The sequence below is a fragment of the Trichosurus vulpecula genome, chromosome 6 (assembly GCF_011100635.1).
Source record: "Trichosurus vulpecula isolate mTriVul1 chromosome 6, mTriVul1.pri, whole genome shotgun sequence".
NCBI lineage: Eukaryota > Metazoa > Chordata > Mammalia > Diprotodontia > Phalangeridae > Trichosurus > Trichosurus vulpecula.
Genome location: NC_050578.1, coordinates 168,310,586 through 168,553,397, shown reverse-complemented (window position 1 = coordinate 168,553,397; position 242,812 = coordinate 168,310,586). Strand labels below are relative to the sequence as shown.

General features: G+C 37.1%; 3 protein-coding genes and 1 pseudogene across 3 annotated transcripts; 3 read left to right on the top strand and 1 right to left on the bottom strand.

The window, feature by feature from the left end:
- Positions 1–7,072: 7,072 nt before the first annotated feature.
- WDR19 (WD repeat domain 19) lies at positions 7,073–94,911 on the top strand. The gene is made up of 36 exons (XM_036762333.1): positions 7,073–7,159; positions 7,643–7,708; positions 12,495–12,620; positions 18,290–18,405; positions 19,996–20,111; positions 23,017–23,097; positions 24,770–24,882; positions 25,786–25,959; positions 28,931–29,001; positions 29,742–29,914; positions 30,003–30,117; positions 31,138–31,244; positions 33,127–33,249; positions 34,611–34,760; positions 39,646–39,793; positions 39,968–40,172; positions 41,332–41,491; positions 43,962–44,072; positions 46,226–46,335; positions 51,056–51,113; positions 52,167–52,313; positions 52,402–52,484; positions 53,033–53,116; positions 53,892–54,038; positions 55,940–56,064; positions 61,317–61,429; positions 68,715–68,783; positions 69,648–69,725; positions 74,891–74,987; positions 79,356–79,480; positions 83,617–83,698; positions 90,125–90,275; positions 90,679–90,802; positions 91,378–91,454; positions 91,775–91,896; positions 92,342–94,911. The coding sequence occupies exons 3-35, from the start codon at positions 12,508–12,510 to the stop codon at positions 91,884–91,886; spliced, it is 3,858 nt and encodes a 1,285-aa protein (XP_036618228.1). The 5' UTR covers positions 7,073–7,159; positions 7,643–7,708; positions 12,495–12,507; the 3' UTR covers positions 91,887–91,896; positions 92,342–94,911.
- A 1,352-nt stretch (positions 94,912–96,263) lies between these two features.
- RFC1 (replication factor C subunit 1) lies at positions 96,264–197,390 on the bottom strand. The gene is made up of 25 exons (XM_036762332.1): positions 197,245–197,390; positions 178,789–178,917; positions 176,872–176,947; positions 174,368–174,490; positions 145,335–145,570; positions 143,361–143,438; positions 139,459–139,536; positions 134,510–134,585; positions 132,173–132,480; positions 129,220–129,327; positions 124,750–124,929; positions 123,619–123,723; positions 120,684–121,080; positions 119,299–119,408; positions 117,539–117,653; positions 116,898–116,986; positions 116,232–116,369; positions 116,049–116,144; positions 115,819–115,917; positions 115,225–115,379; positions 114,977–115,094; positions 110,808–110,953; positions 105,865–106,078; positions 98,671–98,862; positions 96,264–96,893 (listed from the first exon to the last, which is right to left on the bottom strand). Exons 1-25 carry the CDS (start codon positions 197,245–197,247, stop codon positions 96,807–96,809), a joined length of 3,456 nt encoding a protein of 1,151 aa, XP_036618227.1. The 5' UTR covers positions 197,248–197,390; the 3' UTR covers positions 96,264–96,806.
- On the top strand, positions 144,378–144,928 carry LOC118852673 (annotated as a pseudogene).
- An 8,722-nt stretch (positions 197,391–206,112) lies between the features above and the next one.
- KLB (klotho beta) lies at positions 206,113–241,061 on the top strand. The gene is given in 6 exon segments (XM_036765655.1): positions 206,113–206,178; positions 206,181–206,951; positions 223,923–224,430; positions 227,693–227,961; positions 235,038–236,181; positions 238,698–241,061. Coding segments are annotated over 6 exon segments (3,156 nt in total). The 3' UTR covers positions 239,096–241,061.
- The last annotated feature ends 1,751 nt before the right edge of the window (positions 241,062–242,812 follow it).

Here is a 242,812-nt window from a genome sequence, read left to right as displayed (position 1 = left end):
CCCATAAAATGTAAGGGAGCAAAATTGATTGTAGAAAGACTATTAATTTATAAAAGAGGCTGTACAAGGATTTTCAAAGGAACATTTTGCAATAACCGTGTTCATCAGCATAATTAATGAGGAACAAGCAATTACTGCTGCATGGTGTAGTGGAACAGTATTGGAAACATTTCAAGCCCTGCCTGTATTATTCCCTAGGTATGTGACTGGGCAAATCACTTGGCCTGTCTATTCATCTACTAAAGTTAGACTATATGACTTCTAAGATCCCTTCAAGCTCCAATATTTTATGTTTCTAAAAATAGCCGCAGGGGTGTGTGTGTGTGTGTGTGTGTGTGTGTAACTTGCTGGACCTAAACATGATACTATACATCAGCTCACTACATTAATAACTGAGGCCAAGGCTAAAAAAGCAAGGTTCCAAGGTTAACTGAAGAACTAAGGTCTGATTAATTTCAATGACCAATCTCCAGCCCAGAGAAGAGATGATGAAACACACCTTTCTCCTATTGGTAAAGAATTGAGGGATAAGGAATATGGCATTCGCTATTAGGTACTGTCACCGTTTCAGATGGTTTTACTTAACTTTTTCTTTGTTATAAAGGAAGATTTAATGAGATAGAATGTAAATGTTATACAAACAAAAAGTCCCAATAAAACAAAAAGGACTGTAGGGAAAAATATCTGAATATCCTAGATAGTATCATAGATATTCTAAAAGCATCATATAGAACTAGATTTATTATCTATGGTGTTAGTATTTTCCAGGTGGCAATTTAGGTAAAGCAAAGTTTACTGTTTTCACCACAATTCTGAAAAGTTTTCTATTTATTTTAAATTGTCAACTGAATCCTGAATCTACTTACTCTCCTCTATTTCCCTTTCTCTGTTGTGTGCATATCTCTATTTTTCTTATTTCTTTTACTTCTTTCTACTCTAAGATGGCTGTAATATACATATGCATTATTGTTATAATTATAAGAGAGTTTTATATTATATTATCTATTTTTAAAATTAATTAACATTTTGTGGTATTTCTCTATAAAACAAAGAAAATTTGCCTTTTATTTTGTGTGCCTCTTTTTTTTCCTATGTGTCACCCTGCAGCTATTTCTCTAGGGAAAAAAAAAAAGGCTTCCTACCCCTACTAATTATTTCATGTGATATACTGATACTGCAATATAAGAAAAACATACCCCTGGGTAAATCACTCTCTGAACTTGTTTCCTCATCCATAAAATGGGGACGTTGAACCAGAAGAACTCGAAGGGCCATTTCAGTTCTAAAACTATGATCCAATGATAAAATGACTACTATATAAAAAATATTATGCTAAACCTTAAGAATATACAAAGATTAAAAAATTTAAGCCTTTGGCCTAAAGGACAAGCACTGAGGGATATGGCATGTAGTAAATACAAAGTAATATTGGGAGCTGGGGGAAGAATATTCCTTGGGATCTGGTATTTGGAGTTAGATTAAATTCCTTAGCCCATGGGCTCTTAGAATGGGGTTATTTTCTTGCGTCTAGTCCTAGGTTTCCTTTTGATATCTAATACTATGATGATCTCCTCTGAAGGTGGGGTCAGGTTCTTCAAAAGAGCCAAAAGGAATTGCAGCTGTATACTCTCCCCTGGCATCTACCTTCTCAAAACACAAGCAGGAACTTTAATTTCGGCAATATATTCCAAAGATCCAAACATTTACAAAACATTTACATTTACAAAAAATATACAGTTACCTCAAACTCAAGATATCCAAAAGTGGAATCAACTCAACAACTCGATAACTGCATGGATGTATCAAATATTTCAAGATCCATATTTTGCTGGACAATGTAACATAAAACTCTTTAATAACTGTAACAACATCTATATCTATATTATAGCCAGTTAAGGATAGAAAGTAAAAAAAGAAAAGAAATAGCAAGATACAATTCATGACAACAGAGAAATGAAAAGGGGGAGATTAAGTGGATTCAGAACTCAGTTGACAATTTAGGAGTGGGCACTCATTCCACCGGCAAAGCTCACCACCCCTCTCTAATTTAGTAAATGATGTTTGAGGTTTGCTTTGTCCAAAAGATTCACCACGTTGGGGCTATTTGTGAAATACGCCTCTCTAAACTTATCTAGACTGGTTCTCAACACAGAAAATACGGTTTTCTCTCTACACTTACAACTCATCCATCCTTTCAAGTCGCCTCTTCTGTGAACATCTCCCAAGCTAACACTCCTAACTCTTGCCTCTCAAATTTCACAAAACACATTCCCTATCTTCTCCCATGTCCAACCCCACCCCCTCAAAAAAGCTTAATCTGTTTACAGAAGAAATGACTGTTAAATGAAGGGAAATTATTTTAGCGCACAGAAACGACGCCCTTAGGAATAATTTATGTGGGGTATTCATCATTAACACTGTCTTAGCAAGGCTAAGATACAGAAAGCTACATCTGTTGCCAGGAAAACCAGAGTTCGAATTCTTCTTTTCTGGATGACCCGAAGAGTAGGATAAGGAAACTATTCTTCAGAAACTTGCAGAAAAGCAATAAAGAAAATCAGCTGTGAGCCTTCTCAACTGTAAAAGAGGGATAATAACAGCGCCTACCTCCTAGGGCTACGGTGAGGATAAAATGAGATAACGTTTACAAACCTGAAAAAAGCTGTATTGGGGCTATCCACTGTTATTTCTATTAGCTATTTACCATTATGAGGCGCTAGGTGACACAGTGAATAGAGCAGTGTGTTTGGAATCAGTGATCTTCCTGCGTGCAAATCCGGCCTCAAACACTCACTAGCTGTGTGACCCTGGGCAAGTCACTTAATCCTTTGCCACACAGTTCCTCATCCAGAAAATATGGGGGGAAAGAAAATGGCAAGCCATTCCAGTATCTTTGCCAAGAAAACTCCAAATAAGGTCGCGGAGACTCGGAAACGACTGAACAACACTATTTAGTCCATCGGTGGTTGTTAGCTAGCCAAGGGTTCCTAAAGGGGGAGGTATTTAGGGAGGGCCAGGCACCTGCGGTATTTAACCAACTGATAACGTGATAAATATCAAATACTGCGACTGGGAGAAAACTTGAAATGGGCAAAGTACGACCAATGGGAAAGAACAGACAAGGTCCTTAGAGGGCCGCGGGACGGGGTGGGGGTGGGAAAAAGGACGACCCTCCGAGCTCCTCCCTCCCTCCCAAACCCAGGGCTGCAAGGGAAGAGGGGCGGGCGAGGCAGAAGCGGACCCAGGCTGGCCCTCCACCCGCCTCCCTCAGCAGGGTTGGGCGAACAGCGCCCTCGAGCTCAGGGAGAGGGGCCGAGGTGATGGCGTGCCCCTCCCCGCCTCTGTTTAACGGTCACTCGGCACCTTCATCTCGCTAGAGAAACCTCCGAAGACACCAGCGGTCACTACTACCCAGAGAGCAGGAAACACTGCGCAAGCGCAGTCCCAGGGCTCGCGCTACCCTCCTCTCCCTAGCGCGCCCCGGACCAATTAATGGAGCCAGGATCTTCACGCTTGCGACTGTCCTATAGCGAGGCTTCGCTTCAATCACGTGACACAAAGTCCCATTTCCCCGCCCCCAAGGTAGGAACGTTCTGCGTTAGTCTTTACTCTACCGCTTACGTCCCTCGACTTGAGTTCGTAAAATCTCGCGGAAACTCCCGCTCTTTCGTCCAAGAAGCCCCGCCTACTCCAGTCTTGTCAACGCGGATTGGCTGAGCCTGGAGAGTCTCCTGGGTGACGGGGAACGCGGCAGCAGCCCAGCAGGAGAAGGTATGCTTCTGCGCAGTGGCTCGTTTGGGAGGCGGCTGGAGCCTAGCGATGAAGGTAAATACCTCGAGCATCCCCGGGGGAGGCAGACCAAGGCGTCCCGTCTTTTCTCACCTTCTCTCTCACCCAGCTGCCCTTTCGGGTGAGGAGGCCACATGTGTCCTCCACCCCGCCTCGCCAGGGGGTGAAGGGAAAGGGGGGAACAGAGGGTGACAAGCGGGGCTTAGGTTACCCAAAGGGAAGAAGAGGAGTAAAAAAGAAGTATTCCCCCTTTCCTGATTGCAGGACTCTCTCTAGTAGTTTCCAAAATTGAAAGCGGGGCTTGAAGAGTGAACCGCTGACGGTGCAAGGGAAAGAAGAGCCCCGAACATGCAGTTGCAAGACTTGAATTCGAATCCTGTCTCTGCAACCTTGAACTAGTCGCTTTACTTCAGTGGGCCTCAGTTCCCTCATCTGTCAAACGAGTGGCTGGGCTTTATTAAAGTTCCTTCCCACTCCTCTACCTTCCAACTTCTCACTACCTTCCTATGCACCTAAATGCTGAAACGTCAGCACTGGGTAAAGGAACCTTGGAAGTCATAGAGTCCAGTCCCCTTAAATTGATTGATGAGCATACGCAAGTGAATTATTGTCTTGAAGGTCACATTACCTAGTGAGTTGTGCATTAACTTAGCCATCCCAACGCCAGGAATGTTTAAAGACTAGTCAGAGTATCAGAGAGTATCCTTAAGTAAAAAGAGAAGTCATTGATAAGTATCTTGAAGTGAGGATAAGCTGATGGGGTATCAAAGGGATCTAAATTGGATTCAGTATCTGGCCTGCAAATTTAAGGTAATGCTTATCCTCATCACCCTCATCTCTACCCCTAATGCACAGGTGTGAAAGAATATCATCAGACCAAAATCATAAAATCCCAAGTTGTTAGAGATAGAAAGGCCATAAATGCTTATTAGCTATCAGTTATCTGTATGTGAATTTTCCATTTTACAGTACTTCCCATGAAGTTTTAAATTCTCTGAATTATCTGCTGGATTGACTCAGCCACAAAATCCTCTCATTCTTCCCACCTTCAAAATACAGTGTTTACATTATTTCGTTTAATTTTAATAGCACAGTTATTCTTATAAAGATCCATTATCCTCTTTGCACATATACATTATTTCATTTTTCATTTAATTTTAATAGCACTTTATTTTTATTTCATTTAATTTTAATAGCACAGTTATTCTTATAAAGATCCATTATCCTCTTTGTACATATACCCCAGAATCTAAGCAGTTTTTTTTTGCATTACAGCTCTTATCTTCAGCCCCTAAAATAACTAATTTATTTTATTGCTTTTCTATGAGTTTTTGTTTTTTGACAGGGCAGTTGGGGTTAAGTGCCCAAGGTCACACAGCTAGTAAATGTGTCAAGTGTCTGAGGTCAGATTTGAACTCAGGTGCTTCTGACTCCAGGGCCAGGGCTCTACTCCCTGCGCCACCTAGCTGCCCCTTTCTATGAGTTTTTGAAGAACAGTTTCCTCATCCTTCTGGTAGGATCATCCAGAAAAAAAAGACCACCCAACAAGCTATCATCTATTGGCAGTGCAGAAGAATAAGAAGTAATCACTTTATTTTTGGATTATAATAAATGACTTTATATGTGCTTTAAAATTTACAAAACACTTTATATGCCCAATATACTTTGATTCTTATTATAATTCTATGAAGTAGGTGTTACTGGTACTAATATCCCCATTTGACAGATGAGGAAACTGAAGCTCAGAAAGGCTATGTGACTTAACCATGTTTTCACAGTAGTTAAGTGCCAGGGGGGTAGTTTTAGCCCAGGTGACTCCAAGTCCAGGATTCTTTTACTGCATTTCAATGCCTCCCTAAACACCACAACAATAGAAAATTAATAATAAAGGTCAAACTTTTTCTGTTTATGGAGTTTACAGTATCTCATTTGATCTTCACAAAAATATAAGATGGGTAGCACAGATATTATTATTATTCCAGTATTAACATAAGAAAACTAAGTATAAAGATTAAATAACAAAGTTACAAGCCTAGTAAGTAAATTTCAGAGGTGGAATTAGAAACCAGATATTCTTACTCTTACTGTTTAAGTACCTTGAGCTTTAAAAAAAATTAAGAAATATTGTATACATTGAAGGTATTATTATCATAGCATATATTATTATCATAGTATCATTTTAATGTATTTAAAGTATTTAAATACCTTTAAAGTATTCTTATAGTATACTTTTAAGAAAGAGTAACACATTTCCTCTTCTTCTTTCTCTATTGGTTATAATGTTCAGTTTTGATCTTTGAAAGAATATAACATGTTGCCACAGGCCAGACCTATATGAAATCATCTTTACTAGTTTCAGGCTTTTATATCTGCTTTTGCACATGGTAAGGTTACCATTTGTCCATTATGCTTAAAAATTGAGATAACTCCCTGGTACTGAAGTAAACTTGCACATCTAGTAAGCAGTGCCTCCAAGCCTCCTGTGTCACTGCTATGTTTCAAAATGTCTGGGTGAAAGAGAAAGAAATAAGCCTTTGACAAATAGACTAGTGCAGAAGGGACAAATGAAGAATTTGCAAGCTGGTGAATAATGAAGATAATGTAACTGAAGAAAAAGGAAAAATAGGATTTTAAAAGAATTATCACACAAGTTTAGTTGACTTCATAGTTGAAATTTTAAACATAACTTTATTTCTAAACTTTAACATTATAATGCTGAAATCAATGATGCCAAGCAAGAGTTTATTTAAATCCTCAAAATCTTTGGAATTTCAAAACTTTATAATACATTTCAATATGTTACAAAGTCTCACCTATATTGATACTTGGGAAGTAAATACCATACATCCAACTTAAAGTAAAACTGCCTTGTAAAAAAAGTTCTTACATCTAATTCTCTTTGGATAAAGTTTAAAGTATGCCTGCCTTATACTGAATTCTACTTGATAGTGGAGTAGTGTTTTTAGTAAGGTTACAGCGCAGGGCAGCTAGGTGGCGCAGCGAGTAGAGCACCGGCCCTGAAGTCAGGAGGACCTGAGTTGAAATCCGGCCTCAGACACTTGACATACTTACTAGCTGTGTGACCTTGGGCAAGCCACTTAACCCCAATTGCCGTGCCTTCCCCCTGCAAAAAAAAAAAAAAAAAAAAACAACAAGGTTACAGTGCATGTTTTCCAATATTGTCATCATGTTGATTTAATGTTTTTTTTTTAAATGGACCCTGAAATATACATTTTGAACATCAGAAATTAAACTTTTGTTGTTTCATTTTTTTCCAGAAAGTTTTTACTCTATTAGAAAGGTCTTGGCTAGGTACTCCACTACAGTTCACCTGGCAGAAGACATTAGGAAACTACCTAGCTGTAACAGGGTAAGAAAACATCACATTGTCGATTGTATCCATAAGATTTAAACAGTTCTACAATGTCATGCATTAAACTCTTCAGCCTGTAATATAAAACCTCTATGATCTGGCTTTCTTCTGTTTTTTCAGTTTTTCATATTACTCCCCTTCTGACACACTGTTCCATTCAAACTGGACTAGCAGCTCATCTCATCTCCTTCCCCCATGCCTTTGCATAAGTTATCACTCATGTCTGGAAGGCACACTATCATTTTTGTCTCCTAGAATCCTTGCTTTCTTTCAAGGCACAAGTGCAATGCCATCTACTATGCAAGGCCTTTCCTGATACTCTAGTACTCTCCCTCTTGAAATCCTTTAGTATTATTTTATATGCTTATTATTTATTTAATGCGTATGTGTTGTATCCTACAATAGAATGTGAGCTCCTTGAGGGAAGTTACTATGTCATTTCTAAACATCTCATATGTTTGTGTTCTAATATTATTTTAGAGCTGATCATACTGTAAAAATCTTTGATCGTCATGGGCAAAAAAGAAGTGAAATTAATTTGCCTGGGTAAGTACAAAAAGAAATCCAAAAGTTTTTTTTAGCTTTTTTGTTCTTCTTCCTGACAACCACAATTAAATGGAATTTTATGTCTTTTATCTGCTATTTTGTGATTATTTCAGCATTGATTAAAGTATTTATTAACTATAAATAAAGAATTAAATTTATAAACATGACAAAGTAAAGTTGTTGTATATGTGAATGTGTGATTATGAAAAAGCATTTAAAACTGTAGAGAAAAACACTTTTCAACAAAGTGTCTCCCATCCGTACATAAAAATTATTCAAAATTCCTTGAAAGGTAGAACAACAGGACTAACTGTTCAGCAACCCTCTAATTACAAACATTAAGCAAGGCGTAAGGCAGGGAGATATATGCTCGCCAGATGTGTTGGCAAAGAGTCTAAGTTGAAGAGGGCTTCCTTGTGGATAGTGAGGTCCTCCAGATAATGAAGTTTGTGAATACCATTTTGCTTATTGCGACATGGGAGAGCCCCCTGGAATAAATCTGTGCTTGCCTAAAGGAATTTTACATAAATATCCACAGAGACTGAATAGGTGAAGGGCAACTATTTCCCAAATCAAAACATTCATTTGAATGGACAACCTGTAGAATAAATGACCTATAGATGACTTATAGAATGAATGAATGAAGCATTTATTAAATTTTTATTATATGCAAAAACATTGTGATAAGTCCTGGGGATATAAATAGGAAAGTTAAAGTGTCTGATCTCAGGGGGCTCACATTCTAATGAGGGAGACGATACATATGAAGGGTTTCAGCTTCAAGTCAAGTGGAAAGGTCCCATAGTCCTTAGGGTAAAGCAGCAAAGCAGATCTTAATTCCTCCTCTTTAATGTCATTTCCATTGATAAAATCCTATTATTTTTCAATGTTGAACTGTTTGACAATGCCAAGCACTTTGGTGGAAGAACTCTCTTTTCTGGGTCTTCAGTGGATGAGGCTGTAGTAATTACCAGGCTGCACCTCCACAGGAGTAGCTTCCTAAAATGATGGTTATGGGAACTGGACTGGAAGCATTGATGTTACAAAGGTTCTTGGGTTCAGAACCCTGGGCTATCTCCATCAGGGTCAAAGAGGAGATGGGGATCAAGGTGGTGGTGGTAGTTTGACTTGCCTGGCACTTGTTGACTCCTGTTTCTCCCTTAAGGTGCCCCATTGCTTCAGCAGCCCTCTCTACTCTGTGAGAGAGCTCATCCATATGTTCATATGTGTGTGTGTGTGTGTGCATATCTATGTGCGTAAGTAGAGACAGACAACTAGCTTGAGGAGGAGAGCAAGCTAGATTGCCATGGAGAAATTATAAAGTTTCTTTAATGAACCCAAACTTCCCATGAAAGCCTATCTTTTTAATAACAAGATTCTGTAAGTGTTGCTATTAATACTGAAAGTATTGGGCAGAAAGACATAAAATACAACAATCTCTAAAGAACTAAAAATCAGTATCTCACAGAACACAACAAAGAAGCAGATAGTGGATGTAAGCAGGCCCCCAACGAGGCACTCGGAAGAAAAACTGGAGTGAAAAATGACACCAAGAAATTGTATGATTGGAAGAAAAGGCAAAGAATTACAAATGGATAGTCAGAGTCCTCCCCTAATGTGCTTGAAAGGTCAGCAGACTCAAGGAAGGCCTCTAAAACACTGTGGACCCCCTGTGGCAGATGAATAGGAGGACACAGACAACTTATTCAAAATGGGCAGGCATGGATGGGCTGCAATCTGCATCAGTGGAGGGAACTTTGAAATCAGTAAGATCAAAGATCCATTTCAATGTGTATTCATAAAGATGGAGAAATAATGAATGAGAGTTTAAAGTAATAAGCCCAGTTCCAAAAGTCACACACCAACCATTCTTCTTTATTGTCACAGTTCCATATGTGTTTTTTCATTAATTCATCTGTTCAACAAGAATTCAAGGTGTCCTGTGTGTTAGGCACTGAAGATGAAGATAAAAATGAAGCAGTCCCTGTACTCAAGAACATTCTATTGGAGGGAAACAAAGTATATGCATAAGTAAAAGCAAAATATATGCAACTTGGGGAAAAGAGTACCAGGAACTGACACTCAGGAAGGAGATGACACTATGTAGGGGATGACACGAGCTGAATTGTGAAGGAAGGTGGGGATTTTGAGAGGATGAGCAGATCATCCATTCAAGGTATAGATATATGGATCTGGGAATCTCATGCATAGAGATGATAAATAAATCCATGAGAGCTGATGAAGTTGCCAAGTGAGAAAGTAAAGTGTCTCCTTTTCATCAAGAGAAAAGAGATCTCAGGACAGCTTTGGGGATATACCTACATTTAGGTAGCATGACATGAACAATGAACCATCAAAGGAGGCTGAAGAGCTGCCAGAGCTAAGACAGCAGTCACAAAAACCCAGAGAAGAAAAACCATCCACTAGGAGGGGATGTTTCAACAGTGTCAAATGCTACAGAAAACTCAAGGATTAGAGTTCATTCAGTTTTACAATGAACAGATCCTTGGCAACTTTAGAAGAGTATTTTCAGTTGAACAAGGTCAGAAGCCAGATTGAAAAGGGTTTTACACCTAAGAGGAGAGAAAGTATAGGCAATAAGTTTAGATAGCTTTTTCAAGAAGTCTGGCTGAGAAAGGAAAGACAAAAGACAGTAGCTTGGAGCAAGGCATGGTCTAATGAGGGGTTTTAAGGATGAGGGAGACTTAACCATGTTTGTAGGCAACATGGAAGGAATCAGTAAATAGTAAGAGACTGAAGACTACCGAAAGAAGGATGATGGTCATGGAGACCATCTGCTAGAAAAAAACAGGAGGGAACAGGATCAAGGGTACAAGTAAAAGAGTTGACCTTGGCAGGGAGAAGGGCTCCCTATTATGGACCAAAGAAGGAGATAGTGAGAGATGATATTAAGGGATTGAAAAAATGGAAATTCCATCAATTTTTCATTTGGTTTTTTTTTGGGGGGGGTTGGGTTTTTTTAATTTATTTTTTATTTCTAGTTTACAACACTCAGTTCCACAAGTTTTGAGTTCCAAATTTTCTCCCCCTCCCTCTTCCCACCCCCAAAATGGCATTTAATCCAACATAGGTTCTACATATACCTTCACATTAAACTTACTTACACAATAGTCATATTGTAAAGAAGAATTATAACCAATGGAATGAACCGTGAGAAAGAAGAAACAAAACTAAAAAAGAAGGAAAAAAAAGAGCAAATAAGTTTGCCTCAATCAGCATTCAGACTCCATAATTCTTTCTCTGGATGTGGATAGCTTTTTCCAATATGAGTCTTTTGGAACTGTCTTAGAACCTTGTATTGCTGAGATGGCCTCTAATTTTTCAATTTATGAAATGTGATCTTCAGCCAAGGGGGTGCTGTGGGTAGCCCAAGGAGAGAAGAGGTGTGGGACAGATGATGGGGAGGGAAATAGAAGAGAAAATCTGTTGGGGGGCAGTGAAAAGATGGTTGAGTGAGGTTAGATAACATGAATGTAGAGTGGACGCAGCACAGCCGTGAGACTTCTTCCAGTTTTATTCATCATTCTGTTGTGGTTATTGGAGGAAACTGATGACAGCAGTTATACAGGGTTGAGGTCTGCAATGCATGAGTGGTAGTAGGGCAAGGGAGTAAGAGATTAGAGAACAGAGAATAAATTGTACAGTTGAACTGGTGAACTAAAAGGTTGAGTTTGGGAAAAGAAGAGAGTATAACCAGAACAGGTGTGATTGGTCATAGGATCCTAGTTTTGGAGGTAGAAGAGATCTGAGAGGTCATCTAGTCCAGCCCTTTCGTTTTATAGATGAGGAAGTTGAGGACTCCTAGAATCCTTTGTATCATTTAAAGCTAAAATTTTACCTTTCTTAAAACCTTTCCTGATTCCCTCCCAACTGCTGGTGCCCTCCTTACAAAATATATAAATATGTGTGTGTATGTGTTTGTATGTGTAACTTTATTTTGTATATATTTATGTATATGTTGTCTCCCTAATTAAAATGTAAGTTCCTTGAGGAGAAGGGCTATTTCAGTTTTGTTTTGTTTTTTGTTTTTTTTGTATTACCAGCCCCTAAGTATAGGAGATTGTTAAAAAGCCTGTTGACTGATCAGGTCAGGATCAATGAAAGGCATATATTGGTATATAGTTTCCGCAAATCCCTGAGAGAGTTATTTTAAGGATCTAATCATTACATAAATTTTAACAGTGTAAAGAAAGTTTTTTTAAAAAATTCGAATATGCAGGTTTTCTTTTAGATGTTAACCAATACTTATATTTACAAATATATGTATATACATATACACATGTTTATTTACATATACACACATATATGTTAACATATTCTTTAAAAAATAAAATCCTAAAATAACAGCTGAAAAGTCATATAAGAAATAGGAAGATATTGTAATTGGTTCATCACGAATAGAATAATTACAAACCATAAAAGTGAAGCATACTATACAGCTAGATCCTGATTATACAAACAATAATTGGAAATTCCTTGAGGACAATAACTGTCTTGTTTTTGCCTTTGTATTCCCAGCACCTAAAAGCAAATGTTTATTTAACTTTTTAGAATGTTTATTTAACTTGTTAGAAGGAAAATTGAACTCTGCTGTCTCATATGGAATAATTACATTCGAACTTTTTTCTCCTTGCACAGTAACTCATTCTCCAGGTTGGATACCCACAAACAAATGGGCTTTTTGGGAATAAAAACTTTACAGACAATTTATTATCATTCTCTAGTTGTATTTATGGTTAACCATTTGTTTTCTATTTTTAAAAAGTAACTGTGTTGCCATGGATTGGGATAAAGAGGGAGATACCCTAGCAGTGATTTCTGAGAAATCTAGTTCCATCTATTTGTGGGATGCCAATACAAATAAAATCAGCCAGTTGGACAGTGGCATGAGGTAAGGATAACTTTTTATTCTTTTTTGTTTGTTTGTTTCAACATAATTTTTGTTGGGCATCAGTCTTTTTTTGCATATTCAATTTTATTTCTTTTTTATTTTAAATTTATTTATTTATTTTTAGTTTACAACATTCAGTTACACAACCTTTTGAGTTTTAAATTTTCTCCCTCCCCTCCCTAAGACAGCATGCAGTCTGATATAGGCTCTGCATATACATTCATATTAAACATATTTTCTCAGTAGTCGTGTTCTAAAGAAGAATTATAACCAATAGAATAAACCATGAGAAAGAAGATACAAAACAAAACCAAAAAAGAGAGCAAATAGTACACTTCAATACAAATTCAGGCTCCATAATGCTTTCTCTGGATATGGATAGCATTTTCCATCATGAGCCTTTGGCGTTGTTGTAGAACCTTGCATTGCTGAGAAGAACTAATAACTTTTTATTCTTAAAAGCTTTACTTAAGAGTTTATAATTATTCCAATTTTGATTTTGACAGTATTGTATATTTTAAATACCCTATATGTGGTTGTTGATTATGTTTTCCCTAATTTTTATTTTTATGTGCTTTTTTGGTAGTTCTTTTAATTGATATTTTTTAGTTTTCAGCATTGATTTCCACAAGATTTTGAGTTACAGATTTTCTCCCCATTTCGACCCTCCCCCCCACTCTAAGATGGCATATATTCTGATTGCTCCGTTCCCCAGTCAGCCCTCCCTTCTATGACCCCCTCTTCCCCTCCCCCCCATCCCTTTTCCCCTTACTTTCTTGTAGGGCAAGATAGATTTATATGCTCCATTGCCTGTATATCGTATTTCCCCGTTGCATGCAAAAACAGCCTTTTTTTTGAGGATCTGCTTTTAAAACTTTGAGTTCCAAATTCTCTCCCCTCTTCCCCTAAGAAGGCAAGCAATTCAACATAGGCCACACTCATATCATTGTACAAAACACTCCCATAAATAGTCATGTTCTGAAAGACTAACTATACTTCCCTCCCTCCTGTCCTGTCCCCCTTTATTCAGTTTTCTCCCTTGACCCTGTCCCCTTTCAAAAGTGTTTGCTTTTGATTACCTCCTCCCCCTATCTGCCTCCCTTTTATTGTCCCCCTTTTTTATCCCCTCCCCCCTACTTTCATGTGGGGTAAGATACCCAGTTCAATGTGTATGGTATTCCCTCCTCAAGTCAAATCCGATGAGAGCAAGATTCACTCATTCCCCTTCACCTGCCCCCTCTTCCTTTCCAATGAACTGCTTTTTCTTGCCACTTTTATGTGAGATAATTTACCCCATTCTATCTCTTCCTTTCTCCCTCTCTCAATATAGTCCTCTCTCATCCCTTAATTTGATTTTATTTTATTTTTTTAGATATCATCCCTCTATATTCAACTCATCCTGTGCCCTCTGTCTATGTATATGTATATTCCCTTCAACTACCCTAATACTAAGAAAGGTCTCATGAATTACACACATCATCTTTCCATGTAGGCATGTAAGCAAAACAGTTCAACTTTAGTAAGTCCCTTATGATTTCCTTTTCATGCTCCTCTTGATTCTTGTCTGGTCTTTTCATTGAGAAAGCTTGAAAGTCCTCTATTTTATTGAAAATCCATATTTTGCCTTGGAGCATGATACTAAGTTTTGCTGAGTAGGTGATTCTTGGTTTCAATCCCAAGTCCTTTGACCTCCAGAATGTCATATTCCAAGCCTTTCATTCCCTTAACGTGGAAGCTGCTAGATCTTGTGTTATCCTGATTGTGTTTCCACAATATTCTTTCTGGCTGCTTGCAGTATTTTCTCCTTGATCTGGGAGCTCTGGAATTTGGCTACAATATTCCTAGGAGTTTTCTTTTTGGGATCTTTTTCAAGAGGTGATCAGTGGATTCTTTTAATTTCTATTTTACCCTCTGGCTCTAGAATATCAGGGCAGTTTTCCTTGATAATTTCTTGAAAGATGGTGTCTAGGCTCTTTTTTTGATCGTGGCTTTCAGATAGTCCAATAATTTTTAAATTACTCTCCCGGATCTATTTTCCAGGTCAGTGGTTTTTCCAATGAGATATTTTACATTGTCTTTCATTTTTTCATTCCTTTGGTTCTGTTTTATAATATCTTGATTTCTCATAAAGTCATTAGCTTCCACTTGCTCCAATCTAATTTTTAAGGTAGTATTTTCTTCAGTGGTCTTTTGGACCTCCTTTTCCATTTGGGTAATTCTGCCTTTCACGGTATTCTTCTTCTCACTGGCTTTTTGGAGCTCTTTTGCCATTTGAGTTAGTCTATTTTTAAGGTGTTATTTTCTTCAGTATTTTTGGGGGTCTCCTTTAGCAAGTCATTGACTTGTTTTCATGATTTTCTTGCATCATTCTCATTTCTCTTTCCAATTTTTCCTCTACTTCTCTTACTTGCTTTTCCAAATCCTTTTTGAGCTTTTCCATGGCCTGAGACCAATTCCTGTTTTTCTTGGAGGCTTTTGATGTAGGCTTTTTGACTTTGTTGACTTCTTCTGACTATATGTTTTGCTCTTCTTTGTCACCAAAAAAAGATTCCAAAGTCTGAGTCTGAATCTGGGTCCGTTTGCACTGCCTGTTCATGTTCCCAGCCAACTACTTGACCCTTGAGCTTTTTGTCAGGGTATGACTGCTTGTAGAGTACAGAGTACTTTGTCCCAAGCTTTAGGGGCCTTGTGCTGCTGTTTTCAGAGCTACTTCTACACAGCAAGCTCTGCCACACCAGCGCTCCTTCTCCCCCAAGAACTGCCAACCTGGACTGTGACTCAGATCCAAGCAGGCTCTGCACTCCTGCTCTGATCTGTGGCTTAACTCCTCCCACCTGGTGGGCCTGGGGCCAGAAGCAACTGTAGCTGGAAGCAGCCCCAGAGCTGCACCACTTCTGTGCCCCAGGGCTGGGGCTGACCTCAAACTCCTTTCACTCCATTCTAGCAATTCTACCCACTAACCAACACTGTTGTCTTTGGCATTTGTGGGTTGAGAAGTCTGGTAACTGCCACAGCTCACTGACTCAGGGCACTACTCATTGTTCCACCCGGCTCCCGATCTGGTTGGTCCTAGCACGGCCCATGATAGTCTGTGCTCCGCTCGACTCCCAGCTCTGTGTGATAGACCCTTTCCAGTGACCATCCAGGCTGTCCTGGACTGGAGCCCTGCTTCCCTTTGCTATTTAGTGGGTTCTGCCACTCTAGAATTTGTTCAGAGCCATATTTTACAGGTGTTTGGAGGGACCTGGGGGAGAATTTAAACCAGTCCCTGCTTTCCAGATGCCATCTTGGCTACCTTTATGTGCTTTTTTAAAAAGTAAGATATATTCTTATAATCAGAACATTTTTCTGGCAGATGCTGTTCTTTTGTCAGTTGGTTTTGCTAAACTATTTTTCTTTACTATAAGGAAGGATCAGTGGCCAGGGGAGAAATTAGCGAAAAATAACCATAGTCTAAAATACAAAAGATATCAATAAAAATTTTTAAAGAAAATACACAGCTATTAATTTATAAAAGAAAAAATGTTGGTTCAAGTAAAACATGTAGTACAATATTACCTAAGAGAGGCAGTGTTGCCTAGGAGATAGAGAACTGACCTTGGAGTTAGAAAAAACCTAAGTTCAAATCCCACCTCTTATACATACTAGTTGTGTGACTCTGGGCAAGTCATTTAACTTCTCTCAGCCTATAAAAGTATTAAGTTGAAGAAAAAGTGGAGATCTGATATTTCCTCACCAGGAACTCCCTACACCAATGAAAACACCAATAAAAACAATGCAAAACCAATAAAACCCTAGTAGTACTAGCTTTACAAGAAATAAGAAAAAGTATCCCCAGTCTAATATTTTGCAATACAAGTAAATGTTGAATAACATCTTTTAAATTAAGTAAATTGTTCTCCCAATTCTTTTTGGAATTTGAGAATATGAGTATTCTGTTTTAATTTCTATATTACATCAATCAGATGTAGTTTTACTTAGTAAGTGAAATTGTATTGAAATCTGGACTCTGAGTTGAACGTTACCTTAGAGGAAATATACTCCAACTTCCTAATAAGTGCAGGAATACTTTCCTAGTGTATAGGAAGTATATAGCATAGGACAGTTTTTATCTTCTCTGACAGACAGCTATATACACACTTTGTTTGAGTGCCTGGGAAATGTAGCAAAATCCACATAGCAGTGGTTTTAGTCAGAGGACCTGTTTGAATTTCAGCATAGCTGTTTATTAGCTGCATGACCTTGTACAAGTTAGCTAACCTCCTTGAGTCAGTTTTCACTTCCATAAATGTGACAATTAGATGTGCAAGCTATCTTCCATCTCTAAATCTTGTGACTGTGAGAAAAAAAAGCTCACTAGATCCTATTAGAGCTTCCTTCACTGAAGTTCATCTCTTTACATTAGAAAAGATCTTTCTCATATGGAACCAAAATCTGCCTCTTTGTAGCTTCTACCTATTCTTTCTATTCCAGCCCAAGTAGATGAGGATAGCTATCATGTCTCACCTTAGTCTTTTCTCCAGTCTCTGTATTCCCATACCTTCATGTCTCTTCTTAGACATTTCTGGGGTTATATCATGGAACTTATAACTGGAAGCGACATCAGTGGCCATCTGATTTAGCTTTGTCATTACCAATCAGGACTCTGATACTTAAAGAGGGCAAATGACTTGGCAGAGGTCCCATGAGTAGTAAATAACAAAGCCAAGATTTGAACTCAGATCTTTCGATTCCAAATCCAGAGCTCTTCTACACAGCCCTTCAATTGCTGGATTCAACATAGGCACTTCCACAAGTATTTATGTTGGAAAAACATAATATTGTCTATGTATTTTTAACTTATTTTATCTATTTCTATCCTATCTTCCCAGGTTAAACTTTTAAAGAATGATAAATGAGATGGAAAACTGACTTTCTTCTTCTTGGGTGAAAGTGCTTTTTAAAAATGATCATCCATTTAAGATGATCATTAAGAGAAAAAAAGGAAGAAGAGAGGCTAAGAACATAGATAATCTCCCACCTAATTATTAATCCTATATAATAAAATTGTGCCAGACACACATTTGGTTTTCAGTCATTCCACTCATGCTGCAGGACTGTCTTTAATTGTAACTCAGGTCAAAGTATAGGTCATATCTTGGTATTACTTTGAAACCAACAAGAACAGATATTTCTTAAACATGAAAATAACATTAAAACTATTACTATATTGGTCCAAAAAGCAAGAAAATGAAACCTGCATCTAAACTAATATAATAACTTGATTGACATTTTTGTAAATGCAGTGACACAGGTTAAATCAAAACTCTTGGTATCATTTAGAAAAAGAAAATACAGATATACACGTGGATATAAAGTATATGCTGCCGATTAAAACTTATATTTTATAAATTGTGTGTTTCCTCTTCCTACTTCTAATTATTTGTAATATAACCAGAATACTGTATTTATCTGTACAGTTTTTTTCATTGTTAACTGAACCTCAGGTCAATTGTCTGATTTTCTACTATATTTTTTGAACTTATGATTCTCTTATCCTGAAGAAAGGAGATGCAATTTGGTAATCAGCCTTCTGAGTCAGATGATTACAATTCCTTATGAAATAATTTTCAACTTATTTAAAGATTATTACTATGAATATCCTTTATAGTTATGTTTAAATATTGCAGGGATCAGATGTCTTTTCTTCTCTGGTCAAAATATGGAGCATTCTTAGCTGCTGGAACTATTAAGGGAAATTTGCTTATATATAATCGTCAGACTTCTAGAAAGATCCCCGTCCTTGGTAAGTTGTAACTGGAAATATATTAAATTTTGGCAGAGTGCTCTATGACATTGTGGATTTCACCTCTCCAAAGCTGTATCCCACAATGTATGACTAGTGAAAATGTCCCTCCAGACCTAAAGCCAGTACAAAGACATGAGATGCATGTACTCAGTACTGTTGTCTCCTGCCTCCATGACTTTGCAATGGCTGTGCCCCATGCCTAGACTGCAATCTTCCCTTATATCACCCTTCAGGAGTTCTAGTTCTCTTTAAAATTCTGCCCAAGTGCCACCTACATAAAATCTTTCTCGATCTCCCGAACTACATTGCTTCCACCTCAAATTACTTTGTATTTACTTCGTAGCTACTGATACATGTGCTTTTTGTCTCCTGTGCTAATATAGAAACTCCTTGAGGAGCAAGGACTGTTTGAGTTTGTTTTGTCTTTATATCTTCAGCATAGTACCTGACACATAGTAGGTGCTTAGTAAGTGCTTAGTGATAAATTGATTAGCACCTGCAAACAAAAACAGGTCTGGTAATCCTATTCCTATCTCAACTATAACCAAAGGAACAGTAACCCTCCACCCCAGTCACCTGGGTTTTTCATTTGGGTTATTATTGGGTATCCACTTTGGCAGCAATGAACAGAACCAAAAATTTGGTGTCTGTCTGAGGAGAATGAATAGTTCCAGATCTCTAACACCACTCAGCTCCTCATCATTTTGTGCCCTTCCTGTGCCATCTTAACCCACTATCACCACCTGGAGCTTTAAGCTCCAGGATAATCCATTTGGAAAATGGGGAAAGGATGGTCTTCTCAGAGTCTAAATTATATAAGCTAAGTATGGCTTATGGCCTAAAAACCAGTAAGAGCTGGCCTCGAAACCACAGACCTGGATTCAAATCCTGCTTGACACATACTAGCTATTTTACCTAGGATATGTCCCTTAAATTCTCAGTGCTTATAAGACATCTCTCTATGACTGTAAGACCTGTATTGGAAGAGGAGTTTCTTCATCTTGGAGCTCCCTATATCAGTGAAATCACAGGTCTTGTCCCTGTCCCTAGCCTATCATTAAGGTGCACTGCACCAAACTAGGTGATAATAGGGGTTTCAAAGGTAGTAATAAGTATATTCCTTGTTCTCAAGAAACTTGAATTGACATCTTCTGTGAATTTGCATTGCAGTGAATTTAACTACAGGATTTACTTCTCTTGGAATTAAATTCATATAACAGTATAACAGTAAAATATAACCAAAAATTGAATATTATTTTGATATTAGGGCTAGACTTCATGTCCATATAATAAATATTAGCATTGGCTTGTTTATAATCATCAGACTTCAGAAAGAGATCCTATTCTCAGTAACTTATTATTGAAATGTATTAAATGTTGGCAATATGTTTTATTTGGAAATGTTGCTATTAAGTGCCATTACAAGAATGGTAGCACATCAGTTTCATAAGAATGTCTTAATTTCTTCTCTGTTAATCCAGTTTTCAATATTCTGCTTAGGCTTTCAGATTTCATTGCCATTAAGGATTTCAGTTGTGTTTTATTGAAAAAAAATATGTGTCTAAGCTAAGACTGTTTGCTTTTCAGGTAAACACACTAAGCGGATCACGTGTGGCTGTTGGAGTTCAGAAAATCTACTGGCATTGGGAAGTGAAGATAAAATGATAACAGTTAGTAATCAGGAAGGTGACACCATAAGACAGGTAATGCAAGTTTTCATCATTAAAAACTTAGTCATGTAACCAATATACAAAATTTTACATTTTTCCTATGAACCAAAGTTGTTATACTCTGTGGCAGAATATGAATTTTAAATTTATTTGCTGTTAAATGCATCTTGAAAATACCAAAAATACTTTATTTATTAGAATGGGGTTTCTGGTACTATACTAATTCAAATATTGTTCCCCTCTTACTTCATCTCAGGAACATTTGAAGAGGATTACCTTCTTTATGGTTGTATCCTGACAGTGAATTTGGAGGACATTTTAAGATAAACTTGTATATATATATATATATACAGATTTTCTAACCTCTCCTAATAATTTATATTCCATGATATTGGGAGGTTATATTTAGCACCATCATTTATTGCAGTTTCCTGACACCTCACATCCATTAAAATTCCAGGTTTTAACTTAATTGGATTCTATGTGGGATAATATGTAATGGGAAACAAAAATTGCAAAAAACTTTCAGAATTCAATGAGTTAACCACCATTCAGTATTCAAGAATCCGCTTTAGGCAGAGCAATAGAAACTGGACCCATGATTTATTGATAAAGGGAACTCCCAGATGAAGAAATTCTCTTTATTTGTGCAAGTATATGCCTTTTCTGCTTTCTAGACCATTGAGCGATTAAGTGATATATGAAGTGAGCAAAATCAGAAGAACATTTTACCCAGTGGCAGCAATAGCGTAAGGACAATCAATGTGAAAGACTTAGCTATCCTACTCAATACAGTGATCCAAGACAATCCCAAAAGACCCATGATGAAAAATGTCTCCACCTCCAAAGAGAGAACTGATGAACTCTGAGTGTATAGTAAAGCAGACTTTTTTCATTTTCTTTATTTTTCTTGCTTTTTTTGACAACAGGGCTAATGTGGAAATATGTTTTGCCTGACTTCTCATGCATAATTGATGTCAATATTGCTTGCCTTGTCAATGGGTGGGGAAGGAGCTGGGGGGAGGGAGAGAATTTAAAACTCAAAATGTTTAAAAAAAGGAATGTTAAAACAAGTAAATAAATAATTTATTTAAGAGAGAGAGAAAGATTAAGTGACATGCCCATGGTCACGTATAGCTAGAATATGTCACAGGCTGTATTTATACCCAGGTCTTCCTAACTCTGAGGCTAACTGTTTCTCCATGAAACCATTGAATCAGCAAGCATTTTACAGGTGAAATTATCTTCAAACTAGATAGAATAGAGCAAACATGGTTAAGAGTCAATTAAAACTCAAGCTACAAAAGGAAATATTAAGAGAACAGATAGCTGTTTTGAATGAGTTCAGTTCTCCTGGCCCAGATGAATTGTACCTTCTGAAGGTACTGAAAGAATTCATAGATATAATTGTAGAATTATTGTTAGTAAATTTTTATGAATCATGGAACTCAAACACTAGAATACAGAGAGATGTCATAAATTTTTTTAAAAAGATTTCCATAAATTACAAAGCAGTAAGGATAACATTTATTTCTAGAAGCCTACTAGAATGGATTAGTAAAAGAATGGTTTTTCAACACATAAAAGTCAATCAGGCATCTCTAGACACTAACTTGAGTTCACTAAGAACAGGTCTTTCCAAACTCATAAAATTTCCTTTTTTGATATCATGATCAAAGGAATTCCTTAGAAATAGTAAGGCATTTGGCAAAGTTTGTCATGATATCCTTTTGGAAAAAAATGAAGAAATGTGGGTTAAATGATAAAAGAGTTAAGTGGATTTGTAACCCCAAAAGTGTTGATTAATTGATCTATGTCCACCTGAAGGACTTTCCTAGTGGTGGGCTTATCACTGATCCTCACTCTTCCAGAAGTTAGCTGTCTCCTGTCTTTCTTTCAAATTTGATAAGCCTGTCATATATCTGTATTTTCATCCAAGTTATTCAGTGAATATTTTTTAACAGAACAGGGCCAAGAATAGAGTTCAGTGGCATTCATTAGAGCCCTACCTGCAGATTGAGATTGGTCATTGTTCTTTGGGCTTGATCATTCAATCAATTATGATTCCACCTTACTATGCTATCTCTCCATCTCGTACATGAAATCTAATGAGAAACTTTCACTCAATTCAACAAGCATTTATTGAGTGCCCACAATGTATGTGCAAGGCACTGTGCTAGGCACTGGGTATCAAGACAAAAATGAAAAATGGGCCCTGTTCTCAAGGTCCCAAACTTTAGGATTCAATACCCCTCAGCATCTTGCTAGCTGTCCTCTGGATGCCTGTTCCTTTTAAACTGTACCACCCAGAACTGAACATAATATTCCAATTGTAGTCTAACCTTTGCAGAGTATTCAGAGGCTATTGCTTTTCTTTATCTGAACATACCATTCTTTTAATGCAACCTAAATAACTTTAGCTCTTTGGCAGCTGTAGCAAACTTGAGTTTACAGTCCTCTAAAAGCCTCAAGTCTTTTCCATGTGAATTGGTACAAGTGATTTTAAAAAATTTTAAGTGCAAGATTTTACATTTGGCCCCATCAAATCATAGCTTATTGATTATAGCCTATTTTTCCTGCCTGTTGAGATTTTGAATCCTGGTTTCTCATTCAGGGTATTAATTAGCCCTCTAGTTTTACATCAGACAAAAATTAGATGAATATGCCTTGTATATCTTCAAGTCATTGAAAAAGTGAAATGAACCAATCTTGAAGGTAGAAATAGAGTGTCAGAAATGAAGAGAAACGGTATTCTAAGCACAGGATATAAAATATGCAACGTCCTGGAGATGAGAATTATTGGGATCTGGTAGGAGGGACAGTAATCAGATTCACAGGGCCAGAGCAGAGGTATCCATGTGAATATCCAAAAAAGTGAAATAAATCCCCATTGGACTTGATCGACAGTCATAAATTGTTTTTATTTTTTATTTTGTAGACTCCAGTCCGATCAGAGCCTAGTGACATGCAGTTTTCAACAATGAAGACTGACGACAGAAACTCTGCTTCTGAAAGCACAGTAAGAATTCAGAATCAAGTCTATGTCCAAATCATCTTGGTGCTAGAAGCTAGAATAGAGTTTAAAAATACAGCACGAATTTATGCTTAAAAAATGCTTTAAAAACCCTAAAAATGATGCATATGAAAGGGCCCCTTTAATATGATAAGAAGTAGATATCTAAAACCAAAATTTAGTATTATTTGCAATGGAGAAATATTAAAAACTTTCCTAACAAATAGAGGATAAAGCAAGGATGTGCTGTCTTGTTTCTAACATTTAATAGTTCCTGAAATGCTAGGGATAGTAGTAACCGGAAGAAATTAAAGGCATAACATCAACAAAGGGGAAACAAAATTATCCTTATTTATAGATATGATAAAACCCCAGAAAATCAGCAGACATAAACTAATTAAAACAATTAATAGCTTCAGCATATTAGAAGAATACAAAATCCACAAAAATAAATCCCAGGCATTCCAGAAGTACCAGATGTGCCTATCAAGAACCTATCACCAGTACTTCACATAAATTATACAAATTCCAGAATACATTTTCTGTAGTACTACAAACTTCCACTAACCTGTAGTGGAAAGGGATGGCATCTTCTGAACAACTACTAAAAAGCCAGGCCAGATCATTTAGGGCCATTCTGTTTTAGCATGAACTTTCATTTTGGGGGGTTTGGGGAGGGGAGGCAGTGGGGGTGAAGTGACTTGCCCAGTGTCATACTGCTAATAAATATTTGAGGCCAGATTTGAACTCAGGTCCTCCTGACTCCAGGACTGGTGCTCTATCCACTGCGCTACCTAGCTGCCCCTTAGTGTGACCCTTCTATATCTACCCTGGTCTACTCTACAGATAGCCAGAGTAAGAACAAAAATCGCACTTGTTCCTGGATGGGAGAACCATTATGTGTGAATGTAATTATCTAGATCATAGTTCTTTAGTGACATCATTCATTTAAAAAGCATTCCAGAAGGTCGACTTTGGTATGTACAATAAAATATCTTAGGTATGATTAAAGTCTTTCCAAATTGCCAGAGTACATTAGTGCAATACATTTTGCATGAATGTTGTTTAATGTCTTACATGACGAGTTGTAGGATTTAGCACAGAGAAATAAATCATATTCCTCTTTGTTGTTGTTATTGTATGTTTGTTCTTCGTTCGTGAAGAGGATCATGACGTCAGGGAGGTGATGGCATGACATGCAAGTGAATTAGATTTAAATGAGGGAGGGCTGTGCAAAGTCACCAACCATATTCCTGTGTACATTCTTCACAGATAGACAATTTTGTCCGTATAGGTATTGCCTCCACCAAAGTCAATCACAACTCCTCAATGACTTGGTTAGACCGTCTACAAATTGCCAGAACTGAAAAATGTATCATCATAAAGCCAACTTGGTGATGAGTCTCTCTGACCTCAACTAGGCTGGGTCATGGACAACTGATGCACCAAATGGTCCATTGCTGGGATGATTCTCTTTGCATTTTCAGCCTGGCAGGATCTGCCAGAGCCACTCTTCTTCTGGCATAGCCTTCAGGAGTTAAGGCCACCTTTGTACTACAACGAGGTGTTACAACAAAATGCTGGTGGAAGATACTAGATTCTACTGTATAAATAGCATTCATCTTTTTCACGAAGCACTGTGCCTTCTGTTTCACTCTGTTCTGTATTTTGTTGGTAGATAAGTGTGGTGGTTGGCAAGAAAACTTTATTTCTTTTCAATCTGAATGATCCAGACAGCCCAATTGATCTAGAATTTCAGCAGCGCTATGGCAGCATTGTTTGTTACAGTTGGTAAGTACAAAAGTTTTAAAGAGAAAGAGAAGCTCATGTTTTTTTCTCAATTAGTTATAGCATTTCATTTATGTTTTCATTCATTTTCATACATATGTTCTTTTATAGGATTAATATTTTCAGGATTATAAAATATTTTTAAATAGTAAAGGAGACTCTGCATTTAATAAATTACTTTCAAGTCTCTCTTTATTCTAATTTATCTTCCATACATCTGCTAAAATGATTTTCCTTAAGAACAGGTCTGGCCGTGTCACTCTCCTACTTGACAGACTGCAGTGGCTGACCGTTGCCTTTAGGCTCAAATACAAACTCATCTGTTTGACTTCTAACGCTTTCACAAAATTAGCTAAAATGAGTCTTCCTGGCCGTATTATACTTAACTCTCCTTCCCATACTCTACACTTCAGCCACACTGGCCTTCTTGCTCTTCCTCATACACTATATCACACCTTCCATCCTCTGTACTGGCTGTCTGTTGCACCTGGAATGCAAATCTTCCTCACTTCTCCTCTGTAGAAGTCCTAGTTTCCTTCAAAGCTCAAGCTCAACCTTCTGCATGAAGTCTTTCTTGATTCTTCCCCAGCTGCTCCCCCCACAATATCTTGTATAAATTTGATATATGCTTTTTAGATGTACATGTTGTCTTCCCTCATTCAAGTGCAAGATCATTGAGATCAGGGACTGTTAAATTTTGTCTTTGTATCGTTAACACCTAGCACAGTGCCTGCACATAGTAGGTCCTTACATGCTTTTCAATTGATTGATTCTATAATAATCTATTTAAAAAAGCATTAACTGATTTATCAATGATAATGTTAAAAAAATTTAGCTACAGTTGCTTCTAATTTGACAAATTGACCCACTGTCTTTTTGTTACATGGCTGTTTGTGTTGCTTACAGGTACGGAGATGGCTATATAATGATTGGTTTCTCACGGGGAATTTTTGTTGTCATTTCGACTCATATTCGAGAAATTGGTCAAGAGATCTTTCAGGCTCGGAACCACAAGGATAACTTAAGTAGTATTGCAATATCACAGTCCCTTAACAAAGCTGCTACATGTGGGGACAACTGGTAAGTTATATAACTTAAATCTCTAGAAAATAGCACAAAGGAATAAGCAAGATAGTTTTTAATCTAGCAGAAACAAGCATCTGTTTGAAATTGTACAAGGTGAATTTGTAGTGGTTCTGCCTGATTCTTCATCTTTCTACCTCAGTGCTGAGTATCCAAGGAACAAGAAAATCATTCTGTGGTATTTATTGATCTTAAACTAGAAATTGGGATGGCATATGATGAGAGAGATATAGGCATCAACTTTATCCAGGACTAACTTATCCAGTGATGCCCAGACTTCACATTCCAGACCTCTTCCTCACCACCACCCCACACAGCTCTAAGTTACATAGCTCTGCTACCTCTTTTCCCTGTTACAAAAAAAATAGTTCCAGTTCAGTTCATTTTTACTACCAAAACGTTCCATTTAGATTGTGCATTTACTGGCCTAAAGGAAGGAAGAGTAAATAATGATTGAACTGTCAAACTTGAATAACTGGGACAAAGACAGTGTCAAATCAAATATATAACATAGAAGGAGAAGCGGCATTAGTGAAAGGAGTATCTGATTATATTAACTCTAGCACCCAAGTGTGGTTGCTTTTACCATTCAGAGGCACTCGTGTTAGGGTTGAGAAGAACTTTATTTGAATTATTACTCCTCAATTTGTGCTAAAAAAATTTTTAAATTCTGAATTTAACAAACACCAAATACAATGAACATCTCAATTTACAAAATAAAACTGAAAGAGGAGATTGTGTATGAAACCCACAACACTATTACATGCATCTTGCTTTTTTTTGCAAGTACATATTAAATTCAACATGTAAATTTCAAAGCTGGAATGCTTGTCTGTTTCCTTCTGACCTTCCTTCCTTTTTTTTTTTTTTTGGTAAATCTATCACTACCTCCCCCATCTTCTCACCTCACCCACCCAAATTAAAACCAAAAAAAAAAAAGAAAGAAAGAAAAACAAAACCTTTATAACAAATATGCACAGTCAAACAAAACATTCCCATATTGGTCATGTCCAAAAATGTATGTCTCATTTGGCACCTTAAGTCCATCACTTTTCTCTCAGGAGGTAGGTAGCATGTCTTCAGTGATCAGTCTTCAGGAGTCATGGTTGGTCATTACATTGATTAGAGATCTTAAGTCTTTTCTTTGCAATATGACTGTTACTATATGTATGTATGTGTTTCTCCTGGGTCTGTTCACTTCTTTCTACATAATTTATACACATCTTCCCAGGTTTCTCTGAAACCATCTCTTTTGTCATTTCTTACTATGTAATAATATGCCATTATATTCGTATACTATATTTTTTCAACCATTTCCCCAAATGATAGGTAACCTCTTAGCTTCCAATTCTTTGCTATAACCAAAAGAGTCGCTACAAATATTTTTGTTTAGATGGGTCTTCTTCCTCTTTCTCTAATGTCTTTGGAGGTATAGGTTTAGTAGTGGTATAACCAGGCCAGAGGGCTTGCACAGTTTAATAACTCTTAGGGCATAGTTCCAAATTTCTTTCAATAAAAATTGGACCAGTCTACCACTCCACCAATAGTGCATTTCACTTAACCTCTTGGTAAGACTCAATTTTCTCATCTATAAAATAGGGATAATAATATGTACACTATTTATCCCACAAGGTTAGTGTGAGAAAAGTTTTGCAAATATTAATTCATTTCAATTCATAAACATTTATTCTGTGCCTACTATGTGCCAGGCACTATGCAAAGCACTATTGTATGCTACATGTAAGTTATTATTATTGCCACTTTCTTAGACCCTCGCGCCATACATTTTACATATTTTGTTATTGGAAAATCCCTGAAACTTTCATTTCTTCATTGAATTTGCTTTTTGATTTTTCTTTCTTTGGTTATCAGGATATTTGAAACAGAAATTCCAGAGTATAAGCCATTGAGTTACAGTTTAGCAGCATATCTTTTTAATAATACTATGAAGTAATGAAACTTCTGAATATTGACCTAAAATTCATTCGGCTAGGTTTCTACATTAAATCTTGTTATAAAATCTCTTTTATAATTGTTACGAATTGATAGTACCTAGTACACTTATATGTTAATGTTGTAAAATTATAGAATAGCATTTTCAAGTTCTTTAAAATCGTGTCTATTATTTGTACATGGAATGTGTCTATCAACTGTCAGTGACGCATATTTCTTAAGTTATATTTCCAGTAAAATGATAATTGCTTATTCTGGTTCTTATGACTAACTACATCTGTAAGACTAGTTGTTGGACATAAAGGTATAGTCTTTAATTGTGGAACAGAGGAAAAGTAGCTTGCCTGTGATCTTCTCACCATGTCCTAATCAATTCTGCTAAAACAGGTACTAATATACACCATGGTCATGATTGTGTGGGTGGATAAGGAATAAAATTAGTACATTTACCTTTACATTGGATACATTTACTTTTTAGAAGTACATTAACTTTTATAACACTAGAGTGAAACACACATTTCAAAATGTTAGAAACTTATTTCCAGGGAAGAGTTAAATACATCCAGTATTTTAATTATAAATAAATTAACATATAAAATGATTGTTAATCTATCATATTTTGTTAGGAGATGCAACTTAATTTTATGGGTCTTAGTAATAGTAATAGTATTAGTAACAAAGACATTTTAAGGAATGAATGTTGAGGTTCATTGAGAATATGAGTTTAAAGAACTTGACCTGACTGCACAGATCTGAAAGAAATGGTTTACTAAAATAACCCCATTGAATGTGGGGCCAGCATTTTAAAAATCCCACTTCCTGTCATTGCCCATACCAGTTCATCATGCCAAATCTAACCATATATACTTAGACTGAATCTATGTTTGGAAATATGATGGTAGTATTCTTTTTGTATTTTAGTGACTCCATTTGTCTCCTTAGATCAAGCTCTATTTGTTAATTTTCCATTTTTAAAATATTAGATACAACTAATCATTTTTATTTTGTTTTTCAGCATTAAAATTCATGATCTCTCAGAACTAAAAGACATGTATGCTATAATAAACCTGGATGATGAAAATAAAGGTATTCTATGAATTTCTGAAGCAGATTAACACTGAATGCATTTACTTAACAGATAATGTTATAGTGTTTGTTATTTTAATATTTCTATTTATTACAGGAAGCTTGAGATATAATGTCCTGCTGAATTTACATTACTTGTATTTATTTTGAATTTGAATTATTATTTGAATTTTCATTACTTGTATTAATTAATTTGTATTTGTATTAGTTAATTAGTGCTACTTAAATTGAACTGAAGGAGTCCACATGTTTAAAATATTTATAATGAATTTTATTACAGTTTATTTGGCAGCCAGGTGATAGAGGGTAGAGTGCTAGACTTCTTCATATCTTTAGTTCAAAATCCTTCCTCAGACAGTAGCTGGGTGACCCTGGGTAAGTCATTTAATGTCTCTTGGACTCAGTTCGTCATCCATAAAATGTGGAGTTTGAACCGGATGGTTTCTCAAAGGTCCCTTCCAACTTTAAATCTATGATCTGTGATCTGTGTTTACAAATGCAAGAACGTACTTTCCACATTAGTTGGATATCGAATCATTCAACAAATTCATATGATACTAACTGGTACAATTTCTACTCAGAAAGTTACTATCGTAAGCTAAGTAAAGAAATTATTCATACTATTAAAAAAATGTTTTTAAATTTACCTTTTCCCCTCTGAAACTCTGAAATAAATGTAATTTGTTGAACTTTTTGTTCATTATTTAATTGTAGTTCACTTTTGAAAAAAATCATTTCAGGGTTGGGTAGTCTATCTTGGACAGATGATGGCCAGTTGTTAGCAGTGTCTACTCAAAGAGGCTCACTCCATGTTTTCCTGACCAAACTTCCTGTTCTTGGGGACAACTGCAGCACACGGATTGCATATCTCACCTCTCTCCTTGAAGTGACAGTAGCCAACCCTGTTGAAGGAGTATGACAAATATGTTATTTTAATTTTATTTATAGACAAACTCAAAGTAATTACAGCAGCTTATTTACAGTGACTGCTTTTCTTATAGGAGCTACCCCTCACAGTTTCTGTTGAAGTGGAGCCCAACTTCTTAGCCATAGGTCTTTATCATCTGGCTGTGGGAATGAACAATCGAGCTTGGTTCTATGCACTTGGAGAGGATGGTAAGTCTAAATCTGGATTTGTTGTTTTAACTCTTTATATCTATCACTTCTCATAAATGTTTTGGTATTACCTAAGAAGCCATTGTATACTTATCATTAAAAGTTGACTCAATCTGAATGCAGATTGAAGCAAACTATTTGCTCTCTTTTTTTGTTTTGTTTCTTCTTTCTCATGGTTCATTACATTGGCTATAATTCTTCTTTACAATATGGCTAATGTGAAAATATATTTAATATGAAGGTATATGTAGAACCTATTTGGATTGCATGCCATCTTGGGGGGGGAAGGGGGAAGAGGGAGGAGAAAAAAATTTGGAATTCAAAAGTTTGTGGAACTGAATGTTGTAAAATAAAAATAAATAAATTTTAAAGGAAAAAAAATAAAGTTGACTCAAAGATGAAAAAGGTTTGAGCCTCATGGGCAGCTTAGCAATAAGCATATGAGGCACCCTGGAGGAAAGTTCCTTTTTTCATTTTTAGCTTCATGACAATACACATCAATTGTCATGCATACTGTTCCTTAGTTTAAAAGGTTTTGAACATCATAAACCTAATTTTCATAATTCCTGAAACAGCTTTGTTCTTTGCTTCAAATGCTCTTTTGACTTTTTTCTTCAAATATCGGGAATTGACATCAGAAAAAAATGACATTCTATTCATTCACACACTTCCCCATGAGGGATTATATGTTATCAGTTAATCAGAGAGCATGATAGAGTATGATTCTACTCAGGTAGAAAATGGCATTAAGTTTTCACTAAGCTTTTGCTAGTGTTTACATATGATAATTTATTTTGTTTGTGTCTTGTGTGATATTCCATGAATGTCATAACTGCAAATTCACATAGCAACTAAAATTTCCTGAAAGAAACTGGAAGAAAATTTCAAGGTTTAGAAGAGTTCTGAAATGTTGATAATTAGCCTTAATTTAAATTTTAATTCATTAATTAGTTTGAATTTTTTTTCAAAACTTGTATGAAATACATCACCTGTATTTTAATGTTTTCTTATTTTCTACAGTTGTGAAAAAATTGAAAGATGTTGAGTATCTGGGAACAGTAGCTAGTATGTGCCTTCATTCTGACTATGCTGCTGTGCTTTTTGAGGGCAAAATACAGTTACATATGGTGAGTCTTATTTTGTGAACCCAAAGACCTACAGAGTTGAGATAAATGGAAGTAGAAGATGAATAGACTACGGCCTAATAGTGAAGAATATTTTTAGATATGAAAGGGACCTTTGTCCAACCCTCTAATCTTATGCAAGAGGAAACTAAGACCCACACAAGTGATGTGTCTTGTACAGTGATACACAGTAAACTCCTATGGCTCCTTTTTCCTGCTAGTTTAGAACACAGGAGGCAGCAGAGCCTCAAGGAAGCAGGCTGGCCCTAAAGCCAAGAGGACGTAAATTCAGACTGGCCTCTGATGTATACTGGCTGTTTGATCTCTAGTCAAGTGACTTAACCACTTAGTGCATGAGGCAGCTCTGGAAGACTATGAGCTGCCCCACCTGGGCTGAGGTGGGGTAGTCTATGCCCCATCATGAAAAATACAAACTCCTCTCTTTTTGACATTTAAAGGTCTTTAGCATGATTATACATCACTTCCAGTCACACTCTGGTCCAGCCAAACTGGCCTTCTCGCTGAACTCACACATATCACCCCACCTCCTCTCTCTGTGCCTTTGTCCCCAGGCCTGAAAGTCATTCCCCCCTCACATCTACCTGTTAGAATCCCTTGTTTCCTCCAAAGCTTAGTTCAGGTATCACCGGCATAAGACATAAGACTTTTCCTTCTCCTTACACCACCTTTTTGGCCCCTGCCAAGGCTATTAGTACTTATTACCAAAAATCACTTTGTATTTTGTATATATTTGTGTGTGCATATGTGTGTACATATGTATGCACATATGTGTGTGCATGCATGCACGCGTACACACACACACACACACACACACACACACACACACACACACACACACACACGATGTCCCAGAAGTCTTTGTACAGTTTTAAGCTATTATGTGAGTATATGTATTGTGTGCACATATGTATGTAGGGCAGTTAGGTGGTGCAGTGGATCGAATGCTGGGCCTAGGGTCGAGCTGACTCATCTTCCTGAGTTCAGATCTGACCTCAAACATTTACCAGCTGCGTGACCCAGAGCAAGTCGCTTAACCCTGTGTGCCTCAGTTCCTCGTCTGTATAATGAGCTAGAGAAGGACATGGCTAACCATTTCAGTAACTTTGCCAAGAAAACCCCAAATGGGGTCATGCACAGGCACAGCTGAAATCACTGAACAGCAATGTATGGATTGTCTTCCCCGATAGACTGTAAACTTCTTGAGGGCAGCGATCTTTTCATTTTAGTCCTTTATCCCTAGTGTCTAACATAGTATTTGGCACATAATAGAAACTTAATCAGTGCTTGCTGACTGATCAGTTGATTGATTGATCTGGGCCAGATGACTTAAGCTGTCAATGTACTTATTTTGGATCTTAGCTTCCTCTTAACTATCTTTGTTGTGCCTTTTTCCAGTCCTGTGGTTCTTCCTCTTTGCAAAGTAAATAGAAGCAAAGAAGAAATGATCATATCTGCCTTCTCTCAAGTCTTCAGTTATCTTCATCCCACCAATCAAAAACAATGGTTCTCTCCCTTCTTTGTTCTTCCTTTTCTCCACCGAGTGGCTTAAAAAAAATTTTTTTTGTATTACCTAATTAGCTTTCTTAATTCTCAGTTCTAGTGCTTCTGATCTGTTCTTACAGAACTGTGCCATGCTTTTACATTCATCCACTATTACTTATCTTTGATTCCATCCTCTGTTCGTGTCTTTTTGAAATCTAAATTAGCTAGCAATTTCCTTGTTCATCAGTATCAAGTCTCCTTAGACAACATATTTGGACCAGGGAGCTACGAGCTAAGTGACTTGGTTGAGACAGAAGAAAAAAATTGAAATGTCTAACCCACCAACTGATAACATAATAAATTACTGTTATTAACATTTTAGATAGAAAGTGAAATTTTGGATGCTGAAGAAGAACGTGAGACTCGACTTTTTCCAGAGGTCGATGACAAATGCCGAATTTTATGCCATGCTTTAACTGGAGATTTCCTAATTTATGGCACAGATGTATGTATTTTTGTTTTCTTTTTGCTTCTTTTGGTTGTAACACATAGAAAATTTCTAATTCTAGTTAACTGAAGTATTGTATTATCTCTTGATCATATGGTAGCTTATGGCTCCCTTATTATGGCTCCCTGCCTATTTTTGACATTGAACTTATGAACTTACAAACATGGAGATAATGTGCTTAAGCATTTTTGCTAGTTTTTCATAGTTTCATTATAGCATGAAAACAAATTGATATTTGACTTTACCATATTGAATTTACAAATGGAAAATGAATAAAATGTACTTTGTACTTAAGTCATATTCTTTTGATCCTAATAATTTAAGAAGGTCCATAGTGATCAAATGTTCTCAAGATGTTTCAGGATACCAAATTAAGTATAGTTTTAAAAATTCATAAAATACATTGGTTTTTAATTCTTGGGAAAGGCTAGAAAATATAATACTTAAAAAGATGAGGAGAAAAATGTTAAAATGCCATAAATACTAGAGAAGTTCAGTTCATTATTAAGTCATAAGAATTCTTTTGTATGGAAAATTGACAGAAAAAATGTTTTGCATATTTTCCCCTTACAAGATTTCCTTCCTAATTGGTATCTTTCCTTTATTTCAATTTCTTCCTGCATACTGAGAATGTTTTCATAATGGCCATTTTTGGTATCAGTCTTACCTTTTTTGTATGAAGAACAGTGTGAGGCACACAGTCATTATACTTTATTTAAAATACTTTTAACTTTTTTCAAAGCATTGAAAGTTTCCTCTTTTTAATTTATTTAATTTCTCTAATTCTCAGAAGAACTCTAAGTAGAGAAAGTTACAATATTTATAAGAAAATAGGTCGTTTGCTATTTAATTGCATAATTATCACCAATCCCATTAGTATCCCTCCCCTGCTTATATTCAGTGTCACATAACTTGATAGTGCTATGCTGAACTTTCAAAACAAAGGTAGCAACTGTGGTTTGTTAATGAATCATTATTTATGATAATCTCATAGTTAACTAACTCTTTTAATCCCCCAAATTTTTCTGCTTATTTTCATATTTTAAAATCTTGCTCAACATTAGGATCTAAGGTATATGCCTAAGATCATTGATGTAGAAAAAATGTTGAACGGTTAAAGTTTTCTCTAAGTAGAGGATTTAAAATGTGATGCCGAAAATATAATTTAAAATGTCAGAATTAGCAAAGTATTGAATCACAAATACATTCACAGTTAACACAGGATTTTGATCCACCTTTTGTATTTACCATAAGTGGCTAACTTCAATTTTGAGTTAAATATTTCTTTAAAAATATGAAATATTTGCTTTAAAAATAGAAAGTGTCTCATAACATTTTCATGACTGTAATTGTTTTAGACTGGCGTTATTAGGTATTTCTTTATTGAAGACTGGCAATATGTGAATGAATATCGACATCCTGTGAGTGTCAAAAAAATTTTTCCTGACCCTAATGGGACCAAATTGGTTTTCATTGATGAAAAAAGTGAAGGATTTGTCTACTGTCCTGTAAGTTCAATCATGCTTTTCTTTAAGTTCTTAAAATTTAGTAAAGAAAAAAATAAATGTATAAATTAATTTTCTTTCAAAACAATGCAAAAGCTTTAGGATTTTAAAACACTATTATGTTTGCAGTTGGGCTATAATAATCATTCCACATTTTGTAGCATTTTCATATTTCAAAAAACATTGTTTACAATTTTTCATAGGTTTTTGATCTTCAAAAATTTGTTGGGGAGCAGCTAGGTGGCACAGTGGATAGAGCAACGGCCCTGGAGTCAGGGAGAACCTGAGTTCAAATTTGGCTTCAGCCACTTGACACTTACTAGCTGTGTGACCCTGGGCAAGTCATTTAACCCTGATTGCCTCCCCCCCCAGAAAAAATTGTTAATGAAAAATAAGCACTTACTCTCTGTACCAGACTTTTTAGCTACCTATCATTATAAGTTATTTTTTCATGTTTAGGTCACATTTTTCCTCCAAAATTTTAAGTTTCTTGAAGGTAGAGACTATGTCTCATATTTGAATCCCCCGCATTGCCTAGAATTGATCCTTGAACATAGCAAGTTTTAAATATTTGTCAATTACTAGTTTTGTATTGAATAATTCAAAATTGGCAAGATTTTAAAATCCTGGATTATTTTAAAGATTTTTTAAGTGCCTTTCAAAATCTGACTTTTAAAAAGAAACTTAAAATATGTGAACTACACTCATCAGCATAAGCTTTACCACCGGATAGTGAATTTGTTCAGCCATAGTTAATTCCTATCTGTTATGGAAGGGTTGTAATATGCTTGACTTGTAGACATGTCTACACTGATAAAAAATATGAGTCCTTAAAATTTTTAAAGTAAGTGTGATTAGAGTATATAGCATACATGATTTTGCATTTATTTTGAATGTTCAGGTGCTAAGGATCATGGGGGAACAAACCAGTCTCTCTATCTTTCTGTTGGCTAGGCAAAGCTACTTGGGATCCAGTCCTAACAGACTTGCCCCAGGCTTCATTATGCTTCACAGGAAAGAGAGCTCATAGAAGTTAGCTGACTTTATGGTGTGTGAGGAGGAGAAAAGACTTAATAAGATTTAAATGGAAACCTTGCTTGCGCTACTTCATGCAGTGATCCCAAATCCCCATCCTGTCCCTGGGGCTCTCTTCTTCTTTAGTTATTCTTCTCTTGTTCTTTAGGAATTCAGTGCTTTCATGCCACCCTCTCGCTATGCAAAGGTACCACTGTAGTACCCCCCTCAGTCCTGCCTTTTCATCAGGTTTCCCAATGTGCCCCTTGTACAACTCAGTGAAAAAGTATTGAACTTGGAATGCATTTGGGTTCTTGGCAGAGCCAAAACAAATATGTGTGCCCTTAAAGCCTGATTTGAAAATTCTCCTTCCCTATGGTTGCAAATTATATCCCTTGTATTAATGTCCATCAGGTGCTTCACTGTAACGTGAGACTTAATTTATCACAAAATAAATACCCATATTCCATAGAGAGAAGAATTTCCTGACCTCAAAAATATAGACATTTATAAAGAGAATTCCTTGTACTCCTCTGCACACCGTCCATGAGGCAGCCACCTCTCTTGCCTCTCCCTCCTCTGTCATTTACTATCTATGAGACTTGGGCAAGTCATTTAGCACCTCTGAGCCTCAGTTTCTTTATCTATTTCACTCCCCACAAAAGCTGCTCCAAACTGTCACAACCATCCTCCCCTTTCACCTGAGGAGCTTGCCTCTTACTCTACTAAGAAAAATGAAGACATTCGATGTGAGTTCATTCTTCTCCCATTCTATTTATATCAAAACCCTTTGACATCACTTTTCACTCTCCTATTTCCCCTGGTATCTGAAAGAGGCGACCCTTCTCTTTGCCAAGACCACCTCCCCGACATGTGTACTTGATTCCTTCCATTGCTATCTTCTCTAGCAAGACTGCATCCTCAGTCACTCTCTCTTGCTCTTCTCTCTGTCTCTGTCTTTTTCTCTCTCTGTCTCTCTCCTTCAACTCCTTACCTGCTGGTTTCTTCTCTACTGTCCTAATTATGCCAAAGTTTCCCCATCCTTAAAAAAAACTTCACTTGGCCCTACCATCCCCCCAAATTAGTATATAAGTTAGCAGAGCTATCTTTTCTTAGCCTTGAAAAAGCTTTCAATGCTTTCTACCTCCACCTCTCCCCTCCTTAACCCTTTTCCAGTCTGGCTTCTGACCCTATCCCTCAGCTGAAACAGCCCTCTCCAAACTGTTCTCGTAATTGCCAAATCTGATGGTCCATTCTCAGTCCTCATCCTTCTCAACCTCTTTATTGCACTTGACATTAGTGACCACGCTCTCCTCCTGGATACTCTCTTCTCTGGTTTTTTGTGGCTCTGCTCCCTCCTTTTTCTTCTCCTTGACTTACCACACCTTAATCTCCTTAGCTAACTCATCATCCATATCACACCCCATAAATGTAGGCTCTGCCCTAGGCCGCCTTCTTTCTGTACCTGCCCATTCTCAGTAAACTTAGCAACTCTCATAGTTTAAATTATCCTCTTCATGCAGATGACTCACAGATCTATCCAGATCTGTTTCCTGAAGTTTAGTCCTACATCACCAATTGCCTGTTAGACATTTCAAACTGATGTCCGGGACACATCTTAAACTCAACATGTCCAAAACTGAACTCACTCTCTTTTCCCCCAAACCCTCACCTCTTCCAAACCTGCCTATTTTTGTCAGAGGCATCATCATCTCCACTTTCTACCAAGTTCATAACCTCAACATTATCCTGGCCGTCTCAGCCTCCCTCACTCCACATATCCAAGCGATTGCTAAGTCTCGATATTTTTACTGCTGCAGCATCTCTTGTTTTTGACCCCTTGTCTCTACTCACATAGCTATCACCTTAGTTCAGTCCCTCATCGCCTCTCATTGACATTATTGGAGTAGCCTTCTCAGTGGCTTCCCTGCCTTATGTTTCTCACCATTCCAATCTGTTCTATACACTGATGGCTGAGTAATCAGCAAACTGCGGTGGCTTCTAATTAGGGAGCTTAGGAAGACCCAGAAGCTACTCTGAGCCCTCTTTGTCTGTTAATCCAAGTGTTGAGAGAAGAAAGGAAAATGTGTTTTGTGACTCTGAGCCCCCTCTGTTGCTAAAGGGAATATTCAAGAAGAGTCAACTTCTGCTGTGTTTCCTTCTTCCCCTCCTAACCTCCTCGGTGGAGGCTCAAGTCCAAGAGGCCTCCGTTCTGATCTTCATTCCTGAGAAAAAAGAGAACCATTCCCAGCACATAGAAAATGATCATAGGATCATCAATTTAGACCTGGAAGAGACCTTAGAAGTCACCAAGTCCAATCTCCTTGTTTTACAGATGAGGACATTAAACCCAAGAGGTGGAGTATGACCCAAGAGGGCCATACTGATAGTAAGTTGCAGTAAGCTAGGATTTGAACTCAGGTCCTCTGACTCCAAATTCATTGCTTTTTCCACTGTACTCCACCGCCTCCTCAAGGCTACTTCCCTACCTTTATCCACTTCACCTCAGACCTATCCTGGCTCTCAACACAAAGCAGCCAGAGAAGTGTGAGTGTCTAACTGCCTAGATTGCAGATCCAGATGACTTCATAAGGATAACAAACAGTTTCATTTTTCCTTTCCCCTCCTAGCTCTTAAGGTAGAATAATAAAATATAAGAGCTGGAAGAGTCTTAAGAGGTCATGTAGACAAATGTCCTCTTTTCACAGATGAGGAAAACGGATTCTAAAAAGTGAAATGAGTTGTCCAACGCCAAGCAGGGAATTAATGGTGGAATCTGGATCAATATCCAGGTCTTCTGACTCTCAGTCCAATGCTTTGTGCTCTGTATTAACCTACTTTCTCAACTGATTGGTTGAACTACATAATAAAAGTAGTTACGATTGTAGTCATTTATGCTTACTATTTATGCTTAATCACCATGTAATACATATAACCATTATACGTATCATTAAATATGTCACATTAAATTAAAGGAAACAGTTTCTCTTGCATGCATATGAGAATATATTACTCTTCAGGCTGCTACTGCATACAGTCATTCTATTTACTTTCCTATATTCTCTCCAATATGTATTTATTCAATCTGCTTCTTCCCATTGTGCAGCTAGGAAGCAGGTCTAATGATGGCTTTCTCTACTGCCTTAGATGAGGAAGGATTCATCTCCCCTCTGCACTGTTGGGAATATCAGTTGACAGAGCAGCCATTCCATTGGCTTGTTTATTCTCATGCCAGCAGAGTAACACCCAGTGTGCCTTGTCACAAGTTTTGTTATGTTTAAAAGCATACAAGGGAAGGAGATGGAGGAAGATGTTATTTCTGCACACATGCACTCAGGATGGTCAAAAGTCCTTTTTTCTTCTGAATCCTAAGGGATAATATTGATTTATTTTTTAAATCTCATATCCATATAAAGATATATTATACATTTACTAGAATGCATTATCAAACAGTTTTTGAAACAGACATGCTACTGATATTTATTTAAATCAAATTAATTCACGTAATTTATTTTTATTTGTTTTCTAAAGAGAATATTTACATTTTGAACATTTTTAAGCTACAAAATTGTCATTCCTGGCCTAAAGTTATTATCTTTAGTATGAAGTTTCATTTGTGTACATCTCATAGTACTTCCCCCCAGTTCCCTAGAATTATTGGTTTTATCTAGATAAATACTTTCATGTATTATATGCCAACACAGAGGTGTCAAATAAGCATGTGAAAAGAAACTTTTCCTCTATTTCTGTGGTATTTTAAGTTGAATGTGAGTTTAAGAGAACAGTATTGGGATGGAATTGTAAAAACCCTTCTTCCAAGCTTAATGATAATGATTTAAGTGTGTGAACTAATTTAATAAAGCTTTTTTTGTAGGTTAATGATATCACCTATGAAATTCCAAATTTCTCACCAACTATTAAAGGTGTTCTTTGGGAAAACTGGCCATTGGATAAAGGTGTATTTATTGCCTATGATGATGACAAGGTGTATACATTTGTCTTTCATAAAGATACTATACAAGGTACTTAATTATCTTTTTGTGCTTTTGATTAATAGGATTTCTTTTGGCAGCTAAATTAAACCAAAATACTTTCTGTTATTTATGCTGGCATTTGCTGTCAGCTTTGTCAGATGTGTTCTAAAAATGTTACAAATAAGGAAAAATCTTTTTTTTAATAATGTTTGTATAATCCAGGTTCCAAGGTAATTTTGGCAGGTGGTACCAAAGTTCCATTTTCTCATAAACCATTGCTGTTATATAATGGAGAATTAACGTGCCAGACACAGAGTGGAAAAACCAACAATATCTACCTAAACACCCATAACTTCCTTGGCAGTTTAAAAGATCCTGAGCCCAGTGAGCTGAAACAAATGCTGACACAAGCATTAATGCTAAAAAGGTAGGACTTTAAATAAATAAATGTGTATGCACCCAGAATTTTGGAACTTTTTATTTGCTTTTGCAGTAATATAGCTCAAATCCCATTCTAGTTGTTATAATTTTCAGGATAACAATTTAAAAATTTTAATATGCCTATATAAAATAAATATCCATGCCCAATCCAATGACCAGCTTATGGTATAATTGTATTTGATATGGCAAAATTCTAAAATTTTATTCTAACCAAAATTCTAACCTAAAATTCTAAATTCTAACAAAAAATTTAGACAATTCTCCCATTTCACTATAAAGAAATTTGACCAATGTCATTAATTTTCGTTCTAATATACATTGATATATTGGGATTCCTAAATATTGGGCAGCTAGGTGGCAATGAGGATAGAGTGCCAGGCCTGGCATCAGGAAGGCTGATCTCCCTGAGTTCAAATTTGGCCTCAGACACTTACTGGCTATATGACCTGGGCAAGTGATTTAACTTTGTTTGCTTCAGTTTCCTTATCTTTAAAATGAACTGTAGAAGGAAATAGCAAACCACTCTAGTATCTTTGCCAAGAAAACCCCAAATGGAGTCACAAAGAGTCAGACATAACTGAAACAAGTGAACAGCAAAAATTCCTAAATATATTGATCTAATTAGGTGTCAAATTAATATAATTAATTAGGCATAGTGCTCATTTTCTCAGAATCATATAGGAATGTCCATTCTTATCTGTCTCTGAAGTATTATTAAAAGTAGAAAATAGAATTAATTTTGAGGGTGTGAATATAATTTTTTATTTGATTACCTCATAAAGCATTAGATCTTTCTCAGGGAAAAAAAATAAGATCATAAGGAGCTTGAAAACATAGATGCTATACTTTAGAAGGCATTTTTTATCATATTTGGCAGGGATTCTTAGCCTTTTTTGTGTCATGTGTCTCTTTGATAGTCTGGGGAAGATTATGGACTCAAAAAAATAATGTTTGTTGACTACATTCTTAATTTAAGGAAATGCTAAATTTCAGTTAGAGGTTAATAAAAATAAGATGTAATTTTTTTCCCATTCAAATATTGATCCCTTGAAATATGACCATAAACCACTTGATGTCCTTGGACTCTAGGTTAAGAGCCTCCAATCAGTGGCATAATTTTAAGTCAGTTTGACTTTTTACTGTAGGTTTTCTGATGCATGGGAATTGTGCAAAATCCTCAGTGATCAAGATACTTGGAATGAACTTGCCAGAGCCTGCCTACATCACATGGAGGTGGAGTTTGCAATCCGAGTTTACCGTACAATTGGAAATGTTGGAATGGTGATGTCTCTAGAACAAGTAAAGGTAAAATATATTTTTATGAAGAAAGGATAGTTCAGGATTTTCAGCTAAAATAAATGCTTATCTTAATGTTTTAGCTATTTCCTTTTTCTATTATTGTATATTTGGATGAGGGAAAAATAACATTCTGAAGGGATGATATCTAAAAAAATAAAATGAAGGGGTGAGAGAGGAATATATTGGGAGAAGGAGAAAGGGAGAGATAGAGTGTGGTAAATTATCTCACATAAAAGTGGCAAGAAAAGCTGTTATAGTGGAAGGGAAGAAGGAGTAGGTGAAAGGGAATGAGTGAACCTTGTTCTCATCAGGTTTGGCTTAAGGAGGGAATAACATACACACTCAATTGGGTATCTTACCCTACAGGAAAGTAAGGGGGAAGGGAATGGGGGTGGGGAATGATAGAAAGAAGGGCAGATTGGGGGAGGGGCAGTCAAAAGCAAACACTTTTGAAAAGGGAGAGGGCCAAAGGAGAAAACTGAATAAAGGGGGACAGGATAGGATGGAGGGAAATATAGTCAGTCTTTCACAACATGACTATTATGGAAGTGTTTTGTGTAACAGTACTCTATAACCTATATTGAATTGCTTGCCTTCTCAAGGAGATGGGGAGGGAAGAAGGGAGAGAATTTGGAACTCAAAGTTCTAAAAACAAATGTTTAAAAAATGTTTTTACATGCACAGACAATGGGGTATAGAAATCTCTCTGGCTCTACAAGAAAGTAAAGGGGAACGGGATAAAGGGAGGGGAGTGGGGTGATAGAAGGGAGGGCAGACTGGGGAAAGGGATAATCAGAATTTATGCCATTTTAGGGTGGGGGAGAGGATAGAGACTGGGAGAAAATTTGTAACTGAAAATCTTGTGGAAACAAATGTTGAAAACTAAAATAAGGTGATAAGCTATGTGAGTAGAGAGAAGGGGTCAAATACAAGAGATGCTGCAGCATCTGTTTCTTCAAAAGGTATGTATTTTTATTCAGTTTCTCAATTTTGGTCATGTTCTTGTACCATTACATATTTGGATTATTTAATTCGTCCAGATTAATTTTTTTTAACTCTTAAGCTCTTGAATAAAAAAAATCCAGAAATTCATTTAATTATTGCCGAATTTGGCTATATATTTAGATATGGTCTGTTCCTTTCCTAACAATGTTTGATTTTCTGAACTGATTCCCAATTCAAACAAGATGGATTTCAACAGGAATAAAATGTGTAACATGCTAGCAGTTCACACGAAAAAGACTGAGTAATCCCACTTGACTGCAAATTCAATATGACTCAAGCATATGATATGACTATACAAAATGTTAATGTAATCATACTCACTTCAGTAGTGTAATTTTTAGATAAAAATTCAATTAAAAAACCAATGCAATCGTAGCCACATAAATGGAAGTATGCCAAGCACAAGGGAACTTAATGATGCCCTTTACTGGTTAGACTATACATGGAGTGTATTGTACTCAATTTCTAGTACCATATTTTAATTATACAGAAACTAGAGTGTGTCCTGAGAATGACCAGGTACTAGGAATGTTTAAAGTATGGAAGAAGAGATACAGAGAAGTGATAGCTAACTACAAATACTTGAATTTCTTATGAAAGGATTATTAGTTGACTGATAACTCTAGAGAGTAGAACTGGAAATAGGGTGGAAATTACAAGGAGGGAAATTTTAGCTCAATAAAAGGATGCATTTCTAAACAAATAAAACTGTCCAAAAATGAAGTGTTTGGTATCGTGAAGTAGTGAATTCACCATCACTGGTAATGCTTTCGAAAGCCAAGACATTCTTTAGGAATGGTATATAAAGCTTTCCTGGGAAGTAAACATACTCAATTACCTTTAAGGACTCTCATAGATCCATAAGTCTTTATGGAGCTATGAAATTGATAACAAAAGAGAAATTCCTTAAAGAGCCAGTAATAGTGAGGGGGCAACATGGGAACTTGCCAGAGCAGTGTGATGACTCATCAAATCACAGTCAGATAACCCCTAAGTTAAGGCACTTTCCCACTCCTTCCCAAAAGCTGTCTGATATGAAGCTCAGTCAATTTCATTAGGGATTTTGGCTGTGGAAGGGTTTAGTCTAAAGTAAATAATCTAATTACCTGGGCATGACTCTAGGATAATAATGCAAAAATGGTTTGACCTTCACAGCATTGTGTTGATATCAACAAGTAATCTAGTACCAGAGGTTGAGATCATATTTTCCCAAAATGTCAAGACAGTTTCAATCTTGTGGTCAAATTAGCAGCAAATGAAGATAAGATACACACCAAGTCTGTCATGCTCTGACTCATTCATTCTTCATATCAAAATATTTTCAAGGAAATGTAAATCTCATCCCTTTGCCCAAGGCTTCCCTAATTTCTATGTATATGAATTCCTGGAACCACCACATCCGTCTCAGCATAGTCTCTTAGTAAATTAAATCCATGTAACATTTGTAATTTGAAAATACTTCTGTTTTCAGGGAATAGAAGACCATAACCTTTTAGCAGGACATCTTGCCATGTTTACAAATGATTTCAGTCTGGCTCAGGATCTTTATTTGTCATCTATCTATCCCTCTGCTGCACTGGAGGTATCCATTTAAGTGCCTAATTCTTGTATTAACTCTGTTTTTATTTGTTTAAAATATTTTATGTTTTTAAAATGTTATGACAAAATTAACGCTTAGCCAATACTTTGATATTCTTTTGGTAAATTCGATGTCATCTCTGTGGCCATACACTCCACCAATACAACTGTAACCTCTCCATGGCTTCTCATCCTATGCAACTCTCATTCATTTTTCCTCATAACTCTTACACATTAATATATCTAACATATCTATGTGGAAAGGAGGCTTAAGAGATGTAAAACAATATTGACCATATATTTGCTATTTCAATACCCAATTTATTTGAAACTTCATTCCCATCTTTCTCTTCCTAGGTGGTCTGTATATACACATATATAAAATATGATTTATGAATATATACACACGTGTATATGATGGTGATTCCTTTCACCAACATAGGGTACTGCCCCTTTACACTTTACCTTTCTTGAGATTAATTTTATTTTGAAAAAATTTGCATATATTTACACATGCATATTATGTATACTTTTTTAAAATTAGTGTGAACTCAAAGATAATGTGTGAAAATGTGGCATTTTGTACCCGTACCAATGAAATAATGAATCCATCGAAATCTCAAACTAATTTGAGGTTAGATTTATTTTCTTCAGGGAATTCTTTGATATTTTATACAGCATCCTTTGACATGATTGAAGATGTTGTTACACCCAAACTGAAGCCCACCATTTGAGCCCACCATTAATCCCCTTTGATAATTAATCCCCTTTATATTTTTGTCTTTGTCTCTGTCCTACACCCTGAAATGGCTTGAAACACCTTAAGGCATAGTCTGGGTAGTTTACCCAAGGCTAGTCCCCTGACCCCCCCTTTCCTCATGATTCAGCATTCTGTATATTCTCTCTACATCAGCATTATGTGCGGTTGCTAGGGTAAGGCATAAGTTTGTTTTAAGGAAACCCTCCCCCGGTTACCAAGTAGCCCCACACCCTGGGTTGGGTGCAGCTATTCTGCTGACCAAGCTAGGGCCCCCCCTCAAACCATAGATCAAGTAGGGGTTACTTTCTGGGGAATTCCACCTCGTACCCTCCACCCAGTTATAGGAAACTGGTCGCACCCCTGAGGGCCACCCATTCTAGGAAGCAGACCTGTGTCACAGGATGGTCGCGCCTGAATCTAGCCATATTCCCAAATTAGCTCTGAGCTGATGAATTCAACCAATGGCTGATCTTTGCTTCTGTAAGTCATTGCTTCCGCTAGCGACCCTCCCTAGTTGTGTCATTGTGGTTTTTGCCCTTATAAGCCTGTAAATCCCTCAGTTCGAGACTGCCTGATTTGAGAATATACTCCAGGTAGTCGCGCACTTGATCAATAAATCCACACCTTAAATTTACCTTGAACCCAGGTCTCGTCCCACTGTTACTTTCTACACAACAATGTCCTCAGAACTTCAAAATTAAAACTAGGACTCACTGATGTAGGAATATGTCTGCTTTTGCAACTTTTTCTAGAGCACACATAAGTGATGAAAAATAAGTAATCCTCTTTCTTCCCTGCCCAAATGTGTACAATAATAGCATTCTCCTGGATCCGTAAAAAGAATTCATTTATAGGGTGAAAAAACTTGAGTTGGACCTTAAAAGTCCAACCCCTTCATTTTACAGATGAGAAAACTTCCTCATAATCACACTGTTATGTCCCCTGACTACAAATAAAATATTCTTTCTACTTTCCCATACTCCTTCTAGAATATGTCAGTGATTTAGAATGAGAGTGTTCCTTCAATCTTGAATAAGATGCAGGACCTAAAATCATTTTCATATGTGGTCATGTATGCTTTTGAATTTGTAACTAAGGACAGGACACAGTAAACTCATCTTAAAGGCTGGGAGAAAGACCTGTGTTGTTTCAATTCTACCAGTATCTTCTATTTTATTTTTATGTTTTTTGAACACTGTGATTTACTGTGATTTTTGTGTATCTTCAGACTGCTGTGTGATATCACATAGTTTATCTGTGGTTATTTTACCACCTAAATATTGGTTTTAACCCATTTTGTAGATGCTATTTTATTAAATAGCATTTGTGGTGATCTAATTGACTGTTGTATGTGAATTTCCTCTATGTCAAATTTAAGGCATTTCTTTTCATCACAGATGAGACGAGATTTGCAACATTGGGACAGTGCACTACAGCTCGCTAAACGTCTGGCCCCAGAACAAATCCCATTCATATCAAAGGAATATGCTATTCAGCTTGAGTTCACGTATGTTATCTGCTTTAAAGCCAAGCAAAATCTTTTCCTTTACCTGTGTCTCACAAGAAGAGGTGACCCTTCTCCTTGCCAAGGCAGACCCCTGAATATGCACCCCTTATTCTCATCACTCTGTATTCTCCAGAATATTGCCCCCTCCATCCTTTCTGCTCTCTCAATAATCTTTAACTTTCCCTATCTACTAGGTCTTTCCTGCTGCCTTACAACATACCTGTGTCCCCTCCACCCTTAAAAAACCCTTACTTGATATGACCATCCCTACCAGCTATCATCCTAAATCTTTCCTTCCTTTCTCAGCTAACCTTCTTGAGAAAACCATCTATATTCACTGTCTCCACTTCTTCTCTTCTTACTCTTATGCTTTCTATCTTTATTTCTCCTTCCCTCCCTAGAATATCTCACTTGATGATCTCAGCAGCTCACATGAGTTCAATTATCATTTCCACACAGATGATTCCTATTGCCTTAATCTCAGTCTGAGCTTCCGTCTCACATCAGTCACTGCCGATAGACACTTTACTAATCAATGAGGATACAGATAAGTAAAAAACACAGATCATACCCTCAAAGATCTCACATTATCATAGGAAAGACTACATTCAAAAATTGTCAATGTAAGGTAATTTCAGAGGGAAGGAACAAGCAGGTGAGGGGGCGGGGCAATATGGAAAAGGTCTCTTGCAGAAGGTGGGATTTGAGCTGAATCTTGAAGGGATCCAGTGAAGCCAGCAAACACAGGTAAGGAGAAAGGGCATTTTAGGCATGAGGGAGAGTAGGTGAAAAGGCAGTCAGGAGATGGCATGTTATGTGTGAGGAACGTCAAGAAAGCCATTGTGGCTAGATTGTAGAATACAGGGAGGGGAAGACTGGAAAGATAAGAAAGGGGCCAGGTTGTGAAAGGTTTGAAGTGCCAAAAGGGTTTTCTGTTTGATCCTGGAAGCAATAGTGAGACAGTGAAGTTTATTGAGTACTGGAGATGACATAGTCAGACCTGCACTTTATGAAAATCACTTTGGCAACTGAATGAAGGATGAATTGGAATGAGGGGAGAAAGAGGCAGGTGGAACCACCAGCAAGTTTGTTAATTATGGAAGAGTGGAAGCACAATGGAGGACATAATGAAAGGAGCAGGTAGAGCTAGAATGAGATACTAGAGGATGGTCAAAAAAAACCATAATACTGTACTCTTCATTTTAGGCACAAGTCTGCCAGAAGCCATTTTTATTAACTAATATCTAAAGTGAATAAATGTCCAAATTGGCATTGTCCCCCTTCCCGTGCCTTCAGACATGCCCCTATTCCAAGACAGTTTGAAGTAACATTGGTAATAATCTTGAACAAGGAAAACATCAATAAAACTCTACCTTCTTCCCTCATACCCTACTCCCCACCCCCACCTACTTGCTCAGCTGAGAACAAAAGAAGAATAAAACCCATTACAAATATGCATAATCAGGCAAAACAACTTTTACACGCTGGCAACATCCAAAAAAACCTATGTCTTATTTGGCACCTTAAGTCTATCATTTTTCTGTTAGAAGGCAGCAGCATGTGTCATCATCACTCTTCAGGAGTCATGGCTGGCCATTACATTGACCAGGGATCTTAAGTCTTTCAAAATTGCTTTTCTTTGCAATGTGGTTGTTATTGTAGAAACTATTCTTGCTCTACTGACTTCACTCTACATCAGTTCATACAGTCTTCCTGGGTTTTTCTGAAACCATCATTTTCATCACTTATTACAGTGTAATAGTATTCTATCATGTTTATATACCAAGACATGTTCAACCATTTCCCAATTTATGAGCACCCCCTCAGATTCCCATTCTTTGCCACTTCAAAAAGAGCTATAAATGTTTTTATACATCGTTAGAGTTTGTTTTGCTTAGGACTGATCCCTCCCTTAATCCTCCCCCTCCTCTCTTCTCCCCTTTCCTTATTATTTCCCTGTTGAGTGAAATGTATTTCTGTACTCTGATCTGTGTATTCTTCCCTACTTTGACCAGTTCAAATGAAAGTGAGGTCCAGGTGTCAGCCACTTCCCCCACTCCCTCCTCTTTTTTTGTGTAGCTGTCTACTTGTGTGCCCTGACTAGGTGAGATAATTTTCCCTAACCTCCACTCTAGAATATTCTTCTTCCCATCTCTTTCCATTCTTCTCTTGAGATCATCAAGACATCACAGAACTATTCCTAGCCTTCTGTCTAATTAGACTCTTTCTTTGGTGATAAAGTTCTAAGAAAATGCATGTATCATTTCCCCGTGTAAGAATGTGAACAGTTTATCTTTGTTTAGTCTCTTATAATTTCACATTTATCATACTATGTTTTTCTTGATTCCTTTGTGTGAACTTCAGACTTTCTCCTCAACTCTGATCTTTTCATTAGGAATGTTTAGAAGTCCTCTATTTTAGTACATGATAGATTTATGATTTCATGTGCAGTCATCTTTTTTTCTGCTAAGTAATAGAAATGCTTGTTTTATTCCTCAAGTTCAGAAAAAATATTAAATTAAATTTTAAAAAGAATTTTTTAAAAAAGAGTCAGCAAACTAAGGCCCATGTGTCAAGTCCAGCCTGCTGCCTTACCCCATGAGCTAAGAATGGTTTTTATGTTTTAGTTTGCTGAACCCTGCTCTTTTTCATTAAAGTCCATTTTTCCCCTGTAGCATTCTACTCAGTTTTGCAGAAAAAGTTATTATTGGCTATAAGCTTATATCCTTTGCCTTCTGGGATATTGTGTTCCAAGCTGCAACCTATGGATTTTGGCTATCATGTTCCTGAGAGTTTTCATTTTGAAGTTTCTTTTGGGAGGTGACCAGTAGATTCTTTCTATCTCAACTTTGTCCTCTTGGTTCTAAGAGATCTGCACAGTTTTCTTTTACGGTTTCTTAACATATGATGTCCAGATTCTTTTTTTGGTCATAGCATTGAGTTAGTCTAGCAATTCTTAATTTTTTTCTCCATGTTTTCTAAGTCAGTTGTTTTCGCTGTGAAATACCTTAGGTTTTCTTCTTCTTTTCTTTCTTTTTTTTAACTTTGAATATTTCTTATTATCTCATAGAGTAATTGGCTTCTGTTTGGTCCATTCTAATTTTCAGACAGTTTGTTGCTTGCACAAGACTTTTTATGTCTTGTGCCAACCTGTTAATTCCCTTTCCAGTTTTTCCTTCCATAATTCTCACCAATTTTCCAGTTTTTTCTAGTGCTCTTCTTTATTTATAAATTTTTTAAACTTTTGTTTCTTCTCTTCTAGAAATTCTAATTGAATTTGTATCCCAGCTATGTTTTCCTTTGAGGCATTGTTTGTAGATGTTTTAGAGTCATTATCCTCTTTTGGGGGTTTTGTCTTGATTGTCCCTGTAATAATAATAATAATAGCTTTTTATGGTAGGATTCTTTTTTGTTTGTTTACTCATTCTTCCAACCTACTTCTTAAATTTGGACTTTATATTAAGGTATCTCTGTGCAATACTAGTGAGAAAAATCTAGGCCAATCCTATTGCTGAAATATTGGATGTTGCGCTATTCTAGAATCTCAGAGACAACTCAGGCTGGGACCTGCAAGCTTTCCAGCACTCCCAAAGTGGTCTGATCCATAGAAAACATTGATTGCTGCTCCCTTATCTGAGCTCTGCAAGTTTTTGATCTGGCATTGTGGCCAAGCATTGGTAGATTACTTCTAGAATCATCCCCTGTCAGCCAGTTGAGAAGCTCTGCTGGCTCAAAGGGACAGAACTTTAGGCTTTCCTTTGGTCTGGGATTCCTGCCCTAGTTATTTCTCTGAAGGCTTCAGATGAAGCTAAACCCTAGAACTGAGACCCTGCTGTGCCCTTGTGATCCTAGCCTCACCACTTCTCTTGCCTCTCCCGCCTCAAACTTCTCTTCAGGTATACCACTGCAACTGCTCCATACCTGGAATGCATTCAAAAATGAGTAGTGGACAACAAAACTGCCAGTTAGCATCTGTTCCCAGCTCAGTGCCCCAGTACAAATATGGGATCTCCTCTTGACCTGGTACTCAGCCTCTCCCTGTGTTGAAGCATTCCATATGACTTCGTTCCTAGTCAAACCTTTTCCCCAATGGCCACAGATCTTCCTGATTCTTTATGCTGACTTGGGCTGGAAAAGTGATTCGCTGTGATAATTTCATGAATTTCCCCCAATCAGGATTTGGTCTGGTGCATTGTCTAGATCTCTTCAGAGGATTTTTGGAAGGAACTTGCTGAGCTGCTTTTTGCTACGCCTCTTGACTACGCCTCTGATTGATTCTATCTTTAATGAGTTTAAGCAGCTTGAGATCTGACCATGTATTCTATTTATTTTGTATTACCAACAATAATTTGTGTCTCTTATAGCATTGAGCACAAAGGGAACACTTGCGAAAAGCAACTAAACTGAATTGAAGGAAAGTGAATTAGTTTGCCTCAAATATTCTCAAGAAAGGAAGTGTGTTCATCAACTTAACTTCATTCTACAAATAAGTATTACTAGTGGTATTCAAACAAATATTACTTGCTTGTTTCCTAGAAATTATTCCTGAGCCTGTTTTTGAACTGTATTACTGGAAGGAGTTCCCACACAGACAAAATCAAAGAGTCTTGATGTGTTGATATATATTCTGGGAAGATATGGGAATAAAAAACTTAATGTAAGATATGTGAACATAATATTCTTACTTTACTAAACTATACTATGATTTTTTTTCTTTTAGGGGTGATTATGTAAATGCTTTGGCTCATTATGAAAAAGGAATAACAGGTGATAATAAGGTAACCTTGAATAAAGACCAAAGAATTATAAATTCTTCTCTCCACTCATATGGCCACCACCCTAATAGAGGCCCTCATCCTTTCTTGCCTGACCTATTGAAGCACCTCATTCATGCTTTCCTCCTTGCTTTCTTCCCCTGGCTTCAATCCATGTACTCCACAAAGCTGCCAAAGTGATCTTCGTGAAGCAAAGATCTGAACAGTTCCACTCCCTTCTCCCTGATCACTCAAGAAAATTCTGTGACTCACTATTGCCTCCAGCATAAAATACAAATCCCCCCCAGCTTGGCATTTGAAGACCTTCACGATCTGGCTCCAGCCAACCTTTCCAGGCTTACTGTACCATCACCCCCCACTATGGACTCAGTGTTCTAACCATCCTGAACTGCTTCATGTTTACAGAACACAGCCCTCCATCTCTTGTCTCTCTGCCTTCACACAAACTGTCTCCTGTGCCAGTAATGCACTCCCTTCTACCTTCCACCTTAGATTCCTTAGCTGCCTTCAAGAATCACTTCATATTCCATCTCCTATGGAAAGCTTTTCCTTGTTTCCTCCTTTCCACCAAATTTTATATCTGTTTTTCATTCTGTCTTTGTATCCCCAGCACATCACATGTAAGTGTTTAGTAACTGCTTGTTGGACTTACCATTTATAAGCATCTATACCGGAAAAAGAAAGCTAGACTAATCATTTTTCTCTTATTAATCTACTTTTTCATGGCCCATGAGCTTTATGTCCAGAATTTTATATAAAATGTAACACTGTATCATAGACGAGACACTGACAAATCTAACTTAAAAATTTATAAAAACAAATTTTAAAAAGCAGTTTTCTAAAGAAGGAAAATGATTGGTACTCTGACAATTGGCAGATGTGAAACAAAACAATGAATAAATGTCTTTTCAGCATCTCCTCAAAACATTGTTCAAACGATTCAATTAATCATAGCAATATCATTTCCCCAGTTTGGGACTGGTGAATTTTCATCATTTTTCCCTTCAATAACTTTCTGTTAAGGGAGTGGTTTAAGTATTTGTTTTTCACTTCCAGCACCTAGAACATGATGAAGCCTGTCTAGCTGGAGTGGCTCAAATGTCTCTTAGAATGGGAGATATTCGACGAGGGGTTAACCAAGCCATCAAACACCCAAGTCGCCTCCTGAAAAGGGATTGTGGTGCTATTCTGGAAAATATGAAGGTATTTTTTTCATTTATATAAATATTCACTTGAAGAAAATGAGTCAGTCCTATTCTTCATAAATATCAACAATACTCTCCTATTGCAGCAATTCTCAGAAGCAGCCCAACTGTATGAAAAAGGGCAGTACTATGACAAAGCAGCATCTGTTTACATTCGCTGTAAAAACTGGTAAGGATTTACCAATATAATATTTAGAAATATATATATTTTAACTCACCTCTACTCCATAATAATCACCTGTATACTTCTCTGCCTTTACCCGTATTATTTTCAAGTTGCTCTTCCAACCCTGATATTCCACCACCGTATGCGTAGACGTATGGAATCAAGTATTTAGTCTTCCAACTCTCCTCATGCAGTAATTCTTTACTCATGCCCCTCTTTTCTTTACCTTTTTCTATACATTTTTTATCTTTGACTGAATCTAAATATCTTATGTTGAAAATTGTTGTCTTTGAAGGTGGTGATTGGTGTGGGTAAATCCTAAATCAGTTAAATTACTAAATGTCCAGAAAAGACTTATAAACCCTCTCTTCTCTTTCTATTCTCTATTCAAGAAAAGAAAAAACCAGTTATTGACTCCATGATATAATCAGTAGTTGAGATTTTGAAAAATCATGGTGATTTTTTTAAAATAGGTCAAGAATTCATAGTAATAAGTTAATTTTTAATTTGAATGAATGAATAATTAAATTTTTATTGTACCATTTTTCTAGGGCAAAGGTTGGCGAGCTTCTACCTAATGTTTCTTCTCCCAAGATCCATCTACAGTATGCCAAAGCTAAAGAAGTAGATGGAAGGTTTGTATACTTTCTAGATTGTGTAATTTTTATATAAGTTTTCAAGTTAACTATCAATATACGAATAAAGTGGAGGCAGAGCAAAGAAGAGGAATATCCATATTCATACTCTTCATATTCAAAACTCTTTAAAAATGTTGAAAATGCCAAAAGTCACTCCCCAGTAGATAAGTTGTTAAAGGATATGAACAGTTTTCACAAAAAGATCTGGAACTAAAAATGAAATTAAAACATGCTCTAAATCACTTTTGATAGTAGCAAAGAACTGGAAACAAAGTGGGTGCCCACCAACTGAAGAGTAGCCAAGCAAACTGTGGTTTATGAATATAATGGAATATGATTGTGCACTAAGAAATGATTAATATGAAGAATTCAGAGGAATATGAGATTTGTATGAACTGATGCAGAACAAATTAAGTAGAACCAAAGGAATAAAATACAATATGAACAAAAGGGAACAGAAGGATCACTAGTTAAAAAGAAGTCATACTCTGAGAATTTGAAAACCAGCAAACATCTCAGGTGACAGATAATCAAACACACCCTCTCCTTCATGGCAGAGAGGAATACTGCAAGAAAAGAATATCATTATCTCTTTTCAGATGTGGTCACTGTGTTGGATGCTTTTGTTTAATTGTTTATCTCAAGGGAAAGTTCAGTTGGTTTAGGAGGTGTTGAAATGACTGTGATGCGAAGACAAAATTTAGCATCAATAAAATTTAATTTTTTTAAATTAAGCAAGTCTGCTTATACAGTGGTCATTTATTTCTTACAGATATAAAGAAGCCGTTCTTGCTTATGAAAATGCAAAGCAATGGAACAGTGTAATCCGTATCTACTTGGATCACCTTAATAATCCTGAAAAAGCTGTTCGAATTGTCAGAGAAACCCAGTCTCTTGATGGAGCCAAAATGGTAGCCAGGTAAACTATTTCAACTAACCTTCTAGGTTTTCTCCTGATGTCAGGTCAACTAGGCTTACTTCTTACTCTTGCTCAGAAAAAAAATTCCATACTCACTGTGGTGTTAAAGATCTTCCCCACCCATTCAGTAGGCCTCAGGTGGAGCTAGTTAAGGGAAGCTTCACAGGTGGAGCCAGTTAAGGGAAGCTTGATTAGGAGAGGCTTGATTGTAGGCAGCCTTACACCCTTTACTTACTAGCTGAGAAGCCCCAGGCTCACACCCTTTTGCTAATTAGGTCACGATAGGTGTGAGACCCTCAGACCCTAAAAAGAGTTTCTATACCCAGAAAATAGCCATTGAGGAGTGAGAATTCAGGAGTCAGAAGAAAAGCCAGAATTCAGAATTCAGCCCAAGGAGAAGGAGTAAGAACTCAGAGTCAACAGAGCTGCAGAGAGAGTGCAGAGCAGAGAGTGGAAACCAGGGAGCTGCAGAGACCAGAGAACTGAGCAAGGAGAGAATGCAGTCAAGCAGACAGTTGGGATTCCTTAGTGTTTAGAGGAAAGCCCCGGCAGGGGGGAAGGTTACAGGATGACTTGAGTCCCTTCTGTGATATTGTGCTTTAAGTTCTTTGCTGTTATGATGAAGTGGACTTACTGGTTTGGGGATATAATTGCTATGTCGAATTGGAGTCATTGATTTTAAGATTTGATCCTCTGGTGTCGGAATAAATGTTTTACTTCTTCTGCCTCCTATATGGAGAGTCTCTTATATCCTCTGATACAGAACTATACAGGCATAATCACAAACATCATAGATGTTGCATTTATTGCCTTAATGATACACTCACCTAGCTTCACTTTCCTTTTTTAGCCCTATTTTTAGCCCTAATATCATTTCCCCAATATCCTAAATTTAAAGAGCTAATTCTCAGCTGGATAGAGTTCAGCATTCCTTCTACTTTGGAAGCTCTTTCTATTAAGAGTCACCTCTACTAGCTTACATTCATTTTCCTGGCCAGATACCTCACAGAATAGTATTTTGTATGTCCTCTTACAACCTTTTGTAGCATTATAACATTGATTCAGAAGGTCCTCAGTCCTTCAACATCCATTCTCAAGCCACATCATTTAAGAACACTGAATTTGGAGTCAGAGGACCTGGGTAACTTGGACAACTTAGTTTCCTCTGAGGTCCATTCTAGCTTGAATCCATGATCCCATGATCATAACCTTTCCAGAAAGCCTTTCGATAGGGATTCCAAGTGAAAAAAATTAGATATAACAGATTTGGTTCTGTTTTCCAAGACTTGGAGAAAACATCTTTTTTCCCATGAATGTTGGTTTTCCTCCTGGCTTAAAATGAGACATCGAAATGTTTCTGTTAGTTTTGTTTTTGTTTTTCGAGGTGAGCTAAGTGGAGGGGCATTTCTAGGGTATCGGTACTTTTAGTAGAACTGTTTTTCTAAGGCAAGGGATCAAAAAATTTGGTCCTTCCCCAGAGCCCCCCGCCAAGGGTCTCCTCCACAAACAACTCCAGACTACTAATCTCTTCCACTCTTTCTTAAAGAATGAAATTTCTCTTGAGCTTAGCTACTTTTAAAGACCTTAGGATCATGGCTAATTGGTTTGCTTATCCCTTCCTGTTATTCTCTTGTTGGGGATCAAAAAAAAGGGATCATAGTGGGATAAACCTTATTAACCCATGAAAACTTCATCCTGCTGACTACAATTCTGTGACTATATCATCCTAGCTAGTCACACCCACCCCTCCCTTATGCTCATAAAGTTTTACATAATTTGTCTAAACAGTTTATCACAGTGGGAGCTCGAAAGGTTTTTTTGTTGTTTTTTTTTTAAATAAATCACAGATTGTGTTTTAATACAAACCATAATCTAACTTGTAGCAAATTATTTTATTCTAGATTCTTTCTTCAGTTGGGTGACTATGGCTCTGCCATCCAGTTTCTTGTTATGTCCAAATGTAATCATGAAGCCTTTGCTCTGGCCCAGCAGCACAATCAGATGGAAATCTATGCAGATATCATTGGTAAGCAGAGTGCTTTTTTAAATTTTTACTTTTAATTACTTTTAATTTTTTTAAAAATAAAAACTAGATACTGAAAGTTTAATTGATCAAATAAGTCTTTTAAAAATGTGTGCTTGATCTCCTATATGCTCTACTCTAAGGCTAGATTCAGTAGGACCTTGTAGATGAGACCACTTTATAATTCGATCCATTTATTGTTTCAGTTATTTAGCCCCATTGGATGTAGGCCAAGATTTACCTGACTGGTATTTAACAATGACATAGTAAAACTCCTGAGTGGTAAAGAAAATGTGTTGTTTTCAATGTGCCACTTTTTTGTTTGAAGAGTATTAATAAGTCAGCAAATGAAATAGTCGTATTGTGATGATCTGTGGCATGCATTGTTGACGATTGATACATAAGTAGAAATTAGTCTATCACTAAAGCTATGTCACTATGATTTTGGAGGAATCAAAAAGAGAGACTTCTTATTCTCAAGATACTTAATGCAAATTCTTTATATATTTGATAAACTTAGAAATCATTGAAATCTTTAAATTTCCATCCTAATATCATAAGCCATTATTTAATGTCCAGAAAGCCTTTTTGTGACAAAATATTAGTGGTAGTTAGCAGTGGGGTTGATGAGAAAAATATAGAAACAGATTTTTATTTGGGTTTTTTGAGAGGAAAGGGGTTGGTTTTTTGTGTTGTTTTGAATCCAGAAACACACTGTAATTTTCTAATACCTAGAGAATGTCCTTGCATTGTATCTAGTAGTGCATTAAATTACATGTTATGACCTTCATGTCCACTAGGTGGCAAAAGTGTATAGCATGCCAGGTGTGGAGTCAGGAAGACTCATCTTTCTGAATTCAAATGTGGCCTCAGACGTGTACTAGCTTTGTGACCCTAGGCAAGTCACTTAACCCTGTTTGCCTCAGTTCCCTCATCTGTGAAATGAGCTGGAGGAGGAAATAGCAAACCACTCCAGTATCTTTGCCAAGAACACCCCAAATGGTGGTCACAAAGAGTCAGACACAACTGAAATGACTGAACAAAGTGTGAACAAATTTATGACCTTCATATTTGAATAAGACAAGACCCACTTATTTATCTCATGAACTGCTGTTAAAACTTCCTGTTTCCATGCAGTGTATCCATACTACAACTTTCAGTCCTCAGGCCTGGAATCAGGATGTTTGGTTGGTATCTAGACTGTTGAATTACTAATGCTTGGTCTCTAGATCTATGTACCTATGATCCCTGTTCAGGGAGAGAGTCATAAAATTTTGAATTACCTTCTTAATCCTCTCACCATTCAAGTGGCAATCAAGAAAGAATCAGAAAACATTCTTTTATCTTGAATTAATCTAATTTAATATCTTTCCCTAAGTGCCTAGATTGCAGAGAGATAGGTGCCCAATAGTTAAAAACAAAAGTACAACCCTGAGGAAGACTGAGGATAAAGTCAGAAAGAAGAAACCAAATATAAGGTAGGAAATGGAAGGGATAGGGTTGGAGAGAGATGAGAAAATGGAAAAGGAGTAAGGAATAGCAGGGGTTAGGGAAAAAAGCTGCATATTTCAGTTACAATTAGAAGTCATCAAGTAAACTTTGTACCATTGTGATTTAACTTTATTAAGATAGCTATAGAGTATCAAAAACATGTAATTCTTTTAAAAAACTAAAATAAGGGGCAGCTAGGTGGTGCAGTGAGTAGAGCACCGGCCCTGGAGTCAGGAGGACCTGAGTTCAAATCCGACCTCAGACACTTGCTACACTTACTAGCTGTGTGACCTTGGGCAAGTCACTTAACCCCAATTGCCCTGCCCAAAAAAACCCAAAAAAATTAAAATAAGAATAAAAAAATCTTAATTCCAGATTCCCTTGTCTTTCATGACAGTTTACTATTTGTAATTTGTTTTTCAGAGAAATAATGAAGCGTAATGGAGATAGGCAAATGCTTAGAGTATATTAACGTGTGCTTGGCTAATGCAGCTTCCCCATATAGAGCTTGCTTCCAAGAGAGCTGTATGATGTGAGAAAGAAGGAGCTTGGAGACACTGTGAAGCTTGTATGGGCGTTATGTAGAGAATCTCTCCATGGAGCCCCACAAATGTGCAGGGTCCAATTTTATCCTGGATGAACTTGCACATGTTACCATGTATGCATGTATATAGGATCTCTTCCAAATCTAGGCTGGCTATATTTTCCCCTCAGGGTCTGGGGAGTTTGGAAAGTCTCTTTTCTGTTATTGTTAACTTAAACTCCCATTAGCTCTGTTGTTCACATTGTTAGGTGCCAGTGTCCCCTCCTCATACTCAATAAACTTCAGTGGCTTTCCACCAGCTCCAGGATCAAATACACAGTCCTCTGGCATTCAAAGCCCTTCAAACCCTATTTTTCCTTCCTCCTCATTACCTTTCCAGTCTTCTTATACCTTATACTACCCCCATATATACACATGCTCTTCCATTCAATGACACCAGCCTCCTTGATTTTCCACATACAAAACACTCCCTCTCTTGACTCCAGGTATTTCAGCTGGCTGTCCCCTACACTTGGAATGCTCTTACTCCCTATCTCTGCCTCCTGACTTCCCTGGCTTCCTTCAAGTCCCAACTAAAATCCTATCTCCTATGGGAGTCTTTTCCAATTCTTCTTAATTCTAATGCCTTTGCCCATTAGTTATTTCCTGTTTATCTAGTGTGTAGCTTATTTATACATATGTGTTTGCTTGTCATCTCTCCCATTCAATTCTGAGTTCCTTGAGAATAAGGAGTCCTTTGCCTTTTTTTGTAAACCTAGCAGTGCTTAGCACAGTTGTCTGACATACAGAAGATGGTTAATAAATGCTTATGGACTGACTGTGTGGTCATCTCAGTCCCATTTGACCGCTTCAAATCAGTCCAGTTTTACAAAGGAACATTTGCTTCCAAAGATAAAACCAGAATAAGTATGACATTTCCCCCAGTACTTGGGCCATGCTGTCCCCTACACCACCTCAGTCTCTGGGATGAGTAGGTTCAAACCTAGCCCAGGTTCTGCATCATATTTGTCCTAACAAATTCATTTCCAAAGGTAGTATCACTGCTAGATGAGTCCTTGTCTCAGCTCCTGCTAGCCTGGGTCCTGAAGGTCACTCCTTGCTCCTTGGGGCATCAGTGCTGCATTGGGTGCAGACCCATACTCTGGACTGCCAGGTGTCCAGGGCACACTTCTGACCTTTCAACACTCACAAGACTGGAGGCTCTACCTCCCTCGCCTAGAACAAAAAAGAACAAATGCAGAGGCCAAGGACCAAAACCCGTGTTTTAAGGGCCCCATGGACTTAACATGGAGAAGGCCCCAAGTCCTTGCCCCTTATAACACTGTCTCTCACCAGATGCATTGAGTGGAGTCCAACTATGATAGGAGCACAGCCAGAGAGAAAATAGCCAAAGACACTAGACTGAGGCTGATTCAGTCAACTAGTCAATAAACAGTTATTAAGCACCTTGTATGTGCCAGGCATGTGCTAAGCACTATGGATGCACATATGAAAAAAAAAGCAATCCCTGTCTTCAAGGCCTCAAGGAGCTTACAGTCTAATGAGGGAAGAAAACAGATAAAAAGAAGCTGAAAATCAAGTTGGCAGAGGGTTGGGAGCTGGGGTACATGACGGGGAATCGTGGAAAAGTCAAAGAAGTCCCAAAATAGCACCAGGTGAGAAATGAGAGGTTCAGAGCTGAGCTCCCTCCTTAATTGGGGATTTTGGAGTTCATGGTTCCAGCCTCCAATCAGAGGAGAGGGCAGTAATGAAGTGGAGTACCAGGGCTGATGAGATATTCCAAGATGAGATTTTCCCAATAATGAGCTTCCTGGTGCATAGAGGAAAGCTCAGCGAAGTCACAAAGAGTGCAACCCGGTGAGAAATGAGATGTTCTGAGCTGAGCTCACCCTAAGCCAGTAGAAAATGGATGCTCCTAACCACATGGTTAGCAAATTGATCCAGTTACAGAATGTAGATGCATAATCCATAGTCTCTCTCAAGCCCCTCCATTCCGCGTCATCATGACTCTCCCAAAAGCAGGCTCCTTAGCCTCTCTGCATGGGGAATCTGTATCAATTAAGGACACAGATGTACTCCAAACATGCGTCATTCTCCATTAGAGAAGGTTATGGGGTATTCTATTAACTGAATATAGATTACATTAAGTATAATGTATAAGTTATTGTAGTCCTTTGATTTTTAAAAGTAAGATTCTAATATTCTCCCAACTTGTTCCTTTTTACACACATATTTTGAGAGAAAATTAATAAGGGTTTTCCTGACGTAATTCCTCCCGCAGTTATAACAGTTTATGCTTTATTGAAATAGCAGCCACTGCTGCCAGCAAACCTCCTTTAAGCAAAATGTGCTTTGCTCTTCCCAGATCAAAGAAAATAAAAAAAAAAATAACACTTCTAGGCAGAGGAGTTATATAGTATTCAGTTAATACCCTCTCACCTATCTACATCTCCCTCATTTATCCCAGATGTTCAGAACTATCATATCCTGTCTGGATTCAGACTGTGAGCTAGAGGTACTTAAGATCCAACCTGAAATGTGAAAGGAAAAAAATTAGACAGCTTGAGGGGGCTCTAAAAACATTCATTTTATAGATGAGAAAACTGAAGCCCAAAAGAATTAAGTTATTCTCAAGTTCTCATAGTAGCAAAGTTCCTGATTACCAAGCCAGGGATCTTATTATATACCAAATATATACATATATGTATGTGTATATACATATCTGCACATATATACATGTATGTATATGTGTGTATATATTATGTAGATGCTATATATCCATATGAAATTTTGCCTCTTAAAGGTTGTCTACATTTCCTTCCCATCCTTATGATTGCTTAAGGAATTGCTGAAAGAAGGGAAAAAGTTAGGTCTAAGTTGTTGTTGAATTTGCTGATTCCTATAAACTCTTAAATCTGTAAATGAGAATGAATTTTTTTAGATTCATAAAAATCACTGAGAGTGGTAGTTAATTAAGCCAGATTCTCTCATAATTTTAATAATTTCTCCCCCCTCATTTATTGCTTTATATAGAATAAAGAAATCACTAGAAAAGTGAGAGAGAATGTACTGATAGCAAAGTTGATACATGGCCCACTTTACAAAACTACAAGTTATAATACATATGATGTCTTCATTTTTAAATATTATGTAGATTATTTATCAAAGCTTTACGAAGTATTAACTTGAGAATGTTTTACTCAATGAATTTGTGTTATAGGTTCTACAGACACTACTAATGAAGACTACCAGAGCATTGCAGTATACTTTGAAGGAGAAAAGAAGCATCTTCAAGCAGGAAAATTCTTCTTCTTATGTGGCCAATATGCACGGGTTAGTATTTACAAAGGAGAATACCACCAGAATTCATAGAAATGGCTAAAGGAAAAAATTGAGGGTTCCAAGGAAAAAATAAATATGACCTTCACTGTCCCAGACTCAGAGTCAAAACTTCAGTGCTCTTTGATCAATGCCTTGTTCAGGCTCTCATTAAGCTTTTCTAATGTCTGTCAGATCCATCGCTTTTCTGTTCCATAGTTCAGCCAGACTCTTATCACCTCCTGCCACAATGAATACAACCTTCTCACAGCTTCCTTACTCTTCTCCCTCTTGAATGTATTATCATTGCCAACAATCTCGCTAAAACACCACTTTCATGAATGAACAGAAGAGCATTTGTTAAGCACTTAACTGTGTCCGAGGAGCCTTGCTAAGTGCTAAGGATACAAATAGGAAAGCTAGATAGCCCCTGCCCTCCAGAAGCTCATATTCTGATATGGGCAGATGACACAATAGGGGAGGTTTCAGGGGCAAGTGGCAATGCCCCGTAGGGGACATCCACAAAGCAGATGCTCATGCATTTTCTTCAATGCCATTTTCACTGATAAAACCATATCTATTTCTGATGTTCATCCACGTGGCAATGCCAAAGACTTTGGTGGCAAGGATCTTCTTCTGTTGGTTCTCAGTAACTGTGACTGCTGAAGAAGCAGGGTGTGTAGCACCTACAGAAGCAGTTGCCTGGTTATTTCTCTACAAGGATTGACCCTCTCAATGATGGTTTAGCTTGCTGAGCTGCAAGCAGGGCTAGTGATATGGGGGCCTCTGCTATTTGCTGGGACTTTTCAGCATGGGGTTCTGGGCTGTCTCTGTTTAGGTTTCAGGTGGTGATTGAAGTTGACTTGCCTGATACATATAATCTGTCTCTGAGATCAAGAAGCATTTATTAAGCACTGACTGTGTGCTAAGCTGTGTACTAGGTACTATGAATTAGAGACAGAAATTACATAGTCTCTACCATTAAGGTGCTTCTATTCTCCTGGGGAGGAAATCATGTAAACATACATCCTAGAGTACTTCAGGAAGTGGCAGATGGAATTCCCAAAAAACTGTCAGGAATCTTTGAAAGATTGGAGACTTAGAGAGGTTCTGTAGGCAGATGTCCAAATTAAAAAAAAAAAAGGATCAGAATAAAATTGGTAAAAACTGAAAGAGAACCAAACTTTGATTCCTGATAAAGTTGCTAGACATTTGGGCTTCATGAAGAGAGGCAAAGACTCCAGGACTAGGCAGGAGAGGGTCCTACTGAAGTCTGCTCTTGCAAGATCACATTTGGTCCCAAGTAGTTCATTTTTTGTTTCTTTGTTTTTAAATAGATTTTTATTTATATCTTTTGTTTTTATATTGCCTAGATTTCTCCTTATATTTCTTTCCTCTGGAAGGGGAACTTCCAGAGAGCCATCTTTTATACAAAGAACTGATATCACAATTTTGAGAAGGATATTGATAAACCAGAGATTGAACAGCCTTGACATCATACCATATAAAGATCAGTTGAAGGAACTTGGAGAAGACAACCCAGGAAGGACATAATGATTGTCTCAACTATTTGAAAGGGCTGTCACATGGAAGAAAAGATTAGATTTGTTCTGCTTAGCCTCAGAGGGCAGAACTGGTGGACATTTGGAAAGAGGAAAATCTAGGCTTGACATAAGTAAAAACTTCCTGACCACTAAGAGTTATCCAAAAGTAGAATGAACTTCCTTGACGGATAGTGAAGACCCCACTGACAGTCTTCAGGCAGTGGCTAGATGATGACTTTTCAGTTACGTTATAGTGGGGATTTTTGTTCAGGAATGGATTAGACTGGATAGCCCCAGAGCTCCCTCCTAAGGCTGAGTTTCTTTGGTTTTGTGCAGGAAACCTCAGTAATTCTTTTTTGCCTGCAAAATGAAGCCCCAATTCTTTAACCTAACATCAGGGAAATTAGTGAAAGATAAGAGTGTAGAAAGAGTATAGAAGAGAACCCAGGGCCAGAACTTAGGGAACACCTATATTTAAGGGACCCAGAGGAGTCTGAGTGACCAGTCAGAGAGTTGGCAGAGAACCATAAGAATAATGTTACAGAAGCCAAGAGAAGAAAGGGCATCAAGAAGCTGGTGGTGGTCTGTTGTGTCAAATATTGTCAGAGAGGTCAAGGAAAAAAATGATTGGATTTAGTAACAAGGTCTTTGGAAGAGAACTGTCTCAGCATTCTGGGAACAGAAAATGAACTGCAAGAATTCAGCGAATGAATGGTTGATGAGAAAGTGTAACTAGTGAGGGGCCAATATTTTTCACAGTAGTTTGGTAGTGAAAGGGAGAGAACTTGACAGCTTGAAGGTAAGAGTGAAAGGGAAGGGCCTTTTTTAAGGGTTGGGGAGACTTGAATATGTTTGTATATTCAATGGAAGGACTCGATAGAAAGAAAAAGATTAAAGATGCTTGACATGAGTTAAGATTGATGAAGAATAATCATGAAGAAAATGGGAGGGAATAGGATTGAGAATATAGATAAATAAGTTAACTTGAGCAAGGAGGAGAGCTTCCTGTGCTTCTTGGGACGGAAGGAAAAGATGGGTGAGGGCACTGAGAGGATAAAAGCATAAGAAAGGAATTGAGAGAGTTTATGGCAGATAACAAATCTTAGTAAATGAAGAGGCAAGGTCCTTTGTCATCTGCTTAGAATGAAGGCATAGGATTCACAACTGAAAGAGTGGGGAAAGGGTTTGGAAGAGCATGAATCTAATATTATATTGTTTGCTGACATTGAACCCTCTGCTGCTACCAGAGTTTCCTACTCACTATCTCCTAAACACATCTCATTCTTTCCTTATTCCGTCCCCTGCAACTGGTAGGCCTTCCTCCCTCCTTTCTCGAAAAATCCTACCAATCAAATTCTACCTAATTCTCTGAAGTGCCATAGAATTTATTATACATTCTATTTGCTTCACACTTAAGTCATATACTGCTTTACACTGTAATGTAACTTTTCATGAGTGGAACTTTAAAGTGATGAAATGATCATTTTAGATTTCTAAAATAGTTTCATTACTTTATTGTCGAACTGCATATAGTGTGTTTCCTCAGACCTAAACTCCTTGAGAAGAGGGACAGTATGATACTTCCTTGAATCTCCTATAATTCTTAAGTGCCATGTGCCTGGAAGTAACTGCTGAGTGAGTTTTGTAAAATGATTGAAAGAACCCAATTTTGGATTATGCCTTTTGAAATTAGGAAACATTTTAATATCCTTTAACATCAAAAATCAGAAGAAACATAAATCTTCAGCGTATTAACTAGATTTTCCCATTTCCCAAGTTACTTCCTGCTTAAAAAATATTAAGCATCTATTATGCTTCAGGCACCAGTTGTGACTGAGACATTTTTAGAAACTGTTTATTCTGTATATTCACTGAGAAAAATGTAAAATGTGAAGATGGCTTCCTAAACAGATGCAGAGCAGCCAGCTCCTACACACCTACTACAGCAAAAACCTGGAATTCACACCAGACCAAATGATGATCAAGAAATCCAATGAGAAGCTATAGTGAATTATTTCTTCTGCACCCAGAACAGAAACAAAAAGTCATCCAGAAGCCCCCGGGCAATAGGAAAGTAGGGCCATTAGCAAAACCAGCACTAGCACAAAGAGGAAACTTGTAGCCTCTTAGCATGATGTGGAAACTACAGAACCAACAGAGTTCTGGGTCTGAAGACAGCAGTGTGGAGGGCTCTCATGAGGAAGCCCCAGGGAGCTCTGAAACCTTTGAAGGCCCCAAGGAGTGGTAGGGACCAGTATGCTGTAACAGTGCTCAGACCATGACAGCCCAGACACCCAGAATCTCTGAGGTTCCTCGCAGTCCATCCTGACATGCTATAGAGAGGTACCTGAAGATACAGAGTGGGTGTTAGGGGGACCTAACACCCAGATGTGGAGGTCATCGAAGAAATACAGGGGAACTAAGGTGATACGAAGCAGAGCTAACTACTCCTACCTAAAAGCTCAACAGGGGCAGGGGCAGGGTCTGGCCCTCACACAAAGCATCAATTCTAGAACTAAAACTGTAGAAGTTAGTAAAACAAATACATCAATTGATACAAAAAATTATTCAGAGATCTCCCGAAAGGAGATAATAACAAATTGCTTTTCCACGGGGACTATATGACTATCTGAAAGAAATGAAGCAGGAGATTAAAAAAGAAATTAAAAGATCTAGAGAAAAGAGAAGGACAAAAAAGTATCTTAGGAAGAGAAATTGATGAACCTTATTCAAGTAACAAACTCCCTAAAAACTAGCATAAACCAAACAGAATTCGTTGATTCCATGAGACAACAAGAAATGTTATAACAAAATCAAATATTGAAGAAAATAAAAGAAAATATAACGTGCCTAATATCAGAAATAACTGACCTGGAAATGGTCCAAGAAGAGGCAATTTAAGAACCACTGGGCTCCATGAAAACTAAGATTTTTAAAAAATCCTGGACAGTATACTTCAAGAAATTATAAGTGAAAACTGCCCAGATCTATTAGGACTAGAGGTCAAAGTAAGATACAAAGAAACCCCAAAAAGTAAAGTCCCAGAAATATCATAGCCAAAATCCAGAGCCCCAATATCAAAGAAAAAAATACTGTAAGTATCTAGAAAAGAGGTAGTTCAGGTACTAAGGAACCAAAAACGTAGCACAGAGGAGGCAGTAGAAAGAGGCCCCAACACCCAGAGCTTCTACTACAAACCAAAGGAAATCTTTGAGTACAGTATTACAAAAGGCAAATGAAATAGGCTTACAACCAAGAATACTTAACCATGTAAAGCCGAGTATAAGCCTGCAGAGGAAAACAATTGACCTTTAATAAAAATACTTTCAAGCTTTTCTGATAACAAGACCAGAGCTAAATGGTAACTATGAAATACAAACACAGAAATCAGGAGAAACCTAGAAAGGAACTTATTTGAACAACTGGAAGGGGCTGTCGATGATGATGATGATGATGATGATGATGATGATGATGATGATGATGATGATGACGACGACGACGACGACGACGACGACGACGACGACGATGATGTAGATGATGTACTAACATTTTATTAAGGGGAGAATAGCTGTCCTTTCAGAACGTTGTCTTCTTTTTTAAAATTCAGTTTCGTTTTACTTTCCTGTCCCTCTTATCTCCTCCCCCCAATTGAGAAGGAAAGGAAAAACCCATTATAAACCTTTGTAAGCAAGCAAAACCAATTTCCACAATGTCAAAACAAACAAAAAACCATGCCTCAATCTGTACTTTGAGTCCATCGTTTCTCTCTGGAGGTGGTAGCATGTTTTATGAATCTCCTGGAATTGTGGTTAGTTATTGTGTGTTGATCAGAGTTCCTAAATCTTTCAAAGTATTTTGTCTTTACAATATTGTTATTGTATAAATTTTTCTCCTGGCAGAACCTTAATGACTTGAAGGGGCCTTCATGAAGTTAAGTAAGAAAAAGAGGTGTCCTTTCGGGGTAGATTGGTTGTGGTCTGAAGATTTTAAGAGAAGAAAGAGAAGGGAAGGTAAAAGAAATATGCTAGTGTATCAGGGAGGAAGAAAGAGTTGGAACTTGCTATTTCTTATAATTGGGGTGCATAAAAAGAATACATAAACATGGAAGAAAGGCTAGGGAGAATGGACATTAGAGTAACTTCACTCTTACTTGAAATGCACACAGGAAGATTTAACAAACACAGTATCTCAAATGGGAAAGGAGCAGAGTGAAGAAGGGTGAAAGTAACTGGAAGGGAGTTTTTATAAGCCAAACAAATTCAGCTTTGGAGTCTGTATCCTGAAGGGAGAAATAAAAGGAGAAAAAAGTAAAGAACTAGAATGGAGGTGGGGGGGGGGGGGTGGCAGGATGTCCCATCATTGGGAAATGAATTGACAAATTTTGTTATATAAGTGTAATGAAAAATTATTATGCTATACCAAATTATAAAAGAGGTGATTTCAGAGAAATCTAAGTGGTATGAACTGATACAGAGGGAAGTAAGCAGAACTATAAGAATAATTTGTAGAAGGACAATATTGTAAAGAAAAACAACTTTGAATGACAGCTATTTCTAAAGCAATGACGAATCATGTCTTTAAAGAAGCCATAATGAAACATGTTACCCACCTCCTGACAGGTATTGGAAACAAAGTGCAGAAAAAGACACATTTTTTTAACATGGCCAAATGAGAGTTCATTTTGCTCCACTATGCTTATTTTTCACAAGGGTTTTTCCCCCTCATTTTTATTGGAGGGAGAGGGTTTCAGTAGGTATAGAATGAAATGGAAATTCATGGTTTCACATACAGTCTTTTTGTATTTTGCTGTACATATGGAAATCATCCTTTGTGTGTGTGTGTACAGAATAGTTTTAAAAAGAAAGAAAAATACAAAATGCCATGAAACTGCAAATCCTTGGTAATGATTTTCAAATTACTGCTTCTCAGTTTGGAACTATGCCCCAAAGCTACTAAACTGTGCACATCTTCTAACATAGCAATGTCATTACTTAGCCTGTACCCCTATGAGATCAAAGAAAGTGGAAAAGGACCCATCTATACTAAAAATATAGTAGCACAACTCTAGGCAAAGAACTGAAAACTAAGAAGGTTCCCATTTATTGGGAAATGGCTGATAAATTATGGTGTATGAATTTAATGAAATAATGTTGTGCCATAAAAAATGACAAAAGGGGTGGTACCAGAGAAACGGGGAAAGTCTCATATGACTGATGCAGAGTAAGCAAAATCAGTAAGACAATTTATACAAACAGCATTGAAAAAGTTAAGATTCTGATTAACGCAGTGACCAAATGCGATTCCAAGGAACTGATGATTCTACTTACCTCCTGAAAAAGGAGATTAAGGACTCAGGATACAGAATGAAACATATATATGTGTGTGTGTGTATATAAATAGATATATTTTAGTTTTTTTTTCCAAAGGGGTGAGAGAGTGAGGTGAAAGAAAATAATTGCTTTTTAATTGAAAAAATTAAATTAAAAAGAATCATTGTTTCATTGTTTTAAGTAGTATACTAACGATTTTAACTTGACTAACATAGGAGCAAAAATTTATCTTGTTCTTATATTTACAACTTCGGTTTAATTTGTAGCTGAAATGCTCCACATATATTTTCTAAAAATAATTGATAATGCCTTTAACTTTAAACAATAACAAAACTAATCAAACGTCTATTTTGGCTATTGCTCTTACATATTAGCATGTAGTTACTGACTTCTAAGGTCACCCTTGCCAATCTCTTTTTCTTTCAGGCACTTAAACATTTCTTGAAATGTCCAAACTCAGAAGATAATTTGGCAATAGAGATGGCAATTGAAACAGTAAGAAACTTTTCAAGCTGATGTTTTTGAGGTGATGCGGGCCAGACCTGGGGTTGAAGTTACTGCCTTAGGCCACACAACTAGTTTGTATGAAAGGTGGGACTCTTTAATCAAGGTCTTCTGGACTCTGCAACCAGCTTTGTATCCACTACCCCACTCAAAGCCTTATTCAAGTTAATGAAGAAGATCAAATTTTTTCCCCTGAGATCTAAAGTTTGTCAGAATTCTCTAAATCTATCTAGTTCTGGCATAATAAGACACTTTCAAGATAGAATGTATTATGCGTTCTAATATAATTTACCATTTAATCTTTTTATCCATTTCTAGGAAAACACAAAGGTTTTGAACCCACATTTTAGCGTTTGTTATACATCACAATGTATTCAAGCAGAGTGTACGAGCGACTGTCACTCATATAGTATGGGCTGGATGCTGTGTGTGGAAGGAGAGGTCCTAGATGCTATCCCCAAAGTGTGGTGTGGGGAAGTGGGAAAGAGCATTGGTCTGGAAGTCACAAGGGCTGATTGCTAGTCCAGGCTCTAGCATGAAGTTTGCTAACTCCTTGTGTGGTCATGAGCAAGTCCTTTAGAGCTTTCTGAGAACCATTTTCCTTAACCAGAAATTAGAAAATTGGACTAGATGATGTGTAATATCCTTTCCAACCTTAATGTTCAGTGACTTCTAGGACTTTTTGTTCTAGATAGAGTCAATTATTCTGAATGAGATTTTTTTCAAATGCTTTATATCTGCTGCTTGTAAATAAGAAATATGTAATAATGAAGATGTTTTCATATACTTTTCTGCATGCTTTATATAATAATATACTACAGGAAATTTATATTTTTCTTTGATTTTATTTAATAGGTTGGGCACGCTAAGGATGAAGTTTTAACTAATCAGCTAATAGACTATCTCCTGGGTGAGAGTGATGGTATGCCTAAGGTATTACAATCGTTTATTTCACTTAACTTTTTAGGGATCTTGCTTATGAGATTTTATTTCATTCTACCCTCTGATTGTGTTTTAGCTTTTGGAAGAATTTTTGTTTATTTGTCATTTAAAATGGACACTGTAATTGATGATATACATTGAAATCTCCTTCTAGATAATACTGAGACAGTTATCTCAAAGGGTAACTCTACTGAAAAAATCAGAAAATATTATGCCAGTTATGCTAAAAGCATAAGTATATGTTATTTTAAATTCAAAAGTTGCAAGGAAAAGAGACAGAATGCTATATGGCAAGGATATATTCTGTTCCTTCACTAAGAATCCATAGAGAAGTATTCCAGGAAGAACATAAAGTATAAACACATTATTAAGGAAAAGTACTGGGTTATTCAATTCAACAAATTTATTTATTAAGTACCCACTACGTACAAGATACTGTACAAGGTTCTAGGTACAACAACAGTCACCTGATCTCAAGTTTACATTCTATTGAGGGAGCCCAACATATTCTCAAGTATATTAAAAAAATACAAAATTATTTCCATAAAAAGAAATTCCATTACTTAGAGGACAAGGGAAGGCAATATGTAGGAGACAGCACCTGAGCTGTAGATTTAAGGAGGCAGAAATGAGGAGGATGAGCATTCCAGACATAGGGACAATGTGCAAGGCACAGAGACGGAGGTGAAATGTTGTATGCAGGAAACTACCAGCAGGCCAGCTTGACTAGAACAGAGAGCGAGCAGAATAATATGGAAGTTAGAGCCGAAGAAAGGTAACTGGATGATGATAAACTTGAAGTGATTTGAATGTTATGCTGAAGAGTCGGTATTTTATCATAGAAGTAGTAAAGGAGACTCTGAAGATTTTTGTATAAAGGGTGACATGGTCAGACCCGTGTTTGGGGAATATCAGTCTGGCAGAAATGCATGATGGATTGGAAAAGGGAGATGCCAGAGGTAAGGAGACTTGTTAGACGGCTATTGTAGTCATCCAGGTGAGAAGTGATGAGTGCCTAAACTAGACTAGACACTGCGTGAATCAAGAGAAAAGGATGGATGTAAAAGATGATGTGAGTGTCGGCATAACACCACTTGACAAATGATTGGATAGGAGGGTTGAGGGAGAAGAGAAGTTAAGGATGGCCTCAAGAGTACAAACCTTTGTAGCTCCCATTGAAAACATCAGCAGATTACAGCCATGAGGATAATCCCTGGCATAATTCCTTGTGTGACTGGGTGAAGAGAGATTACAGCAGAGTCTCAAACTCAGGCACCAGCTAAGACAGACAGCCTTACAGAGCTGGTGCACGAGTATGTCACCAAACTATTGGACATGAATTACAGTGCCTTGGTGGACCAGTATCTGCCTGAGTACAAGAAACTGGCTAAAGAAGGAAGACCTGAAGAAATAATTGAGTAAGAGAGAGGGACTAGATTAGGGTTCCCCTTCTGTCCAAAATGAGAAGAGAACAGAAGGAAGGCCAAAAGGACTCATACTCAAGCAGGACAACTTTGAAAGTTACATATTGAATTTATATACACTTAGAAAATCAAGCCCAAATTAGTAGGTATTCTCGGTTTCATATGAAAGCCATTCCTTCTGTGTTACAATGAATATGGAAATACTGATTTTATTTGATATTTCATAAGTTCAGAATTTAAAAAATGAAAAACAAAATAAAAACAGAAAAAAATTGAAAATTCATATTAAGATGGCAGTTAGCCCAGCTTTCATATAACTACTTCAGCAAAAACCTTAAAATAACCCTAGACCAAATAATGGTCAAGAAATCCAGCGAGAAAACTATCGTGATTTCTTTCACCTCAAACTACATTAAAAAAAATTAGAAGCCCATGAGGAATAGGAAAGCCAGGTGAATGAGCTGTAATCCTCTCAGTGTGACTGGAGATGGGTCAGAAATGCCTGTGCTGTGAAAAATGATGAGCAGGCTGATTTTAGGAAAACTTAGAAAGACTGGCATGAAATAATGAAGAGTGAAACAAGCAGAACCAAGAGAACATTGTGTATAGTAACAGCAGTATGGTTCAGAGAGAAAATGTGAATGATGAAACTATTCAAATAAGCTCCAAAGGACCTATGAAGGAAGATGCTATCCACCTCCAGAGAAAGAACTGGTATATGGAACTTTGTATTGTATAGTTTCACATATATGTGTGTGTCAAATGTTAACCTTTTCTAGTGTGAAGTTGGAAGGGAAGGAGGGGAAAAAAAGGAAAAAGTGGCAGAGGTACTAAGAACCACAATTCTTAGACTGTAAATAAACTTTAGCTTGACTGTTGGTACTTAAGAAAAAAGAGAAGAAATATCTGTAGCCTGAATTACTCTATGTCTGGAAGCAGCAAGAGTAGAGACCTCCTACAAGAAAGTCCCAGGGATGGAATGGTTGTGGAAAAATTGGAACACTAATGCACTGTTGCTGGAGTTGTGAACTGATCCAATCATGCTGGGGAGCAATTTGGAACTATGCCAAAAGGACTATAAAACTGTGCTTACCTTTTGATCCAGTGATACCACAGCTAGGTCTATATCTCCAAAACATCAAAAAAAAAAGGGAAAGGGACTTATTTGTACAAAAATATTCCTCTTTTGTGAGGTGGCTGAGAATTGGAAACCGAAGGGATGTCTATCAGTTGGGGAATGGCTAAACAAGCTATGGTCTATGATTGTTATGGAATATTATGGTGCTATAAGAAATGACGAGCAGAATGATTTCAGAAAAACCTGGAAAGACTTCATGAACTGATGCAAAGTGAAGTGAATAGAACCAAGAGAATGTTGCACACAGTAACAGTTGTACAATGAAGAACTCTGAATGACTTAGCTATTCCTAGCAATACAATGATCCAAGACAATCCCAAACAACAAATGATGAAGTATACTGTCCCCCTCCAGAGAAAGAACTGATATTGTCTGAATTACAGACTGAAGCATGCTATTTTTCACTTTCTTTCATTCTTAGTTTAAGAAAAACAAATATTTTAAATTGTTTTAACATGTAATTGGGGGAAAATGAAACTATATCTATATCTATATCTATATCTATATATATATATATATATATATATATTTTAAATTTGAACACAGAAAAAAAAAGTACCAAGGAGTTCAGAATTCCACAGTGTGGACTTTGTAAGCAACTGGGAATGGCAATGATCAGTCTCGGCATGATATCACTCAGACTGGCATGCCCTAGTCCAGGGGTGGGAAACCTGCGGTCTTGAGGCTACATGTGGCCTTGTTCTGTAAAATCTGGATTCAGTCAAAAGGCCGAACTTGAGGATCTAGATAGAAGGCCACATGTAACCTCAAGGCTGCAGGTTCCCCACCCCTGCCCTGGGCCCAGGATCCTGAGAACTATAGCTCTCTGTCCTGAGAGGCCATAGAAGGCCTTGAAGATTCAGCATTCTAAATTTCAGAGATGGGGGTGGGAGGTACAGCAACTAAAATCTACCAAAGTTCTTAGCATAGACATATTCCATAGGTGGAGGTCAGTACAGAAACCCAGATGACACAAGTTGAGAATAACTTCAGTCTTATCTGACATGGATAAAAGGAGGGTGAAATATATATGTATGTGTATACACCCAAACAGTTTTGTGTAGAAATATATCCACTGCAATTGGAAACAAGTGGGGATAGAGAGTTATTAGGAGGGAGAATAATGGTTACCAACCAAGTGAGGAAGGAATAGTTTGTAGCCAAACAAACTCCACCTTTGGAAGATAGATCCTGAAGGGGCAATTAATAGGGAAAAAAATGAAAAGCAAAACTGAAAAGTAAGGAATGCCTATCATTGGGGAATGGCTGAACAAATAGTGGTATACAAATGTAATGGAATATTATATGAGAAATGAAAAAGGAAACATTTTTCAGAAAATCCTAGAAAATCTTGTGTAAACTAATGCAGAGTGAAAGAAGCAGAATCTAGAGAACAATTTATACAGATCTCTGAAAGACTTAAGAATTCTGATCATAGCATGCGCAATCATGTCTCTAGAGGACATATAAAGCAAGTACCCAAAAGGACTCACGGTGCAGAAAGACACATTGAATTTGTGATTGTGCTTATTTGTTTAAAAAAAGGGGGGTTTTTTCTTATTTTAATTGGGTTTGGAGAATATGAGAAGAGTGGGAGGCTAGCAATAGTGATACCCAAAAAGAGAAGACCACGGATATATTTTTTCAGCAGAAGACTGTTGATGTATATATTTAAGCAGAAGGAAGAGAACAGAAAGACACGCAAGAAGAAACACAAGTTTTGAAAGTGAGATGTTGAATTTATTATATAATTTTTGATCATTTTTATTTTGTTAAGTATTTACCAATTACATGTAAAAATTTTAACAATCTTTCTTTTTTAATTTTGAGTTTCACATTCTCTCCCTCCCACCCTTCCCCCCCCTCCTTGAGAAGGCAATTGGATATCGATTATACATGTGAGATCATGCAAAACATTTCTCCATATTAGCCAAGTTGCAAAAGAAAAGACAAAATAAAACAATAAAAGTAAAATTCAAAAAAGCATGCTTCCGTCTGCATTCACAGTTCATCAGTTCTCTCTCTGGAGCGGATAGCATTTTTCACCATGGGTCCTTCGGAATTGTCGTGGATCATTGTCTTGATCCAAGTCTCTGACTGTAGATCATCCTTACGGTATTGCTGTCACCATATACAGTGTTCTGATTCTGCTCATTTCACATTGTATGAGTTCACATAAGTCTTCCCAGATTCTTCTGAAACTATCTTGCTCATCATTTCTTATGTAGCATAATGGATGAAGAATATAAATATAATATTAGAAGAATATAAATGTAAATGGATGAAGAATGGACAACAAATTTTATATGTGAAATATAATTTTCACAGGATTAATTTTAAACTATTTGCAATGGTATATTATAATATAAAACATACTTCTGAAAGCATAGATATATATTATCTAGGATGTTTCTAAAAAAATTGACAAATTAACTGTAATCAATACAAACTGTCAGCTACTTGTCAACAGATGTTATTCCAGCTGAAATGCAGCATTTTCATTTGATCTCCAGCTATTTTGCTTTTAGCTAATTATCTGTAAAGGAAGTGATATTTTCCCTAATTATAGCTTCTGTTATGTGATTCTAATTAAGGATGCCAAATATCTGTTCCGCTTATACATGGCCCTAAAACAATACAGAGAAGCTGCTAGGACTGCTATTATAATTGCCAGAGAAGAACAATCTGCAGGTGAGTAGCTCAGGATTCAAACTGCTTTTGCTGATATGACATCATTTTAATTTTACACCTCAGTAAGAATTGCATATTAGACTATGAGAAGTATATTCAAAGTAGGCCTCTTTCCAGTCAAAAGACAATCTGGTTTCATGTCTTCACAATTCCTTTCTCCAGTCATCTATTTACCTGGTAAGGATGAGGAGCAACAGTGCAAATAATACAAAACTCATTTCAGTTTGAATTTGAATCATTTATTTTAGATTTGTAGCCTACTTAGATTTTTATAAGATTTGAGATTACTAGGATTTGGAAATTATCTCCTTATACTTAAGTTTATTCCTTTGCATTATCTTCACAACTTTAATACTGTGGTGGCTTTATAATTTTAACATTATCACTACGCTCATCCTGTAAGATTCTTAACCCTAACTTTACATAAGTCCACCATAGGGAATCCCCTTAACAAATGAGACAGCTTTCCCTGGTTCTTTTAATGTTTGGAAGGATACTGATGTACCCATCTGTCATGTCTAATTCTTGCAACATGGCCAGTTCATCTCCTTTTCTTGTCCTCAATGCTGTCTTTAACTCCACCAATTTATTGTTGGTAATACTGTGGGCTATTTAGGTTTGCCGTGTACTGTCCTTTGGGTTACTTTTAATTTTCAATTGAATTCCAATTAACAAACATTTACTAAACACTTACTAAGTGTGAGCACAGTGCTAGCTAGGTGCTAAGTATACAAAGATAAAAATAAAACAATGCCCAACTTCAAGAAACTTATATTCTGCTGAGCAAATACAGTAAGTAGGTGGATAAATACAAAGTATATTTAAAGTAATACAAGATAATTTCCAGAGGGAGAGATGAATAACACCTGAGGGGGATCGGGAAAGGTGGCACCCAAGCTTGGCTGTTAAGGAATTTAGACATTCTGTGAAACAGAAATAAGGAGGGCCTGTAGTCCAGAGGAGCAGGATTATTGATGCAAAGGCTTGTATACAAGAGGTAGTGTGTTAAGGATTGTACAGGGAACAAAGAGTAAGCTAACTGGACTGGAACCAAGGTGACCTCATGGCTCAGGTTAAAGCATATACCTGGATTCGAGATTTCTAGAAAACTGATACACAAGAAAATGATACAGTCATGAGTTTTATTATGTGATGCAGGAAACAGCCAAAATGCAGCATAGCCACACTATGGCAACATCAACAGACAGAGGTTTGTCCTCACATGCAAGAAACTCATGCCAACCTGAGGGTGAGGGAAGCGTGTTGGGGAAGGAACACACTCAAAATTTGCAATTCAAGTGGCAAGATTCTATTCCCTAAGAATGGGCTTGGGTGAGCACAGGTAATTGGTGCCAGATGTGGGAGGGGCATTCCTGATCAGACCCATATGTGGTGGAGTTCTTGGAGTCTCTTATCAATACCAGGCCTGGGTAAAGCTCGGGTAGGGAGAGATTTTATTGGTACCACAAATCTGTCATTAACTAAGGCAACAGAAGAATGACTCAAGACCCCTACAGCAGCTCAGGAGTTTATCCAGTGAGAAAACTGCAAAATTATCTGCCTGACACATAGTTAACAGTGGAAAAGTGGACTGTTTGCTTTGCCCATTTTTTTCTAGGGGCATTAGGATCACGAAGCCTAGGACTCTATGTCTTATCATTATAATTTGACATCAAACTATAACCATAACATCCAACAATATAAAGTTTATAATTATCACAGTGGGTGAAGAGGAGTAATTTGAAATAAGACTAGAAAGACAGGCAAGAAACACATTTGGAAGGCTTTAAATGCCAGGCTGAGAAGATTGTATTTTTCCTAGAGATGATAGAAAACTGCTCCAGGGAGGAGGGAAAATAGTGAAATCCATGTTTTAGGAATATCAATATGGCAGCTATGGGAGACAGAGAAGGGATCAGAGGAAGACCAGCTAGGAACCTATTTCTGGTCTAGCTCAATTGATCTCCAATGCAGAGGGAACTGGAATAACCCACAAGGGGTTTTGATTTGAATCCAAGCTGTTAGTGATCAGCTAATCAGAGGGTAAGAAGATGGGTGGTATCCTGCTTCCACTAAAGTCAATTTGGGAGTTGTTTCTAACGCAGCTACATCAACCCCTTCAACACTCTCCCACTTCACCCCTCCCACATATTGTCTTCAGTGACTGTAGGGAATGTGGGACCCTTAGGGCAGGAAACCTCTTCTGTGAAAAACACAACGATGTGAAAGAGACTGTTCTAACTAGCCTTAATAGTGTTGAAAAATGCAGCCTGTGACATGCTGCTGGATGGCCAGCCTGCTGAGTTAGTGTCTTGGACTCATGCCAGAAATGGCTATTGAATGGACAGTGATCCTGCCCTCTGGTCATAAGATTTAGACGTGGAAAAGAAGGTAGGGGTCAGCTAGATAAACCCCCTTGTTTTTCAGAAGAAACCAGAGCACAGAGTAGTGAGGTGACTTTTCCGAGGTCACCAAAGTAATAAAGAGGATAGTTAAGCCCAAGTCTTTGAGCTGTTCTCTCTTTATCTACTTAATTTTGCTGTATTTTGACTTAGACTTTCCCTGGATAGGTGAATAGAATATAAAATGTCTCTCCAAAGATGACAGGGGACACATCTTGGTGGTGACTTCAAATAACTTCTGGAAAACCTTAAAATTTAAGGCTGGCCTACCAGAAAGGAGCTTATATCCAGCCTTAGTGGGATATCTCCCCAAGTGACTGACCCCCTTGCCCACCAGTCCAAACAGGAAGTATGGCTTGGAGACTGTATATGTGAGATGAGTGTTTGCAACAAACATGGGATAAAAAAAAAGCTGAGCTGAGGCTATACTTTTAAGCTGAGCATCACAGACTCTAATTTGATGCCAAACAATCAAGCAAGCATTTATTAAGGGCCTTCTATGTGCCAGGCATTTTGCTAGGGACTGAGGACACAAAATCAAAAATTAAATAGTCTTTGCCCTCAATAAGCTTATTCTGCCAGGCATAGTAGCTCATACCTGTAATCCCTGATACCAGGTAGGCTGAAACTGATGGACCTCTTAAGCTTGAGAGTTCTGAGCTTCGGTGGGTTGGCTGATCTGAGTGTCCACACTAAGTTCAGTATCATTATAGTGAGGCCTTGGGAGCCAGGAACCACCAGGTTGCCTGAACCAGCCCATATCAGAAATTGGGTAGATCAAAACTCCCTTGCCAAACAGTACTGGGATTGAGCCCATGAGTCGCCCCTGAACTTCCAGCCAGGGTAAGCTAGGGAGACTCAGTTTCCAGAAAAAAAAAAGTTGTTTATATTCTGTCAGAGGAAACAACATTAGTATATTCAAAATACAAAGTTGAGTTGCAAGGAAGGTACTAGCATCTGGGATAGAAGAAAAGCCTGATGTAGGAGATGATGCTTGAAGGGAGCTTTGAAGGGAGCTATGGATTCTAAAAGGTACAGACAAGGAGAGTGAATTCCAGGAGTGGGGAGGGGAGCGGAGACTGTGCAAAAGCACAAAGATGGTAGATGGAACCATGTGAGAAGAATATCAGGAAGACTAGTATGACTGGAATGGGAGAAATTAGAACTAGCTCAGAGCATGCCAAGAGAACTTTCCTGTGGTTATGAAGTAATTAACTTGGAATTTTCCAGAAAGAATTTGCCTTTCCTAGAGAAATAACAACCTAAGACTGAATTGTACACCCCCTTCTTTGGAACCTGAGGGAAGAAACTTGGGCATATGTGTAAGAAAGGCTGAGTCCACTCAGGTCAGAATTTTTCTGGAGTGTTGTGTTCAATTCCAGGCCCCACATTTCAGGAGAGGGCAACCAAGATGATGAAACCATTCACGGATTGCTTAAATGAACTGGCCATCTCTAGCCTGGAGAATAGAAGACATTAAAAGGATGTTTATAGGATAAGAGGACTTAGGCTTGTTCTGCTTGGTCCCAAAGGGCAGAACCCAGACCACCGAGGGGAAGAAGCCAATTATTTCCATTTATTTTCCTTTGCCCTCTTGTGGATTCAAATTAGATAAGCTCTAAGATGTAGAATTCCCTGTACACAGGAATCAGCACACTAAAGGCCTCACTACCTAGTCTTCATTTTGTATATCCTCCAACAAAGACTGCTTTATACTACTTTTCCTCCCTCTGAAGTTATTCCTTACTTGATTCAGTGCCACCTAATACATGGGGTGCATAGGTTTTTACCTCCTAAGAGGTAAAGACTATAACATGTTTATTTGATTGTCACCTAAAACAGCATAATGAGAGCATATAAATAATTCATTCATTTGTAAAATGAAGAAATACCTGCTTCCCCAAAATTTTTAGATTCCGTTCTTTATAAATTTGTTGTCTTAAATTCTCACCTTTTTTTTTTCAAGGAAACTATCGAAATGCACATGATGTTCTCTTCAGTATGTATGCAGAATTAAAAACCCAGAAAATCAAAATTCCTTCTGAGATGGCTACCAATCTTATGATTCTGCACAGCTATGTATTAGTGAAGGTAATACATAAGTGTCTTGGATAGGATGAATACTTAAGACTGTATTTTTGAACAATCACTCATTTCCCACCAATGATTAAGGATAATTTAGTGGAAAGCAGACTGCAATCACTCACGATGGCTAGGTTCTAGACTCACTAACTAGCTATGTGATCTTGGACAAGTCAATTAGGATCTAAGACATTTAGCTTCCTCATCCATGGCATAGAATAATAAGATAATAAAAATCTCAATTTGAAGGGACCTCAGACATCATCTACTTGTTGAATTAATATAGAATCTAGTCCAATCCATACCTTACCAAAAATTACCTCTAAAACATGCTTAGCAGGTGGTCATTCAAGTTCCCCTTCAAGTTTTCCAGTGATAGAAAACCCATTCTTTCCCAGGTTGGCCTCCAGTGAATCACCCCATTTTGTCAATATTCTTTCTAGAACATGCCCACAGCTGAACACCAGCTTCCATAAGGGATCTGACCCAAGCAGAGCTCCTGTTTCACATTGTCAATTCGTGTTAAGTTTGCAGTCCAAAACAAAACTTTATCTTTCCCTTTAAACACCCGCCGCCTTCCTACCTTCCTTATTACTATAGAGGAAAACAACACCACCCTCCCAGTCCCTCAGGCTCACTACCTAGGCCTCATCCTGGATTCCTCACTGTCTCTCACCCCCATATCCAGGCTGTTACCAAGGCTTGTCAATTTCACATTTGCATCATCTCTCAAATACGCCCCTTTTTCTCCTCTGACACTGCCACCACTGGAATGCAGGCCCTCCTCCCCTCATGCCTGGACTATCGCAGTAGCCTGCCAGTGGCTCGGCCTGCTTCAAATCTATCTCTACTACAAACCATTCTCCGCTGAACCGCCAAAGTAATTTTCCTAAAGTTGCAGCCCTTATCATTTCACCCCAATAGTCAATAAACTCCAGTGGCTTCCTATTGCCTCCAGGATCAAATACAGAATGCTCTATTTGACATTTAAAGCCCTTCGTATTCTAGCCCCTTATACCTATCTCGCCTTCTTACAATCTCACGCCCCATACATACTCTTCAATGCAGTAACACTGGCCTCCTGACTGTTACACAAACAAGATGTCCCTTGGCCTTGAGCATTTTCTTTGGCTGTCTTCCATGCCTAGAATGCTCTCCATCCTACATTCCAGCTACTGACCTCCCAGCCTTTAAGGGCCAACTAAAATCCCATCTTTTACTGGAGCCTTCCCTCTGTAAATTACTTCCAGTTTATCCTGTATTTAGCTTGCTTCGTATATATTTGCTTGTATGCTGTCTCCTTTATTAGATTGTCCATTTCCTTGAGGGCAGGGACTGTCTTTTGCCTCTTTTTGTATCCCTAGTGCTTAGCCCATAAAACACAGTAAATGTTCATTCATTCATTGATTTCTTTGATCTCTTTAGTGTGTATAGACCTAATGGCAGTATTGCTGGGTCAAAGTGTATGCCCACTTTAATAGCTCGTTGGGCATAGTTCCAAATTGTCTCCAGAATGGCTGGACCAGTTCACACTTCGGTCAACAATGCATTAGTCTGTTTGTTTTCCCACGGTCCCTCTAGCTTTTATCATTTTATTTTTTTAATTGTCTTAGCCAATACCATGGGTGTCATGGGGCACTTCAAGAGTTGTTCTAATTTGCATTTCTCTATTGGCAATTTAGAGCATTTTTTTATATGGCTATTAATAGCTTGGATTTCTTTCTCTGCAAACTATGTATGTACTTTGACAACTTATCAATTAGGGAAGAGCTCTGAGAGCTCTTATTCTTTACATTTGATTCAGTTCCGTGACAGATAGATGGATATCTTAGAAATGAAACCTTTATCAGAGAAACTTATTGCAAGGATTTTTTACCTCAGTTTCCTGCTTTTCTTCTAATTTTTGCCACATTGCTTTATGAAAAAAAATAACCTTTTAAATTTTGTGTAATCAAAATTATCCATTTAAGTAAAATATTTTTAATTTTATGTAATCAAAGTTGTCCATTTTACCTCCTATGAACCTGTCTCATTTGATCATGAATTCTTCCCTCATCCCTAGCTATTGGTAATTTGGCTTTCTTTCTTTTTTAAAATCAAACTCACTAATTGCTCGCCTTCTCAAGGAGAGAGAAAGGAAGGAATGAGGGAGAGAGTCTGGAACCCAAAATTTATTACAATGAATGTTAAAAATTGTTTTTATATGTAATTGAGAAAAAGATTTTAATTCCCTAGTGGCTTATCATTTTATTTGGGTTTTTTTAAACAGCTCTTAGTTTTATTTATTAATTCAACAGGTTTTTTTTTTACTTTCAATTTTATTAATCTCTGATTTTCAGGATTTTTGCTTGGCTGTTTAATTGGTGGTTCTTAATTTCTTAGTTTTCCAGCTTTTTAAATTCCATGTCCAATCCATTGATCTGTTCTTTCTCTCTTATTTATAAGTGTAGGGATATACATTTTCCCCTCAGTGCTGGTTTAATTGCATGCCACAAATTTTTTTTAATGTGGTCTCATTGTTGTCATTATCTTTAATGAAATTATTGGTTGTTTTTATGAGTCCCTCTTTGTCCCCTACATTCTATAGGATTATTATTTAGTTTCCAATTAATTTTTAATCTTTGTTTCAAAGACCCTTTGTTGAATGTAATTTTTATTATATTATTGTTGGTAAAAAGATGCATTTAATATTTCTGCTTTTCTGCATTTTTGTGAGGTTTTCACACCCTACCTAATACATAATTAGTTATGAAGGTACCCTGCACAGCTGAGAAATAGGTATACTTATTTCTATTACCATCCAGTACTCTCCAGAGATCTATCATATCTATGTTTTCTAAAATTCTATTCGAGGCTTTAACTTCTTTGTTATTTATTTTTTTGGTTAATTCATCTAGGTCTAAATTGAGGTCCTCCCACTATTATAGTTTTGCCATCTATTTCTTGTAATTCATTTATCCTTTCCTTTCAAAATTTCAATGCTATGACATTTGGTTTAATATTGATATTAATCCACTGTCGATGGTACCTTTTGGCAAAATGTAGTTTCTATTTATCTCTTTTCATTTTAGGATAGTTTTTGCTTTTGCTTTGTCTGATCTTGACTCTGCCCCTGGAATAATAAGTTCATGATGAGCTTATGCTAATTTGTAGTGGTCACAGCTTTCCTTTCTAAGTGTTCACAAACCATCTTTTTTAATAATGCGTTCTCATATTTTGCCAAGAATTTAAGCTCCCTGCCCTATAGTTTGAAGGTTCCATCTCATTCACCTTTTTAAAAGCTGAGCTGTTTCCCATCTCTATTTCTGTTGCACCTTTCCCATTCTACACAGTTTCTCAGAGATCACTAATAGTGGCTTAACAATGATATCCCCAAGTTCTTAAAGAACCCTGGGATGTAGTTCATCTAGCAAGTAAACGATTTATCTGCTGTTCCCATTCTAGTAGAAAGTTCCAATAAATGGCTAAATAGTTAAAATCCATTACCATAACTAAATCCTCCCTCCGCTTCCAGAACTCATTGTCTATTTCCTCTTTCTGGGTAGGTGGTCTATATTATGCTCCAGCTACATTATCACTCCTGTTTCTTATGCCAGTACTTTTTATCCATATGTGAAATCCCAACATGGATTTTTTCACAGAAGTCATACCTTTTTGATATAGTGTTATCCTATTGTCCCTTTTGGCACATCTATTCCTTTGAAGTAGGCATACCCTTCTGTCACTATATTCCAGTTGAATCAAAACTCAGCAAGTCATAGTGATAACAGTAACATCAAATCTACCTCCTTGCATTAAGTTTACACCCATAATACCCATCCTGCCTAATACTCAGGGTCGCAGTAAGGTTCCTTTGAGAACAGTGGAAATTAATTCACTCTGAAAACTCTTATACCAATGTAAGGTATTACTGCTACTATCATTAAATAACTTTTTTGGTTTTCCTAGGGAATAGTGGCTTATTATCTTGTGGATAATGGAAATTACTATAGAATTCTAGTAGTTATTTTTGTAGAAACAGAAGAAAAAGAGCTTTAAAAAAATTCATGTGCTTACACATGTGCATTCATCCAGAGGAGTATGAAGATATATATATATTTTTTTTTGGATGTTTACTGTAGAGTAAGACATATAATTTCTTTCAGATTCATGTTAGAAGTGGAGATCACATGAAGGGAGCACGAATGCTTATTCGTGTGGCCAACAACATCAGCAAATTCCCATCACGTAAGTACTATCTACGAAGTGCTCCTTTCTCACTTATAAAAATAATCTGTGATAAACCTAATCAAAATATACTTGACAGCTCCATCAAAAGATCTGTTTTCAAGTGCATGTTTTTGTTGCTGTTATACTTAGGCGGCATTAGGACTGTACTGTGATTTGAACTTGTTTGTTTGGTTTTTTTAAAAATAGCATAATAGATCAAAACTACATATACTCAAGTGAAAAAGAAATACAGAAATTGGATCCTTCTAAAAAAAATGTTTTAGATATACATGCAACAGGAAGGCAAGAAGGAAGGGAGGAAGGGAGGGAGGGAAAGGAAGGAAAGTAGTGTCATTGAACACTGGGCCTGGCACTGTAATAAGCCCAGGATATGAATACAAGCAAGAGGAATGATCTCTGCTCTCAAGGAGCTTTCTTAATGTTTCTAACAGGGAAGATAGCCTACAAAAGGTTACTGAAAGGAGGCTTGGGGAATGGAGGAGGTAAAAGTATTCAGGGGGGCTTGGTTTTGAAGCTCCGAAAAATTTAGAAACTGGTCATGGAGGAGAATGAAAGGAGACCAGCCTTGGCCCTTCTACAGAAAGGAACTTACAAATAGGAGGAGAGTAGGCCTTGCAGAGGACTGTTCCACAGTCAGTGGGCTATGGTGGTGGTAGGCTGTGCCAGAATGAGAAGGCAGGTCCAGGATGAGTCTAGCAGTAGAGAGGGCATGGTCTTGATGTCAGAGGAATTCAGGAACAGAGATAAAAGGGAACAGAAAAAGATGGCATGTCATTAGTATATTCCTCCAGTGCCATTTTCTCATCTCCAGTCATCACATACACCTACTTCACCTAATCTTAGGGGAAACATGTTATGATTAAAGAACAGGATGGTTGACAACCTCCACCATTCCCTTATAAAAAGCCTTTAACTTCACCATGATTTGTCATAGTCTGTAAAATTGGATTAGTTCTAATAGATGAAATCATTTTGGGGATAAATCATGCTGACATGTTTAACTTTTCAAAATAACTTTTATTAGATGATAATCTCAGGAAATGCTGACAGTCAAATAGAATGAGAAATGAAATTCCAAATTACATCATAAACTCCAAATGGTTTGCATTTTGGTTTTGGAAAAATAAGCTTCGCAAGATGGCGGCTGGAAAGCAGGGACTTCCTTAAGCTCTCCCACAGGTCCCTCCAAACACCTGTAAAATGGCTCTGAACAAATTTTAGAGCTGCAGAACCCACGAAATAGCAGAGGGAAGCAGGGCTCCAGCCCAGGACAGCCTGGATGGTTCCTGGAAAGGGTCTATCGCACAAAACTGGGAGAGGAGCAGAGCAGAGTCCAGTGTGGGCCATGCCCGGACCAACCACACTGGGAGCCGGGCAGAACAGGTGGTAGGGCCCTGAATCATTGAGCTGTGGCAGTTACCAGACTTCTCAACCCACAAATGCCAAAGACAACAGAGCAGGTTAGTGGGAAAAGCTGCTGAGACAGAGTCAAAGGAGTTCGCAGTTGGCCGCCGCCCCGGGGGCAGTGGAGGTGGTACAGCTCTGAGCCTGCTTCCAGACCTACAGCTGCAGTTGCTTCTGGCCCCAGGCCCACCAGGTGGGAGGAATTAAGCCACGGATCAGAGCAGGAGTACAAAGCCTGTTTTGGCCTGCTGGATCTGGGCTGAAATCCTGGTTGGTGGTTCTTGGGGGAGGAGGAGAGCTGGTGTGGCAGAGCTTGCTGTGTAGAAGTAGCTCTGAAAACAACAGCGCAGCCCCTAAAGCTTGGGACAAAGTACTCTCTACTCTACAAGCAGTCATACCCTGACAAAAAGCTCAGGGGTCAAGTAGTTGGCTGGGAACATGAACAGGACTCAGATTCAGACTCAGACTTTGGAATCTTTCTTTGGTGACAAAGAAGACCAAAACATACAGCCTAAAGAAGTCAACAAAGTCAAAGAGCCTACATCAAAAGCCTCCAAGAAAAACATGAACTGGTCTCAGGCCATGGAAGAGCTCAAAAAGGATCTGGAAGAGCAAGTTAGAGAAGTAGAGGAAAAATTGGGAAGAGAAATGAGAGTGATGTGAGAAAACCATGAAAAACAACTCAAAGACTTGCTAAAGGAGACCCAAAAAATACTGAAGAAAACACCACCTTAAAAATAGACTAACTCAAATGGCAAAAGAGCTCCAAAAAGCCAGTGAGAAGAATGCCTTGAAAGGTAGAATTAGCCAAATGGAAAAGGAGGTCCAAAACACCACTGAAGAAAATACCACCTTGAAAATCAGATTGGAGCAAGTGGAAGACAATGTGAAATATTTCATTGGAAAAACCACTTACCTGGAAAATAGATCCAGGAGAGATAATTTGAAAATTATTGGACTACCTGAAAGCCAGGATCAAAAAAATAGAGCCTAGATATCATCTTTCAAGAAATTATCAAGGAAAACTGCCCTGATATTCTAGAACCAGAGGGTAAAATAGAAATTGAAAGAATCCACCAATCACCTCCTGAAAAAGATCCCAAAAAGAAAACTCCTAGGAATATTGTTGCCAAATTCCAGAGATCCCAGATCAAGGAGAAAATGCTGCAAGCAGCCAGAAAGAAACAATTGGAGTATTGTGGAAACACAATCAGAATAACCCAAGATCTAGCAGCTTCTACATTAAGAGATCGAAGGGCTTGGAATATAATATTCCGGAGGTCAAAGGAGGTAGGATTAAAACCAAAAATCACCTACCCAGCAAAACTGAGTATCATGCTCCAAGGCAAAATATGGATTTTCAATAAAATAGAGGACTTTCAAGCTTTCTCAGTGAAAAGACCAGAGCTGAATAGAAAATTTGACTTTCAAACACAGGAATCAAGAGAAGCATCAAAAGGTAAACAGGAAAGAGAAATCATAAGGGACTTACTAAAGTTGAACTGTTTTGTTTACATCCCTACATGGAAAGATGATGTGTGTAATTCATGAGACCTCAATATTAGGGTAGCTGAAGGGAATATGTGTGTGTGTGTATGTGTGTGTATATACACACACACACATATACATAGAGGGCACAGGGTGAGTTGAATATGAAGGGATGATATCAGAAAAAATAAAATCAAATTAAGGGATGAAAGAGGAATATATTGAGAGAGGGAGAAAGGGAGGAATAGAATGGGTTAAACTATCTCACATAAAAGTGGCAAGAAAAAACAGTTCTGTTGGAAGGGAAGAGGGGGCAGGTGAGGGGGAATGAGTGAATCTTGCTCTCATCAGATTTGACTGGAGGAGGGAATAACATACACACTCAATTGGGTATCTTACCCCACAAGAAAGAAGGGGGAAAGGGATAAAAAAGTGGAGATGATAGAGGGGAGGGCAGTGTTTCAACAATCCGGCTAGCAGCTTCTTTGGGGTTGTAAGATCCACCCACAACCAGCACCCAGAAAGCTGCCAACAGCACAGGTTCTTTTGATCTGCTTAACTAAGGAAAGCAAGGTGAAGGGGTTTGACAAGCTTACTTTGATTCAGCATACAAATATCATTCACTTAGTTTAGGGGAAGAGACCAGCACACTGAACTTCAAAGCAAATTGCAAACAAATTACAAACATCAACAGACAGACCTTGTCTGATTCAAATCCCAATACATAGTTACCAGAGTTCAACAAAGTCTCAGCATCCAGGTTTACGAGCTGGAGGGTTCCTTAGCTACAGCTGCCTGGAGTCTCTGCATCAGCACCATCACCAGTGAGAGCCCTTTAACAAATTACAAACAGACAGACCCAATACAATTCACAGTTACCAACATCTAGGTTCAGCCCAGGGGGTTCAGAACAAGGGCTGGCCCAGAGTCATGCGCCACCACTGCTGTGGTGAAGAGGTGTGGCTTAGGTGTGGAACCTATGTGGGTGTGGATTGGCAACTGAGGTGGGGCCCAAGGTGGGGCAAACTCCAGGGAGGGCCTAGTTTACCTGTCTGACAGCAGAGGCTTTTAGACCACTTGGGTTTAAGTGGCCTCATTGTGATGATTCTAGGTCACATGGGTGAGTCGCATGTGTGACTCACCCTTGATGCTGAAAAAGATATAAAACCAGGGGTTGGACTTCTCTTCTTTGGGGCTCCTACCCACAGCCGTAGTGGTGCATGACTCTGGACCAGCCCTTGTTACGAGCTCCCAGACTGAACCTAGATGTTGGTAACTATGAATTGTATTGGGTCTGTCTGTTGATGTTTGTAATTTGTTTGTACTTTGCTCTGAAGTTCAGTGTGCTGGTCTTTTCCCCTGAACTAAGTGAATGATATTTATATGCCGAATTAAAGTAAGCTTGTCAACCCCTTTAACCTTGCTTTCCTTAGTTAAGCAGATCAAAAGAACCTGTGCTGTTGGCAGCTTTCTGGGTGCTGGCTGTTGGTGGATCTTACACCCCCACAGCAACTACTAGCCGGATTGTTGAAACAGGCAGATAGGGGGAGTAGGTAATCAAAAGCAAACACTTTTGAAAAAGGACAGGGTCAAGGGAGAAAACTGAATAAAGGGGGACAGGATAGGAGGGAACAGGATAGGAGGGAACAAAATATAGTTAGTGTTTCACAACAAGAGTATTATGGAAGGGTTTTACATAATGATACACGTGTGACCTATGTTGAATTGCATGCCTTCTTAGGGAGGGTGTGTGGGGAGGGAAGAGGGGAAAGAATTTGGAACTCAAAGTTTTAAAAGCAGATGTTCAAAAAAAATTGTTTTTGCATGCAACTGGGAAATAAGATATACAAGTAATGGGGCATAGAAATCTATCTTGCCCTACAAAAAAATCAAGGAAAAGGGGATGATGCTGGGAGTGGGGTGACAGAGAGGAGGGCTGACTGGGGAACGGGGCAATCCGAATATATGCCATCTTGGAGTGGGGGGGAGGGTAGAAATGGGGAGAAAACTTGTAACTCACAATCAATGCTGAAAACTAAAAGTATTAAATAAATAATAAAATATTTTTTAAAAAAGAAAAGAAGAATAAGCTTCAACAAAATGCATTTGATCTGGAAACACTTGTGATCTCTTCCCCATTTGTGTACTTAAATTTGGTTTCTGTCAGTCTTTTTGAATATAACTGTAGCTAGTGAATATACTTTTCTAATTCTTCATTCTGCATCACTAATGTCTTTCTATATTTCTTTGTATTCGTTATTTTTAGGGCATATCATACCATTATATGAATATACCAGTTTATTCAGCCATTTGCCAAATTCTGTATATATACACAAGTTGGAAGAAAAATTCTGTCTATGGAGAAAAAAGGAAAAAACTGATGGAACTAAAATAAATGTATTTGATTATATTAAAAGGAACTTTGCATAATTAAAAATTGCCCAATTAATAAAAATTTACACATTTCTGATTTTTTTAAAAACTGTGTGTGTGTGTACACACACACACACGCACACACACTCCTAGAATTCACCAAGAACTAAAAATTTTACAAGAATGTCGAACTCAAATAGAAATAGGACCACTAAACCAAAAATAAGAATGGAATGCATGTATTGACTTTGAAAACCACATATTAACATTATGTATGTTCTGTTGTATTTTTGTTAAATATTTCCCTAGTATATCTTAATCTGGTTCAGCTGCACTTAGAGGAGTTTTGCAGGCACTTCTTTGACACCTTTAATTTAAAAGAAATAATTTACTGTTACAAATAAAGCAGTTATGAGTATCAGTAGGTTTTTTTCCTCCTCTTAATAACATTCTAGTAGTAGAATTGAGGGATCAAAAGGTATAGCTAGTTTTGTAATTCTGATTTTATATTGCCAGATTGCTCTCCAACGTACCATACTAATTCAGAGCTCCACCAGTAACTTGATAGTGTGTTTTCCTAAAGCCCTGCCAGCACTGAATTGCATCTAAGTGTAACCTTAGAGTTATTTTAATTTGTATTTCTTTGATTATTAGAAGTTTTGGCCTACTTGTGTGAACTTAGCCAGGGGTGCACCTGTGACCTCAAGGCCACATGTGACCCTCTAGGTCTTCAAGTACACCCTTTTGAATCCAAACTTCCCAGAAAAAATCAAAGTTTGGATTCAAAAGGCTGCACTTGAGGACCTAGAGGGCTACATGCCGCCTCTAGACTGCAGGTTTCCCACCCCTGACTTAAACAGCTCTACCTTAGTGTCTCTATAAAATGAGGGGGTTTAGGCTAAGAGTATCAATAGGGTGTCCCTTCTAGCTACTGATTGGTTTGTGTGAGATTCATGTGATTATGAACAATTTATGTATCTTAAGAATTATTCATTTCTTTTGACCATTATCCGTTGTGAGAATGTTTATCACTTTTATAAATGTGTGTCATGTGCCTAAGACAGAATTAGTCTTTCCCTACATTTAGAAAGGCTTTGTTCTGGCCTGTTTTTATATTGTTAATTACATTCCTATTTTTCTGTGCTATTTGTGTTATAGATATTGTACCTATCTTGACTTCTACAGTGATAGAGTGTCACAGAGCAGGCCTGAAAAACTCTGCTTTCAGTTTTGCTGCTATGTTGATGAGACCCGAGTATCGCAATAAAATAGATATGAAATATAAAAAGAAAATTGAAGCAATGGTGAGGTGAGTGGTGTACATTATTTGATTTGTGGTTTTAAAATTTAGCAGGATCATTAATAAGTGGAAAGAAATGAATCACAGAAACTTTATTGTCTGATTAGCGAGCCATTCTCAGAATGGGCAATTTCCAGACCCTCGTAATTTATAAATGAATAGCCTCAGAGGCACATGTGGTATATTCTTACTAAGTAGCCCACTATTATCCAATGTCCTAAAAAAAAAAACCTATGAAATGTTATTTATTTTGTATGAGAAAAATAAACAGAAATGGTGCGTAATTCTCAGCTGCAATATCTCTGATCTCAAAGCTGAGGTTATGTGCATATCAATGCCTTGATTTTTCTGTTCTAATTTCAGAATAAATAGGGGCATGTCTTTGTAAATGATGTATGATTCCTCCTCACAGGAGACCTGACACATCAGAAATAGAAGAGGTTTCAACACCATGTCCATTTTGTGAATTCCTGCTCCCTGAGTCTGAACTACTCTGCCCTGGATGCAAAAATAATATCCCATATTGCATTGCCACTGTAAGCCTCATTAAAAATATTACATTCTTTGTATTTATGAACTATTTGAATGTTCTTAAATGTTAACAATTTCTCTTTGCCTATGAAATAATCCTTTTTATTAACTTCTGTATTTTCTATAGCATTCCTATTTAACCCGTAGTGCCTTGGCCATTCTATTTTTAATAAATATTGATAATATGCTATATTAAGACTATTTAGATATGCTTAAAATACCAAATTATTTTTAAATCATTAGAGCACCATAAGTATTGTATAAGCTCAGTTAAGAATTCCTGTCTTTTTGTACCTGCCTGCAAACCCCGCCCCCCCAAAAACAAAACAAAACCTAGTCTATACAAACATATAACCTGTTTTAGTCCTTTCAGTGCTACTTATTTGGTAATTTGTTGCCTCTTCTAATTGACTACATAGAATCAGCTCTGTGAAACACTGTAAGGGCATTTCTTATAGATGGCAGTAATGTGAATAGTCTTGCTTTTAGTAATGCTAAATAGTGAATACTAAAAAAAAAACCAACCCAAACCCATAATTTTAAGAAATGCTAATTTCTTTCTTAATTGTACTGGATCCAGGGTCGACATATGTTAAAAGATGACTGGACTATATGTCCACATTGTGACTTTCCTGCTTTATACTCCGAATTTAAAAGGTAAGTAAAAATCATGTTGCTCTTTGATTCACTTAAAAGCAAATTACCTCAGCAATCTTGGGGGTGTGAATGGATAGGTAGAAGCTACTGCTTATATTTACTTTCCCCAAGACCCCCATCTTCTACGAATTTTGAGAATATTTTTAAAAGAAGAGTTGTGCTTATAAAATATAATAAGCATGATGATACTATTTCGGTAAGTAAATGATGAAAAACTGAATGGATGCCAAAAGTTACATAAACCTTGAGTTATTTTCACACCCGTGTAAAAGATCCAAAAATGCTCCAGATCTAATTTACCCTGATTTCCCTCCATTCAGCATGCTAACTACAGAAAACACATGTCCTATGTGTTCAGAAAGGCTAACCAGTGATCAGCTTCAAAAAATAACAGATTTTGCACCATACACCAGAGGAGAAGTGGAGCAATGAATACATCCAGGTAAATGCTACAGTACTAGTTCTCCTTTCTAAGCTTTCAGGGCCATAATTTAGAGCACGAACACCAAATACTTATTTTAATAGAAGGCATTTCACAAGAGCCATATGAAAGGCAGATGTTACTTTCTTTATATCATGAGCAGTGGATGCATCCAAAATGCAACACATGAGGCCTAATCTCAGTGTCGATAAAATTATGACTTGTAAATCATTTTCAATTAAAGTTGTTCAGGTAACATAACAGACTTTTTTAACTATTTAAATTGACACAATTGTAAGATTTTATGATAAAAATTTTGACTTATTAAAAGGTTCCCCTGTTTTCCTTTCCAATATTCATTTTTATCCGATATTCAATTTATATTTTAAACTTCCTAATAATTTTTTAAAATACAAGTTAAAGTTAATCCATTTAATATAGCACAATTTGCTTTTTTAATTTTCAGGTACTAAAATGGCCCAATTAGTCGTCAAGTACACACAGCCCTAAGTAACAGAGAAATACTTACAATGGGAGAAGTCTGAAGAGTATTCAAGTGGAAGATGTATGATGACTATATAGTAATGACAGATTTTTTTCAACAACTTTCACAGTGAGGACTGTCCTTCAAAATGGTCTTCTTGAGAGACTATCCTCTTTAGTAGTGATGCCATTATTCAAAACATTTTTGGAATTCTTTATTTTGAATTGCCATTTGTCAGTTTATGAACCATCCAAGAAAATTAGTCTCATTTTTTTTCAATTTAATTCAACAATTGTTTATTAAGCCCCTACTATATACGCAAAAGCACTGTGCTTAAGCAAAAATAACAAACCTGACATTTGTGGAGCACTTTAATACTTATAACATTTCCATTTGATCCTGATAAGGTAAGCACTACATATTTTCCCATTTTACAATTGAGGGCACCAAGGCCCAAAAGTTAAGTGATGACCCTATGGCCACACAACTCACAAGTGTCAGAGGTGGGACTTGAACCCACATCTCTCCAGACTCTGTAGTAAGTTCAGCACCGTATCATGCTGCCTCTCATGATCATGAATTCAATTCAGTAAGCACCGATTAAGTACCTACCGAGTGCAAGACACCGTGCTAAGCAGTGTAGGATAGGAAGACCAAACATGCTCCCAGCCCTCAAGGAGCTATAACGTACCTTGAGAAGGGAGCACTAACTGAGATAGTTAAAGAACAGGTCATGTTAGCGGTGCCCAAGCTAAGCCTCGAAGAAAAACAAGTATTCTGAAAGACTGAGATAATGCAGGTGCCTGGCATGGTCCCCTCCACATCGTAGGGTCTGAAGTGCTTGTTGAGTTGAAATGGACTTTTGTGATTTGTAGATTGGCCCTGAAGAGTGGTAAAATATTCTGAATGAAAGCAACCTTAAAACCGTTTACAACCTCAAATTATTTAGTGATTATTTAAGATAATGACTTTATGGTATGTTTATTAAAAAATCAAAAAAGTCTGTAGAATGTAAGCTCTTTCAAGGGCAGTGGCTTTCATTTTCTTTTTATCTGTCCCCAGTACTTTGCACATAGTAGGTACTTAAAAGACACAACTTGATTGAATTAAATGGCTTGTACGTAGCAAGCATTCCTTAAGGCTGGTAGCTTCCCAGAACCCCTGAAAATGATGCTATTCTTAAAGGTTCAGTAACTGCTAAAGAATACAGTATAGCTGATATTTCTATCAGCAAGTAACATAGAAACTAAACCAAAGGTTCTTAAACATGGGAACCATGGACTTTTTTCTTTATTACGTCTTGTGAATTGTATTGCTGTATAATTGGTTTCTTTTATAAGTCTATATATTTTATTTTATGAATTTAAAAACATTCTGACAAGGGGTTCATGGCTTCCCAGTCAGCCAAAGGGGTCTGACACACATAAAAAGGTTACAACTCCCTGAACTAAACACTCAACATCCCACATGTATTAGGTGGCACTGAATCAAGTTAGGAATATGCTTGTTTTGTCTCATTCAGCTGCAAAAATTATATACATGTCAACTTTTTCCTGATTGTGTTACTTTCTTTGGTCCTGCATTTCTTAAGTTCCCATAACTGGAGGTCTGCAAAGAGAAACCAGACGACCATTTTTTGTCAGCAAGTGAGGGAGAGGGAGATTCATGCTCATCTGTCCTCCCCCAAATCCTGCAAACTTTTTTTATATTAACTTGTTTAGTAATATTTTATTCATAAGTAATTTAGAGGAACCAGATCCAGCCCAAATTAAATTATTACAAGTTATGAATTTGTAATATTCAAACTATTGTTTTTATTATTCTTTAATGAAAAGAAGATCACACTTTCTTGAAGTCTCCTTATTCAAGAAGCAGTTATCCTAAGAAATGTCTGGCTTCCTTAACAGAAATAATAGTTGTATAGTCTGCTTCAGTAATTCACTTAAGAATTCAATTAACAGCTCTTAAAAGCAGCTGTTTCAGACCTCTCCTACTCACTACTATCAATACTTCCCTCTCTTTTTACCAATTCTTTGTACCTTTATTACTTCCCACCTATATTACCTGGCCCTTTCTTGGATACAAAAGATGCAGCTGGTAGAATGGCTATTCCACATGGATTGTGCTTCAGTTTATTGCACTGAGTGACCAGAACAGGACCACAGTCCCTCTCCAACTGAGATGAAAGAAATGGAAGTATAAATAATATTATGGTTGTTAAGTGTTTAGCTTTATTTCCTATCAAATATTTGCATTTGCTTTATTCTCTCCATCACACTTATGTGGTGGAAAGTTTAAAGATTCAGATATAACAGATATTAGAAGCTAGATCATATATTCCCAGGGTAATTGAAATGTCTCTCAAGGGGCTTTGTGGACAATCTTTCCTGGAAACAGTAACAAAGACGACATCTCAAGGTCCCTTCTCACATTTCTCCTATTTTCTTTATTATCCTTGGTGTACTTTTCCTCAATTTTGTCTCCTATATTGTGATTCTGTACACATTTAAATTTTGATACTTTTATATCTTGAAATATAGATTTTAAAATTATATTGGTCACTGGTATTTGAAATTTATCTGTTTTTATTTTCTAACCTCTAAGGGGAGGCACATCATCAGGTTTAAGAAGTATAAATCATCAGTACAGTGATTAAAGAGTAGTTAGCAATAAGGTACAATTCAATTTAGGTTGTTTTTTTTAACCTTTATGGTTTTTTGTTCTCCATATTTTTTTCCTGAGTTTGAAGGCTGAAGATTTTCCTTTCTGTGGGAAAATAAAACCAAATATACATAAGCATTACCATGCCTTACACATTACATTTGTGTCATAAGTTTGTAATAAGCTTCTAACAAGGCAGTGCTTAGTAGACTTACTAACCCTGATTTGAAACACCAGTAATCATAAATAAATGACTCATATTGCTGAATCATTTTATAACACATAATTGAACAAGTCACCTGAGATACAAACCTGCTTGCAGCAGTGATATTAATACAGTATGCTCCTGTGGCTCATAGTGGCACGGAGATAACCTTGTTTTCAAAGGTTAGACCAGTGCAATGGAGAACAAGCTCTGGGGAAGTTCTACTTGAGCTAGGAAAGCTGAATAAGGGCCTGATGATGTCTATCATCTGAGTATGAGCCTAGGTCTGAGACTTATATCACCAGGTTGGCTGCAAAATGAAGAATTTCAACCATAGCAACTTAACAGGCACCTACTAAGTCATGGAAAAATTATCATCAGTCAGTAGAGAGACTAGTACTCTTACTATGAAAGAATAATATGCTACTTTAACAGGGTGAAAGATAAAGACAAGGCTCTTCATTACCAGAGGGCCAAAAGAATTAAGTCCTATTCCTTAGACTCACTCAAAAGATGTCACCATAGTGGTTAACTAGAGATACAGGTATATGGAGCAGGGGAAGAGGGAGAGAGACACATCATCTTGATGACAGCTTCAATGTATAGCGTATGGTCAGAGAGGAAAGGCACCATATCAAAATTCTGTATTAAAATATAAAAAAGTTAAAACTGGTGACTAACACGATACAAGTCTTAAAAATAAATGTGCATAAAAACTTATAACCTTAAAATACATACATGATAAATATGCATTCCAGTCTTACAAGGTCACTGCGTTAACTGGGAGCAACTAGAGGCAGACAGGATCAAAACCTTCATGAAGGTCAGTAAAGAAATGGTGGCATTTTCTGACAAGCCTTAACACACACAGCATCATAATTCCATTCATGGCAGAGACTCTAATAAAACTTATGTCTCACACAGTAATAAATGTAACCTAACATTATTATTTTCCAACTTTTTTTTCAAAGTATAGACAAAATAGAATATCAGATATATACTAAAATATTGCTATCTTAATATAACCATAAGCCAAGAAACAAAACAAAAGTAAATTTATTGCAGATTATTGTGACATACAGCAATATACAAAAGAAATACCCACATCTGGGCAGTGGTTTTTTCATTATGTTCTATTTACAAAATTTCACCACATAATAGTAACTAGTTTGAAAAAAAGACATTGGCCCTATGAAGGCTATTAGCATACATTCCATCCCAAAGTTACTATGTTATTGATGAACCTAGACATCTTAACATCTGACTACTAAAATCTTACTCCCAAAGCCTGCATTTCGTAAGAATTTTACATGGTAGCTTTGAAGCACAATGATGTAATTACGTTGCCACTGAAAAGTGGAAGAACAAGCAGTCAAACCACCCTCTATAAGAGGAGCATTTTTTAGCCAACTGGTTAAACCCTTTGAGTTGTGCCACAGTTCTCTAAATAATGAGATGGACCACCACACAGCAAAATTACTGTCACACCACAGTTCTGATCAATGCAAGGCTTTGTCCAGAAGCTCCAACCATCACCACTTACTACAGAGTGGTTGTCAATGTGGGGATAACTCTATTTATTTAGGTTTTCTTTGAATTTTTCCCCTTTGCTTTTTTGTTCTCTGTATCTTTTTCTGGTTTTGAAGGCTTTGAAGATTTTGTCCTTTTCTGCCGAAAAACAAAAACAAAAACATGTACATAGGCATTACCACAGCAGACTTAAAAGAGTCAATTTATAATTTGTAAATCAAGCTTATCATCAGGGTAAATCAAATCTGATCTATTTTCCAGGAAGTTATGAAAAGGTAAAAATTTTAAAGCCAGGCAAGTATACTCCAAAATATAATTCACTGTGACCAAGTTGGATTCATGGATGGTGCAATATTAAGAAAAAAATTAGCATAATCCTATAACAACAGAATCCACACAACTATTTTAATAGAAGCAAAAAAGGCCCTTGTTCATTTATGTTAAAAATCCTCAGAAGCATAGATGTGAATGGTCCCCCTTCTTTAATGGGATCAGAAGCATATAGGTAGCATTTATGTAGAGCTTGAAGGTCTGTAAAGCATATTACATCTGCTATATCATACGATCCCCACAAGTGGGAGAGGTAAATGTTAGTCATCTCATCCTCATTTTATAGTTGAGGAAAGTGAGGATGAGGGAGATTAAGTGACTTGTCCACGGTCACAGAGCTAACAAGTGCCTGCAGCAGGATTTGAACTCAGGTCTTCCTGGCTCTTAAGTCTAATATTCTCTCCACTGTGCCACCTAGCTGCCTCATTACCCATCTGCATCTATATCTAAAGGCAAGAACCATCACTATTTGTAAAGTACAATTTCTAGAAGCTTTCCCAATCAAGGATGCCCCTGGCCCATGCCCATTATTTGACTTAATTGTAGAAATGCCAATAACATCAACAGTGAAAGGATAGAAGACTAAAGGAATGAAGGACAGAACAGTACAGGTGTACTTGAGCTGGTTCAGGAATAGGACGGAAGGCCAGAGCAAGGTAGCAGACTGGGAGGGTGAAAATGATGTTTGCCAATGAGGGAGAAGGAAAGCCTATGTAGGGAGGGTGTGATTAGCAAGTCATTTCAGAATGGGGGGTCCTGAAGGCAGAGGCAGAATGAAGGGGTGATCAGCATAAGGTATGCTGGACTTGGAATCAAGGAAGCTCGGGTTAAACCCCACCCCCAGACTCCTGCTATCTGCATGAACATGGGCAACTCCCTTTCCAGTCCTTTAATCATTACTTTCATTTGGGAGCATAGCCAACGGGGGATTTGCTTTACTAGATTATGCATGTTAATGGTGGGGGTTTTATTTGTCTAGAGTTTTTTTTTTCTGTTGAGGTTCAAATGGGGGAAAAGGAAGCAGTACATACAAAGATTACAAAAGTATGTAAGAAGTTATTTAAAATTCTAAATAAAATTTGCAAGGTGTAGAGCACCCCCCCTCATGACTCAAGTGGTAGAGGCCCTGCTATCCCTTCCTAGGCCCTGGTCAGAGTAGCCTTTGCAACATGCAAGGCACAAGGCCTCTCATAAAGGCACTAAAAAGGAGCAAAAGACCCAAAAAATATTCCTTTGCCTAACAGGAAAAGAGAAGAAAGAACCACCAAGACGAGAATGCTACTCTTCTGCCATAGATATTTGTAACTCCAAGCACTTAGGGCATTGTGCTCCATCTATCTATCTACTGGGAGAGGAGGCTGCATATTACAGGATGAAAGGCAGTGTTTTGTAATGATTACAGAGAGGGCTGACCCAAAAGTCAAGACCTGGGTTCAAGCCCTATCTCTGTGTGATAAAAGGTACCTCTTAGTACCCCAGGCAATCCTAATCTGCATTGGTAGATAAGTTCTTCACCAGGAGGATCCCACACCAAAGAAATCACAGGTTTTATAACATGTAATACTTGAATCAAAAATTAAAATACCTTGATCATAGCATCAGCTTCAACACCATCTTGGTCCTTCTCATCAGACTGGGATTCATCTTCATTTAGTTCGTCACTGTAGTCTGAACTCAGCGATGGTCCTCCACTATGTTTAGATGTCTTTATTACTTGAAGTGAATACGGTGTGAGATGCACCTCTTTATTGTAGCCTCGTGTAAAGGCTGCCTTAACCTGTATGGAATAAGCATAGAGAAAAAAAACTATGAGTCCCAAATTTTCTTTGTGACTTCAAGGCACAACAGCCCAAAGGCAGTTTTTTGAAGTTTTCCAAGTTACTTTTTTGAGAGGGAAGAAGGAGGGCAAAAGAGGTTAAGTGACTTGCCCAGGGTCATACAATCAGTAAGGGTCTGAGGTCCACCTGACTCCCGGGCTAGTGCTCCAGACCCACTGTTCTACCTAGCTGCCCCTTCAAGTCACTTTTAATAAATGCACTGATTAGCCTATAATATTTTAAATGTAGAGTTGTTTTTTTCAATTTACAAAAAGTCCACTCTCTCTCCTTCCCACCTCTCTAGCCCTCCCTTCACCAAAAAAGAGAAACAAAATCTTTGTAACAAACAGGCATAGTTAAGCAAAAACAAATTCCCATGTTGGCCAGATTGAAAAAAGTCTCAACCTGCCCCCTTAATTAATCCCTTCTCTGTCAGAAGGTGGGTAGCATATGTTATCCTGAATTGTGCTGGTCACTGCATTGGTAAGAATTTTTAAATCTTTCAAAGTGGATTGTCTTTATAATGTTATTGTCATTATAGAAATTGTTTTCCTGATTTTGTTCACTCCATTCTGTAACAGTTCATATACCAATTCCTTGGTTTCTCTAAAATTATCCCCTTCATCATTTCTTACAGAACAACAGTATTATTCCACCACATTCATATAAAGCCACATGTTCTGCCATTCCCCATTTTCACCATAAGAACGGATACGTTTTGTACCCATAGGTCCTTTTCCTTATTTCTTTGGCTCTTTACACACCTAGTAGTGGTATTACTATATCAAAGGGCACACACAGTTTAATAACATTTTCAGGATAGTTACAAATTGCTTTCCAGAATGACTGGGTTAGTTCACGGCTTCACCAATGGTGCCTTAATTTATCCTATTACCCAACAGCCTATTCAGCATATGTCATTGTCCTTTTTTTTGGTCAACTTTGCCAATCTGATGAGCGTGAGATGAAACTTCAGAGTAGCTTTAACTGGCATTTCTCTAATTGTGATTTGGAGTTTTTTTTTCATGTGGCTGATAATTTGGAATTCTTCTGAAAAATCAAAATGAAGTTCTAGGGCCCACCCATGATTTAACAAGGGATGCCTGTTTAAGACTCCCCAAGTAAAAGTAAAACCATGTCAAAATGTCAAAGTAGGCAAAACAGCACCAACTGGGGTGCAATACAAAAAAAAATGATGCCAAAAAGATAGGTTTTATATGGTATGACTATCATAATTCTTTTGGCATCATTTCAATTTTTCACAGTAAAAAAGAATCCTAGAACATCAGACTTGGCAAAGACCCCAGGTCATCTTATCCAACATGAAGCTGAACAGAGAACACATCTACTGCATCCTTAATAGGTGGCAACTGAGCCACCACTTGAAGAACTTCACCAATGGGGAGCTACCCTCAACCCAATTTTGCTGTCTGCTGAGATGGCTTTACCAGCCAGGGTGTGTCTATAGGTGAGAGCTGGGTGACAAATGGACACCAAAAGTGGATTAGAGCACTGAAAAAGGTTCCCACCTGAGGCACTAGTCCTCCCTGTAATAACCGAAGGAAGAAATAAACAGTTGACAGGACTTGGAAAGATCTCCTAAAGAAGGTAGGATTTGAGCCGAGCCTTGAAGGAAGCCAGAGACATTAGGTGGCAGAGCATTCCAGAAATGAGAAACAGACAAAAACCACCAAATCCAGAGATGACAGTCATGTGTGAGGAAGAGCAAGTCAGTGCAGTTAACAGATCACAGAGGCTGGGGAGGAAAGTAATGATCTGAAAAGCAGAGACTTTCTACCTGATCCTGAAGGGACCAGGGAGCCACTAAAGGGAGCTCAGTAATTGGGCAGTCCTGTTCTTCAGGAAAATCACCTTCCCAGCTGAGTGGATTGGAATGGAGAGAGAACCGAGGCAGACACCAAACAGAATGATAATGCAGTAGCCTAGGAAAGAGGTGATGAGGACCTTCATCAAGCTATATGTTGAGTGGAGATTTGAAGGCAGTGATGGTAAGACTTGACAACATATTAGACACATGGTGTGGGTGTAAGTAAAGAGATGAGGATGATGCTGAGGGTATGAGCCTCAGTGACTGAGAAGACGGTGGTCTCCTCCACAGTACTGGCAAAGTTGGGAAGAGGAATGAGGTTTGTTTTTTTTTTTTTGGGGGGGGGGGTGGGGGGGAGGAGAAGATATGAGTCCTGTTTCAGACATGTTTAGTTTGAGATGCTGGGAAATATCTAGTTCCAGATGTCCAAAAGGCAGCTAATAATGTGGGACTAGAGTTCAAGAGAGATACCAAGACATCTAGATCTGGGAATCATATGCATAGAGATGATAAACTATTTTGTGCGAGGTGATCAGATTACTAAGCAAGATAATGTAGGAGAAAAGGACACAGGACAGAGCTTGGGGGACCACTCACAATGAGTGATTTGGATAAAGATACAGCAAAAGAAACTGAGGAGAGATCAAACAGCTAGTATAGGAAGAAAACCAGAAAAGAATAGTGTTCTGAAAACCTAGAGAGGAGATAGTATCCAGAAGGGGGGGATTGACAGTGTCAAAGGTTGTCAAAGATCAAGAACAATAAGTGGGAAAGTCAGCTGATCAGGCAATTAAGCGATTGATAATGCTGGAGACAGCAGTAGTTCAGAAGTCAGATTGCACTTAGAAGCGAGAGAAGAGGAGGAAGCAGTCAGTGTCAACGGCTTTCTCAAGAAGTTTAGCTGTGAAGGAGCCAAAGGAAATAAGATAATGGCCAGGGTCGATACTCAGATCAAGTCTTTTAAGGACAGAGGAAATAGAGGCATGTTTGCAGGCAGAAGGAAATGAACCAGTATATAAGAAGAGACTGAAGACTGCCAAGTGGGGATGATAATGGGAACCATCCACTGCAGAAGATGAGAGGGGATGGGATCAAGGGCGAATGGAGAGGATTTTGTCTTGGTAAGGATTATGTCTTCTTAAGAGAAAGGAGAGGAAGAAGAAATAATGGGGAAGATGTTTGAGTAATGTGAGATGAGGAGGAAGGGGGGAAAAGGAGCTCTAAGCAAATAACTAATTTTTTTGGTCAAATATGAGATGAGATCCTCAGGTAAAAAGGTGTGGGAGAGAGCAGAGTGCGAGACTTGAAGATGTTTAGAATAGCCACTATGGTGAGCAGAAGAGTGAATCTATTAGGGAGGCACAGAAGGAACACCTTGCTTCAGCGAGGGCCTAGCTGAGACTACGTAACAGAAATTGGCAGTAGCTATCATCAGCAGTTTCATGATTTTCTCCAGCACACAAATACCTGGAAGGAGGTGGACTGTGGATGTAATCCAAGGTTGAGGTTAGCCAAGGTATGACTGGCCATCGGACAAAGGAATAAGGGATCAGAGAACAGAGGATAGTGTAGAGCTGAATTGGTTTACCAATGGGTTAAGGCGGAGAAGAGAGGAACGTATAGCCAGTATAGAGAGGGTGGCTCAGAAAGAATGAGGGGTGAAAGGAATAGAGGTCATGGTAAAGACAAAGATCAAGGTTAGCGAGCCTTAAGTCACAGACAAAAAGAGAAAGATAAATGATTATGTCCAGATCAAAGTTATAACTATCTCTGGTGTATTAACAGACATGGAGCTAAGGAGTAATTCACAGGAATTTAGCAGGTTTAGGAACCGATATTTGAGAAAGCACTAATATGTGTAACTTTAGTCCCCTAGTATGCAGGCAGGAGGTGGGGCAGACTATTTATTGCTCTTCTTCTTATCCCCAGCACTTAGCACAGTGCTTGGCACACAGTAGGTACTTAATAAGTGTTTTTGACTGACAGAATTGAAAAAGACTGCCAAGCACTGAACTTCACAGAGAAAGGATGAAGACTGTCTTGGGGTCAGTAGATAACTACCACCAATGCAATGTCCAGATTGAGTGATGAATGAGGATTATCATCAAAGGAGGACAGATTACTGAATGATAGTGATAGAGAGGGTCTAAAAGTGGACATGAAGGCAAGGAGTGTTCTGACTTTCCCACTACAACTACTGGGCAGTGGTGTAAGTGCAACCAGTACTGGAAAGGGTAGACAGGGATGCAGTATCATTAGGAAGGTACCAAGTCTCAGCGCCAAAAGATAGAAGGAAAGGTTCAGAATGATAGGAAATGAGTTAATTAATGAGTAAGGACTCCAAGAAGCACAGCAGAAGGGGGTGAGGGAGAATGTGGAGTATGATATTATGATAGTAGGGGTAAGGGGGAATAAGATGAAGGAAGTGGGCAGTAGAGGGATTTATACTTCAGTAGCGAGAGGTTCAGAATTACTGGAGTAGAAAGAGTATATGGGGGGGTGGGGAGGGGGGGTGCTAACCACTAAGTGTAAGTCCAGGCATAGTAAAAGTGGTTGGACAGAGATTCATTGAGGGATACTGGTGATTAGTTTGTTCACAGTTCTCCTTTAAGAGCCAACCTTTTGGTTAATGGTGATACGTCCTGGAATGCCTGCCTCAGAACAGTAGGAAGCAGAAAGAGGAATAGCCCAAGGATATCTGATAGGGAGGTAAGAGACAGCAGGCTGGCTGAAGAAGCAAAAATGGAAGTCTGGAATCTGGTAGGCGAAGGCAAGCCACTGAAGGATTCTGAGCGGAAGGTACATAATGACAACAAAATAGCTGCCAATTATATAGAACTTTGAAGATTTGCAAAATGTTTTACATATTAACTCACTGGAACCTCACAACAATGCTAGTAAGGTAAGTGCTGTTATCACTCCCATGTTACAGAGGAGGTAAGAGAGGCACAGAGAGGTCAAGTGACTTGTCTCAGGCAAGAACGACAAGATGCGAGTGGTACATCAGGAAGATCACTGGGGCAGGGCAGCAGTTTGGAAAATGGTTTGGGTAGAGGAATTTCAGGAGGCAAGGAGACCAGTATAACACTCTTATAATAGTCTAAGTAGGGAAAGATGAGGTACACAACAAGGGTTGTTGTAGAAAGATTTAAAGGGGAGAGAGGAGGAATGGTAGAAGAGATTCGAGAGGTATTACAGGGATAAAACTGACAAGTTGGCAACAGATTATCTGTATCTGGTACAGCAGAAGGAGAAATCAAAGATGATGCCAGTATCATAAGCCTAGATGACTTAGAAAGTGCTGATGCCACCAAGAAAAATACAGAAGGTAGGGGGAAGGCAGGGACAAATTGTTTTCAATTTAATTTCAGACATGTTGAGTTTAAGGTACTAGGTGGAGGAAAAAATGGCAGGTTGCAACTGGGGCCCTGGCGGAAGACTGGGGCCTCGGTGACCAAAAGATACACATTTTGGATTAATCTGCGTAAAAGTGGAAAATGATGTCATGAGATGAGCTCACCAAAGGAGAGTGACAAAGAAAAGTTTGAAGACAGTACACTGGATGACATCCACCTGTAAGCAGCAGGAGGAGGAGGAGTTAGCAAAGAAAAGAGTGGTCAGTGAGGAAGAAAATAAAAATGAAGTGGGTGATTCATTAGTAACTTTTGATAAAGTATCTTCAGTAGTGGTAAGGGGAAGCAGCAAATATAGACTATTCTCTAGGTCTCCATGTATATCACTATCTTGAAATTTGGTGGTGAAAGAGAATAAAAAGATGAAGCTTTGATATGAAGAACTAGCAAGGTTGATGGAAGTCTCCTGGGATTTGATAATGAAGAACGGACAAAGTTAATGGAAGGCTTCTGGGATATCTTTTTGTCTATTTTAAGAATACAGTATGTCTGAATAGGTACATAGGCTGAAAAAAAATGGCATCTCAGAGGGAAAGAATGGTTATTATGAGAAAGGCAGGAGATAGCTGGTGGAACAAGGCAAATGAGAAGACAGAAGGAAGGACTGGGATCAAGGGCACATGGAGGAAGACTTATTCTTTCCAGAAGAACATAAGAGGAATGCAAAAAGGGAGCTGAGAAAATGAAACTGAACAACCTGCATCTTCTTTGTAATGAAGAAGGTGAGGTCATCTGCTTGGAGTGATGAGACTGAGGAAAGAGTTGGGGTTTGAGAAGAAAAGGAAACATTCAGAAGAACTGTAAGAAATATGATAAATGAATAATGAGAATGCTGTACAACAGCGAAGGTTTAACTGAGGAAGAATACAGAATCTAGAAGAGACTGGAACGACTATCTAGTTCAATATGTGCATTTTACAGACAAGGAAATAAAAGGTCAAAGAGGCTAAGAAATTTGTTTAAGGTGAAACACCTTAAAAAGTTAGGATTCCAACCCTGCTAATCTAACTTCATACACAGTACGCTTCAGAATCCTCCTATGCCTAGATATTCCACATAAGTCAAAGACACAAAAGTCCTGTACTTACCAAGATACTCATAACAAAATTTATTTCTGGTATCAAAAATTGAAAACAGAGTGGGTGGTTACTGATTAGCAAACTACTCCAAAAATTGTCGCATATGAATGTAATAAAATAAGAATGCATGGTAAAGAAAGCAGAATCAAGTGAACACAATGATAATGAAAATGAAAATATCACTAAAAGGCAGTTGAACATTTATTAAATTTGATGACCTTCCCTCGCGTGAGTACAGAGGAAGAGTCTGAACTACAGCTGCCAAATGATACATAAACTAGGAAAAAAGTTGCTAAGCCCTTGGGTTTTGTTCAACTGTTCTTCTTTCTTGCAAGGAAGGGTTCTACAGGGCAGGGGGTGCTACAAGAAACAACTGTAGGGTAACAACACAAGGCATCAATAAAACTTTCTTTTAAAGTTTTTTTTTGTTGTTTTTTAATTCAATGCTCTTTCCATCACACCGTATTGCTGGTATGACTGTAAGTGGACTCAATCAGCACTATTTCCTCCAAGAGTATTTGGTAGCTTGGGATTAATAATGAAGGAGGTACATTCCCAAATATTGCTAAACGTTTAATTTTCTGTACTTATGTGAGAAATGAAAATACATTTAACAGAAGTATGAGTAGTTGTGAATTTTACCTTGGGGTCCAATTTAGAAAAGGAACTCGGTTTGCCTCCCCAAACGCTTATTTCCATGATATTTTCAAAGTCTTCTCTCATGAGATGATACGTATCCATAAGTTCAACAACACTGTGTACACCTTCTGTCCCATGTAATGTCAAAGGAAGAACAAGTGCATCCCGCATGTGTGAAAGGTAATCCAGATTGACGGTCCTTTTGCTGGAGTGAGTTCTTTACCAAAAGTAAGAAAGCATATTGAATAGGTCAGTTTTATAAAATCAACAACATAAGTTTTCAATGATCAATTGTACTAATCAGACAGTGGTTCAATTCCATTTTTTTTTTTAGTATCCTACAAATTTTTATTTAGTATCAAACGTAGGTTGTGTTTACGTAAAGAAATTTTGTGTTACAACAAAGATTTCAAGTTTCTGGTTCTAAATAGTTATGAAAATGATTATTTACAAATATAGCCACGGTACCCAGAAAACTTGCTTAAATAAAAAGGTGAACTCAAGGGATGGCTTTGGCTCCTACCACTATCCAACTCTCAAGGCTACAACAGCAACGGTGGATTTTCTGAATTTTAAAAAGAGGGATTATATTTTGGTGTCACATGGCACCTACTATAGCCAAGAACACTCACTTCCCAAGCCTCCAAAATACAAAAATCAGAGCTATCACCTATAATTCTCTTTCCCGGCTGCCATTTCTGCTATAAACATCTGACATTTCTTGGTTTCTGACTTTGGGTAGAGGTGAAGTAGGGTGGGGGATAACCACTTACAAAGCCCTTACGGAGTTACAGCTCTAAAATCATTAGGCTGGGAAGTAAAGACATCTCTCAATAGACAAAGTACTTGAACTGGCTTGGTGATGGCAGCAGGGAATGCAACCAAATTAGCACTTATCTGTTAAAACCTAGAAAGTTAACCATGGCCTTGAAAACACTATGTGACCAGAATCAAGTCTTCTCATCAAGCCACTGTCATGTTCTCTCCTTTCCCCCAACAGCCCTTTCCTCCCAGAATATAGAGAAATGAGAGAATATTGTTTCAACTGTCTTTACATCCTAATTCATGTTCTCCACTTCTAGCTCTAGCACAAATTATGCAGTTATCTAAGTTTGATATTTATGTTTCATCCATTCATCCATCCATCTAACCATCCATTCATCCAGTCTCCCATTCAACAAACCTTTACCGAGGTTTGTGTGAAGGATTCTATTCTAGGAGCTAATAAAAAGATCTCAAAGACAGCTTTTTTGTCAGTCTACAACACAACACTCTTGAATTTGGAGAGGTTTCACAGAATAGAGCTGCAAGGGCCCTTTATGTATTAGGGAGCCTCTAGCTGTAACTAGGTGAATATATAAATTATCTAGTAAAGATGGAAATTCTGTGCCTTCAATAGTGAATTTTATTATTTGGTTAGCCTAGTAGCTCTTCTTTATGTCTAACCAAGACCTCTCTTAACTTTACTTTACTCCTAATTTCCTTTCTTGGTTTAATCTTTCATATTGTCCATATTACTGGTTTGTCCATACTAACATATGAAGACAATTCTGGTTTATTAAGGCACAACATACTTATAATATTAATATTTGCATAACTTTTCATCCATCCATTCATCTATCTAAGGGAAGCATTCTTCTCTTGCAAATTTTTACATTTTCTTCCCTGCACCATGTTCAAAGGAAGAATCGAAAACTATTAACATTATTAAAGGATGCTCCAAATTACTAATGATAGTAATGCAAATCAAACCAACCCTGAAGTTTCATCTCACACCCTGCAAATTGGCAAAGATGACAAAATATGGGAATAATCCATGTCGGAGGGGTTGTGGGAAGATAGGCACACTGGTGCACGGTTTAAGTTGTGAATCGGTAAAACCACTTTGGAGAACAACTGGAAATCATGCAAATAAAGTGACTAAAATGTCCACTGTCTTTCACCCATATATTCCATGCCAGGCTTATATCCCAAAAAGGACATTTAGAAGAAAGTACAAAGACACAACAAAATATTTACAGCAGCACTGTTGGTGATAGGAAAGAATTGGAAACTAGGTGGGTGCTCATCAATTGAGCAAGGATAAACCAACTGTGGTGCATAATGTAATGGAATATTACTTCACTCTGAGAAATGACAACTGTGGTGAATACAGAGAAACATGAAAAAAGCTACGTGAACTGATAGAGAATGAAATAAACAGAGCCAATAAAACAATATACACAATGACCAAAACAATGTAAACAGAACCAAACAACAACAACAAATCAAGTAAATGTTGCAAAACTATAAAGAACATGAAAGGCACAAAAGAAGAAAAAGGAAAAGATACTCCTATCCCTTTGTAGCGATGGGAAATACACAAGTGTTGCACATTCCATGTATTTTTCAGATTTTTTTTTGATATACTGATCTATTACGATGATTTTTTTTCCTCTTTTCTTTTTTACTATCTTAAAAATACTATTTTTATATGGGATAGCTGGGAAATTATAATAATGTAAAAAAAATCAATTAAAATGTATTTTAAAGAATGGTAGGTAGCATCATGGAAATTTAGACCCATCGGTGTCATCCTCTCTAGCCCTTTTTTTCCCCACAGATGAAGAAATTGAGAACAAGAATACTAAATGACTTGCACAAGAACACACAAATTTTGTTCTTTTTAAAAGTACAGAAGCCAACAGGTGTTGATAATGATATACCAATGTTTACTGTGAACTCATGAAAGGGTTCCAGTAACCTAAATAAAGTTAGGCTGGGTATGGGCAAACGGTGACCTAGAAGAATTCTCTAAAAGAGAAATGGGACAGAGAGAAAGTACCAGAACTGAGAAATCAATCAACACGCATTTATTAAGCACTTACTATGTCTCAGGCACTGTATTAAGCACTAAAGACACAAAGAACCTAAAAAAGCACTGTCCTTGTTCAAGAAGCTCATATTCTAATAGGGAGACCAAGTGCCAAAAAAACACTATGTGCATACAAGTATGGGATGAACGAAAGTAATCTCCGAGAGAAGGCACAAATGGGGGTTGGGGTAGGTGAGGGCAGGTTTGACCCCAACTAGAAAAGGCCTGTTCAAGAAGTTGGAAATTGAACTGAATCTTAAAGGAAGTCAGAGAAGCCAAGGAGTGAAAGCACTCTAGATATGGGGAACATCCAATGAAAAGCCGAGTTAGAATATGGAGTGTTGCATGTGAGGAAAAGAAAGAATGCCAATGTACCTGGTTTGTAGACTATGCAGAGAAAAGAAAAGACTGAAAAAATAGGAAGGGGTCAGGTTGTGAAGGGCTTTAAATGGCAGGACTTTTATATTTAGTAGGCAGCTATCGGAGGATAGCGTATTCAGGGGCAGAGGAAAGGGGTAGAGGCAGAGGATTTGAAAGTTACATGATCAGATTTGAACTTTCGGAAAAATCATTTTAGAAGCTGAGTAGAAGATGGAATTGAGAAGGGAGAGGCTTGAGGCAAGGAGATCAATTAAAAGGAATATTGCAATGGCCTAGGCAAAAGGTGATGAGGGTCTGTGCTAAGGTGGTAGCTTTGTGAGTGGAGAGAGAAAGATTTATGTTAAAAAGAAGCTCTTAAATGGCTGCATTTTTTTTTGAGAAGTGAGAGAAGTAATAAAGGAGGTTGTGAACAAAAAGGGAGAAGCCAAATCTGAAAAAGCCCAAGAAACTGATGCAAATAAGGAGCTAAAATGAGAAATCCAATACTGAGTAGGAAGATGATAGAACTGAGATGGTGAATCCAAGGTATAGGGTTAAAGCACTTCAGCTCGGCTCAGCTCAGAAAAACTACACAGCTGGAAGAACAGACTATCCAGGATGTGAAAGACAAAGAAACAGGTTACATGGAACTAAGTAGAAAGGGGAGACTGGAGAGCCAGAGTTTCCTCTAGAGAAAAAAAGAAGTGGAAAATTGGATTTCCTGTGAACAGGGCAAAGCGAGTTCTGATGAAGTGGTTGTTAATTTCAAACCCATTTCAAACAGAAGCCAGAAACTGATCTGGGTTTCAAAAAATACTTAGACCTAGCCAGAAGGGAACTTTTTGGGGTAGCTCAGTTTCCTCTCAATGTTTCAAGTTAAATTCTCAATGTATTTCCATTACACACACACACACACACACACACACACACACACACACACACACACACACTTTCTAAGCCTTTATCCTTAATGAATAAACAATATACTACTGCCTTCCTTGTGCCCATTCTCTAGAAACACTTATTACCAGTCATCTGGGTAATTTCCCTATAGCTAGTGTCCTAAAAACAGCTAACAGTGTTTTCTAAGAGATAGCAAGACATATTCAAGCATATTAAAAATTATAAAGTACCATAGGAACCTAAGTCATTATTACTAATTCCTGCTAATAAATTAAATGTCTCTGAAGCCTTGTTTGTACAGGCCTAATGTTCTTAACTGAATAGGATGTGTATACACATACAAAATAGAATATGATATGTATGTATATAAACATCTTACCTCCCCAGCAAATAAGAATGTCCTATTCTTGTTATGTCTCTTATAGTACCTAGAACGGTGCTTTTCACACAGAGTAAGTATTTATTGGTTTTAGTATTATTAGTATTTACTGAATAAATGACCTGAAGCTAAACAGTACTACAGTATTTATAACAGGATCTCAGATTTATATATTGCTTTGAACTTTGTCTTAAATGCTCACTTTATCCAACCCAATATCCCCAACTCCAAAATGTAACAAGGGTAGGTGCTATCATTTCCATTTTACATATCATTTAACTGAAGCTGAGAAAGGTTAGAGAAGTTGCCGAGGTCATACTTTAGGTTACTGGCTAAAAATTCAGATCTTTTGCATTCTAGGCTGGCATTTGTTACATTATGCCATGCTGTCCAATAAAAGGGCAAACATTCCACACCAATGAAACTCCAAAGAGGAATGATTATACTTACTCAAGACTCATGTGTAATGCTAATTCTTGAACAATGCGATCATGTTTGCTTGTAGATGAGAATTTACCCAGCCAACTTGGGAAGGAAGGAAACTGAGTCAGGTAACCTCTCATCAACTCTCCAGGAAGAACACTAGAGTAAATGGCCTGAAAAGTCAAGCAACAAAAACTAGTTCAGGTTAAACCACAATATAAAACAGAAAAATAAAAGTTGGAATTCAATCCCAAAAGATAATTAACTTTCTACTATTTTAATAGATACAAAGTCTAATCAATCACCAACCTTAATAGAGAAAAGTATTAGCAAGGTAATCTAAGCAAGAGATTTGGATTTGAGATGTGTGATGGGATTTCTTTGGTAGCCAATGTACTTTCTTAACTATGATTTGTTAAAATTAGTCTTTATTCATAACCTGCACTGAATAATGGTCAGAAGACAAACCAGATAATTAAAAGTTGATCACAGATTATAAATTCATAGATAGTAGATTAATATTTATTAATATAAGTACCACAACATCTGATATAAACAGACCTTTAAAAAACTGTTTCTCATAATAAGACAGGAAGAATATCATGTTATATCCTTTACATATAAAGTCCTTTTTATTACTTTAGTGTTTACTTATTAGTTAAGAAGAAACACTGTCAGACCACATTAAACCTACAGGTAAGACATCAGTGGTTCAATAGAAAGAGGATAGTTTATCACCTTTTTTATGTCATGGACCCCCTTTTCAATCTGGTGATGTCCATGGAGCCCTTCTAAGAATCATGTTATTAAACGCATAAAATAAAACATGTAAGATTACAAAGGGAGCCAACTATATTAAAATGAAGATGTACTAATTTTTTTCCCCTTGGACATGGAACCCAGGTTAACCAGAGTTAAGATTATAAAATCATAGACTTTTGAGCTGGAAGGGCTCTTAAGGAACATTAAGTCTGATCCTCTGATTTTACACATGGAGAAACTGAGCTTTCTGGAGATCAAATGACATGCCCAGGGCACAGACATGGTAAATGTCTTAGAAAGAATTCAAGTCGAGGTCTTCCCAATCTGAAATCTAGTGATCTATCCACTACACCATGCTGTCACAGAACTGGGAGTCAAGAGAAAACAGCTCAAATGCCACCTCCAGCAGTCTCTAGGTACATACCCAAGAATGATTTATTTATATTCTCTCAGCCTCAGTACACTTACCTATAAAGAGACAAGCAGTGGTGGGACTCATATGTGAAAATGTATGTCAAGTTATTAATACAGATTTAAGTGCTTTATAAATGTCAAGTTACTGCTGTTATTATCATTAACAACTAAAGACAACAAGGGCATTCATATTCACTGGCACTAGGCTAATGTTCAACACCAGTGCCAGGCTGAACGGTAGGACATTTCTTTTTGGTACGTTCTTCTATCGCTGTATCCCTCTCCCAGTATCCTAATGCTAGCCAAAGCTATCCCACTAGGATACCCAACACAGAACTGCTCTCCCCTAGTGCAACCCAATCCCCCAATTCTTCAATGGAGCCCTCTTAGCTAACAGGAAGATAGCAATATGGTCAAAGTCATTCATGTTATGGTGTAAATGACTAACAGGTTTAACTAAAAGGCAGCATAGTACAGTGAAAAGAGTATTATTATTTGGAGCATAGAATTCTGACTATGCCAACTCCTACCTGAAACTAGTCATTTAGTTACCTGGACCTTAGTTTCCTCATCTGTAAAAAGAATGCGATGTCTTTTTCTTTTTTTTTTTTTTTGCAAGTATCATGTTGAATTCTTTTACTCAAAAGGAAAATCAAGCTACACATTTTAGAAGTTGTTTCGTTTTAGTTAATGTTTGTGAATTTCAAAATTAAAGAAGATCAAATATTGATGATCTTTTTCACCAATTCTGAAGACATGACAAGAAATGACAAAATTGTCTTAATATGACTCCTCTTATTATCAATGCTTTGGGACAAGTTTTCATGTGTCATTTATGGTTGTCAGGACTTATGAAAATTTCCTATCCTTTAGCACTCATCTATTGGCAATGGTTCCTGGTATACGAGAGTCAGTTTTCTCTATACTTGGATATAAATTGCTTTTCTTGGTCATTTTTCATGCAATATTGGATATATTCTGCATTCTACAATTTGTCTTCTAATTTGATCTCCACTTACTTTATTCAAACATTTAAATTTTATATAATCAGAATTTTTTTTAAAAATCACAATCTCAGATGAAGAATTGTCCTAGTCGCAGTTGTGAAAAGTATCTAAGTGTATTTTATTCTGCTTTGTTTTAATAACTTTTTTTAATAAGCAAAAAATCCCCCTACCCCTCCTACATCAAATTGAGAAAGGAAAACACAACCCGTTACAAACATATATAATCAAGTACAACATTCCTCCACTGTCCATGTCTTAAAAAACATGTCTTGCTCTGTACTCTGAGTTCTTCATCTCTTATCAGGAGGTGGGTAGCAAATATGATCACTTATCCTCTGGAGTGGTAGTTTGTCATTATGTTGAACAGAGTTGTTAAGTCAGAGGGTTTTTTTTTAAACAATATTTTTGTTATTATATAAATTGTTCTGCTGGTTCTGCTCACCATACTTTCTATCAGTTCATACAAGTCTTTCCAGGTTTCTGTGACACCATCCCCTTCATATTCTTAAAACAGTTATTTATAGTCCATCAAATTCAAATACCCTCACTTGTTCAGCCATTCCCCAATTGATGGGCATCCCCTCAGTTTCTAATTCTTCACCACAGTGAAAAAAGATAATTTTTTTTTAAAACCCTTTAATTTGTTATGATTAAGAATAATTACTCCCTTAACCTACCTTCTCTTCTTATGCCCCTTTCTACCTTTTCTCTTCTGTTTCCCCTTTTCAGTGAAATGTATTTATATACCCAAATATCTCTCTCTCTGTACATGTATGTCTTCTTTCCTCCTCTGATCAATTTAGATGAGCGAGGTTCAAATACTAAACAGGAATGCAGTGTCTTCTAAGGTCCCTTGCAGATCTAAAGCATGACCCCGAAATCCCCTCTAAAAGTACTTTCATTTTAAAAGATGAGCTCAGGCCCAAATGAAATCTCTCATTAGTGGTGTGTGTGGTTGAGTGTGATCATGTGGGGTCTTTTTATTCCAGCTCTCAATAGCACAACTACCACACAAGTCAGCAACTAAGGATTTCATTACTAAAAAGTTGGTAACCCTTTGTTTTAAGTAAAATAATCACCCAGAATACCTCAACTTCACACTTTAAAAAAACCTGTATTATTGCTCATGTGGGTATTCCATCCACAGATTTGAACCTTTACACATTTTCATGAGATGGTCATTTTTTAGGAGTGGGTTTTAGTTTTCTGTGGTTTACTTAGAAAATTAGCAACTTCAAAAATAATACAGGAGAGGAGTATGATTAGACCTGCGAACAACTAGAACAGAAACCTATGTCCCAAGATAAACTGCTGAGTCCAAAAAAAAAAAAAAAAAGAAAGAAATCATCACTGAGTGACCAACCCTAGTGATGAGATCAACTTAAATGCACTACTGTCTTTTTTAAAGCTTTTATTTTACATGGCAAAAGGAGGGCCAGAGGGGGGGGAAATCCTCTCAAAATCTTACCTAACTTAAAAAACTGTTATGATTCTAAAAGAAGAGACCATTTACAACTATGGCACTGTCAGAAAAAGTCAAGGAAAGGTTATCTGGCTCAGTTCCTTGATTCCAACACGTTGAGAATCTAATCAGAAGTGTGTTCTTAAGGCAACAGGCTAAATGAAACCTTTTACTCACATCTGAGTCACAATCAGAGCCTACTGTTAACCGTTCCTTTTGTCTATGTTCTGAATACCAAAATAGTTTTGGAAGATGGTCTGGTAAAGGAGTGGGGAACCTGCAGCCTTGAGGCCACATGAGGCTCTCTAGGTCCTCAAGTGCAGCCCTGTGACTAAATCCAAACTTCACAGAACAAATCCTTTTATTAAAGAACCAGTGAAAATAAAGCATTTTAGTTTATGGCGAACCACGGCCTAGATAAATACGGTCCAAAAAATTCTCTATGATTCATAAAGCTTATGACATTCTCAACATCTGCAGCATCTAAAAGCAGTTAGTTACCATCTCTGCAGAATACTTTATATGCATCTTAAGGGTAACAACACACCTACCTGTGTTGGCAGAAGGCTCCAGTTTTGCTTACTTCGAATTTGTCTATCAACTAAGTCACCATCACATATACTATCTGCTGCTCTGCTCAAAAGCATCAGGTGTTTTTTCACATCCCCTCTGCAGGAAGGAACAAATTTCCATTACTAGGAGTACCCCCTAAAAGTGAGACCCTCCACAGGCTACAGGCCCTCAAAAGGTGCTGCACGTGCAGCCAATTCCATCTTTACCATTACTTTGAAATACTGACCCTGCAGCAGCAGGTTTTACATGTAAGTAGTTTTCCTGGACAAAAAGAGGTGCTATGGAGTAATCGTGGAAGAAGAGATCAGATTTGTCCACAAGTGACATATGAGCGGTCTCTTCACCAGCAGCAAACACTTTCCGGGCAACATCGAATGGACCCTAGAACACAAAAATGCTTTTACAATTTTATCACAGATCAATTCATTTTAACTGATGATGAGCTGAAATAAACTGCAAAAAAGGTAAGAATCTAAATCATCTATGATAGATCACTCTGGCCTCCATGCAAATTATTTGTAAGATTAAGTACATATAAAAAAGATCCTAGAACAACAGGATACTTCAGAATTCATGATCGATCAATAATTTACCATATTTAATCTTTAGCCCTTGAAAATTTGGGTTGTAATTCTGAAACTCTTTGGTAGCTTCTTTATGATTAATGTTGTCACCATTATCCTAGCTTCCCTCCATCCACAGGATTAGTGAGTTCATCAAATAAATACGATCTAAACTTCTTCCATTATTTCTACTATTTATTAGTAGGGAGAAACACTGCCAAGTCAAAGAGCAGCTAAGAAATATAAGTTTCTCTTACCAGTTTGATATCTTTTTTGGCTCTGCTGGAATCAGCTTTAGCTTGGTCATAGGTTAGGGCTTTACTTTCTGCACACCACATGCTAAGATTATGCAAAACCTAGAATTCAAGAACAAGGCAAGTGATTGGCAAAAGGGAAAATATACCCTAAAAGAGCAATAAAAAGGCCAAAACTGAGCAAATTACCAGTTGCATTATATTATAAAATTTACAGTATAAAAATAACATACCTGTCGAATATCATGATTTGCTCCCAAGATAATTTCATTCATAGCTGAAGGAGGAATCTTTAAACCCTCTTTAAAAGCAATAGACATCATAGCACCCTGAAAATGATATATAAAAAAAAATCTCAAAAATGCAACAAGAATCTTTAATTAATCAAATACTTGAGAAATAAACAATTTTTGCACCTTAATCTGTTCAATCCGAGGTCTTTGAAACCGAAGATCAAAGCAATAATGTACTAAGGAACGAATTTTTGGATGGTTTCGATCATTACACATACAAATAATGGGTATCTTTGTGTGTTTGATCAGGCCAATTAGTTCCTGAAAAGCAAATATGCAACATCAAAATCATCACAAAAGAATCACAGTTGCAGAAAGAAAAAATAAAGCCATACTTTTGCACTATTGCATTAAAAAACAATGTCCAAAGTCACAAATTCACAATTCTATTTAAATAAACTTTAATCATTACAATTCTCACAGCTGAGAAAATTTGTTTTGGTCAGTTGTTTTCAGTCCTGTCTAACCCTTTGTGACCCCATTTAGAGTTTTCTTGGCAAAGATAATGGAATGGTTTGTCATTTCCTTCTCCAGCTCGTTTTAAAAATGAGGAAACTGAGGCAAATATGGTTAAGTGACTTGCAGAGGGTCACACAGCTAGCAAGTGTCTGAAGCCAGATATGAACTCAGGAAGATGAGTCCTCCTGACTTCAGGCCTGGCACTATATCCATTGTGCCATCTAGCTGACTCCAGCAGTGAAAAATGGAAGAGGAAAAAAAAAAACCAACCTGCTCTTTAAACATGTACATTTAAATGAACAGATTGAAAACATGTAAGGATTTTATTACCTGAATCCCTCCCCTATCTTCAGTGCCTGCCATTCCATCTACTTCATCCATGATCAGAGCATGTTTTGTGCCTCCTGAAGGAGCTGCACCTGATCCATAGTGACAACAAATAACAAAATTGGACAAATATACAAAAAATACAAAAGACAATAAAATCTAGTTACTGAAAAACTTTTGAAGAAGTACTCATCAGTAGTGGGAAGTTAACAAGGTTTCAACTGAATATAATGAACTCTACGATCCTAACCATGCATGTTTAACCCCTAATTCGGGAATCTTGATTTCTATTGTAATATCTCCTTTTGTTTGTTCCTGTTGTGTAACTATTCCCAAAATCCCTTCTAACTACATACATATAAGGTTTCTGAGGCTACCAGTTCTATTTTCCCATTTGCAAAAAAAAGACCTTTTATACCTCAATCAGAATGCATTTCCTGAAAAGTGCAATAGCAAATAACAATAAACAGGCCTCAGTTACCACAGAGAATACATTTTTGTTATAGTTATGTCTAAACATTGATCAATGTTTCATACAATTGCTTATTTTTTCTTGAATTGGTATTTCCCTTTTACTTTTCATCCCAAGTTTCTTACATCCAATCTTTAAATGTCTATTAAAAACAAGTCCAAGGGGCACATACCTGAATAGAAGTCTTTGATGCTGGTGTTACTCAGTGACTCAGCAACAATTTCTTTCAAACTGGTTTTATTCCGAGTGTCACTTGCATTCAGTTCTACATAACTATATCCCAATTCCTAATTAAAATACAAGAAATCACCGTAATCACAAAACTAAATAAAAAATGTAAAAGGGAAAAAGAGAGTAAAAAAAGGGAAAAAACAGGGTAAAAAAGACAGTTTTAAAAACTTTTAGCTTCAGATTATCTTCATATAACTAACACCTATCCTTCACATAACAGTACACACTAAAATACTATGCTGATGTCTCACTCAAGCGTAGGGGTAGCTTTTCAAATACAAGGTCAGCAGAAAGAAAACTGACTGGTCCAACATTAAGCTGGAAAGACCTAGCAACAGGATGAATCTGTCATTTGGGAGTCAGTCTACCTAAACTCAGAAAGGCATGGCCTAAATCAAAAGTTAGCTCCTCAGTAAGTGATATTATTTGGCCACTGCCAACTCAGAAAAAATGTCTAATGAAGCCTGGACAGGCTGAAATGTGTCTAAATGGAAGGAGTATGAAAAGCTGGTGAAATCACCAATCTTTTAAATATTAAAATAACAAGTTTAGTTTTTAAAATACATGCTTCTTAGGGAGACTTTTATAATACCTTGGTATTTCCAGAGGGTTTGTTTTTAAATTAAAAGATCAGTATAAGACCTTGAAACTTTAGCAGATTTGATAGTGAAAACATATAAAGAGTGCATCTGACCAACTTTATTGAATGTGGCTCATAAAACACCTAAGAATTAAGCATGCTAACCTCATGATTCACAGGCAGAACAATCATTTTATCTAAAACAACAGCACAAAGTAAAAAGTACTTCTAGCCTTTATCAAATAAACTACCTATGCACAATAATTATAAAATTATTCTCTCTCAGCTAAGTAAAAAATAAATTTTCTTCACTCACGAGTAGAAAGTTATGGTGTCTCATTGATACATCTTTATCAGCTTCTAAAATTCTTTAATAAATTTTATCAGCTTTAACAATTCAATTATTGAAAATAAAAGTATTATGACAGAAAATCCAATCCATATCAAGAAAAAGAACTATGGAGTCTGAATGCAGACAGAAGCATACTATTTGCTCTTTTTTAGTCACTTCTTTTTCATGGTTTCTCCAACTGGTTCTAATTCTTCCTTAGAACATGACTAATGTAAAAATATGCTTAATGAGAATGTATATGTATAACCTATATCAGACTACACACCATCTTGGGGAGAAGGAGAAAATTTAGAACTCAAAATCTTATGGAAATAGAGAGAGAAGACAAAGAAAGAAGCACATGGTGTTTTACAATTCTGAGGTTTTATCTTTGTCAAATCAACGCAGGGAAAAAAAAGGTTTTCCATACTAGTCTATGTTCTCAGGAGGAAAAAAAAAAACCAGGTTGCATAATGGAAAATCAGGCAATGGGCCTAAAACCAGCTTCTTCATTTTTCTATTCCTGGATAATGTTTTTTTTGTTTGTTCATTGTGCAATATGTATGTATGTGTGAACTCAATGTTTTTGCAGCAGGGCAATTCTTATGTTTCTTACCGTAGTGGTGTGATAAGGATGGCTAACTGAAAGAAAGTATAACAACAAGGAAATAAAGGCACAGCCAGAGCAAATCCTAGAGGCCTAGTGATTTTTTAAAAAACTATATATGTGGCTTCTTTAACCTCTACAATTTACCCCACAGCTCCAAGTGAGTTGTGACTAACAACCTACCTGACACACTAGAGAAGCTGTAGTCGTTTTGCCAATCCCAGGTGGACCGGAGAGCAGTGCTGCTTTAAAACTGGAACCATCATCTTTGCCACCAAATTTGATAACTTTAACTGTCAGGGAAAAAAATAGCACCGTATTGTTATCCAAACAGACATGTGTGGCTGCTAAGGGCGAATGTGCATAAAGCCAGAGTCAGGGAGAAGTAATGGTGAAACGCTGACTCAGAGATAATCCCTCTGTGTTCAAGGCAACAAGTTCTTTTCCCTATGATCACACAAGCAAACTAAATATAATTGATAATTAATAACACGTATGAAACCAGTTTGCAGGGTTTAGATGAACATTTCCCCATGTAAACAAATGTAAAAAATTTGACAATTAGTTCTTTCAAAGCCTTAAAATTTTTAAGCCTTCTCCAGATAACACGATTATAATGATAATTTTTCCAACCTTCAAAACAGAATTTAAGTCAAATTAACAAAAATAAAAATGGAACAGAGGGAACACTCTAAATCTAGTGTTGTGTCATACTAACTATATATTATTGAACTATAAAAGATTATCTCATGCTTGGATTCAAATTCTTTTGACCACCCTGATATCACGAAGTAATTTCTCACCCTTGTAACTAATTCACTGTAATTCTTACTGTTGGTAAAGAAGAACGAAGTAAAAGTGGATACCAAGATATTCAGTATTCTCTCCAGAAAGACTGAGACTCCGTTCTACCCTTAAAAATGAAGGAAACATTGACGTTTATGATCTAAAGATTCCAGCACTCTCAGTCCTATATTATACTGCTAATTAAATTTGCACTGTTTTCCATTTTCAAAAGTAAAGCATCTGGCTCCAAGCAAAATGCTGGCTTCTTTATTTGAAGGGCACTTAGGAAAAAGCATCAAGTAGACTTTCAGAGTCCCTTTAGAACTGTAATCATGGGCACAGACAGCAATTCAAAGCCTGTGTGAAATGAAGTATATTGTGACATTGTCCTGGAATTTTATTTTTCCTGCTTTATAGAAGGGTAATTTAGCAGTGCAGTACAAAGATCACCAGGGGAAATGGTGAAGGGGGGGGAGGATGGAGAGAGAGAGAGAGAGAGAGAGAGAGAGAGATTTTCTGGGGTGTAGGGCGTGTCAAAGAACCTGGGTCAGAATTCAGGCTCTGTTGTTTACTATGTGAAGGATTTTAAGCAAGTCACAGAAGAGCACTGGGCCTCAGTTTCCCTACCTGTAAAAGGGGGGAGAGGGGTTGAAGGAGATGATCTTTGAGGTCCTTTTCAGTTCTAAATCCTATGATTCCCCAGAGAGCTGATGGAGAAACATTAACTACAAACACATGAGGAAATCTGTCAACACACATATCAAGTTAAGCTTTATAATCACCATGTTTCTTATCTTCAGATATGTTCTTGTGCCAGTTGCAGAGCCATCGTAAGAGTTTATTAGCACAACTCTGGTCACCTTGCTGTCCAATTATGGTCTTAAGAGAAGTGGGCTTATATTTATCCACCCAAAGCAAACCCTCAGCTTTGTCTCTGCTTTGGTCAGCAACATATTTCTCTTGGCTTAAGACATTTTTCTTCTCCTCATCCACCTGCTTGAAGTCCAGGCCTTTTTGAAAATCACTGGTTTCTGTTTTGACTGATTTCCTGGAACTGTCTTTTTTGGGACTTAATTTGTTCTTTTTAGATTCGGAGTCTTTCTTATTTGGGCTAGTTTTTCTTTTTCCTTGATCAGCTTTTTGTGGTGTCTTCTCCAGTTTTGCTTTTTCCTTCTTTACCTTAAAATTGGAAAAGACAAAATTTCTAGAAGGAACATGACAAGGCAGACAGAATCCCCATCCTACAAATACTTGTAAAAGTAAAGTATCCAACTCATTACTGTCTTTAAAGGAAGTTTTCTGTTGCTAATGAAAACGTTTTCAAAATTAGAGAAAATACTTTTTATTAAATGGTACAAAACTGTCAATATGCATATGAAACACAAACATGTAATTTTCTTTAAAATTAGAGCAAATTAAGTAATCTGAAATTTGAAAAGCAAGGATAGCAAGATCTCACACTCATATATACCCACTCTGATAAATATGTTGTGTTCTATCTCCAGTTTTTATGAGATTTGATCCGGATAGGATGAGAATATTTTATGCTTTAAAAAATACTAACTACTAACAGAAAACATGGACGTAACCACTCTGCTACTACTTTTCCCTATATCATAAGCCAATTCTCACAAATCTAAGTATTGGGAAAAAAAAAAAAACAAGATGGGGGTGAGGGAGGAAGTGGAAAAAGAAGATTGGGGGAGAACTAAATATAAAAATGATTTTATAACTTTGGTCTTGACTTTCTTAGCATGGGGGCACCTGGCCCACCTTTTGTTAGCTGTGAACTTGCCATTATAAAGGAGGAGGTTCTAGACACCACACCCAAGCACAATCAAGCTTACACCTAAGCAAAGGAAAAGATAAATCTCAGAAATCTGTAACAGAAAGCAGTGGCCAGAAGAGGCTATCACCCAGAAGCTACAACAGAACCTAACCTCCCACATGGTCTGACACCAGCAGAGAAACACCCTGTAGACTACGTGCACAGTAGGGACCATGAGACTAACAAGACCTGACAAGACACCCACAGTGAGAGAAGGATGATACATTTGTGGTCCCAGAGCATCAAAAGCTGAGCTGTTCCTCCATCTGGGCCTTGGCCACAAGGATTCCTCATGTGTGTGCTCTTCCCACATGATCCTTACATATACCTAGGGTCACCACTGATGGTATGTGTATTTTAGGGAGGGTATACTCCAGGCTTAGGCTTACAGGAGTACATTCAATTTCAAATTTTCCCTTATCTCTTTACTTTGAATTAAAGTACTTCTGGCTGACTAAAGAAATTTAACACATTGGTGGAGGCTTATGGGCTAGTTTTAAGTAGATACAAACCCACAAAGTATCTTAAACCTGGGAATACCTATTTTAGGGAGCGCAGTCGTAAGAAGAGGATGTCCAAGTGCCATAAAAGATTTCTGATGAGAGACCACTATGGCCTGAAGTCATTTGTCAAAACCTCATGGAAAAAACAGGAAGCTGAGTCTTGAATTTTAATATTATATGTGTATTTTTAGTTGTTGTTGGGGTTTTTTTCTGGTAGGGGTACGGGGACAAATAGGTATATTAAAAAGATGATTCAGTGCTACATGAGAGAAACAAAATGAGCAAAAGCAAGAAGCAGGAACAAAAACCCTTCGTGTCACTCTTTCTTCAAGTTCCAGAAGCTCTGAATGCGTCTGTTTTGTTTTGGTGGGTGGTTTGGGAGTTTGGATGGGCTCTTCGAGCAGGACAGTTGGGGCATTTTAAGTAAAGAAAACTGAATGGTAGCATTAAGAAGGAACCAAAGAGCTACAAATGACCCCACTACAGCGGAGCTATAATCCTTATCTACCATTTAACTTTCATAGTTTCATTCATTCAGCATACAGCCTGTTCTAACCTAAGAGAACTGTTCAGCAGATCTCCCCATACTCTCCCCCACAACCCCTCCACAGCTCTGCAGAGCAGCTTCAGTGCCTGGAGCAAGGACCCCTGGTGGGACTGTACTTGCAAGATGCTGCTGCCACTGCCCAAAGCACGGAGCTGGAGCCTAAGCCCAGGCCCGGGAGCCTGCCAGGCAGGGAGCTGAACTTGAGTGATGCCAATTTACACAAAGAGAGAACTGTCTTTTTCTAAGTGACTATAATGTGAAACACGAAGTGCTAGTTGCTGAGGACATAAACAGTGAAGACGAGACCAGGTCTTCAAGAAGTTTACAGTCCAATAGGGATAAATCTAAGAGGCAAAACGATACTATAAAGAGAAACTCAGATCTTATGACACCCAAGATTAGTGCTTTTACCAGGCAAGTCATTTAACTTGCCTGGGCCTCCATTTTCAATTCTGTAAAATGTGAGGGTCGAATCAGATGACCTGTAAGGCCCCTTCTAGATCTGTGATACTATGATTTCGGTGTGAAGAAGCTTCTGTTCAAGAAGGTTTGCATAGAGTTCACCCAAGAAAATGAAAAATAAGTGGTGACCAGATATAACTTCCTTCTTTGTTCTCAGTTGTGGCTTTAAAAGGTTTGAAAAAATAACCAGACATCCTATCAAATCACACCCAAAAGCAAAAGCCCTTCAGCTCTAGAAGAAATAAGATATGATTACTTTTTGGTGGAAATAGCAGTTATAATTATTATAAACTAGTATGTGATAGTCCAAGAACTTCCTTTATGTGAAAATAGGAAAAATTAACTTAAAAAGGAGTAACAGGTCACTGTGTACTAACCTCAGCTTCAAATGCTATTTCATATTTGGACTTCTTGCCAGGCAGGGTCCTAATGAGATCCAATAGGCCATCTTCATCAATAATTTTTGTTCCCAAAGCCAAAGCCTTAACAATTAAAAATCAAAGTAGAAAAACTTACATCTTTGTCATTGATTTCTGTAAATATTATTCTAGAGCCTAATTAAAAAATAAAATAACAAAGAAATTATTTAACACAATCCGTACACACACAAATACGCAGGTGCCTCATTGAGTAGTAACCATAGAAGACACAAATGCAAAAGTCTTATCATAAAGTAGATAAAACACAGAACCATTCTTTTATAAGGACGAAGCAGGTAAGGTAATGGAAATGCACTGGAGACCTGGTTCCAATGGTCAAGAGCTATGCAATCACTGGGCAAGGGCCTTCATCTGCCTGAGCCTGAATTTCCTCATCTGCAAAGGTGGGGTTCACATTTGTACTACATCACGGGGCTACACTGAGTATCAAAGAAAATGTAACACACTTTGGAAACAGTAAAACACTACACAAATGTAAGCTCAAAGGGCCACCTTCTAAGGGATACTTTCTATTTATACCCCAAAAGAGAAGGGTAAAATAACTAAAGGCCAGTTAAAAGACCTCTCTCCTACTCTGTCTCTTTCCCTGTGGCCAGTCCCTTCTTTCTTATGGACTTTTTCGGGAGGGCAAAGGGGTGAGTAGTTTGCCACATGTCTGTACCTATGACATGTCACTGGCATGTGGCACTTCCACCGTGAAAACTCCTTCTACTGATGCAGATAGGTAACTCAACTATAATTTAAAGACTTAACAAGAGTTGTACTTTAAATAAACGATAAAAATGGGAGTCTACAGTTCCACACAGAGGAATACTTGTGCCTAGAAGAAAATTTTTAAGATCTATGACAATTCTCAAAATAAAAGGCTAATCTAACTTCACCAAGTAAATAAGAATAAACCAGATGAGGTTAAAAAGAAAATTGAGTAGAAAGCCAGCTGGGAAAGATGTGTCTCAGATGGACCAAATAACCTCTCTAAGAGCAAAAGAGACAACAATAGGAATGGTGGTGTGCAGAAACTACTAACTCTATTCTACTTCATTTCACACCAAACACAGCTATACGCACCTTGTCGCTTTTGGATTGCCCACTGTCACGTCCCATAACAAGGTAACTTGTTCTTTTGCTGACATTTCCAGTTACTTTCCCCCCATATCGCTCAATCAGAGATTTGGCTTCATCTCGCTCAATAGATTCCAGGACTCCTGTGATCACAAATGTTAGGCCTTCCAGGCAATTTTCAGCTCCCTGAAAAAACAAAATGTTCAGAAGGAAAGGAAATTATGTTAGCATTCCAGAGAAATACTTACACACTATCAATTGCAAGATGTTAATTATTCTCATTTGATGCCCTGCATAGATAGCATGATAGAAATTTGCTTCAAACAAGCTTAAAACTATTTTTTATATTGGATAACATTAAAAAATATAAAATCAGCACTGCAATTCAAATATCCAACCCTATCAAGATGACCTGGTGAATTTCACACATTCATTCCCCACCCCCACCTCAATTAGGTTTCCTGAAAGACTTAAACTACCATTTAACATTTTTTTCCCAGATGCTTGTTTTTTTTATTTTTTAGATTTTTTACTTTTAAGTTTACAACATTCAGTTCCACAAGTTTTTGAGTTTCAAGTTTTCTTCCCTTTCTCCCCTCACCCCTCCCCACCAAGATGGCATGGAATACAATATGTGTTCTACATATACCATAGCATTAAACTTATTTGCACAACAGTCAAGTTGTAAAGAAGAATTAAGACCAATACCACTTAACTTTTACAACTAAATAAATCACTGAATGCAAAGGACAAACAGCCTTGCAGCCATGCTCAATATAACTCCTCCTGACATTAAGAGAAAAAAATAGTTCTAAAAATCTAATCCATATTTCCTAAGGTTCCTGTTCTTCCATATGGCAAATCTTACAAATGTCTTGTAAGTAATGGACAAGTTCATGTCTTAGGCCCAAATATCTTGCCATTACTTTTCCCCATATCATAGTTTAATCTTGCCAAATCTTTGTAAGTTCTCAAAAAAAGTGGAAGTCAGTTAAATTCTAGCTTATAATTATTTTATTGCTTAGGTAATGACTACTTTGTCTTCTTCTATAACATGAAGCACCTTGTCTGGCTTTGGTCAGCTGGAAGTAATAAGTAAACAGTTGTCAACTTGCTCTTATCAGACAGAAGTTCTAGCTGTCATATTACTGCAGAACAGAACTGAGATGAACTTCCAGTGGTACATCACAGGCAGTCAAGTAAGAACTTCAATGTATTAGACAAACTTATATGGTCATCTCTCCCACAAATGAGAAAAAGAGTTGCATCAGGGGAAATCTGCAACTGCAAAGCATCTTGGGTAAAAAGACCATTTATGTGGGAGAACTGGTGCAGTGAGCAGACACAAGAGAACAATTTACATAGCAACATCATGAGAATAAAATAACTCTGAAAGATTTAAGAGCCCTGTCAACACAGTTATGAACCATGACTCCCAAGGACTCTCAGTGAAGCCTGCTGCCCACCTCTTGACAGAGGCGTAATGGATTCAGAGTGCGGACTGAGATTTTTTTTGGGACAAAACCAACGGAGAGAGTTGTTTTAATTGTGTGTGTGTGTGCGCGCGTGTGCGTGTTTCAAGGGCTCTGGTGGTGTTTTTTCCCTCATTCAGTGGCAGATGGAAGAGAAGGTGGGCAGAAGATAGATTTTAGTTGAAAATTAATTTTCAAAAGGAAAATAATAGGAACCTTGAGAGGGAGTAACCACTTCATCATATAAATAAGGAGTAAAAAATAAGAGAAACATATCCTGGGGAAAGAGAGATAAAAACTCAGTATCAGCTATGACTCCCAATGAAGGCCAAAGACAACGCAAGGTAGGAGGAAAAAGAACAAGAAAGGAAAAGGCTGGCGGTCGAGGTAAGCAAAACAATAGCCAAAAACGTAATAAAGATAGAATTACTCAATTCTTATTAAGATTCTGGTTTTGTCTAAGGAGAATGAGCTTCCAAATGAAAAAGATATAAGAATAAAAAAGATACTTAGAAAAAAGAAGAATTCCAAGATAAAGAGAAGGTTAAGAGCAACTAGAATACTAGGGTATTCAAGTCATATCCCAGAGCTGAAATTGATGATATTTTTAATCATGGACAAGAGGAAAAAATGTAACAGACAGGAGAAGGGAAAATGTCTTAAATTTCAAAAATTTAGTAAATTCTAGAAAGTAGTATTAAAGGGGATGGTTTGTAGTGAGTTTGTGTCAAAGCTCAGGTCAAGGGCCAATTTCCAAGTGAGGCCTTTCCTAACTCCCCCTTACTCCTTCCAGATACTAGTGCCTTCTGCCACTACCCCTAAAAAAATTATCCTGTACTTATTGTGTATATTTGTGTTTATAATTTATATAGTTCCACTATAAAAACGTAATTTCTTTGAAAGCAAGGATCATTTCATTGTTGTCTTAAATACTCAGTCCCTAGAACTGTACCAGGCACACAGCAAGCACTTAATCAATGTTAATTGACTGATTTGCTGAATGTATAAGAAGGAAAGCAGTGATCACTAAGACCCGACACACATTAAACAAGAACAGCTCACATCAGACTACCTTCATTACCTTTGTAATAGTTATCTGTCAGATCAAGGGGATGCTATGGAGTAATATACTTAAATCACACCAAAGAATTTCATAAAGTTTGTCTTAATGATATCCTAATAGACTAAATGGGGTGTTATGGATTAATAATCAACCTGGTGGTATATACATAGGGATCTGTGTTGGAAGGATCTGTTTTACCCATGGCTTTGTGGTTTTGTAGAACCTAGGTTCCCTCATTTCCTAAAACAGGAAAGTTTTTCCTGACAGATAACAAAGCTGTCTCTGGAACCTGATTGGCCCTTGCCTCACCTGAAACAGCTTCCTGGTAACCAAAGGGCATAAAAACATGTGGAACTGGGGACCCGCCAACTTTTTTAAATGCCTCAAGTCATCATAAAGACGTGTTTTCATATGGGTGTGTGCATGTGTCCAGCAAAGGGTCACCATATCTTTTCTCTATGTCCCTGTTGTGTTATAGCAAAGTAAATCTCCTTTTATTAACTGTACAATGACTTGCAAACACCTCATTTTATCCAATGAACATAAACAAGGTAATGGTGTTAAGCCCATCTTCAACTGGTTTAAAAGAAGGCATGGATGCAACACATTAAATTTACAATTAACCCAAAGCTGGAAGAGTTATTAGCAAATACATCTAAAGAGACCCAAAAACCATAAGAAGTCTAGATAAGCTAGAATTTTGGCTGGAGATAAAATTTAACAGGGATTAAGTCCTACACTTGAGTCCAAAACGGCTCAAGTACAAGACGGAAGATGTGGGACTACACAACAAATTATGTGGGAGGAAAAAAAGATCTTTGAGTTTTAATGAACTGCAATTTCACCATGAGTCAATAATATGACAAAGACAATAAAGTGACAAGTAAATAATGTGACAAAAAAAAAGGCAATTTAGGCTACACTGACAAAGAAATAACGTCCAGAAAGGAAGTTACACTTCTACTATATTCTAGCCCTGGTAAAATAACTGAAATAACATATCAACTCTGGGTACAATATTTTAGGAAGGATGCTGACAAACTAAAGCGATTCTCGAGCATAGTGACCTGGTGAGGAGCCTAGAAACCACACTATCCAAGCAGCAGCTAAGGATTCTGGGGATGTTTAGTCCAGAGACTATTGGGGAACATGATGGGTGTTACAAGGGCAGCCGTATGAAAAAGACATCAGTCTTAATCTGTTTGACGCCAGAGAAACGGAATTGGGGAAAACGTGTAGAAGTTGTAAAAGGCCATATTCCAGATCAGAGTAAGGAAAAACTTCTTTACAAGTTCAGGTATTCAAAAGTAGAATGGGATGTTTCAGAAGATGGGGGAATCCCAATGATAAGAGATATTCAAGGGGGGACTGGAAGACCCCTTGTCAGTGATATTATACAAGAGATTCCTGCTAAGGTACAGGTTGAACTGGATAACAGGTTCTGAACCTTTTTGGGTCAGGTGATACCTACAGACCCTTTCTCAGAATAATGTTTTAAAGGCATAAAATACACAGAATTACAAAGGAAAACAATTACACTGAAACAATTATCTAAATATTTTTTTAAAACAAGTTCATGAAGCCCAAATTAAGAACCCCTGGAAGAAATGATCTCTGATAAACTTTCCAACTATGGAAAGCTCTAAAAATTTCTAAAACTCATTTAATTAATTCAAAGAAACTGTATGAGCCTCTACTAAAAGAGCAAGACACATTTCTAATGCAAAAAAAAAATCCAATTATAATCACATTTTCAGTAAAAAAGGAAACAGAAAAAAATCTAAACTTCTCATGTAACTTATCACTGTATACATTATATAGATCTTCAAGTAGTATACCTATACCTTGCACATTAATACCTAATAATTTCTTATTCTATTTAACTGAACAAGTACACAGATATAAAGGACACATTTCATTCACAACCGCCCTGTTACTTACTTTTGGAATCTCCTTAGAGCCCAGAGCTTTGGGACCCTCTCGATTCAGGTAGCTTCGATAAGCCTGGTAATTAGTGCGTCTCTTTTCAGTATCTTCAGGACTTACAGACTTTGGGATTGCAATAAGGAAAAAAGGGAAGAATTGATTAAAAGGAAAAAGCACTCATGTTCATGTTTTAATTTGTTCAGTATAGGAACTCAAAGAGAGACCAGGAATACAGGTGTAAGTTTGGGGGTCACCTGTAGAGAGGCTGAAGCTATACAAGCAGATGAGACGGGCATGGAGCAAACAATGAGAGAAGAGCTGATGGGCAGAATCTAGAGGGACCCTTAAGGATTTGGAAATAAGAGGGAAAGAGGAGGTTTATTCAGAGAGGACAAGGCTAGTGGGATGCCATGAAAGCCAAGACAGGAAAAGGCATAAACAAGGACAGAGATTTACTTCTAACTAAAGAATTGGAGAAGGCTTGCCTGATGGAAGAGGTGACTTGGAATTACACATTACAGATGTAGAAATACGTTTAATAGGATTGCACACGTATAATCTATATCAGATTGCTTGCTGTCTTGAGGAGAGGAGGGAGAAAAATTTGGAAATCAAAATCTTATAGAAAATGAATGTTGAAAACTAAAAAATTCAATATTCAGAAAGTGACCTCAAAGTTCAATTAAGAGACTTTTAAGAGACTGGGGGAATTGCTAAGCATAGACTACAAGAGAGTAAAGGTTCAGAGGCAGGAAAGCATGGGCAGCATCATCAGGGGATGCTAAGTACTTCAGTTTGCCAAAGCATATTTACTTTGCTTTTACCCCTGCAGAAAATTGCCTATGTACAATGAGTCCACTTCCATAGTACCTGACCTGCTGCAACCTGGCTTCTATCTCCAACATTCTAATAAAACAGCTTTCTCAAAATCACCAATGACCTCCTAACTGCCAATTACAATCGCCTTATCTCAGTCCTTACCCTTCTGGACCTCTCTGCAGCCTGTCATGATTCTACTGATAACTCCTTTCTGAAGGATCTTTCCTTCCTCAAACCTTGCCTAGTACTCCTATATTTCAACTTCTTTATCCTTCATTATAATTGTTACAGAGTTATTATATGTGCATGGTTACATATCTGTTTACATATTGTACTCCCCCCATAGATTATAAGATCCATAAACATATGGACCAAGGATATAATATTATTACTGTTATCTCCTCCAACACTAGGCATAGTGCTCTGCATACGTCTAACAAATTATTCTTGATATGAATGAACTTGGTCACAGAAAAACTTGTTTGCTATATACACAGTTAATAAATTAAAAAAAAAATTTAAAACCTTAAGACCTTTATGGGCCTGGCATATTTTAAAAAGCAAAGACCTCTACATTTAACTAAAATTATAAATCTACATTCATACTATTCAGTCTTTGAACTAGTTATAACTGCACAAACCTCTAACTTAGAGAAACATCACACTTCTTATAACTGGACCTAACAAGGTGCAAGCTCACCCTAGAAAAAAAATATTCTCTGAGCTAGAAAGGAGGACCAACAGCCTATAAGAAGGTGGTAGAATGAAGAAAAAAGAGAGATGGTGCTCCTGGTGCCATATCACACATTCACCACAAAATGGCATATTTCCCTAGAACAAATTCTCTAATCATCATTTCAGTTTCCAAGCCCATAAATCACATTTAAATCATAACAGAGGCGATCTAGGTTTAATCTCATGTCCCTCCCTCCTCAAATGGTCTCCTGTATTTTTATTCCTAGCCATCATCAAATTCTTTATGGAAATAGTTGAGTTATAAATCATAAATAAAATATTTAATCTGCAATAGAGTTGAACTTTTAAGACTATAAAATAACTACATTACTGTTTTTACATCTAGGTCTTGAAGCTCTGAGAATCAAAACTATGTAACCATGAAAACATTTGGGAAGAATAAGGGTCATGTATAGACATTCAATATTCTTAAGAATAGACATGCCTCTACTCCAAGTGGTTTACCTTTCCTGGAGAAAGAGCCCAGGCTGCACCAGATAAATAATGAAAAATAAGCTTATAAAAAAGTTAATTTTTCTTCTAACATACTTAGCAACTGCTAGAGATAGAAGCACTTTAAAAACATCATCATTTCAATTTCTACACTAAAAATTATAATGGTGAGAATTTTATAGTAGTAAACATTTTGCTTTTAATTTCAAATGATTAAGAGGCATGAAGGAATGAACAATTCCTTTTTCTTTCTAAAAATAAGGTGGTTTGACAATGCAGATTCAAAGACACTATTTGATTCCCAAACAGAAAAATAGGAAATTTACAGAATAGCTGTATTACTCACATATTCTTAGAATTCCTTAAGCCCAAAAAGACTCTAAAGATCAAATAACAAATCCCTTTAATGACCTATAAGGAAACTGGGGGGGGGGGGGGGGGGGGCAGGCGGGCGCACCCCTATAGAATTGTCCAAAATCAGAATGGTACACATGACTCTAAAATCCTGGTCCTTCAATGCAAAGTTATACATGACAGTTATATGAGACTTCATGCCGTCTTGGGGAGGGAGGGGGGAGGGAGGGGAGAAAAACTGGAACTCAAAACTATGTAGAACCGTGCGTGGTAAACTAAAAATAAAAAAAATAAAAATAAAAATAAAAAAGCAGTGAATGAGAATGAAAACAAAAAAAATCCTGGTCCTGTGTTTATGTCATTATACTATACTAACTCTAATAGATTTTTCTTAGGAAATTTTCGGTATCTGGATATTGTACATAAAAAGTAGTATTGCTGTAACTGAATTTGGGAAATATTTTAAGAATGATTTACTAATCTTAAATTTGCCTGTTATTTGGGCATATAGACAGAAAGTTCATAAAGAAAAACTAGTCTTGGAATAAAACAGAAGGTAACCAAAACCCCATAACAATCATCATGCCAAATTTTCCAAACTTCCTACCTCTGTTTTGGATGGAGAAATTTTATTTTTATTTTTCTTAGGAGATTTTCTCTCTTCTTTTACTACAACTTTATTTTCTCTTTTTGCTGATTCTGCAGATTCCCTTTTTTGGTAACTACTCTCCTCCCTTTTTTTCAAGAGTGCCAGCTTAGAGCTGACTTTCAAAGCAGAGGGTTCTTCCTCGATTTTCTCGGGTACTTTATGAGGGGATGACTTTGAATATGATTGAGAACCTCTTGAATCTTCACTTTTAGTTTGCTTGTTCAAATTGTAATTCTTGCTTTCATGTGAAAAATTTGATGTTTTTACTGGAAAAAAAAAAGAGCAAAAAAAAATTACAGACTTGAAGGAACTATTCTAGACAATGGTGGCCAACATTCAATAGTTTCATGTTCAAACTCTTATTGTTAAGCTACTGCTTTCAGCAGCAACCACTGCTTCTGAAATCAAATCCCAAACATCTACTTGAATAAAGATTAATAACTTTTGCTGTATTTAATTAGCTAACCCTAATGAATTTCACTGTACCATGACTTCACAAAATTTACAAGCTAAGCTCTTCAGATGCACAGGTATTTCTATACACAATTTAAATAACACACTTAATAATAAATAAACGAAAAAAAATATATATCTAATATTAGAATCATGTTTTTCCTAACTTAACTAAAGCAACAGTATTTCTTTTCTTTTCTTACTTTAAATTGATAACATTTTGTTTTGGTATAACAGATACTTAACAACAAATATTCAACCACACCAAAATATATTTCCTCAAAAGCTATACAAAGCTATCTAATAGCGCATCACTTTTCATTCTTGTTTACCATTTGTTAACAAAAGAGAAGGTTCTCCAATGGCATTATTTTTAAAACTGGGGGTGGTGATATTGAGGACCAGACCTTAGATTTCGATAGCACAAGCATTCCTGGATAAGGAAGCTCCCTCTCTCAATGAATATTAGCACCTATTCTACAACTTACAGGCTTAGGGAACTGCCTGAGGCATGAAGAGGTTAAATGACTTGCCCCAAGCAACGCAGTGACTAGTGAGACCTGAATTCAGTTCTTCCCGACTCTGAGACCGACTTCCCATCCACTGCACTAGCAGAAGCAAACTCAAAAAAACAAACACATTCCTGCCTTAGAAGACTACAAGTTCATACTAAGCTGTGCTCTAGTTTTATTTTATTAAACATTCCCCAATGACACTCTAATCTGGTTTGGGCCACTTAGGAGTGTCACCAATCTCAAACGCGATAGCTCTCAACTATACCAAGGATACTTTTTATTATATATATAGTTTTCATGAAACCAGCACAGGGAAAAGCTCAAGGAAATTTTTATCTAGAGATCCAGGTTCCAAGACTGAATAAATATTCCATGCATCACTGTCACCTAGCAAGGCTGATTAGGGGAAAAAGTGAAAAAAACGAGACCTTAAAGTAATATATGCGTTTTTAGGCTATCTTACCAACACAATCATTTTGTCACATCAAAATAACTGATGGTAAAATATATTACAAATCAAAATTCTTAGGATACATAAGGTGTAGAAGACAGAATGTTGGGTTCAGTGCCCAACAACTTTTGTAATTCTGGAGAGGCCACTAATACAGATGTGGTTTGTGGTGAGTCAGCTCACTTCTCAGAGCCTCAGGTGATGGGGTTTGGACTCAATCACCCCTAAGGGTCCTTCCAAACTCTTACCTACGACTCTATAATATGGGATAGATAGGGAGAAAGAGAATTATAGAATTGGAATTATCTAAAATATATGGTCTAACATTTGATTCCTGTTCCCATGAATCAACCTAAAGAAAATTCACGGGAATGCTTTAGATTACATACAACATGAAATAATTTTAGGTAATCTTAAAAGGATCATAAGATCATAGGATCTACAAGGGATCTTGGAATTTTATCAAGTCTAACCTCCTAATTTTACAGATGAAGAAACTTCAGTCAAAAAATGGAAAGTGATTTAGCCAAATCACACATGTTTAAAATGGCACTGACAGGATTTCAACCCAAGTATTCTGGGTTAAAATGATACATTAAATTATATGTTAAACTCATCATATATTAAAAATCTTTATCGTATTCAGGAATTTTCTTATTACTAACACCCTAAGAACAGATGGACGTGGCTAGAAGCTTCCAAGTGGTCGTCTCCTATGTCAATCGCCAAAGTAAACACCCTAATAAGTCTAAAAAATGATTCAATATAATAAACACAAGATAGTTTCTTAATGAGTTTTTTTTGAACAGCAACTACCCTATTTTGTTCTTCCTTAAGACAAATTTTTCAGTTTCCTTTTTCTCCTAATGTTATTACCTTTATGCGTTTCTGATTTGCTTGAATTAATTCGGTCAGATGAAAATGACTCTCTCTCTTCTGAATTCCTTCGGGCCTAAGCAAATGTACAAAGAGTAAAATGTACATGCAATCTAAGAAGCTAATATTTTCAGCACTTTAAAAAATATATTACCACTAACTCTATAAAGTGATTATGCTAAATGAAGATACCATCAAAAGTATTTTAAAGAGTTATCATCCATCCTAGGAAGATACTATGATAAATCTGCTTTTTAACTGTTCATCTATTGTGCATGTGGAACATATTTTATTATCCTCATTTTACAGATGAATAAAGACATTAACAAATACATCTACAAGTACTTTTGCAAAAAATTATCCTATCATGTAAACCAACAGGCCTAGGTTTTCCTCCCACCTCCTCCATCAAAAATCTCAAGGCATTTTATGATGCAATCCAAAAAAATAACCTAAGACACCACCCTTGAGCTCCAAGTCAAGATTTTAACAGAACCACTTCTTCAAAAAATACACTACCCTTTCAAAAACAAAAAACTACATTTCTAAAGGCAGTCATTTTAAAAAGAAGATGCTCAACTAAAATGATCAAATATGTAAAATTATTGTAATAAAATTCCTGATTTATCAGAAATAAAACTGGGCTTTATATAGCACAATGGGTTGATCTTTAGGATAAAATATTAGTTACTTTATGAATCTCACATAAAATCCTAAGGCTTGAGAACTTAGGATAATAAAGAATTAGATGTAATTATATGATTAGGATGTATTCTAAACTTAAATTTGTTCTGCCTGATAGTATATCAGAAAAGATATTAAAGAATATTCATGATATTGAGTTATTAGCATGCCAAAATTTAAGAGTTTTTAGAAAAAAGTTCCCAGAGACTATCCCTGAGAAATCTCTCTTGGTAGGTGCTGATGAAATTTCCCAAACATTTTATCTTCTCAAATACTATATAATTTCTCTAATACTAGATTTCTCAAAAATTTTATGTAGAAGAGCTTTGATTATACTTTAGTTGCATCAACTTTCTAAAAACAAAAAACATTCTCAATATACTTCCATGAAAGATTTAATAATAATAATAATAATAATAATAGTAAAGATAAAAATAACTGCTTCTTCCCATAGGAGCTATGAGACCTACCATTAAGGAAATACTAGGCAGGATCAAAACTATATAGGGCAAGTTATCCCCAAGAAGGAAAAAGATTCTTATTTCTTATTGGAAAGGGAGTTAATATATACAGAGATTTTTCAAAGGCACTACTTAGTCCTAAGACATATATGACAACATACATAATTAAGATGTCTATGTACTATTCAGTTTTTACAATATAAAGCTGGTATGTCAATAAACGTCATATCAACACAGTTACCACACCCTACAATTTGTATAGATCCACATCTTCCCATCCTGCACAATGCTTCCCTATACTCTCCCATAAATTTTCCAAAAAGGAATCCAACCAAGAGTTGAGGACCTTCCTCTAAATCTCCTGATACTGAACAGATAATGAATGCACATTTAGATAATAGATAACCACTGCTTCTTCTATATGGCCAGGCTACATCCTTCATCAGTTAAATATTTCTTTGATGACATCCTTTACGAGGCTCCTCCTATGCAACTTTTATTGCAGCTAACTTACTCCCACTATATACCTATCACTATCACCCTTTTGGGTGATTCACAACTTCATGACTCACAGCCAGACCATATCACTGGAAGGATATTAATGTTAAAAAGATGGACATTTATTTCAAAGAGAAACTTAGGATCTTCAGAAACAATGTTCAATTTCCCAAGGCAATCCAACTCACTCACTTCCTGTTTACTTAAGAGCCCAGTTCACTGAGCATTTCTAGAGACTAAGATATCTGTAATGAAAAAACTACTTTATGGGTTGCCATTCAACTGCACATCAGAGTCTGTGTAATAGGCATTCCTCATCCAATTGTTTTCTGTGTGAAGATAGATGAAAATTCTTAGTGGTTGAGAATTTCACTTGAGATACTGTGATTTTCTAGGGCTCAATAAGGCAGCAAAATGTTATCCATAAATAGAAATACCTAAATGACCTCACGATCTATTGACTCTCTTTGATTTGGATTCTATGTTGAGCATCCTGTTCTCAAGGATAGGGGCACAAGCCTTTTATGAGCAGACAACTCCATTTCATGTCTCACTTCATACTGATAATCAGATAGTGAGTAGGCAAGGTTACTTCTCTTACATATTCCAAGAAATTTCTTTCGAAATTGACATATGCATTAAAAACACCTTGTTGGAGGTGAGCCTTTAAAGCTAGTATTTGCTTAACTAAGAAATACATTTTTAAAGTGAACACAAAATAAACACAGTGGGATCTTTCATTCTTTATGCCTTTCAGTCTATTCTGTGACTATAAAGATATGGCCTGCTATAGACATCCTGTTAGTAAAAGCCTGTTTTATTCTCAAACCTTTATAAAGGATGCCTTCAGTAAGTATTTAAATTATTCTCAAAAAGATTTTGTAAAGGTGAGAAAGTACAGATCAGATGACATTTTCTTAGTCACTCTTTATGGGTAATAATCAGATTTATCATTTCTCCCCAAGCATTTCATATTGTCCCTTTTAGTTATCTTAAGACTGAGCTTCAAAATTATGTGTGGTCCAACACAGACTTTCTCTGTGGCTACCTGGTCTAATCCAGCTACTCTTTCCATCTCATTTGGCCTTGGTGTAGTTTCTACTTCCATGTTCAACATACACAGTGGGGATTGTAAAGTTAAGACTCCAAATGTTGTAGTGCCATTGTCATTAATGGATAAGTTTGTTATAATAATATTTGCAAATCTTTTGAATATTTCATTTTTCAAGATCATTGGAATAATCTGATTTGTTTGGGTTTCTTAATAATCTTTCTACAAATTTGTTTTTTCCTCCATAGCTTCTTACTGTTTTTTGAGGCAATACTACTCAATCTACCATCCTTTTCCCTAAAACTTTACAAATCAATTTATATTCTAAACTGGTACTGCCTTTCGCTGACATCTCTCAGGGGAGAAATAAGATCAAGTGTCTGCTGGCCATTGCAATTTATAGGTTCTTTAGATTTACAGGCTCATTGTGGCAACATATTTACAATGGTTAAACTTTCTTCTTTTTGCAAATGGTGGTAGTTTGTCAGTATAGACAATTCTCATTCTAAAGAGTGAACAATTTTTATGAAATAAAAATTTGCACAAGATTCAAGGACACAAGGGGGCCAGGGAAATGGAAGTAAGGGCAGGAGAGGGAACACGCAGGGGCCAGAGTCAGTCACATGGAATCTGACCAGACCTAAGAGGAAGAACACGCCAGAAGGGGAGATGGCGGGGAGGGAGGGGGTTGGACATGGCCACAGAACGCAGAAGACAGGAGACATGCGCAAGCCCACGAAGGACACATGGTACCCAAACACTGACAGGACAGAAGACAGACATAAAGGGGGCTAGACATGTGGCAGAGAGGTAAGGTCTCCTCTCTTTGAACTGGAGGTCTTTAGCCAAACCCCCAATGTGGCAGAGGCAGAGAGGTAAGGTCTCCTCTCTTTGAACTGGAGGTCTCTAGCCAAACCCCCAATGTAGCAGAAGCACTGACAGTTCTGCTTTCACTTGGAGGGCTTTTTTTGGGGCAGGGGGGAGCCATAGAGCACCAAAATGAGGTGCAAGAGTGGAAAGAAAGTACTGAACAGTAAAGTTAACATGGGTGGGGGGTTTTTTAAATGGAGATTTCTTTCAGAATTCTTTATGTAAAGCCAAATCTGCATAATGTGAATTTACATAAAGCAAGAACTTTCTTAGCATCAACAGATTGTTCAAATAGTTTAAGTTGGAATTACTTTAACTGAGCCTTTCCCATTTTTATTCTTTTTTCTAATCTGGTATTGATTTTGAACTTTGTGCTAACAAGCCAGAAGTGTCTGTTTACAGTCTACCAATTCAGAAATTCATCCCAGTCATTACCTATTAATACAGTCAATTACACTTCTTAAAAAATACTATTTGACAGGGCTGCTTCAAATGAGCAATGCTTATACTGTTAGTGTTAATTATTATTTTTGGTTTGGTTCGGAGTGGTTTGGTTTTGGTTTAAATTTCCTAATAAAGGCAATGTTCTGCACATATTTCTTTTCAGAGAGAGGTGCTGGGTCCTGAAACACAAGTCTCCTCAGCAAAATCCTGAATTAAGAGATAGCAGGTACAACATGTTGTACAGGAAAAAATGCTTCACAAGTGCAGAGAAGGTTTTGGTTGACCTGCACCGGTAACAGGAGTGTGCTCATCTAGGAGTTCCCTATAACAATGAAATCACATATCCAATCTTTATGTATCCTTATTTAGCTAGTGCCATGCTCAATGATTCCCAACTCTCTCAATGAAGAAAGTATTCTTAATACTTAGGCGCTTTTCTTGATTCTAAACTGTTTTCCAACAGCTAAGTCAGTGTTTATAGACTGCGTAAAAGCTATGTGATTTTTAGTGCTTTTTGTCCCTTTTCTGACCACTGGGCCGTGGTCTCCACAGAAGGAGACCCCGAAGGTCTAAAGGCCATTTTTCATTTTCCTCTATTTCACAGGTAACCATAACCAACTAATTCATTACCAAGAATCCAGCCTACTGATGATGAGCCTCTCCCCATCTAGAGAGGCTGGCTCTCAAAAACCTGCCATTATCTGCTGCCAAAACCCTACTCAAAACTGTTCCAGAAAGGCAAAACTGGCCAAAGGTCACACTCCACTGGCACAGCCTTCAAGAATATAGGGTCACCTTCATGCCACAATGAGGTGATAGAATGAGACTTTTTCATGTCTACAAAATAAAACATTTTGAAGCTACAACTTATATTCATTTCATTTAATCTTGCAATTATTTTCTATTTGAAATATAAAAAATAAACCCATAAGCTAAGTCACCTTTTTGTTCTTGGGTTCTTCGTCCAACATTGCTAACGTTCTGGCAAATTCTTCATCCTCATGCAGCTGCCTCTCAAGCTACCAAAAGAACCAATAAAAATACTAATTTTATGTTTTTTATGAAAGTCAAAATACTACATCGATATACGTCAAAACATTCCTCAAGAAAATTAGAAGACATTTGCCCCCACCAAAAAATGTAAATACAAATGTTTCTCCCAAAGGTAGACATCAATTCTTAGGTCTGTTTTATTAACTGGGTCAGAATGCATATTCCTAATTTGCCATAACATGATATATAAATTGAGCATATTAAAAATGGGAAATATTCCTTAAAAAATTATCTGATTATAGATTTCCTTAATTATTCTAAATTAAACATTTAAAGTTTTGCTTTTACTTTTACAAAGAAATGTCAACCTGATAAAAATGCACAATAGTATGAAGGAAATAAATCAATGACAAAGATAATAAAAAATTGTCTTTACACAGTAAGTAGATATAAATGCAAATACATCAGAATTTTTTCAACCATCAAAAATTTTCTAAAAATCTGTTCACAATTTCTAATTTCTGAGTACCTATATAATGTTTCCACCCTATCAGAACACAAGAGCCTTGAGGGCAGAGACTAACTTTACTTTTGTTTTTGTAACCCTAGTGCTTGGGACCCTATAAAAAATTAATAAATACGTTTTATTTCACTCATTCATTCATTTACAATGCCTGGTCCATAGTAAGGTTAACAAATGCTTATTGACATTCAAAAGCACACGTTAGGTTGTTCATCAATTTTCATACGTGCCAATCTAATACACATTCTACAAAATAAACATCCTAGTTATCATGTAATTAGCAACTATTTTTGACTAAAACAAAATTTGTTTCATCCTTAAGGTAAGTATCATCAACAATATGCAAAAATCTTTTTATACCAGCTAGTAAATGATTTACTCTAAGACTAAACCTACACATATGTAATCAGAGGCTGTTTGTGTCCCTTAAAAATTAATGCTATTCAATCTCACTGCTGCATACCAATCTCAATCTTTTCTGATCTACTCTCTACTGAATTCCCCATATCAGCTATTCCAAACCTTATCTATATCACCATCTTTCTCACTCCCTCTCACAGATGAAAAAAAAAATTTCCTCCCCTGCCCAATTCCATACTTCAAATCACCTTAACATTATTCCCTAATTCTCATTCTTTAATCCCAGTCTCAAAGGATAAAATGGCCCTTCTCCCTAGCAATATCAACACTTTATATTTATGCCCTTGATGTCTTCTTCCTGTCTCCTCTGTGAGCTTGTTCTTTCAACTATCCCCTACCTCCAGGGGTAGGGAACCTGCAGCCTCAAGGCTACATGTTGGCCTTCTAGGTCCTCAAGTGTGGCCCTTTGACTAAATCCAAACTTCACAGAACAAATCCCCTTAATAAAAGGATTTATTCTGTAAAACTTGGACTCATCTAGGGGCAGCTAGGTGGCGCAGTCAGTAGAGCACCGGCCCTGGAGTCAGGAGGACCTGAGTTCAAATCCGGCCTCAGACACTTGACACATGTACTAGCTGTGTGACCTTGGGCAAGTCACTTAACCCCAACTGCCCTGCCAAAAAACAAAAAAAAAAAAAAAAAAAAAAAAAAAAAAAAAAAAAAAAAAAAAAAAAAAACTTGGACTCATCTGATTTCTTTGCTGTGAAATTTATTGGCCTGTTCTCGGTCCTCATCCTTCTTAACTTCTCTGTAGCATTTCACAATGACGACCACTCCCTCCTTCTGAATACTGTCTCTCTTCCTACCCACTGGCTCCAAATTTCTCATTATCGTTTGCAAATTTACTGTATATATAGATATATGTGTGTGTGTGTGTGTGTGTATATATGTTATACTCTCTATGCATGGAGTATATGAACCAATTTCTATTGGAAGCCATTCATTTGGCTTTTTTATACTAAAAGAAAATCTGCCTTAACTTAATGCTCCAAGCTTCCCCATAAGGAGCTTTAAAAAAAAGTTAATCTCTATTAACCATGAAAACCTTGTATATTCTTGGAGATAGCTGTCAAGTTTGTCCCTAAATGGTCTTCACTAAGCTAAAACATTCCTGGTTCCTTTGACTGAAAGTTCTCCACCACCACAGTTACCCATTTCTGGAATTGCTTCAACTTTTCAAAGTCCTTCCTAAAACACTGTGCTAAGAAGTAAACATAATACTAGTTAGAGTCTAATTGACCTGCCATGGTTGAACAAGATTGTTGCCACTTTTATCTGGACAGCAGACTTCAGACAACACAGACTCTAGAAAGTTGGACCTCAAAAGCAAGTATTCCAAGCTATATCTGAAAAGAATCCCTACTAGGCTACTAGAACCTGAAAATGAATGATTAATCAGCACTCTGAGTGCAGTCATTTAACCATTTTTGTATCCATCTATTCCTAACATCTATGTACATGTTGTTACTCTTCCTATTTTTGTAACACTAACATACAGCCCAGAGCCTTGCACATAGTAACCATTTAGTAAATATTTGTTAAATGAATAAACATTTAACAGCCTAAGATCACACTGGCTTTTTTTAACTGCTCTATCATCTGCTGACTTCTTTTAAACCTTCAGTCCACTAAAATGTACAAGTCTTTTTGACAGACACATCCAGCCAGTCTCTTCTACTGCATCTTACTCCAATTCACTGGTAAAAAATTTTAAAGAAACCAGGCCATAAGACAAAGGCTACCCACCATGAGAGCCACCCCTGGCAAGTAGATATCAATTCATTAATCACAAAAGTACAGTACTGTTATTAAATCAGTTCAGACTTCACCTTAACTATCTATCTAAATATCTAGTTCATACATCTGCATCAAGACACATTAATGATTAAGTCATTCCCCAATTGAGAAATGGTTAAAGGATATAAACAGGCAATTTTCAGAGGAAGAAATTAAAGATATCTATAGCAATATGAAAAAATGCTCTAAATCACTATTGATTAGAGAAATGCAAATCAAAACAACCCTTAGGTACCATCTCTCCTCTCAGATTGACTAACATGACAAAACAGGAAAATGATAAATGCTGAAAAGTATGTGGGAAAATTGGAACAGTTACATTGTTGGTGGAGTTGTGAACAGATCCAGCCATTTTGGAGCATACCCTTTGACCCAGCAATACCATTCCTAGGGCTATATCCCAAAGAGATCACAAGTAGGAAAGGGATGTGTACATACAAAAATATTTATAGCAGCTCTTTTTGTGGTAGCAAAGAATGGGAAATCAAGGGAATGCCCACCAATTGGGGAATGGCTGAACAAGTTGTGGAATATGAGTGTAATGAAATACTACTGTGCTATACGAAATGGGGAAGATACGGACTTCATAATAACCTGGAAAGATCTACATGATATAATGCTGAGTGAGAGGAGCAGAACCAGGAGAACATTGTACGCAACCACAGACATGTTGCTTCTGAGATGAGTAACTTTAATCCACGTGGCTCTTCTCAGCAACACAAGGTTCAAAGACAGTTCCAAAGGACTCATGATGGAAAGAGCTATGTACATCCAGAGAAAGAACTATGGAGTCTGAATGCAGATTGAGGCAAACTATTTGCTCTCTTTTTTTATCTCTTTTTTTTGGTTTTGTTTCTCCTTTCTCATGATCATAATCCTTCTTACAACTTAACTACTGTGTAAATAAGTTTAATGAGAAGGTATGTGTAGAACTTATATCAGACTACATGCCATCTTGTGGGGGAGGGTAGGAGAGGAGGGAGGAAAGAAAATTTGGAACTCAAAAACATGTGGAACTGAGTGTTGTGAACTAAAAATAAAAAACCTAATAATAAATGCTTCCCCCCCTCCAAAAAAAGACACAGTAATGATTTCATAAAATGGCAATACCTCTGAATTCTCTTCGATTTGTAGTTGCTCAGCAACAGCTTCATCAGCTAGTCTGGAATCATGGGTGTTTTGTGAAGGCTGTATTTTAAATAGAATCGAGCATTAATAATAATCCAGTCTTTAGGCTATATCATCAACCACATTCCATAAAATAATCATTCTATACTATGATAGCTGAAATAATAAGGCAATGATTGATGAGATATTATGGAAAACACTACAACTGAAAATCATGATCATTAGTTCATGGTTATTGCATGTCCCTACTGATTTTTCATTCTTATAAGCTAAACGATCTGGACACAAGTCACGCCTCCGCCACGACTAGGCTTTGGGTTCTCAGACAAATCACACTTCATGGGATGGTTTGTAACATAGCACTTTTTAACCTTAAAGCACTATGTAAACGTGAGCTACACTAAGATAGCTAACAGAAAGATATCCTATAGATAAGTCACTCCAATCTGTCTCCAATCTGTAGATTGTAACAAAATAATCAGTCTAATCTTTTAGAGAACATATCACTATGGGCAACATAGTGTCATTACAGTGATTATATACTGATATGTTTCAGAAACAGGAAAATTCAGATGGCCACAGACCCAAGTGGAAAAAGAACTGCAAACACGAATGGTACTCTGCATGCTTGCATGATTTAATCATTAAAAGGTATATACGTTTATATCTATGATCCTTGGGCAACAAACTTAGTTTTCAATTTTGTCTGGCTTAGGCTAATAGTAAGTTTGCATTATCTGAGTACACATCAACTGATGGTAAATAGAAGCAGCCCAGCAGCACTGAAAAGCAAACCAGGCAGAAATTGAAAATTTGCCATAGATTATTCTGAAGATGGAAAACCACGAATTGTCTCTATTTCTAAAGAGGTCAGTTGGAAAAGATATCGCTGGCAAATTTTATCTTTAATTGCTTTTCCTCATAATTTAAATGAGCCTTTATTTGTACCTAAGAATTTACATCTTCAGCTGCCTCTACCACCTGGTGAAGCCAGCTCTGCTCTGCACAGCCCTGATGGCCCAGGGCCTTTCCAGCAGTATGTGTGCTTCCCGCAATGACTGGAGATGTGCCAGGTCAATGCACGATTTTTCTGCTAAGGACCCTGATGGTCACATAGTGTCCCTGGATAAGTACAGGGGCTACGTCTGCATCATCACGAACGTGGCCTCACAATGAGGTAAGACGGACATAAACTACACTCAGCTTGTTGACACCTGCACACCAGATAGGCTGAGCATGGTTTATAGATTTTAGCTTGCCCCTGCAACCAGTTTGGGAGGCTGGAGTCGGAGTAATGCAGAAATCCGAGAATTCGCTGCCGGCTACAATGTCAAGTTTATACATACAGCAAAATATGTGTCAATGGTGACGATGCCCATCCCTGGTGGAAATGGATAACAATCGAACCCAGAGGAAGGGGCATTTTAGGCAACGCAATAAAGCAGAACTTCACCAAGTTCCTCATTGACAAAGACGGCTGTGTGGTGAAGCGGCACGGTCCCATGGAAGAGCCCCTGGTGACTGACAAGGACCTGCCTTGCTACCTCTAGTTCCCCTTCCTTTCCTGCACCTTTCTCCCCCATCCTTGGGAGTCTCTCCACCCAGCACCAATGACAGTCTGCCTTCAAACCAGGTCACTGGAGGGGTAGACCTAACAACCCGGCACGCATCTCAGCCGGAGGAAGATCCTGGGGCCCATGGCAACAGCCTGCAGCCTCAAGTCCCTGGCTCACTCATTGGAATAAAAAGTTAAAATACAAAAAAAAAAAATTGTAAGAAAAGAATTTACATCATGCTTATTTTTCTCAATCTTTTTTTAATCTATAGTCAAAGAAACAATCACCACATACCAAAAACTTAATTTGCCCACTTAACAATATTCTGATTTTTCTTGTTAATAATAACCATTAGGCAAATATCTTGAAAATTCTGACTTAGGCAACAGCACACACTCACCTCTCTTCTTTTGCTTGCAACTAGCTTCCTTTCTGATCTTTGAACACTTCCAGTTCCAAAGTAATCAAGCACTGATGTAGGTGTAAGTTTTACTGGTGACAAAGGCTTATTCTTAATCTGAGTTTTTTTTCCAATTTCTTTCTTCCCATTTGATGCTCCAATATGACTACGTGAAGATATTCCATTTTCCTTTGGTTTGAGGGATATCTTCTTATACGTAAATTCATCTTCTTCATCTTAAATGGAAGATATTCAATTATTTTTGGCACAATATTCTAAACAAATTTTTGTTATATAAAATATAGCCTCTGCAAGGTGTGTAAAGAAGTTCTCAAAAAATTCACAAGTCTTTAATATCAGTTCACTTTTCTTAAGTGTACCAAAAAACTTAGATATCTTCTCATATTTACCAACATCAATTTTATCCACTTCTAGACATGTTAAGCTTTTTTATTGCAACCAGTAACATATGAGCTTATGCCCTCAGAAAAATACAGCAAAGAAAATAAGTGATGCTCAACTTCCTAGACAATTCCAAACTCTCATGCTTTAGGTACATAATAACATCTGCTTCCGTGATACAATGGAAAGAGTCCTTTCAAAGTTAAGGGATCCAGTTTTGAACCCAGCTCTGTTAGACTATCTGTGTGACCATGTACAAGTCACTTCCCATCTATGGGTGTCAGTTTCTTCATTTGTCAAATAAAAGGGTTGAACTATATGACCATGAAAGATCCATCAGCTCTAAAACTATGATCTTTTGAAGTGCTATGGGGTCGTTTAGTTTTAAATTAAAATTAGTATCTAAAAATATATTTAAAGTATTATTTTTGGGGCACCTAGGTGGCACAGTGAGTAGAGCACCAGCCTACTGGTTGACCAGAGTCAACAAAGTCAAAAAGCCTACATCAAAAACCTCCAAGAAAAACATGAACTGGTCTCAGGCCATGGAAGAGCTCAAAAAGGATTTGGAAAAGCAAGTTAGAGAAGTAGAGGAAAAATTGGGAAGACAAATGAGAGTGATGCGAGAAAACCATGAAAAACAAGTCAATGACTTGCTAAAGGAGACCCAAAAAAACACTGAAGAAAATAACACCTTAAAAAAAGACTAACTCAAATGGCAAAAGAGCTCCAAAAAGCCAATGAGAAGAATACCTTCAAAGAAAGAATTAGCCAAAGTGCAAAAGGAGGTCCAAAAGACCACTGAAAAAATATCACCTTAAAAATTAGATTGGAGCAAGTGGAAGCTAGTGACTTTGGGAAATCAAGATATTATAAAACAGAACCAAAGAAATGAAAAAGTGGAAGACAATGTCAAATATCACATTGGAAAAACCACTGACCTGGAAAATAGATCCAGGAGAGATAATTTAAAAATGATTGGACTATCTGAAAGCCATGATCAAAAAAAGAGCCTAGATAGCATCTTCCAAGAAATTATCAAGGAAAACTGCCCTGATATTCTAGAACCAGAGGGTAAAATAGAAATTGAAAAAAATTCCAAAAATAAAACTCCTAGGAATATTGTCGCCAAATTCCAGAGCTCCCAGATCAAGGAGAAAATACTGCAAGCAGCCAGAAAGAAACAACTGGAGTGTTGTGGAAACACAATGAGAATAACACAAGATCTAGCAGCTTCTACATTAAGGGATCAAAGGGCTTGGAATATGGTATTCCAGAGGTCAGAGGAGCTAAGATTAAAACCAAGAATCACCTACCCAGCAAAACTGAGTATCACGCTCCAAGGCAAAATATGGATTTTCAATAAAATAGAGGACTTTCAAGTTTTCTCAGTGAAAAGACCAGAGCTGAACAGAAAATCTGACTTTCAAACACAAGAACCAAGAGAAGCAAGAAAAAGTAAACAAGAAAGAGAAATTATAAGGGACTTACTAAAGTTGAACTGTTTTGTTTACATTCCTACATGGAAAGATGATGTGTGTAATTCACGAGACCTCAGTATTAGGGTAGCTGAAGGGAATACACACACACACACACACACACACACACACACACACACACACACACAGAGGGCACAGGGTGAGTTGAACATGAAGGGATGATATCTAAAAAAATAAAATCAAATTAAGGGATGAGAGAGGAATATATTCAGAGAGGAAGAAAGGCAGAGATAGAATGGGGTAAATTATCTCACATAAAAGTGACAAGAAAAGCAGTTCTGTTGGAAGTTAAGAGGGGGCAGGTGAGGAGGACTGAGTGAATCTTTCTGTCATCGGATTTGACTTGAGAAGGGAATAACATACACACTTAATTGGGTATCTTATCCCACAAGAAAGAAGAGGGAAGGGGATTAAAAAAAGGTGGTGAGGGACAATAAAAAGGAGGGCAGATAGGGGAGGAGGTAATCAAAAGCAAACACTTTAGAAAAGGGACAGGGTCAAGGGAGAAAATTCAATAAAGGGGGACCGGATAGGACGGAGCAAAACATAGTTAGTCTTTCACAACATGAGTATTGTGGAAGGGTTTTACATAATGATACACATGTGACCTATGTTGAATTGCTTGCCTTCTTAGAGAGGGTGAGTGGGAAGGGAAGAGGGGAGAGAATTTGGAACTCCAAGTTTTAAAAGCAGATGTTAAAAAAAAAAGTTGTTTCTGCATGCAACTGGGAAATAAGATATACAGCCAATGGGGAATAGAAATCTATTTTGCCCTACAAGAAAGTAAGGGAAAAGGGGATGGGGGAGAGGAGTGGGGTGACAGAAGGGAAAGCTGACTGGGGAGCGGGGCAATCAGAATATATGCCATCTTGGAGTAGGGGGAAGGGTAGAAATGGGGAGAAATTTGTAATTCAAAATCTTGTGGAAATCAATGCTGAAAACTAAAAATATTAAATAAATAAATAATAAAGGAAGGAAGGACAGAAGGAAGGAAGGAAGGAAGGAAGGAAGGAAGGAAGGAAGGAAGGAAGCAAGGAAGGGTGCTAATGAAACATAAAAACAGGAGAGGGCACAAGGAGGGTCAGAAGAGGGCCCCAACAAGTAGGGCAATATTGGTAATACCATGCTAAATTTTATAAATAACATTTTTAAAATGCAACATTTAGATTCATGGCTACATATTTAATCATCCTTTTTATAGCCTTTTTAGTGTACAGAAATGCTCATGTTTATTGATGATTTTCTACTTCATGAAAAACATTTTAAAACAAAGAAAAAGAAAAATGTGCATTGTTTTGACCTTTCCTCTTGGGAAAATTATAGCAAATAATAAAGTGATGACATGAACATTTGGAAAGAAAGTATAATAGTATAATCACTAAAAGGTTTCAAATCACTGGTAAAAATGTTGAACAGCACAGAATTCTGCTACTATGGCACTATGAACCTACTTTCAAGATGCACAAAGCAATAAGCCCTCTTTATGTGTATGGTTGTTCAACTTTCTTTATAAATATTTACTCTCTTTAATTAACTCCTCTTCTTACTTCTCTCTAATGTTCACTAGTATCTGAGGACAGTTTATCACTAACTGATTAGCACAACTAAATAAGCCAACTCAGAGGTTCACATCCTCCTGTGGACTAGCTGACTTCCTTTTATAGTTTTAGGGACTCCCAAAATAGCCTTTCTCTAACTCTCAAGTCATCGAATCATAACATTCTTGCTTAAAACCATGATCAAAACCCACTCTCTGGAAGAACAAGAGGACTCAGTGCCATCCTAGCAGAATACTAAAGTCAAGCCTCAGTATCAAGAGAGGGTTGCTTTTACTACTTCCTGATAAAGTTGACAGTAAAGGATAATAAAAGGGAAGAAAAATTTCCAGAAAAAAGACCAGATAGTCTGGATGTCATCCTCTACTTCAACTAGGGAATTAAAATATAGGTAGGTGGGCTGCAAATCAAGGAAGAAGCAGTTGACTGTTGGGAGATGCTTATACCTGAAATGCTGAAAGCCTGTAGACCAGCTAGGTATGCTGTTGTAAAGGTTAAAAAACAATAACATCCCTCATCAATACCTTTAACAGGAGTAAGAGTCACATGTTGCTTAAGAAGCTATCAAAATAAAGAAAATTGGCAAATGTGGCTCTATGCTGTGTCAAATCCTGGCCTGATTTTTCATAAATATATCAACTGAATAGCAATTGAAAACTCAGTAATAGTAATGAATTACATATAGCTTTGCTGATCAAACAAATCTACTCAATGATTATCCATGCTCAACTTTGAAAATATCAGCACTCTAATGATAACCACACAAGCTAGACTTATTACCCATTACCACTATAATAATAGTAATCAACTGTATTTAATTAATTCAAGAAGCATTTATTATATACCAACTATATTCAAAGCACTCTGCTAAGCACTAAAAATGCAAAATGAAAAACAGACACTGCCCTATTTGGCTCCACTGAATAACACTGGTGAAAAGGGACCCCTAACACTTCACCTTAGAAATTAACTTATTTACACTGTTTCACATCATTTATAGAAGATATTAAAAAAGGCTTTAAAAATCAAACGGCAGAGATGGAGGAAAAAATTAAAAAAAAAAAAAAGAAAAATAATCCAAGAAAAACAAGAAGGTTATGAAAGAAAACAAAAAAGAACAAAGTTAAAAAGTGCACAGCAGAGAACAAAAGAAAACATAAGGAAGCAAAGAAAAGATAGACAATTCTCAACACAAGGTATATTATTTATCATACAGGCTTTCTTGAAATGAAAATTTATTGCTACATATTTTGAATCCTTTCCTTTGTTCTGCTATGCATGTGACATGCTACTTTTTCTTTCTTACTTCATATTTAAGTTTATGACATGTTTTTGTTTCTTTTCTCTATTTTGTATTTGTGTTCTAGTAAAATAAAATAAAAAACTGTTTTTAAAAAGAAATGAGTTCTTAAGAATACCTCACAAGAGAAAGTGATAAACTTTACTCAAGTAACAGAGTGAAAACCAACTAGGCCAAATAGAAATATGTGACTCCAGGAGATAGCAATAAATATTAGAACAAAATCAAAAGACTGAAGGAATAGAAGAAAACAAAGGATATATTCAACAACTAATCTGAAAAGCATGCAAATAAAAACTAATTTAAGAATCAATGAACAATCTAAAAACAATGAAGGAAAAAAGCCTAAACATTATATTTCAAAAAATCATAAATACAAACTATACTGATCCAGAGGGGAAAGTAAAGACCGAGAGAAACACATCACTTTCTAAAATTTATAGCAGGACCAACCAATAAAATAGAGTAGAAGGAAGCAGAACAGCCAAACTTCCCCACAACCACTGAACAATGATCTAGAAACTGCATTAGACCAAATCTTGACTGGGAAATCCATGGAAAAAAATCATAGTGAGTCACTTTTACAACCTGAGTTGCCACTGGGAGACAAAAAGGCATAAAAAACACTAGGGATAAGATTGAGCCTAGCACAGGCTACATAAACAGGAGCCTTACTGTGACCAAAGCAGGGCCTGCTGAACTAGGAGAACAATTTATACTATACAAACAATATTGTGAAAAAAATAAACAATTCCAAAAGAATTGAGCACTCTAATCAACACAAAGATCAGCCATTATTTCAGAGGATTTATGATGAAGAATGCTGCCAACTACATGACACAGAGGTGATGGACTAATAAGAAATACATTATTGGATATGATCAATGCTACATTCTCCCCACCCAGCCCTTCCCCCCCACAGAAAAAAAGTATAATTAGGCCCTGATTAGAGCAAATAATGAATCCCATTAAATAGCTATATTATTCAAATTTTTCCTATTCCACACTGTTCACAGTTATAACTATTATGTAAAATACAGTAATTGAAGGACAGAGGCGGAGCCAAGATGGCAGCTGGAAAGCAGGGACTTGCTTCAGCTCCCTGCCAGGTCCCTCCAAAAACCTATTTAAAATGGCTCTGGGAGACTAATTAGAAGATGGTGGCTGGAAAGCAGGGACTTGCATGAGCCAAGTCCCTCCAAAAACCTATAAAAAATGGCTCTGAACCAATTCTAGAACTGCAGAACCCACAAAATAGCAGAGGGAAGCAGGGATCCTTCCCAGGACAGCCTGGATGGTCACTGGGTGAGGTCTATCGCACACGGAGCTGGGAGCAGGAGGGGAGCTGAGCCCAGTGCGCCCCATGTGGACCGACCAGACCAGGAGCCGGGCGGGGCAGGCCCTGGCGCCCTGAATTGATGAGCTGTGGCAGTTACCAGACTTCTCAGCCCACAAACACCAAAGGCAACAGAGAAGAACTGCAGAACCCATGAAATAGTAGAGGGAAGCAGGGATCCAGCCCAGGACAGCCTGGATGATTGCTGGGTGAGGTCTATCTTGCACTGAGGTGGGAGTGGAGGGGAGCAGAACCCAGTCGGGGCGGCAGGACCAACCAGACCAGGAGCTGGGTGGAGCAGGCCTTAGCGCCCTGAATCACTGAGCTGTGGCAGTTACCAGACTTCTCAACTCACAAACACCAAAGACAACAGAGAAGATTAGTGCGAAAATCTGTGGGGGAGAGAGTGGAAAGAGTTCCTTTTTGGGCCACCCAGCTGGGGGTAACAGAGGTGGGGCAGCTAAAGGAACTACATCTGCAGTTGCTTACTGCCCCAGGCCCACCTGGTGGGAGGAATTAAGTGGGGGATCACAGCAGGAGTGCAGAACCTGCAGAAGATCTGAGTCCAGTCCAGGTTGGGGGTTCTTGGGGAAGGAGGAGTGCTGCTGTGGCAGAGCTGGCTGTATAGAAATAGCTCTGAAATCAACAGCGCATCCCCTCAAGCTTGGAACAAAGTACTTTTTGCAAGCAGTCACACCCTGAGGAAAAACTCACGGATCAAGTAAGTTGGCTGGGAACACGGCCAGGCAGCGAAAACGCACTCAGATTCAGTCTCAGACTTTGGAATCTTTCTTTGGTGACAAAGAAGACCAAAACATACAGACAGAAGAAGTCAACAAAGTCAAAGAGCCTACATCAAAAGCCTCCAAGAAAAACATGAACTGGTCTCAGGCCATGGAAGAGCTCAAAAAGGATTTGGAAAAGCAAGTTAGAGAAGTAGAGGAAAAATTGGGAAGAGAAATGAGAAGGATACGAGAAAACCATGAAAAACAAGTCAATGACTTGCTAAAGGAGACCCAAAAAAATACTGAAGAAAATAACACCTTAAAAAAAGACTAACTCAAATGGCAAAAGAGCTCCAAAAAGCCAATGAGGAGAAGAATGCCTTGAAAGGCAGAATTACCCAAATGGAAAAGGAGGTCCAAAAGACCACTGAAGAAAATACTACCTTAAAAATTAGATTGGAGCAAGTGCAAGCTAGTGACTTGATGAGAAATCAAGATATTATAAAACAGAACCAAAGGAATGAAAAAGTGGAAGACAATGTCAAATATCTCATTGGAAAAACCACTGACCTAGAAAATAGATCCAGGAGAGATAATTTAAAAATGATTGGACTACCTGAAAGCCATGATCAAAAAAAGAGCCTAGATATCATCTTTCAAGAAATTATCAAGGAAAACTTCCCTGATATTCTAGAACCATATGGTAAAACAGAAATTGAAAGAATCCACTGATTGCCTCCTGAAAAAGAGAAAACTCCTAGGAATATTGTTGCCAAATTCCAGAGCTCCCAGATCAAGGAGAAAATACTGCAAGCAACCAGAAAGAAACAATTAGAGTATTGTGGAAACACAATCAGAATAACACAAGATCTAGCAGCTTTCACAGTAAGAGATTGAAGGGCTTGGAATATGATATTGTGGAGGTCAACGGAGCTAGGATTAAAACCAAGAATCACCTACCCAGCAAAACTGAGTATCATGCTCCAAGGCAAAATATGGACTTTCAATAAAATAGAGGACTTTCAAGCTTTCTCAGTGAAAAGACCAGAGCTGAATAGAAAATTTGACTTTCAAACACAAGAATCCAAGAGAAGCATGAAAAGGTAAACAATAAAGAGAATTCATAAGGGACTTACTAAAGTTGAACTGTTTTGTTTACATTCCTACATGGAAAGATGATGTGTATGATTCATGAGACCTCAGTATTAGGGTAGCTGAAAGGAATATGTATTTATATGTGTGTGTGGGTATATATGTGTGTGCATGTATGTATATATGTATGTGTGTGTATATATATATATATATATATATATATATATATATATATATATATACACATAGACAGAGGGCACAGGGTGAGTTGAATATGAAGGGATGATATCTAAAAACATAAAATCAAATTAAGGGATGAGAGGAATATATTCAGAGAGGGAGAAAGGGAGAGATAGAATGGGGTAAATTATTTCGCATAAAAGTGGCAAGAAAAAGCAGTTCTGTAGGAAGGGAAGAGGAGGCAGGTGAGGGGGAATGAGTAAATCTTGCTCTCATCGGATTTGACCTGAGGAGGGAATACCATACATACTCAATTGGGTATCTTACCCCACAGGAAAGAAGGAAGAAGATAAAAAAGGGGGGATGATAGAGGGAGGCGGTAATCAAAAACAATCACTTTTGCAAAGGGACAGGGTCAAGGGAGAAAATTCAATAAAGGGGGATAGGTTAGGAAGGAGCAAAATATAGTTAGTCTTTTACAACATGAGTATTGTGGAAGGGTTTTACATAATGATACACATATGGCCTATGTTGAATTGCTTGCCTTTTTAGAGAGGGTGAGTAGGAAGGGAAGAGGGGAGACAATTTGGAACTCAAAGTTTTAAAAACAGATGTTCCAAAAAAAAAAAGTTTTTGCATGCAACTAGGAAATAAGATACACAGGCAATGGGGCGTAGAAATTTATCTTGCCCTACAAGAAAGGAAGGAAAAAGGGGATGGGAGGGGAGTGGGGTGACAGAAGGGAGGGCTGACTGGGGAACGGGGCAACCAGAACATATGCCATCTTGGAGTGGGTCAGAGGGTAGAAATGGGGAGAAAATTCATAAATCAAACTCTTTTGAAAATCAATGCTGAAAACTAAATATATTAAATAAATTAAATTTTAAAAAATACAGTAATTGGTTCCAGATCAATGGAAACATAATGAAATTTTTTAAAATAAGGTTTCTAATCTATTTATTAACATAAACATAACAGGCAAGGATACGGAACGTGTACTTCTGATTGAAGGATTTTATAAAATAATAGCGCAGTTACAGAAAGCCAAATTTTTTAAATTACCAAATATCATACCTAAAAATAAGCCTACACTGATAATATGATGAATATGCTATTATTGTAGTGTACTTTTAACTGTCTTCTCTTTCTTTAAATCTTCATGCATATGCTCCATATCTTAGAGCATTTGCCTGACATTAGAATCAGCATCCACAACCTCTTACTTCACAACTTCTAGAGCTCAAAAGGTATCTTCAAACTCTTTAAAAGTGAACTTTTCTACTTGAACATTATCTGCTTATTTATCAGCATCATTATTGGCTTCTTCAAACACTCATAGTTGATTTAAAGAAAGAAGACCTTCAATCATTTCTTGAATGCAAAAACAAGGAGTTCCTGGAGACTGTCATTTTCCAGTTCATCAAAACAGTATGACAGTATGACAGTATGCTTTTGAAAGAGAAAACCTTAAAAAATCATTATAATGCTTGATAACTGGAGGAAAAAAACTATCTTAAGGGAATGTACAAATCATGAATTAAAGCTAAAATTTATATTTAAAAAAAAAAAAAAGAACTATTCTCCAAATGGCAGATGGTCAAAGGATATGAACAGACAGTTCTTAAAGGAAGATATCTGAGCTAGTATATGAAAAAAAAACTATCATGTGAAAAAAAAATGTACCAAATCATTAACAGAGAAATTCAAATTAATGTAACTATGCTGTTCCAACTCATATAAATCAAATCGGGGTAGTTAACAAAAAAAAAAGGGAAATGACAACTGGTAGAGGATGTTGGGGGAAAAAAAGGTACATTAATAAACTAGCAGTAGAGATATAAATTGGTATAGCCATTTGGGAAAGCAATTTGGAATTATAGCTCAAAAATCACTAAACTGTGTTTGCCTTTTTGTAATACCACTATTAGGCCAACACCCCAAAGGGATCAAAGAAAGAAAAGGGGGCTCATATGTACGAAAGCATTTATAGATTTATAGCAGCTTTTTTTGGTGTCTGGTGGCAAAGAACTCTAAATTAAAGAGATGCTCATCAACTAGGAAAAGGCCAAACAAATTTCGGTATATAAATGTTGTAGATACTGCTGTGCTGTAAGAAACAGCAAAAGAGATAGTTTCATAAAAGACTGAATGAACTGATACAATGTGAAGTTAGAAGAACTAGAACAATTTATATAAGAAGAACATTGTAAAAGACAAACCACTTTTAAAGATTCTTTTAGAAATCTGATGAATGCAATGACGAACTGTGTTTCAAGAGGACCTATGATGATCTCTTGTAACAGAGGTAATGGACTCAAGATGTAGAAAGAGACATATATTTTTTCCTTTTTCTCAGCTTTTAATGAGGAAGAGGTTGGAAGGAGGAAGGGTGGAGGAGGGGGAAATCAAAAATAGCAATGTCCAAAAAGAAAAAGAGAGAGACAGAGAGAGAGACAGAGAGAGAAACAGAGAGAGAGAGAAGGGAACCAAAGGGAACAAATGGCAATTTTGAAATTAACATGAAATTTATTATATACTTTTTTAAAAAGTACTATGAAATAGGAAGTCAGTTTCATATGCAATTGCATTCTGCAGTGTATATACAAATATTCTATTTTATTTGGTATTTAAGTTCAGGACAGAAAATAAAATGTCCAAAAAATGAGTAGAGGACAATGTAGTGTTTAACTGGTTCATTAAAGAGTCAAGGTCAGGAAGGGACTGGGAGTGCAGTCAGGGTGGTAGCCTAGAAAAACACTATATGGAAGAATTAGATCACAGTGAAGACAAAGAAAAGGTTTAGGATAAGTAGGATAAAGTTATGAGCATCTCCATATGAGGCTGAAAAGGAATGGAGAAATAGGTCATAGAAACTAAAAAAATTAAGAAACTGAGAAGTTTGGGTAATTGAGGAAACATAAAAGAGTATGCTGAAATCACCTAATATGAGGGGCTGGAATTGGGGATGAAGGAAAGACTGAGCCAAGCACTCAATTCACCGAGTAAGCAAAGAGAGTGTCCTGGAGGTCAAAAGATAACAGCCATGGACATGGCTAACGTGGGCATGTTTTGTCTGACTAAACATATTTGTAAAAGATTAGCTTTTTTCTTCCCTTCTCAATGGATGAGAACAGGGAAGATGGACAGGAAGGGAGAGAATTCAAAACTAAAAATAAAATAAAATTGTATTTTTAAAAAAGATGAAGTCACCAGGATCTGGATTGGGTGATAAATCTGAACAGTCTAAACTTCAAAGGAGGCAGACTTACGGAGTGACTGATGGTGGTACTGGAAGAGTACAGAAGTGGCAAAGGAGAGCAAGAAATACTCCACCTGTCCCACTGTGAATAATGAGTCAGGAGATAAAAGGGAAAGTATAGTCAATGCTATAAAGGGGACCAAGGGAAACAATGAGTTTCTTAAAATAGAAGAAGCAAGAAAGGAAAAGGTTGAGGATGAGAAGGAGTCTGTCAGTGTTAGAGCAGGTATAATGGAAGAGACAGGAAAATGTGGGATGAAACTTTGGAAGAGGGGTTTAGGTTGAGATGGATAGGAATGAGGGAGCAGAAAGCAGCAACAGTTTGTTCAGTAGTAGCTAAGGTTCATAACCACTGGGATAAGGAGGAGTACAAGGGAGTAGGAGGATGCTAACCACTGAGAAATGAGTCCAGGCAAGGTATTAGCGGATGCAAAAAAGGTCCACCGAGGAAAACAGGTAATTAGATGGTTCAGGGGTAAGGAACCTGCGGCCTCCAGGCCACAAGTGGCCCTCTATGTCCTCAAATGCGGCCCTTTGACTGAATCCAAACTTCACAGAACAAATCCTCTTAATAAAAGGATTTGTTCTGTAAAACTGTGGACTCAGTCAAAAGGCCATATCTAAAGTCCTAGAAGGCCACAGGTTCCCCACCCCAGAGATGGTTCAATAATGTCCTCCCTGGCAAGTAGTAGTACTGTATTCTGTATTCTGAGGCCTGCCTCAGAGCAGGCAGAAGCAAGCAGTGGTATCGTTAGGGAAGTCTGAGAGGGCAGTTAAGAGGCAGTAGTGAGGGGTAGATCCAGCGCTGCTGAGCTAGTGTCGGCCCAGGAATTATTAGGTCAGAAAAATATGACATGCAGTTTTAATATAAGCTGAATAACTAGAATTTCTTCAATTAAAGATATTAAAAGTGAAACATTTAATCTTTGATATGTCTGAAAACTAAGCAAGTCACTTTCCTGACATATGATATTTAGTAAAAGAAAAACTATTTTTTTCAACTCACTCAAGTATACAGAACCTCAGATGTTCGTAATTCAAATACGCATTTCTCTCTTTTAACCAAAAAGCTAAAGAAACTAAGACAATATTAAAAGGAAATAGGCAAAATAGAATCCATAGAACCTCTATTTTGCTGTAGCTATCTTATCACAGATATAAATAACCATGTTTAAAAAGATGGGATCTCTCTCCAAATATATTTATTTTGTACTTAGCAAAAGGCAATGTGGTCTTTTTCTTTAGGGGCCTGGAATTTAAATTTCTGATAGTCACTTCAAACCCCAAAAGTTTAACACATATGAACTCATATATAACTTTATAAACATTTTACTTTTTAGTAAAGCTGCTGTTAAAGAAGTATTTTAAAAAATAAAATATGGAAACCTTGTGTGCTCTGTGTAGAATTTCAGCTTATTCACTTTATTAGTCAAACATGTAATAAAAAGATCTCTTACTCTTTGTAAAAGACAAAATAAAGCTCCCTTACAGCTACTTGATTATTTATACCTATTATTAAAAAAGAAAAGACAAATTAGTAGTTTTTTTCCATTGCTGATTTTTGTATTCTCCCCTGACTTTTGTATTTTAACAACATAAAATACACATAAATAAATAACCCTGAACAAAATGAATTCAAAAACAAATAACTCTTTAAGTTTTAAGAGTTTATTAAAATAGATGTAATAATATATACATGCGGTGTTCTGTAGAACCTTAGAAAACTCTAATAATATCTTGTAAATATCCCCTTATAAATTATCAAGACATTAGAGTCTCCTAAGCTCCTATTGTCCCTTCTGGATTGGTATCTTGGAGCTTCGTTAGCTCTAAGTCTTACAAAGGCTTGGAAAAAAATCAAGGATGAAAGCAATTACATAATACTTTTATGATAAAGTATGGAAGTATAGCATAAGAAATAAGAATCATTGCATCAATCTAGCTACCTGCAGATAATACATAGATACAGATTAACCACTTAATGTATACTGTCACAAATGTCCTAAATACAAATGTCATGGAGGATATAGAGAGATGGAGCATTTTGAGTATTTGTTTGTTCTTGGTTTCAAATAAGCCTAAATTGTCAGAAGCCAAAGGCAAACTTTGTTCTCTCCTAAGATATTTCTAGCAAAATAATATAAATAAGTCTTCCCAAATTTCCGAAACCTAGTTGAAAGCCATGGACAACTGAAAGGACAGAGTTTTCCCCCAGGATACCTGTCTCCTTATAAAAATCATTTATTTTTATTTATATGTAACACTACCTTAAATGTGATAGCAACAAACAAAAACTAAACTGGAATCATCCAACACACACCAGAGTAATTGTCTTATAAGGAAAATTGCTTTGTCATTCTGAATTATGAGTAGTCACAGAAGGATAACAAATAAAAGTCAAGGAAAATAATGTGCAGGTCCATATAAAAATCTATTTACAAAACCAAAGCTAGAAAATCTAATTCTGGGGTGAATACAGCTGAGTTTTGCCTTCCCAAATGGATGTCTGAGCACCTTAATATTCCTTTGATTTCCCTTCCTGTAGTCTCTAACATGGAGAAACCAAATAATTAATTGATAATCTAGAAGCATCAGGTAACAAGGACAAAAGTAATTTTTCTAGACAAGTCAAAAATTCAACAGGAAATCTGGTCATTAAAGCTTTTCTCAGTTTCCCTTCCTCTTCTTCACCCATATGCTTCAACCCCCTAGCTCTTATTTTGCTTTTGAGAATTAAGCAGAGACTGGCACAAAGTCTTATACATAATTGCTGATTGCTTGACTGGATAAAAGAGGTTATGAATAAGAAGAGAAAGTACACAAGCTCCACTCCACTATGCCCATAGGAATCACACTCGATATGTACAAACCTGAAAATATACTCTTCTGAAACTTATTCCTTTTCCAAACTTAAGCTATTTCTATCAAGGGTATCTATCCCCTTTCATACAGCCAGTCCTATTTACATCCTAGAAATCATCCTCAACTCTACATCTCACTAACCCATGTCTTTATCATTTTGATGTTACAGTATAGATAGTTTTACTGATTCTGCTCACTTCATACTGCCATCAGTTCATACAATCCCCTTCAAAAGTTTCCCTGAAATTATCTCCATCATTTCATTTCTTACGGAGCAATAGTATTTCAATACATTCATGAACCACAATTTGCCCAGCCATTCCCCCAACAATGGGTACTCCTTTTATTTCCAAGTCATTCCTACAAACTGATCTGTGGGATACAGACTGGTAGTACTATTACTGGATACAAAGGAAGGCACACTCATTCACACTCATTTATGTTTTGTCAATTCTACTTTTTTAATATTCTTCACATGCCCCCCCTTTTCTCTAATCAAACAGCCATCATCTTAGTTCAAACCCTCACCAGACTATAAAAGCCTATTATAAACCTCCCAGGTTCAAGTCGGTCTTCTTTCTATTCAATTAGTATTACACACAGCTGGCAAATTAATATTATTAAAGCACAGTTGACCATTTCACTTTCCTCTACTCAAGAAGTTTTAGTGGCTCCCTACTGCCTCTAGGATAAAACATACACTCCTCTAACAGTCAAAGTCCTTCACGATCTGGCTCCAGCCTGTCTTTCCTGACTGAATTGCACATTTTTCCCCAGGGGGGGTCTAGTCCTTTACCCACCCAAAGAAGAGAGGGGTAGTGTGACATACTGGACAGAAGGCCAGGCCTTAAACCTGAGTCTAAGTCCTGCCTCTGACATATTCTAGCTATGTGAACTTGAGGTAAGTCACTTAACCTCTTGAGTATCCTAAGCAACTCTAAAACTAAACTGCCAATCTGCTTTAGGGAAGGGGAGGTGAATTTCCACATGGTGCAATCTTACACACTGATGAAATCATAGGTCCTATTTCCCATCTTTCTTTCTTTCTCTCCCTCTCTCTCTCCCCCCACATACACACATATATACATGTTCACATGCTCATAAGTGCTGAGAGATCTGTCACTGGGGAGTAGCCCATACTAAAGAGTTAAGGAGCATTCCCATTAAGACTGAACAAGTCAATTTGGGTATTACATTTGGAGAGTCCAGATAACCAAGCTTTACATGGAGGAAAAGAAAAAAGAAAAGAAAATGGCCACATAGGCACTACCTTTTTTCAATTCTATTGGATTAATTCTCCCTAAAGGGAACCAGAGATGGTCAAATGTTCAAATGCCAGGGTTTAGACAACTGGCCACTGGTGTATTATTGGAAATTTCTTCCTATTTTAAGCCGCAGGCAAGAGACAAAAAGAACTCAAAGTGGCCTGGAGGGTCAACAGAGTAACCCAATCATCCCTACACAAAAGGGTACATAAAACATATTGGTCTCAACAGTAAAAACATTGTTTCAATGATATCTATATTTTCAAAAATTAACTCCATTTTTCTGATGTCTTACAATGTTTCCTGTATTATTTCTCCCTCTAGTAACAAAATTTCTGACATTGGGAATGCACCATCTTCCCTAAAAGAGATATTACTGCAAAAAAAAAAATTATTCCATAGGCTACTGTGCCACAAAAATTTCATAGTATCTTTTCTAGTTCTCTTTTCTCTCCACACACCAGAAAGGCAAAGCTTAATATAACCCTATTCTCTGAAGAATACTTACTTCTTTAAAATAACTTTGTTTTGAATACAACTAACATAAACAAGAACATATAACAAAAATTTTCTGAGCAAGAGAAAACGATACTTGCTGGATGGTTACTGTTTGAAGATAGATAATTAACTCAAGATATATTACATTATACTAGCTAAATTTATTTTAAAAAAAAAAAAGAAATGACATAAAAAAGCCAAACATTTATAAAATTAAAGTCATTTTTCCTCCAACAATATCCACAAATTATTTTTATTTGTGCCAGGTGAATACTACATAGCCACCTGAGCAATGTTCCATGACAAAAAGGTGATAATCCTACCCAATGGAGCATTTCAGAGATGTTTCCTTCTATGTAAATCTTTGATATTTTCCTCTACCTCATTTCTTGGTAGGAGAATTGTGACATCAAAAGAAAAACCAACCAATCACTAGTCATTTAATACAAACTTCATAATGATTCTCATGTTATTTTCATCATTAAATCATGTCAGGAAATTAATAATAGACCATTTTTAGAATAAAAACATTACCTTTTAATAGAAAAATAAATTTAGCTCATGTTCAAACTTCATTAATAATATTAAGAGGTGGCTTTTTATTTTCATAAAGTTTTATAATCACTTAAGAATCAAAGGAAAAATGCTACTGAGAGATGCTGGTGACTGATAAGCACTGGGGGTGGTATCAGCAGATGGATCAGCGTCGTTACCAGCTCACCTGGAGAATGCTGCCTACTATGCTCCTCTTTTTGGGGGCTTTTCCCCCAAAAAACAAAGGAAAATGTGTATGGCTACAGAAAATAGCCTACAATTTAAAAAAAATAGCTACAGGCCACTCCTGAATGGAGATCAAATAGCAGTTTTTACATCAATCAGTTGGCGAGACATCAATGACTTGGTCTTTCCCTCGCTACTTACTTACTGCTTAACAACAAAATTTGCTGGTGTTGAGATTTTTGGTCTACTCTATTCTTAACTATGACTCCAATCATTATTTGTAGTACGAGAACAAAAGAGATAGGGACAAGTACATTAGAGAAGGAGGAATGAGATGGTTCTTAATAAGAAAAAATAAGGATTCAGGAGAAAGAACTAGACTAGCAGTGAATTTTTAGTTAAAAAAACTTAAAAGTATCTCTCTTTTCACCCTCTGATGATTGAGAAACTTACTGAAATATGGACATATGCTACCCATGCACTCTGGTCTGGTCCAATAACTAGAGAATTCCTACAGATTTACAGATTACAAATCTATAGAAACACTAGGATAAGATGTCCGTGAACTGAAAAAATTTAATTTAATAAACAGGTTAATGACCTCAAAAAATGATTTGTCCTGAAAAACTGAAATAAACTCAAGAAATAATATCTTATAAAAAGTTACATATTCTGTTATAGACAAGCAAAACCGCTTTGAAAGTAACATGTTGCATTTATTACATGCTTCTTCTTAAAAAGCAAGCTGAACATACTTGTCACAGTTGCACATATAATCTTTTATGTTCTAGTTTGCCAACAGAAATGTTCTTCTTTTGGTTTTAAGTTCAGAATTAGAAAAATAAAATTAAAATATACATGTATCATTTTATAGTAGAATTTTCCTTTAAAAGGAACTCCTGAAGCAAAATAAAAGCATTTCTTGATTACCAAGAATCAATCAAATGTTGATTACAGAATTAGTGAATGTTGATTTTTACGTGTAAGACATTGTTACATTCTGTGGATGACCCAAGAAAACACATGACAAAAGTCATTGCCTTCAAGGAGCTTATAAAAAGAATATTTTCTCTCACTTCTAGGACAGTTTTTGCCCACATTCATAAGAACAACCAAGGATATATAATCTATACAGAATATTATTACTTCCTTAAATTAAGGGCTCTACAGTTTGGAACTATGCCCAAAGGGCTATAGATATGTTCATACCCTTTGACCCAGCAATACCACTTCTAGGGTTGTATCCCAAAGAAATCACACAAGCGGGAAAAGGACCCATATGTACAAGGATATTTATAGCAGCTCTTTTTGTGGTAGCCAAGAATTGGAAATCAAAGGGATGCCCATCAATTGGGGAATGGCTGAACAAGCTGTGGTATATGAAGGTGATGGAATACTACTGTGCCATAAGAAATGGGGATGATGCAGACTTCGTAACAACCTGGAAAAACCTACACGACATAATGCTGAGTGAGCGGAGCAGAGCCAGGAGAACGTTGTGCACAGCCACAGGTATATGGATCCCGTGAGGACCAACCCTGACATACTGCGCTCTTCTCAGCAACCTAAGGGGCAAGGACAACTCCAGGGGACTCAAGATGGAGAATGCTGTCTTCATCCAGAGAAAGAACTCTGAAGTTTGAATACAGATCGAGGCGCACTACATGCTCGCCTTTTTTGCTTCTCTCTTGTTTTTGTTTTTGGGTTGTTTTTTTTTTTGGTTCTGTTTCTTCTTTCTCATGATTCATTCCTTCTCCACAAATTCTTCTCCACAACTTGACTAGTGCATAAATTAATTCAATGCAAAGTTATACATGACAGTTATATGAGATTCCATGCCGTCTTGGGGAGGGAGGGGGGAGGGAGGGGAGAAAATCTGGAACTCAAAACTATGTAGAACCGTATGTGGTAAACTAAAAATAAATAAATTAATAAAAAAAAATTAAGGGCTCTATATAACATGAAGTATGGCTTTGCACCCTCACTACTTTTTGCTACATTTCTCCCATGAGTTACTCAAGTTACAAGAGCCCTGAAAACAAAATGATGGTATTTTTCTAAATTATATCTACTCTCTTTATTAAAAAGTGCTGATTTTAGAAGCCTTAGAAAAATCTAACCGTCAAGCCCATTAACTTGCTTACAGTTAGGTGCACAATTAAATTCCCAATGAGGAGAGAGAAAAAACACACTAGTTGGGATAAAACCACAGGCCCTGATGCAATAGCATAACAACAGGTCATCTTCACCAAACAAAACTCAAGGTCTCCCACTTCATTGAACAGCAAAAAGTAAATACATTTACCCAGTACAACAAGTATTTGGATTTCTACCAATCTACTGGAACATTTAACTAGAGTCAATGGTTAGCAATAAAGATATTTATAAGGAGCCCTTTCCTGTTCCTGTAACTTGGGAAATTAATGCTATTAAAGCACTTGAAAATCCATTAATAAAATAGAGCGATGATTTAATCACATAGAGAATGATGAAAAATACTTGTTACAGAGTTCAAAAGTAATCCTAATGGGCAAAACCTATAATGTATATCATGTACAGAAGCATAAATAACACAACAGAAAACATGGTCACCATTTCCGAAATCTAGTTTCCTTTCAGTGAGCCCGGTAGCAACAGTGAGGAACAAACCAATGGCCAGCCTGAGTGCTCCACTGCTATCCATACAATGCCAAAAGATCTGGAGGAAGGTCCCCAGCATGTGGTATAAACACTTCCTGTGGACGAGATGCAAGAAGATGTGGACGGGCATGGATGAGTTGGGATCTTACTGTCGGAAGGAATACTCACTTAACACATATCCAATAGAACCATAAGTTGCTCAAATGTAGTTTCTTTGTATAAAAAACATGTAAGTTCAAGTTAAGATTACATAAATAACAGACAAATGTAAGAACCTAAATAAAAGCTAAATGATATTCAGTCAGCTTTAAAGTGAAGAGTCAGAAGAAATAAAATATTTCACAGAGCAGAAACACAAAGTTCTTAAAAACAGGCCAATGATTTTATCTCTGACTATAAATACCAAATCACGATTTTCACTTCTTTCAAAATTACAGGGCATTTCCAACCAGGGAATTCCATTTTTATTACCTATTACATTTTTCATATCTAGAGGCCTTCTGGTCTCCAAACACACCAACATGGTCCAAGGAAATAGAGAGAAGGCTAAAATCTACATCCACACTGTACAATTTTCAAGTCATGCCTTATCGCACCTTCACTACTGTTAACCAAAACAAAAAGCCAATGTTTACCTTCCCATATGCATTTGTGGAATAAAATAGACACTCTAGGTTAATATTCATTGCAAAAAACCCAAATGAAAAACCGAACATCCCAGAAATTAATAGATTCTAACTCCAGACCACAATTTTTTTAACAAGTGATCCAAGTTAAAGAAAATTCTGTGACCATGGTCTAAATTGTCTGGTTCCTTTGTGTACAAAATCAAAAGATAATGTTAACCCTGAACTGTAGTTAAGGGCCACAGCTATCTATTCACTAGTAACCTTGACTGTTGTTTCTAAGGTGTCACTGGAAACCTCAATCACACCATTTTCAGGTACACGTATCACTTCACTGTGTTGACCTATTCCTCCCCCACTTTCAAGAACAGTCACCAATCATACCACATGTGTACCTGAACCTAGAACTGCATTACCTCACACCAATCCAATGTGACTGAGCAGAAACTGGAAAAAAAACAGCTAAAAAATATTCTTCGAGTTAACAGTAAAATAAAGTTATTTCATATGAAAAAATCCATTTTTAAAGTTCAATTCTACCACATCTTGGCTATGCTTATTTTCAATTATTTTGTTTGATTTTCAAATACTACCATAAAAAACACACCTGTCTTTCTATTTCTACTCAGTCCTCTTCCTGGACCAGTCCTGCTTATTTTATCTGCAACCTAAAATAACAAACTAGACTGCATAAGAAAACTAACTTATAAATCTAAATGTCAATAAATCTAAGGACAATGAAATCAACTTTCAGTTTTCCATGTAAATGTTAAGGGACATAGCTAAATTAAATCTTTAGGCAATACGAAAAAAAATTTCAATGTTTTTGAACTCGTATCTTCAATCAATACCTTGGTCTACATGTATAAAGAATAAAAATTATAGAACCATATGACATACGGCTTGAAAGAGCCTTAAGAGATTTCCTACCCCAACCACTTCATTTTAGAAATTAGGAAATTGAGGCCCTGTGAAATTAAGCAATTTGCACAGTCACATAAATACTAACAAAGCCAGGAATGAAACCTAGGTTTTTTTTACTTCCAAATTCCATATCCACTGAAATATTCCTAATAACACTTTTTGCTGAAGCAAAGAAATAGAAACAAAGTAAATATCCGTTAAATGGAACTGGCCAAATAAAATGTGGTACATGCATGAAATGGAGTATCATAGAATTGAAAGAAATGATGACTATGAAGAATACAAAGGATAAGATTTGTATAAACTGATGTACTGAAGCAAAACCAAAAAAATTATATATAATGACAACATTATAAATAGATACAAAAAAATGGAATACTATATATGGAAAAAAAACAAAACCTGTGCCAGAGAAGATAATATATACTTCGCTCCCTTCTTTGTAGAAGTAGGTACTATGGGTATGGAACACTGCCTACACTTTAAGTCTTTGCTGATGTAATGCTCCTTGGTTGAACTATTTCTTCTACACTCTTTCATTTTTCATATTGCTCCAATAGGTAAGAAAATAGGAAAGAACTATTTGGAAATAAAGGCTATATTTAAAAAATTCTAATAAAAATCAAATGTATTAAATGATCAATAATGAAATTTTGAATGTGTCACTAGAGATTGCAAAGAATTCAATTATATGGGTGCAAAATTTAAATATCAGATATTATTACCCATGACACCCAAAAGAAAAACCATCTTTAAAACAAAAAATAAAAGAAGCCAATTTTAGTAATAACATAACATTCACTTATTGCATATGAAAATTAGAAAGGTAGGAAGATGTCAGCTTGCTAGGTTACTCACTACACTATATAACCCTGGGCAAATCAATTAATTAACTTCTCTTGGCCTCAGTTGTTCAATTGTAAATGGGACTAATAATAGCACCTACTTCACAGGGCTGACACCAAAGTGACTGTAATAAACTGAAATAAAATAAAGTACTCTGTAAACTTTAAAGCACTATATAAAACTTGCTACTATTAGGGGAGCCCAGATCACTCCATCCCCCCACACCCCAACAGGACTTAGAAATGTATAACTGAAGAAAAAATAAGAATGATCTGTGAACATCTCTACTCACTCCAGAGAGCTATGTAAGATCTGTGGAACCTTGTAGAGACTATGAAACAAGACAAGTGAGGGTAGGTAGAAAGCACAGCCCAGAGGACTCTGGGTGGCAGGAGAAAGGCCCTAGACAAAGACTAACCTGGAGTACGAAGCCCATGGCTATAAGAACCCAGCATAAGTGGGAGCTCCACACAGGTCAAGGTCCAGCAACAGTGACCCAAATCTAGAACAGAAAAAAAAGCCCTAGGCAAAGGCCAGATATAGTAGAAGCCAAGTATTCTCAGAGACCAATGGTTAAGAAAGGAGCCTTCAAGAAGAACCTAGTACCCAAGCAACCTGGAATCTGGAAATACATCATATTTGTACGAGGCAGGCCCTACACACAACATTCAGTTATGGAGCTTGATCCAAGCACAGAGGGTCACTGTAATACTGGAGCCAATGAGAAGAGAAAAACAAAGAAAATTCTAACTACCATGAGGAGATAAACCCTAAGGAGGATAAGCAACTAACTAGTACAGAAAGTCTTAAGAGATTAAAAAAAAAAGGCCTAGACACACAGAGACTACAGATAAACCAGAAAAAAAAGAAACAAGAGATATAAAATGGAATATCCAGGGATGAAAAATGGCAGAAAGAATTGGTACCTTAGAGCAGAAGATGGAAAATTTCTCCCAAGAACTAAATGCTCTGAAAATTAGAATGCGTCAGAAATAATACAAAAGACAAACATTAAAATTATTTCAAACAATTTTAAACAAAAGATGGGAGAGCAGAAATCTACTAAATACTATATTTAAAACAATAAATCTGGAAAACAGGTCAAGGAGAAAAAAATCTAAGAAATATCAAACAATATGAAAATCATGAACCAAAAAAGTAATATCTAATTACCATGTTTCAGGAAATTATAAGTGAAGTTCACATACCAAGTAGCCATACTAAGCCTCACAAAGTGAAACTTGAAATATTAGGCTCTTAAACAAGAAAGCACCTATCCAACAAAACTAAATATAATCCTACAGAGCAAAAGTGGACTTTTAATGGAATAGCATTCCTGATAAAAAGGGAGAACTGAATAGATATTCTGAAATGAAAATACAGACGGCAAGAAAAACACAGAAAGTTACATATATTTGTTTACTCAGAAGGGAATATATGGGGATGAACTACTTGTATTTTAATAGGGTGATAACAAATGTCTTCTCAGAACCCTACTACCTTTATGGGTCATAAAGAAAGCAAAAAATTATAGTAGGTCTGTTGGTAGTTTTGTCCTGTTTTGGTGGTCTTGGAAAAAGAAAAAAGAAAGACAGGTAAACAAACAAATTAAACTCAAGAGTTTAGGAGAGGAGTTGGGATAGACAAGGAAGGAAAGGTTAGGTAAAGGATCGGTCATAAGGAAAATAAATTAGAATGTTGGAAAGAGAAACGTAAAGAGGTAATTAAAAAGAAGAAAGTAAAAATCTGGGATAAAGAAAGGGCAAGTGGAAAAGAAGAGTTGCCAATGGGGTGGGAACAGGTCATTTGTAGATTAAATGCACTGGGCAAATACTCTTTTACTACTTTCTTATTTGTAGAGTGGGTGATAGCAAAGAGAGAAAAAAACAAAATGACAGGAAGGAGGGAAATATGCATTTAACAATAACCCTGAATGTGAATGGGATGAACTCATCTATAAAATGGAAAAGGAAAGCAAAATGGATTAGAAAACAGAATCCGACAATATGCTATTTACAAGAATCACAAAGATTCATGTAAAATTAAACTTAGAGGCTGGAGCAAAATCTACCATGCTCCAGATAAACTCAAAAAAACCAAGGGTAGCAATCACGATTTCAGATAAAGCAACCATAAATTCAGATATAAGAAAAAGAAAGATGCAAGGATATTACATTATACATAAAGGCACCATCAATCAAGAATCATTATGAATGCTTAATATATAGTCACCAAAACAGCATAGCATTTGAATACCTCAAGGAAGAATTAAATCAAGTAGGTAAAGAAATAGAGAATACAACCATAAAGGCAGATCCTAATTTGTACTTTTCAGATGTAAACAAATTTAAGAAAAGATAAACAAGAAAGTTAAGGACCTGAATAGGACTTTAGAAAAATCAAAGCTCTCTGGCAATTACTGAATGGGAACAGGAAGCAATTTACATACTTTTCAGCTATTTATGGCACCTTTACAAAAACTGAACATGTATTGCAACATTAAGATCTCACCAAAAAATGCAGGAAAACAGAAACACTAAAACATCATTTACCTATCACAATGCAACAAAAATTATATTTAATAAAAGTACCTTTAAAAGAATTTTAAAATAATTGTCAATAAATAATAATTTTAAATGACTAGCAGGTCAAAGAATAAATCATAGAAATACTAGAAACCTGTATTTACTTTCATTGAAGGAAATGACAACACTGAAATAAGATAACTAAAACTTATGCAATGCAACTAATGTAGTCCTGAGGAGAAATTTTATGTCTCTAAAGTATTTCGAGAGAAAGATCAATAAAATAGGCCTGACAACTAAAAAAAACGAAGCAAGAAGGTAAAATTGAAAACATGGGTTTACATAAAAACCAATTAATTAATACATAAAAATAGGAGCTGTTTTCTAAAAAGTAATAAAATAGGTAACAGTGATTCTGATTTTAAAAGAAAAGCCAAATTGCTCATATCAAAAATAAAAAATAACTCATAACTGAAGGGAAAAATAAAAGAAATTATCAGAAACCATTTTATCAATTACATGTTAAAATAACTAATAACTTAATGGAAATGGATTAATAACACAAAAATATAAAATGTCCAGATTAACAAGAAACAATTTAAATAACCAAATATAAGAATATTAGGAAGGAAATTTCAAAGAAAAAAACCTACAGGATCAGATGAATTCTATCAAATATCCAAAGAACAATTAATCCCAATACAGTACAAAAAAACACTGCTTGCAATGATACGGAAAAAGAGACAACCTTCCACTCTTTTGCTATAATAGAAATATGGTCTCGATAACTGAACCAGGGAGGAACATAGCAAAGAAAGAAAACTATAAACTACTACAAGCAATGTACATTGATGCAAAACATTTTAAATAAAAAATTAGGAAGTGAGCTACAACAGCATATTAGAAATTTTATAGTTGGTTAATAAAAGTGCCTATTATAGTACTGTGATAAGTACAGAGGATACAAAACAAATAAATAAAAGACAGGCTCTGCTCTCAAGGAGCTCATAAGCTAATAAAGGAGACAGCATGCAAAAAAAATCTATGTACATAGGAGCTATAAATAAGTTAATCTGGAAATAATAAACAGAGAGAAAGCATTCAAATTAAGAATATCAGGAAAGATTTCCTGTGGGATTTTTGCTGGAACTTAAAGGAAGCCAGAGAATCCAGGAGGTAGAAATGAGGAGGGAGAACATTCCATGTATGTGGGACAGCCAATGAAAATGCTTAGAATCAAGAGATGGAATGACTTCTTCAAGGATGGCAAGGAAACCAGTGTCCCTGGATCACAGAGTAGAAGAGGCTGAGGAGGGAAGGCTGCAAAGAAGACTGCAAAGAAAGGAAGGCGGAGGCAGGATATGGAGGCTTTGAAAGTAAAACAAAGGATTTCATATGTGATCCTGGAGGTGATAAGGAGGCATCAGAATTTACGGGTAGGAGGATGACATGGATTTTAGGAAACTTTTTTGACAGCCAAGTAGAGGATGAACTGGAATGTAGAAAGACTTATAGTTAGGCAGACCAACTAGCAGACTACCATAATAGTCCAGGAATGTGGTAATGAGGGCCTGCATAGGGTGGTGGCAATGAATGTCAGCGTAAAAAAGGGAGATCTGTGAGGGATGTTACAAAGGTAATATTTAGAGCCCTTTGGTAATAGATTAGATATAGGGGATGAGAAATTATGAGGAATTGATGATGATACCTAGGCTTAAAGTCTGAGTTACTGGGAAGATGGTGGAGCCCTTGATAGTAACAGAGAAGTTTGGAATGGGGAAAGTTTTGGGGTTAACTATGAGCTCAGTTTTGGACAGATTAAGTTTAAAATGTTTGTGAGTTCATCCAGTTCAAGATATCCGGCAGGCAGTTGGGAAACAGGAGATGAGGTCAGCAGAGAGGTCAGAATTGGATAAGAAGTTTTGAAAATTGATGAGATCATCAAGTCAAATAATATAAAGGGAGAAAAAAAAAAGGCCCAGGACAGATACTTGTGGAACATCCATATGATCCAATTGGGCTTATATCAAGAATGCAGAGTTGGTTGGTTCAACATACGAAAGGCAATAAATATGAAATTAATAATACAGATAATAAAAACCATATGATTACAGGAATATATGCTGAAAAGCCTTTTGACAAAATCCAACACTCATTTCTACTAAAAATTCTTGAAATTATAATAAAAGGAACCTTTCCTTAATATAATAAACAATTGCTAACAAAATCCAGAATAAAGATTATAAGTAATAGAGAAGAATTAGGGGTCTTTCCAAGAAGACCAAAGGTGAAGCAAAGATACTCATTATCACCACTACTATTTAACACCCTAAAAATGCTAGCTTTTATAAAACTGTCTTGTAGAGTAAGACAAAGAAAAGAAATTGAGTGATAAGCACTGACTAAAATGAAATAAAATTATCACTTTCTGCAGATGATAAGATGATATAGAAAAAGCTAGAATGAACTAAAAAATTAACTGAAATAACGTCAGCAAAATTGCACCATAAATCCACACAAATCATCAGCATATAGCCAACAAAATCCAGCAGGAAAACCTAGGAAAAAGAGTTTATTCAAAATAACCATGTTGGCTATAAAATATTTGGGAGTGTATCACTCAAGGTGCACGTAAAACTACGTGAACCCAAATACAAAAGATTCTTTGCAGAAATAAAAACAGACCTAAATAGAGAAACATTAATTGCACATGGATAGGTCAAGCCAATACAATAAAAATAACAATACTACCCAAATTAATTTACCTATTCAGTGCAGTACCAAACTAAGAAATATTTTGCAGAGCTAGAAAAAAATAATGAAATTTATATGAAAGATCAAATAATCAGGAACCTTAAGGACAATAACGAAAAAAAAAGGGAAGGTCTATTAGTGCCAAATTTCAAACTGTAATACAAAAGAGGAATCATTAAAATAATGTGGTATTAGTGTAAAAATAGAGGGGCAAATCAGTAGAACCAATTATATATACAATATACAAGCAAAACAGCAGTACAGTGCTCGATAAGCCCAAAGATCCCATTTATCATGGGTAAATACACGCTATTTACAAAAAACTCTGGGAAAACTGCACATCTGTCTCGCAGACATTAATATTTTTTAAAGTTTTTGCACAAGCAAATCTAATATAGCTAAAATTAAAAGAGAAGGGAAACAACTTAAAAAAACCTTGCAACAAGCTTCTCTAATAAAGGAAGGGAGAGAGGGAGAGAGGGAGGAAAGAAAATTTGGAACCCAGAATCTTATAAAAGTGAATGCTGAAAACTATCTTTACATATAATTGGAAAAGATAAAATACTATTAAGTGGGATCAATAATAAGTTAACATTTATAATTCTTTTTTTTTTCTTTTTGCAGAGGGGAAGGCAGGGCAATTGGGGTTAAGTGACTTGCCCAAGGTCACACAGCTAGTAGTGTGTCAAGTGTCTGAGGCCATACTTGAACTCAGGTCCTCCTGAGTTCAGGGCCAGTGCTCTACTCACTGCACCACCTAGCTGCCCCAGTAAGTTAACATTTAAATTATTATTTTTGCCAGGACATTCACACTCTCTCTAATTCTCTCCCACTTTTCTGTTGCCCTCTTCCTCTTTACTGGCTTGTTTCCAGTACTCTATGTGTCTATAAATAAAATGTGTAACAAATGTCAGTATCTTAGGGAAAGTTTTTTTTTTTTACAATTTTAGATAGTATTTAAATTCTATTCAAGGTTTAATTTTATATGAACAAGGAGTTTTCAAAGGAAGAAATCCAAGCTATCAATAAGCAACTCTGAGTGTTACCTCATACATATCACACTGGCAAAGATGACTAAAGAGAAAAATTAAAAACACAGGATGGGCTGTGGGAAAACAAGTATATTAATGCACTGTTGTGACCTGACTCAACCATTCTGAAAAGCAATACAGAACCATGCCAAAAAGTTAAAAATAGACACACAAAATTTATAGCAGCTCTTTTCATGGTAGCCAGAAACTGGAAAACTAAGGGGGTATCTAAATAAATTATGTCATATGAAGGAAATGGAATATCACTGCACCATATAAAAATGATAAAATGGATAGTTTCAGAGGAACCTGAGGAAACCACTATAAACTGATGGCAGAATGAGGTAAAGAGAATTATGAGAATAAAAAAGTATAAAATGACAGCATTATAATGATTAAGCAATTTTGTAAGACTTTAGAAATCTGCTCAATTCAACGCTAAGCAACAAGTCTGGAAAAACAAAGATGAAACACATCACTCACCTCTTGCCAGAGATGATGAACTTGAAATGCATACATTTGCAAGCATTGCCAATGTGGAAATTGGTTTTACTTAAGACTATTCCTATTTATGATGAGGATTTCCTTTTGGTTTTCTTTTTTAAATGTTGATCAAATGGGAAGGGAGGTGTAGTGGGAGGAAGAGATTATAAAATGCATGTAAAAACAAAAAATTTTTTAAAGTAAAATTCTTCCTATAACAGTACAACTTTGATTATATAGTCAAAGAAAACACCCAGGGGCCAATACTTATAACTTTGATAACTATTTTGAGACACAGGAAAAAGACTGTGCTTCAGTATCTATCAAAACTTAAAATGGTAAAGTAGTTCCTGTGCCTTCTGCATATAATGCAGTGATGAATTACCTCAAAGTGTTTCTTCAAAAATCTCTCTCCTTAAATTTGAATTGTATTTACACAGTACTGGGAAGTTCAAACACCTAACACAAATGACTTCATTATGAACAATTAAACATTGTCAACATCATTACCTGTTTCTGAAACATACGTAACAGGATCCTGCCTTGGAACTTTCTGAGGTTTAGAAGACATCGGCAATTTCTCTGATTGGTTTTGAGCATTTTTTACCTGTACTGTCTCTTCTGGCTCTGAGTCTGCATTTCAGAAAAAAAGTACATTTATTAAATATACAGGGGGTTTTTTACATATGAAATCATTTAAAACATATTTCCATATCAGTCATTTTGTGGAAAATTCAAACAAAAAAAAAAGTGAAAAATAGTACACTTTAGTCTGTATTCAGCCTCCATCAGTTCTTTCTCTAAAGGAGGATAGCATTTTTCATCATGAGTCCTTTGGGATTATCCTGAATCATTAAATATACAGGTTTTTTAAGTAAGTATTTAGTGCATAAAGGTTTTTTTAGAAGTATTTTCTGTGCTCAGATTCAATCTAGCTCGGATTGAATCTAGCCCGCTGGCATTAGCGTCACAAATTGGGGTCTGGCCAATGGTGAGATTTCTTAACAGTCTACCCAATATGGTGAATCTTTAATAAACTTTGTTTCTCTTTGGCTGAAAAAAAAATTAAAGTATTTTCTTGTAATGGAAATGTTTGCTAGTCTTCAATGATCACCAAATCCCATGCCCTTTTCTCAATTCTTATTCTCTGACATTTCTATACCATTTGACACTACCATTCCTTTCTTCTTCATATGATTCACTTCTTTGGCTGTTGTGATACTTCAGTTTCATCTTTCTTCTTACTTCTCTGACATCCAATTCCCCATCCCCTCCATCCTTCACCTGGGCTCTGTTTTCCATCTTCTTTTTGTTATATACAGTCTCTGCCCTGAAGACCTTATCACCTGCCACTGCTTCAACTATCACCTTTATCTGGATAGAGTGCTGGACCTTAAGTTAGAAAGACCCAAGTTTAAATTTGGCATCAATTAATTACTAGTTGAATGACCCTGGGTAAGTTACAACCTCAGTCTGCTTCAGTTTCTTCACCTGTAAAATGAGGATAATAACAGCACCTCCCTCTTAGGGTTATTGTAAGGACCCAATAAGATAATATTTCTAAAGCACTTTGCAAATCTTAAAGCATCATATTAATTCTAGCTATTGTACAAACATCAAATCTTATCTTCACCCCCACCATTCACATGAGGATTTCTAGTACCTGGATAACTCAAACTGTATGCCTACCACAAACTCAAATTCAACTGGACTAAAAAAATAATTCATCACATTTTCTCCTTCGTAACTTCTCTACTTCAATTATTAACATAACTATTGTCCCAGTTACTCAAGCTAAATACTCTGAAAAGCCAAAGATGACCTTTGCCCTCCTAATCAATGACCTTTCTATTTTACCTCAGCAGTCTCTCACAAATCCATACCCCACGCTTATCACTGCATAGGTTTTATAGGATTTGACAATGGAAGGAAACCTAAAAATCATGTAGTCCAGCTCCTTAATTTTATAGATTAACAACACTGATGGGGCAGCTAGGTGACTCAGTGAGTAGAGCACCAGCCCTGGAGTCAGGAGGACCTGAGTTCAAATGTGGCCTCAGACATTTGACACATGTAGTAGCTGTGTGACCTTGGGCAAGTCACTGAACCCCCAACTGCCCTTCCAAATACAAAAAAAAAAAACACTGATGGATGAGGTTAAACAGATAATAAGCAGCAGACATGAAATTAAAATTCAGCTAATCCAATCCTTTCCCTACTGCACCACAACTCTTTACCACCGCTACCACCCTAGTTCAAGTCCTTATCCCCACAACTGTGAATGTCTTCCCAGGTTCTCTCTAGATTAGAACCTTCTTCTTTCTCCTGTCATTATCATTTGGGTTATGATATATCTTGTTATATATTCTTTTATAATCCAAAGCACATACCAATGTTAGGCACACTGAAGTCACACAAATACTTAGTTGCCTGAATGGTGCCTTTTGTATGTCTATCAAAGTCCTAAAGATTCATAAAATCTTTAGGTCTCCCTTGAATTTTAACTACTCACGCTAGATTTTTCATCATTTGCTCAAAGCAGGACAAGGTAAAACTACTATCAATGAGCTCTACTATTATTTTACCATATTATAAAAAATATGTAAGGAAAAATCCAAGTTGTGTTGTTGCCTTAAAAAAACTTGTCTAAAATAATGCCAATGATTTCCATTACCTCCATTAGCAAACCATGACTTAAATTATTTTTATTTCAAGATGAATGCTGTTACAACTTCAAAGAAGCAAAAAAATTACTTTTATAACTAAATATATGTGACAAAGAATGCAGACTACTTTAAAAGTCTTGATTGCGGGGCATCTAGGTGGCTCAGTAAGTAAAGCACTGGCCCTGGAGTCAGGAGGACCTAAGTTCAAATCCAGCCTTAGCCACTTGACACATGTACTAGCTGTGTGACCCTGGGAAAGTCACTTAACCCCAACTGCCCTGCATTCCCTCCCTCCAAAAAAAAAAATTTTTTATTAAAAAGTCTTGATTGCTCCTCAAAAGTAATTACCTGAATCATAGATAATTCGCTTTTTCTTGTTTGCATGCTTTCGTTTTACATCATCTTCTTTGGAAGAAGCTTTCACCTACAAGTGACATACAATTAACCAAGCTAGTGTCTATAAAAGCTTAAGTGGGAGATGAAAGAAAGCTGGAAAAGAAATAGCTGTATCACTAATTTTTTTTCCAATCATTGCCAAATAGGAAACCTATGATAGTAAGAGCAGTTATAGACTAAGTCAAGTGTTTCTTTGAAACCCGCCCCCCCAAAAAAGGGCAGAAGCATCAACTAAGGAAACATAAGCCCTCCAGTGGGCAATGCTTACTTACTTGCATGACTATTTTATTAAGGATAAGATTATCTATAACTTCTTGATAATATTACTCCAGTTTTTTTTAAATTGCATTTAAATATTCAAAAAGATACCATTTTGGCTGGGTTTAGAAAAAGCCAACGAAAGCCAACAATCACTTTAATTCATAAATGTTAAAAAGTATGCTACTTTATACTTTATATACTTTATACTACTTTACCTAACATAACCTTTATATACTTTATACTACTTTACCTAACATAACCTTTATATACTTTATAAACTTTTATAAAACCTTTATATACTATATAAACTTTTATATACTTTATACTACTTTACCTAACAACCTAACATAATATTCAGCAATATAGCAGGAAAAAGACAAAAATGGGACTTCTCTCTCCTCTCATCTTCTCTCTTACTAGGTCAGAGAACACATACCTAAAATCAAAGTATGGTAATATGTCATGAATAGGCGCACTAGTCAGTTAGTCAATAAGCACTTATTTAAGCACCTTGGCTTAAGACACTATGCTAAGCACTGGGGATACAAAAAGAGGCGAAAGACAATTCCTGCCATCAAGGAGCTCTTGATCTAAAGAGGGGAGGCAACAAGCAAACACATATGTACAAATAAGCTATATACAAGACAAACAGGATAAGGGAAGGCACTGGAATTAAGAGGAGTTGGGAAAAGCTTTTTGTAGAAGATGGAAGATTAAATGGAAAGTGAAGCAAGCCAGAAGGCAAAAATAATAAGGGAGACTATTCCAGGCATAAGGGAATAACCAGAGGAAATGACCAGAGCTGATTCTAGCTGAGGTGACCAATACTCTTAACAGCTAAAAATCATATACTTAAACGTCAGCAAGTCATAAACAAAAGCATACCAGCTATAAAGAATGAAAAATATAAAGAAAAAGAAATTTAGGGAAACAAAAAATGATAAAGAATTTTTTTTAGGTAGAAGAGAATAATAACAAAATTTGTAGTAAATATAGAAATCAATACTTTCTAGATTAAGTTCAAGTACATAGTCATTTATTTGTTACAGAAACAATTATTTGCAATCATTTTTTACTCAACTACTATGAGGATTTGAATTTTTTATACTTTGATTTTTATTTTGGTAAATAGTTTTGTCTGGAGAAAATTCATTATTTTTTGTTTGAAAAAAAGCTCACGTCAATTTGGAATATGGTAGGCTGCTTTAATTAAAAGCATTAAAGAATAAGCTGCCTTTTCTTGAAACTTATGTAAATATTAAAAATGGTCCAGGTAGCACAGTGGACACAGCACTGGGCCTGTAGTCGGAAGATATGAGCTCAAATCCATATCGTCAAACAAGTAGCTTTGTGATGCTGGGCAAGTCACATAACTTCTGTCTGCCTCAATTTCCTCACCTGTAAAATGGAGATATTAAAAACACTTCGCAGGGTCGCTGTGAGGATCAAATGAGATCATAATTGTAAGAATTTAATGCAGTGCCTGTGACATAATAAGCAGTATATAAATGTTAGCTATTATTATTAGCTAGTGTTAATATCAGATTCACAATCAAACTTGAGAAGTTAATTTAGCATCTGTCTTTACATAACAATTGGAAAACTGACCTTGATTTCCTTTGTTCCTTTTTTTGCTTTTGACGTTCCTTCAACGGTCTTTGTATTCTCATTCTTTTTTACTGTCTCATTAACAAGTTTCTTTCCACTTGGAACAACCCCAAAGAATTTCCGGATATCCTGAAATTTTAAAAAGACATTTATAAAATAATTCTCTCAAACTTTAAGTGCACAAAATGCCCGTTTCAAATACAACAAAAATATATATTTAAGTGATGTTCATCCAATTAGCCTATGCTGTTCCTGTATAACTACATAGGTTCTTTTTGTGAAAAATGACCAGTAAAAAAATCTAAGGCAAATGCCATTTCCAGAAGTCAAAATCTATGCTAATTCTCAGGATTTAGCAAAAATAGCTAAATAAAATACTTGCTAGTCACAGCACAACAACATAACTAACCCAAGATGTATTTGTTGAACAACTATATCTTGTCCAAATTCATCTATAAGGAGAAAACCAAACAATCAAAAAACATTAACGCTTCCTTAAAGGGACATGTAATCTAATTAAAAAACTGGAACTCTTAATAGTAAACATCTAGGGCACTGGCAAATAAAAGTCTTGAAAATATTTTCCTACAAATTAACTTCCAAAATCTTTAAGAAACATTGCCTTTAGTTCTTGTTGTTTATTTGTTTGTTTGCAAGACAACTGGAGTTGACCAGGGTCACACAGCTAGCAAGTGTCAAGTGTCTGAGGTCCCATTTGAACTCAGGTCCTCCTAACGCCAAGGCTGGTCCTCTATCCACTGTGCCACCTTAGCTACCACCCTTACCATTTACCAATTAAAGCATTCCATTATCAATGCACAATTCTTAATTATAACTGAACTCCTACCTAAATCCATGACCTACTTTGAATTGAACTGTACAGCAACAAAAATAATAAAACCACATGGAGCGTACAAAGCACTATCAGGCAGTTCGAAGAATACTACATCAAACTAACCTAGTTCAAGTACTGGCTCTGCAACTACCCTGGAAGAGTCACTTCACGGCCCTGGCTTCTGACTTCCTCCTTAGAATTCTAGATCTATGACCTCAGGTGTCTGAGAAATGCAAAATGCAGATAGAACAGTCACTGGTTTCAAGAAACTAACAAACTACTGGGGTGAATTAACTCAAATTAACTCAAACTACAATTTACAATAAATATATTCATCCAACAAATTCTTCTCTCTGTTCTATCCTTTGGAATTTTAGTTTCCTAATTTCTCTATTACCTCCATGTCACAATATAACTTCCTTATTGAATTCTCTAGTTCGTTTACCATAAGCCATTTTCTTCTAGAGGTAATGTTCTTCTAGAGGTAATTTCCAATCTACTTTCTTATTTCTTCCAAAATCCGAAAGTTCAATTGCTCTAAACACAACTTGTGAAGCAAAGCTAAGCAGGTAAACAACCCCCTGACACAAAAGATGACTGAAAGAAGCCAAGTAAGTAAATTGTACTGACACATATTTAAAGGTTTCCCTGACGGTGTACTTACTAAATCACCCAAGACACTTTAAGTTCAAAAGTTAACTAACTCTAAAGTACTTGGCCAATCAGCCATATAGGTAAGTCACATATTGAGAGTGATGGATAAGTTAAGCAACAATCTGGACTACATATTACACAAGACAGATTTTCAGGTGACCAACTATTTGCTCCAGTGGCTGTGAAGGAAATGAGAATTTTATATTAGTTTCACTTCTGAGTTACCAAGCAAGACTGCCCTTTATCATTGCAAAGTTGCTAGTTGTTTGTAATAAACCACAAAACAATCACCAAAATAAAAGGTCATAAAACTGTCAAAATTCAGTAGATGGCTATTAGGTTTTTGGGTTTGGACCTTTTTTAAAGCAGCATATTGTTCAAACTACCTTAGAAAAACAAATAGTTAGAAGTTTAAAATCAGATAGAATAAAAGCAAAAAAGTGGATTCAAAATCCTCTTGTTGGTGGCATGCTGTGACTACCCCATCACTGACTTGTCCTCTTCTATTTATTCTTCCTTGTTTTTCTCTCTTCCCCTTCTTTGACTCTCCTATTGCTTTTCTTATTCTTCGCAATTTTTCTCTTACCCCCTACATAGCCCTAAGCCTCTGCCAATGACACCTACATTCTGCTAGTGACAGTAAGAATTGAGTAAGTTATTGAGCTCAACGTATATTAAAAGTCTTGCTTTTTTTTTTTTTTAAGAATTTTTCCTCCCAAAGGAAGAGAATCTACCCAGACCTGTTTAGAGCTACTGCCTGCCTGGGCAGCCATTCTGAGTGTAAACATTTAAGAGAGAAAAGTCAACTTACAGGCTATGACAAGTATCTATAATTTATGTAATAAACAAAAAAAGTAAGCATATGTAATATGTAAAAAAACAAAATGTTTGTTTTTATGTTTTATGTTAATATGTAAAAAACAAAAAAAATTCTATTTATATGGCTTCTAAGAAAGTAGGTTAACAAAAATACAGGGGAACAAGTCTTAACAAGTAGGTAAACAGTCATTCTCCCAACAAATACACAATACATAATTCCTAATGAAAGCAACGTGATGAAACCATTAGGAATATAAAAAACACATCTTTCTTTTGGGGGGCAGGGGAAATATATTAATTGAATAAGCATTTGTGTAAACACAATAGGGTGAACACTGATGAGGTAAAAAAAAGTTTCATGGGGACTGGTTTGTTTCAAGAGACCAGGCAACAGATTATTAAGGACCATATCAAAATAAGGAAATTTTAAAGAGAGATAGCTAAGCAGCAATTCACAGGCCACTGGAGATTTTAGGCTCCATTAATCTTCTCTCAAACTAGGCCTCTTCACAACCTCCATCATGGCTTCTACTACCATTTATTTTTGACTCTCCCAAAACGTAGCTCCTCAGGTTACTGATCTTGACACCCTGAGGTGCTCTGTATACAAAAACTTAAATTCTCTGTTAACTAATTTAAAAGACTGTCACAAAAAAACCACAACTGAAGCATTTTTCATCTGTTTTTATTTTAAGAATTTTCTTTTTGGTGGGGAAACAGGTTGGCCGAGTGGTATGAAGCAATACAGTGAAATCCTGTCCACAAACTCCTCCAAACAAATCTAGAAAATGTACCAGAACCCATATGTACAAAAATATTTATAGCAGCTCTTTTTGTGGTGGCAAAGAATTAGAAACTGAGGGGAGACCCATTAATTGGGGAATGGCTTAACAAGTTATGATATATGCTTATGACTGTGCTCTAAGATATGACAACATGGATGGTTTCAGAAAAACCTGGGAAGACTTATGTGAACTGATGCGAAGTAAAGGGAGCAGAACCAGGACATAGTAACAGTAATATTGCAAAAATAAATAACTGTGAAAAACTAAGCAATTTTGATCAATACAGTAATTCCCCAACTGCAAAAGACTTATGATGAAAAATAACATCCACCTCCAGAAGGAGAACTGACAGATTCAGACTGAAAGTCGAAGAGTATTTTTTCCCTTTTCTTTAGTTTTCTTTTTTTTTTTTTTGAAATATGGCTAATGTAGAAATATATTCTGCTTGACTTCATACATATAATAGGCATCATGTTTCTCACCATACCAATGGATGGGGGAAGAGGTGGAGGAAGAAAATCTGTAAGTGAAAATGAAAATAACACAATGTTTTTTTTTTCAAAAGAAAAAAAAAAAGAAAAAGAAAAGAAAGCATATGAGACCTAATCTTGATGGCACAATCCAGAAAAGGTCACAGTGAGCTCAGCAGTAGTCTACTCTTGCACAGACCCAAACCTAGGTCAAGATTTTGCAGAGGTCAAACCAGAGAGGCAGCAAACAGACTATGAAATGGAACAGACCACTTTGGGATCAATTAAAGTTTGCAAGTCCCTAGCCTATACCTAAGAGCCTAGGGATACAACATTCCAACAACACTTAAGAATGCCGACACAGGACCAACCCAGACCTTCCCTCAAAAAGTGTGGTAAGAAGATGCAGAACCAAGTCGGCAGAGTAAAGGCAGGGACTAACCTGAGCTCTCGTCCAAACCCCTCCAGATACATTTAAAATAATGATTCTAGAATTTTAGTATGTAAAAAAAAAGCAGGGATGGTAATCATGATCTCAGACAAAGTTAAAGTTAAAATAGATTTGGTCAAAAGTGAAGAATGGAGAAACTACACCTATGTGTCAGCAATATTTCTCATTATTGTTTTAGACCATTTAAAATACCTAGACAGTATAAAATATGTAAGTGTGTATCTGCCAAAACAGACACAGGAACTATATAAACATAAACGTAAAACATTTTTTATACAAATAACAGATCTAAATAATTGAAATAATATTTATTGTTCATGGGTAAAGCCAATATAATTTTTAAAATGACAATTTTATCTAACTAATCTATTTATTCAATGTTATCCCAATCCAATTACTAAAAAACTATTACACTGAGTTAGAAAAAATAATAACAAAGTTCATTCGGAAGAACAAAAGGTCAGGAACTTCAAAGAAACCAGGGGAAAAGAGATATAAAGGAAGTAGATTCAGCAGTATCAAACCTTAAACTATATTAAGAGGTAAGAGCATTGAAGTGTAAAAGGAATAATTTCAATTCTTTTAAATTAAAAGTTTGTTGTATAAATAAAACCTATGTGGCCAAAAATAGAAGAAATGAAGAAAACCGAGGGGAAAAAAACTTTCATACACAATCTCTCAGACAGGATGTGACTGGGTTGGAATATTGCCATGATATAGGAAATGATGAGCTGGTTGATTTAGAAAAACATGGAAAGACTTTAGACTTATGAAGAAAAATACTATCCACCTTCAGAGAAAAAGAAAATAGGACAAAATAAGCATAGTATAGTCTTGCATATACATGTATGAGTACACATGTATATAAATATGTTTATAGATATCTCTGTATATGTGTCTGTGTGCACCCATGCTTAATTGTAGCCTTCTTTAGGGTGGTGGGGGAAGGGAAGGGAGAAAAAAAGTAAAAAGTACACAGCAGAGAACAAAAGAAAACCAACAAGGATGCAAAGACAAGCTGGGCAGCTTTGAAAACAATGTATTTATTATATAGATTTTCTTGAAATGGAAATTTATTGTTTTATATTTAATCCTCCCTTATGGTCTGCTGTGTACATGGCAATGTTTTTTCTTCTTTCCTCATTTTGTATTTAAGTTACAAATTTTTAAATTTACAAAAAAAAAAAAAGAAAAATTACAAAAAAGAAAAAATAACAGTGATCTAAATAAATTCTAGAGTGGCAGAACCCACAAAAAGACAGAGTGAAATAATTTTCCAGGCCAAGAAAACTTTTAAAGGTCAGCAGTCCGTTGTACCAGGGTGAGAGAGAAATTCAGTCCAGCACAGACAGCACCAGCACAGACTGGGACACAGAAAAGCAGGAGCAGGTCTCAGTTTCCAGACCTCTCAGCTCATAGACAGTAACGGGATTGGGCAACGGATGAGAAGGAGATTTACAGGGGTCTCTTTGCTGGCAAACGGGGCAAGGCTCTGCTGCATTGCCTATACCTGGATCTGAGTTGCAGTCCTAGGTCGGTCTTATTCCCAGTGCAAGGAGTACTAGCACAACAGAGCTTGAGGCTGCAGGGGAGAAGGGACCTTTGCCACAGTTCCAAGGTTGAAAAAAAATGCTTATGGTCACTCACAACGCAGTGCACAGTATAGGAGATAGTAAACACACTTCTCCCTTGATCATACCACCTTGGAAGAGTCAAAAAACTTCCAGGTCCCTAGAATTACTTCTGAAAACAACTGCAAAAAAAAGAAAAAAAAGACTGAAAGTTTGAGACAATGCCCCTCCATCTGAGAAGCAGAGTCCTACTTTAGCATAAAGTTAAAAGTCAAGAAACAGGCTGGAAAATGAGCAAACGAGAAAAAGATTTTGACCCAAGAAAGTTACTATGATGATGAGAAAGATCAAAACACACTCAGAAGTCAACAAAGTCAAAATTCCTGCATTCAAGGCCTCCAAGAAAATCATGAATTGGTATCACGCCATGAACGAGCTCAAAAAGGATTTTGAAAATCAAGTAAGAGAGGTAGAGGAAAAACTCGGAAGAGAAATGAGAATGATGCAAGAAAATCATGAAAAAAAATCAACAGCTTGGTAAAGGAGACACACAAAAAAAAATATTGAAGAAAATAACACTTTAAAAAACAGAACAGGCCAAATGGTAAAAGAGGTACAAAAATCCAACGAAGAAAAAAATGCTTTGAAAAGCAGAATTGGCCAAATGGACAAAGATATACAAAAGTTCACTGAAGAAAAGAACTCCTTAAAAAGTAGAATTTGCCAAATGGAAAAGGAGGTACAAAAGCTCACTCAAGAAAATAATTCCTTAAAAGTTAGAATTGGTCAAATGAAAGCTAATGACTTCATGAGACACATCAAGAAACAATGAAACAAAACCAAAAACAATGAAAAAAATAGAAGAAAATGTTTAATACCTCACTGGAAAAACAACTGACCTGGAAAACAGATCCAGGAAAGTTAATTCAAAAATTACTGGATAACATGAAAGTCATGATCAAAAAAAACCCTGAACATCATCTTTTAAAAAATTATTAAGGAAAACTGTCCTAACATTCTAGAATCAGAGAGTAAAACTGAAATTAAAAGAATCCACCCATCACCTCCTAAAAGAGATCCCAAAATGAAATCCCCCAGGAATATTATGGCCAAATTTCAGTCCTCCCAGATTGAGGAGAATATACTGCAAACAGCCAAAAAGAAACAGCTATCGTGGAACCACAATCAGGAAAACACAAGATTTAGCACCTTCTACATTAAAGGATCAGAGGGCTTGGAATATGATATTCTGTAGGCAAAAGAAACAGGATTACAACAAAGAATCACCTACTCCGCAAAACTGAGTATAAACTTTCAGGGGGAAAAAATGACCATTCAATGAAATAAAGAACTTTCATGTATTCCTAATGAATAAACCAGAGCTGAATAGAAAATCTGACATTCAAATACAAGACGCAAAAGAAGCATAAAAAGGGAAACAGGAAAGAGAAATCATAAAAAATTCGATAAGGTTGTACCACTTATATTCCTACATGAAAAAATGATATTTATAACTCCTAAAAACTTTCTCATTAATACAGTTAGAAGGAGTATACATAGACAGAAAGTGGAGGTATGAATTAAATGTGATGGTATGATTACCACAAATAAATAAATGAGTGACTGAATGAATAAATGAATGCATGAATGAACGAAAAAAATTAAGGGATGAGAAAGAAGAATGCACTGAGAGAAGGGGAAAGGGAGAGGACAGAAAAGAGACCTGAGATTTTACCGTGGAGGAGGAAAGGGGGGAACTGGGAAAAGGAACGCATGATCCTTACTCTCACTGGAATTTACTCAAAGAGAAGATAATATATGAACACAGCTGGGTGTAGAAATATATCTTACCATACAGGAAAGTAGGAAGGGAAGGTGTAAGAGAAGGGGAGCGACTGGAGGGTTGGAAGAGCTGATAGAAGGGAGGACAGTTTCAGGGAGGTAGAAGTCAGAAGCAAAACACTTTTGAGAATGGACAGGGTAAAAGGAGAGAGTAAAACGAATGGAGGAAAACAGGATGGAGGGAAATACATAGCTGGTAATCATCACTGTGAAAAAATTTTTTTGATATGTCTAACATGATTGTATATGTATATAGCCTATGTCAGATTGCTTGCTGTCTTGAGAAGGGACGAGGGGAGGGAGAGAGGAAGAAAAAAAATATATAGAACTCAAAATCTTATAAAAGTGAATGTTGAAAATTATCTTTACATGTAATTGGAAAAAATAAAATACTATTGTTAAGTGGGGAAAAAAACAAAAAAAATAAAGGTCTCACTTCCAATAAGAAACTGATGCAAATTTAAGAATAACGGCTATTCCCCAACTGATAAATGATCAAATGATATGAACAGGTAGTTTTGTTTCTTCCCTTTCTTTCTTTCTGACTAGAAACATTTTATTTCAGAGATAGATTAAAAATACTTTAACATTTAAATTATTATTTTTGCCAGGACATTCACTCACTCTCTAATTCTCTCCCATTCCTCTGTTCCCCTCTTCCGCTTTTTTGCCAGTACTCTGTCTATAAAAAAATGTTCAACATCAGGGAAATAATTTTTACCACAATTTTAGACAGTATTTAAATTCTACTCAAGGTTTAATTTTACATGAACAAGCAGTTTTCAAAGAAAGGAATCTAAGCTATCCATAACCAACTCTGAGATGTCATCTCATACATATCATACTGGCAAAGATGACAAAAGAAGAAAATTAAAAACACAGGATGGGCTGTGGGAAAACAAGTACATTAATGCACTGTTAGTAGAAACTGACTCAGCCATTCTGAAAAGCAATACAGAACTATGCCAAAAAGTTAACAAACCACACATACTTTTACCCAGCTACAGCTCTACCAGGCCAATATCACAAAGAGATCAAAGAAAGAGGAAAAGTATGTACAGTACACAAAAAAATTTACAGCAGCTCTTTTCACGGTAGCCAAAAAACTGCAAACTAAGGGGGTATCTAAATAAATTATGGCATATGAAGGAAATGGAATATCACTGTGCCATAAAAAAATGACAAAATGGATAGTTTCAGAGGAACCTGGGGAAACCACTATGAACTGGTGGCAGAATAAGGTAAATAGAATTATGAGAATAAAAGTATAAAATGACAGCATTATAATGATTATGCAACTTTTTAAGACTTTAGAAATCTCCTCAATTCAATGCTAAACAAGAAGTTTGGAAAAACAAAAATGAAACATATCACTCACCTCTTGCCAGAGATGATGAACTTGAAATGCATACATTTTCAGGCATGGCCAATGTGGAAATTTGTTTTACTTGGGACTATTCCTATCTATGATATGTGTTTGTTTGTTTTTTTCTTCTAATGTTGATCAAATGGGAGTGGAGATGTAGTGGGAAGAAGAGATTATAAAATGCATGTAAAAACAAATAATTTCTAAAGCAAAATTCTTCCTATGCCAGCCACAGTTTTCTGAGTGACTCTAGCCCCTAAAAGGCACTACATCTGCAACCTAGGCTTCGTTACACAATATTCTATCTACCTGGGTTCAGACAACTTTTTTTGGGAGGGGGTTAATATTTTATTTTTTTCCCAATTACATATAAAAACATTTTTAACCTTCATTTTTTTTTAAATTTTGAGTTCCAAATTCTCTCCCTCCCTTCCCTCCTCACTGACATGGTAAGCCATTTGATATAGGTTATACATGTGCAATCATGCAAAACAAATTTACATATTAGTCATGTTGTAAAAGAGAACACAGACCCAAAACACACACATGCAAACACACACAGAGAAAGTGGGGGAAAAAAAGCACACTTTGATCTGCACTCAGACTTCATCAGTTCTTTCTCTGGAGGTAGATAGGGTTTTTCATCATGAGTTCTTCAGAACTGTCTTAATCACTGTATTACGCAGAATGCCTAAGTCACTCACAGTTGATTATTCTACAATATTGTTGTTACTGTGTACAATGTTGTCATGGTTCTGCTCACTTTACTTTGCATCAGTTCATGTAAGTCCAGGTTTTTCTTAACTCCGCCTGCTCATCATTTTTTATAGCACAACAGCACACCCATTACAACCACATACCACAACTTGTTCAGCCATTCTCCAGTTGATGGACATCACCTCAATTCTGAATTCTTTGTCATCACAAAAAGAGCTGCTATAAATATTTCGGTCCTTTACCCTTTTTTTAACCTCTCTGGCGTACAGAACCTACTAGTATATTGCTGGATCAAAGGGTATGCACTGTTTTATGGCCGTTTGGGCACAGTTCCAAACTGTCCAGACCACTTTTAAAAATACGAGAGACTGGGGGCGGAGCCAAGATGGTGGCTGGTAAGCACGGACTAGAGTGAGCTCCGTACCGGAGTCCCTCCAAAAACCTATAAAAAATGGCTCTGAACCAATTCTAGAATGGCAGAACCCACAGAACAGCAGAGGGAAGCAGGGCTCCAGCCCAGGACAGCCTGGATGGTCTCTGGGTGAGGTCTATTCCACACGGAGCTGGGAGCTGGGAGCTGGGAACAGAGTGGAGCAGAGCCCAGCCTGAGCGGCGTGGACGATCCAGACCAGAAGCCGGGCGGAGGGGGCCCTAGCGCCCTGATTCAGTGAGCTGCGGCAGTTACCAGACCCCTCGACCCACAAACACCAAAGACTGCGGAGAAGGTTAGTGGGAAAAGCTGCGGGAGTGGAAGGAGTTCTCTGTTCGGCTTCCAGCCCCGGGGGCAGCGGAGGTGGGGCAGCTACAGCTGTTGTTACTTCTGGCTCCAGGCCCACCTGGTGGGAGGAATTAAGTGGCGGATCAGAGCAGGAGTGCAACAGCCTGCTGAAGATCTAAGCCCAGTCTGGACTGGGGGTCCTTGGGGAAGGAGGAGTGTGGCTCTGACAGAGCTGGCACCTCCCCCCCAAACGTAGAACATAGAACTCGTTAGTCTACAAGCAGTCATACCCCACTGAAAAACTCAAGGGTCAAGTTAGTTGGTTGGGAATATGGCCAGGCAGCGAAAACGCGCCCAGATTCAGTCTCAGACTTTGGATTCTTTCTTTGGTGACAAAGAAGACCAAAACATACAGCCTAAAGAAGACAACAAAGTCATAGAGCCTACAACCAAAGCCTCCAAGAAAAACATGAACTGGCCCCAGGCCATAGAAGAACTCAAAAAGGATTTGGAAAAGCAAGTTAGAGAAGTAGAGGAAAAATTGGGAAGAGAAATGAGAAGGATGCGAGAAAACCATGAAAAACAAGTCAATGACTTGCTAAAGGAGACCCAAAAAAATACTGAAAAATACACTGAAGAAAACAACACCTTAAAAAACAGACTAACTCAAATGGCAAAAGAGCTCCAAAAAGCCAATGAGGAGAAGAATGCCTTGAAAGGCAGAATTAGCCAAATGGAAAAGGAGGTCCAAAAGACCACTGAAGAAAATACTACTTTAAAAATTAGATTGGAGCAAGTGCAAGCTAGTGACTTGATGAGAAATCAGGATATTATAAAACAGAACCAGAGGAATGAAAAAATGGAAGACAATGTGAAATATCTCCTTGGAAAAACCACTGACCTGGAAAATAGATCCAGGAGAGATAATTTAAAAATTATTGGACTACCTGAAAGCCATGATCAAAAAAAGAGCCTAGATACCATCTTTCAGGAAATTATCAAGGAGAACTGCCCTGATATTCTAGAGCCACAGGGCAAAATAGAAATTGAAAGAATCCATCGATCACCTCCTCAAATAGATCCCAAAAAGAAATCTCCTAGGAATATTGTTGCCAAATTCCAGAGCTCCCAGATCAAGGAGAAAATATTGCAAGCAGCCAGAAAGAAACAATTTGAGTATTGTGGAAACCCAATCAGAATAACCCAAGATCTGGCAGCTTCTACATTAAGAGATCGAAGGACTTGGAATGCGATATTCCGGAGGTCAATGGAGCTAGGATTAAAACCTAGAATCACCTACCCAGGAAAACTGAGTATCATGTTCCAAGGCAAAATATGGATTTTCAATAAAATAGAGGATTTTCAAGCTTTCTCAGTGAAAAGACCAGAACTGAATAGAAAATTTGACTTTCAAACGCAAGAATCAAGAGAAGCATGAAAAGGTAATCAAGAAACGGAAATTGCAAGGGACTTACTTAAGTTGAACTGTTTTGTTTACATTCCTACATGGAAAGATGATGAGTATGATTCATGAGACCTTAGTATTAGGGTAGTTGAAGGGAATATCCATATATATATATATGTATATATATATGTTTATGTATATATGTAAGTGAATGTGTATGTATATATATATCTATGTGTATATGTATGCATGTGTATGTGTGTGTATATATATATATATGTGTGTTTATATATATATATATATATATGTAAAAGAGAGAGAGCAGACACAGGGTGAGTTGAAGATGAAGGGAAGATATCTAAAAGAAATAAAATGGGATGAGAGAGTAACATACTGAGAGAGGGAGATAGGGAGAGATAGAATGGGGTGGATTATCTCGCATAAAGGTGGCAAGAGGAAGCAGTTCTATGGGAGGAGGGGAGAGGGCAGGTGAGGGGGGAATGAGTGAACCTTGCTCTCATCAGATTTGGCCTGAGGGGGAATACCATACATACTCAGTTGGGTATCTTACCCCACAGGAAAGAAGAGGGAGGAAGATAAAAAAAAAAAATAAAAGGCGGGGGGATGATGGAGGGGAGGGCAGATGGGGGTGGAGGTAATCAAAACAAACACTCTGGAAAGGGGACAGGGTCAAGGGAGAAAATTCAATAAAGCGGGATGGGTTGGGAAGGAGCAAAATGTAGTTAGCCTTTCACAACATGAGTATTGTGGAAGGGTTATACATAATAATACATGTGTGGCCTAGGTTGAATTGCTCAACTTCTTAGGGAGGGTGGGTGGGAAGGGAAGAGGGAAGAGAATTTGGAACTCAAAGTTTTAAAATCAGATGTTCAAAAACAAAAAAAGTTTTTGTATGCAACTAAAAAATAAGATACACAAGCAATGGGGCGTAGAAATTTATCTTGCCCTACAAGAAAGGAAGGGAAAAGGGGATGAGAGGGGAGGGGGGTGATAGAGGGGAGGGCTGACTGGGGAACAGGGCAACCAGAATATAAGCCATCTTGGAGTGGGGGGGAGGGTAGAAATGGGGAGAAAATTTGTAATTCAAAATGTTGTGAAAATCAATGCTGAAAACCAAATATGTTAAATAAATAAATTGCATTTAAAAAAAAAAATACGAGAGACTATTTCACTTAAAACAAAACAAATTAGACTTAACAATACACTCTCTATGAGAAAGCTTGAAATTTAAGAACCTCCTGAAAATACTTAAGAATCCTTGTTGTACTTTGACAATACCCGCCTCCCCCTCCAAAAAAAGCCGAGAGAAAGCTCTTTTAGGCAGCCCAAAAAGCAATTTATGCAGTTATGCACCAAATCATGCCTGTACACTCATGCTAGAGTTCAAACAATTATGCATTTTCGCAAAGTTTTTTCTCAATTTATGGTTTTTATTCTTCGAGAATCTATCCCACTCCCCTTAGTAGCTATTCAAAATCTCTTCCCTGTTCAAGCTCCCAAGGCCTCTTCCACTTTATCTCCTTCTAAGTGGATACCTTTAAAATCCTCCTTCTTCATGATTTCATACCTCAAAAACCCTTCTTTACCCATCCTCTCTTTTTTTAATACCTGTCTCTGAGGATGAAACTTGCTAATGGCAATTTGTGCCCTCAATTCCACTCCCTTGCATATCCTTCAGAAGCTTTTTACTAGTTTTTCCCCCTTCTACCCACAAACATCCCAGCTATCCCATCCTTTAAAAACCCATATTTTACATTTCTTCAAGTTCCTATCACATATCTCTTTCCCACTCGAACTCCTAGAATCTTCTACATTCCCTGTCACCACTTCTTCATCACCCATTTCCTAGTAATCTGGCCTTAAATCCTACCCCTCAACTCAAACTGTTCTTTCACAGCTACCTATGGTCTTTCCTCAGTTCTCTTCCTTCTTGATAGCTTTTGATACGGCTTTCCATTCTCTCTTACCTCGGCTTCAAAAACACAACTCTCTCTCCCATTTCTACTTGTCTCAATCTCTCTCTCCAGTGCAGAATTATCATTCACCTCCCCTATACCCCAGGACTCTGTTCTTATTAAGAACACTGATTTAAAGTTCTCATCAGGTTTTATTCAGTTGCCATGCTTACTTGTGAAAATGACTTAAATATGTATCTCAAGCCCAGTTTTTCTCTTGAGCTAGCCATGCATGAACTGCCTTCCAGATATCTTCTCCTATGTGTTGAAGACCCTAAGGACAAGGATTAGGCCAGAAAAAGAGAATCAGTTCAAATTCAAGACTACAAACTACCCTTGTGGTCTTCAGCAAGTCACTACCTCTGAGTCTCTTTCCTCAACTGTAAAATAAGTCCTTCAAAACTGTATGATCGGAAAAAAAAAAGATAAAAAAATCCTGTATGATCTCTAAAGTCTTTTTTCTAAGTCCCATGAGAAAGGCTTTTAGCTCATATATACAAACATATGAATTGGGGTTCTGCCCAATATATAGGTCTATAAACAGTAAGGCTGCTTTCTGATGGTTCTTTTTCCATTACTGGTAGACTTTAAAGTTATGTTTGCCTATCAAAGGAAGATAAGTGTAAGCAAATTATATTATCATGTTCATTTATATTTAAAACATTTTCACGTAAAAGAAGCTTAGGAGTAATGTCTAATATGCTATACTTTATGAATCTATTTTAAAAGCACCTATCACATATCTCATTCATTTTTGAAGCAGTCAACAAAATCAAGAAACAAGGATAAGTAAAAGCTCAAGGAAGACACTGAAATATGATAAACTTTCATCTTAAAACCAAAGAAACTGCAAAGGTGTGCCTAAAATATCATTATGAAATTATGCAATTTGACAAAGTGTAATGGTAAGATAATTTCTGGCATTTCAGAGATCTATTATAAGACATCTGATAAAAACAGCAAATAAAAAAAACTGTTCAACACTGCAATAGATGGAATTATGCTGTAATTTCCTGCACTGAAATTACTTTCAAATGTATACATTTTATTTCCTTTTAAAAAAGCTGTCTCAAAGGATTCATGTTTGATTAATTCTATACTTGCACTATTCAAATTTCTAACAACAATTAAAACTTAATATGTATTTTTGAAACAGATATTCTGACTTAAAAAGTGGCTATTTCAGGGGCAGCTAGGAGGTGCAGTGAGTAGAGCACCAGCTCTGGAGTCAGGAGGACCTGAGTTCAAATTCGGCCTCAGACACCTGATACACTTACTAGCTGTGTGACCTTGGCTAAGTCACTTAACCCCAATTGCCCTGCCTTCCCCCCCTCTAAAAACAAAAAAACTGACTATTTCTTATATTTATTCATACTTTAGGCAAATCATTAAATGTAGGAGACAATCCAATCTGTTTCTAAGACTGGTTTTCTCTCCTAGTTTTTTGCTTTTTTTTTTCTTTTTCTTTTTCTTTTTCTTTTTTTTTTTTTTTTTTTTTTTTTTTTTTTTTTGCTTTTTGGCAGGGCAGTTGGGGTTAAGTGACTTGCCCAAGGTCACACAGCTAGTACATGTGTCAAGTGTTTGAGGCCGGATTTGAACTCAGGTCCTCCTGAGTCCAGGGCCGGTGCTCTACTGACTGCGCCACCTAGCTGCCCCTTTGCTTTTTTTTAATGGAAAATATTTTAAGAACACACTGCTAACACAGATTATTCCCTCGATAATACCAGAGTAAGACAGAAAGAGTTAAATTCATATGCAACTGAAAAATTTTATTTAATAGACCAATTTGCTATTATCCCCTTTTTAATAAAGGTGTAAATAATAAGAAAACAAACAAACGAGTATCAGAAGAAAAGAGTTTCAATAATAAGAAAACTAAACCCAAATTTATGGCAGTATGCTAATCTTTTCTATCAGACTGCTAACATCATTGGGCTCTATGACACCCCTCAAAATATCTTCCATGATGCATTCTACAATGCAATATAAAGTGTATCATTTGGGAAAGTATATTTCAAAATACAGCAATGATTACATAAATATAATGGACTATTTTGTATACTGTAAGAAATAACGAATATGATCAATACAGAGAAGCATGAGAAGACTTGTGGAAACTGAAGCAAAGAGAAGTAAACAGAAACAGAAAAACAATGAACACAAGGCTTACAATACACAATAGAACACAATAAAAATAACGAACTTTAGAATGTGATCTCCCTTGCTCAATGACAAAAAGACTCTATATGCATCGGTCAAAATTCTTCTCCACGACTTGACTAGTGCATAAATTAATTCAATGCGAAGTTATACATGACAGTTATATGAGACTTCATGCCGTCTTGAGGAGGGAGGGGAGAAAAACTGGAACTCAAAACTATGTAGAACCGTGCATGGTAAACTAAAAATAAATAAAGAAATTTATTAAAAAAAAAAATATTTATAGCAGTACTTTGTCTTAGTAAAGAACTGGAAACAAAGTAGATGCCAATCAACTGAGGAATCACTAACAAATTACATAAATGTAATAGAATTTAGATGATGTAAAAGCAAAAGATTAAAAAAAAAAACTTTTTTTTTTAAATGTGAGCACCTCAAGGGCAGGGATTGTTTTTGCCTTTCTTTGTATCTCCATACTTAACACAATACCTAGCACAAGGTAATAAATGCTCCTTGATTAACCGAAATCTGTGAAAAGGATAACCACGGGTTCCAAAGAAAGTTATGAGAAGCCTCCTGCCCTCCCATTCTGTGCCAGAGGCTTGGGGTTATGGATAGTGGAACACTGAAGATGATGCCATACTTTTTTTCCCATATGTTGGTTAATTTTGCTGTACTGTGTTTTGCTCTTTGAAAGGAGGAAGGCTGAAAGATACATTGGACAACAAAAGTGATGTATCGGGACCTGATTTTCTTCACCCTTTAAGAAACTGATGATGTTCAGGACTTCAGTATAATGTCACTGAAGACAAATGAAGAGAGTCTTTTTTGCAACTCTGGGCAGAAACGAAGGAAATCTGAGAGATAACTAGGCAAAAAATCCATTATTAATCTAATAAATACTAATGCTTATTGAAATGAGACAATGTTTATAAAAGCATCTATAAACTTTAGAGCACTCTATAAATATGAGCGCTGAGTAAAAAAAATATAGGGGATATAAAAATGGTACCAATAAAGCTTACTTTTTAAAAAAAAAGTGGTGCTAATCATTTAATAGTAACTTTATTCTTTTTTCAAAACGAAATCCAAGCACTGCAATGAACAAAACCTCTCACTCTAGTAAATTTTTTAATAAATAATTCCTTTACCTCAGAAAAATTGGCATGCTAAAAATAAGCTGTGGAATTATGGAATGAACACAATACCTGGCAGCATCAGATAGATTTTACTTTGGGGGGTTTTCAGTTCACTTTCTAAATAAAAATGTTTTAATAGCTACTACTGTCTAAGTTGAGTAATGCCACAACCCACTTTTGCCAAGTGTGTAACTGTTTCATAGATACTATATTTAAAGACATATAGATTTACGAGTTCATTTTTTCAAGCATGATGGAAGGAAAATTCGATTCAGAGTCACAAGACCTGCCTCGATTGGGGCAAACATTTAACCAATTTCTCTATGCCTTAGTTTCCTTTTTCTCTTCTCTAAAAATGGTCAAAATCATCTCTTTAGCGGCTACCAGCCTCAACTATGAACCTGGATAATGAGATGGGATGGCAGCTGTCAGATCGGTTTCTTGTAACCACAACATACATACTGAGTTTCTACCCGCTTCTAATTTTCTTTTCCAATCAAACGTATGTCAGCATTTTGATTTTTCTGTGATCGTCCAAGCAGCCCAAGCACATCACAGTCTCCTTCCTTTCCAAGAGGCCGGTGCATGACGGAGCTCACGTGACTTTCTTTCTGCTTCTATTTGTATCCTAAGCGCTTAGTACAGCGCATGACGGGCAGTAAGTAATTGAGGCTAGTTTCCAAAGTAATTAACTTAATCTCCTTGGGACTGGGAAGGAAGTAGCACAAAGGAAAGCTCGCTATTACTACTATATATATATACTGTAAAAGCTAGCTGCTATCATTTCTCTTAGCTGCGTTCCTAATGACAATCTTACTATTAATAAAACAACAAAAGTATCAGCAGCGAGAATGTCCGTGGCCCTTTAAGGTTTGCAAAGCACTTTCCGCACGTTGTTTCAATTGATACTCGGAACAAACCTGGGGTTTTGAGGCGGGGAAGGAGAGACACAGTTAACAGCCTCATTTTACAGGTGATGAAGCCGAGCCCGTGAGAAGTGACTCTGCCCCAGGTTATCCCCTGGTAAGGCGGTCTCGGGGGCAGGATTTGCCCCCCCGCCCCCCATCATCTTACCCACTTCAAGTCCCCAGACAGCTGGCTGCCTAAACGGAGTCATCACACTTCCCCCTCTGCCAAGGTGTGAAAAGCAACGCGCGGGACGCCCCCCCACAAGAAGCTGGGATCCCAAAGGTCAAAATCAACCCTTCCTCCCCACCCCGCAAAAAAAAAACCAAAAACACCTTCTCCTCCCCGCCCCAGCAGGTTGCGGAGAGCGAAACTCCCGCCCAACGGCAAGAGCCCCGCGCCCCGATTAGGGGGGCGCCCCCAAATTCCGTTCCGTCGCGCTCTCCTCCCCGCCGACCCAAAAGTGGGGGGCCCTTTTCCAGGGCCCTTGGCCAGGGGTGGGGGGAAGGAAGGTCGGCGGCCCTGCCCTCCTCACAAATCATCCCCTGCCCCTGGGGCTCCTCTTGCCTCCGTCCTGGGCGCCCAACACCCTCGGCCCGCCCGCTGGCCGTGCGGTGCGGAGGCCGAAGCCCCACTGCTCACCATAGCTGTCCGGGGAGAGGGCGGTGAGGGAGACGGGGGCAGACGGGCCAACGGCGGGTGAGGACCCTTAACAGGGTTCGGACTACATTCGCGCCAACAAGTTCTCCCGCGAAATAGGTGCAGAGGCGGCGGCGCCCTGTGATGACGTAGGAGGGCGCCGAGAGCACTCGGGGTGAGGTCGCGAGACTGGCCTGGCGGGCCTCAACATCTGGGCTGGCCCAGTGTCCGCGCAAGCGCGCTGGGCTGGAGGGGGCCGCCGGCGGCCTCGGGTCCTACCCTCAGGGAGCTTACATTCAAATAAAATTAATCAATTAATTAAGAATATACAACCTACATACAGTGCACCTGCAAAGTAATCTCTATCAACAGACATTTATTAAGCGCTTACTGTGTGCCAGGCCCTGTGCTGAGCTCTGGGGATACAAAGAAAAGCAACAGACAGTGCCTGCTTTCAGGGAGCTCAGGATCTAAAGGAGACGTCATGCACACACAAGATATATAGAGAGAAAATTGGAAATAATCCTGGGGGAAGGACTTTAGCTCATATTGTTCGTCCTTCCTTTTCAGAGAGGTCCGATGACGTCGCAGGGCGAGGTCTTGCTTCCAGCCTCTATTGGATTTAAGGGAGGCACAGTTGCGCAGAGCTGTCCGTCTTCCTCTCTCTCTTCCAGGGTCATCAAAGTCCGATGGCAGCCCAATGCACCGGTGGGAAGTCTCCCCATGCTTGGGCTAGACACCCCCTAATTCTCCAGCATGGTTATCCTCAACCTGCTTTAGCCCATCGGCCCAGATGCTTTTACCAGGCTGTAGCCGCAGCTTCTCGGGGTCGCAGGTGAGAGGTGAGTACCAGGTAGACACCAAAGGTGTCTGAAGAGAGCTTGGCACGCCGTCACATCAGCGGTACTGGTCCTTCTTTAACAACCCATCCACCCCAAGGACCTTGAAGGAAGCCAGGAAAACCAAAAGGGGGAGACGAGGAGAAAGCGTTCCACGCGTGCGGCCAGCTGGTGAAGATGCCCAGGCACTAGTGCCTCGTTGGTGATGCTTAGATTCAGTATCATCATTTGGAAAGCAACTTGGAATTATGCAAACAAAATTACTATTCCCTACCCTTTGACCCGGAGTTTCCATTGCTAGGCATATACCCTAAGGTCTGAGGGAGCTGGCAGCCCAATAGATACAGCACTGGACCTGGAGTCCGGAACGTTGTTATCATTCAGTAGTATCCAACTTTTCGTGACCCTATTTAGGGTTTTCTTGGCAAGGATACTGGACTGGTTTTCCAGTTCCTTCTCCAACTCATTTTACAGATAAGGAAACGGAGGCAAACAGTGTAACGTGACATGTCCAGGGTCACACAGCTAGTAAGTGTCTGAGGCTGGACTTGAACTCATGAAGATGAGTCTTTTATGCTATTTTAAGACAAACGTCCTAGGCAACATATGGCAACCAGTTTGTTCGCAGGTGATTCAAGATTTTATTGAGGAGGCTTTATGTTCCAGAACTTGGTGCAATCAGTATGCATTTATCCATGAAAATGAAAATATGGCTTCAGAACCTTGCCATTAATAGCAAATATAAACAAATAAAAATAATAATAAAATCCCTTATTTCCATAAAATATGCAGAGAAAGAGAAAGCATTGTACTTTTGAAATAACTAAGAACTTTCAAATGATTAGAACATAGCAGATAAAAATTGAACTCTGATTTCCCTTTCCAAGTGTTTTAGTGGCAAATTAACTGAAATGAGCCGTGTAAGTCCTTTGTGTGTAAATGCCTCTGCCTCAGTGAGATTATCTGTATAATAAAGATAAAACTTATCTATAACCCCTTGAAGTCCTCTCTGTCCTTTCAGAATAGGTCGCATTTACAGAATTTGAAAACTCAAAAAATAGAAATAACTAAGAATTTGTATTCATTTTGGAATTTTCATTCTGCAACAATAATTGTAACTTCCTGCCCTCGATAAAATATTAGCATGTCTGGTTTATCTGTTTATTAGAGCATTTTCCTTATAGAAAAAGTTAATTACCCAGCTTGTCATTTTCTATGTTTGTGGTGACTACAGATCCAGAGCAACAACAATGGCCATATAATCTATTTATGCACAAAAAGAATCATTAAGTCACAATCTATCACTATTAGAGTGCATGCATTGTACTTTAGGAAGTTAAGTACTAAATATACCATTTATCTTGATACAGAATTGAAGTCCAAATAATCTTCTTAATGTGATTATGTGTGAGTAATCTGGATATGTATGAACTTGCCTGATAGTTGACTTCTTATATCATAAGAATGTGTACTCCATCTCCCTGCAAACGAAAGATAGAAAGTTTTCCCAGATATAACTGGGTTTTACTTAGAAGGTAACATTTTACTTGGAAGGTTAACAAATAACATGAAAAACATGTGGAACGTTAAGATTTAACCAAAAGTACATCATCTTGAATGATGGTATATTCCATTGATTATGTTCTTAGGGTTGTTTTTTTTTTTTTGGTTCCAAACCCATGATTTCATCAGTGTATTGACATTCCCATGCAGAAACTTCCTCCACCAAATGAAGACCTGCAACACATCCCTAACTTACTGTTTTGGAGGACTGATTGGGGCAGAGAGATTTAGTGCCTTGCCAACGGTAATGAAACAAAGGATTATATCAAAGCCAGCTCTGCATGACTCCAAAGTAGACCCCTGTGTACCACAAGAGCTACCTCCCTTCTTGATATATATGTATCATGTTTCTTAAACTGGAGGTCAGGTCCCTAAAGGGATTAATGGAAGTTTCAGGAGGTATGTGGAGACCAGAGTCTTAATAATTCCAATGAACATGTTGCAGTAATGCTAGGTTACATGAACATCTAACTTTCTACTACAAAGATAGCAAAAGATTTTCTCCCAAGTTTTTTAAATCTGCTGCAAGGTTAAAAGGGTTACATAGGGACTATGTTAGTTCATGGAGAGTCACCAATACTATTGAGAGTCATAAGTGAAAAGGCTTAAATATCCCTGTTATAATTTATACAACATTGTAAAGAAAAACAATTTCAAAAGACTGGAGAACTGGGTTCAGTGCAGTGACCAACCATGACTACCGAGGACTGATGAGGAAACATGCTACTCAACTCCTGACAAAGACGTGATGGACGCAAGAATGAGACATACTGTGTACATTTTTACTGTATACATATATATTTTCAGTTAAAACCAATGTGGGAATGTTTAGCTTGACTATATATGTTGCAGTTTTTTTAATGGAAGAGGATGGATTTTCAAGCGACAAAGGAGTAGCAGCAGGGTTGCCTCCCCCAAAAAAAGGAAAGAAAAGAGAGTCATTGACACACTTTTTAAAAAATATACAGAAGAGAACAAAAGGAAACACAGGCTAGCAGGAAAGCTTTGGAAGTTATATTTTCTTTTTTGACAAGCTTACTATATTATTAGATGAAAGGAAAGCTATAGATATGGTTTAGCTAAATTTTAACAAAGCTTTTGATAAAGTATCGCATGCTATTCTTGTGAAGAAGATAGAGGGATATGGATTAGATGATAATGCAGTCAGATGATTTCAAAACTGGTTGAATGGCCAGACTCAAACAATAGCTGTTGATGGTTCAAATGTCAGTGTGGCAGGGGATCTATAGTGGAGTACCCCAGAGATCTCTTGACCTTATGCTATTTAAGAGTTTTATTGCTGACTTTCAAAAAGGTATAAATGGCATGTTCATCAAATTTTCTGATAACTCAAAGATGGGAGAGAGAGCTAATACAGTATATGACAGTCAGGTTCCCAGAGGATCTGGACAGGCTAGAAGTTTGGGCTGAATCTAAGAAGATGAAATCCAGTAGGAATGAATGTAAAGTCTTGCACTGGGGTATAAAAAAATCCACTTCACAAAATATAAGATGGGAGAGGTATAAATGGACAGAAATTATGCTAAAAAAAAGATCTAGGAATTTTAGTGTATTGCAAGGTCAATATGACTGAACAGTAGTGTGGTTTCCAGAAATAGGGATATAATAGTACCACCATATTCTGCCTTTCTCAGATCTCATCTGGGTTGAGTTCTAGGCATCACAATGTAAGAGCAATGATAATCTGGATAACTTCCAGAGAAAGGCAATTAGGGTGTTGTAGAGTCTTGAATCCATGTTATATAAGGATCATTGGAAGGAACTAAGTATGTTTAGGTAGGAGAAGAGAAGATTCAAAGGGAACATGATTGTTACCTTTAAGTATTTGAAAGGCTGTCATGTGGAAGAGTGACTGAAGCCCAGAGGGTAGAGAGGAAAACCAGGAACAATGTGTGAAAGTAGCAAAGATGTGAATTTATTCTCAATGTTTGGAAAAACTTCCTAACAATGAAAGCTGCCCAAAAGTGAATTGGACTTCCTAGAGAAGAGGTGGGTTACCCCTTCTTGAAAGTCTTCAAACTAAGGCTGAAGGACCGTTTGTTGAATATGTTATAGTTGGGATTCTTTATGTGTATGGATTGGGCTAGATTGCTGCTGAGGGGCCTTCCCACTCTCAAATTCTATGATTTTGTCATTCTGAATTGAAGAAAAAAGCAAGCTATACATATGTAATACAGATTCTCATGGTCTCATTTATAATCCTCTTTTCCTCTTCCATTTTGTATGTGGAAATGTTCGTCTTATTTGTTGTTTGTTAAATTTTCAGAATTTTAAAAGTCAATTAAAAATAAAATCACTGGAGGAGGGGGCGAAGAGGGAAGGGGAGAAAATTTGGAACTCAAAAACTTGTGGAATTGAGTATTGTAAACTAAAAATTAAAAATAAATTAAAAATAAAATCACTGTTTAAAAAAAAGGATAATTATACTATCATTTGAAAATGTTACTATAACGAATCCTACCTAGAACTTTTCTCCCCATTTCGGTCATATCTGGTAAACAAGTATTTTAAGTTTCCATAAAAATCCCATGAATTCTGTCTAGTCACAGATTTTGAATAGACTAAAGCTATCACAACCTATAAAAAGTAGTTCATATATAAATGAAATAACGTAATCAGAGGATGCATACAGCCTATGATACTACTGAGTGTCCCCTCCCCCTGAACCAGATTAAAATGTTTAATAAATAAAAATACAATAAAACGTAGATAATGCTATATGTGGTTTTCTAAGTCACTGTGCCGCTTGCAGGGAACATTATGTGTAGTTTAGTGACTCCCATTTCTATTTGAGTTTGACAACACTGGTCTAAACAATCCCAGATATAGAGGACATTAAGTCGAACCTCCTCATTTTGCAGATAAATAAGTTGAGGTTACAGAGAGGTTAAATGACTTGCTCATAAGCACATAAGCCTCTGAGAGAAAATTCAAGGTCTTTGTGACTGTAGAAGCAGCAGTGATATTCACTATGTCCCCCAGCTGCCTAGGACTAAAAAGAAGCTTAAGAAGTAATCCAACTCAGAAGAAGCTTAAGATCATAGGTTCAGCGATAGAGGAGATCTTGGCCATCATCTAGTCTAACCGCCTCATTGTACGGTTGAGGAAACTGAGGCATAGAGCGCTTACATAACTTGCCCAAGGTCATAAGTAATAACTGGCAAACCCAGGATTCAAACTTAAGAGTCCAAAATACTGTATCCTCCGCCTCCCAGTTACCCACTGGTTAGAGAATACCGAAATAAATGCTGGTATATGAATGTAATGGAACAGTATTGTGCTGTAATAAATAATGAATATGAAGAACTTACAGGAACTTGGGAAAACAAAGTAAATAGATGCAACTGATGAACTGATGCAAAACAAAGTAACTAGAACCAAGAAAAAATATAGAGAATTACCAAAATAATGTAAAGAAAAAAAAAACCTTAAAAATGCCAATGAATCAATACACCAATTAGCATTTATTAAATGCCTACTCTGTGCCAGGCGCTGCAGAACTTAGGTCTGCAGTACAATGACCAGCCTTGATTGTGGAGGACTGATGATCAAATATACTTCAGCAAAAAGAGCATGAATTACACTTGAGGAATAAGTCACATACTCTCAGACGCGGTCAAGGTGAGTCTGTCACACTGAACTGTGCCACTGTCCTTCGTTGTCACGTGGGAGGATTCTCTCGGAACCAGGGGATATTAGGAAATAGTAGTAATGTAAAAAAGTGTCAAACTTTTTTTTTAGATGAATACAAGGTCAAAATTTTAAATAGATATAACAAAATAATCTGAACTAAGTGATGTGTCCCAGTGACTTGGAGTGAGGTAGATCTCAGTTCAAATTCAGCATCAGATACTTCCTAGCTATGTGACCCTGGGCAAGTCACTTAACCTATATCTGCCTCAGTTTTCTCGTCCATAAAGTGGAGGTAATAATAGCACCTACCTCCCAGCGTCGTAAGGAGGAAATGAAATAATTTTTATAGAGCACTTAGCACAGTACCTGGTACACAGTAGGCTCTTCATAAATGTTTGTTGTTGTCATTATTTCAATTGCACAGTTAAAGTATTGGGCTGATTATCACAAACAGAAAAGAAACAAAATATTTATTATCATTTCCATTTAAACTACAAATTGAACCTTTTGAAGGGCCAGCCGGTCTTCCTGCGAGACCAGTATAGTTGAATATTCCTAATCTTGCATTATAAAATTTGGTCCTTAGCTCCGCAAACCCAAATAAAAAATTTTAAGCATAGTGAAAAAAAACAAAACAAAACCATTCAGTAGAATAGAAACCCATCAATGGCAGCTCTAGGATTATAGTCCAGAGGAAAAAAAGTTCACTTTACAATGTGATTTTGTGAGACTCAACAAACCTTAACTGACAATGACTGCTGTCCTTGAAATTCATCTTTTCTCCTTAGCTGTTCTCTGGTTGTAGTGCTAATGATCAATAAAAATGCCCACAGGAGGCTAAGAAAGAAGTTAGGGAATCAACAAACTGAATTCATTTGAATAATAAAGAGTTAATTATTACCAAATTTTAAGAATTATTTTTCTCACTTGTAATTTTAGTCTCCTGCTAAGAAGTGTGATCTCATATGTAGATATAAAGAACATTTAAATATTATTATTTCTATTAGAGCAAAATGTTGTCCAGCTTATTCAAATGGGCCTAATAGAATTATTGGATGAATTGATAATTATTAAAGTATTAAATAAATAAATATTTGATAAATAATTGATAATTATTATAAATACAATATCATTCAGTGAACAATGAGGCCAAAGAAATTTTGAATTTTGCCTATTTTGCTACTGACTTACTTTATAATTGGCAATTCGCCTAATTTCTCTCCAGTATTTTTTATTTGTTTAATGGTAATGATATCATGATAGTCTACCATAGAGGAATATGAAAAAGATATGTAGAGAAGGGAATGAGCATTTATTAAGTGCCTACTATATGCCAAGCACTGTGCTACTAAGGGCTTTACAAATATTATTTCTTTTAACCTTAATTACAACCCTCTGAGGTAGGTGCTATTATCCCTATTTTAGAGTTTGGGAAACTGAGGCAGAGAGCAGTTAAATGACTTACCCAGGGTCACACAGCTAGTGTTCATCTGAGATTTGAAATCAGGCTTCTTGACTCCAGGCCCAGTGCTCTATTCACTGAGCCCCCTAGCTACCTAAAGAAGAGTATTTCCCACCTTTTTAGATCCTATGGCAAAATTGTGTTATGGACTGAACACTGCAGCCAAAGTCAAAGGACCTCAGTTTGACTCTCAGTTCTGCCACTTACCACCTGTGTGACGCTGGACAAGTCACCACCTCTCTAGGACTCAATTTCCTCACCTGTAAAATGAGGGAGATAGACTAGAATCACCTCCAAGGCCCCTTTTGTATCTATGATCCTATGACTGTAGAAATAATTATTAATACTTTGGGCACAGCTGTCTTACAAATATTATCTGTACCATTCATTTTGCACTGCTCATATATTGCCTTGTATTCTTACTTGTCTTTTCTTTCTCTATGTCTTATCTCCTCCACTATATTGTAAGCTTCTAGAAAGCAGAGAATCTTATACTCATTTAATACATTCTCTTGTAGAGAGAAATCCTCAGTAAACAGTTGTTGATTAATTGAGAGCAAACAGGTGAATTGAGAGTTAATGCTAACTTTGCCCTTACACTACTTCACCCAACTTAGATAAAGCTATCTTTCATAAATTATGATAATTTTGATAAATTTGCAGGCATATTCATTAGAAGGCAATTGTTCTTTTCTTTCTAATAGCTTCATATTTATCATGTTTCTAAATATATAGCTAGTAAATAACTTTACATTTTATCCACATATTATCTGGATAAATCAATGTGATGGCAGTTCCTTGGCAATTATCTATTTCCTTTATTTTTTCCACATGAAGGCAGAAATGTTTTAGTGATGAGATATTGAAAAATAACAAATAGATATTGAGAAATTGTGTAACATTGCTTTTGATAGTATTTGATATTAAGATATGATTTTCCTAAAGATGAAATTATAAAACCACTCAACCTAAAAAAACTGTGAAATTGGAAAATGTATATACTTTTTTCAAAACTGGTCAAAACATTTTTTTGATCATTTCAATTTAAAAGCTTGAATAGAAAATATCCATGACATTTTTTTATGTGTGCATCCTCAATACATTGTTTCTCTAACCTCAAATTAAACATACAGAAATCAATGGTAGTAATTTTATACTTACATATTTTAATATTTTCCCATAATAAAAGAATAACTATATTTCTTAGTTACTGTAAGAAGGCTACCTCCCTCAAATTACATTGCTCTATGTAACCCATCCTAGGTCTCATAGTTCAAGCTAATCATTGACAGACCTTTACAATCACAAGCTTTTGCTGAAGCTTTGATAAGACAGTCCAGCAGTTAGTGGCAAATGAAGGCAGACTGTGCAGCCGGATCTCCAGGGAATGAATGGATTTTCTTCAGCAACAATGAAAGAAAACTGACTGTAAAAATACACACTATAAGAAAACAATGTTCATCCAAGGACTGAAAGGCTCTGTCATCCTCTGGGCGTTTTTCCTCACGAGAGCTGTTACTGGATTCCCAGGAGAAGGACAATCTATATGGAAAAAAGATCGTAATTTTAATCCTATGAATGAAACTCAAATGTTTCTATATGACACTTTCCCAAAAAACTTTTTCTGGGGTGTAGGAACTGGAGCATTTCAAGCAGAAGGAAGTTCGAGAAAAGATGGTAAGGGACCCTCAATATGGGATCACTTCATCAGCACAAACCTTAAAGATGTCAACAGCACAGATGATTCCAGTGACAGCTATGCTTTTCTGGGGAAAGACTTGTCTGCGCTGGAGTTTTTGGGAGTTTCTTTCTATCAGTTTTCAATTTCCTGGCCAAGGCTCTTTCCAGATGGGATAGTAGCAGCTGCCAATGAGAAAGGACTCCAGTATTATAATACTCTCCTCGACTCTCTTATACATAGAAACATTGAGCCTATAGTTACTTTATACCACTGGGACTTGCCTCTAGCACTACAAGAAAAATATGGGGGGTGGAAAAATGAAACCATAATAAATATTTTCAACGACTATGCAACTTACTGTTTCCAGACATTTGGGAATCGTGTTAAATACTGGATTACAATACACAACCCGTATCTAGTTGCTTGGCATGGCTATGGTACAGGTATGCATGCACCAGGAGAGAAAGGGAACTTAGCAGCTGTTTATGCTGTGGGACACAACCTGATCAAGGTACAGTACAGCTGGTTTCATGTTAGAGCTTTAGACTTTTTCAAAATGTGATCTTATAATGGAACTAGAGAATGAAGAGCATAGACTAGGAAAAGATGAATTTTAAATTTGTTTTTACTGCTATCACCTCTGCCATTAATTTTTTTAACTACCTATTGTCTATTTCCAGTCTTTTTCAATAGTAGTTTATCTTAAATTCAATTTTTTAATCCTAATAGTTTCCTAAAATGTGTCATTTTGAGTTATGCTTTTTAAAAAACTACATACATAGTTACACATGACAGTAGTACAAATGTCTGTCTTCATCTGCAGAATCACTGCAAAAATTATACAGACCCTATTCAGAAAAGAATCCTTTCTTACCAAGGGCCCAACCAACCACTTCAGAATTCTGTTAGAATAAAAATGCTGAAAAATCTGCAGTTTATGGCTTCTATTCTATGATTAGTGATGCTTAGCTGCAATAATGCATAAAATTCCAAATGCAGACACTGAAACCATGTCATTTCTAATTTGCCTTGTTTTTTGTTACATGGGAGAAAAAAATGAGTTCCATTATCCAAATATTCAAATTAAAGTCAGTAAGGTAAAAATTGTGAAGTATATAAGGGAAGACTATGTTGGGGTATTATTATCTTACAGCAATGAAAACATCAAAAGCCAAAGAGGGTTTTTAAATATCTGGCAAAGTAAAGCATATCTTAAAAAACATGTAAGTTATTATAATGTTAATGAAAAAATGCTAACAAACACAGAAATGTAGATGTTATTTCCATAGAATAATCACATAATTAGACATGAAAAGTTTGTACAAGGACATAAAAAAGAGGTTCCAGAATTTCCAAAGGTTCCAAAAAAGCCCCCAAAATTTAGTTTCACATTTAATTTACCAATAACTAGAGAAAAAAAAAGGTTTAAAGGTTTAAAGATTACTACTTGGGCATTAATTACATAGAAATACATGGAACATTTTGATCTTGGGGTTAAAAAAAAGGATTATTAATAAAATGACAATCTAGTAATGGATGTAATTAAAATTCTGTTATAATAGTCAAGCATTTATTAATTGCCTACTATGTAAGTTATAAAATGTTTAACAACATTAAAATATCATTTCCTTTATAATTTTTCAACATATAGAACTATCTGGTAATCCTATATTTTCTATACATTCTTTAATTATTACATAAAAGTACCCATGCACACTATGATTTCTAGCCACACCCAAATATATAGATAGTAGGTTATGTTATGATTTCAACCACCATCTGATGGGTAATATCAGTTTTGCATAAAAGAGGATTGTTGTGTATCTTTATACTTCTATATTTCATATACCTAGAGTATATGTAAATATTTTATGATTTAACAAAATTAAATTTTAAAAGGGAATAAAGTTAACAGAAAAAGCTAACCCTTTCATAGCTAAGTGTAGACATTCATATTATAAAGAACATATTCAAAATAAATAAATAAATAAATGAAGAAAAAATAAAAAAAAATAAAAAAAATAAAGAACATATTCTAAACTATTAAAATTTGTTTCCTTGAAAGTTTTTTATAAGTTTTAAATTCAAGGATTTATTTTAATAACAGCCATGCCTCCTATATTATTCCTTTTATCTCTTTAAAAATCCTAAATAATAAACTTAATCAAGTGTACTTTAAGATTATGAACTATAATTTCTCAGTTGATCAAAATTGTATCATGAAACATGTCGCCTTACTTGGTGATAGACTACACCAAAGAGAAATGAAGAAAAAGCCTAATGGTTTTATAACCTGAAATTCCAAGGAGACTTGGTACCAATGCCTCTAGATTAGCTCAGTTTCCCACAGCCCCCTTAACTGAAGACTTATTGTAGGATGTTTGATTTTTAACAAAAAAAATAAAAATTTAATTCCACATGGTGAAATGGGTGATTTCCTCCTTGGTGCTCCATTCTGTGACCCTCAATAGGAAGGGGAATAGCACTCACAACCAAACCCCAGACTATCCTACCTAAGATTGTCTCTGTTTCTCTAATATGCCTGAAATCCTGGGCTGTTGGAATAGTAGACCCTGTCTTCTCTGCCACTAGTTCTAACTTAGGCTGTCTCTTCACATATGTCTCAAGAAAGGCCTTTATGCTAGTCAGATAGGGATGGGGATTAGTTATTCCTTGGTACCAATCATCTATAGTTAAGATATTTTAAGACAAGATTCCCAGGCTCTATTAGCTCATTGGTTACATACTTTAATAATGATGGAGCTGTGATTTTATCAATGTGGATATTTCGTCCAATGGTGCAAACTCAAATCTAAGCACATTTTGTTCTCCTATGTGACTCTTGCCTCTGTCTTCCTGTAAATCTTCCACAGGGATCCACCCAATGTGCTGGGGGCCTTCTGTTCAACTATTTCTTGATTGATGAGTGCTTTCTTAATGTCCAGTCCTCTGTCACCACAGAGAGTTGCTATAAATATTTTTGTGCATGTGAACCTTTCCTCTTCGCCCCAACCCCTTTTCAGCTTTCTTTTATATGTTGTTTTCCTCCATTTCAATGTAAGCTCCTTGGGGTCAGGAGCTGTCTTTCCGCTTGTATTTGCCCAGAGTTTAGTATCACGCATGGCACAGAGTAGGCACTAATAACTGCTTGTTGACTGACTGAGAATGTGACCTATGAAGGATACTGAATGTTCACTGACTATTTCCTTCTCTTTCCCCCTTGGTTGCTAGTGAAATCCTTTAATGAAAAACCCAGTCTTTGTCTCAGGAAAAAAAGACTTGTCTTCACCAAATCCAGGAAATCAGGCAGACACGACTGGAAGAAAAGGTAGAGGGTCCACCATCACAACAGTTCAAGGTATAATGACTTCGAGGTCGATTAGAGAAGCAAAGAGAATCTCAGAGATGCAGTTAGAATTCATCAATGAATGAGCTTCACCTTCCTGAGGGGGATAGTTTCTTAACACAGCCCTAATCCAGTCCTGGTCCTGAGGACACAGGAGAGGTTAAAGTGGTTGTGTAACTAACTGACTTGATTAGGAACTCCCCAAAGGCAGACCAGACAGACCTAAAGGCCAAAACGTGGAGATTTGGCTCAAATCCACCACCACACCTAAAAGAGAGTTCTCTAAATTACTGTTTACCCTGTGCTGGTCCGTATGTCCTAATCCCAGAATTAGTTACCATACAATAAAAACACCACTATCAAGAATCCTATTGAAGTCTGCCTCATTTTGAGGCAGAGTTAGGATAAATAGAGCAAATTTAGGGTACAGTTTGTTGTGTGTGAAGAATTTTTTCTCCTGGGGATAGTGAAAGTTTATGAGATATAATTCCAGACTGCTATAAATTGACTATGAAATAGAATATGTAGTAGAGCCCACACTGGCTATTTTAACTTCTTTAAAATGTTGGTATACCATAACAGAAGCTCGGCAGACTCATTTGCCAAACTTTAGACCCTTGGGCGATTTTTCTCTTAGAATCACAAAATCATAGGATTTCAGGGTATTCTGCCATGCCAATACTAGAACCATGGAAATATCGTTTAGGAGCTGCATTCTAAGCCTGGGTTCTCAGAAGATCTAATCTCAATTTCCACCTTGACTTTCCATTGCATCATTGTTAATTCTCCTAATTTTACAAAAGTTTTTTGATGGGTCTATGAGTCTCTACTATGATCTTAATTTATTTAACTAAAGACCTTCCCATTTAAGAAGCCCACACTATGGAAGTGGTCAGACAGACTACTAACTATACTTGAGCCTTTTGGTTAAAATGCATTACACTGACTTATTTCAAGGTGGAAATTTTCCTCCATTTTTGGCCTTCCTGGCTAATTTACTAATAGTCTAGTCATAAGGTCCACTTTATAAAATAGAGTTAATTTATTTGTAGAAACCTTTGTGGTTAGGTCCCTGTCTACATTTTCTTTAGTCTATGGGTGGACTTTATCCCTTTTGCCTCTCCTCCAACTAGATTGTAAGTTCTTTGAGGGATTGTGTCAACACTTCTATCGAATCCCCACCACTGCCTAACCCAGTAAACAAGCACTCAAATACTTGGATTGAGTTGCATACACACACAACACACTGTTATGCTGAACTTGGTATAAGCATTTTTCATTTTTTTCAAAATGTAAAAAAAAAATCGCAGACACCATTTTCTATTAATAATTTTATTATTAAAGTAAATATTTTCACACTGTGTCCATCCTAAAGGTGTAGTAGTAGTAGTACCAAAAAATTAGTGTAAGACCCTCAAAAAAAAAAAGCTGTGAAGTTACTACCAGTAACTTTGTACTGCCTTTTGCTATCACATCATAACAGCTTCAGTGTTTCAGAAACACGTTAAGATGTATAGGATGGTATATTCCAAGTATATTCTTCTGCTAGCCATTAGAAATAAGTTGAAGGTGAATGTTGTGGTAGTTATCAATAAGCAGTGAAGGAGCAAAGAGCCTTTCACAAGAAATGGAGTGGAAGCAATTGGGTCTTGGAGTCAGAAGACTTGAATTCAAATCCCTTTATTAGTCACATATTCTTGGGAGAATCAGAGAATCACTCAAGCTCGTGAAGCCACAGTTTTCTCTGATGTAAAATGAGCGTAGTAATATACACACTACCTATTTCATTATGTTGCCAACAGGAGGACAAATGTCATTGGCATTATAATAACAGTTGTTCTATTGCTACACAATAAAGCCGCTTTGGACAACTACCTACACATCAAAAATTATTGAAACCTTAATGTCAGGGGTCGTGGGAACCTGAAAGGAATAAAAACACTCACGTCGCACCCTAGTATTTTCTAACATTCATAACAAGGTACCGATGATATAAAATGGAAGTATTTGCAGGCCCATTCTCCACTAAGCTCCTTGTTACAAAGAAAAAACTCCATAATTGTCTTTAATTTTTTAAAAAAGTTTAAAGAATAAAAGGAAACAAAGTCAGAAAAATAATAATGATAGCTAACATTCGTATAGTGTTTACTATGTGCCTGACACTGTGCTAAGTAAGCACTTTGCAATTATTATCTCATTTGAGCCATGCAAAAACTTCTACTTTACAGATGAAGAAACTGAGACAAACAGAATTTAAGGGACTTGTCTAGGGGCTACACAGCTAGTAAGTGTCTGAGACTGGATTTTAACTCGGTCTTCCTGACTTCAGGCTCAGAGCTCTATCCACTGTGTTAACTAGTTGTCTAGTCCACAATGGGTTTATCTATATGTTACTGGATTATTGGCAGATTAATATACTGTGGGTTATTGTGTACAAAAATGTTTAGCTAAATAAATAGCTCGAGGTGTGCCTCACAAGTAGCTAGATGGCTAGATAGAAAGCAGTAAGACTTGAGTACAAATATACACTTAGACTGCTATACTTATCCTTTTATCAGGTCACAACCTCTGTTTGGCTCGGTTTCCTCATACGTAATATGGGGATAATAATATCTCCCAGGGTTGTTGCAAGGATCAAATGAGATAATAATTGCTTTAGTTTCCTCAACTATCAAATGGGAATTACAACAGCACCTACTTCCCAGGGTGGTTTTAATGATCAATTGAAATAATATCCAAGCGCCTGACACATAGTAGGAGTCTGATAAATGCTTGTTTCCATCTTTCTTTCCTGTCCATATGGGACAATTCCCAGTGAATGACAGAGTAGAAAGGAAACTTCTTATTTTCTATCCCCTCAAAAAAATGCACAAGAACCTCAGGGCAGAGAGAAGTATGCATCATGCTAAATCTCTGTCGGCAAATGTAAAATAAAAGGTATTCAGAAAATTACTCCAAATAGTTTAAAAATGCTTAGTGTGGTATTAAACAAAAGGAAAGGTTTGGCAGCTGGACCAGAGTCATCAAGGCTGTCTTCTTATGCCACTGGAATTTGTCCTCAGGGTGCTGAATTTAAGGGGTTTTTTGAGCATTTACAATCCTTTAGCAGTTTAGTTCACAAGAATACTTAGTTAAAACAAGTAGCTACTAAGTGATGGTCCACCCATCCCTAGGTGGTATTATCCCCAGCAAGGGCTAATAGCTGTATCCCATCACCCAAACCTTTCTCAAATAAGGGTGGAATTCATGCCATGTTTTGAGAGGAGTTTGTGGTATTTGTCCCAGGGTACGAAATTTCCTAATGATGTCTTTTAATTATTTGCTAAAAACTTTAAGTTCTCATTAATGTGATACTAAATTTTGTATGTGGACCCAAAGTCTTTGGCAGTATCCTGGTTTTGTATTAATTAGTTGATTCAAGTATTAATTGGTTATCCTTTGGTTTTTGTTTTGTTTGGGTTTTGTTTTGTTTTTGCAATACTGTATTTACTTCACTAGACAACATTTTGTCTTTTAGGTGATTTTTCCTATTAGAATCAGAAAATTAGAGAATCTCAGAGTCAGATGAGCTTAAAGGACATTTAATCTAACCTTCCAGCGAACAGAAATGCTCCCTACAATAGCCCCAGTGTAGTGGTCTAGTCTTTCCCTGAAGACCTCTAATAAAGGGGAACCCACACCTTCCTGACTCAGCCATCTGCCACTTTTGAATAGCTTTCCTTGTAATTGTTAGGAAATTTTCCTTACATCAATCTGAAATCTGCCTCAATACAACTTCTGCAATTAGAATTTCTTCTAATTCTTTCCCTTTTTTTCTTGCATATATTCCATAAATTACTGGTCTTCTCCCTTTTTTTTTGATTTCAGGAGGGTCTTTTTGTGCAGAATTTGATTGTCTGAACAAAGACAAACAATGGTAAAGGTGTTTTATGTTTATTTTTTCTGTGTACCTGTGATTCTCTGTAGTATCTAGCTACATAGACATATGTGATAATTTTCTCCCTACCCCTCACTTTTAGTTTAAAGGCCTCTCAATCACTCCTCCGTAAGACTTAAAGGCTCCAGGGAAAAGAGAGACTTTACAGATATATCACCAGGAATTAATGACCAACAGGTTAAAAACTGGTATTATAGCATGGTATTATAGCAATAAGTATTTATTGAATGCATGAACTAATGAACAGCCACGGGCTTATTAGCCAAATGTACATAAATGGACTTAAATTTTGCTGTGTGGACAAAAGGGCCCAAAGGCAGCTTCAATCATCAGAATTCTACATTTAGATATTTACATTTCAGGCAGGAAATTGATAGGCTACAGCTGGACCACAAAAAGTGTTATAAATCCTTTAGCAAGGCAACATTTACTCTTTCCAACTATCCATTAAGTAGAAAAAATTGTTGTTAGATAAATGATTAACAAAAGTTTAAATAAATGTAATTATAAATATGCTATGAATGATATTGCTGTCCTATTTAAACAGCTTGATTCAATATGAACACTCTCATAAGTGTTCATAAAAAATCAAGCTCAACTGGATCAGAAAATGTCATGAATAAATAAGGGAAAATGTGCCAGCTATTAAAGGGACTTATACAGTAAAATTTTGAATTGATGAAAAATAGTATGTTAATATTTGTATGAGAATTCTTTGAACTAATAATTCAATAAAAAAGAACTTAGCAAGAAAATTCAGTCATAGAAAATGATTTATGTTCAAAGAAAAATAATTAAAACTGTTGAACATTAACAAAACTTCATGTTGAGACCACTGGTTGAAAAACAGTGGGATGCTAACACTTTATAGAGTTCATAGAGCTGGAGAGGACCACAGAGGTCATCTCAGCCAACCCCTTCATTTTATGGATGGAGAAACTGAGACCCAAGCCTACTGCACTACACAAGCAACAAGTGATAAAGCTAGGGCTTAAAGCTAGGATCTCCCACTCCAAATCCAGCACTCTTCCCACAGTACCATACTTCCTGCAAGTGAAGAATTCAATAAAGTATTAATTATGGAATTCCCCAAATTAAAGAGATTAATCAGACCTAGTAATATTATTTGAGCCAGTTACTGAAAAACACTGAACTCAGTGAAAGGTAGGCTCAATATTTGGGTAGATTCTATTTTGTTATTTCATAAGCATCCATGTAGCTGGGGAGGCATCATGGCGTAGTTGTTAGAAAGTTTTCCTTGGAGTCAGGGAAACCTGGGTTCAAGTCAGGGGTGTGCTGGTAAAATGTTTAATGACTACCTTTTTGTTACCCAGGACACACTTGTATATTTAATCTGCATTAAATCTACATTTTCTCCATCACTTTCTTAAATCTAGATAATCTACAAAACAATAAATCAGGCTCTGTTACTTAGCGTTTGCCAATTTCTGAGGCTTACAGTGAAAATTTAACAACAGGCTCTCAAGAACCTGTCTCAGCGTCCAGTACACCACTGGTTCAAGTTCTGCAACCCCTCAGGCCACCAGGAAACTCAAACACTGTAAGTCACAGAACAGTTGCTGACTTGTAATAATAAAAGAGTCCCCTTACCTCAAGCACTCTGTACCAATGAAGTCACACACAGGCCATGAGAGTCCCTACATGACAGTTTTAAACAAAAGGTTAGAAGTTTATTGCTTGTTTCTTTTTCATTTTATTGGATGCTATGCTTATCCTTTAATCGAGTACTTTGGCTTCCTGTTTGCAATGCCAATGAAGCCTTTATGGAAAATGATGGACCGTGGAATAAGATAGAGACTGACTGGACTTTGTCTTTGATCCTTGGTGTTGACTCTGAAATGTGTGAAACTTTGGGAGGGGAGAACAGGTGAAAATGGGAAAATAAAGCAATTAAGCTCACAGGCAGAAAGCTTAGAGATTTTACTTGGTTTTGGTTGTCATTTAAGGTTTATTCAAAATGCAAAAAACCAAACCAAAAATCACCTCCAATTTTGATGATCCAAATAAAATGGCTGGCAGTAGGGAAGAGTAAACAATACTAAGGGACTGAAAGAAACTTAGGTAAATATAGAGTGATTACCTCACTTTATCCGTTCTGGTCTATATATTTCCTTGAGAAAACAGCAGAACTGAAAATTGCTGTTCAGTTGTTTTTCAGTCATGTTTGACTCTCTGTGATCCATTTGGAGTTTTCTTGGAAAAAACACCGGAGTGGTTTGTCATTTTCTTCTCCAGCTCAGTTTACGGTTTACAGATGTTTGCCTCCAGAAATGGAGGCAAACAGGGTTAAGTGACTTGCCCAGAGTCACACAGCTAGTAAGTGTCTGAGGCCAGATTTGAACTCAGAAAGATGAGTCTTCATGACTTCAGGCCTGGCATGCTCTCCACTGTGCCGAATAGCTGCCCAGAACTGAAAGTAATGTTGATGATTTCCCCCTTTAAGTGAGTGCTGAACATAAACTACATCTTTTGGAAGGGTGGGGAAGGTGGAGAAGGAATAATATACCACTTTGCATATCAAATTTTTAAATCAAGATCATAACTCTCAGTGATTTTCTAAGTGTGCTGTCATCCAAATTGAAATCCAGCTTTGTCATTCTATTGAACTTTTCTACAACCTCTGCCATTTCAATTACCTATGAGCCTTTTCATTGCTTGTTCAGTCAACAGAGGCCAAAGTGAAATCTAGGTGAAGTTACCTAAAGTTTGTACACTGAACTTGTAAGAGTCAAGCTTTAGTGCTATTTTTGCCACAAATGAGCTGTTCAACCCTGGTAAAGTCAAGAGACAGAGGCACAGAGGGAGAGAGACAGAGAGGGGAGACAGAGAGAAGAAAGGAGAGAGAGAGAGAGAAAGAGAGAGTGGGAAAGGAGAAACAGACAGAGAGAAAGAGAGATATGGATAAATGGTCCTGTATTGCCAAATGTCAGTGGTTCAAGTTGTAGTGTGTCTAACTGGTACACACTAAGTGTAGTGTGGTCCAAGAGTGTCTAAATGCTCACTAAAAATGAAAAATCCTGCATTGTTAATAATCCTAGGGACAGAGACATTACCAAGAACCATTTGTCTAATATTTGCACTAGAGTTGAACTAAGCTCTGTATGAAGCAAAAGAACGATCCTGCTCTTATGATCTAAGAGTACTTAGACCATCATCATCAACAGAGAGATAGTGGGGTCCAGCAATACTCTCCAGTGGTTTCAGACAATCTCTGGTTCTGGAAAGTTCCCAAAACAGTATTTTAACTACCAGACTACTTAGTCTTGCCAACAGTTCTAACTTTCATGGGAGTCTCCTGGAATCTTCCCAGATGCTTCTGATTGCCAGACAGATAGACATTGATCTTTTTCTCCTGGAGACCAAGCAGATGGGTGGGTGGGTAATGCCAGTAAGATAACTATTAGAAGAATAGCAGAATCACCTACTGAGTTGTTCAGTACTGTGTTGAAAACCAAGTAGGGACAGAAAGAAAATACTCTCTTAAATTTAAAAGACTAAAAGAGTAAAAGAGACATAAAGATAAATTAAACACAGTGCCTACATGCAAGAGAAAATATAGGACTGGTAAGGAGTATGACCATGCCTGCCTGCTACCCATGTTGGGTGGGACATGATTCATGTTTGGGTGGGGAGTAAAGAACAGACAAGATGATATTTGAAGTTCCTTCCAACTCTGAAATTCTATGATTCTAAGATTTCTTCAGCAACATGGAATTGGCTACCAGTTTTTGTATCTTTATTTTTGCTGCCATGAAAGGCTTCATTCAAGTCGCCTATCTAGGTTAATTTGGCCTGATTGAAGCTCTGAGTCTTGTGACTGTTTTGTATGAAAGAATGACCACCAAGATCACAATCACTAACATAATAATAGTAAAGAACTTAAAACCTCATAAAAAGTTGGCATGTAAATGTACTCCCCTAAGCAAGGGAGAACTTCAATAAAGCATCAACTAACTAATACTGATTTCTTTTAATTTCTCTCCTAATATGTGAAGAAGTCCACAGATGCTTCATTTAATTAAATTATAGGCTCTCTTCTAGTCTTCTATTTTTTCCTTTTGTTATCATAATTAATTTTTGACTCAGTCATTTGTTCAATTTAGTCATCTTAAATTCTATAATAATGCATACATTTTCAGATAAGCAAGCCAGGGCAATTGTTTTTTTTTTCTTCTCCACTTAATAGTATTTTTTTTTCCAATTATAGGTAAAGATAATTTTCAAAATTCACTTTTTTTTAAGATTTTGAGTTCCAAATTTTTCTCCCTCTCTTGGGTGCAGCTTTTTGACTGAGTCCAAATTTTACAGAACAAATCCTTTTATTAAGGGGATTTGTTCTGTAAAGTTTGGATTCGGTCAAAGGGCTGTACTTGAGGACCTAGAGGGCCACATGTGGCTTCAAGGCCACAGGTTCCCCTCCCCTGGAAAATGTGTTGAGAAATGATGAACCAGTGGGGGGGGGGGGAAGGGAGAGAAATAAATCAAAAGAAAATCAAGCAACTCCAGTGAATAAAGATGTACAACTCTATCAACTGAAAAAAAATTTTTTTTAAAGTCAATAAGGCCAAAATTGTCCACCTACAGACCTCAGCAAGGCAAAGATGAAAAAAAAAACAGAGTGTTGGTGATGAGACTCTGGGTAGCCATTAAAGCAGTCCCCCTCCCCACACCCATCTCCCACCCCCACCCCAGCTTTGAAAACCCAGATGTTGGTGCTTCTATCTGGTAACTCTGTATGTATTGTGATTTGGTCAGACAGATAAAAGCCTGTCTGTTGATCTGTTGGTAATTGCTGTTTGTATTTGCTCTGAAGTTCAGGGTGCTAGTTTCTCCTCCTGAACTAAATGAAAAGTATATGTATGTTTAATTAAAGTAAGATTGTTAACCCCTTTAAAAAAAAAGATGAAAAAAACATTGCTAAAGTTTTCATGCTCACCCTAACCCTACCACCATTATGTCAAAGTAAATGAAACTGTTTTGGCTCCCTCCTTTGGTAACTGTTAATTTCACATTGCAAGTGATTTTGCTGGCCATTGATTCCAAATATAGTTTATAGTATTGGAAATACATCAAAAGTGTTTCACAAGAATGAATTAACATGTATTTACTAAAGCATCTGGCATCATGAAAAATCAATAAAAAGGAATGATCAGCTGAGTATGCAAAACCAAACGTGGAGCTGGAAGCCACCCCATCTTAGAAGTCCAACATTGCACCCAGCTGTCTGTACCCAGACTTGGCTGCTCTGGAAATGTTTTGAGATACTGGCTTAAAAATGGATTAAAAAATGACTTGGACTATGTTGTTGCATAGAAATGTGCATATAGAATGATGTTAAGTCAGAAAGGCAGAGCAGGATGTAGTAGGCTCATGTTTATTACAGCTCTGTAAAAATGTATTCACACAAAGATCAGAAGAGAAGGTGAAATGATATAAATAGTTAGAGTTTAGTGTATATTAAGTTCTTTATTTTTTTCCTGAAAAGCTGCTCAAGCTCATTTTAAAATAAGATTTAGAAGTTCAGTAGAGAGCAAAACTGCTCTTGTGGCATCAACTTTGTTTTCTAGGCATGTTGTCTCCTTTATTAGTGCCAGAGGAATGAAACTATTTCAAAATGAATCTCCTGTATGAATTAATTTGTTCACTCACTCACTCACTTAACAAATCAATCAATCAATTAATCCCACATTAAGCCCTGTGAGTCCTCTGACACATCTGGAAAAGTCACTTAATCTCTCAGTACTCTCTAGGCAACTATCTAAGACTGAATTGCAGAGAAGGTGCTGACCTGCAGTGGTAGAGTGAATTTCCTCACCAGGAAGTTCCCTATACGAATGAAATCACAGGTCCTGTCCCTATCCCTACCCTATGACATGCATTGCAGTGTGCTAGATGCTATGGGGAAAATAAGACAGAGTCCTGGTATTTAATTGAAGAATCAACCCAACCCCAAAAGCAAGTTAAATATTAATTATTATGTTCTTTTAAATGCAATTATTTCTAAGAAAATACTACATGGGAACAAAATAATTAACACATTTAGAGATTCAACTTTTGAATGATTGGAAACACCTTCAAATATTTTAACATTTGAGTTCATAGATCATAAATTAAAAGCTTCAAGGGACCTTACAGGTCATCTAGATCAACCCTCTCATGTTACAAAGGAGGAAACTGAGTTTTAGGGAGGTTAAGTGATTTACCTAAGGTCTCACAGATAATAAGGTGGCTGAGCTAGGATCTCAATAAATATGCCCAGGTATGATTTATATGTGTTCATTAGTGTTAAGTTCATCCCTTTCAATCAATTGTTCTGATTTCTTCCTGCTGTCCATCCTTTTCTCCACTTCTGATTTTAGAATTGAGTTAGCTACCTGATTTGCTCTAAGACTTATCTGGTCGTGAAGCATACGGTGACATCAAAGGGAGCTGCCACGTTGGAACAGGAAAGAACAGGATGAGAAATTAACTCACTGTCTCTCCCTTTTGACATAGCACCTAACAGCTAGCTTTACAAAAAAAAAAAAAGAGAGAGAGAAAAAGCCTGTTAGCTTCCCCTTTAAGCTATTGAATCCAAGGAACAAAGGTTGAAGCTAACTTAAATCAATCATTCCAAAGGTGGATGGCCTTGTACAAGAGAAATGGTAACCTTGGGGAAAAAAATCATAAAAAAGCTGTTGTGTAATGCTCATGGAACAGAGTCATAACTTCCCATATCTCTTAATTTTCTTTTCCCTGATGAGCTACACACTAGAAAGAGCAAATATGTTTTACTGCTTGATCAAAATAAATTGTCCAACTCACTATCTCTAAGCAATACTTTCACCTAGTTATTTGGTAAGTACTATAAACTTCTAACTGTGAAGGTGTTTCCAACCCATCCCCCTTCTTTGCATGTGAATAGAGAAGCTCTCTCTAATCCAAAGTAAAGATGACCTTAGATACAGTGATAGCCTCTTCAAACAACAAAGAAGGTGAAAGAAAATCCAAAGTACATCAAGGTCACCCTTCCAAGTGAACGGCATATACAGGGTCTATGATTTTCATAGAAAGCTGACTTGGAGAAGCCCTGTGGTAGCGACTGCTTGCTGTGTCATCAGCTATACGATTCCTGATAGAAACAAGGTTTTGCCATAGATTTTGCTAATATATCAACTTTTATATATCCTACTGAAGGAAACATCAATGGCTAAAAACTGAATTCATATTAAAAGTCTAAACCCCCTCTCTAGTAGGAATGAGTGATGAATCTGCATTTTGTCTCACATCTCACATCTGTGTGTGATGGAATATTTTCAATGCAGTGGGCTAATGGTTAGACCTAGGAACAGAAGAAAGCTAACTTCCTTATACGAGGAATAAACCTGAAGCCTTGCAATTTCCAATACCAGGTTCTCTAGCCCAGCTTAATTTTTAAATATGATACTGTGTGGATTTCAGAGAACTCTTGTTTGCCTTGCCTTGTAAGCTTAGTAGTTTGGAAGATAGCTCTAGAAATACTAGGTCTCATTGTTCAGGTCACTAGATACTGCTATCTTTACTATGGCTGAAACCAGCCTTGACTACATAAGTCTAATAAAGACAAATACTGATTTATAAAATAAGGACAGAGACTCTCTTCTTGTATTCTTATTAAAAAATCTCAAACATCAATGGTGATCCCAAAGATAGAAAAGGGAAGGTTCCATCAAGATCATCCGTTCTAGCTTTCAGGAGGCCTCCTGGGAGCCTCTGTCTCTCTTTCTCTCTCTGGTGGGGGTGGTGTGTGTGTGGGTGTGGGTGTGGTGGGTGTGTCGGTGTAGGTAAGTAGAAAGGTAGATAATAGATGTATAGAGATAAGGATAATTTCCCAATCTTAAATGTTGAACTTCAGAACTAATCAAAATTGGTCCTGGAATCTCAGGATCTCACACTGGAAGTTTAACATTCAAGACCATGGAATAACCACAATAACAATAATATACTACAACAACAACATTCTTATTTGTGCATACTGCTTTAAAGCATTATATAAATTCTCAGAATCTGTGTAGCAGGACATGGTAAGCTGTGTCCTTCGTGAAGCTTTTCATGATAACTTCAGTCAACAATGGTCTATCCCCTTCTCCACTCCCCAACCACCATTCATTATCTGTCCATTTAGCCCATACTTATTTTGTTTTGTTTTTTCATTTTAATGCTTTATATAGGCTGTATCAGGACATTTAGTGGATAAAGTGTTGGAACTACACTTAGGAAGCCTGGGTTACAATTCTGCCTCAGACACTATGTAAGTCTAGGCAAGTCATTTAACTTCTCTGGGCCTCGGTTTCCTCATTTGTCAAATGAGAGGTTAGACTTGATGACCTCGAAGGCCATTTCTAGCTCTAAATAGATGAGACTCTCTTAGCCTCAGTTTTCTCATCTATAAAATGGGGAGGATAATAATATTACTTACTTAAAAGGGTAATTGACAGGATCAAATAAGGTAATATATGTAAAGCACTTTGCGAATGTTAGAACTATTATCATATTATTCCCTAATTTGTTTAGTAAATTTGAATATTGTCTTCCCAACAATATTTTAAAATTCCTAATGGCAAAGGAGGATGCTATCCAATCAATTTGGTCAAACGAATAGAAAAAGGAGACACTAAATCATACCTAAGGGTCCTGTTGCCTGCATATTGACTTAGAAAAATATATATTAACATTATCTATGTTCTATTGTATTTTTATTTGCTTCATTAAATATTTCCCAATTACATTTTCATCTTGTTCCAGTCCCCCCCCCCCCCCAGAGTTTTTGACACATTAGTTATAAATGACTCACATCGCCTAATTCCCTGATGGTATTACAAGAGGAGTTCAATTAATAATACTCTTTGAATGATTAAAGGAAGGCAACCATAATTTACCTGCTATGTGGTAAGCACGTTACAACTATTCTCTCTTTGTGGTATTGACTCATAGAGGTGGCTAGGTGGCTAGGTGGCTCCATAGTGCACCGAGCACTGGGCCTGAAGTCAGGAAGGCCTGGATTCAAATCCAGCCTCAGCTTACTAGCTGTGTGACCTTGGGCAGGTCACTTAACCACTGCCTGCCTCAGTTTCCTCAACTGTAAAATGTGCACTACCTCCCAAGTTTGTTGAGAGGATCAAATAGGATAATAATTGTGAAGTGCTTAGCACAATGTCCGGCACACAGTAGGCATTTAATAAATGCTTATTCCCTTTCCTCCCTCTTCATTTGATCCTCAGGAATAAGAGATGGGGGCTATTATTATCCCCATCCTAATTCTATTGTTTCTAACCCTAATTTTCTTCTACCCTCCCATTCCACTTCTAACCCTGACTCTAACCTTTGCCCTCAGGGAAGCACCCTTGAAAGGGGACACAGCACAGAATAAAGGAGACTAGCGGCCTTCTTGACGTTCCTCTGCCATCTCAGACCATCTTTCCTCCAAGTGCCTTTGGCTGTCCCTCTGTGCCTGGGATGCTCTCTTTCCTCATCCCTGTCTTCTTTCAAGGCTCTGCTTCAGCGTCATCTTCAAGAGACCTTCCCTGATCTCCCCCTGTTAGCTCCACACATACAGGACCCCAGCCCTTTGCACCTGACCACCAGATCATTACGTATTTATTTTGTCCATATTTTTAATGTACTTTTCTGAGACAGGGGGCATAGTGGATAAAGTTCTAGGTCTAGGGTCAGGAAGACCTTACACACTTGATCTTACACACTTCCTAGCTGTGTGACCCTGGGCAAGTCACTTAGCCTGTGTTTGCCTCAATTTCCTCCACAGGAAGATGGAGATGATAGCAACCTGGCAGGATTGTTGTGAGGATTAAATGAGATCATGTATGTAAAGGGTTTAGCACAGTGGTTGGCCCTCAGTAGGTACTTAATAAATAAATGCTTATTGATTGTGGAGTCAGAAAGAATATCCTTGTCCAACTCTTTCATTAAATAGGATTCACTGTCACTCTTCTGGCTTCAAGGGAGGTGGGGTCAGGGAGGTGGCGGGGTTGTAGACTTCAGTTGGAGGTTCCCATGTAGCAAGATCCTGACTGTGCAGGGTTCCCCATGATAATGCCCTCCCCCTTCCATATCACTAACACAAGCAGTGAGGGACATTCCATAAACAAATTTATTAACATACAGTGATATGGTAAGTTCTAATAATACTTTCTTTTTATCAGGCTCACGCCAAAGTCTGGCATAACTACAATACAAACTTTCGGCCACATCAGAAAGGTTTATTATCGATCACCTTGGGATCCCACTGGATTGTACCAAACAAATCAGAAAACAATCTGGATGTCCTTAAGTGCCAACAATCCGTGACTTCCGTGATGGGATGGTTTGCCAACCCTATCCATGGGGATGGGGACTATCCAAAAATAATGAAGGACTTAATTCCCCTTCTCCCCCAGTTCTCCGAAGAGGATAAAATGGAGGTGAGGGGCACAGCTGATTTCTTTGCCTTTTCCTTTGGACCTAATAATTTCAAACCTCCAAGCACCATGGCAAAAATGGGGCAAAATGTATCACTCAATTTAAGAGAAGTACTAAAGTGGATTAAACTGGAATACAACAACCCAGAGATACTCATAACTGAGAATGGCTGGTTCACAGACAATCACGTGAAAACAGAAGACACAACAGCGATCTACATGATGAAGAATTTCCTTAATAAAGTTCTTCAAGGTTGGTTGAACATTAGCTCAAAATTTCTTAAATGTTGACATCATGGGTACTTAAAGAACTTGGGGGTTGAGATACTTCTTTTTTTTCAAAGTGACAGTAAATTTGATGTTGAGAAGTTGATTTTGACATTCTATGAAAAATTTTAAATTTAATTTCCTCATAATGTTGTGAACAAAATGTTTCTTTCTTTCCACTCTCTAGCGCCTAGACAATGACTTATCCATAGCAGCAAATATTAACAAATATTTGCTGAGCTGATCTGAGGCCACAGAAACATCCAGTTTGGTGGGATGTTACTGCTTTTTGTTTCATTATGGCAAATTAACAAAATATACTTGAAAAACAGGCAGCAGGAACCGTGAAGATAGCACTGCTTTGGGGATCAGAAGCCCTGATTTAGAATCCTAACTCTATCACTTACTGACTGTGTGACTTGTGAGCAAGTTACTCGATCTTTGTATCTTGGGGTTCTTCATCTCTTAAGCAGCCATAATACTGCTTGCATTAAATTACCTGTATCATTACCTGTAACAATAGCTAGGAAAGAGTTTTATAAACTTTAATAGGCTATATAAATGTGAGTTATATTTAAAAATAGCAGTTAACATTTTCTTTTTACAATGTGTCACGAATTGTTGTTTTGTTTTGAAATTAGAAATGCTTTTACTCTGACAGAGATCCAAGTAATTAGAAAGGTCTTGAGAGCAAGGAATGCACCATATGAGGCAAAACGGTGTAATTTCCAATGTTTGACCTTCCTCAATAGGCAGGGCTCCTGATTGACCAATCAACAGTTATTTAATAAGTACCTGCTCTGTCCCAGACCCAGAGCCAAATCTGAGGATACAAAGAAAAAAAAAGAAAAAAAAACAGTCTGCCCTCAAGGAGCTTACAGTCTAATGATGGAGATGAGATTCGAAAAGCTATGTGCAAACAAATGCAGGATGAACTGGAGATAATCTTAGAGAAATCAGTATGGCAGTGGAGGTTTAATGGTTAATATTTTACCCCATCCATCATGTATACAGTGACAAATACAGATTTTTTTTTTTTTACTACAGTAATATGATGGAAGGAAGACTAGAGTTAATCCTTGTTTCTCCAGGAAAGTTGTGTACTAACTCATTCAAATGAACAGAATCTCAGGATCTTAGTGCAGTTTATGAGATCTTAGTACTAGCTATCACTTAATCTGGCATGACCTGTATATGTTTTAGCAGAACTGGAAAATATGTTCTCTGCTATCCCAAAGGAAAAGTCATAGTCTGTGCAAGGAAGATAAGACACACAGGGGCTTCCAAGTCTGATCTAGCAGTAGAATGATTCCTTTCTATTCTCTGTGCCTGTAGGAATGAGCTGTATCTCCAAAGTCAAGGGCAATGCCTGTATATGTATTCACATATACTAGAAGTAAAAAGGGAGCAAGTGAATTCTCCTCAAGGTCACACTGGACCAAGGGAGCAGATTTTTTAAAAGTCTATACTGATGTGTTCATCCCCCTGGAGTCTATTGCTAAAAAAAAAAAAAGAGGGGGAATTAAGATATTCCCTAAAAATGTAGACATGTAGCCTCACTCTAACAGAAATTATCACCTCTTCATAAAGATTTTTCATAGTACTGACTTGGCCTTAGAGCTGGGAAAACAGTGAATGATTTGGGGTGGGAAGTAAAGTTCTATCTCTGACACAGACTGCCTATATAATTTTTTCCCACTTAATAGTATTTTTTTTTCCAATTACATGTAAAGATAGTTTTCAACATTCACTTTTATAAGATTTTGAGTTCCAAATTTTTTTCTGCCACTCTCCCTACTCTGTCCCTTCCCCAAGATAGCAAGAAATCTAATATAGGACCATGACATCAAGGAAATGATGACATGACTTGCAGTTGACTTTGATTTGAGTGAGAGAAGGCTGTGCAAAGTCACCAGCCTCACTTTCTCCTCCAGAGCCATCTGGGTCCAGTGGCAAGACATAGATCAGGACGACTGGAGATGGCTCCGATGCAGTGGGAGATCTTGGCCTTTTTAAGCTAAGTTTTTTCCAGGTCCCAGTTTGTCTGAGGTAATACCCATTCAGTGATTAAGGCTAAGTAAGATATGAGGCAAAAATTGGCTTCTTTTATCTACTCAGAAAAAAAAAATCCATCCTGGAGGGGGTAGACCTTCAGGGTTTCTGGCCACAACAGAAATAATTGCTATTTACACTCACTTAGAGCCATCAAGACCCAGACAATAAGCAATGAGTCTTGGGCTGGGTCCTATTGTTGGCCACTCAGTGAGAGCTAGAGTGATTTGGGCTTTATCTAAGCCTGGTTTTCCAGTGCTATATTTCAAGAAATCTTAATTGAAACTACATGGGGCAAAAGAGTTAATTGTTCCAGTTTGTTTTTTTTTTTTAATGATAGAATAAATAGGGAAGAGAAAAAAAGATCTAGCCTGTAAATCCCCAGATGTCTTGCAAGGTTCCAGTGATCAAAATTTATATTCCTTTGGACAGAGCACCCACAGGTAAGGATGTGATTTCCCCATGTGGACAGGAGAGGGAGGAAGGAAGGAAGGAAGGAAGGAAGGAAGGAAGGAAGGAAGGAAGGAAGGAAGGAAGGAAGGAAGGAAGGAAGGAAGGAAGGAAGGAAGGGAAGGAAGGGAAGGAAGGAGGGAAGATAGGAACATTGCCCAACTGGAAGAAGACCGGTGTCATCAGGAAGATGATGCCTTAACTTGCAAGTGAATTGGATTAAGAGCAGTACAAAAGGCTAGAAGATCAGGTGAAGGAGAGACTGTTTCCAGCTGTGAGCAACAGAGAAGGAATTGAGACTCTTAGCTGCAAAAGTATTTGGTGGCTTTTTTTTTTCTCGACCATATCCTAAGGATAATGTACACTGACTGGTGACTTACGTTTTGCATAAAAAGAACTGCCATTTTTTGGAAGTGATTATTGCTCTGAAAATTAGGTAACTTCATAGCATGCACTGCCCAGACATCATAATGGGTATTATTAATGAATTTTCACACCTTAGACAAGTGTGAGACCCTTAAAGCTAATTACTGCTTTCCCTCTGTTGATTATCTCCAATGTATCCTAAATATATCTTGTTTCTACGTAGCTGTTTGTATTGCCTCCCACATTAGAGTGTAAACTCCCTGAGGGGAAGGACTTTCTTTGCATCCCCAGTGCCTGGCACATGGTACTCTCTTAATACATGTTTATTGACTGACGTGAGAACCCTCGAATCAATTCTAATTTCTTTTTTTCCCCTGCAGCAATAAAGTATGATGAAATAAGGGTGTTTGGTTACACAGCTTGGTCTCTGCTGGATGGCTTTGAATGGCAAGATGCTTATACCACCAGACGGGGATTGTTTTATGTGGATTTCAGTAGCAAACAGAAGGAAAGAACACCCAAGTCCTCTGCACATTACTACAAACAAATCATAAAAGAGAATGGCTTCATCTTAAAAGAGTCCACACCTGACGTGCAGGGTCAGTTTCCCTGCGACTTTTCCTGGGGCGTTACTGAATCTGTTCTAAAGGTAAGTTGCCATGGATAAATGAGACAGGTGCAAAATGGAATGAACAGTAGATGTGTTATATAATGTTGTTAATTAGGCATCAATTCACTGGGTCTAGGGCAGGCAGTGCAGTGTAGTGAATAGAACCTGGACTTGAAATATTCTGATCCTTATTGCATGGCACATAACCTCTTTGAAATGCAGCTTCCCCATCTCTAAAATGGGGATGATGGTATCTGCTTTATTGATGGTACAGGATTGTGAGGATCTTACGAGGTTAGGGTAAGTGCTTTGCAAACATTAAAGTGATACATAAATATCAGTTCTTATTATTATTGTCAGGGACCATAGCACATAACACACAATAATAGCCTGATGTACATTTGAAGGGGTTAGATGGCAGAATGAATAATTCGTTCTCTTTTTAAATGCCGACTTGGAGAGGCCACTTGGTATTTAATCCCGGGTGCTGACCTTTATTTAAGGCACTTTAAGGCATTCTTCAGTGCTTTCTACAGTGTCCACTAAATGGACCACTGCAGGTAAAGTGCTTTGGTGGTTTATTATGAGCAGATGGTCATGTACTACATGAGTTGATGAGGACTAAGAAGTCCATACAGGCCTGTTTGCTCTCCCCTCTTCATGGACATCAGTTTTAGCTGTAGCTAGACAGCTGTTAAAAGACACAAAACATCCATACATATCTTAAGCAAGACTAGGGGATAGTGTGGGGTTACATCAGTGTAAGAGCCCTTCTGGGGGAAAAACAGCTCTAAATACATGCCCAGCTCTGCACAGATCAGTAGAGACAGCTTCACATAAAAAGGACAGAACTATTTTTGGAGAAAGGGGCGAGGAGATCTTATTCAATCCCAGCCAATTTACTACAATTTCATTCTGCTGATAAGGAGAAAGAAAACGAGAAAGACAAATAGGAACAGAGACAGACAGAGACAAACATAACAGAGATTTGGAGGAATTAACTTAATTAAGGAATTATGTTAATTAAGTTGTTCAGTCATTTTTCAGTCATATCCAACTCAGTGACTTTTCTTGGCAAAGATACTGGAGCGGTTTGCCATTTCCTTCTGCAGCTCATTTTATAGGTGAGGAACTGAGGCAAACAGGGCTAAGTGACTTGTCTAGGGCCACACAACTAGTATGTGTCTAAGGCTGAATTTGAATTCAGAAGATGCCAAAAGCCAGTTTTGTTCATGGTTCACATGTTTTCCAAAGGAATTATTTTAAAAATTGACAGGAAAGGAAGTCACATTTCCAAGCCTTCCAAAGAAGCAAACTTTGTCCCAGAAAACTGACTTGAAGCCTTTTCAGGAAAAACTTCGGGAATGCTTGCCCAGCGGGCAGCCTAAAATCACTTTGTGGAAAATCTAGCGCTGCTTTCACTGTCCCTAAATCTCTAACAGGGTCTTCTAAAGCATAAGTGTTAAGCAACTTGGATCACATGTGGCCCTGAGTGGGGACTGAATCAAATTAAAATGTAATTGGGAAATATTTAACAAAACAGATAAAAATACAATAAGACATAGAAATTAATACACTTTAAAACTAAGTCAAAATATACAGCGATCTTTTTGTACAAATTGGTGGCCCCCATTTCTATTTAAAATTGACACCACTGCTCTTAAGTATCGAAGGTGATTTGGTTCATTTGAAGTCTCTAAAATCTTTGGTGCTTAACACCAGTGTGATCCTGGGCAATTTATTTAACTTACCTGGGCCTATTACAGCATCTGTAAAATTATGGCCTCTAAGGTCCCTTACAGCTCTGAAGCTATAAGCAATAATCCTATAATTGTGTCCCTAACTCCAACAAAGCTTTTTCATTCTAGATGTTTTATTATCTGTCGATCAGTCACCGTAGCATATCTATTTAGAGTTACTAGGAGCAAGGCTCTATCCTAAACTCTGTGGGATACATAAGGAAGCTTGGTGTCTGAAGTAAAGGAACTTATTTACCATTTAGTGGAAAAGCAACAAGATGTCCCCAAAGGGAAAATGCATTAATAAGGCTGAGTTGTATGTGATAAAGGGCAATTGAGAAATGTGGATAATAGGGGAGCTCGGAGGAGAATCATAACTCAGGCCTGACATGCTTAGGGAAGGCTTCATGGAAATTGTAAGACAGGACCTTAAGTTTGAAAGATGGATAGAATTTGAAGGGGGAAGAATATTCTAGGGAGGGGTCATGGCACAAATGAAGGCTAGAATGATTGGGAGACAGTAATGGGCCAGTCTGACTGGAACAGAGGGTTCAGGTAAGGAAGGTACAGAAGATGAGCTTGTAATGTACTTGGGGTCAGGTTGTGGGGGGATGCCACACAGTGAGTGACAGTCTAAGGAGACTGGAAGTAATCTTGTACTGAAGAGTCCTTAAAGGTATTTGAACTAGGAACACAATGAAAACGGTGTTTTAGGAAGATGAATATAGCATCTCCTCTACATCCTTCTCTCATTTATCCAGACCCCACCAGGTTTGCTGATAAGGTTGGGATTGGCATACGTCTTCCTTAATTTTGTGCTAAATCCCTTCACCATGTACAACTACTATCTCCTCAAATGGACAAGTGATAATCTTTGAAGATTTCTAAAAGTCAAGTAAACATTATTTCTTAAGGGTGGTTTAAATGTGGTGCTGCCTGAAGACAGGAGGATGGATAAGATGATGGGTAAGATGTCCTCTAGTGACCTCTTTCCAATATTGATTCCATAAACTTTCAAACAGCATTGAACCTGGCCATCATCCAGGCTAGAAATTTACTTAAATAGTTATGTACACACAGATTTAGGCTAATGTATACATGGATAACCACTGTCTTGGAGTTTAATGTCCTAGATAACTATTTGACAGATGGCAGGCGTGCAGTTTTGTAATTAGACTATGGAAGATGACACGTGAAGTGTGTGTGTGGGAAATATTTACCGAAAAGTTAATTGTCATTTAATCCAGGTACATTTAATTCCACACATGGGAGGGGGGCAAACGCTTTTCTTTCCTATTTAGCAATGAGTTTGGGAAATGTTTTTTCCTAAGCCACCTTCTGTTGGTTTTAGTTGATTTAGGCCTGGGAGCACAAATAGCAGCTTTTATACCCGAGAAAGTTTCAGACTTGCAAGGGGCTGATAGGGTACTGAGACCTAGAAAAATTTTACTTTGCCTGATGACTCAGGTCTAGGAAGTGAGGAGGGTGGTCTGCTAGTACATCACTGCAAGTATCTTGATTGTAGATTTGTGACTTAAAACTTACTGTTTCCATTTGTTGTGGGGAGAAGAAAGTGGCAGAGAAGTTTTGGTTTACTTTAAGGAGAGGAGCTGAAAAGGGGCTTTTGTCACTGCCTCTGGAGCTGTGTCTCTGGCAACCACCCCTATGGAAGAAAAAACTCTGTGCTCTGTTTTAGCCAAAGTGTGTCTGGGAACTTTTATTTTAATATATAAAGTTTAGAAGCAAAGTGCCTTAATGAATAGAGGGCTGTTTTGGAGCCAGGAAGACCTGACATCTAGTCCCACCTCTGGGGCATGGATGGCTGCACCTCTCAACGTCCTAGGCAAATCTCTAAGACTTTAAGTGGCTGGCTCAGAGTTCCATAGATCAATGAAATCACAAGTCCAGTTCCTATCCCTATCCCTAGAAACATTCATACTTGAGACAGGTTCACTCACCAAAATTTCCCCTGCTAATTGGAATGTTATCGCTCCCAAGCAATTTCCACTTCTGTGTTGTAGTAACTTTAAAACAAAAGACAAGACTGCAGCAAAGTTAAGAAAAAAAAAGGTAAGTAGTTTAACTTTAGCATATTCTGATTTACTTAAACAGAGCAATCTAATGTTAATGCTGATACTGCAGAGAAATGTCTTCCAGAAACCAACTACACCCTGTTTACTAGTACCCTTTCAAATCAGGTCAAAGGTATACTTTTTTTGACCTGTTTAAGAGATACTTTCTTAATCAAATTAAATCACCATTTCTACTACTGTGTAAGCCAGAAGAAGCCGCTTCAGTTTTAGGGAATCTAGTTGATTAAATCATCTATTCAAGGAGGATTGATTAAATTAAATCTGATTTAAATGAGACAAGGATGTCCAGAGCACTGTCATGATGATATATTTTTAACTATTACATAACTGTTAAAGGAAGATCCCCAGGCTCACAGTCTGATTCCAGGTCATAAAAGCATTTGTTGTTTGAGGTCTTGGGTAAGCAGAGCAGAGACGGAGGATTCTCAGCTGCTCAAAGGAGAGTGAAAAAAAGGGGAGATAATACATTCTCTAGAGGCTTCGAGAGGAGAGCCAGGTTAAGGGAAGAGTTACATCTGTAGACACAATAAGCCAGGATGTTTAGAAAGTCCCGATCAACGTCTTCATTCTGTGGCCGTTGCTCAAGGTTGGCCTTCGGCTGGTCAGTCTGTGGTCTCTGGCAGCTATGGGCTATGTTAGCAAGCACCCTAGCGCACCCAGGATGGCCTGCTAGCACAGGTTCTTTGAACTGATTTTCTAAAGGAAAGACAGCTTCAAAGGGGTCAACAATCTTATTTTAATTAAAGATATGTAAGTAAAGAAGGTAAAGAGCATTCATTAATTCAGGGGAAAGGTCAGCACAGAATATGGAAAAAATACAAGCAGAGAGAAATTAGCACAGAGATCTAATAGAGCTCCAACTGTCTTAACAAAGTAATACATCATCAAACTGGGGGAGCACCAACATATGGGTTCACAAATCCAGGGGGCTCCTTAACAGCAGCTACCCAGAGTCTTGTCTAGCCAAATCATAAAGATCTCAGGTGAACATTCTTCCCATGAGTGAGCCCTCAAAGTAAAATCTCACCAATATATGTATATATATTGGCTAATAGGCTCAGAGCCAGAAGGCATCACAACCCTCCTGACTCAGCGCCTAATTAGCTTAGTACCAAAAGCGTGAAAGCCTTCCTGCAAGCAAGGATCCCCATAAGCAAGCTTCCCCCTTAGGCAAGTTCCTCCCCCAATGGGCTCTATGTGACTCAGGATGTATCACAGCTGTGAACTGGGTGGGAGCTCAAAGCAACAAGACATCTGTAGTCGAAATAGCTGTGTACCTTTAGACCTGGAAACACACCGTGTGTTTCAAGGAAAAAAGGGGACACGGGTGTCACATAGGCCTATCAATGGATGGGGAAGATCTTATATTCCACTGACCCTATACAGGCATCTTCAGATTTGGCTAGGTTTCACCCACAAAGGATCACTGGTACATCACGCAGCTCTAAGCTTCAGAAATCCTTCTAATTGGCCGGTTGTTGCATAACTCCATTGTCCTGCTCCCCTGTGAAGAAGGGAAGTTATAACTTATAGTACAGTCACTACAGAGCCCATTTTCACATATTTAGAAATTTGTGTTGTGCGTTAAGGTTTACAAAGCATTTTGCATGGTTATCATCGCTTGTGGTCCCCATAACAATCCTGTAAAAGTACAATTATTTATCCCCATTTTACAGATGGGGAAACTAAAGCAAAGAGAGGTTAAGTTGACTTGCCAAGGATGGCACAGCAGGTGATGGTTCCAGGCAGAATCTGAACTCAGGTCTTCCTGACTCGAAGTCAGCACTGTGTCCACATTTGCCTCTGGAAGCATTTCCACACCTTTTACCTATATTAGATCCTTTATGCTTAACCAGTTTCACCTTCTCATCCTGTGATAGCTTTCTAGAGTTGTTTTAAAAATTTTTAATAACAACTTTTAAATTAGGGCAAGAAGCCAAATGCCTGATTTTGTCTTAGCCTGGATCACAGCAATAGTAAACGTGGCAAGTGAAAATGGAGAAAGACATTTGAGAATGAGAAGATAATAACCTAGGAACAGCTACTTAGTAATTTCTGGTGGAAACAGCAGTTTGTTTCCCAAATCAGACTCTGGGAGTGGTTCCATACTCACATTTTCTGGTTTCCCTAGGAAATGTCAAGGATCATGCTACCTGACTCCTAACAGAGAGGTGATGGAATCAAAGTGCAAATCAATACATATATTTTTGGATATGTCCAGGGAAAGTGTTCATTTTGACTATGTATATTTGTTATAAGGGTTTTGTTTTTCTTTTTTTTTTTCAGTTGGTGGGATGGAGTTTAAAGACTTTTTGTTAATTGAAAAAAAATTTAAAAAAGAAAATGTTGAAAACTTAGCAATACCACTTCTAGGGCTATATACCAAAGAGATCATACAAGGAGGAAAAGGACCCATATGTACAAAAATATTTATAGTAGCTTTTCTTTTGTGGTGGCAAAGAATTGGAAATCAAGGGCATGCCCATCAATTGGGGAATGGCTAAACAAATTGTAGTATATGAATGTAATGGAATACCATCGTGCTATAAGAAATGAGGAGCAGATGGACTTTGTAAGAACCTAGAAAAACATATGATCTGATGATGAGTGAAGGGAGCAGAACCAGGAGAACATTATATACAACCACAGACATATTGCTTCTGTGATGACTAATTTTGATAGACTTTGCTCTTCCCAACAACGCAAGGTTCTAAGACAGCTCCAAAAGACTAATGACGGAAAAGGCTATCCACATGTAGAGAAAGAATTACGGAGTCTGAATGCAGATTGAAGCGAACTATTTGCTCTCTCTTTTTATTTTATTTTATTCTTGGTTTTGTTTCATCTTTTTCATGGTTCATTTCATTGGTTGTAATTCTTTACAACTTAATTATTGGGAAAATAAGCTTAATGTGAAAGTATATGTAGAACCTATGTCAGACCACATGCCATCTTGGGGCAGCGGGAGGGGAAAGGAGAGGGGGAAGAAATTTTGGAACGCAAAAACTTGTGGAACTGAATGTTGTAAACTAAAAAAAAAATAAAATAATTAACTTTAAAAAAAATAAAAAGAAAATGTTAAAAACTTGGGTTCATTTTTGCTGGTCTCATGGAGATGAAAAGCCTGAGAATATAGGTCAAGATAAGCGCCATATATTCCTGCTCAGGTTTGAATTAGAAACAAAAATAAAATCATGAACTTTTCCTTCTAGGATTATAGAAGATCGTCTTTGCCCATCCAAGATTTTTTGCCTCATCTGAATGTGTTTCTTGCATTTCACAGGCTGAGTCAGTAGCTTCTTCACCACAGTTCAAAGACCCTCACTTATACTCATGGAATGTCTCTGGCAATGGACTGCTACACCGAATACAAGGGGTGACAATAAAAACAAGAGCTGCTCAATGCACTGATTTTGTCAGCATCAAAAAACAACTTGAATTGTTGGCAAAAATGAAAATTACCCACTACAGGTTTGCCCTGGACTGGTCCTTAATTCTGCCCAGCGGACATGTGTCTGGAGTTAACCGGCAAGTTCTTAGGTATTACAGATGTGTGATCAGCGAGGTGATGAAACTCAACATTTCATCCATGGTCACCTTATACCATCCAACTCACACTTACTTAGGCCTACCTGCACCTTTGCTCCAGAATGGAGGATGGCTAAACCGGTCAACTGTTCATGCTTTTCGGGACTATGCAAATTTGTGTTTTCAGGAACTTGGAGATTTGGTAAAGCTCTGGATCACTATCAACGAACCCAACAGACTGAGCGACATATACAACAGCAGCAGCAATGACACATACAGGGCAGCTCACAATTTATTGATTGCCCATGCCCTGGTCTGGCATGTCTACGATAGCCAGTATAGACTTGCTCAGAATGGGGCAGTCTCTCTGTCTCTGCATGCAGATTGGGCTGAACCTGCCAATCCCTTTGCTGACTCCCACTTGAAAGCAGCCGAGAGATTTCTCCAGTTTGAAATTGCGTGGTTTGCAGAGCCCATTTTCAAGACAGGAGACTACCCAGAAGCAATGAAGGAGTACATTGCCTTCAAGAATAAGGAGGGACTTTCTAGTTCTGTGCTGCCACACTTCACAGAGGAGGAAAGGAGGCTTATCAAAGGCTCGGCTGACTTCTACGCCCTGAATCACTTTACCACAAGATTTGTCATCCATGAGCAGCAGAATGGTAGTCAGTATGATTTTGACCGAGATGTCCAGTTTCTGCAGGACATCACATGCCTGAGCTCCCCAACCCGCCAGGCAGTGATGCCATGGGGAGAGCGAAAGATGCTCAACTGGATCCAGAAAAATTATGGTGATGCAGATGTCTATATCACATCCAATGGGATTGATGATCAGTCCCTGGAAAATGATGAACTCCGAAAATACTACTTAGAAAAATATATCCAGGAAGCTTTAAAAGGTAATCCCAAAAGATAATCCCCAGGGGAGGAGGGCAGAGGGCATGCAAGGAGCCTAGAATATTCAGGGTTTAGTGAAATATCTAAGAAATATATTCTTAGACAGCAATGGCTAAAAGAGTGAGAAGAGAAGAATAGAAGAAGATAGTGGTAAGAAATCCTAGGCCCACCAGAATAGAAACGACTTAGCAAGTAAGATCAGCAACTCACCTGTACATTGAGCATGTCAGAGTTTATAAAATGTGTTATAGACATTGAAGTTGATCCCCAAAACAACCTCATGGCGTAAATACTTCAAGTGGTATTACACCATTTTAAAGACAAGGAAAATGAAGGATAGAAAAGGTAACTCGTCCAAGGTTGTATAAAAATTCAGTAGGAGAACCACAGCTTGAATCCAATTCTTTTCACTCCAGAGTCACTTCTATGATGCCATAACTGAAGACTGTTAGAATTCTAGGTGAGACATTGCAGAACTATGTGGATCTTAAGCAAATTCCAGGATTCAATTTAATTCAGTTTAATCAATCGACATTAAGCATTTACTATGTGCTAGGCACTGTTCTAGGTGCTAAGGGCATGAAAGAGGCAAAAGATGGTCCCGGCCCTCAAGGAGCCTAAAAGTACCTAAAGGTAGAGGCAACAAATATCTAGAGACAAGTTATATACAGGATAAATAGGAAATAATTAATAGAGGGAGGGCACTGGAATTAGGAGGGGTTGGGAAAAGCTTCCTGTGGAAGATGAGATTTTAGTTGGAGCTTAATGGAAGCCAGAGAAGTTGGTAAGTGGGATTAAGGGGGAAGAACATTCCAGGTATGAAGGACAGCCAGAGAAAATGCCTGGAGCCAAGAGATAGAGATGACTGGAGGAAATGACAAAAGAGATGACTCTGCACTCTCCCTCACCCCACCTAAGCTGTCCAAGAAAAGGCCATTGAATTTGACAAATAAGAAATCACTGGTAACTCTTGAGGAGAGCTTGGTGACACAGTGGATAGAACGCTGGGCCTGAAGTCAGGAAGACTCATCAGCCTGAGTTCAAATCTGGCCTCAAACATGTAATAGCTGTGTGACACTGGGCACGTCACTTAACCCTGTTTGCCTCAATTTCCACATCTGAAAAATGGGCTGGAGAAGGAAATGGCAAACCGCTTCAGTATCTTTGCTAAGAAAACCCCAAAAGTGGTCACGAAGATTTGGACATGGCTGAAAAAACGATTAAGCAACAGTAAGGTAACTCTTGAGAGAGCAGTTTCAGTGGAATGATGAGGTTAGAAGCCAGATGGTAAGAGATTAAGAAGAAAAGGAGAGAAAGCGGAGGCATCTATTAAGAACTCAGGGACCCTAGCTACAAAGGGTGGAAGAGATCTAGATGGAGAGTGCTAGGAACACAAAAACAGAAAAGAACAAGGTTCTGTTTGCCGTGACCTTGACATTCCACCTTCTACCTCCAAGGCATCCATCCCCCTGTTCCTGGAATGTACCCCCTCAACTCTGACCCTTAGAATTCCAACCTTCCTCTAGCTCTTGTGCCACATACTAGAGGAAGTTTTTCCTAATTCCCACCAGTTTTTAGTGCTCTTCCCCAAGTTATATAAAATTTACTTTCTGTGACATGCTTTGTCCTTCAGTAGAAGCTCCTTGAGGAGAGGGGGCAATTTTTCATTTTGTCTTTGTATTTCTGTGGTCTAGCCCAATGCCTTGCATACAACAGTAATTTGACAAATGCTTACCTGATGGAGGTTTATAGTCTAACAGGGCAAGTATGACATGTATTGAATATGTTTGACCAAAAGTAGAATGTAGTAAGTGCAAAGGAGAAAAAGAGAAAAATTGTTCTAGGAAAAATTGCAGGAGAGATCAATTCCCTATGTCTGGTGATTAGGGATTCCACTTTGTGAAGAATGATCTTTGTCACCTGGAAACTGGAACTTTTTGACCTAAAACCTGGGCATTATATTGGAAAACTAATTTTAGTATATTCCAAACTCTGTATGAGTCAATAGGTGACATCACAGTCTTGGAAGTCAATGGACCCAGGTACATTTGTGGAAGCACAGTGGCCAACAAAGGGGTCTGCCCTGCCAGACTGAATCTAGAATCCTGTCTTTGGCTCTGAGCACCACATTTTGGAGAGGACACTGACATATCAGAGTCCTTCCAGAGGAAGGCAACCAAGATACTGAGAGGCCTAGAGACCATATTATATTAAGCAAAACTGTCCAAGTCATTATAGCAGACTAAAAGTGGACTGGACAGTCTAAAAGTGTACATAGTGAATTCTCCATTACTACAGGTCCCTAAGCAGAGTCTATATGACTACAGCTTATTTGTTTAAAGGAAAGTATATCTTTTATCCATATAAATTAATCGGCCATCAAGCATTTATATGCTAGGTGCTGAAGATACAAATAGAAACACAAAACTGAATCTCCTAAGGAAGGCGTTTACATGTTCTATATATATTTTTTAAAAGTAGTATGTTTTACTAACGTATTCCAATTTCTCCTTTTCAGCTTACCTAATTGATAAAATCAAGATAAAAGGCTATTATGCGTTTAAATTGACAGAAGAAAAATTTAAACCCAGATTTGGATTCTTCACATCCGATTTAAAAGCAAAGTCCTCAATACAGTTTTACAACAACCTGATCAGCAGGAGGGGCTTCCCTTCTGAGCATACCAGTTCTGAATGTGTAGAGAGTCACCATAACAGACAGTGCATTCTCTGCTTATTTCTTGAGAAGAAGAAACCACTGATATTCTTTGGTTGTTGTCTCTTTTCCACCTTGGTCTTACTTTTAACAGTTACCATTTTCCACAAGAGGAAGAGAAAAAAATATTATAAGGCAAGGAACTTACAACAACATATTGTGATTCCATTGAAGAAAGGTCATAAGAGTATCCTCAGCTAAACTGGTCTTATTTCCATCTGCCTTGAAAAGGCAATGACTAAGCTCACTCCACTTTCCCCATTCCAAGTACGTTAAAGAAACATATGCGTGTAGAAAGAAGAAATGCTGGGATATTAGTTGTAACCAAGGGAATGACCATGGATTTGTAGGATGGTCCATATTAATTTTCCCTTAGGAGCTGATGTCAACAAATTAAGAGTGGTGGCGTTTGAATATAAAATCTTTGCTTAAACAGACTTTGAGCTGTGGAATTGCCATGTACCTAGGTGTCTTGTAAATTCTAACAAGTTCCTTTTGGTCACTCTACATTTACATGTATAGATATGGGTTGGTGGTTACAATATAAGCAGAACCTTTAAAACATAAAATTGCCTTTTTGGTTCAATTCTATAGCAAAGAATTTTAATTCTTTCTTAAACCAGAAAGGCAGCAACATATTTGTTTATAAATCCCACTTTCCACAAGGGACTTTCTCTTTATGTCAGAGTATACTTCCTAAATGACTCAAGAAAAGGAATATAAGTAAAAGAAATAAAGAATATGGAGCAGAAACTGGCTATTCTCTAGTGAGTTACAGGTCAAAATCTTGCAGTCATAGCTTCTCAGAATTGGAAGTGGCCTCAAGTACAGGGTCCAACCTGTACTTGAATGAGATCCAGTGGTTATCCAGCCATTGCTTGAAAAGCCTTAAGCAAAGCGACATCTTCTACCTTTTGAAGCTGCCCAGCCCATTTTTGGGTAGCTCTAACTGTGAAGTAGCCTTCTCTTACATTGAACTGAGCTGAAATTTTCTAGTTCTGTTTTCTGGGGTCAAACAAAACAAATCTCAGTTCTCTTCTACTTCAAAGCCCTTCAAATACTTCAAGAAAGCTATCTGGTCTACCCTGCCTTCTCCAGGTAAAGCATCCTCAGTTCCTTCAACTATTCCTATAATGGCAGGATCTTAAAGCTTTTCACTGTCTCAGTTGCCTTCCTCTAGAAGGGCTCCAGTTTATTGAGGTTCTTCCAAAATTTAGCCAAAACTCAACACTCCCTCCCATAGCCCTTCCCACTGGGGAAAGAAAGCATAAGAAAACAACGTTGATTATCTGAATCTTACAAAATCTCTCACTTGATTATTAAATTTATGTGGATACTGACTACAAAACATAAAACATGCAATGGAATCTTTGGTTACATATGAGATCATGGGATTAGGAGTGAGGAGACCTGGGTTCCGGGATAATTTTAGGCAAGCACCTTAATTTCTTCCTCTGACAAATGCTGATAAAAATCCCTGCCTTACCAATCTTCCCAAGTTGAATGATCACAGATTAAAAAATGCTTTGAAAAGTTAAGATACCATACAAATGTAAAGTGTTTTTCTAAAAAATCACCTAGATTAGTCTTAAATAAGACCAAATTATTAAATGACTCCTTTTCCCTGACTTACACTACTTCTAATGCCATGTTCAAATATGGCCTGTCTCTATGTATAGAGACCAGGCACAGTATCTGAGTTTAGCAAATTTTCTGGATTCAAACCCTGTCATTTAATTTAGATCCTAACTTTCCTCAAAGCTCACCTCTTAGGAAATGAAATCAGGCAGGTTCTGTGTTTGAACTTTGTTGGAAAAGGAACATTTCCTAAAGCAAGGTATCTCTAAGACAGAAGATCATAATATTCTCTAAGTCTGAGGCAAAATTAATAGAAGCCTTGACTTTATGCCATCCCATAGTTCCTTCCTATAAGTTTACACCACAAAAATAGTGAGCTCTTAGTTTTAGTCAGCATTTATTAAACACCAGCTCTCTATAGAGAAACTGACTGTCTACCAGTAGCTGACAGATTGCTAGATTTGGAGTTCTTAACCTTGCTATGTCAGTGACTAGTCAGGTAAAAGCCTTTGGGTTCCTCAGAACAATTTAAATGCCCCAAATAAAATAATATTAATGAACAAAATAAAATGTTTTTAAACTTATGAAATAAAATACCTAGTATTACAAAGGAAACCAATTATACTAAACTGTTATCAAAGTATTAAAAATAAATTTGTGATACATGTGCTCCTTTATTAATGCATTAATAACAAGATAAAACATTTAAAAGGGTCTAATAACTCCAGTAATTTTAAAGTATGATGAGCATAGACAATATTTTGGTATATATCCAACACCTGTAATGTGATGAAAGTACCTGTGATTTATATTAGTGACAAAATTATAGATACTGTTAATGCTGTAGTGATTTGTTGCCTACATTAATAATTGAAGAAAATGTTAAATTTCCATTGAAAACAAAAACATAGTTTTTTTCCAATCTAAGTGCATAGACCCTCTCCTAATTCCAGATTAACAACCCTGCTCTGAAGCATATGACAGCTCTCCTAATGGTTCTTGACAGGAAAAAATATTTTGTAAAGGCAAGTGATTGTATCAATTATTCTCCCAGTGACCTCAAAAACACATTAATTTTGGAATGCAATTAAGCTCATTAAAGTTACCATTAACCATGCACGATAAGGTATTATCTATATAATCAAAATCATTGGCCTACTCATACAAGAAGCTGACTAAATGAAAATGAACTTTTTAAAGCTGATTGGTTAAATTTATTAAAAAGTCTCATTTTCCTGTAGCTGCTGCTTAAGAGTGAGTCAAGGATAGTTCATGTATACAGAATGTTTTGCTGAACTTCTCTTCTGTGGAAAGAAAAGATGGTACATGGCTTTTCTATATTTTCTCTCTGGAGCCTAAAGTCTGAGGCTGACTGTTTATGGCACCAAACTCAGTTTACAAAAACAAAAATTTATTCTTGCTACAAATAACTTTAGACATCTTCGAGTCTAACTCCCATATTTTTAGAATAGGGGTATTGGTAGGTAATAGAATCAGGATTTGAACTCATGTCATCTGACTCTAAATCCTGTCTTTTCTACTGTACCATGCAGTGTTCCAGGCAGCAAGATAGCAATTTTCACTCAATAAATATTCATTGAGTACCTGATAGAAAATTACAGGATGTAAAGCCTGAAAGGGACCTTAGAGATCATCTCAAAGGATTTTAGATTTAGACCTAAAAGGCCCCTCAAAGGTCTAGTTTAACTTCCTTGTGTTACAGAAAAGGAAACAGGCCTAGAGAATGAAAGTAGCATTTGCCCAAGGAATTCTGTGTGAGGCCTTGTGAGGATAACACATAATGGGACAATGACTATTTTCATGAAAATAAGCTTAGATTCACTCATTCAACAAATACATATTGAGCCCCCTTTTGTGAAGTCATGTAGAAGCAAGCAGTAGTTGATTTAGTTTTCACTTTTTAACTGGTGTTTTATGCTATTGAGACACAGCCCTACCTAGGTCTCAATTATATTTTCTATGAGAAATCCCAGGCTGTCAAACAACATGCCACTACTATGCCAGGTGTGGAAAAGGAAGTATCATTCAGCAAGCATTTATAAAGGGTCTATTCTGTGCCATTGGGCTAGTCATCATACTAGGCGTTAGGGATACAAATACCAAAAGTGAGACAGCCCCTGCCCTCAAGGAATTTATATTTTACTAGACATTCAAGTTGTAAGCAACAGAAAGATTCAGAATTGATATTTTCATCTTTAATTAATTTTAAAGGTTTTGCACAGCTTTTAGTGTACCTTGTGTCTATTTAAGTTTGTGATATAACTTAACTATTTTGAATATATACTTCTTAAAATTTTTATTTTAAAGTTTATTATTGTA

Excerpts from the sequence above, each read along its gene's own strand:
- WDR19 (XM_036762333.1), top strand. The coding sequence starts at position 12,508 with ATGGATTGGGATAAAGAGGGAGATACCCTAGCAGTGATTTCTGAGAAA. Across the intron at positions 12,621-18,289 it reads CAGTTGGACAGTGGCATGAG|GGATCAGATGTCTTTTCTTC; the intron begins GTAAGGATAACT and ends TAAATATTGCAG. Across the intron at positions 83,699-90,124 it reads CATCAGCAAATTCCCATCAC|ATATTGTACCTATCTTGACT; the intron begins GTAAGTACTATC and ends TTTGTGTTATAG.
- RFC1 (XM_036762332.1), bottom strand. Across the intron at positions 132,481-134,509 it reads CAAATCAGAAACGCATAAAG|TAAAAACATCAAATTTTTCA; the intron begins GTAATAACATTA and ends TTTTTTTTCCAG. Across the intron at positions 98,863-105,864 it reads TTTCTAAATTGGACCCCAAG|GTTAAGGCAGCCTTTACACG; the intron begins GTAAAATTCACA and ends TATTCCATACAG.